The 288,358-nt window shown below is 46.7% G+C and overlaps 5 protein-coding genes and 2 pseudogenes across 24 annotated transcripts; 4 read left to right on the top strand and 3 right to left on the bottom strand.

The window, feature by feature from the left end:
• Nucleotides 1-18,208: 18,208 nt before the first annotated feature.
• On the top strand, nt 18,209-37,240 carry TLR5 (toll like receptor 5). Of its 6 annotated transcripts, none has more exons than XM_045076696.1 (8): nt 18,209-18,660; nt 19,026-19,097; nt 25,158-25,319; nt 25,992-26,172; nt 30,188-30,352; nt 30,566-30,759; nt 31,811-31,902; nt 33,847-37,240. In XM_045076696.1, the coding sequence occupies exon 8, from the start codon at nt 33,851-33,853 to the stop codon at nt 36,425-36,427; it is 2,577 nt and encodes an 858-aa protein (XP_044932631.1). In that variant the 5' UTR covers nt 18,209-18,660; nt 19,026-19,097; nt 25,158-25,319; nt 25,992-26,172; nt 30,188-30,352; nt 30,566-30,759; nt 31,811-31,902; nt 33,847-33,850; the 3' UTR covers nt 36,428-37,240. The 6 variants fall into 6 exon arrangements, with proteins under 6 accessions (XP_044932631.1, XP_044932628.1, XP_044932630.1 ...); XM_045076693.1 differs by having other exon boundaries at nt 25,144-25,319; XM_045076695.1 differs by having other exon boundaries at nt 18,991-19,097.
• A 41,952-nt stretch (nt 37,241-79,192) lies between these two features.
• DISP1 (dispatched RND transporter family member 1) lies at nt 79,193-253,406 on the bottom strand. 15 transcript variants are annotated; one of them, XM_045076689.1, is made up of 13 exons: nt 253,269-253,406; nt 237,691-237,837; nt 230,127-230,252; nt 176,211-176,287; nt 159,117-159,291; nt 129,281-129,459; nt 121,550-122,078; nt 98,556-98,585; nt 93,111-93,234; nt 92,223-92,350; nt 91,396-91,493; nt 89,342-89,439; nt 79,193-82,764 (listed from the first exon to the last, which is right to left on the bottom strand). In XM_045076689.1, exons 7-13 carry the CDS (start codon nt 122,059-122,061, stop codon nt 79,216-79,218), a joined length of 4,539 nt encoding a protein of 1,512 aa, XP_044932624.1. In that variant the 5' UTR covers nt 122,062-122,078; nt 129,281-129,459; nt 159,117-159,291; nt 176,211-176,287; nt 230,127-230,252; nt 237,691-237,837; nt 253,269-253,406; the 3' UTR covers nt 79,193-79,215. The 15 variants fall into 15 exon arrangements, with proteins under 15 accessions (XP_044932624.1, XP_044932622.1, XP_044932623.1 ...); XM_045076687.1 differs by having other exon boundaries at nt 176,225-176,287; XM_045076688.1 differs by lacking the exon at nt 159,117-159,291 and adding an exon at nt 146,954-147,015 and having other exon boundaries at nt 176,225-176,287.
• On the top strand, nt 186,543-186,639 carry LOC123391128 (annotated as a pseudogene).
• On the bottom strand, nt 198,516-204,384 carry LOC101693071 (SRY-box transcription factor 2). The gene is given in 2 exon segments (XM_045076692.1): nt 198,516-204,129; nt 204,131-204,384. Coding segments are annotated over 2 exon segments (822 nt in total). The 5' UTR covers nt 204,188-204,384; the 3' UTR covers nt 198,516-203,364.
• A 13,138-nt stretch (nt 253,407-266,544) lies between the features above and the next one.
• LOC106004596 (receptor-interacting serine/threonine-protein kinase 2-like) lies at nt 266,545-268,124 on the top strand. The gene is given in 2 exon segments (XM_045076707.1): nt 266,545-267,735; nt 267,738-268,124. Coding segments are annotated over 2 exon segments (1,578 nt in total).
• Nucleotides 268,125-271,018: 2,894 nt separating this feature from the next.
• LOC123391121 (protein O-glucosyltransferase 3-like) lies at nt 271,019-272,650 on the top strand. Its single transcript, XM_045076705.1, has one exon. The coding sequence runs from the start codon at nt 271,019-271,021 to the stop codon at nt 272,645-272,647; it is 1,629 nt and encodes a 542-aa protein (XP_044932640.1). The 3' UTR covers nt 272,648-272,650.
• A 15,564-nt stretch (nt 272,651-288,214) lies between these two features.
• LOC106004595 overlaps nt 288,215-288,358 on the bottom strand; it is an 8,090-nt pseudogene continuing 7,946 nt past the window's right edge.

The following is a 288,358-nucleotide window of genomic DNA, read 5'->3' as shown; positions in this document are numbered from 1 at the left end:
GGCTTTAAAAAAAACTGTTAAACCACTATATCTTTAAGCGTTTTCCCATAGCCTGAGCCTTCTCCAGCCTTTGCCAAGCTTGTTCCGGCCTCCATGTGGCCTGGAGTCCCTTGGCCCAGTGACGTCACCCTGCGTTCAGGTGGAGCTCCCACCTGGTGACGTCACCACGCAGCCAGGCGGAGCTCCTGTGGAATGACCTCACCCCATACTGAGGTGCAGCTTCTTGCCCTCACTCAGTCCCTGTTGCTGACAGTCCTGTGGTTTTTCTATTTACTAGACAAATGTCACCATCTGGTGAAGCCAGGGGACCCGGTTTCCAGGTCTCTATCACTGAATGTAGGCCTCTGAGCTGATGTCCTTCACCTCTTCCTGTGGCTCCCAAACTTGTAAGACTGGGGGGCCTCTTGCTGATGTAGCCATACTTTTAGAATTTCCAGCCTCTGGGGCGCTCGGGTGGCACAGTGGTTGAGCACTGGGCTCTTTTTCTTTGTTAAAGATTGTGTTGATTTGAGAGAGAGGGAGAGTGGCAGCAGAGGCAGAGGGAGAGGCAGACTCCTTGCCAAGTAATCAGCCCTACGTGGGGCTCAATCCCTGGACCCTGGAATCATAACATGGGTTGAAGGCAGCCGCTTAACAGAGCCACCCAGGTGCCCCTAAACTTTGGACACTCGGTCTCAACTCAGGTCATGATCTCGGGGTCGTGGGAGCTCTTTGGGAGGCAGCTGGAGCCTTACTCCCTGGAGGCCTTCCCAGGACAGTTCCACCTGCTCCCGGGCTGACCCCTTCCTCTCAAGCCCCCCACAAGGACACCTGTGGGTGGCCGGCTGCCGGCAACTTCAGGTCAGCCTGCCGCACACGGGGGGTTGCAGGCCCATCCGTCCTGTGGTGCGCGCTCCTGCCCCAGGGCTCAGCGTGGTGCCCGTGCAGGGGCTCCTCCCGGGTACCCCCAGATCCAGGGAAAATCCCCAGCTGGGGTACACCCACCTGCTGGGGGACACAGATGATTTTACATGCTATGTGGGCAGCCTTCTTTGGAGATTCAGGTTTTTGCTTTTTAGCCTTTGGGGGAAGGAAAGCGGGTCCTGGAGTGGTCCTGGCACAGGTGAGCTGAACTCCTGACCCCACCAGCCTGTGATCTCAGCCCAAAGGCCCAGAAAATGCTGGGTCCCAAGGACTCTGCTCGAGGGAGGCTTGCTCAAAGAGTCAGGTGTGGGCCAGTTCGGAACCCCCTGAATTCCACCAGTGTCTACAACACAGACATTGAAACCTCCATGGTGCTCTGTGCCCAGAGGCCCCTGTGGGACCAAGCAAACCTGCTGGGGGGACCAGCAGGCTCTGCCCCCAGGACAAGCCCGCATTGGAAGCCAGCAAGGCTGGACAGGGGCCTGGACAGTGCCAGCAGCTATGGCTGCCACTGACAGCACCGCCTGGCCATCACTCCCACCGGGGCCTCCCGCACCCACGGAATGGGAACATGCCCCCCCCCCCACATACCAGCGGGCCCTCCACCTCAGACCAGCTCCGGCCCCTCCCAAGGACATCGGGTATGCTGCCCCTCCCACCTACCGGGCTCCCTGTTGGGTCTTCAGCTCTCAGAGTAAGGATCCCTGAAGGTCCTCGGTGCCTGGAGCCCTGTTCCCCGGCCAGGCCTGTCCCAGCTCTCTGCCATCCCAGTCCTCTGTGGCCCGGTCCTGGAGGATCCAGGAGGGGTAGGTTGGACTCTGCTGTAGCTATTCCTCGGGTCCAGCTCTGTGTCTCCCACCTGGTCACCAGTGAATGCTCTTTGAGTGAACAAATGAATGAATGAACAATCCTGAGCTTCTGGGAATGACTGCAAATAGCAGACACTTTTGTGCACTGCCAGAGAGGGTTTGGGGATGGACTCGGCTCTCATATGAGCAAATGGAGTCTGTCCTCTCCAGAAGGGGGTGTCTCCTCCATCCCAGAGTGGGGAGCCTGCCCCCTGAGATCCAAGGACCCTAGACCCAAGCAGCGGAGCTTCTGGGGTCCTCTCCTGCCAGACCCTGGGTGTCAGCCTGAGAGTGGAGGGTTCAAGAGGGGGCCTGGAAGCGTCCCGGTAAGGCTGGTCCCCTTCTCACCTGCTTTCCCAGAAGCCACAGAAGGATCGTTCCTGTGCTCCCAGGGCTGCTCAGACCCCAGGCAGAGATGCAGGATGTGTTCCCTTCCAGGATGTTCCCCTGGCACTGCTCCCTAGCATTCTCCAGGTTTGTTCGCATGGCAGAAATTCCTTCTTTTTCAAGCCAAATAGTCTCCCTTTTTGTGTTTGTGCCACACAAACTGGGTGCCAGGGACGGCGGCGGGGAGGACATCTGGGTTCTGGCTGGCTGCTGGGTTCGGGTTGAGGCCCTGTCCTCACAGGCAGCGTGACTTTCAGTGTGTCACATGCGCGGCTGTACCACTTTCATCCATCGTCCCCCTTGGGAGCTGGGCACCTGCCGAGAGGAGGGCCGGAGCGCGCAGTGGGTGCTCCTCAGCTGCGGGGAGGGAGGCCTCAGACACCTGCAATGTTGGGCAGTCACTGGGGGGACCTTGAAGACGTGCTCGGGGGAAGGAGCCTTCTGCATAGGATTCCACTTACTCGAGAGGATGGTAGAGACATCGGGACCCTGGCTACCTCCTGGGCTGGGCGCTGGGACCCGCGGAGGCCGGGAGGGAAGGAATAATCTGGCAAGGCGGCAATGCCATGCAGCCTCAAGAGTTCGGATTAGGCAGCTGTTTTCCTTTCTTGAAACTCCGTAAGTTTGACCTGAACATTTCACTGCAAGTACATTTACCCCAAAATAAAAATCTGTAAAAAAAAAAAAAAAGGTTACCTCTAGTTCGTGTCACACACAGAATTTAGGGGGAACTCTGCAAATGTTCATGGTGTTCAAACCCCCATCCTGGCGAGGCCCCTGGGACACACCCCTGTCCACCCTGCCTCAGTGTGAGGCAGCTCTGTCTTCTGCATCCCAGTCCATTCACCTGGCCTTGTCCCAGAACCTTCCTCCTCCTGCTGTCCCCAGAAGCCTAGAAGAGCACCCAGAGTTCAGCCACTGGAGTGATAGGGCCTCAGACAGCACCAGGCTCACCTGGCCGGGGGGGAACTGCTGAGGGGGGAACGGGTGGGACCTGAGCCCCGCTCAGTAAGGAGGGTGTCGGGTTCCCCCACAACACACGGCGAGGCCTGGCTGCCAGCCCCCCTGCCCAGTCTGCTGGTCACCGCCTCACCCCTCCTCTGGCCCAGCGCAGAGGCAGCTGTGAGGGGGCGTCCTGCTGTATCTCCACGGCAGGGCCCGTCTGCGCACGTGTGTCCTTGTCAGGACACTGAGTCCATGGGTCACGCACAGAGAGGTTTACTGTAAGGAGCTGGCTCTCGCAGTCATGGAACCTGCAGAGCCCATGTTCCTGCTCAAGTCCGGAGCCTGGCAGCCACTATGGGACCAGCAAGAGCTGCGTCTCAGCTTTAAGGCCATCAGGCAGGATCCCCCCCACATTCAAGGGTTTGATGGTCAGCCTTGTCTGCCACTTAGCCCTCAATGGATTGGACGAGGCCCACCCTCTGAGGAGCGCAGTCTATGGATTCAGGTGTTAATCCCACCCAGGAATGCTGGGAACAGCATGCAACTAAGTATGTAGGACCCCCGTGGCCCAGTCATGTTGGCCTGTAAGACTTCTCATCACACACGCCCGGAGCCGATCACTGATGGCCCCTTCCTTGCTAACAGGTGTCTGGCAAGTCTGGCACGGCCAAGATCCCAGCCCTGAGCTGGGACAACAGGTGTCTGTCCCCAAGTCAGCAGACCCCGCTGTTCTCCGACTCTCCCACCTTGGCTGCCCCCCACCAGGGGCTGAGCCCAGGAAGGCTGCACGTTTCTCAGTCTGGGGGGACTGGCCGCAGCCCCTGGAAGGCACATATCCACTTCTCCAGCCAGCAGGTACCCAGCACAAGGCAGCAGACATTTGGTAAGAGGCACCCTCTCTGGCCTTGCTGATGGCATGGGCATAGCCTGAGGGAGGAGGCAGAGCTCTTCAGCAGCCCCTGGGGGCCCCAGGGCTCCTCCGGGCAGGGCTGGGGGCAGGCCCCACGGGCTGCAGCAGGAAGCCGGGAAGCAGGCAGGGGCTGGTGCTTAACCCCCCCACCCCGTGAATGCGAGCACCCTGTACCGGCATCCCTCTGTCCCACGCCCTCCAGCCCCTGCAGCATCACATCTCATCAACAACAGCCCAACCTCAGGGCTGGGACCTAAGCAGGCACAACAATCAGCTCCATGTCCGGTCCCCCGCTGGCCTGGCCGTGGAAGTCCAGCTGAGGTCTGAGAACCCGCTTTCCTAACCAGGTGGTCTAACCGGTCAGCGCTTCCCTGGACTAAGAGGGGACTTCCCTGTTGGGCGGCCATTAACAAAACGTGCCAGATTGGGGGGGCTTGAACAGGACCATTGTTTCTGGCAGTTCGGAGGCCAGGAGTCTGTGGTCACGGTGGTTGCATGGCGGGGTTCTGGGGAGAGCCCCCCTTCTGTGGCTCACGGCCACTTTCCTGCTGCTTTGCCACGTGGCAGAGAGCGCGCTGTTGTCTGTCTGTTTGCATGAGGGCACCACCAGGGCCCTGTCGCGAGAGCCCCGTCCTCGCCACCTCTTCACCCTCCAAATACCATCACCCTGGGAGTCAGGGCTTTGCACGTGGACTTCAGGGGCTCACAAACATTCAGTCCCTAGCACCCCCCTGAATCTTGCCTCTCTGCCTCCCCAGCACCTATAGCACAGATTGCATTTGTGTCTGCTGGGGACGGGACACGCCAGGTGAGGACTGGGGAGCTGGGGGAGCCCAGGGAGAGAACAGAAGCACGTCGTGAGTGGACGTGACCTTGCCAGGTCAACAACACTTGGTCCAGTCGAGCTGCAGATGCTCCAGGCTCTTCTCTCTCTCAGGACCCAGAGGTTTCTAAGGCCAGACGTTCCAGGCAAACGGGCAAATACCCTTGTTTAACCCTACTTGGTGACAATGAGGGAGACTGGCCTCTTTTCCTGTGTTTACTGGACTCCTGGGTCACGTCTTGCATGGTTTTCTTACGAGGATTTCTATCCTAGTCTATCTATCTTGGGAAAACACGCTTCATTCGTAGACCCTCGCTAGCCCTCTCCATCCCCCCAGTGGAAATATAAATCAGTTGTCTGCTCTCTGACTTTGCTTATGGACTTTCCTTGTCCTACAGAAGGCCCAATTTTCACAAGGCAACATATTTTTACCCTTTCTCTGATGGCTTACGAGGTCCCCTCCTCAGCTAGGACGAATTCCCTCACCCAAGCTTTTACAAATATGCTTTGTACAAATACATGCTTTTATAGAAATGCGCCTATTCTCCTCCCTTCATGTTTTCTTTGGATGCAAATACTTAACTCACATAGAACTTGTTTCTATATGCACTTGCGGCAGGGTCTCTTGCTGGTCCTCTGGAAGTCGGAGAAACGGCTGTGTGGGTACAATTTAAGTAAACCACCTCTGCGTCTGGCTGAAGATGCCACCATCACAGTGTGGCCCCTCTGTCCGTCCGCATCTCCTCCTGGGCCCTGTCGTCCGCACCCCCACCCCCACCCCTCCAGGGCCCGATCCGGGCCGTCCAGGCACCGAAGAGCGAGTCTGCATCGTATCTTCGACTGAAGCTGGTCCTCTCTCCTTCCCACTTTTCTTCATGAATATTCTCTGAACTTTTGAAACCTGAAAGTATTTTATCCACGTGAAATTTAAAGTTACTTTATCCAGTTCTTGAAAGTGGCATTTTTATGGGCGCCTGGGTGGCTCAGTCGGTGAGCGTCTTACTCTTGATTTCGGTTCAGGTGGCAGTCTTGGGGTTCTGAGATCAAGTCCTACATTGGCCTCTGCACTCAGTCCACAGTCTGCTTGAAGATTCCCTCCTCCATCCCTCTCTCTCAAATAAGTAATCTTTTTTAAAAAGTAGCATTTTAATTATAATTGCCCTAGATGTATATGTTAGCTTCCTAAGGCCTAGCACGCTCTGATATTAACCCTTTTCTGCACAGAAACCTGTTTTGTACATTTTGAGCTGTTGAAATTCCATTTTATGTCCTTTGGTTCAATTCCATCATCTTATTTGAAGAAGCAGCATACCTTTCTTAGCCTTAGGAAGTGTATTGTTTTGTTGCTCTTACAAATGGGATCAAAAACTCTGCATTGCTCTACCTTTCTAAATTCTACCTTTCTAAATTATAATAAAACCTGATAGATTATCTAGGTATGTTCCCAGTCATCTGTGAATGAAGGCATTTTCCGTCCTTTCCCAATATTTATTGCCCTGGGTTCACTTTCCCAATCCACAGAATCAGTTAAAACCTCCAGCACCGTGTGGACCCATTGTGGTGAGAGCGTCCCCAGATCTTGTTCTCGAGGGAACACAACGTCTCCCAGCATTTTCTGTTTAGTAAAATGTTTGATCTGGGGTTTCAGTGAAGAGTTTTTATCATGTTTAAGTAGTTTCTCTCCATACTCAAAAACTTCTTAGGGGCAAAAAAGAATACATACTTGTCAGATACATGAGGGAAGTACCAAATATCTGTGAAATTACGTCCATAAATTGTGAGGCGTAAATCATATTTCCATTTTCTCCACAACACTATGAAACTCATCATACTTTTGTGGTTAGAAAATTCAAAACAAAAAAAAATCATGCTTGGGAAACCTCACTTCCCTCATCTCCCAGAGGGGCGTCTGCACCAGGGTCTGTGGTCCCCGGCCCGGCCCCCAGCCCAGCAGCCCACTGATTGCAGGACCTCCACGTGCTCCCCGGGCCCTGGGGAGCGGCGGGCAGAGGGGAGGGCAAGTGGAGGGGAGAGAGAGGAAAGCGTGGGAGAGGTCGGCGTCCAGGTGGAGGCCAGGGTCAGAGGGGTCTGAGGTGGACAGCAGCAGCTACCAGGCCCGTGATGGACCTGCCACACATGACCCTTATGTCCCTGAATGAATCACTCCAGGGAGGGCTGTGGAAGCAGGTCTGAATCCCACCTTGGGCAATGCTCTGCCACCGGGGGTGTGCCGTTGAGTCCCCAAGTCTCCTCCTTGAGAGGTCTAGGTGCTCTGGCTTTGTGTCCACAGCCTGACCTGCCCCCTGGGGAAGGGGAGGTTCGCCTCCAGGGCAGCTCAGGGATGCACAACAAACATGCAGCCTGGGGGCCTGACTCTGCTGCAGGTCAGGGCCTCCTGCACTCCCCGCCCCCACAATGCCCAACTTGGCTGCTGTTGACCTCTGGTCCCCTGCCGGTGGGGCCTCCTGAACCCGAGTCTTTCCTGTCCCCCCAGGGAAGGCGGTGACAGGGGCATATGGAGGGCATCCTGCCCCCACACAGACTCTGAAGACTAGCCCCTCCACCCTCCACCCCTGCCCATCTCGAGCACCCCCAGTCTGAGGCAGCAGGACGACTGCTGCGGCGGTCCTGAATGTCAGGGTACAGGCTTTGCCACAGCCGTGTGGGGACAATGGTGGGGACAGCAGCAGGGACAACAGCGGGGGCAGTGAGCCTGGACCTTGCCTGCCTGAGGGGCCACGGGGGCCCAGGAGATGCCATCCTGCCACAAGTCAGGGTGTCTGTGAGCCAGTGTCCCTGCCGTGGGGTGCTTTTTGTTCACAGGCCACCCCGGAAGACCACCAGCCACATGCCTTCCCCTTTAAGAACCCCAGCAGGCAGGACAGGGTCAAACATGCATACACAGGACACTAATTCATATTTCTCCATACATAGATGTAGAACTGTGTCTCACCAACTTAAATATTCTCCAAGAATATCCCTGGCATCTTCGTGTGCCCCAGGATGTCAATGTGCCCTACTTTCCTCAGCCGGTGTCCCTTTGCTAGGTGGTTCACTTTTCCCATTGTCTGAGAATCACAGACAATGCTGCAGGGATCCAACCACTCAACAATATTATTGCAAGAAAACCAAAAAACAAAAAACCAAACCAAACGAAGACGAAGAATTTAGTTCCCAGGAAGGTCTGAGGGAGGGGGCTCTCGGGCGGTGTCCGTGCTCTCACGCAGAAGCTAGTGGGAGCCAGGAGGGGTGTGGTGAGCTTCAGAACAGCGCGTTCTCGGGCATAACCAGGCCGGCCCGGCTGGGTCATGCGGTCCCCCTGGAGGGGAAGAGACACAGACCAAACTCCCTGCACTCAGGGTCCTGGTGTCGTGAACCCCACCCAGGAGAAAAATGGCAGCCGGAAGACCAACCAGGTAAATCGCTCCATGTCCAAGGGGAGGAGGCCGGGGGATGTGAGGGCAGGAACCCTCCCCCTCCTGCTAGAAGCAAATGTCGGGATGGGGGAGACACCTGTCTCCCAGCAGGGAGTCGCACTGCTTTGGGTTGGAGCACCCTCCTCGCCCAGCAGATTGGACATACTTTCATGAGATTATAGCCCCTTGATGCTTCTTCTCCCATGAAGAGGCAGGTCTGGACGTGTGGGAGGCGGCTCTTCGTTCAGCACGACTGCTCTCCCCTGAGGACTCCATTTGTCCCCCCAGCGCTGGGCATTGGTCTGCCCCTGTGAGGTTTGGGGAAAGAAGAGGCTGAGATGTGACAGACCCTGTGTCCCTCCAGGCAACCAGGGGCCCGAGGGCTCTGGGGAGGGCTTGTAGAGGGCTGCAGTTTTGCATGTGTGCACATGCACACACTCCCAGGGAACACTCCCAGCCGGTTGCTGTTGTTTACAAAGCATTTGCAAGGCAGGGCAGGTGTGTGCGAGCGAGGATGGAGGGGAGGACCGCTCACAGGAAGACCCTCAGGAGCGCTGGTACAGACCGGGAGTTTTTATGCCCAAACTATGAGGAAGGTCAAGGGTACAGGCCTGGGGAGCCGGCACAATTGGCCACACCCAGCCCAGCAGTCCAGAGCATCAGAAGTAACTGACACAGAGGGAGAAAGTGAGCGTGGAGGCATGCAGACACAGGGAGTAAGACAGACGGAGGACAGCCAGCCCCTGGGTGCACACGGGCACACGGAATCCATGGTCCCAGGCATTCCCGGCGCCAAGCAAACCCACTTCTGCAGGCGCACACATCAGTCCTGGGAGGAAGACGGGATTCTCTGTGCTTTCTGGAAAATTAGGTCTGAGCTGTGAGAACTGAGACGTGGCCAGGGAGGGTGTGCGGGAGCGGATGCACCGGTCTGTGGAGACAGGAGGTGTTGGTGGCTGCAGGGACACAGTCTGTAGATCACAGGAGGAGCCACTTTCCTGGTGGGAACCCCAGCCTGTCCTTGAGCTGGTACAGTAGCAACTGTTTCCCCTCCCGGGCCACAACACACAAGGCCAAGGCACCACTTGCCCCCCCCCCATCCCCGCAGCTGTGCCACATGCCCTCCACGAGTCCAGAAGTCTGGAAGGTCAACCTCGGGGGCTCCAGGCTGCCTGCAGGCTGAACCAATGGCAGGAAGCAAAAGACCTGGGCATGGAATACAATAAGGGCTCAGACCCCACATGCTACAGGGACTCAGAGGAAAAGGGACAGTAGTGGGGGAGCTGGAGCCTCCAGAAGGCACTCAGGGGGAGCTAAGGACAGTGTAATGGGGGGCTGGCTGGGGGAGAGGGGTTTCAGACAGAGGTGGGAATGAGCCAGCTACTGTCCCGACGACTCCAAAGGGCCTTCACACCTGGACACATGGCTCCGGGTAGCCTGGGTGTCAGTTCCCACGTCAATTTTCCCTCTTCCCATTAAAACATTGGTGGGGGTGGGGGTGAGTCCCCACTAAAAAATATGTCTAACAGTCAATCTATCCCCATTCCTAACCACAAAGTTTGTAAGCTTGGGTGGAGGAGCCCAGAGGCAGATATGAGACCTCATCCCTCCCCTCAGATTCCAAAACACAAAATCCACAGAGAGCCAGAAAGCCAGCAGCTCCATTACAAGCAGGAAGGAGCCATTCTCCTTCCGGCCAGTCCTTTCTTCATGCACTTGCTCACAGACTCCACTTCCAAAGCTGATGGGGTGGGCAGCGAGAGGTGGCAAGAGGGAGGGACACAGGTTGGGGCCACCCCAACCCCCGAAGCAGTGGCTCTGAGCACAGGACTTTCACACTCAGAGAACAGGCTGAGGAGGACACACGTCATCCAGGGGAATGGAGGTATGATAGCCCCTAGACCTGGGAATCAGGTTGGCAGAGATGAATCTAGAAAGGGAAACGGACACAGGGGTAAGTGAGCAGAGGAGCCACATGCCCCTCTGAGGACACACGCTGCACCTGGACAGATCCCTGCCCCCCTCCAGAAGGAGTAAAGCAAACCCTAAGCATACCGTGGGACACAGGAAACATCCATCACCCTGCCAACTTAGACACAATGTCCCGATCTCTGCAGGGGGTTTTCTGCAGAAACCTGAAGGGAAGCTGAGAAACCCTACTTGGCATTCTGTAAAGGATCTGAGCTCATGAAGCAGAGCTGAGGGAGAACAGCCTAGGATGAAGACAAGAGGTCTTATAGGGACGATGAGAAACTCCAGGAGTGTTAAAATTCACATGGGTGCCAGGTATCACTCCCCGGATGGCTCTCTAACCTCAGAGGGGGAATACGTCTTCCCCACAGAGGGCCCGATGTTTCCTGCCCCGACACCGAAATCACACTGAGACCGTGGGAAATGGAGAAGGTCACCTGCAGACCTAGCTCCCCATCACAGCAGATACAGGGACAACGTGAGCTAAACACACTGAGAGGAAACAGACAAACCCCTAATGTGGGACAGTGTACATGTGACACCCTGGAAAAGCGTGGGGCTTTAGGAAGTGGCTGCTCTGGGTTAAAGACTAAAGGGACCAAAGGGCAGAAAGTGATGTGTGAACTTTGACCTCGCACAGGACTGGGGGAAAAGTCCTGGGCTGGGGTGGGGGAACAGTCAGGGAGGTCTGAATTTGGACTGGTTTTTGGATACTGGGGAATTAGTCCTAGTTTTTAGGTGCAATGCAGCATTAATATTATAAAGAAGAGAACTTCCTTTTAAGAGACCCTGCTGGAGTCCTTCAAGGGGGCATGTTACAATAGTTGCAGTTTGTTTCCAGATAGATCAACATTTATAATGTGCATGTATTACAAATGAATAAAATATTGATTATTGTTGTGTATGGGATGACCTCTGTCTTATCCCCGCTTTTGCATTTGGTAACTTGTCACAATAAGAAGTTGGGGTGGGCCACGTTGTGTGAGTAAAGGGCTGAGCTGGCTGTGATCTACTAGTCAGTAAGAGCAGAAATGAGAGAGGGGCACCTGGGTGGCTCAGTAGGTTAAGCCTCGGCCTCTTGACTGTGGCTCAGATCATGATCTCGGGGTCTGGGGTCTTGGGATCCAGCCTTGTGCTGAGCCCTGCATGAGGTTCCACACTGGGCATGGAATCAGCTTGAGATTCTCTCTCTCCCTCTGCCCCTTTCCCCGCCCCTGCTTGTTCTCTCTCTCTCTCTCTCAAAAGGAAGGAAGGGAAGAGAATGGAGCCCCAGCATGGGAATGGGTGGTGTTCCTGAAGAAGAAGTTGCAGCCAAGAGAAAGGATCGGGAGCAGAATTAACACAGCTCACAGCCAAAGTATAAAACAGTCTGGATTCCAAAGCAATTAACTTGACTCATTTCTAGAAACCTTCCATAAGTAGTCTTTGATTATAAAGAAATCCAAGAAAATACTATAACCATTCCCAGAAAAAAAAAATTTTAGATTTGCTTTATAAACAAAGAGAAGGATTTTATGTTACAAACTTCTTGGCAATGCTAAGTATTTTCTTAAAATTACCTCCAGTATGCTTTGAGTGAAGAAAGTAAGAATTCAAGAATATTATTCCCAGCCAAATTACTTGTGATATGTGGTATAAAAATATTCTGTATAAAAACCTTCTCATGTACGGGCATAGAAAACACAACTTTTGGGGGGAAAAGTTACATACATAAACCTATGTCCCATTCAACCAAGAGCTAAATTTAGAACACGAGACTGGTGAAGCCACATCAAATGTGTTTGTGGGTCCTCTCCCACTGGATCTGGATCCCAATTTTAGTGTAGTCAGATTATGGCTTCCTAAAGCAAAGCATGACCGTGCAGAGTCCCCTCACCTTTTCCTTCCGGCGTTGGCGTCCTTCCCAGCACCAGGCGGTGTGATGTGGGGCGCACACACCACCCCCGGCTGGAGGCACCTGTTCCCGTGTGCGGTGTGTTGGAGGGTGTTAGAGGCACCCACAGGGCCTGGAAGACACGCACCGCCCCTGGCTAGAGGCCCCTCTCCCGAGCTCATGGGCCCTGCAAGAACATTGTTGCTCTTTTCTCCTGCAGCCATGAGTAGGAATAAACCATTCGAGTAGCAGAGGGCTCTTCCAGGGGAATCACCCAAGAATCTTTTTTGGCATTTTCACCCAATACCAAGGAACTTTAATAGCACAGAGGACACTCTCAGTGTTTTCCTGCTTTACATTGTCATTTTCTGTAATATTTTGCTTCGTAAAAATAAAGTCACTCAACTCTGCCGTCACCACGTGATGGCTGTATAGCCAATAGTTGGAAAGGAAGTCATCTGGGAGTTTAGCAGCACTTAGAACTGGGTGGGTGACAAACCCTGCGTGGTCTCTTCCTTGCTCACTGTCCTAGAACTTCCAGCCAACAGGAACCAGGTGCCACCTTTGAGATGGAAAACAATCATTTAAAAGGAAGTCAAGGCAATTTCAGCAGCAAAGAGCCATGGGCTCTTAGCAAAGAGGAGGGCCATGAAGACCGCAGGCTGGGGGTTTGCCTTTTGCCAGAGGCAAGAGGCCAGGACAGAGCTCGGGAGGGTCTGGCTGCACAGAGACCCTTCTGCTTACTCGTGTGTTCCCTGCAGTCATGGGACAACCACAGTGAGGGGCTTCGATGGCGCGGGGTGCTCCTGCACGAAGCATGCGCATGGTGGACACACAGCCAACTTCCCACGGTGCTGGGGTGTGTGAGGGAATAAGCAGCCCACTGACGGGGCGAGGTGGCAGGCAGGGAGGGTGGAGTCCCACTCCCAGGGAGAGGCAGGCGGTGGGAACCACAGGGACAACGGAGGGGAAGAAGGACAGGAGGATGGCAGGAGGGGCAGGGGCCGGGAGTCAAGTTTGGAGGCTACCAGAGGGACAGGGACAAGAAGCCACTGGAAGACTGTTAAGTGGTGGGACTCCCGAGTCTCCGACCTGATGTGGAGCTGGTTGGGGTCAGCCATTGGTGGCAGTGGTAGGACCTGGCCAGCTGTGCCCCCAGGGTGGCCTCTGACCCCATGTACCCTATGCTGTCTTGTGGCCTGCACATCTGTGGCATGTCCCCTGTGGCATGCATGTGCATTGTGGTCCCGTGACAGGACCACGTCACCATGACAACAGCCGCGTGGTCCCCACACCCGCCAGGCTGCGCGGTTTCAGGCCACATGCTGTTGTCACCCTGATAAAGCCTCGGATATCCATCCCAGGGTCACAATGCTGGGCTTCGTACGTGGTGCTGCCGAGGAGAGATTCGGTGAATACCTGTCACCAGAGGACAGAAGGGGCAAGGGCTGACTCAGGGCCGCGCTGATGGAGACGGACAGGGACCTGGCTGCCAGGAAACAGGACAGCCCTCTCTGCACACAGGAGCTGCAAGAGGAAGCCGGCGCCACCACACCTGGCATGGGAAGGCTGACCTGGGCAGGGAGCTGGCAGCTCTGGGTCTGACCAGATCCAGGTGACCCACTGTGTCACAGAGCATGGCCTAGAGGCCAAATTGCCAGCACCTGCCTCTTCTGGGACACAGGGAGTCAACACAGACAATGTTCACCATCGAGTGCCCCTGAAGAAGGCTTTCTGGCTGGCATCTTGGGACAGTTGAGTGTGGGTGAAGCGAGGACTTGGGTTCCATCTCTAGCTCCTCCCGCCCAGAAGAGGAAGGGAAAAAGGAACATCTCACCTTCTCATGTTCTCACAACTGGAGTGGCCAGGAAAGCGTCTCCCCTGTCACACACGCTTGGTGCCCAGGACCCAGGAGGTCAGATGCCCACCCGACCCAGCACCACCACCCACGCGGCCCGCAGCTGAGCCTGAAACTGTGGTGTGTGGGCACAGTGCCCGGGGTCACCCGCTTAGGCCAATGGCTGGGCACTCACTAATCCCCCGCCCTTTGGGGGGAAAGGTGCCCACCTTGACGGGGACCTGGGGAAGGAAGGGGAGGGCGAGGAACAGGGCCCAGGAGGGAGCAGCCATGTCATCCTGGGACCAGAGGGCCCTGGGTCTAAAGTCTGTGTCTGGGCTCGAGTGGAGAGGAGAGAGGCTAAGCACACATGGCTCCTGGTAGTAAAAAGCTCTGCTTTGGCCAAAAAAGAGGAAGAAAAGGGGAACGAGGATGCGGGCAGCAAGAGGCTCTGCAGATCCTGTGGGGGTGTTTCTGAAGGCCGGGAAGCCGTGGTCGGCCCACACGGAAGGGCAGTGTCCACTCGTATAAGGTGACTTCCTCTCCGAAGGGGGAGCCCCGGCCACGGGCTCTTCTGGAGTTCAGGGCTCCCCAGGAAGGTGCAGGCTTCCTGCGTTCCTGAGCTCACCATTAATGCTGGTCCTGGAGAGCCATGAATGACCTCGCCCCGAGTCTGCTGAACACACTTTATTTCTCCGACATGTGCAACCCATAGCAGACGGGCTGTCCCAGCTGTACTCCCCATGCATCCCCTCGATGTGGTGGGGGGGCTGCCAACAGCAACTTCCAGGACTTGCTGATTACAGGGCATGGCCCAGAGGCCCTCGTGGGCTGCCGCAGACAAAGTCCATGCCCTACAGTCCCTAAGTGCGGCCGCCGAAAGCACAGTGAAGTCACGTAGCTTTCCATGAGGCTTGCTGGCATTTCCATTCTTCCCACCAGTGCTGACTGAGCACTGGCTGCAAGTGGTACCCAAAGCCAGGCCAGGGACAGAAAGGTGCAGATAAACCTGCATAACGATCCCCGACATGCTGGCTGAAAACAGCTCCAGTGTGCTAAGCCACGTGTTCTGCAGGTCAGAAACCCAGGTATGTTGCTGGGCTCCCTGCTCTGGGTCTCACAAACCTAAAACCACAGTGTCTGCTGGGCTGCACCAGTTTCCAGAGCTCGAAGTTTCTGGCAGAGCTCGGTCTCACACTCTGCGGGTGGAAGCCCCCATGTTCTTGCTGACTGGTGGCCGGACCACTTGCCCTCTGGGGGCTGTCCTCAGGTCCTGACAACGGAGCTGTCCGCTTCTTCAAAGTCCACTAAGATGGAGTGCTGTAGATGTGACCTGGTCAAGGGACAGATGACCCTCCAGGCATTGCTGGCCCCACATTCAAGGGGCAGGTGTGCCGGGCGTGGACATCCTAGTGGCCTATCAGAGATCTGCCAGCCCAGCGCACCTGCATCAGGCTCCATCCAGTGGGACACTTCTCTCTTCATGATGTTTAATTTCTCCTTCTTGAGATCCACATGATGATGACCTTCCTAGTTGCTCTTTCTTGGGGTTCCTATTTTTCTTCCACTTATTGTGACTTTTCCTCTCCTTGTAGTGAGAAAAACTGGTCACATGCATCATACACACTTGTCTGACGGTTACCGATCTGCAGTTCCTTGTCTGTCCTACTTTTGCTGGACACTTGGGTGATTCCCAATTTGGTGATGGTATTGATTACCTACTTTTGTATAAAGAATCATCCCCAAAACTTAGTGGCTTAAAACAGCCTGTGTTGTGTCACTGTTTCTGGAGGCTGGGACTCTGGGCCTGGCTGTCTGGGCCCCCCGACTCTGGCGTCTCCCACGGCTGCTGCCCAGATGCTGACCGGGGTTGGGATCTCATGTCAGCCTCTGCCTGGACTGAAGTCATGTCCATGTCCATGTTTACTTGGGTTGTTGGCAAGAGTCACTTCTCACAGGCTGTTGGATTAAGGCTTCAGGTCCTCCCTGGTGGTTAGTAATTTGGCCCCCACCCCACTGGCACTCCCTGCCACAGGGACGCAGCCATGAGGCAGCCTTGCAGGTGGCCTCCTAAGAGAGCCAGTAGCCAGTGAAAGGACCGGAGAGAAGGTGTAAACAAGTGGAAATCATGGTATTTTGTGAGTTCATCTCAGGAGTGGCCGCTGTGTGACATTCCCTCAGTGAGAAGCAAGTCGCTGGTCCAGCCCACACACCAGAGGACAGGTTGCAAGGACAGAAGAATGCCAGGGGGTGGGAATCCCTGGGCACTGTTCTAAAAATGAAGCACCTTCCCATATGTCCTGTGGCGTGTGCCAACTCCCAGCCATACCTGGGCAGGCATGGAATTTCTGGGTGTCAGGAGACGTGGACCTTCAGCTGTCCTAGATAGTGAGTGTCCGCTTCCCCCAGGGCCCATGCCAGCTCACGTGCCCACTGGCAACATTTCTGTCACTTCATATCATCACCAACGCTTGTTATTACCAGACTTTTTATTTTGGGTCAACATTTGACTTTCTCAGATCATAGGATGAGGTCTGGCCTTTCCCATTTATATATTCCATGACGGTCTTGGATTTGCTCTTCTGTGGAGAGAGTACTGGTCTGCTCTTTTGTCTGTTTCCCTGTTCTTTCCTTACTGATTTGAGTGGCTTCTTCATATAGTCTGGATTCTTGCTTTTTGGTGGTTACGGGAATTGCGAGAATCTTCCTAGTTTTCTTTCCTGCCCCTGCAGTCTTTAAATGAAATCTTTGGATGAACAGGGGTCTTATTTGAACATAATTACATTTAACAGTCTTTGTCTTTACAAACTCTTACTCCCTTTCCTTGGCCTTGACTTTGCCGGTCTTCTAGATGCGGTTTTTCACCGATGTCTCCAGCTGTCACTTCTGTCCTGATGCCTCCTGGCCTGTCTCCACGTACGACTTCAGCTGTCTGCTCAACGGTGCCACCTGCCCTTCCCACAAACAGCCAGTGCACCCTGAAATGAGCTCAACCTACGCTTCCGAGTCCACCTCTGCCATGCTCCTGTCCTCCCGGTGTTTCCTGATTCCACGAATCAGTTAATGCACATACAGAACAGAGCAGAGCACATGGCAAGCCCTCAGTAAATGTCAGCTCTGGGTATCACATCCCTCCCACCCTGCACAGTGCTCAGCTTATAAAAACACACAGACACTTCACTGGTGAAAGCAAATGAGTAGCACTTCCCAGGAGGGTGTGGGGAAGGGAGGAACATCCCAGACCGTGTTAGGATGCCCAGAGACTTCCAGGGCCCACTCATCAGCACTGCTCCTGGCCCCAAGGGGCGCAGTCCTTGGACAGATGAGGTCACTGGGCAGGGGCGAGGGGGGTGACAACTTCCATGTGAATGGCCAGAACCGCTAGGGTCTCCTCACATGTGGCCCTTGAGTGAGCCCCCCGTTCTCTCTCTCTTTATGGCTTGGGAGGAGCTGGTCACCAAAGTCTTTGCTGCTCAGAACTGAAGGCTGTCACTTGATTTGTTCATTAAAATCCAGAGTAGTGGGGCGTGTGGGTGGTTCAGTTGGCTAAGTATCTGCTTAGGTCATGATCTCAGCATCCTGGGATCCAGCCCCCCACCACCATGGGCTGCTCTGAGTCTCTCAGGATCTTGGAAATCTGGGTGGAGGTTTGGACAAGGGGTGGGAGCTCTGTGCGGGGAGTCTAGGAGCACGGAAGAGCTCCTCCTCACCAGCTCAGCTGTGTCTTTGTAAGGTTACTCCAGGTCTCCTCTGCACCAGGGCAGGAGGGGTGGCCTTGCTGGCCTGGATGACCCCAATGACAGTCCAGGGGCAGCCCCGTTCCCTTGGCTCCAGGGCACCTCAAGCACCCAGCACCCACTTGCCCCAGCCTCCAGGCCCCCAAGTCCACGGGTCCCCTACATTCTTCATCGTTCCCACAGCCCCAGAGCATCCGGGGCGCCTCCGATGGGCCCTGGGGTTGGAGCAGGAGGTCCCTCCACGGGTCAATGAACTGAAAATGGTGGCCTGGACCGCAGTTCCGGGCCTGACGGGTGCGGGGCTTGCCCGAACGGGCAAGTGGGTGGGGCCTGGACGATGGGAGGGGTGGGGATGTGGCAGGGTGGTGGGCGGGGCCGAGCAAGCAGGCAGGAATAAAGCGGGCAGGTGGGCAGAGCCAGAGCTGCTCCGGTGGGCAGGGCCGGATCTGTCTGAGGGCGGGGATAGGAGCGGAGTCCCGGCAGGTGGGAGGGCCCGGATCCGTCCGGGGGCGGGAATGGGGGCGGGACGGTGGGTGGGGCTCGGGGGCGCCCTGCCCCGGACCTTCCAGGAGGAGGGGCTGGGAGGAGCGCTCGGAGGCGCTAGCGAGCCTTCCCAGGAGGTGGGCGCCGGGCCGCGGACGAGGACCGGCCAGGGGACGGGACTGGGACCGGGCTGCCGGCGGGGTCGGTCGCCAACCGGGGGCGTCCCAGGCCGCTTCCTGCTCTCCTCCCGGGACCCTCGGTGTCCGGCTAGTGCCGGGCTGGTGGCCGGTGGGTGGCCCACCGCGAAGCCCTGGCTCTGTCCAGGTCACTTGCACCCCATCTTTGGAAAGCTGTCAGACTTTGTCACGTTCGCTTTCGTCCCCACCTGGAACGGGGCAGATGGCTTCACTGTCTTAGAAAAGGGAGCCAGCCAGGCCCGCGGGTGCCTTGGAAATCCCAGAACTCTGCCCAGCTGCCTAAGGGCCTGAGCCCCGCCCACCGAGAGCACCAGGAAAGCAGGCTCCACGGTAAATATTGTTGGCCTTTATGTTATCAACAATCTGCCAATGAAGACAGGGGAAAGCATGACATCCTCCCAGGCGTGAGGGTGGATTTGGTTGATTTTCTTAGGAGTGAGGGGTGTGCTGCTCCAGGAAGCCTATCTGCAGAGACCATGTTGGGTGGGAATCGGCAGCAGGGGCCTTCTCGTCCCGTGGGTTGTGTGTGTAGTCACTTAGTGTTTGAACACACCTGTCCTGCACAGTGACCCACAGACAAGCAGCTTAAGTAACCTCAGCATTCTTAGGGAGTGTCCCCGAGCAATGAATGACCCAATCAGTATGATGTCCTGTTTGAAGGTCAGGCACAAATAGGATGCTGTCCTCTTGCTCAGTGCCTGGAAAGGAGCCTTGGGGATGCTGATGCTGGCGGTGGCCACCCTGGGGAGCAGCCAGTGCCCCACCAGGTGAGTGTGGCCGAATCACTTTTCTCTGTGTTTACTCAGCCTGGCTGAGCGTTGACAAATCTGTCCAGGACCCATGGACCCCTGACTTGCTTCATCCTTGTTCTCATGAATTCGAACACAGTGGCCAGCAACTTACCAGTGAGGCAGGCACAGCCAGTTACAGGGGACACGGTGGGGAAGGGCCGTGGGGGAAGTTCTGTGGTACTATGAACTAATCCCTTAACTGTGGGGTTGCAGGCAGGTTCCATGGGGTTCCAGAGGTAGGGCCCAGGCCAGAGCTAATTACTAAGCACACTTAAGCAGACACCCGTGCCTCTCAGTCTCCACGGTACCTCCACCCTGAGTTGTCACGGGATTGTCCTGAGTGTGTCAGCTCTAAGCAAAGCAGGGAGTATTGAGTTGCTATGATCTGAATGCAAAGTTGGCCCTGCCAGGTTTTTGGCTTTGTATTTTTGGAAGAAAGACTTCTTAGGTGGTTGTGTCTAGCATCACAGAGCCTTCTTTGTTCATTTGTGTGCATGAGGAAGTTCAGCTTTGCTGAGTGTTGAAATCAGAATAGGCCTGCTTGTTCATTTCTGCATGCTTATAGACTCAGCAGAAAGCTCTGGAACGTGCAGTTCCTGGGTCCGGATGTGCTCATTTCGTGCTTCGTTTCGTGGAAAGGAATGCAGCCGGCAGGTCCAGACTTCATTCTGGCTGCATGCTAGGGTGACTGCCAGCGCTGGCTTTGCAGCCCTCACCCCGTGTGCTCTGCTCTGCAGGGCTCACTCCAGGCTGTGGCACTGTTCCTGCCCTCCAGAGGCTCCAGGTTCAGGGTCATCCCTTGTGAGAGCTGCTGAGTGCAAAATTGTGTGCTGTCATTTGCTGATTGAAAGACAGCCAGTGTGGGCTGCTCAAGACAGCAGGGCTTTGGGGAGCTACTTGTCTTCCTCGGGATTTAGAAATGGCAGTCAGGGACTGTGCCAGACAGGGGAAGAAGGCCCAATGATAATATTTGAAGGCTATGGATACTTACAAAGGCCCTCACTGTCAGCCATGTGCAGTCCAGATCCCCTGCCTCCCTTTTCAGCTCTGGCCACTCTCTTTGTGTCTCCTGACATGCTGACCTTCCAGAAGGCCTTTTTTGTATGCCTCACTTTCCTTACATTGTTGGGTCCCCCAATAATGGGTCCGTAATGAAAGGAGCGAGACTGATACAAAGCAAAGGTCAAGCAAAGCTTTATTTCATGCCAAGCATCAAGAATCAAACCAACCATCAAACAGACTGGTCAGGGCCGCCCCTTACAGAGAGGACCACCCCTCTCTGTTTCACCGACTAACTTATATAGAGCAAAGGCCATGTGGTTGGGCTGGCCACACACAGGTGGCCAATGAAATTGTAACACACAGAGAAAACTGCACAGTCATGCTAGGTGACCAATTGAATTACAATTTACCCTAGTAGACATTTGAACCAGCTTATCACCTTGGTCAGAATTGGCATCCAAAAGGTGCTCCAAGGGTGAGGCCCATACCCCTGGTAGCTAGGAGACAGTATGCCCCCCACTGATTGAATACCTCCACCTGGCCTGACCCACCCTTGTATTTGGGCTTTGTTACCTGGGACTAGTTTCTGTGACTTGTTCTTAAGTAAGATCCCCTGGGCAGGTGGCGGGGCGCGCGGGGGGGGGGGGGGAGTCAATTTAAGTTTTACAACAAAATGTCAGTTCAACCGGGGTGGGGCTGCTCTGGCTGAATAGGCCCTTACAGCATTTGCTCTCCTGCTCAGGGTGTCCTGTTGGGTAATCCTCTGCATGTCAGAGAGTACCTTCTCCAATGAAGACAGGCAGAGCTGGAGAGCCCCTTCTCTGGCTTCCATTGCTCTCTGCATGGACCTCTGTAGGTGCTCTTGCCCCAACCCCCCATTGCCCTTCAGACGGGAGGGGTCTTTGCCCCACTTCCTGCAGCAGGGCCACATCTCCCTCATCTAGGGACCCTCTGAGCCACTGCTGGTGCTGGCGCAGAGCAAGCATTTGGTAAATAATCCTTGGTTGCAGCCCAGCCACACACAGAACACAGGGAAGTGCCTTACCCACTCGGTGCAGAAAGTGTGGGCTGAGCATTTTTCCTGGGACTGTGAGACTGAGTACATTTAGTAGAGCCAGATCCCAGGGGGCTTGAGGAGTTTGTGTTCAGTGCAGCAGCAGGAGTACAAACCCCAGAAGCCCCCACAGCCCCCAGGACAGAATGCAGGTCCTTCTTGGCAGCAGAATAGCCTGTCTAGCCCCAGCCCCACCGGTCCCACAAGCTCACAGCTGCACCTTCCCAGCCACTCTGCCTATGGGGGCCTGGGCTCCCTCCCACCCTTGACCATGCTGCTTGGCAGCCTCTGTGGAGACGGCTCCCTGCTCTCCCTGGCTGACGGCTCCCGTGGCAGAGCATGGTGGTGTCATGAGAGACGGGTCCACTGACATGCTTCTCGCTCTGAGTCCAGGTGAGGCCAGAGCCAGTTACTTGGGAGCATGAGTGCTGGGGATAGTCCAACCTGTGGGAGCAAAGGGGATCCATGAGCCAGGGGGTGGGGGGAGGAGAAGGGAGAGGTGGAAAATGGAATGACAGAAAGACGGGAGCAAAGTCAAGGATGATAAAGGAGGCGGCTCGGGTCATGATCCCAGGGTCCTGGGATCGAGCCCCGCATCGGGCTCTCTGCTCGGCAGGGAGTCTGCCTCCACCCTCTCTCTGCCTGCCTCTCTGCTTACTTGTGATTTCTGTCAAATACATAAATAAAATCTTAAAAAAAAAAAAAAAGAAAAGAAAAGATAAAAGAAACAGGGGCCCAAGAGTCCATGCTACAGAAGACACTGGGGAGATTCAGACAAGAATTGAGGAGGAGGTGGTGGTCTCCAGGAGGGGGCACCCGTAGGGAAGGTGGGGGGCCAGCAGAGGCCAGCTAATAGGCAGTAGAGACAAGGGGCCCTTCTAAGGCTCCCAGTCTGAGGGACTGGCCCTGAAGGGAGCAGTGATCCAATCAGGAGAAGATGCTGTTTGTCTTAATGATAAGAGATCTGACCCCTGTTTGGGAAACAAAAGTGGGAAGACCCTGCAAGCTTCTCCAGCCACACACCTGGCTTCCAGGTCACCCTCATCATGATAAGCATACAGAAAGGGGACAAGGGAAATTAAACTTGTCAAGGATGCCCAGATGGTGGCCGTAGGAGGACAAGAACCTGACTTTCCCCTCTCCCTGCCCAGGGCTTTGGCCCTGGGGCCCTGCATCTTGGAAGTTACCACCCACAGCTAATTGGAGCCAAGTCTCTGGCCAAGTCCACCCCACCCAGAATGGAGCCCAGCCTCGGGGCAGTCAGCCCAGGGTGGATCCCACCTCATGAACCTCCCTAGGGTTGAGAGCAGGGGTGTGTTCCCCAGCCGGCCCATTCCCAGTCCAATCAGAGCCACCAGTGAAATCTTCCCTCCCACATTCCTCCCTGCCCCTGGCTGGGGAGACCCAGGACCCTTCCTCCTGGCCTGGCTCCCCCCTCACCCTCCCTTCTCAAGCGCAGTGTAATCTCTCTTCTCGATTTCCATTCTCCTAGTCTAACAGATCAAAGTTTAATAGGTTTTCCTTCCCTGTGCCTCCTGACAGCTGCCTCAATTTACATCACAATGACGATAATTTCTGCCTTTGCGGAGATCTGTCATTCAGGGGATGCAATGGGGCACTTCTCAGCTTTCTGCTGGGGGCTTTGGCTCCAGACCTTGCAGCTGCCCCTCCAGGCACTTTGCTTGGCCACCTGCACGCTGACTTTACCAAGTTGCATTTGGGGGCACTGTGAGAGCCTCAGATGTGAATTTTCTGCAGATGGAGAGGGATATTCAGTTCCTTGGTGAGCTCTCTATTCTCAAGGAGTTTAAAGGGGGTCCTGCTAGTTGTTGGTCTTTAAAAATCACCCAAATGGAATTACTTTCTTCAGTCAGATGTTTTAAACCTGTACTAAGGAATGTGTAATGAACAGACCGAAGAGAAGCCATTTTGTTGGGTTTGCGACATACTGTCTCCAGAATATGGGTGCCTCTGCATGCCTCAGTGGTGTGGAGGGGACCACCACTGAAGACATTAAAGGCCATCAGGCAAGATTTTACATAACTTCCTGAAGACATTAAAGGCCATCAGGCAAGATTTTACATAACTTCCTGTGAGGGCGGAAAAGGGAAGCAGCAGATCGCCCCAGTATTGGGAGAAGCTCCGTTTCCTTCTCATTGCTCTCCTTCGGTGGTTCCTAAAGGGAAGGAGCGCGTTTCCAGCGAGGTGCCCTCGGATAAATGATGTCTTCTGTGTACTTAGGCAAGAAGCGTTAGCGGGTTTCGTGTCAGTAACCGGTTGCTCTGGGTTGGGTACGGGGGTGTCCCTGGGGAAGTACACTTTCTGTCGCCAGTGCAAGGATGATTGCACTGGTGCTCAGAGAGGCGAGGCGCTTGCTCCAGGTCACACGTCCATTAAACTGGTAGCCAGCACTTGAATCCAGCTGCAAACTTGGTCCTCGTTCCGATTCTCCCAGCCCATCAGATGTAGAGCTCCGAGCGCGCGTGGGCGGGGTGGACAGTCCCTTCTGAGACCGGGCTGGGGAAGAAGACGTCCGGGTGGGAGCGAGCCCCGCTCCCCGTGCGCCTCCTGCGGGCCCGCGGAGCTCGTCTCTGCCTCCCCCTGCCGGTAGGCGGGAGGGGGGGGGAGCGTCCCGCGCACCTGTGTGCTCCGCTGCGCCTGAACCCGTGAGGCCTGTCCCACCCCCTCCCAGAGGCTTCAACTGATCCCCTTTGCAACCATTTGATGCTACACCTTCAGGGCTGCGAAGAGTTGGGGGCGAACTCAGAAGTGATCCCGCAGCATCTCGTCAGCAGTGAGCAGTGACGGAGGAGAAGCCACTTGCCACTCAGGCTGCCGGTGGTGGGTCGGGGAACCCGCCCGGTTAGGATCTCCTGGAGGCTTGCTCCAAGGGCGGACTCTCAGCTCCCAGCCCAGCCTGCTGACTTAACCAGCTTAACCAGCAAGGTCTCCATGTGATTTCTGTGCAGAGCACCCACTCAGGCTCTCTACCTGCTTCCCGGTGTATTCCACTTTGGGTATTTTGGAAGATCAAAATGATGACTAAGTTTGCCGCTGGATGTAAGCCCCAGTCCCCAGTGTAACAGCTGCGTGAGCTGGAGCAAGCACCGGGCCACTCTGAGCATGGGTGAGATCGTGTCTGCAGCGAGGCCAAGTGCGAGACATCTCCCACCGGCAGGACCCCTCCTTCTCCATCTGAGCCCTGGTGGTGTCTTCCTCAGTGTTGCCTCACTCGACCCTAACTTACCTAGCCGGCCTGCTTAGAAGTGTCCCACTCTGATGGCAACCTTCGCGTTTGCTGCAGAAACCCGCAAGTCCCGTGCTCACCTCGGTGCAGTGAGCTTACCCTGTGTCCCTGGCTTGGTTGAGCCTCAGTCGCCAAATGCCGGCAGGGATTTCATGGAAGGTCCCACAAGACCCTTCCTCAGCACCGCTCTGATTCCGTGAGGAATGCTTTTGATTGTGAAAGGGTAGAGTTTCCCTCTCTGGGGTCCCAGGGAAGCAAGTTGCCTGCCTGCCTGGCTCCGGCAGCCACCTTCTGAACAGGGGCTGGGCCCGAGGTTTCCAGGAACCTTCAGCTCTCAAGTTCCACGTGCCTTGACTCACAAAACGGTCTTGGTTTTTTCCAATTAAAATTCTGCTCCATAAGAGACCCAGCTGTAATTGCGAATTCCTCCACAAAGACAATCGCTGTATGGCATAGCAAAACAGTACACAGTGGCCCCTGGGAGGCTCCGTTCCTTGAGCATCTGACTTGGTTTCTGCTCAGGTCATGAAATTGAGCCCCGTGTCCCGCTCTGTGCTCGGTGCAGAGTCTGCTTGAGATTCTCTCTCCTTCTCCCTCTGCTGCTCCCCACTGCTCATGCGTGCTCTCTCTCTCTCTAAATAAATAAATATAATCTTTAAAAAGCAAAAAAGAAAAGAAAAACACATGAATAACGTTTTCTGTTTCTCCTCCTTAATTAGCTTCTCTCCTTTAGGAAAAGCAAAGCCCTGTCTCTTGATTTTACCAAATTAGCTGACCACCCCCATCACTGATGAAGCTCCTGTGGTCTCGGGAACAGAAGCAGTGGAACAGTCGGGGGCCTGGGCCCCTAGAATGAGGAGGCCATGTCTGGAGCTCCCTGTGTTAGGCCTTGGAGGTGAGTGTTCCTGATGGAAATAAATCTTCAGAGAATCAGCAGGGAATATTACTGGGGTGTTTAAGCTACACTACTTCAGGTATATAGCATGAATAAAAATGGGGTCCCTGCCCTCAAGGATTGTGCACTCTTGGGGGTCAGGCATGACATAATGAATATGTTGTCATACGGGTGTGACTGGCACATCAGGGCAGGGAGATAAAATGGGCCCAGAGGGGCGTGAGGATTGTTTGGTAGGGGAGCTGACCCTGGATGAGCCCATGGGATGGACAGAAGCCCTCCAAGCCTGGGGTCCAGGAGGATAGGTCCCAGGACTGCAGCCTAGGTCTGGGGCAGAGGACCAGATTGCTACCAGGTGGGCAGGCTGGCTGAGTTCATCCACAGTCCGTGGCACCTGGCCCTGAAGCCTTTGGCCCCCAAGAGTGTGACCTCCAGGGGCACAAGGAGCCAGTGAGGCTGCTGACCAGAGCTGAGTGAGAGGGGCGTGTGTCACTGGGGGACCAGCTGGGAGGTCTCCGCCCTGCCCAGGTGGGGGTGGGGGCAGAGCCATGTCCAGAGGGGAGGGGAGTTGATGCTGGCAGTGTCCTGGGGTGAATCTCGCAGGACTGGCCACCAGCTGCACCGAGGTCACACTGGAGGCTTCTCCCAGTCTGACCTTGCCTATTGCTCTAGGGTTGAAGAATATGTAGGCTGAAGATGGAAATACACAACAAAGATTGGCAAGGGTCAAATGGGCTTGGAATTTGGAGGGAGTGCTACAGGTGCCCAGAGGGATATTTCCAGCTGTGTCCAGATGAGTGGGAAGAACAAGGGACAGACTCACTCTCGGATGCTGATGGTGTAGCGCTCACAGGTAAGTGCTCCCTGCCAAGAGGGACATGACCGGATCGGCTCCCGCCCAGACCAATCCTTTCAGGGACTCAGAGGATGCACACCAGTCCCCAGCATGCTGGCAACAGTGCCTGCGTGGGTGGGGGAGAGGGGAGTGGTGGCCTCAGAGCAGGAGGGATGGCCCAGAGGCGGGATGAGGCGAATTCAGTCACTCAGGGGACACCTGCCACATGGTACGTCCTGGCTGCTGGCATCATGGCAGAGAACAAAAGAGAGGACACCTGTCCTCAGCAGCAGAATTCTGATTTACAGAAAGATGGCTTTTAGAAAAACATGGCCCTCAGGACAGCGTGGCCTCCCAGGTGCCCCCTGGGAGGTTTGTGTCTGCGGGATGCCGTGTTCTGCTGGTAAACACGCATGTCCTTTGACTCCACTTGGTGTCCTGGCCTCAAGCCTTTGTGCAAGGTGGACCCAGCCCTCCACACCTGCCTTCAGATACAGTTCGGGATTTTCCCTGCTATGTGAACTCTGGAGAAACTCTCACCATCCCCATTTGGAAATGAACTTAGTGTTTTTCTCAGTGAGACCTCTGTGCCTGCCCACTGTGGGCCACCACCAGCCCAGCTCAGACTCTGGGTGCTTACAGGGCCCAGGACCAAGAGGGTCTGTGAAGGATTGAGGGGCCCCCCCTGGCTGGGGCTAAGTGTGAAGACGTGCCCAGAACTCATCTGAGCTTAGCCAGCCTGTCTGCTGTCCCAGCCATTAGCTCAGGAAAGGGCACTTGCTCCCTTAATGGCTGGGATCAAAGCTAAGTGGATTTGACTGAAATGGGAGGGCTGCTGGCTCTCTTCCCCCCACTCTCATTATCATAATTAACAGTGCTTGGCAGGGGTGATGGGCCATACTGACCGTGCCACTCCCATGGCCCTCAGAGTCCAGACCCCAGCTAGCGCACGTACATGGACTCACGCTGTCTCTGGCCTCTGTGACTGGGCATGATGTCCTTGAGGATCGCCAGGTCACACCGAGCATTGGCATCTCCTCTGCATCAAGACTGACTCGGACATTGTGTGGACACCACGTCTTGTCAACCTACTCATCTGTCAGTGGACGTCCCCACTGTCCCCAGACCAACTAAACCATCTCTTGGTGCGGACCCATGTACCTGTACTGTTTTCACGTCTCTGGTGATTTCGAAGGACAGCTGAGTTCAAGAACCCTCCATCTACACCAGGGAGTCTCCGGTTTGCGTGTGCAGAAAATTCACCCTTGTTGAGAGTCCAGAGGCCTGTTGTAAGGCTGTGTTCTGTCCCTGCACTTCCTCCTCTGGGCTCCCCAGGGACTTGGACCTGCCATCCCGGGAGAGACTTTCCTTGCTTGTTTGTCCTTTGTTGAAGTGGAAGCACACCAGGGCTGGGGAACAGATGCACCCAGGTCCCTGAGCCTCTGAGATCTTGAGTCCACGCCAGACCCAGCAGGTCCCTGAGCCCATCCTGCAGGCTCACCAGGCTCCCAGATACACGGCAGCTTCTACCTTTCCTGAACTGGAACCCTTAGCCTTGAACTGGAGCACAGTCCCTGCTGATGTAGTGCGTGGTATGAATAACCATCTCGTTTGATTCACGTGCTAGGAGGTACGGATTTCATGTGAGCTTGTGAGTAGTTTCTTAGGTTTAAATGAAGAAAACCGGGCCCAGCTGAGCCACCCCACATTTGAATAAACGCGACACACTTGGCAACCTGTCACGGACCTTGGTTCCCCACGCACATCTGCTGTCACAGTGGTCCACCTGCTTCCAGGGATCCCCTGTGCCCCCTGTCTCCCTCAGCTCAGTGCAAGCCTGGGACACAGGCTCTGCGGCCCTGAAGGTGGAGGTGGCCTACTGTCCTGTGTCTTTCACAGCTATATAACACCTCTGTGACTGTGCTACCTTCTCTCTATCAGGTGGTTTTTCGGTACCACTGGGGAAGATTTAGATGCTAGCCCCCTCTCCCCAGAATCCCTGTTTCTGTTGCATGAATTTGTGTAGCATGGGATTCTGGGGGGAGGAATGCGTGTGTCGCCAGATGCACACACCATTAACACCGTAAGGCCTGTCCATCTTGTGCTCTGTAATGATTCAGGAGCACATGTCCATGTCCTGCACCTGCCGCTCCCAGCAGCTCTAGGTGTCCGCTCTCTGCAACAGAGCCTGGGGAGAAGTGAGTGGGTCCTCTGAACTTTGCTCCACGTGTGCACACCCTTCCTGCGCCCCCTGCTTTGCCCCACGTAGAGGCCCTTGGTCTTCTGTCTCGGATTGTCCACACCTGCTGTCGCGTGCTGCCTGCCACCTTCTCGTGGACGTCTGACGGGGTCTGGAGCAACTTTGCAGCTTGCTTCTCATTGTTAGATTCGACATGCCCTGCAACAGGACCTGTTCGAATTTACTTCAACCCACGTTGGCTTCTGGCTCCCATTCCAGGACCCTCCACTTGGGCAGTCACACCTCCCCACACCTGTCAGCTTACCTGTCCTGGAGCTTGACCCCCAAAGCCCCCTTCAGAGGTAGAAATAGTGTTTCACACCTTCCTGCATTTCATACGATAATCGGTCTGCATAGTCCCTTTGTGGTACAACATACACCTAAATAATTTTCTTTAAAATCTGGCCTTACCCATCTCACTGTACCATAGACCTGACAGCTCAGCATCTTGGAGTGTGTTGTGTGGGGCTCCCGTATAGCACTCGTTACCGCTGCAAGTTCAGGGCCAAGCTCTGAAACACGCATTTGGGGGATGACTCCAGGCAAGCAGTTGCCTGGAACAAGGCAAAATCGAAACTAGGAAATTTGACTCTGTTATTCTGAGCCAGTGTTCTTGCTTGCATTTCTCTGCAGGGGGTTTTCTGTCTGGTTACAAATTCATTCTGATGTTTGAACAAAATAGCAGCTGTGAGACAGTCAGCAGTGTGGGGGTCAAGTGAGCTCTTCCTGCAAATACTGCTGGTTTGGTACCAGGACACATTTGTCTTATACTCACTAAAATCCTTATTTGTGAAATCAAAGTTTCTATTCTGTTCAAGGACAAAGGTTGGCAAACTGTGGTATTCGGACTGCAAAGCCTGAAATATTTACCATCTGGCCCTTTGTAGAACTTTTTTAAAAAACGTTTTTATTTATTTATTTATTTATTTATTTTTAAGATTTTATTTATTTATTTGACAGAGAGAAATCACAAGTAGATGGAGAGGCAGGCAGAGAGAGAGAGAGAGGGAAGCAGGCTCTCTGCTGAGCAGAGAGCCCGATGCGGGACTCGATCCCAGGACTCTGAGATCATGACCTGAGCCGAAGGCAGTGGCTTAACCCACTAAGCCACCCAGGTGCCCCTAAAAAACGTTTTTAAAGGATTTTTTAAAGGGTTTTTTTGTTGTTGTTGTTGTTTTTCTTTTTTTTTTAACTTACGCATTTGAGAGAGAAAGACAGAGAGGGAGTGAAAGCATGAGCAGGGGGAGGGTCAAAGGCAAAGGGAGAAGCAGGCTCCCCACCGAGCAGGAAGCCCAATGTGGGGCTCGATTCCAGAACCCTGGGATCATGACCTGAGCCAAAGGCACACGCTTAATGGACTGAGCCACCCAGGCGTCTCTGCAGAACGTTTTCTGAGCCCTGTTCTGGAAGGTGAAATGTGCTGGTTGTTCCACGTGAGTGATAAGCTGGAAGGAGCCAACGTCAGGAGGTCTGTGAAGCCCCGAAGCTAGGGGCAGTTTGGTTTGTTATGTGTATATGCATTTTTGGAGATCAAGGAATCAGAGCTATGGGAATCTCAAAAGGGTCCATGACGTCAAAGTATTAAGAACTGCTGTAGAGTATGGTCTGCGGCTGGGCAGGGAGGCTGGCGTACGTGTGTCCCTGCCTGTTGCTTTAGGGCTGTGTTCCCACTGTGAGACAGGAAGAAGGTTGCAGGAAACAGAGTGTGGTCTTCCCTAACCTCGTGTCTCCCACATCCTCTGTATTTTTCCTGCCTCCTTCTAAGCACATTTGAGAATCTCTGTGTGTTTCTAGGAGAATCTGCCTCCTGAGAACCACGTCTCCCACTGCGTGGCCCAGTGTGGACCACCACAGCTGCACCAGATTCTGGAATCGCAGCCCGGAGCATGTGCCAGGAGGCGCGATCCTGATGCGGGTCACCACCAGAGACCCGCAGTCTCTCATCTCTTCTCCGTGAAGGTGCCAGGCTGCCCTTCCCTGGCTGGTTTGCTCAGGAATCGGGAAGGCAGGGATGGTGTTGTCCCAGAGCTGGTGGCTGCGCAGGGCTGGCGCTCTTCTGGGGCTGCTGTGGGGCTGTAACCCCACATCTGGCCTCACCCGTTCCTACTTGCTTTCTGGTGGGTCTCCACTTTATCCTCCGAGATCACCCTGAACTTGAGTCCCACTTCCCAGAATGCAGGTGTGTCTACTGTAAACTCAAGTACACTGGCTCCAAGGCCCACCTGAACCCAGAAGAAATTCACTGAGGAAGGAAGAGGCAGTTCTGCTATCAGGACTCCGTGAGATCATCCCTGCGAGAGAACCGCAAGCTACGTGGGTGGAGAGGCAAGGGAAGAACTTCCGGCTTTAATCATCCTGTGCCTCTGGTGAGCGGGGACAGGAGAGACTGGAAGCTTTGCCTCTGGGCCGCAGTGATGAATGCAGCAGCTTTCTACGACAAATGTTTAAATCCCCAAACTTTTCCATTTTGAAATGGAATCACAGCTCTAATCTAATTCACCCATATGCATAATTTTAATGAGATCAACATAAGGTGCCCTAACAGGAATATCCAAAAGAAATTAAAGGGAAAGTCATTTATGACAAATTAATAGAAGCTGCACGCGAGGAGGCAAAATGAATGATTTGGACTCTCCCCTTCATGTACTGGATTTAAGAGTCATAAGAAAATACTCAATGGACATTCCTTAAACTTTTTTAAAAATTACATTTGACATTTAGAAATGAGGGCTGAGTAAACTGGCTCACACACACGCGCACACACTCATGTGTGCACACACGTGCCTACAGACAGATGTGCGGCACCCTTGTGAACACGTGCACACACGCAGAGGTGAGTGCACACACTTGTGCACACGTGTGTGTGCACAAAGCACACATGCGTATACACACACACATGCATGTGTACCCACACAGTTCCAGGCGTCCCCCCACCCCGGGGCCTGTGCACCATGAAGGGATTTTCCTGGAAGGGTGAATAAGTCCCCCTAAAGCTCCAAATGGTAAAGGTACAAGCTTCCCTAGATTCACAAGGTGGTCATGTACCTGGAAAAGTCAGTATTTAGGAAAACAGTGCGAGCAACATGCCGTTGGCCCCAAGAAGAGAGTCAGGCTCTGAGGTGATTTTGAGCATGGGTTTCACCCCTGCGGTGGCCTGGTGGGACAGCCCCCTGCTGCGGGTGCCCAACCAGCCTCCTTGCTCCCTGGGAGGCTTCTGTCATCTCCTCTCCATGATCAGAACCCCCTGTAGCCTCCCACATGCTCACGGGATGCTCTGGCCGAGGCGGCTTCCCCATCGGGAGCTCCTGAATTTCTAGGACAATTCGTGGATAAAATGCAGTTTTCTTCTTAGCAGAGGCAGTTCCTTCCGCAGATCGCCAGTGGGGTGACTCATTCCCCTTTGTTTCTCCTTTTTAGCAGCACACATCCTTCCCAACGCTTGGTGCACCGACAGCAACATCGCCGTCAGAGAGACAGACAGCAGACAAGGAAACCCGTGGCTGCACAAGGTGATTGAGGGCTTGGGATCGTGGCTTTCACAGAAACACACAGGGTAGTTTCCAAAGAGTCAGGGGTGGGGAGTTGTTGCAACTAGTGAGTGTGGGAAAAGACTCTTGAGGAAGTGTGGATGTGAGATCTACCCATGGGAGCGGCATACAGGAAGCAGCACGTGCCAAGGTACTGAGGTTGGACAGATTTGGAGGATGCAGATGGAGCCCCGTGTGACGAACTCCCACCAGACGCTGGGCCTCTCCTTTTCCTGTTCTTTCCTCCTGTCTCTGCTCAAAACATCATCGGCGGGGGTGGGGGGGGTGAGGGGCGGGGGGAGGGGTGGGGAGGAAGGGGGGCGGGGTGGGGAGGAGGGGCGGGGGGGAGGGGGAGAGGTGCTCTCCTGGCCACTCCACAAACAGCTGGCGGCCCCTTGCCCTGGCAGTCCTGGTCTCCGTGCTCCCGGTAGATGGTTGATGTTCCTTCTTCAGTTGGGTGGCGCCCTTTTCCCACTTCCCTGCACTATAACAAGCCTGCGGGGAAGAGTGTGGTCTGTTTGTTCACTCCCTTCTGTGTCCCAAACAGCGCCCAGCACATGGCAGACATGCAGATGATGCTCGGGGAGACAGGCGGAGCCAGACTGCAGAAGTGGGAGGAGGGGAGCCGCCTGGGGAAGACAAGGAGGGGCCAGAAGTGAGCGGGGATAGGGCCGGGCGGTGGGGGTGGGGGTGTCTCCAGGCCCCAGGGAGGGCGAGTGGCCCATGGGAGGTGAGGGGCCTCTGCTGCTGCGGCCCTGGTCCCCTGCCTCGGCCTCAGGTGGGAATGGCAGAGAAATGAGGGGCCCTGGTCGACAATCTCGCTCCGCGGAGTTCTTCCCCTTCATTAGTAAATGTGCGGTTTGGAGGCTTGGAGTCAACTCCGGCTCCACGCCCACTTCTTTTTTTTTTTTTTTTTAAGATATTTATTTATTTATTTGATAGACAGAGAGAGATCACAAGTAGGCAGAGAGGCAGGCAGAGAGAGAGGGGGAAGCAGGCTTCCCGCTGAGCAGAGAGCCCGATGTGGGGCTCGATTCCAGGACCCTGAGATCACGACCGGAGCCAAAGGCAGAGGCTTAAACCACTGAGCCACCCAGGCGCCCAACGCCCACTTCTGATTTGCTGTAATCTAGGTGTCTCAGCCTCAGGGTTTCCATGGAAACCCCACCACAGATCAACCCCAAGGCGGAGCAAAACCTCCACAGAGTCAGGGTCCAGCTCCACAGGACGCTGCTGCTGAGGCAGCGGGGTAACGCTCTGTGCAGACCCGCACCTGCTTCCTGTTTCCCTCCTACCTTCGCCTCATTTTCCCTCCTGAGAGTCACAGAGTACTTCCTTCCTTTTGGAGGTTCCACAGAGAGCCGGCCGAATGCGCCCCGGGCACAGGAGGTGGGGCCTCTCTCCACCTGGTGTAGGGCTGGGGACACAAGCCAGATGCAAGTAGGGATGCCCTGACCTGAGACCTGCCCACCCCATCAGGCAGGCCATGTTGACCTGCCGTGTCTGATGCTTGTGGAGGGTGAGGAGGACCAGCGTTTGTGTGATCCGACAGGCCATGTGTGTATAGCGAGGGCAGCGGTGTGGACGGCCCATGCCCTGGGCAGGGTAGATGCGGAGCTGCCACGGAGCCGTTGGCAGGGGAAGAGTGGTTCCTGGCAGGGGAGGGGGGAGGGGAACACAAATGTGTCTCTGCCTGCTGTTTTCTTCAGCTTCCTCGGCAGACCTTGAATGAGTGATTGCATGAACGAGTGAATGGGGACTTGTTGTAAAGGTCAGGTACTTCTGAGGGGCTTAGAACAGTGCTCAGCACCCTGCACCGCAGTGCAAGTCAGAGAGAAGAGCACCATCTACATGGACATGTAAGCCATGGCCACGCCTGCGGGGTCTCGGGGAGACTGTGTTTTCATCCTCCCTCCTTCCCCACAGGAGCATGGGAGGCTACCTGGACCTTCTTTTGGGGGTAGTGCTCGTGGTCAGCCCTGTGCTAACAATTCCTTCCTGCACCTCTGATGGCCAGAGGGCCTTGTATCGATCCTGCAACCTAACCCAGGTGCCGCCAGTCCCCAGCACCACCCAGATCCTCCTGCTTAGCTTCAACTATATCCGGACTGTGACAACCACGTCTTTCCCCTTCCTGGAGCAGCTGCAGCTGCTGGAGCTTGGGACTCAGTTTACCCCCTTTACCATCGGCAGAGAGGCCTTCAGAAACCTGCCCAACCTCAGGGTGTTGGACCTGGGCAAGAGTCAGGTGGATTTCCTGCATCCCGATGCTTTCCAGGGGCTGCCCCGCCTGCAGGAACTTAGACTCTTCCACTGTGGTCTGTCTGATAAGACATTAAAAGATGGTTATTTCAGAAATTTGGAGTCTTTGTCTCGCCTGGACCTGTCCAAAAATCAGATTCAAAGCCTTAACCTTCACCCTTCATTCTGGGAATTAAATTCCCTGAAGTCCATTGATTTTTCCCTCAACCAGATACCCGTCGTGTGTGAACACGAGCTTCAGCCGCTGCAAGGGAAAACGCTCTCACTGTTAAACCTCGCCGCCAATCAGTTGTACAGCAGGGGCTCCATGGACTGGGGCGCATGCATGAACCCATTCAAGAACATGGTCTTGGAGACCCTGGATGTTTCTGGCAATGGCTGGACTGCAGACATCACAGGCAACTTCAGCAGGGCTGTCAGTGGGAGCCAGATCTCCTCCCTGGTGCTGGCCCACCATATTATGGGGCCCGGGTTTGGCTTCCAGAACATCAGGGACCCCAACCGGGACACGTTTGCAGGCCTGGCCAGGAGCACGCTGCTGTGGCTGGACCTGTCCTATGGCTTCATCTTCTCCCTGAACTTCCGAGTCTTTGAGGCCCTCAAGGACTTGAAGCTCCTGCAACTGGCCCACAACAAGATCAACAGGATTGCAGAAGAAGCGTTTTATGGCCTCGACAGCCTCCAGGTTCTCAACATGTCCTACAACCTCCTGGGGGAGCTTTATGATTCTGATTTCTCCGGACTCCGTCAGGTAGCCTATATTGATCTCCAAAACAATCATATTGGGATCATTCAGAGCCAGACCTTCAGGTTCCTGAAAACGTTACAGACCTTGGATCTGCGGGACAATGCTCTTAAAACAATCTCTTTCCTGCCAAGCCTAGACACCATCTTCTTGGGTAGCAATAAGCTGGCGGCCTTGCCGGACATGGAGCTTAAAGCCAGCTTCATCCACTTGTCAGAAAACAGGCTAGAGGATCTGGATGATCTCTACTTCCTCCTCCAGGTCCCCAACCTCCAGGTCCTCATTCTGAATCAAAACCGCTTTTCCTCTTGCAGCCGTGCTCGTGGCCCGGCAGGGAGCCTCAGCCTGGAAATGCTTTTCCTCGGAAGAAACATGTTGCAGCTTGTCTGGGAAACCGGCTTCTGCTGGGATGTGTTCAAGGGACTTTCACGGCTCCGGGTCCTGTATCTGAACAATAACTACCTGACCTTCATCCCGCCGGGGGCCCTTGGCGATCTGAGTGCGCTGAGGGGTCTCGACCTCAGCTCCAACAGGCTGATGGCACTTGCTCCTGGTGACCTGCCCGCCAACCTGGAGGTGCTAGACGTGTCCAGAAACCAGCTCCTGACCCTGGACCCCAACCTGCTGGCGTCCCTCACCGCCGTGGACATAACACACAACAAATTCATCTGTGAGTGTGACCTCCGTTCTCTCGTTGTTTGGCTCAACCAGACCAACGTCACTGTGTTTGGGTCTGGTGCAGACATCTCCTGCACGTACCCCAACGCACTCGCAGGGACCCCCCTCTCCTCTGTCTCCATGGAGGACTGTGATGAAGAGGAGGTCTTGAAGGCTCTACGGTTGTCTCTTTTCGTCTCCTCCACGGTGACCCTGACTCTGTTCCTCGTAACAGTCTTCGTGTCTACTAAGCTCCGGGGCCTTGGCTTCATTTGCTACAGGGCGGCCTGCAGACTGCTACCCACGGTCCAGGCCGAGCGCCACGAGTCCAAGCCGTACAGATACGATGCATACCTCTGCTTCAGTGGCAGAGACTTTGCATGGGTGCAGCGGGCTCTGCTCAGACACCTGGATGCTCAGTATAGTGCCCAGAACAGATTCAACCTGTGCTTTGAAGAAAGAGACTTTGTCCCGGGGCGGGAGCATATCGCCAACATCCAGGATGCCGTGTGGGGCAGCAGGAAGGTGGTCTGCCTCGTGAGCCGACACTTCCTCCGGGACGGGTGGTGCCTGGAAGCCTTTGCCTACGCCCAGAGCAGGTGTGTGTCTGATGCGGACGGTGCCCTCATCCTGGTGATCGTCGGGTCCCTGTCCCGGTTCCAGCTGATGAAGCACCGGGGCATTGCAGGGTTTGTGCGGAAACGGCACTACCTGAGGTGGCCCGAGGACCTCCAGGACGTGGGCTGGTTCCTTCACACACTCTCCCAGCACATTCTGAAGAGAGAGAAGGACACCATCAGGGATGGGAGCATCCAGCTGCAGGCTGTGGTGACCGTCTCCTAGCCAAGGAGCATTTCCCCCTAATCTCATGCCACGGATAACTCTTACTGTTTTGGGGTCCTGTTTTGGAGGTTTTTTGTTTTTTGATTTTTTTTTTCTATTAGGAAAACAACATAGCTCTGAATTCTCATAGCCTCATGATGCCTGGTCTCACTGACCCGGAAATGGAAAGGAATCTTGTTCTCTCCAGACTCACTGAACAGGACACACCTTCGTCATGGGAAGGGCACGAGGAGAGGCATCCCAGGTGGCTGAGAGCCTTTCTCTGGTGCTCGCTCAGTTGGCAAGGGGTGCCCTGTGCTCTGCAGAACAACACTGAGGAGGAAGAATGGAAAAGAGGGTGTGTCTCCTGCTTCCACCGCAGGGACGATGCCCCTGCTGGGTGCCGGTCCTGCTCTGTCTGAGATAAGCACTGGCCCCACAGAAGCTGGCTGGAGAGGACCTGGATCTTGTCGAGACCATAGCACTCTCCCTGTTCCTCATGAGCTCTTCTTCACATGTGGCCTGTGTTCCCCTTCCTTCTCTCCCACACCCCGCTCATGCACTGTGCTACACGGGGAGCCTCGTTCCAGGCCTGATTCTGTTGCTCGGGCGCTGTGTGACCTCAAGCACATGACAACCCCCCTCTGGGCCTGCTTTTTTATCTGCAGGTCAGGTGCTATCTACCAAGGACCTCAGGCTTCTCAGATCTTCTCCTTGGTTACCTTGCTGGCCCCAAGGGCATGCACACGCAGAGGGGCCTTCTGGAGGCAGTCAAAACTTCTCTGAAGTTGTATTTTGTTTTTAATCTTAAAAAAAGTCTCTGTATATTTTGCATTCTGTCTTTTTATATGTTTATTTTAATACAGAAATGTTTTTCTGCAAAAGTATTAAGAAAATTTAAACCAAGGAAGGTATGCCAGAATATTGCTGGTGACTTCACACACAGCCCCCTAAGCCCAGCAGCCCCAGCTCGGCTGCCACATTTGAGGGGCGCCCTTAGGCCAGGGCCCAGTGTTCCAAAATGTCTTTCTTGTCCCCTGGCCCTAACTCCTCTGGAACATCCCCCCCCCCCCCACAAACCCCGACCCTCCACCTCTTCTTTCTGGAAAGTTCTCCCAGCTCTGCCCATCCATCCTTGTGTTCTTCAAAACCCCACCCACCCAGCCTCCTGGGAGGCCTCCAACCCAGAATGCTCTTAAATTCTCAGCACCTAACCTGTTCTCCTAGGACAAGCACTTGTGACTTCCTGTGAGAGCTGTGAGCCTGTCTGGCTGCTCACCACTCTGGGCTATAAGCTCCGTGGGAAGACCTTCCTTCTGTGTCCTACCCTCACTGGCTGTCAGAGACCATGAATGGTTTTGGGAAGGAATTCCTTCTCTCCGTCTTCCTCCTCGTCTTCCTGGCGAATTTCCTAGCACAACTGCCCTTTCCTGTAACCCTACAGATTTTTGTCACCGGCCTAGACAGAGCCCCTGATGGCAGGGACATTGTCTTATTCATCACTGTATCCTGAGCGCCATATGGTGCCTGATCCATAGCACATGCTTAATAAGGGTGTGGTGAATGGATCAAGTGTGCTGGGAAGCCCAGCTCCGGGGAGGTGATGGTGCTGGGTGGAGAGCAGAAAGGCCAGGGGCCCGAGGCTCATTTCAAACCATGCAGCATGGTGCGGGACTCCTGGGTGGGGGGGACGGTCTTAGCCTCTGTGAGCAACCAGGGGTTGGACTAGAATGAGGAGATGCAGAGATTAGATGGGGGGATGGAGGGGTGGAGGGATGAAGAATGGGGTGATGGAGGAATGCGGTGATGGAGGGTGGGGCGGTGGCGGGCCGGGGGGAGAGGATGGGGAGGATGGAGGGATGATGGGGATGGAGGAGTGGGGAAGAGGGCATGAGGGGTAGGGGCGGGGCCATGGAGGGATGAGGGGGATGGGGGGCGGGGTGATGGAGAGATGGGGTGCTGGAGCGGTGGGATGATGCAAGATGGAGGAAGAGCGAGCGGCACCTGGGTGGCTCAGTGGGTTAAAGCCTCTGCCTTCCGCTCAGGTCGTGATCCCAGGGTCCTGGGATTGAGCCCCGTGTCGGGCTCTCTGCTCAGCAGGGAGCCTGCTCCCTCCTCTCTCTCTCTGCTGCCTCTCAGCCTACTTGTGATCTCTGTCTGTCAAATAAATAAATAAAATCTTAAAAAAAAAAAAAGACGAAGGAAGAGAGAGAAAAGCAGCTTCTTGTGGGCGTTGTACTAGGAAACGCAGTGACAGAAAACACCCACGGCGCTAAGGCTCTGCTGTAGGATCAGTTTGGACCAGGAATCAGGAAGATGGTAAAAGGCTACCAGCTCAGGACAAACCTTCCTGCCCCCGTGGGGCAGTCGTGCTTCTCCCCACGCTGCAGGAACCTGGTCTTGCGTCAGGACCGCTGGAAGGGCATTCCCTTGTCCTGATGGGGTGGGGGACTCGGGGGCCGTGCTAGCCCAGGTACCCCCTTGCTTTTGGGGGACTGTCCCCATGACTGTTTTCCAAGCCAAACCCGGACCTGTGGAAGGACAGGGGTGAGGGTATCTGGGATCAGTAGGTTGGAACAGGAGGATGGAGTCCGTTTCACAACCCTATCTAATCCTCTGACTTAAAAACCCTAATGGTAGTAATTTTCCTAATGAAACACATTTAGAAAGCACCTTTTTGATGTTTCTGTGTGGGGAGCTGTTCACCACAGATGTCCCGGCCACTGTTGAATCGACAGGCCACTCTTTATTCCTGAATTTCTCTTTCGAAGTGTCGCTACACAAGAGCTGTGGGAGGAAGGGCTGGTTGCGTCATGTTTGGACTGCGACAAGTGAACAGTGACTGTCTGTGGAAGTCCTGCTGCTTCCACAGGGACCCCAAGCGAAGCTGGAGATGCAAGTGCTACGGACAGACCATGCAAGGAATTTGCAGGACCTGCTTGGCGCTGTGGTTCGGGGTTACCTGGACAAGGTGGCCCCATTCCTGATTTTGTGCTGGAGATAGTGTTCGTTTTCTGAGGGCAGGCATCTCGCCTCCCCAGAAAGGTCACCCCCCGGAGACATGATAAATCTCAGTGACATCATGTCTCACTGGGGCCCCAGGCCCTGCGGGAAGCAGGTGTTCCCTCAGAGTTTTCCCACTGCCCTGACCTGGGCTTGCCACTGGAGCAGCCCTGAGGGCTTAACCCTTGAGGCAGTGTTCATGGTTTCTGATGGCCTTGGCCATCACTGGTCCGGGCTCTTCCCTGATGCTGCTATGTTATAAGGCCAGTGTTGTCCAGGCCTCAGGTCGTGCCAAGCCTGGAGAGGTTAGCAAACCCTCACAGGGTTTCTGTGTGCCGGGCCATTGTACACAAGAGGACTTTTTGGAGAGAGGGCCTGGAGTCACCACGTGCTTCTAAGGAAGACCGTGAGGCACAGGAGTCAAAGAAAAGGAGAGAGTCCGGTGTGGGCTGTTGGCCGGCACAGGCACAGCCCCTAGATGAGCCAGGGCTTCGTGCCCAGCGAGCATCCTCCGAGGACGCCACCGCGGAAAGCACTCTGCTCATGGCATCCAGCCGGCTGGGTGCTGTTGAACTGCTTGGAGCCCCAGGTCAGGGGGTCTCCGACGTTGACCCCCAGCTCCCCACTAGAAGAAGCAAGGATCATGGTTCCAGCACAAACTTACTGTGTGTCAAGGCCAGGTGGGGCACGGAGAGCGCACGGGCCACCTGCTCTCTGCGAGGCTGGACGCCCATCCTTGCGCTCCGGGCAAAACCCGCCCGTTGTTTGAGACAGAAACCTGTGGGTGGTTCTCTAACACGAACACGGATCCCACGTGTACACGTCCATGGGTTTGTATACACATCTGCCCAGATGTGAGCTCTTCCTCAGCCAAGACAGGGAGTGTTTCTGTCACCTTGAGAACTCCCTCCTGCCCCTCCCCTGCAGAACCTGCCCGTGCCCCAACACAGGCGGCCAGGGCCAGGGCTCCTGCCAGCACGGGTGAGTGGAGCCTTCTAGAACTTCACGTAAGTACAGTCACTCAGTTAACCCCCTGTACCTGGCTGGACATTGAGCGGTTTGCTCCTCTTCCTGTGTTTGATGGAGTCACCAGCAGGCATCTGTTGCATCTCCCATGGAGGCTCGCCCTCCCCCACAGAACGGGGCTGCTGCGCATGGAGCAGGTGCAGCTGGTCCTTCACGGCTCTTTGCACCTGCTCCCATTGCTCTGGGGTAATTAACCGGGGTGAGGGGGTTGCAGGATAGTGTCCATCCGGCACTTTCCAGAATGGCTTTCATGGCTGCCAAGGGCATGAGGCTCTGCTGGCCCCACGGCCCTAGCCTATGGCACCTGGCCTCCCACCTGCATTTTCCTGCGGACCCTTGTGGTGAGCACCAGCACAATCAGGAGCCGGGTGACCCAGGGTGAAGGTGGGAAAGGCTGTTGGGGGCCGCGTCTGCCACCCGCCTGTACCTGCTGCGTCCGGGCTTCTTGCTGGAGGCTCTGAAGCGGGCGGCGGGCGGACACACCCCTGCACATGGCCCCAAGCACTGCGCCATCTTCCACACTTTCACAGGACGAAACACAGACCCATGAAGGATGAGCGACCCACTCAGCCGGTAAACTGTCCACACTGGGGTTCTCCAGACTCTTCTGTTCAACCCCACGTGGGGCCTGAACTTGATTCATGACTCCGGGGCAAATTGGCAAACTCCTCTGAGATTACGTTTCCTCACTTGTTTTATGGGGTGAAGAGCAGGGTTTTATGATGTTATCCAAGCCCGTCTGGGTGCTTGGCATCTTGCTCGGGTGTGATGACCCTGAGGGTCTTCACTAGTTCTGCTGCTGTGTCTCCTGAGACAGACAGTCCCTGTGGGGCGGTGTCTGCTGCCAGGGACAGTGGGGTCCTCCTCCTAAGCAAGGAGGGCCCTTTGGGACTGTCAGGGACCAGCCCACGGGGCCGGCAACAAAACCAGTGAGACACACGTGCTCCCCGCTCCCATCTGAGGTCTGAAATGTGCTTATGTTTGCACTAAGGAAGCTATGCTCTTTCCTCCTCTTAGAACCTCCTGCGTATCTGAGGATGGACCCTCGCATGTATTATTTATGTCAGGAAAAATAGTGGCATTTCAACAACGTTCTCAGCCACCCCTCTTCACCCTCACAGTGCAGACCCCAGCGAAGCTAGGTGGAGGCTTAGGATGAGCTCTATCTGCTTTTCCACACCTGACACCCTGTGACCAGTACGGGCGGATGGAGAAAGCAGACATGACCGCTAGATGGCAGCCGCGAGCAACAAACTGGGTTTGGGGTGGTGCCTGGCTGGCTCCCCAGGAGGATCCCTGCCCCAGCTGACCTTCCAGAGACAGTGAGGCCGCAGGGGCAGAGAGCCTTCGTGTCTGGGCTGGGTCTTTGCACAGAGAACTCCGAAGGGCAGTGGCGGTCTGGGGCCTTCTGTGGTCCCAGGTCCCAAGATCGATGGCTGGCAGTTGTTGGGTATAGTTTCATGAGTTATGGGTTATGCAAGGTCAGCAGACATTAACTGGTTATAGATCTACTCTTCTGACCTGTGTTTAAAGCAGTTGATGTGTAAAAATTTGACTTTGGTTCTGGCAGGCTTGGTACTAATGGTCCTACCCCACCAAGAAGCAAACCCTACAGGGTTCTCTTGTAACCCATTATACAGGACACCCCTAAAGAAACCAGTAGGCAGGGTGCAGGGTCTCCTTCAATCACTCCACGTTCTCCTCCACTGTAGGGCCCATTCAGAGAGCTGCAGGGTTGTCCCCAGACTGCTGCCTGAGTGGCTTGGATCCCCCATTCCCGCACCGTGTCTCAGCCATTGCATGTGAAGGCCCCGGAGCCTGAGAGCGGACCTGCCACCTGTCACCACCGGGGTCAGCCTCTCCACATGTGCTTCTGAGGTAAGGACAAACTAAGCTTCCGGGCATCTCAAAGGTCCCCACCACCACCTCAGCTCTGCTCAGTTGGCAGATCCTCCATCATCCCAGCAAAGCCAGACGACAACCTACTTCATCCCAGGACCACCACCGACATTCTGGGCTAGGTATAAAAATGAAAGTGCCATCGCATTTGAGATGCCGCCGACTGTGTTATCTGATGAACCAGTAATACGTGGGACGACTGTGTAATGCATCCTGTCCGTTCAGTGTTAACTATGAAAACACGCTCCCTGACTCGGTGGATGCAATGGGTGAGTGTGGCTGAGCCCACGGTCTTCCTGCCACATATGTCCCTTCCCCAGCCCTGTGGTGTCAAGAAGGTCTCCGAGGTCCCTTTCTGATCCCACACCCCCGGGCGAGGCTCAGAGTGCCTTCTCCGGCCCAGATGCCCTCACAGGAGGAGGGACCCTGGGTCTCTCAGACATGAGAAGCCTCAGCACCTGACATTCTTAGCAGCAGGACACACAGTGGCTGGTGGGAAGCAGTGGTTCTCAGTGGCAGGGGCTGCCAAAAGTGGCAGCAGATGGAGGGTTAGGGCAAATGCTGGGAGGTAGACCCCACCCAGGAGGGACCACACATGCCCCCTAGGGAAGGAAAACACCTCCCTCCCACCTTCTGAGTTCCCAGAGGAGACCCCAGCAATGAGAGACAGACGAGTGCAATTGTTGATGCAGAGATGTCCAGGGCACGCGAGTAGGACAGGGACTGGACCAGAACGACAGCCATGACAAGTCTGCCCAGGGTCGATGGTATTCTGTCCCCTGTCCTGTAGCCCAATCAGTCCTCCCAGGATGTAGTCTGTGACACCTGTGGTCCTTTGGAGGATCCATCCTCAGGCAGACAAGGATGTTCAGAGAAACCTCCCACTGTCCCTGCTGTCCTCCAAGGCTGGGTGGATGGAGGGACAGATGGATGGATGGATGGATGGAAGGATGGATGGGTGGATGGGTGGGTGGGTGGATGGATGGATGGATGGATGGGTGGATGGAAGGATGGGTGGATGGACAGATGGAAAGATGGATGGGTGGATGGGTGGGTGGGTGGATGGACACATAGATGGTCACTGTCAAATGCTATGTGGAAATCCCGTAAGAAAGGGCATGGCTTATCTCGTGAAGTTCACTGATGCACTCAGAGCAGTGTCAGGAAGCAGAGAGCAATTGTTTGGGGAGTTTGGGGGAATGACTAGTGCTGGAATGGCTAGTGGAGACAGCAAGTATAGACTGCTTTTGGAAGCAGCTTGGCTGAGGAGGGCAGAAAAGACAGGTATTTAGGAGGTAGGGTGGTTAAGAAAAGGATTTGGGTCTGCTATAAGATGGATGAGCCTAGATGCGTTGATGTGCTGGTGGGGGGGGGGCTACTGAGGACCAAGGAGCAAGAGGAGGGTCCTGGTTGGGGGCGGGTACAAGCAGGGGTGGGCACAGCGTGGTGAGGGGAGGAGGGTGGGCTGCAGGCTCACGAGCTTCTCCACGACACCCAGGGCTATGGCCACAGGACGTGCCTGAACTTGGGAGAAAAAGGTTAAACCTCCGTCTTGCAGACCTGGTTTTTTCCCTGTGTCAATAAAAAGCATTTGAGCAGTACTGCATGGACACCTCTCCACCTTCCCCTCCCAGGCGTGGATGGGCTCTTGGCTGCACCAGCTCTTCATTCTATGTGTTTGGGTGGAACTTTCTTCGTCGGTCCCGTCAAGCAACATAGTATGTATGTGATTTCATCTTGTTTAAAGTTTCAGTTGGGAAAATTAAGCCATGTAGATTGGTCATGGAAAGAAATGTTCACTTCTGCTAATAATCTGGATTTGGATTTGCATTTTAGCGAACACTGAAGAATTCTCTCTCCCACGAGCTCCCTCCTCATTAATTGCACTTCACTTTCACGGAAAAAAATTTCCTTGAAGTGTTCCATGATCTGAGTCAGTCTTGAAGTGAATCTTTTGGGGGGGAAAGTGAGCTAAAATTGCTTCAGCTGTTTTTGACTGGTGGGATGTTGGAACACACACACACACACACACACACACACACACTCACGCATGCGCACATGCTTCCTCTCTTTAGAAGAGAGGAAAGAAACACGCTGACCTATTTTTACACCCGTGCAGCTCGCCATCAACGGAGCCATAAACCCCAAACTTGGCAAGGCTGGGCTGACATCTTTGAAGAGGCAAACCCAGCTGGCTCAAAGGGACATGGCTGCAGACATCACAAAAGTTTAAAACCCTGCATCCGAGCCTGGGGAGGAAACATTTCTTACTCTGAGTTTAAGCAAACCTCATTATAGGATCCCCACTAAAAAGCTTCAGGGATGTTGCCAGCTGCCATTTCTTTCATTAAAAACAGCCTCAAAGAGGAAGAAAAAGCAGAGAGAAGGCTCCCGAGCTCCTGCAGACACCTTAGCTGATGCCAGAGACAATCATGAGAGTTTTTCGGGATGGATGTGGGTATTTTAAACCTGCATTTGAAGCAGGAACAGTAAAGCCCCAGGCACTGGGAGGCTGGATCTCAGGACACCCGCAGATCTGATTCCTGGAACTTGAGACACTGCATCTCTCATGAAACAACAGCCGCACTGTGTCCCTGGATAGACTGGCCTGGTTTAGGGTGTGGGGTCCGGTGTGGGCCACCTCCGGAGGGAAGGGCGCCCAGAGGTACTGGGCACCTGGGGTTTGGAAGCAAGATCCATGTTCAGAGTCAGCTCTGGGAATTCCTGGACACTCTTGCAGGGCTGGCGTGAGGCCGGCAGAAAATGGTGTCCGGCCAGCGGTGGCCACACGGAGTGGTGTTGGGAGTGGGCCCCCGAGCCACATACCTGCCTTTGCAGGTTCACTGATCGCTCCTTGGCTGCATCCTGGAGCCTCAGCCTTCCTGTCTGTAGGGTGGCCATGGCGACCATGGTGAGATCGGCGGGGTCTGAAACACACACATTGCCCTCCAGGTGTTAGGGTTCAGCTGACAGAACATATGGTGTGCGGGATATGCTGGACTAGAGGGCAGCTTATTTTAGGAGTGTTGTGTGCACACGGGAAAATACAAGAGCAGGTGTGCATTGCCAATGGCATCACCAGGCTGAAAGGAGAGCCTGCTCTCCCTCTTGTCAGACCTATGTCAAGGCCCCACCTCTGGGTCCCCACGGTGAGGCACGGGGCCTCAGAGGCCAGACCCCTCAGCAGCACCAGCTCCCCACATGGTGAGGCCACACTCATTGTCATGGTGCCCTGGCCGCCAAGAGCCCCCAACTTGATTTCCTGGAACAGCCTCAGAGAACATCCTCAGCTCCTCCCCACCTCTATCCCTGGGCTGCAGCCCCCCTTGTGCGTCCCTCAGCCCATGGAGGGGGGGCCCAGCTCTAGCCGTAGACTCTCCCTGACAAGTCTACAGGGCCCTCGTCCTCACAACAGGGCCTGGCTCGCAGCCAGAGGCAGCAGGTCTGGGAGATGTGAACCCATTATCCTCTGACCGCTAAGATCCATTGCCAACATGCTGTCCCCGAAACCATTAGCATCCCTTTCAAAGAGAATTTATTAAGTGGGAAAAGATTCTCAGACACTGTCAGGCAAATTCCACTTTTTGGCGCCCGAGGAAAACAGCCGCCTGGTTTAGATCAGCCTCTGGTGCCAAATGCCTCGGCCAGAATTCTCATTTCCTGAGTGTGAGAGCCGAGGGAGCTGTGGCCACAACCTTGTGGACATGGGGCTCTTCTAGTGACGTCCAAACCCTCCAGTTTTGGGAGGGGAATCTGCTAGGGCCCGCAGGCGGCCCAGACTCCAGAAGCTGGCTTTGAACACCTGCTGTGTACCATGCCAGGTGCTGGGGTGCAGGAGAAAGAAACCGGCCCTGGCCATCAGGAGAGGCCGCTGACAGCTGGAGGGGATGGAGAGGCATGGACTGGGTGCTCACGCAGCACGACAGAGCCTGCTGGAAGGACACACACTCAGGTGTGTGGTCAAGTGTGCAGAATGAGGCCTAGAGCTGGTCCCAGAGAGGCAAGTAGGATCTGGGTTTGCTGGAGCCTCTGGGGAACCCCCAGCAGCTCTTGGTCTTGCCCTTGAGCCAAACTGGGCATCCTCATGTTGCTTCCCCAGCACAAATCTAACTCCACTGCGGGGACAGACCAGGGAATTCTTGCTGAAGGGCTCCCAAGGAGACGGGGGAGAAGTGTCCACACTCCCCAGAAAGCAGAACTTCGCTGAGCCCCAGGTCGGGGTCTCTGTTCCCTCAGCAGTGGCTCGCCCTGACCCCACAGCCCCTAGACCCGAACGCTGCCCCCCAAACTTCCAATCCTTGGGCTCTCGGACTCCGGATCACAGAAGGAAAGATGCAAGGGCCACCAGAGCAGAGCTCTGCATTTTGGGGGCTGAATCATATGCCCTGAAAAGTCTACATGTTCCTCAGAGTGTGACCTCGACAGGTGTCCTTAGAAAAGGGGATGTGTGCGGGCAGGCCCATGTATAGGTATGCCGTGGGAGGGACGCAGGCAGCGCAGGAGCCAGGCCCGGAGTGCCGTGTTTCTCTGAGCCTCAGAAGGGGCTACCGTGTGACACCAGTAGGCATGGGACCCCAGCCCTTCCTGACACCGTGCAGAGGGGCACACAAGCTTGGGAAGGGGAAGATGCCAAACCAAGTGCCTGGAGACATGAAGGTGGCAGGAGGCCTGGCCGTGAGGAGCACCAGACACCGCGGAGGGCGGGTGGTGGATGGCAGGGTGGGGGCGGCTGGGCCCCGGAAAGTCGGGGTGAATCCCACCGCGAGATTGTGCCCTCTGCCCTCCCCCGGGGTGGCAGGTAGGCAGCCTCTCTCCTGGAGCAGGAGCAGGTGCGCCTCCAGCCCTGGCGTCCACTTCCCTCTGCAGTCCCTGTCCCCACACCTGTGCCGAACTCGCTGCCTGGCTCCCCGGGCCTTGCGGGTGCCCAGCCTCGCTCTGCAGATGGGCGGGGTCCCCACACGCTGGAGCGTGACCAAGCTGGCTGGGGAGCCAGATTGTCTGAGCCACAGGCTCCTCACCTATGAGGCAGGGCAGCCGAAGCCAGGGTCTCCCCTGTTCCAACACTCTGGGGATCTTCTAGTCATTGTCACACCCTAACAGCAGGGCTGTTCTGACAAAAAACAGGGCGTGGGGTGGGAATGGTGTTTTCTGGACACTCCGGGGTCCCGGCCAGGCCCACACTCCAGGCCAGCACATGCCCAGCACCTCCCAAGGAGCTAGGGGGTCTCCTCTGGGGTCAAGGGCGGCAGACCCCCATGGACCCCGCAGAGCCCAGCAGCCTCTGGTGGCCACTCCCCTCATCGCCCCCAGGTGGCGCTGCAGGACCTCCACCCAGGAAGCCAAGAGCGGGGACTTTCAGTTCAAGACCCAGCCTTCCAGAGCTTTCCAGAGGAGCTGGGTGAGGGCCTCTCATGGGTCCCTGCCGCTGACGTCAGATGACACAGTGCCCAGAGCCTGGAATTCCCACCTGGCGCCACTGAGTCCTGTCTGTTCCTGGACGCCACCTTTCCTGCCTTCAGAAACCAAATGAATGCACATGCCTTCCTGGCCACACATACCTGCATGCGCACTCGCACACACACACAAACACACAAACACCCCATGGGTGCAGACACACACACCCACCGTGGGTGCACAGACGGCGGACACACGCGCACACACATACAGAACATTGTTGACTTGTGGTCCCAGACTGGACTGGTGGGAAATCCAAGCTGACTGGGGCTGAGCTGGGGGATGATCTGTGCAAGGGGAGACCCTGGGCCCCAGGGGGAGCTGGCCAGCCCCACTGTAGCCCCAGCTGCTGCTGTGGGCAGCAAGGCTGCAAGTGGACAAAGACTGTGGAATATTCTAGTAACCTTGACAGATCCCGTTTTCTCAGACTTCTGCCATTTTTGTCAGGAGTTCCAGGCTCCGGAGAATAAAGCACCGCTTACAAGCGAATGGAAGGGGAAGGTCGGAGCTGAGTGACCCTGAATCACATCTCTGACATGTGAGGAGGGAGCCTCCCTTGTCCTTACTCTGGGGTCAGAGGGAAGGTGGCTTTTCTTGCAGGCGGGCCTGTGGGACCCTGTTCCTTACCCCCACTCCCTGTCCTGGAGCTCGAGGACAGAGACCCCAGGCCCTGGCCTGCCACTGTCTGCTGCTCCGTGGAGCCAGGCTGCCCCGGGCGCCGTCTCCTTGCAGGACGGCAAGGCCTGAGCTCAGTCCCTGTGGCTGGGATGAGAGTAAATGCCAGCGTGAGAGGCAGTGGCTGCAGGACCCCGAGCTGTGTGCCCTTTCCATGCTGTCTTAGTGTGATGGCCAAGCCAACAGAGGGGTCGATGCCCCTGGCCAAGTCTGTTCCACGATGTGTGAATCCCAGCCAGTTGCGCTCAACTAACCAGCTGGCCATTAACTTGGTTAACTTGGTGCTGGGCAGGTAGGGTTCGCTCTGTCAGCCAGTTTCTCAACAGTGACCAGCAACCATCTGGCCAAACGAGGACGGCCAGAAGGTGCAGAATGCTAAGTGTCACTGCATAAGGCCTGGACAGTGGGAGGAACTCCAGGAAAGGTATTGGGGTGCCTGTCTCTCTTCTGTGGGGCTGCGTGGGTTCTGGCACCTGCCACGCCTGGGCTTCATGGACTGCTGCGGGGCAGCAGCCTCACACGGAAGGACAGACAGGTCAAGTCACCTGTGCATGCAAGCCCTCTGTGTCCCCCTCCCCTGGCCCCACCAAGGCTACCCTTCCCTGTGGCTCCGACGGAGAAGTCCGGCCTGATGCTGGTGCAGGGAGGCATCTGGGTGAGGTCACAGACTGGCCTAGGTGGACGGAGCCCAAGCTTCCTGAAGGCCTAGTAAATACCCATCCTGCTCCCAGTCTGCCCCAGGAAGGTCTGCGGCACTTCAAGGGCCTTCCAGGGACAGAGCAGCGTGCAGGGGTGGCGGGACAGCCTGCTGGGCCCATGGCTGTGTGTGCCGTGTCTCCACTGGAGAGCAGCTGCAGACATTACCTCATCTGCCAGACACTAGCCTCCAGACCTCCAGCTTGGGGGGAATGGGACTCCCTCCCTGCTCCCCGCACCCTACCCGTGTGTGGACCAGGGAGGCCGCCAACACCCGGAAGGGCAGGGGGGCGTCCAGAAACTCATGAGGGAAAGTGAATCTCCCTGGACCCCTTCCCTCCAGCGCCACAGAGGGTCCGCTTGAGCCGGAGCCGGACCCTGCTGTTAGGGGTGTGGGTGTGGAGGGGCGCCCAGGGCCGTCCAGTGCCACCTCCGGCCTAGAGATTGGTGGGTCCTGCTCTTCTTCCTCCCCGTGCCCTGGCCTTTGTGTCTGGCTTAGCTCTGTATCAATGTCGTCTTCCCTGCCCCGTGTCCGTCCACCCTCCCTACCCCCGGGCCCGGCCGTCGTCCCCACCCCTGTGTCTGCGGTCCTCCCCACCCCCGTCTTGTCCCAGGACTGCTGTCCACCACCACGCCCCCCACTGGCCTCGTGTCCTTTGTTTTCCTCAGGACAAGGACTTATATTCACTTTAGTCTCAGAGACCCTTCTGTGGGGAATGGCTTTTACATAATAGTTGCTCAGTAAGTGAGAAGTTAAATAAAATGAATTAGTTTCATGATGTGCAGATAATGGGGGAGGACCTCGGCCTCCGCTTGAACCCAGAAGGTGGATGCCAGGGGGGGAAGACTTGTCCGCACCAGCCCCTTGTCTGTCACTATGGTCGGCAGCCCCTGTGGAAGGCCCACATGCCGATAAGACCCTCATGCCGCACTGCCCCCGCGGGCTGGGCTGTGTGCTGGGGGTGAGGCCGTGCCCTTGCACCTTGTGGGAGCGGAGTGGCCCGTGCAGCAGGATGGAAGGGAGGACTTTCTGGGACGGACTCTGCCATGGGTTTACTTGCTCTGGATTTCCTTCCTTTCTTGGGGGCTGTTATGGGGATTTCCCACTCATCTTCAAGACTATAAAGCAATCTCAGTAAACCAAAGGCCGGAGAAAGGATGGGGAGGAGCTCGGCCAACCAGGTGCTTCTGATGGTCCCACAGCTCCAAACAGGAAGCCTGCACTTTCCAGTGTGGACGTGGCCTCTGGTAAGAGGAAATCAGGACTCAATAACAATGAGAGTCCCCTGCATCCAGGAGCGTCCCCTGATAGCAGATCCCGACACTGGTGTGCACCAGCTCCCTGGGGTCCATGGCCACGTGTGCAGGACAGAGCTTGGTGTGGGAAGGCTTGGCGTAGGAAGGTCTTGGCGTGTGCAGGGCAGTAGCTGTGGTGTGGAAGACCTGGCCAGAGAAGGAATCACTCAGGGATGCCCGAGGGCCTGAGGGACGCCACAGGCCTGGGGTCGGGGGAGCAGCAAGGGGAGCTCTCGGCCACGGTTCAGCATCCTTAACACTGAGAGGGAGATCATACCCCACGCGTGCGTGTACACCGCACACTTCGCCCACCCCCGAACGTTTGTGTCCCCTTGAAGAAACACATGGACTAGAGGTGCAAGCTTGACTTAATCCTGGGAAGATGTGGTCACATCCCCAAGGGACGAAGAAATGGAGAGGCTCTCACACCTCGCCCTGGGGTGGCCTGCTGCAGGGCTGGTCCTCAAATGGCTCTGCGGCCCCACGCCAGGCAGCCGCCTGGGCTGTGTCTGCACCTGCTGGGGGAGCCAGGAGAAGAGAGTGTGTGTGGTTCTGGAGTCTAGCACACTCGGGGAACATCCTCTCAGCTCTCGTGTGGAACAGGGGCCTGTCGCTGAGGCGTCGGTGTCCAGACTACAAGAGGGCGTTCTCGTGGTCAGAGCCCGAGGGTCCACGTGTAGATTTTATGGGATGCCTGCTTTGTTTCAATCCTTGAGGGTATTTCCACTCCAACCGTGTGTCTGAGTCATGGAGGGAAACGGAGACACCGTGGCAAGAAGAGTGGGGCCTAAGCCCAGACGGTGATTTTCAAAATCCCAGAGTGAATCTGGGAGCTGACCAATGCCTCGCGGGTTCGAGTTGGTGTTTCCCATCCGCTCTTGGTGAGCAAATGGGTTCTGCAGGCCTGTCTTGTTTTTTAATCTAATGCCTGTTTTTCTTTAGTGGTGCCTGATACAAGAGCTGATGAGCCCAGCAACACAAAGCGCCTTCACTCAACCGGACAAATTGTGAGCAGAGAATATATCCACGTAGAGGCTCATCATTGAGCCGTACATTTTCAGCACACTGCTAATGAACCAAAAACCTCTAGCTGAGGACGGTGCGTGAATGAGCTGTTGTGCTCAGGATAGAGACGCCTATCCAGGCATGCACCTCTCGTGGCCCACAGCTGCGGACACGCAGCTCCCACACTCCGGCCTGCAGGACCGACGTGTCACTGGCCCATAGTGGCACAGCCCACGGTCACATTGTCACTCGCTCCTGCCCAAGACCACAGAGAGCAAACTGTCTCCTGCTAAAGAAAGAAGGGACCGCCCACAAGGCTGTGGGGCCCTTGCTGCTCCTGGGCCCCGGGCCGTGGTCACCTGCGGTCACTTGGGCTCCTCCACCCACCCACCCTCACGCCCCACCTCCCCCCCCCCCACCCAGCAGTCCATTCAGCAGCCCAGGGGCCCCTCTGAAGCCAGGAAGTTTGCTCTCCGTCTGTTCTATTTCGAGAGCTTGGACTTGGCCCTGGAATTTTACAAGCCTGGGAGAAACTGGAGTCTTGGCGTTTTCCTCTGCTCCCCCAGGGCCCCTGTCTTCTATGTCTGTGGGACTTGGAGGGGTCGGGTCCCCAGTTTGGCAGCAGGGGAGGCTGCGGGAGGCTTTACAGAGGGCTCCCAATGCAGGGAAGCGAAAATCTGTGACTTCTGTGATCCCTCGGCTAGAGTACATGAGAGGAATCTCTTAGCTGACATTGGGGCAAAATAAACTGACTTCCATTGAGAGGGCTCCTGACCACGAAGATAAACAGCCCGTGACAATGTGTTTATGTTCCCAGGACGTCGGGATGCTTGTCTGAGTCCCCACCCCATGGCCAGTGTGCGGGAGAGAGCCTGGCCCACAGCAGGTGCTTGGTAACGGTGAAGGGATGGAGGGAGGTACCCATGTCACAGCTGTGTGTCCTCAGACCCAGGGCAATGAGGGAGGAACATGGGGGTCCCTCCTACCGACATTTGGGGACAAAAGTCGAAATTCCACACCTGAAAACCAGCACACTATCTTCACGTTTCTGCTTCAGTCCCCTCAGTCCCGTTGAGGAAAGGATGCAGTGGGGACCTCAGCCCCACTCCCGAAACAGAGACACTGTGGTGACACACTGGCTTTGGTCCCAGGAGTTACTTCAGGGACGGCCAATGGCAGAAATCTTGCTTGCGCCACATGCACAGAAATCACACGTTAGGAGCAACCCTGGGTTGGTGCGGCCCCATCTCTGTGTGGCAGAAACCGAGGGTTTTCCACGCAGCACCAGCGGCCACAGGCTGGACCCCCCTGTGTGGGGCTGTCCCATGCACACAGGATGCCAGTGGCCAGTGGGACAACCAAAACTGTCTCCAGACCTTGGTCAGCATCCCCTCCCGGGATGAGAGTATCCAAGGTCAACCAGTTGAGCTGCAGGGACTTTAAGGAAGAAAGTGTATTTTCCTGCTGGGAAGGCTGGGGCTGATGGAGGCTCAGTGAGCTGCCTCTTTCCTTGAGGTGATGGGGCCTAGGGACCCAGAGAGGCTCACGGATGCCCCAGTGGACTCAGTGCAGCTCCTCAGAGCTGTGCAGGAGGACGCCTGTCATCCTGGGCGTGGAAGCCACAGCACTCCCCCAAACCCCACCCCCACCCCTGCCCAGGGTTCCAGCCACTCTGGGTCCATATGCCCTCCTGCTCAGGTTCTAAGGCCTCGCTTCAGCCAGGCCATGCCAGGCAGCCCCAGCCCAGAAGTGGCACTCTTCAAAGGGACCTTCCTCGGAGTTCCTCCTGGGTGCTGCCTTCCCCTGTTTCTCTGCCCTGTGCAGGTGTTTCCTTGGGGTTCCCTGGCGCCCTGGTGAGGCTGCGTGCATGTTCTCAGCAGGGCAGTAACGGGGGGGGGGGGGGCGGCAGGTGCCTTCTCTGCCTGTCTCCTCCTTCCAGGCCGAATGCAGAGCACACCAGGGACTTGCAGAGTGGAGGCCTGGGTCCCTGCATGTTCTTGGGGAGGGCACTTCTGGACCAGGAACGTTCTCACCAGACCGCGGAATGAATGAGAAATAACCGCTGTTAAAGACCGGGCATCAGAAGGTGTCTGTCCTGCAACCAGCATCCCTAGGAAAGCACATGTCACAGGGGACTGAGGTCTCAGGGGTTCTTGATGGGGGTGGAAGCCATCGTGGCACCTAATGAGATCACCATGGTCCTTGTGCAGAGCTTCAGGAGCTCCTTTGGCCTGCGGGGTTCCCACGGGGGTGCTGGGTCCCTTCCTGAGTGTGTGGTGCGGAGCCAGGAGGCTCGCAGATGAGACTGTTGTCAGAAAATAAAGCCTCAGGCTTGAGAAGCTTACCTCCAGTACACACCCTCCGATTTTTTCACCTAAAATCTTCCCATGGAGACATATATTCTTTTTTTTTTTAAAGATTTTATTTATTTATTTGACGGAGAGATCACAAGTAGATGGAGACAGAGGCAAGCAGAGAGAGAGAGAGAAGCAGGCTCCCTGCTGAGCAGAGAGCTGGATGCAGGACTCGATCCCAGGACCCTGAGATCATGACCTGAGCCGAAGGCAGCGGCTTAACCCACTGAGCCACCCAGGCGCCCCGAGACATATGTTCCTGAGTCATGAAACAGCAAGGACAACCCAAGCCTCGGGCTTATCCTCTTCATTTCACCGTGTTTGTCCCCAGAACAAAGAACAAGGACTTGTCCCCAAGTCACTCTTTCCCAGACCAAGGAATGGACCAGCCCTGAGGTGCAGCCTCAGAGCCACATAAAGAACATTTTAACTACTTTCAGAATAACCCTTTGCCTCTGCTTTCAAGGGTTCAGAAATAGTGAGGCTCAGTCTTAGAGCACCCAGCTGCTGGGTGTTATATTAGAACATATTCTAATGATCAGCAAAGAGACATCTGTCTCTGGAACGGTCATTGGCAGGAAGATAGGAACCTCTGGTTTCAGCTGGGATAGTGGGTCCAGACCCCTGATGAATGGGGCCCAGGAAGTCCAAGGGCCACCCAGCCTGGAGACATCACCTTGGTGCAGACAGGCCAACAGCCCATGGGGACATGGGGACCCCGCACAGAGACTGTGCGCCGTGAGCCTGCAGGTCTGTCATTTGTCACTTGGTGAGAGCACACCGCCTTCTTTCAAGCCGGTGACCACTGGGTTTGGGGCCAGATCTGTACCTTCCTCCTAAGTTTAGAAGGGCCTTTTTTGGGGGCCACATACATGGCCACTCAATGGCCCAGCTGGCTCACACATCTGGTTCTGAACCGTCTGTTCAGGACTAATTCTTCATGACCTCTCCCACCAGCCATCTTATGAGTTCCCGGGTAAAGGGTTCCCGCACAGCCTTCCCCCACTGTGCCCCCTTTCTCCCCACAGCCCTCCCTAAGCATGTTCAGACCACAGGACCGTTTCCTCAGCTCTTGGGACCTGGGTCAGCCTTTTGGGACATATTCACTGACTCAATGAAAGTTTATTGAGCACCCACTATGTGCTAAGCACTAGAGATGGAGAATAAATACATCAAATGGCCCTACCTTCTTGGGGACCTGCCAATCATCATTCACAAGCCAAGATTTTCCCCTCTTTCAGACCCAGCCTGATGCTGCTAACTCTGCTTTCAAGCTCAAAGACCACCTTGTAATTCTCACTCAGCTCCCCAAGGAGCCCAGCCTCAGGGAAAGAACTCAGCAGACCCCTCCATGGTCAAGGGCCTAATCCTGGTCTATACATCAACCCTTATGAGTTTGGTGAATGGGAGTCTGTCCCAAGAAACAGAGCCACTCTTGCTGGACTGACAGCACGTTTCTGGGCTTGTTTGACTGGGAGCCAGATGGTGGAGCCGTCCCCTTCACTGAGGGGAGACCTCTGTGGTCATTTCCTAAGCTCATCTCTCCTCGTCACTCTGTATGTCCATAAAGAGGTCACAGTGGTGTCATGACTGTGAGGAATACGGAGCATGCCTGGGTCACTGTGGGTGATGTGCACAGACAGACCCGAGCAGGGGCCCCGGATGGACTGGGCCTGCTCACATACCATTGGCCTCTGCCCTGCAGGGGCTCAGGAGGTGTCTGCTCATGAGGAGAGCTCTGATAAATCCTGATAAATCCCAGCTCACAGCTTTGACAAAACCCAGGCAGTTAATTAAAAGGAGAATATGCTTTCAATGACTTGAAAACAGTGAGTACAAGACAACCAAGTTAATCAGTCTCACTGTTTGTGTCTCAGCAAAAGTGTTTTAATTCAATTACTTCCAATTCTCTATTAACTCACTACAAAGAGGATCCTACAATAATTAACTAGTTCTAAGATAGCCTGGGCTGGAAACGGGTAACTCTGGGGACTGTCCACAGAGTCTCTGTGTTGGCTTGGCACTAGCTCCTGCGGGCGTCCCTTAGTTCCCACAAGTCTGCTCACTCACCTGTGAATTTATCCCTAGCTAGACGCTAGGGATAAATGACCTTAAAAACCATCATTATGGAGATTCCACTTCCTACACAAAGTCCTCAGTGCTCCTCTGGACACTGGGTCCTCAGGGCCCTATCTTCCCCCCAGCCCTGTCTCCGCCTAGAGCCCTGTCTCCCGCTCTAGCCCCATCTCCCACCCCTCCGAGCCCTGTCTCCCCCCGGAGCCCCGTCTCCTTCCCGAGCCCCGCCTCCTCCCTGAGCCCCATCTCCCCCCTCCCCCAGCCCCGTCTCCCGCCCAGAGTCTGTCTCCCCCCACCCTGGAGCCCCATCTCCCACTCAAGCCCCATCTCCCCCTGAGCCCTGCCTCCCACCTGAGCCCCATCTCCTCCCCCGAGCCCCATTTCCCCTACTGCAGCCCTGTCTCCCACCCAAGCCCTGTGTCCTCCCTGAGCTCTGTCTCCCCCAGAGTCCTGTCTTTCCCCGAGCCCCATCTCCTGCCTCAGCCCCATCTCCCACCCAAGCACTATCTCCCCCAGAGCCGACTCCTCTGGGGTGGGCCTCGAGCCTTCAGATTGTCCCCCAGCGGGAGGTGAATAATGCAGAAGAGGGAGAAGGACTGTGTTCGATGGCATCTGCAGGATGACGGTGGGGCTGATGGTCTCCTATAGCCCAGCCTGTCCCCATCTCAGAGCCCCCAAGGAGGTGACATGGAAACCCAAAAGAGACATCCAGCCCTACAGCAGTGCCACACTGTGACCCTGGGACTGGGTTGTTCCCACCCAGGCAGCAGGTGCTGCTGTGCCCACCAGAACCGAGCCTCAGATGGGGCGGAGGTGACCTTTGGTGGTGATTCAGTGATGGAGGTGAGGGTGCAGGATAGAGAGCTGACTCCTGCTCAAGTTCCGGTGTTGAGAGTCGTAGCCTCAGGGTGAATTTCAGAGTTGGGGTGAAGGTCTACACTGTTTAAGCCAACTGTGTGGACGTGTTGCACTCAGTGTTGGGAGTGGGGACGGGAATCAGAGCCACAAGTGCTTACGGGGCCCTTGGTGGGGTGACACTCAGCAGAGGCTCCAGCCGCGTCCCACTGCCTCACCGTGCAGGGCACAGGCAGTCGGGCCCTTGGTCCCCACGTTTGGCTGCACAACCACCTGCTTCAGGGAAGGCCAGAGCGCCTGCCTCCCTTCGCTCATTCAGACGGTCGGCACGTGTACCTTTCTCTGACAGACGTGAGCCTCGGGGACTGGTTGGTTCAAATGGCAAACGCTGGCTGGGCAGTAATAATTCCGTCAGTTGTGAGAGATGAACGACTCCCCAGAAGCTTGGCCAGGTGCCACACTGCTGCTCACCCAGACTCCTCAGAACGTTTGAACCAGGAATCCACGCCCCCACTTCGAAGGTGAGAAAACTGAGGGTCAAGGAGTTTGAGGCAAGTTGCCCGAGTCCTCCAGACAGATGTGGGGACGCTGGCTCCCAACCAAACACCTTTGGCACTGACAACACCACAACGGAAGCTGGTGTACACTCAGGGCCGAAGAGTGAGAGTGGGCTGTCTGCGGGTGGAGTGGCAGGTACGGGGACTGTGGCGTCCCAGGAGACAGACGCCCCCGGGGGGAAGGCTGCTGGGCCCTTCCGGGACTCCCACTCTCCGGGCCGAAGCAGTTCCAGGAACCGCCAGGGGCATCATCCCCAATACTCACCTGCTCATTCAGCCCTTACCACATGTACACCTGCCACGTGCCTTGTTCCGGGCACTGTGTTGCAGGTCCCTGACCTGAGGGGCTTTACAGTGATCAACGCAACAGACGAACACACTTCTCTGATGAGCAGACTTGAGCAAAGGGGCACATGGGGTGATTTGAGGAGCCCACTCCAAAAGGTGGTGGCCTGTCCATGTGGTGGTGGCTCCAGAGGCAGAGCGAGAGGACCTGGGGTCATCCTGCTGCAGGCCCTGTCACCTTCCAGTGCTGGATACAGAGAAGCAGGCGCTCCAGGCGGGGTGTGGGTAGGGCAGCTGTGGGCGGCGGAGGCGGGGGTGGCATTGTTGCGAGGGGACAGGTGGTCTGGCGACGGAGCACTCTGGGAAGGGGTCTCATGCTGCCCTCTGTGCACCATAGGAAACCATCACAGGGTCTCGAGTACGATCCTAAAGTCGGCTGATGGGGGGAGGGACAGCATGCATCGGGGGGCACAGGCAGCTCAGTGGGGAGGCAGGGAGACTGGCGCAGAGTCCTGGCAGGCTCATGACCAGTGAGATGATCGATCGGAGGCTCAGAAGGCAGAGCTGACCGCTGACAAGCTCCATCCCGATCTTCATTTAGTCCAGGAAGGGAAAGAGATGTGCAAACAGGGCAGTGCCTCTCAGGTCAGCCCCCACCATCATCGCGACTGGGGCCAATGGCGATGCTCTGGAATGACACCAATGATGTGAGGTTTGATTTTCACTGACTCCAACTGTGTAAGCCCCGCAGAGCCCAAGGGGTACACACTGCTTCAGCGTGAATGCAGTGACTCCGTGTTCAGCCCTCCTGTGGGCCCACAGACGAGGTTACCGCACAGATCCTGGCCATGGACTGAGGTCTCTGTCCTATAGATGAAGTCAGAGTGACAGAGTGGTATCTGCATTCTTCCCAGTTCTACTGGGAGAAACACGCCCATTTCAGCACAAAAGTTCAGGCCATAAGACCATGCACAAGCCCAGGCCTGCCCACGCGGGGTCCCGGGACAACCTAGCCTGGGGGGCTGGACCGTAGGCAGACATGCCCCCTCTGGTCCTAGTTCTGCTTTGCTCTAGTGCTGAGCCCAGTTCCCCTATTTCCAAGGTAGGGACACCATCTTCTCTGCCTTCCCTGTGGGAGATGAAGGCCTGCTCTTGGAAGACACTGCTGTGGTGTTTGTGGGACCTATGAGGCTCAAAACAGGAGACTGGCAGTGAGCGGCCGTTACCCCACACCTGAGACACACCCTCGTGGGCAAAGCCCTGTGAACAGATGATGGAGTGCAGGTACAGTAAGGCCAAGAGAATCTAGAAGGGATCAGGATTAATACGGTCACTGGACAGAAGGTCAAGGTACACAACTGAAGTGTAGTTCTATATATGAGCAGAAAATGAAAACTGGGAAAATTCTCAGTGTCACTTACAAAAACATCAGAAAGAATCAGATACCTGGGAACAAGCCCAACAAGAGCATTTGAGACTCTACAGGATTGCAGAAAGGGACTGTAGACGTCCAAGCAAGTGGAGACACACCACGGTCATGAACTGGAAGGCTCAGGTTTTTTAGGTTTAAATAGATCTATCATAACCATTGGAATCCCAGAAGTGTTTTTTGTGTATTTTCGAGAACATTGAGAAGCCAGTGGATGCTCTGGTGGATGGGCCCTCGTTCGGGTCCTGAGTAGGACAGAAGGAGCAGCCCCAGAGAGCTGCTGCCACTGGGAGGGGTGCCCCCGAGCACCTCATGGCCAATGGGCGTGTCTTTCCTAGGAGGTGCCACCGTCATCCTTGCGTGGCAGCACAGGATGTCTGCATGGGTCATAGGAAGGACGAGGTGGCCCATGTCTACACGGCAGGAAGTTGGGGTCAGGCGGAACTGCAGCAGGGGCAGGTCTAGTTAGAAGGTGCTGGGAGAGGGTGGTCTGGAGCACCCTCGAGGTGGGGCTGCCTGTGGGACGCCAGCGCCTGAAGCCTGCGCTGGAAAAGCCTATTGAGACTCTTCCGTGATTTTCCAGTTCCCACTGCATTTGGGCAAAAAGTGTGGACTGTGTTGTGAAAGAAAAGGTGAAAGAAAAGGTGACCCACCTCAAACCTCAAAACCAGTCCTGCTTCCAGAAGGCCTCCTCCTCCATTGTCCTCTGTTTTGGCCAAATTTCCCCCGTGGATGGGTAGAAACATCTGTGGAGACCCAGCTGTTTGCTTCCCCAGAGCATATTCATACCTGCAGAAGCTTCCAGAACACGGAATTTACTGTGCTCTATAGAAGCACGTGGCTCAGCCATACAACCAGACCATAAAAGAAGGAATTTTGCCAAAGTCAAGGAAAGACCCATCTGCCATCAAAAGGGCCTGGAAAGTGCTAGTGGAAATGGACAAGACTCAGCTCACGAGGACACAGATGGGTGCAGTTCCTGGATTTCACAGGCAGGCGGCATCCCCGCAGGCATCCAGGAGGAGACCCAACAATGATGAGACGTTCTCCACAGAAGCCACATGTGGGGAGCACCTGCTGCTCCCCTGCTTGTGCTCTCTTTCTCTCTGTCAAATAAATAAATAAATAAAATCTTAAAAATAAAAAGAAAGAAGCCACACATGTTTGCAGCAGACTTCCTGCCTGACTAGACTCAGTGTCCTCACGTTTTCTTAGGGAAATGATTTCACCCCCAAAACTGAATACCTGCCAGCAGACCACTCTTGTGCAAAATGAAAACATCATTAGGCCAAGACTCGAAAAGTTTTTCAGTGGGAAGGTAATGTTTCTGGAAGATACTATGAGAGAATGTCCTTCAAGGTACAGAAGAGTGGACTTGAAGCAGAGCAATGAGATCTAGGAGCAGCGTGTGGTGAAGACATGGTGGCTCGGGCAGAGCTCACAGGGACATGGGACTGGGACATGTAATGTGACCGGTACAAGGAGAAGCCTAAAGTAAAAACCAAATGGTGAAAACACAGAGAGAAACATGTCAATACCTGACACAGGAGAAAAAGGTCTGGAACGGCGACTCGGCCACTGAGTGGGACACTCCTGATGACAGGGAAGTGTGCGAAAGTCTTGGAGGAACCTGCTCCATCGAGTGTGGAAGCAGCAGACCAAGAACCTAAGAGCCTCCAACTGCACATTTTGGAAACACTGAATGTTAAGGAAAACCCAATAAACTGTGTTCTTGCAGGGGTGGCAGGGAGACAGACCCACCTGAGTGGGGCCCAGAGGCGGAGTGCCTGCCAGAGACTCTCACTGCTGTCCTCCTCCTGGGGCACCTTCAATTCACACAGGCGCACCGCGCACACACTGGCAGCCTCACCACGATGCCACAGGTGCCTCCTCCTCTCTGAAAATGTTCAGCTTCGGGTGAGGGTTGCCTGCCACAAAGACAGCCGCTGACCGTTCGCTGCTGCCCCTGCCCCTGGAGGGTCAGCCAGAGCCCCGAGGTGCGTTCTCCTCTGCGGCGGAGTGGACATGGCGGCAGGGTGACAATGCTGGCTGCTTCCTCGGAGGTGACATCTCAACACGTCATGGAGCTCTACCCTCAAGACTCATGCACTTGACATGCATGAACCTCTCCAAGGAGAAGTCAGAAAATGAAAAAGAAAGGGACAGGGAGAGTCTGTCACAGGAAGCAAAGAAATGGGTTCTGGGCTGGAGGTAGATGTGGGGTCAAGGGCCAGGTGTTTACAGCATGTTTCCTGCACTAAGGAGGCCTTAGTGGGGAGGGGGTATTGATGATGACGAGCAGGGTAGTCTCAGCTGTTGAGCGGGGGACCCAGATAGGGTCCGACCTGAGACAGCAGGACATTCCAGGCCCTTGGGGGGTCCAACACTGGGGCATCACTCTGACCCTACCCTCCATGCCCCTGCTCTGTCCCTGCAGCTCTGGGGCTCAGAGCCAGCAGGCACCTCCTGCCCCCGCCCCCGGGCCCTTGGAGGAGGCCCGCAGTGATGATGAGCCCCGTGAGCTGGAGTCTGCTGGAGAAGCAGACTCCATCACCCAACTCCTCAGATGTTTGGCATCAAGACATCAGATCACTGGCATTAGAACCTTGCTTGAAGTTGGGCCCAGGGCACCCACTGCCCTCCCTGTGGCCACTCAGTATGTTGAGGGGCATGGCCCCAGCAATGCCCAGTTCCCCAGTTCTGTGTCCTTGAGTGGAGTGCATAGATGCTAGGAATCGGCCAGACTCCCAGCCAGGGTGTCTCCATGGATGTGCTGCTCGGGTCAGGCCACCAATGCCCCTCAGGGCCCTCCTGGGCCTCTGGCTATTGGATCACAGCCCACACTCACCATGCATAATAACTAGTTGGTCAATTAAGTGCAGGGAGCAAAAACAAACTCTGGACAGAGCAAGATGCTGGCTAATGGGTCCGCTGACAGGCTGGGGCCTGGGCTGCGGGAGGGGGAGGCCAGCTGTGCTCGGGAACATGGGAGCCAGTGGGCCTAGGCTGCCAAGGTGGGAGGAAGGGTGGGGAGAAACTACTTGGGGCTTTGTTGGGCGTTGGGCTGTTTTTGTTTGGGATGTCGTCATAAATTGACCCCACATGTAGGTGGTCTCAAAGACAGAACTGAGGAAGAAATACTTCAATTTTCGGGGATAGAATCAATGTCTCGAGGTTCCCAGGCCCCACGAGCTCACCTCCCCAGGGCTGCCCAGACCTTCAGACCTCGAGCTGCCAGGCCCTGGATGGGACAGGATGGGACAGGATGGGTGGTGGGCTTGCCTGTAAGCAGATCACAGAGGAGACCTTGCCCGGTGGGCCAGGACAAGCTCCCCGGCCTGCAGCCCCTCCCAGGCCAACAGTCCCCAATGGGGCTTGCTCAGGGTTAGTGACAGGGTCCCCAGCCAGTGGCTGCCTCTGCCTCCCTGGAAATGCATGTACGGACATCAGCCACTGCTCATGTGACAACCACGTTGTCCCTGAGCCTGATGAGGCCCAGAGATCCCACAGCCCTGACATCCACTTCAGGGGGCCCCTCAGATGCAGGCCTTCCCAGGGGGCAGGGTCCATAGGTTCAGCTCATGCCCTGCCTCACAGGCCCCGAGCTACTTACAGGACTCATATGGGACTCCTCCTCCAGGATGGTCTGTCCTAGCTACAGCCACCAGGCAGCTCTCTGTAGGTAGGGGACCAGAGCAAAGGCTCATGCAGGTCCACAGGTCACATGTGAGGCCCGGGCAATGCAGGGCAGGACCCTGCTGGCAGGGAAGGGGACCGCAGCCCCCCCTCCCTCACCTCCACCTTCTGCAGCACAGAATTCAAAATTCAAAATTGAACCTGGCCTGGATTCCAGTTGCCAAGAGGGTACATTTGTCAAGGCTAGAGAAAAGAACATGTCATGTTATGGCTTCTTGTAACAAAAGCTTAGATGTGGGCTCCTGCTCCAGGTCCTGTGCATGTCAGGGCGCGTGTGCCCAGAACAGGGAAAGGACCTGCTCCCAGAGCCCACCCCTCAGTGATGGAGGCTGCTTGAGCTCAGTCAAGGTGTTGGATTTGAGGAAGCACATCCTTCCCGGGTTGGTCTGTGCCGGCTGCGTGTGCTGTGGTGCCCTTAGCTCTCCAGTGCCCTCATGCCGTCCGTGGGCCCCCCACGACCCTCCTCCCTCTGCCTTCCACACCCACCTGGGCTGTGGGGCTTCTCCTCCTCCTTTTTTTTTTTTTATTAAAGAATTTATTTATTTGACAGACAGAGATCACAGGTAGACAGAGAGGCAGGCAGAGAGAGAGGAGGAAGCAGGCTCCCCACTGAGCAGAGAGCCCGATGCGGGGCTCGATCCCAGGACCCGAGATCATGACCTGAGTCGAAGGCAGAGGCTCAACCCACTGAGCCACCCAGGCGCCCCATGGGTCTTCTCCTCCTGATTTGCAGCTGGGCCACTGTCCTTCCTGACCCTGCTGGAGTGCAGATGTCTCCCTGCATGACCCGGCGAGGCTCCTTCTACACCTCTCACCCAGCTCCTGCGGGTTCTTGGTGTCTCTTTCACCCCAGACAGTGGCACCTCTGGTGGCCCCGTGGCTGGTTCTGTGTGGAGCAGGCATGGACCGACGAGCGCATGTGGACACTAGTGTTTGGGGCGTCGGCCGGTGTCTGGGAGTCGGGGGCTCTGTGCTAGACCTGAGTTAGCGGAGAGTTCCTCTGTCCCGGGGGCAGTGTCCACACCTTCACAGTGGCCACAATGACATGGAAGTGGCTGCCACTACCCATGCCCCACCCCCGGCGACAAGCCCACAGTCCCTTCCTCACCCCAGAAGGCAGCACAAGGGCCAGTGTGGGGACAACACCACCAAAAACCAGACATCAGACCAACCGGCCCGAATGCCCCATAGGATGGTCCCAATGGACCTTGTGCTTCTTCCCACAACATCCGACTGCAAGGGCTTTCCAGGGAACAAATGCACAGAAAGGGGCTGAACTGAGAGGTGAGGGTTCTGGAATGCTCCCTGGGAGGGAACTTACAATCCTAAGTGCCCAAATGCCCTGCACTGATTGGTGTCAGCATCTATGCCAGGAGGCACCATCTGTGCTGCCAGCCAGGGCCCAGCCGAGGTGTCCGTCCCAACTGCACCTCACCAGACCCCACGCGACTCCATCTTGACCTAATGGCCTCAGCATCGGCTGTCCCCAAGTGGGGCTGGGTTCAGAGGGACTGGTGGTAGGACTTCAACACTGTTACCCCTGCCACCAAGACTCCCCGTGAACCCCTGTCACCACGCCCCATCCCGACACACAAGGAAGCTCACACCTTCCTTTATGTTTCTGGGAAACGTTACGGCATCGAGTGGCAACCCCAGAGCATGTCTGATGTGTCCAAGGTCGGCTCTTGGCTCGGAACAACCTCTCAACTCAGGACAAGCCAGAGAGGAACGGGGAACCGGCCTGACCCAAGGCTTCTAAGGGTTGACCTTGGCCTCCCGGGCAGCCGGCAGCAGGACCGCGGTGACACGGGCACCTCTACAGGCTGAAGGCCGGATGTACGGAGCTGCCTGATGGACTGAATGGCTACGGGCATTTGGGGTTGTTTGGGTTGCTAAAAGGAGAATCCATATTTTCAAGCTGGGGTTTTTGTTCCTGTTATGCTTTTGCCTAAAGATGGCAGGCTTGGAGGACAGATGTCGGAGCCACCACGTCAGCTGGCAGGCTTGGAGGACAGATGTCGGAGCCACCACGTCAGCTGGCAGGCTTGGAGGACAGATGTCGGAGCCACCACGTCAGCTGGCAGGCTTGGAGGACAGATGTCGGAGCCACCACGTCAGCTGGCAGGCTTGGAGGACAGATGTCGGAGCCACCACGTCAGCTGGCAGGCTTGGAGGACAGATGTCGGAGCCACCACGTCAGCTGGCAGGCTTGGAGGACAGATGTCGGAGCCACCACGTCAGCTGGCAGGCTTGGAGGACAGATGTCGGAGCCACCACGTCAGCTGGACAAGTCCTTCTTTCAGGCCTGTGTTCGGGGTGGGAACCATGACCAGAGTCATGTTCCCAGCCTGCCTGCTGTGCCCCTGGCACCCTCGGGGTGCTGCTCCACTGTCGTCACCTCGTGATCCTGGGAGAGCTGGGAGGAGCAGACACTGCCTGCATTCTGTGTGCTGGGGCCACCCGGCAAGTCCTTCCTGGGAGGACGTGGATGTCCTGCAGAGCCACACGGAGAGCTCCTCCCGTGGCGGCAGATGCCGGCAGCAGAAAGGCCTCTGGGCTGGAAGCGAACCAGTCCTCTTCCCAGCAGAGGCCAGGAGCATGAGGAGGACCAACCCTCAGGCCTCTATGTGACCCACCCCCCCCACCCCGCCCTTCATCAGTAAAGGCCTCTCGGGAAAAGAGCTTAGGAAATAAAAAATCTCTGGATTTTCTGTCTGCTGCGGACCCTCTGGGCGCTCCCCCAGACCCCCCTGTGCCAAACCCAATTTTGCTCGCACCCTGCAATCCACCCTGGCTGCCTCCCCTCCCCCAGGGCGCTGCCTGGCCTGGTCTTGCCCTGGCACTTGGCGCATCTGTAACTAGCACTTGGGGCGTTCACCGTGTCCGTGTGCCCAGACGGCAAGTCTCCTACAGTGGACACCTGCCCTCACCCACAGTCCACCGTGTGCCCTCAACAGTGGTGGGAGCACCAGTGAGCAAACTCTTTCCAGAAGGAGGATGGCACGGGGGAGCCTCTGCTGCCTCTGGACACTGGGGAGGGACTGGCGTCTGCGCTGGACCTGCACGGCCTCTGAGCGGAGTTGACTGGCCAAGGCCAAGGCTGATCAGGGCAAGCGGCTTCATCACCTGCCATCAGGTTGGTTTACCACCGAGTGGCCACTCAGAGAGCAGTAAGTCATGCACTGGTTCTGGAAGCTTCAGAACCTGGAAGTAAGTCATGCACTTGTTCTGGAAACTTCTGCCTGAGGCAAACTTGTCACACACATTGGTTGGCTCGAGTAAGTCACATGGCCGTGTCTGAGCTTCATGGGGCCAAAACGAGTGGTCTTCCTCCTGTCATTATCCTGTACTTCCCTGTCTCGGGAAGCAGGCCTCAGGGAGAGCCTGGGGAGTGTGGGCTTGGCTTCCTGCTGTCACCGTGGCAGATGCCTGCCCTGCACACATTCAAGCGGGGGAGAAAGGAAGAGAGGGCCTTGAGCCCCATTTCCCCTGACACCCATGCGTTGGTCAGCACCAGGCCTGGAGCCCCAGCTGGAGCCTGTGGGGGCCACAGTCGACGTTTCCTTCTCCCAGCCCGGAGGCCTCAGGGAAGCAACTCCACAGACCCTGAGGCAAACCCTCTTGCAGGGTCCTGGCCCCAGTCTGCTGCAGGCCAGGCCGGCCAGCTGTTCGAGAAGTCCACACTCCCTAGTGGTGAGGGGGTGAGTCTCCAAGTGCTGGGTCTGTTCGCCCCAGGACGGCACGTGGGCTTTGTGGTGGCACCGGCAGACGCTGCTTGCCTCCCTGGTGACCTGGCGAGCCTCTCTCCCTGACGTCCTGCCGGCTGGTTCTTGGCCGCAGCTGCAATGATTTCCTCATCTAGCGTCTGATATGAACTTATACAAGCTCCCTTCAAAATGCTTAGTTACTGTGTTTTTCTGAAACATGGAAGTGCGTCTTCCCAGCCACCCAAGCCCCCTGGGGAGGAAAGTAGAGGCTGGTAGTTTGTGCTGTGAACCTGGGTCCTGGAAAGGCCACCTGGGCTGGGGAGCTGGCTGCCCCCCTTGGAAGCCACAGGCAGGCTCGGTCCCGGGGACACAGCTTCCCTTGGCTTCTCCCGGCTCCTGCTCGTTGGCGGGGAGGGCTCACGAGGCTCTTTGTCCTTTCATCGTTTCACGATGGGCTAACTCGTGCCCTGGAGCTCCCGGTGGGTTTGCTGGGCTCCGAGCATGTGCACCTGTGCCTCTGACCCTGCACGAGTGAAGGGCAGAGAGATGTGCTCAGAGTGGTTGTCCAGGAGCATCCTGCGCAGACTCGCGCACTGGGGTCCCTTCACCACCACTCCTGCCAACCAGAGTATGCTGGGTGTGGGGCTCGGCCCAGAGAGTCGAGCTCATGGTTGCCAGCTGGGGATTTCCCAGGCAGTGTTACCCTGATCCGCACACGCCCACGATGCTCGCTTCTAAACACTGGCCCACCCTGACCTTCCTCCAGACCCTTGGCCCACAGAGCCCGCACTACATTGGGAGCTCTAACTTTTCTGTGAATTGTGCCACAAAGTCCATGCAGAATTCAGTCCTCCAGTGGCTGCTGGTGTGCCTGAGTCGTAAAGGGCGAGCATTGCTGTCTGCCCTCTGACCCACTGGAGGCTCCATCCTGCATGTGGTTTGAACTGAGGGCAGAGAGCGTGGGGAGTCAGTGAGCATCATGTCCAGACCTGTGGCCCTCTGCTCCGTGGCACGTTAGAATTGCCCACTGATGCTTGAAGACGCGGGTGCCCAGACCACATCCTGACCAGCAAAATCAGAATCTGTGCAAGAAGGACTCGGGCATAAGTGCGTTTTCACCCGGGCACATGGAGAAGCTGAGCCGCACACCAGGTGCACACACTTCACGTGGGGTCCTGCCCATGGGTGGGGTCTCCTCCCGTGGGGATCCTGGGTTTCCAATAAGCTCGAAGTCACGCTGCCGCCCATCCACACACCTCACCTCGAATTACAAGGCGCTCAATGACGTTCCAAACTTTCTGGAACTGCCCTGAGCACATTTCGTGACAGCTGCTCATGACAGCTAAGTCCCCTGTGATGCACAAAGCTGAGTTCAAGTGTGTGCATCAATGATTGGAGAGAACAGAGTGCATTTCGAAGTGCCCAAGTGCTCGGTCCTTCCGATGCCCCACACGGCTCCGACCCCAGGGCTTGCTGACAACACTCAGTGTCTCCACCGACAGAGCCACCTCTAAGGGCTCCTGCTGGGGCCATGCAAGCTCCGAGCTTGTCCTGCACCAGGGTGCATGTGGCGGGGGCAGCCTGGGTCTGGGCGCAGGGGAAGGCCAGGGCTGGGGCTGCCGGGGACGGGGAGGGAGAAAAGCCTCTGTGGCGGCGAGTTCTGACGGCTCCCTTCCTGATAATCCAAAATCCTAACAGTGTGAAACCAGAGAAGTAGGTCCAGCTGTTTTTCACATCAACTCCCCCTCAAGTGGGGGAGGTTCACCCCAGGCCCCACCACAGCCCCTGCCCTGGAGACTCCCCGTTCACTAAGCATCCCTGCACTTGACAGTCTTGTGGGGCCTCTGGATGGATGGACGGGAGCAGCTGCCTCCCTGAGAGACGGGGGCCAGGCTGCTCTGCAGGCACCATGTGACAGAGGCACAGGGCGTGCAGCCACCTTGGTGCCCTGCCAGCCCCGCGGGGGGCCTGCCCTGGGGTTCCATGGGGCATCCCACTTCCCGTCATGCTTGCGTTGTGCGGGCCAGGGCTGCAGGAGAAACCAGGGATGCCTGTCCTCTCTCCATAGGGTCCTGGGGCCAGGGACACAGCTTTGGTTCTGACCCGAGGTGCATCCCGTGGGGTCTGCAGGCTGCCCTCTCCCTTAGGAGCCTGCTGCCTGCGGCCCGATGACAGACAATTGCACTTGGCCCTGGAACGTCTATGTCCAGGTCCCAGGAAAGGCGGCTGCATCACTTGAACCCAAACAGTGGTTAGGCCCCTGTCTGAGAATGTGGGGAAGCCTGTACATTATTGGAGTGAGCATGGCCCCGGGCAGGGGTGGTGCTGGGACTTGGGTGGCGCTCTCTCAGGAGAGCAGTGTTGGAGCACCCGGCACAGGGACCCAGTGCTGCCGTCCCTTATATCCTGTCCAGGAACTAATTCTGGGGTGCAGGGGTTCAGGGGACCCTCCACTCCTGGCTTCACCTGCACACCCTTGGCAAATGCACAAGCTGACTGGGCCTCCCCAGATCCCTCCATCCACCAATGATCCCTGTCCCCAATCCCCCGAGAGCCCTGCTCCCTAACCTGTTTACCTGCTAAGCACTTTCTCATGAAAACTCCAAAGGTTCAGATTTCAAAGCTGCTGAGAACAAGGGGAAGTGGTGTTTACAGCTAGGCAAAGCAGTTGCTGGGCAGCAGGTCTGAGATCCCGAAGGGATGCGGGGGAAGCAGAGGCACATGGGGAGGAGCCCACCACAACTGGACTCCACCTCCCAGGCTTCTCGACCATGAGTGCCTCCTCCTCTGATGGAGACACCGAGGCTCATGGAGGCTCATGGAGCAAACGACCCTCTGCCATCCGGCTCAAAACAGGTCCTGAGCACACATCTCCCCACCCCTCGCCCCATCCCATGAGTTCTGACGTTGAAGAGAAAGCTCAGCAGTGGGTGGGAGGGAGGCAGGGCCGGCAGCCCCCAGATCAGTGTGGCCACCGGGGACTCCTGTCTCACCTGCCGGGAGCAGATCCTGAGAGCCCCCTCATCTCTGTCCCCAGGCTTCCTACGGGAACCCATGTTTATGGGAACTCGAGAGCCATGGAAGCTGTGAGGGACCGTTTCAGTGGAAACAAATTAATGTGAAAAGTCAGTTCCTTGGTCATGCAAGTCACTTGGGGGACTCCTTGTGGTCGGTGGCCTTCAGACCTTCCAGTCCTGCTCTTCTTGTGCCTGGTTGTGGGGAAGGCCAGTGCTCTTATGGGTCCATGTCACGTGGTCCCCTGCTTCCCTGCTGGTCCTGCTGGCCCCCTCGGCCCAGGCTGCCACCCAGACCCATGGGTCCTGGTCACTCCCAGGAGGCACAGGTTCTTGTGGTCATGGGGTCCCCATGGGCCTGTCCCCCAGGGTCTCTGCAGAAGAGGGGCCAGTGTGGGAAGACCGTGCGTCCTGGGACACACAGACCCCATTCACGGCCCATGGTGTGCAGACAGGGTCACAGATGCCTGAGGCAGCAAGAGGGACTCTTCCCTCCTGCAGCCCAGACCAGACAGGCAAAGGGACCACCCCAGGTCTTACTGGTATAGGCTGAGGCTGGAGTAGAAGCCCCTTGGCCCCCAGGACCCTGGATTCCCTCTGTGCTCCCCCTGCAGGCCTGGCCTGGAGGGGACTGGGGGACACTCCCAGCCTTCCCGCTGGGAGAAGTCCTGAGAAGATGCAGAGCAGGGACCATCCTGTCACTAGTCAAGATGTCCCTTTCTTCCATTTGGAAAGAAACAGCTCATTCAAGAAACTTCCGTGCCTGGGTGGCCTTCTGTTTACTCCTCCCAACCTGCTCTAGCCACAGAGAAGGAAGAGCGGTCCATTCTCTCTGCTTCCTGCTCGACCCCAAACAACTGTTTCCTAGGGCGGGGCAGATGCCACCAGGCCAGTGCCTGTGAGAAAGTGGGCAGGGGGTCCTTGACGCCAGTGGGCAGCACGGTGGTGAAAAGGGGCCCAGGCCTGCCTAAGGCAGGCGGCCCCCCCTGCCTAAGCATCTCCAAGGCCTGCAGAAGACAGTCCCCTCTGCATACCTTGCCCCTGAATCGGATGCGAATTCCGACAGGAAACTGACCGAGAGCACTGGCCACCCAGTCAGTGCACAGTGAGCAGTCCTTGCCAGAGGGAGGAGGTAGCAGGGGACCACCAAGAACCCAGCGGGCACAGCGTCCCCAACAAATGGTCAGCCTGTGTTGGCAGACAGTCACCACTCCCAGTCCTTGTTTTCCAGATGAGGCAGGGACCTACCGCATTTCTCCTCCTCTGACTTTCACCTCCAGAGTCCAGACCAATGGGTCAGTCCCCCCTTGGACAATGAGACTTCTCATTCAACATTCACTTGCTGCTTTTTCTGTCTTTATCTTTGCTTTAACAAAAAAATAATGTCACTCATCACGGGAAGAAAATAATTCTGCCTCTAATGCCAATGAGGGCACAGACCTAGAGCACTGCTGGCTCTCACCATGCCCTTGATTCCTCGGGGCCCAGCCCTGACCTCCCAGCAAGCCAGTCGGGTGCTCCCAGCTCATCGTGGGTGGATGGGAGCCTGTTTCTCCTCATGCACAGCAACCGCGATACCCAGAATGTTCTCCCTACATCAGACCTCTGGATCTGCCCCATTATCCATGTGGACAAAGAGCCAGTGAGGCCCTGCTGATGCTATTCCCAGTCCTTGCACTAATGGATCGTCTTCCCTTAGGGAAACAAAGGAATCTAAACACATCTTCTTGTCTGTGTGCTCCCCCCTTTGTCCGTGGTCCTCTTCTTGGTCGGGTGGGCCAGCCTCATGGGGAAACTGCTGGGGGGTCAGGCAGAGTCCCTGCCTCCACCCCAGCAGGGGTGCCCTTTGGTGGAGCTGTCTATGCCATTGGCATTTGCTGGGGAAGTGGAAGTTTCAGAGGCTATGAGGTCCTGACATTGCTGCTAGGAAATTTAGGACAGTAGTTAACTTAAGGGTTCTGGGTAGAACTTCAAACCCTAAGTGAAATCCTAAACCTGGCAGAAGTCAGTATCTTGTGGAAGTGAAAACAAGGTGTTAGCAGGGATGTCGAATGTACCTGCCTACATTTCGCTCCTTTCTCCATCCCCTCAATGGGGCCGAGACTGAGCCCACCAGGAAGCCCCCTCCCTGCGCCCCCCACATTGTGTTGAGTAGGGCCCTGAGCTGCACCAGACAGAACCTATCCTGGCTGGTTTTCAAAGCACTGCACTTCTTAAGGGACATCAGGAAACTCACTGAAATCTTGCAAGGACTGGAGTCGAGGGCACCAACCTTCCAGGAACAAGGTGGGTGCCTCCCTGAAGAACGGCTGTGGTCCGGGAGCTACCAACCACCATCCGCAAAACCCAGGATCACCTACATTTGCGGAGGTGCCTGTCCCTGCTGGTGTGATTCTGACAGGACTGGCCAAGCCCATGCCTACAGCCCTGGGGCAGGAGGGCTGGGCATATCTTCTGGACAGAAAGCAGGTTCCCAGCAGTGGTGAAGCTTTCCAAGTAGGCACAGGCTGTTAAACTTTGGGGGTGCCCAATGGTGGACAAAGCCTGACACACACGCAGGATTCCCCTTTCTGCAAATCCTTGGGTGAGGTTAGTCTAGGCTCGAGCCCCCACAGCAGAAGCCCGTTCAGTGTTTACATTTAGAGCATCCAAGGAAGTCTACCGAGGAAAGGATTTGGATCACAGCCTTCCGAGATCATGTGTGAGCAACCATCACAATGGTCCTCAGCTGTTAGCAATGGCCACTTAACCTTCCAAGTGTGTGCATCGCCACCCCCAGTGCTGGCAGCAGCCAGGTGGGCTGCGTCTGGGAGTCCAAGGACACCCCTTGCTGAAAGCCCAGCTCTGCAGCTACATTTCCCGATCTCTTGCCCTCAGTTTGCACATCCATAAAGTACGATTGTGTGCTGACTTCAACAGGTCATTAAAGGTTGGACGGATGGTGGGTGAAAAGGAACACTTTCCAGGATTCCCCGCCCCTTCCCCTTCCTTTCTTCCACCTCAAGTCAGCATTTCTGCCCCTCAGGCATCAATGATTTTCTTATTTAAAAAATACCTACAACAGGAGCGCCTGGGTGGCTCAGAGGGTTAAAGCCGCTGCCTTCGGCTCGGGTCATGATCCCAGGGTCCTGGGATGGAGGCCCACATCGGGCTCTCTGCTCAGCAGGGAATCTGCTTTCTCCTCTCTCTCTGCCTGCCTCTCTGCCTACTTGTGATCACTGTCTGTCAAGTGGATAAATAAAATCTTTAAAAAAAAAAAACCCTACAGGGGCACCTGGGTGGCTCAGTGGGTTAAGCCGCTGCCTTCGGCTCAGGTCATGATGGGATCGAGTCCCTCATCGGGCTCTCTGCTCAGCAGGGGGCCTGCTTCCCTCTCTCTCTCTCTGCCTGCCTCTCCATCTACTTGTGATTTCTCTCTGTCAAATAAATAAATAAAATCTTTAAAAAAAAAAAACCCTACAACAAATTAAGTAAAAACGACCTATATTCCAGGCACATTGAGAAAATATATACAATAAATATACATGTAACATGAAATTACTCTTTTGTTAGTAATTAGTCCCTCACTGGACTCTATGCCCCAAAGGGAGCCTCTGCTACATGTTTTCTATCAATGTGAACATTTTATTTGAAACTCTGTTTTTTCCACTTAATAAACCTTGGGTATCTTTCCAGGTCAGCTGATAAATACCCATGTCATATTTTTAAGGGCAACACAAAGAATTCCATAGTTATATTGAGTGAAAACAGTGATGTGACTTCTAGAACATAAGTAAATGCCACTTATTTAAAACACAATGATGTCCCAGGGAGATGGACTAGAGCAGGATAAAGCCTTCATTATCTTGTGGCATCTGCACAAACACCCATATGGGAGACCCCACACGTGCACATCCACATTCTCTACACTACGCACACCAGCTGTTGCAGTGGCAGACAGCAGTCAGTGTGATGTAGTGCTGGCGAACAACCCTCTGGGGCTGTGCTCTGCGTAAAAGCATCTCATGCATCTTGTCCACTGAGTCTTTGCTGTTCTGTGAGGACAGCATCACCAACTTTGGTTTATGGATGCGGAAGCTGAGGTCCTGCTCTTCATCCTAGGTCTTCCAAATCCCTCCATCTTTTGTTCATACCAGGAGACTCTAGAATGCTCAAGACACTGAACCATTGTCCCGATACCTTCATATCTCCCATTTGAACAGAAGTCTTATGCAGTTACCTGTTTTGCAAATCCCCCCCCCCCTTTTTTTTTCTTGGAGGGTGTAAGATCTGCTTAAGGGCAAAAGCTTCCAGAAGGCAGAGGCTGTATATTGTCAGAGGTGTTCTCTCACGCCCTGCATGTCACAGCACTCAGTGAGTCTGTGTGGCTTTGGCACGACAGGGTGCCCTGCTAGAGCGCTGCAGTTCTGTCTCTCAAGGAGTTCTGTGTGTAATGAGGGACACAGATAATCAGGTGATTGCAACACCAGGCAGAGGATGCTAACTGTAAGCCAGTGCTATAGGGACCCCAGGTTGGTTCCGTGTGACCCCCAGGACCCCACACTGCATAAAGGACCCACCCACCTGATTTGCCAAAGACCCAAGAATGACTCCAAAACACAAAGGACTGAAAAACCTCCCTCCTGCCCTGAATGGGCTCAAGAATCCAGAGGAGTTCTCCCACCCAGAGTGGTTTGCAATAATCAATGCACAGATGAGAAAAATCAGTTTTTGTCTCCAAAGCATGATCTGTCCCTAAATTGTTTTCTGAGTCATGGTTATTTAGAGGAGGGACTGAATTTTGTCCCAAAGTTTGCTTTTCTAACCTCTGCTCTCTCTTGGATGGTCAAGTGCCATGTGATTTGTCATGGTTGGCGGGGAATCATCCACAGAAAGGAAGACTCCCTGTCTGGCATTCGAAGCCTGGGCTCTGTGATAGAAATATCCAACCACTGAAGATCATCCAGTCCATCTCTCTCCCCATCTGGCATGCACAGTACAGGAAGGAACAGGCACCTGTGCATCAGCCTGAATGAGGGCATCCCAGAGATTTCGTGCTTCCAAAGCCTTCTCCAGATCTCTGCACGAGCAGCTTTGCTGAAGGAAAGAGAAGCTGTGGCTTTGCATCCTCCCACCCTTGAAGGCACCACTGTGTGCAGCTCATGATCGCTGCTGGGACTCAGGGAACCAGAGGACACCAGTGGACCCCAGAACCGCCCAAGGAGGGTCATGGCTTTGGGTGGGAAGCAGCCCACAAAGTTCATGCTTAGGACCCTTTAAAAATAGATGCTGTTTCACTCTTCTCAACCAGTGTTTAAACACTGGATAACGTTTGGGGCGCCTGGGTGGCTCAGGGGGTTAAGCCTCTGCCTTCGGCTCAGGTCGTGATCTCAGGGTCCTGGGATCGAGCCCCGCATCAGGCTCTCTGTTCAGCGGGGAGCCTGCTTCCCCCTTCTCTCTCTCTGCCTGCCTCTCTCCCTACTTGTGGTCTCTCTCTCTCTGTGTCCAATAAATAAATAAAAACTTTAAAAAAATTAAAAAAAAAAACATTGGATAAGGTTTTGCCTTGAGATACTCCACCTGGACTGCTCTGCATCAGTGAGGTGGCAGCAAGGTGAGAGCTCACAGCAGGGTCTCAAACTGGAGCTTGGCTTCCTCACACAGGTTAAACAGGTCTTATAACCTCTCTCAGATGGACTTACTTAGCAAATCCTTCCCCCTTTAAGTGCAGAAAGCTAAACTTAAGTTCACAGATCAAAAATGTCCAACTAGTGGGTAAAGGCTTAGTTGTGACTTGGCCACAGATTAAAACCAGATCTTGTAGGAATCTTACTGGGCTCCAAAGAAAAACATCTCTTGCTAAAAACAGTCTGCCCCTTCATGTTTTAGATGATGTAGATCACATTATACAAAGTTACGTGGAAAAAATGTGAATAGAAGGGCAGACATCAAAGTTTAGCTATTCCGGTTGATTTGAGCACAGGAAGTGTCGTCCCCAAGTCTCGGACAGTTCCAGGCAGGGCTCCCACCCTGACCCACAACAGGATGCATGCATGTCCCATTTCTGACGTCTGGTGGGAACAGTGGGGGCATTGACTGGTAAGCCAACATTGGCTTAAATCCCCAAATACAGCTCCTCATAACCATGTGGGCCACTGACTGACCTTCTTACTCAAAAAAGTACATGGTTCTCAAGGTTACTGAATGTCCTGGCCAGGCAGAGCACTCCTGAGTGTAGAACATCGCTTTGTGCCCTGCTGTTCCTAAATCCGTGAGCTGCCCCAGATCTCAGAGGGGCTTTGCTGACATGCCGCAGACACCCTTCAGTCCCCAACAGCACGCCGCCCTTGCTGCGCTCATGCGTACTGAGTGCTCAGGGGAGTGAAGGGCATGGCACAGACCCTTGTGACACACTGTGCTTTCTAAAGCTTATGAGAGCAGTAGTTATACTCTTGTTTGTTTTTTATCCCCCCATTAAAAATCCTAAATTTGGGCAGTTAAAGCATTAAGAACAAAAGATACAAGATTCTACCGACCAACCATAGATAGTCATTACTGATCTTCTCCCTGTATGTTTATGGGAAATGTGACATATATTTATAGGAAATGAAACATGGAGGAAAGTGGCTATTTTACAAAAAACACTGCAGATTAATATGACAATTGGACATAACAAACTGAATGTTGGCAAACATTCTGGAAAGATGCGTAATGGTATAATAGGTATTTGAACATGATAGTATATTCTGCATTAAAAAAAAAAATCCCTTCCTGATTTCAACAAATTTCTAAGTTCACAGCTGTGTCTCAATTTTATGAAAAAAATCTAGTTAAGTCTTTTGGATGTTTTTTACATGGATGTAATCTTTTCCTTCTAAAATGACTCTGCTGGGGCACCTGGGTGGCTTGGCGGGTTAAAGCCTCTGCCTTCAGCTCAGGTCATGATCCCAGGGTCCTGGGATCGAGCTCCACATTGGGCTCTCTGCTCAGTGGGGAGCCTGCTTCCTCCTCTGACTGCCTCTCTGCCTACTTGTAATCTGTGTCAAATAAATAAATAAAATCTTTAAAAAAAAACAAATAAAATGACTCTGCTCATTAAAGGGAAAAGACACAGCTATTTTCAATCATGATTTCCTCGTATTTCATTCAGAACTGTCCTAACCACCGGAGGAAAGATGGTTTCCATGGGAGACCAGGTGAATCAGGACTATCACCTGATCTTCTGTAAGACCCCATCTTCAAACCACCAGCTGCAATAGTTTCAAAGCCAGAACGATGAAGGCTGCAGCAGAGGGTGATAAAGAAACTGCACAGAACAAGAGCGGAGCGCCGCCTCAGACAACAGCAGTTCAAAGCGGGGAACGAATGCGTGCCGATACGGCCTGCGACTCTTCACTGACGCGCTGTGCGCTCGGGGCCTGTCCCGCTTTTCCATTGACTCGAGATGGAAGAGGTGACTCTGTAGGGAAGAAGTGACGGATGAATCTGGGAACACGGGCTCGAACCTGAAAGTACGTTTTGTCACAAATACTGTCGAACAACAAGTACTTCCCAGGGAAAGCATTCTTTCCTCATGTGTAACTTAACCGCTTACCTGCTTTACAATTATCCACAAGGGGACCGTGGATGGAATTTCTCTGTGAGACAAAATGAATATAGGGTCCCTTTGCTGCCCAGTAATGAGGAATTAAAAAAAAAAAAACGATTTCTAGTGCCAGCTACCAAACTCTTTAAGAAATTCCTGCATGAAAAATATAGGCAGTTCAAAGCCTCAAATTGGCAGATGTAACCCACTTGGGTTTACAGCCACACTCAAGGTTCAGGGTAATGAGGCAGAGCGGAGGAAAGACAGGCCCACAGCTCCTGGAGCCAGAGCAGGTGCGGCAGGCTGACTGTGGGGCTGGCCAAGGGACTGGGGGACAGAGGACCCCTCCCTCCTTGGCTTCCCTCACAGCCTTTCAGGGAGACTGTTCAGAAGTGTGTCTCAGATCATCCTTAAACTGTCTGTGTCCGTGCTGCCATAAGGCTGCTTTGGGTCACCACACTTCACAGTTACAGGTTTTCACAGGAAAAATAAGGAGTCCTCTTTTCAAACATTCTCTCACTTACCCTCTTCCTCTAACAGAGCCGAGTGCACTGAGGATGGACACAGAGTCCCACACTCTGGGTGGGAGGGCTAAGCCACTCCCTGAGGCAGCTCAGCGTCCACACCAGGCCTGAAAGGTGGGTTCCCTCCACACTGCATGAGGCTTGGCAGTGACGTCTGAGCCACGTGTTACTTCTGTCCCCAAGAGAACAGACAGGAGCACCACTCAGCTCTCCCCTCGGGGCCTTCAGACAGGCAGGGGTTGTCCGGATGGCTCTCAGTCAGCGTCTGAACAGCTTAAGAGCCTGTGGGGGAAGAGCAGTGGAGGGAGCAGAGATGCCGTGGCAGGACATCTCCAGGGATACCGCATGGCAAGATTGGAGGTGTGTTTTCGCTGCAGACAGTGGAAGGACCAATGGGTAGAAAAGCCACAGGACAACAGACTGCAGTGAGCCAGGGAGTCAGGTAGGGAATCCCTTGTCACCGAATAATGGAGAAGCCAGAAAGCTACTTATTAGAAATGTGGGTTGGCGTCAGGGAACCATAAGGTCCTTTCCAACGCCTAACAGCTTCCTTTAGGCCCTAGAATAATTGGATCCAATTTGGAAAACAATTCTCGGAAAATAAGCAATATGGCTTTTGGAAAGAATGTTATTATTAAAAACATTTCCAGGGGCGCTTGGGTGCCTCAATCGGTCAAGCATCTGCTTTTGGCTCAGGTCATGATCTCAGGGTCCTGAGATCAAGTCCTGTGTCTGGCTCCCTGAGGGAGCCAGTTTCTCCCCTGCCTGACATTCCCCTGCTTGTGCTCTTCCTCTCTCTCTCTCTGTCAAATAAATAAATAAAAATCTTAACACATTTCCACCCACTCTCTTGGGAGGACCAAAATAGAGGCAGGAACATGGGTGCAGTGGCACAAGGAGGCCACCTGCCCTGGATCTCGGGCCCCAGATCGATGCGACAGCAGAGGTGGTGGAGCTTCATGGGGCACCCTCATCCTGGGAGCTTCCAGGGCCCATGGGCTGTCTCCCCCGTGCCTGTCCACGTGTGCCCGACCCCACCAAGTGCAGCGCTGCTCCTCTCCAGGCATAACATATGTGAGGCGAGGATGGTGCACTCACCTTCTGAGTGACCAAACATAAGACCTGAATGCTGTGCTTTTGGGTCAAAGTGAGTCACTGGCTTCACGAAAGTTCTACTCATGCAAACAGGAAGAAAGCACCATTAATATGCATAGCAATTAATATAAATTTTAGTGTGTAGTTCCTGAATCCCACCAAAGTATCTCTATCACAATCAGTGTTTATCTTGGGCCATTGGAAGTCGGAATGACTGCACCCCAGTCAGGGTATCAGGTGAGCAGGGTGGCCAGAGAGACCCCATGCTTCTGGAAGCTTCTGACTCTGCACCTGGGGCTCACTGCAACTGCACAGCAAAGACGCCGGCCAGCACTCAGCAAGCTGGGCATCAAGGTTAAAAAAAAACAAAAACAAAAACAAAAAAACCACCTGTTCGATCATTGTACTTTTTGAAAATATAAAATCCAATCATCAGCCAACACTGATGGGATATGTTTGTTGACTGTTCATACAGGATATGAAAACACCCCATGATTTTTAATGAAGTGAAGCCCATTTCCTTCCCAAACTTCTGGATTTCACTTCCATTTCAAAGGAACAATTGAGAGGCACCGATTTAGAATTTAACGCTGTATTTATTAGAGTGTTTTTATTAACAAACTTTCACTAGAAAGTTCTGAGTGTGTCAGTGCAGGGGGCACACTGGCTTCACACTCCAGCATCTGATGGCTTGCACACCCACACGTCACCCGGACCCCTCGGCCACAGCTCTGGGGGTCATTAGGGCAGCACCGGGCATCCCCTGTGCAGTGGTTAAACACGGGTTTTGGTTCATTCTGATTTAAATATTTGGAGTCCTGTGACAGGCATGGCTCAGCTTTCCTTTCTGCCTCATCTGCTGGACCCCCCGGACCCAAGCCCTTGTTCGTGGCCCCTCTGCTGCCCTCCATGTTCCTGAGGTCTCTGTCTCTGGAGAGTCCCCTTTGGCTGTTCTCGGGATCACAGCTGGGTTTTTGTAAAGACCCGGGGCTTCTGTGGACACAGGATGGAGGCTCTGGGGTCTGTGGACTGGGCTCCTCTGTGCCCTGGACACCATGGACATTGGTCTTGCCGACTTTCTCCTGGACCTGCACGTGCTGCGCCGGGTGGATAAAGAGGCCTGTGGGCAGGGGGGTCTGCACTCCCAGCTGTCGGGCTCTGCCCTGCAGGCAGGGGCAGTGGCGGATGTGTGGGACAGTGCATACAAAGCCTTCGGGGGCTTTCTGCACGTGCACAAAGCTGCTAGCAGCAGCACATCGGGCGCACAGGCCATCGCCTGCCTGTCCACAAGCATGCGGGCTGGGGCTCAAGTGTCTGTAGGCGTTTGGGCAACGACACCGCTGATTCAGAGAGAAGAAGTGACACAGGGTGTGCTGCTCGAGAGCGGGCGGGAAGGAGACAGGGCTGGTTTCCTGTTTGGAGCTCGGACTGTAAGTGGCTTGCACAGGCAGCCCCAGACTCTTGGCCTGGCTGCTGAAATACTCGGAGCAGATGTGGGTCTCCTCATAAGCTGCCTTATCAGACGTGGAGCAGCTGTGGGATGCCAGGGGCTCTAACTCGTAAAACTCCTGCTCCATGTCAGATTTCTGGGCTCTGGGGTCAAGGTGATAATCACTCACGGCACGTGCTTTACTCTGTCCCTTGTCAGCAGGGGTCGCGGACAGGGCGTGAGAGAATGCACTGCACTGCAGCTTCCTGGGCAGCGGAATCTGCCCACAGGTGCCCTGTGGCCCGAGGCAGCGGCACATGCACTGGAAAAAGAAGGTGGCAAAGGCCCAGCTGATGCACATGATGAGCATCATGAAGGTGCCCAGCTGGGTGTATGCCAGAACTGTGGATGGCATCATCATGGCCCCCGCCACAAAGGTGGTCAGCGCAGCCATAGCAATGGCAGAGCCCATGCGGCTCAGCGAGAAGATCACCTTCCCCTCCCGGTCGGCATCTGGGGCCAGGCGGTAAGCGACCCCGTAGTGGACAGCAAAATCAACGGATAGGCCAACAGCCACCGAGATGATGACAGACTCCAGGACGTTCAGCTCCCAGCCCAGCAGGACAAGAGAGCCGACAGTGACGAATATGGTCCCGGCAATGGAGATGATGGCATACAGGCTAATGATGACATTCCAGGTGGTGAGCAGCATGACGCTGAAGGCCACAGCCACGGAAAGCCCCATTGCAATGAGCGTGCCATCGGAGAGGCTGTCCTGGAGGTCATAGAACTCCAGGTTGCTGACGAACCAGCCATTGCTGAGGCCCTCAGGGGCCGAGCTGAGCTCCCGGGAGATCCACGCGTCCACCTCCTTGTAGAACTGGTGCATCTTCTCATAGGCCAGTGTGAAGAGGTAGGTGCTCTGGAACTCCAGCACGACCGCCCGGATGGTATCGTTGACATCGAACCGTGGCCCCGGGGTCTTGCTGTCCAGATGGTAGCCGGTACTTCTCTCCAGCTCCATTATGGCCCTCTTGATGCACAGCTCGAAGATCTCCTGTTTGTAGGGGAAGCTCCAGCGCCGGCAGCACAGGTACAGGGCAGGCTCATCGCAGTCCTGGTTCTCCATCCACTGCTTGAATGTCTCGATGAAGCAGCTGGTGAAGTCCTGCTCCTCCGTCTGGTAGAAGAAAGTCTGGTTTCTCAGCTTCTGACAGAAGTGCAGTATCCAGACCTGGGAAGCTGGGCTTGCGATGTTAAAGCTGCCATCCAGCACCAGCTTCCCCTTACTCTTGGGGTTCAGAGGGTCTCCGTTGTCTTCTGGGGACACGCCCCAGACCACAGTGATGGGCATGTGCAGCTCCTCCCCACGGTGGACACGCTCAAACATGAAGAGCTTCTTGTACTCGGCATCGTAGCGCTCAAAGGGATGGGAGGGCCTGAAGAGCTGAAACTCAGACAGCTCCAGGGATGGCAGCTTCATCTTGGGGTTCACACACACAACATAGGCCCCGCCCACGGTCAGGGCCAGGAACCACAGCAGCCAAAGGTAGCGGAACTTAATGACGATGCATGGCAACACCTTCTCAAAAAAAATGCGCGAGGCTTCTGAAATAGCTAAGAGCACCCTGTGGCATGTCCGGCGGGCCACTGTCCAGCAGCTCTTGCCCTCAAAGACCTGCTGAGGTGGCTTCTTGAAGCAGCCGAACATGTTGAGGAGGTAGCGCTCGTGCAGGACGACGACGGCTGGGAGCCATGTGACCATCAGCACATAGTTCACCAGGATGGCAGTCCCTGCGTACACGCCGAAGCAGCGGATGGCAGTGATGTTGCTTACATAGTTGGCGTAGAAGGCGGCGGCTGTGGTGAAGCTGGTGACAAACATGGACAGTGCCGCGTGCTGCAGAGTGATGCCCACTGTTTCCGTAGTCGCTGCGTGTGGCCGGTCGAACTTGGTGTAGCTCCACACGTCACATAGGACAAATGCATCGTCTGCACCAATTCCAACCAGAATAACAAGCGCGGTGAGGTTCATGAAAGGGAAGAACTCGAAGTTGAACACCACACGGTAGAGGAAATAGGAGACGATGAGGGAGCTGATGACGGCGAACATGGTCATCAGTGTGATGAACAGGGACCTGGTGTAGGCGCACATGACCAGGAGGACCAGCAGGACCGCAATGGCCGGGTAGGTGGTATCCGTCAGCAAGTAGTCCTGGAACAGGCTGTGTTTGATGCCGAACTCAATGCCCGCCACAGTGGTAACACCGTCTGAGCCATTCCAGTGCTCGAAGTTGTCCAGGTAGATGTCCATCATGCTCTCCCCCTTCTCTGTGGGAGAAAAGAGCATGCTGTACTTGAGAGCCGGCACAGTGGGGCTAGCTGCCTGCGCGGTTAGGAAGTCCTTGTCCACCAGGTAGTGCAGGATCTGGTAGACCGCGTTGTACTTGGTGCATTTGCGAGGCACACCCGTGCACTTGAGCTGCCCCTTTCTCCTGGCGCCCGCGTCCCAGCAGTCGGGCTCCAGGGTGCCATTGTGGTAATGCTTGGCACATGTGCGCACCAGCTTCAGGGTGTGAGACACGTCTCGCTCCACGATCTTCTGGCAGGACGACCTGTTGTTGAGGATGGCGATGTAGTTCCCCAGTGTCCAGCTGGGGCAGCAGGATGCGGCCGTGGTCCTCTGGCACAGGTCACCGAACTGCGGGTGGGATCTAATCTGCAGAGGGAGACATGCGGAGACCGGAGTTTACAAACGCTTCACCCAGAGGCCTGAATTAAAGCGGCCTTGAGGGGCAGGTTAAATAGCTATCCTCCTAGTTAGGTGTCAGTTGGGAACAGGTAGCCGTCCCCCAGACCCGCCGGAGGCTTCCCTCCAGACAGCAAACTGCTCAGCGTGCAGGGGACCCAATGCTGGCTTGGTTTTAAGGAGAGCACAGCAGTAGTAGCTCTTTAGGAAATAGGCCTTTTCCAAGTTACTTTAAAAGGCAATGAAAAGGACAGGCCTTGGGCTCACGTATGGAAACTACAGGATTAATTTAAGAGAACGGTTGTCCGACTGATGGAGGAAACAGATTGGTGGCTTTGTCTAAAACTTCTGGTTATCGGCATGAAATTTTTGGTGACAAAGGTAATATATCTCAACCAATTTAGATGGAAGCAAAGATGATATTCCCCCAGAAAGCTATCAGTGAGCCCCCAGGTGACATGGTGAGAACTGGATGTCAGGGTGCACGAGAGACCAGGGGTGAAATGGTTTCCTGAGAAATGAGCAGAACAGGGCAAGGGTCCTAAATTACAACAGTTTGCATATTTGATTAACAAAATACTTAGGTAGGAGTTGATTTCTTCCACTTCCTTCAAAACTTATTGGAGCTGGCTGAAACTCTCTGGGTTTTGGTGATGTGGGATCTGCTGCATGGTCGCTGTAGGATGGCTCTGGGTCTGGTGTGGACAGTGCCTTTCTTACAGCTGTTCCTGGAGGCCTTTCTTCTCTGGCTGCTCTTGTTACAGCAAACTGAAAAACGACTCCATGCCAAGGGTGGGGTTGCTGGAATATGGCGGAGCCTTCACAACTCGGTACAAATCTGTAACTGTGAGAGCGGCCCCTCTTTCCTGAGGTTGAGTTTAGGAACTACGTCCAGAGCTTTTCTGTAGAAAGCAATCACTCATTTCTATTTACCAAAGGCTGCTCCAGGGAGGAGACTCCAAAGTTCAGAAAGGGCATGAGTGTGTTTCCTCTGCCGTGATTAAACTACTCTCTACTTTTATTAAAGCTGACTCTATCAATCATAGGGATCATTGGCACAAATAGTCCTGGGAACTTAGAATGATCCCAGAACCCTGTTCCCAGTACCCCTCGAAGGCCGGGCTGTCAAGCCGCTTCAGTGGTACCAGTCCTGGGGGCGGGTACAGAGGACAAAACACTGCCCATGTACGACAAGTGTTGGAGCTGGGTGACCCCCAGGGGGAGTCATTATACTAGTCTACCTCTGCATACATTTAAAAATTTCCATAATAAAGCATTTTAAAAGGGCACGCTTTCAAAGGTAGAAACAGATGAGCCAAAAGGGTTATTATTCAAGTATACTAAAATGTTTACTTTAACAAAGGCTTGATTTTCAGCTCATTTCTAAAGGGCAATAATTATTCAACATTCTATAACACAGGATGATTAATATTTAATTAAATTTAAAATAAATGTATTATATATTACTTAAAATAATTTATTTAATTTTAAAATAAAATTAATAAGAATATTCACACGTGCTAAGTCGGGTGAAACGGAACCACCTAATAATAAGTAACAGAAAACCCTGGGATAGCACCGTTCTGGGTTTTGTGGCAGATAACCAGTTCCCATCCCACAAAGAAGTATCACACAAGTCCCTGGAGTCAGCCTGGTGAGTGAGAAGAAAGGGGATACAGCCTCAGCACTGGACAGTCTCAGAAGGAGGAAAATGATCGCGTCTGTTACAAAGCCTGCCACCAGCTTCACACCTGTAGTTGCTTGAAGAACCAAATGTTAATGGTAAAGGGAACAGGGTTGCCAGCCAAAGCCTGGAAAGAAATGACTTCGAATAACCTTTTCAAATAGTGGCAGGGTTTGCATATGAGCATGACCAAAGATTAAAAAGTTAGACAAGATAAATGCCGACCAAAGGCATATCAAAACTAAAATCTAGTGAGCCACTGAGCACCAGTCCTCCAGTTCACAGGTATAGTTGGTTGATGGACAACCTTCCACACAGTCCTCGAGGACTCTGCCAGAGTTAGAAACAAGGACAGAGAAAAGATGCTGTGACTGATACTTTTTACCCTGATCTGGGTGACAACACCCTGAATCTAATGGAAGGGAGCCCCAGAGACTGTGTAGGCTCCCATGGAGGAAAACCCTGTATTGTCATCCATCCATCCACCCACCCATCATCCATCCATCCATCCATCCACCATCCAGCCACCATCTATCCACCTATCCATCCACCATCCACCCATCCACCCATCCACCATCCATCCATTCACCTATCCACCCATCCATCCACCATCTACTATCCAACCATCCACCCACCAAACATCCATCTCCTCATCCATCTATCCACCATCCATCCATCTCCCCACCCACCATCCAACCATCCATCCATCCATCCACCATCCATCCATCCAGCATGCATCCCTCCATCCTTCCATCCTCACATCCATTCATCCATTCATCTATCCTAAAGAGAAAACAGAATTTACTGGGCACCTACACACAAAGAAGGGCAGGAGGGTACAGAAGTTCTTGCCCCGGAGCTGCTCACAGTGACAGAGAGAAATCAGGATTCAGTGTGGAAAGGAGCATACTGTGTGTCAGGGTCTGTGCGAACCTGCAGGGGGGTGCCCAAGTCTTTGGGTGATGGGATGGCAACACCAGCCTGGGGTACGCACCTGGGGCGGTAAGACACTCCGGCATTTGTTACATCACGGGGCTGGAAGAGACTGCGAACGGGCACATCCTCACACAAAAGGTGTACTTTCTGCCACATTGTTGCAAAAGAGATGTCACTGGAGTGATTTCAACATCTTTTAAGTTATCAAACTAAGAACAGCTAGTGGGAGTAATTTCTTGTAGCTCATGAGAAAGTAGCCATTGCCATTCTAGTCAGTCACAGATTGGCTGTTTTTGGGAACTGTCTTGTTGCTGTGGTTATAACGTCTGTGTACACATCTGTTGCCTGACCACAGCAGAGGTGAGGTTGATTTAGAAGCAGGGGGAAGCAAGAAAGAGAAAAAGAAGAAACCAGCAGAGTTTTAAATGACACCTTAACTTTTAAAACTACTGGCAAAGTTGGCAAAAGTTGTAAAAGGCCGAGAACAGAGTGAGAATAAAGAATGTGCCCTACCATGGGTCCCATCCACTCTCCTCTCATGTGGCAAAACCCTCTTGTACTAAAGTTCAAGGGACTCAGGGGCCCCCCAACCCTCTTGATGAGCCTGATGTGCTACCTACTGCACTAAGGAGGCACCTTCCCCAGCCCTCTTTAAAACAAGCATCAGGAGGCCCATTTTCTGGGGTCCACTAAGCTTCAGGGGGTCTCCTGTGTCCATAAAACCTATGCAGTGAACAGGGTGGCAGGCACTAACTTTCGAATCTCCTCTTCAAAGCCGCTCCTCAAGTTCTAACTTCTATGAAGCACAAAGACTGAGGAATAGGGAGAAGGGTTTCCAGCAGAGTCAAGATCTGAGAACCACACTCTGGCTACTGATGGAGGTCTGCCAGCACATCCCTGGGGAGGGAGATCTGGGCAGTCGGCTGAGCCTCCTGAGGACACAAGCATTCTCTGAGGAGGCACTCTGGAAACCAAAGCCCACTGGAACCATGAACTGAAATGGACTCAGGTTGGGGGTTCCATGTGCCGTAAACACAAGCAGGTGAAAATGGCCACATCTGGCCTGAGACGCCGTGCCAATCGCCAGCTGCAGGTAAGCTCTTCTGCGTGGTATCACTTGCTGTGTGTCCCATTCGCTGATGGTGGCTGACGGCTATGACATCGGGGAGGGGAAGGGATGGCCCAGGCTGACCAGTAGCCTGGGGAGGACACAGCTTGCTTGTGTCACCACCAAGCTAGACAACACTCTGTAAAGGCTCTCGAGCTGGGAGACCCGGAATGGGTCCAGTAATAATCTGCAGGCTGAACTGCTATGCATCAGTTGTCACTTAGGGTGTCACAGGACACATTAACTCCTTTGTTAGAAGGTTATCGCTGGGCACTTGCTGCAGAGGCCAAGACTGGAATAGAAAGGTGTATGCAATTGGTAAAACAGTATTTAACGAGTAAAATGATAACCTGTTCTGTGAGGCAGAATTATGGGGCCCTGACCCTCTGTTTATTCATTTGTTGTTGTGGGTCTATAACTGGCTTGACCATTCGGGCAGACACATTTTGGGTCTGTTCCTCGACTTTTCAGAAGAGGACTGGGTGCCCGTCATGTTCCCGCCAGGAATCACACACTCAAACTCAGGGCCTTCAGTGCTGACTCTGCATTTGCAAAATGTATGGACTGGAGGGAGCAGTGTGCCCCTTGTCTGAGTATTTCCCTTTGTGGACTCAATCAAGTCAGACCACTGGGAAGCCACACACTTAGACTTCATTGTTTCAATTTCTTACAGAAATACCTTTTGCCATAAGTTCTCCTGTGACCAGCCTGAGACATGGCTTAGAAATCAGCTCAGCTTCATGACTGCACGTCTCTTGAACATGCTGTTAACTAAGAACTTTGTGCATGACATCACATTTCTTCTGCGGGGGGCCATGGAGATCACGCTCCCCCCCGCCCCGTTAGGACAGGGAAGCCCAGTCTTCTTCTAATACTGCAGGTTGTTGTCCTCTTTGTGATTTTTGTCACCGACTGCGAATTCCACTTTGCTCTGGTGGCCAGGGAGGGAGGGGACAGGTGAGCAGCAACCACGAGTGAGCATGGGGGACTGTGGGCACATACCGCTGCATAGAAGTCACATGTGTGGCTTTACCTTTTCCTCCCATGGTTTTTCCTTCAATTTAGCCATTTTGTCTTCTCTGTAGTCCTTCCTATGAGCCACCTACTCATGCTGATTTTTATCGTCTGATAGCATCTGATACATATTCACATGTGTATGAAATAATGTCCTGCATCCATTCATGAAAGTGTCCACAAAGTGTCCACAGTGCTCATGGGCCTTGAGAGTTGCCGGGTCCATGCAGCGCCCAGCAGCACTCATAATCAGGCTGTTGCTCATTCGAGGCCACGAGGACTCTTTAAATCCTTTTATTTGCTTGTGTTCTGAATGGAGAAGTGCATGCCAAGGTTAAGAGGTGGATGGGGATTTGAACCCAGCCTTCCTTGAGTCTCTTTCCTGCCATGCATCACGTGCAGAAGACAACCACCCCTTTTCCCTTGTCTTGTTGTATCCTGTATGCTATTTTCCACTCAGAGGATCCTCAATTCATAGCAACGTCCCGAGGACTACATGAAATAACCCCGTCAAGTGTTTGAGACACACCCTGACAAATTCAAATTCAACAATACCCAACACCCAGCAGCTACTGATCAGCTGTGTGGATCCGGTGGCCTGAGAGCCTTTGGGGGAGGGAAGGTCTAAAGGTCAACAGCAAAGGTAGGGAATCAAGGCCTAGAAGGTATGGAGTTCCTGAATCATTCTGTTGAGTGTGGTCAGCATGTCACCGTCTGTGAAGTCGCATCTCAAGTGCCAAGGTCAGAGGCTGACTACGGGGAGGGGTGAGAATGCCGAGCAGGAAGTCCTGCAGATAAAAACTGACCAGTGGTTAAGAACCTCGGTTTGTGTGGAGAGGTTGGTGACTTTGGCCTGTTTGAACTGGACAGAGAAAATATGGTGCTCACGGAAAATCCTAATAGCTGGGCCGGCAGACAACACAGAGTCTTTCAGAATGAGGAATAAAGTCGGGAGGTCTGGGACCCAAGGGGGGGAGCCCAGCCTGTTTCCTCGAGAAGCCCTGTGGCCATCCCAGGGCCCTGCACCAGGGGTCAGTCTAGCTCTCAGGTGGGCATGTGATGACACTTCCTGCTATTAGTGAGTTTCTGCATTAGAGTTACACTAGGCATACAGCCAGCTCCTCTTATGCCTGGTTCCTGAGCTTGGGTAGGTGCAGCAGTGACAGCAGACAGCAAGCTCTCCTGGGAGAATCCACCTCTGAGCACACGGAACTGACACCTTATCCAGGCCTGGAGGCTGATGTCACACTTTCTGGGGCTGATGTCTTCTGGCTCCAGAGACTGAGGACAGACGGCTTTTTGTTTTGAATCCTCTGTCTTCAAGATATTCAGCCCAGAGGACAATCTGGGCTGGATTCCTCATCATTTACAGAGTCACCTACACCCCTGGATGTCCTTTTTCCCCAGCCTGGGCCCTAAATCTGCCCCAGATACCCACTGTTGCCACTGGTTGCTCACTGTGGAGTGGAGAAGCTGACCGTGGCCTCAGGAGGAGACACAGCAACTAGCTTTGGAGAGGCAGCACCCAAGAGAAGAAAAGACCAAGTCTGAGCTGTGAGATGGGGCAGTGGCAAGGAGAGTGCTCTTTGCTGAAGAAGGCGGCAGGCGTCAAAGATGGGGCCAGGTAGAGGCGCTTGTAGATCCTGGGGTCTACAAGCATGCGAGCTGGCCTCGGGCATGTGGTCCCCAGGAGTAAGGCCTAAGTAAGTACTGTCATTCCACAAGTCACTGGGGTCGGCAGGGAACAGACTGGCAAAAATATAACCTTATTTTTTCTCAACACATTTCAGTTTTTCTTTACATACCCTTGAATTATCTACATTGCACATTGATTTAATGGCAGGTAAATTCCATAGTGTCTCCCCTCCAGCTGAAGTAAATACTACTCTGGAATATCGGTCACCTGGTGACATGAAAAAGAAAAGAAAAAGGTTTATAATTGTCCATTTTTTCATCAGATTCACCATTCAGGAGCAACTCAGAGTGGGGAAGCAGTGGGACAAGTCATTAACAGCAGGGAGTCTTTCCTTGATAAATTCCAGGAGGAAAAAAAATAAAGCAATGCTATAATTTTGTTTCTGCTCACAGCCTTTGTCTACTCACAACATCTGAAAACGCGTAGGCATTATATAACAGATCCATTTCTGATCAGACTGTGATTAGGAACAGTAATCTGTAAGAACTCTCAGCACAAAATTAACTGAATGTCTCCCTCTTAATTTTGAAACATGTCACCAGAATGGGGTATAAAACCCAAGGATCCATTAGGGGATATCAAGAGTGGATGTTCTTTTGGGCAGCTAACCAGGGAGGAAAAAGCTGGTAATCGTTTTAAAAGCACTAAAAACAGTCAACCGGATATCGAACGACGGCCAGGGTTGCAGACATATTCCACGTTCTGGCTGGGTCCATGGCCTCTCTGGGCCACCAGAGTCTAGAATAAATACTGTGATAATCACACTAACACAGGCCAGTGGTGGGACAGGCAAACCCAGCCCTGAGGTCAGAAGCGGTGGAACCAGGTCCTGCCTTGCCCCAGCTCTGGAGATGAGCGGCTCCTCTGAACCCTCGTCTCTTGTTTGAAAGCACATCTCTCTCAAACAGGTGTGAGAACTGAAAGGAAAAACAGTGGGTCAGTTAGTGCTATTTCTGCTCCTTCTGCCATTAGAAGAACTTCATATGATAAAACGGAGTGAACTCAACTTTCTGTTATCTAAAATGCCTAATAGTGATGACAAAGAAAACCAATCTGCAAATTTATGAATAAAGCTTTATTATGTGAGCTTTTATTCATGATTATGAAGTTTTCTTTTATAAACCATTTTCTTCACTAAATGGCCATTATCTATGTGGGCTGATTTCGAAGAGTGAAACAAACCCATGCAAACAAAGGACAGAATTCTCCCTAATTTCCTACTTTCATCTCTCAGTTACTATACAGTGAAACAGACCCTCAGCTAGCTCTAGAAACATCAGGAAGTCCAGTGAGGTCCTCTAACGAGACAGGAAAATACACACATTAGGGGGATTTTCAACAACAATTTTAAAAAGCTGCTTTAAAAAAAAAAGCACTGGTAGGAAGATTCACTGACAGAGAGGCTGCAGTTCCTCACGCCTACTCTCCGTGGCTAAGCAGCCCGCTCCCCATGCACCGGTGTCCCCTGAGGCTGTACTCTATGCCACAGCAGATGCTGGTTAGTCAATCTGTTGCCAGTGTCTGGAAACGTAGCAATGCTACATTAAAATCTGGATTCCTGACGTCAGGGAAGTTCTTATATATCCGGGCCCTCATTCCTGCAAGGCCACATTCAGTGGAGCTAGGTGGCAGCAATTTGAGCTCCATACATGATGTCATATCCCACTGTCTGATGCATTCACATGACAGGCTGGCCCCTGAGGCATTCCAACTGTGGGCCTCTGGACCATATTCTGTTCATCTTTCTATCTCTAATGCCTAAGGCACAGAGAAGGCTTTTATATATGCTTTCTGAATGAAAACAAAACTCAAGTATATTTCTGATAATATAGTAGATTATTTTAGAGTTTGATCCAAAAATATGTACTTGTTATCTCACTGAGAATATTTTTTTAAAAATTTAATAAATTTAAATGTTAAGAAATTTGGTGCAAGGTCAAGTTTTTTGGGATATTTTTTATTTTCCTTAAAACTGAATCTAACTCAATACTCTAATTATAGGTAAATAAATTCAGAGGAGTGGTTGACTGACCTTGAGAAGAAAAACTAACAGCTAATATCTGTGTCAGTGCCCAGCATCTCCACCCACCAATCTTGAGTTACTCATGCTCCATCTCAAGTACAAGGAACCCCAAGGGGCTGTTCACCGAGGATGCCACTCACTCGGAACGTCGCAGAAAAAGCTGTCTTTGTGGAAGTTCCAGTCAACTTCTCTTTTCTCTCTTTCATAGTGATCATCTGACCATCTATCATCCCGATGGCTGAAATGGAACAACAATGTGATCTTCAATAAAGCACTTGTGACAGCACAGGGAATGTAGTCAACAATGTCGCAATAGCATTGCATGGTGGCAGACGGAGGCGAGCACGGTGTAGGGTGCAGACTTGTTGACTTGCTCTTATATATCTGAAGCTAAACTATGTGTGTCCACCACAATGCAATCATAAAAATATAAAAATAAAGTACTAGTTTTTTAAGGCCAATAAGGATACCAGTAATGGTGTACCACAGCCATGACCTAATTGAAATTAAAAGGACTGGGACGCCTGGGTGGCTCAGTCATTAGGTGTCTGCCTTTGGCTCAGGTTGTGATCCTAGGGTCCTGTGATAGAGTCTCGCATGGGGCTCCCCACTCAGTGGGAAGCCTGCTTCTCCCTCTCCCACTCCCCCTCCCTGTAATCCCTCTTTTACTGTCTCTCTCTGTGTGTGTCAAATAAATAAATAAAATCTTAAAAAAAAGAAATTAAAAGGATTAATATAAGTAACCAACATTTTCTCACTTCTGTAAAAGAAAAAAAAAGCCAAGCCCCCTCTCTCTCTCTTTTTTTTACCTTAATACAACAAAATCTTAAAAGACAACAAAAATGTAAGCCAATTCAGTGGCAAAGGGTTTTGAGCCACACACTGGCATTTAATCATCTTGCTTAGGCAATCCTTAACAGCGGAATTGATCAAGTAATGTTTTGGGTAAAAATTAATAAACAATTACCTTTTGGCTTGTTCATCTGCATATTTAAAAGGATAATTTGCTAATGTTGCTTTGTATCCTGTATTTTTCACCATGTTATTCCATGTGACCAATCTCTGGCCTATCGCAGTCCCTCTTGGCTCAAAACCCTGAGACAAAATATTACAAATTCCCATTAGTGCATTTCTCTTCAGGCTATGAATGGTTACAGCAGTTTGGGAAAGCAATGCTGGGGCAACACGTGGTTTTCAACAGAAACACAGACGCTCCTCGCGGCTGCCCCAGGAATGGACAGTACTGAGCAAGACGGCAGCTGCTGTTCACCATGACAAGGCAGTTTGGTTCTCTGGTGTGTGACCTGTCTCAGCAAAGAGAAATAACCATATCTGGGAGCTTATCTTCCAAAATCATACCTAAGCAATTAGCAAATACTTACTTTGATGTTATAAGATAATTACGGCGTAATCGAATTATGACGTGCACGTTAAGAGTGTTTTATGGGAACACTTACTTAAAAACAGACCCTGCTATCTCTTAGTAAAACTGAAATTTCTTTCACTTCTCAGAGGAGAGGGAAGAAAAAGAGACATTCAGTCTTAACGACTTTATGAAAATACTTTCATGGAATGCAGATTCTCCATTTTATTGCTTTTTAGCTTAAACATGGGAGCCAAGAAGCAAAATTTCCAGGTCTGTAATGGCGAGCAAGTTCCTTGACTTTTTAAGAACCTGAAAATAGGATGACAAGGGTTTACTTTTCAGAAAGAGAGCTGCATGCTCCTCCTGATGGCTTGAGAAGGTTTTTAAAGAAACAGGATACTAAATTACATAATGTTACACGTTTTAAAATACTGAATTTCTTGAGATAACTGTGGGCTACAGCAATATGATGGGCTAAATTGTCCTTACCAGCAGTGGATCAGAGAAGTCAGGAAGCTCGGGCACTAACACCCCAACCAAGGCACAGACGACGATGAACACAGTGCACATACCCAGCACCACCACGGGCCAGTCAGCTATCAGGGATGCGTAGCTGCAGAGCAGAGAGGAGCACACAGGAGGCCACTTAGAAGCAATAGAGGCTTGCTGCCTGAGAGAGCAATGTGTTAAATCCTCCTTGTTCAGACCTAGTCCTAGAGTTTATCAATCAAAGATGCAGTGAGATGATAAGACAGACAGCATTTCACATCTATGTCTGTTCCTGGAGAGATCTCCAATCTACACCCTCACGTGGGGAGAGAACATACTGGAACCCAGGACCCATCCTCCTGCAGCCTCTTCTGGAACTTGTTTCACCATCCTTGTACTCTGGCAGTTCTCGGAGAACTCAGCCCACAAAGAGGCTCATGTATCCATCTTCAGAATAACCAAACCAAACCCAAAACTTCCCACAAATATGCCACTTTCCTTCCAGCTGGAACTATAACGAACATGTCAGCCTCAGTTCCAGGAGAGAAAGATACCTGTTTTCTGAATTCATTTAGTGTTGTATTGGCACCTGGACCAGCACCTTCTGGAAGGCGCCCTGTGAGTACCTGCCCCTTCCTTCACTCTCCAACCAACCTCAGCAGGGGGGTCTCGGTTTCCCTTCCCTGTCACCAACCCTGCCCCAGGTCGGAGTCATTTCTTCTAGGTGTCCCTCCCTTCTGTAAGATCCTGGGTTTTACTGTAGTGACACATGAAGATCTTGAAATGGGCTCTGTGCTGAACAGAAGTTGATGGAACAGAATTCTTCAAAAAATTCAAAAATGTATCTTGTCAACTTCAGGTTTCTTGAATTTTTATTAGAGAAAAAAGAAGAATTTCACTTGTGGACAATTACTTTCAAATCCTTGACAATGTTAGCTCACTTGACTGCTATGATGGCTGTTTCTGGCTTCTTACTTCTATGTGTCTGGGTTATTTCTTTAAAGTCAGACCACGGGTTTAATAAGACTAGAGGCTCTAAACGTCACTCAGAAAAGCTGCTGTTTGTCTTCAAGACAAGTTTGCTTGTGTTTCCATTCTGATCACTCAACACCACGGATCTGGCTTTCTGTGGGTATTGACTTCAAATGAAATTTTAACACGGAAATTAAAGTACAGCATAATTCTGCTTTAAGGGAACACTCGCCCAGGGATTTTTCAGTGTTGTTCTTCTCAAGGTCGTCTCAGGAGCAGGAAGAATGATCGGTTGCACTTACCAGTGGCTCCTACGTGTCACAGGTGTCACCTCACTTAATTCTCACAGCTTTTTGAGATGCGCTGCAGATCTGTGCTCTGAGTCACGGAGCTGGGCCAGCATGCTGACTACTGTTGGCAACACCGGACTACACATGTGAAAGGGCCTGAGAGAGAAGATTGTAACAGGCCTCATCACAAGAAAACAAAATTCTCTACCTCTGTGTGATGGCAGATACAATGCAGACTTGCTGTGGTGAACGTTTCACAATACATACAAATACTGAGTTGCCATGTAGGGTGCCCAAAGCTAACATAATGCTCTATGTCAGTTGCAGCTCAATAACAAAGTCACAAATAGGAGCCCCAGCCATCTGGCTCTAGAGAGGGGCCTCCCAATCACCATGATATTGTCTCTTGCTCCAAACACGAGAGAAACAAAACACATCAGGACTAAGTCCACTTGCAACAAGAGTGTGCACCCCCAAATTCACATTTTACACTGAATATCTAATCCACACTAACAGTTCATTTCATGATGCAAAACCACCGAGATCCATAGGCCCCCAAGTCTGAGTATTACTCACAAGCCTGCAAATTCTGAATTTAACAACTCACTCTGGAAAAATTATGCCAGATAAGATGGACGATCCTTGGAACACAATTCTGAATGTAATGAAAACATATAAATCACGGAGGCTGATTTGGCTTGTTCAAAGGTACACACTGTTTCCAGAACACGCCAAGTGCTGATAGTCTCCCCGGACTCTGTTTCCTCCTCCGCCAAATGCAAACTCAGGATGAAAGCAATGAGTGTGGAAGCAATCTAGTCCTTTGTCAACAGCACCCTTGAGACTTTCTGTTCTTGGCTTCAGCCTTAACAAGAAAGAGTCCTTTACATTTTAGATCTTTAAAATATCAGCTCTGTGAAATGAAAATGGCCCCAGGCTTAGACAATTACTCCCTATACTTTGAATGGACCAATCTCCTTGCAAATGGACCGTAAATTCTGCCTTCTTACCTACAAACGCATTAACAGCAGAGGGCACTGGGCCTGGAAGTGCTTCGTTTTCTCTCCGTGGGTCAATTTCCCCAGATGACTTCTTGTTTTGTGTTCTGAAAAGTCTGCACACACACACAACCTGAACACCCCTTTCAATCGTTGCTTTTCTTCCCTTGAGCACACTGGGGTTTGATTTTCCTGTCCTAGGAGGAAATCCATGTGTGTGCATGGATTGCACATGGAAACTTCATGGCATTAGTGATGGCCGTACGCTTCTTCCAAACCTAAGAGAGGTTTAGAGGCTCCAACTCCCTCCTCCTGCAGCGCGTGTCTCACAGGCGAAGCTCTCCTGAGATACTGTTCACACTTCTTGGAGTCACCCCACTGAGCACTGCGTGGGGGTACATCCACAAGGGTCTCTCCTCGATACCTCATGACTGCTGCCTGCACTGGATATTGCTTAGCCTTGGGGACCACGTGAGAAACACAAGTCACATGTACAATATGAAACCCAGACAACGTTGTAATACTAAGATAAAAATCTAATAAAGCAGGAAAACCAGAGAAGCAAGGAAATTAAATATGGCCTATAAATGTCACCATTACATTTTTCACTAATCCCACTCCTGATGAGCCTGGGTTCAAGGCCTGTATGGTACCTAAGTAAAAAGAATAAAGTATTTGTGCATTATGTTTCTGAAAAATGAACCACATGTGTGGGAAAGATGTGTCAAAAGGCCCACTGCTTTGACTGTGATACCTCCTCCTGCTGTCACGTAGTCCTGTCCTGCTTGTGCCCACTCTCGTTCTGGAAACTTCCAGATGCTACCACAGCATAACTGCAGATGCCTTTGGCCTCTGTACCTCAGCGTTTCCCAGCTGGTGATAGGGAGGAGCTCTCTGGGAGGCCCTGCAGGATGCTAAGTCCCAGAGAAGACACAGATTGGAGGCACTTGTCCCTTCTACAGGACAGGGACACGTGTTGCAGCTGAGCTGGGGATCCATGCAGGCGTGCAGCTGGCTTCCTGGCTCAGGCTGTCACCCACATGGCAGTTTGCACGAGTATCCTGCTGCACGCTCAGAGATCCTGAAGTAACTGTCCCAACAAATTCATGAAGTGTCTTTCAGGGTTAACCTTTGCTTGGGGCCATGGTGTAGGGGCCAGTTCTAAATGGGCCATTTGTACCACAATGGGCCTCCACAGGGTATTTTCCTCTCTTAGCTCACAAAGCTGTTTTCCTCTGCCATTCCTGGCTTCTCTAGAAACAGGCTCTCCTTTCTTCCTTCCCTTTGAGCAGAAATTAGGGCTTCACACAGTGTGAGTGTCCTGGACCCAGGCCCCCCTTCCCGACTGAATACCCAACCCATAACCCCTTGCAGCCTGGCTGCGCTCTTTTGAACCTGCCAAAGCCAACAGACTAGTCCTCTTTTCGGTTTCCATTCGCCCTCAATTGAGCGGTATTTGACACTTCAGTTATTTAACACTTTGGTGGTATTTAACACTTTCTTCCTGAAAATTTCTTTTTCCTTGTTTTTCTTTTCCCTTCTATTTCTCTTAACCATTCCTTATTTATCTTGTCCCTTAAGGGCAAGCATTTCAAAATGTTATTAATCATAGTTTTCCTAGTGATATCAGCTATCAGTTTAGTGGGAGGACTGACCGAAACTTGTGGAATTTCCCAGAAGAACATAGGATACAGAATTCTCTCTTTGTTTGGAAGTAACAAAGTCAATGCTGTTAGCGTCACAGAATAAGGTGACGCTGGTGTCAAGGAGTAAAAACATGGGAGATGCAAACCTCACCATTAAGGGACGCAGAACCTGATACAGAAAATCAGACAACTTTACAAGTACTTACAAAACCAAGTAAAGAAGTATGTGTTTTTAGAGGGATACAGATAAATATTTTGTGAATTCAACAGGGATTACTTTCAGCTAGTGCAAGGGAATCAGAAAAGGCTTTTTTGAAGAAGTTCTATTTGTATGTATAGGTACTGAAAAGAAGACATAAGGACCTGTAAAAATACCAATCTAATAAAAGAAAAAACACAAATGAATGTCATCAAAATGCAAAACTCTTAGTCACTACAGAGGGCTCTATTATTTGTAGAAAAATGGAAATTCATTTCCCAACATGCCATATTTAGTTCTATAACCTCTCCCTTGGATAAACACAGTCTATCCAGTCAATGGACGGTCATTCAGCCTTTGGAAGGAAGGACATTCTGCCACTGCACAGATGAGCATGGAGGGCATCCTGCTGAGTGACATGGGCCAGTCCCAACAGGATAGAAACCATGGGGCTGCACTCACGGGAGGTGTCAGTGGGGTCCATTTCATAGAGTTGGAAAGTAGACAGTGGCACCGGTGGCTGGGGGTGGGAGGAATGGGCAGTGCTATTTAATGGGGGCAGAGTCTCTGCTCTGCAGGGCAAAGGCAGTTCTGGAGGTGACCATTGCCATGCCCCACAGTGACTTGAACTTGGGAGCCACAGAGCTGTGAACTTGCACATGGTTAAAACGGCAGATTTTATACTCTATTTTAGCACAATTTTTAAAAATAAGTAATTTTTAAATGGAAAGGGAATTTACAAATGAAAATTTATGTAGTAATTCTACTCAAAAGAGAGGATAAGGGTTTGGTCATCAGTGCTTCCCTAGCAGGTGAGTTTCAAAGATTTCATAGTCACCTACATCTGGAACCACCACCTACAAGCACATCACCAGGCTTTTTAAAAGAAACACCCATTTAACATTCTGCTTTTTGACTGAAAAGATAAAACTTCAAAATTTCCACATGAAAGAATACCTCCATTTTAATATGGTAACCACATTTTGTGGAAGAAACACAGACAACCTATCTGGAACAAAGGGCTACAAACTCAACTGCTGGCAGGCAGGAGAACAGCGATTCTGTCCTTGGCAAGTAAGAAAAGAAGGAAGGGACCCATGGAAGGAGCCAATATAGATTGTTAAACACAAACAGAATCTAAAGACTAAACTTCTACCTTCAGGTCAAACTTCCTTTGGGAGTGAGGATTACTCAATAAGCCAAGTCAGAGGAAATGTACTTTTCCTTCATAAAAATATGAATGAGAAAGGCAGAAACAGCAGCAAAATGTGAACAAAGGATTGAAGAGAAAAGTATGCAACTAACTTCATCATTTAAGGAGATGATACAGCTTACTTTACCTTCTTGGTAATTTGAAAGGTCTGCACGGTCTGAAAAAAAAGCAGAGGAAAAGCAATCAGAAACAAGACATCATAACATGAAGGCTTTTTATGTGCACTTGGCATTGTGTGAAGGCACAAGGTGGAGATGCAGGTGGAGTCCCCACACACTGGGCGGAGGGAGGGGACGGGTAAGGAAGGGGAGGGTGTCAGAGCAGCTGCCCAGGACGTGGACATATAAAATGGATGACTTGACAACTGAATTAAATGACACAATTACATGAAAAGGCACAGCCGACATGCACAGGTTGGATAAGCACACTCGTCAGATGCTAGGGGCAGAGGTGTGTGGATGCCACGGACCTGAGGGCACAGTGGGAAGGAGCGACACCATGGCATCAGTGAAGGGCTCAAAAGGGGCTTTCATTCAAAACAGCCACTACTCAAGAAGTTATGAGGAATATTTAATCTGGAGGGTAAATCTACCCAAAAAGCAAAACACCATATTTTCATTATAATTACATATTCGTTTTTAAAGCTTTATTGAGATAGAATTCATAAACCATTCAATTAGTCCATTGAAAGTGTACTGGTGGCTGGTAGCTTTTAGTGCCTCCACACCCTGGTTTTTAAAGAACAGGCTACCTGAACACCAGTGATGAAGCTTCTCTTGAGCCTGAAGAGAAAACCACTTTTACAGAGCGGGAGAGTAAGGCACTGAACAAAGAAGCAAATCACTTGTATCTGAACCCTTAGTATTTTACTCACAGTGTTCAAATCATACATCCTTAAACGACCTCCTGAACCCAACAGACTTTGTTGTCTCTAGGTCTAGAGTGACCCTCAGAGCCACGACTTTGGGACAGAGAAATGATAGTTTATTCTATAGGTTTTGGGTCATAACAAATGTAAATTTTCTCTCTCCTCCTACTCACCCCCACTAACTTCTTTTTTTAACAGATAAATTCATGGATCTATGACTAGTTTACTTCCTAGAGGCAGAGACTCCTCACATTCTTTCTGCTTGAATAAAGACTTCATTTTGTGTGATATTTAGAGAAGTAGAGATGTCAGATCCATTGTATAAGGAAAACGGGTTACCACCAAGATACCTCGTGGGAACACATGAAATCCCTTTGACACAACAAGTGGATGTGTGAAATGATATGACAACAGGCAGACACGAGACCCATCTGATTTCGCCATTGGTGATGGTTCTTTGGCCGCCTCTCACTACAGGGCACCTGCAGAGGAGGCCCGCAAGGCATTCCCTGCACTTCCATCCACTAGAAGCTGTCTTCTTCCATCTGTAAAATCCTTCCAATTTGCTTTTAATCTCTACCTAATACAACCTGCAGGATGAGTTTTATCTAATCTCAGTATTGCGTTGATAAATAACAATTCTAAAAACAAGCAAATCTAACCTTTATTACAGAGCAAAATAGTCTTTTTTAGAATTCATTCACCTTTAATACGTAAACTCACAGCCAAAACCAAACAAACAGAAATAATCTCAGGTGGGAACACCTGCCTGTTCTTTGGTTAGGTTTTGGCCTCTTTCAATGGGATAAAAAAAAAAAAAAAACAAAGCAGATGGCATTTGCTCGGTGACAGAGTCCCAGGGATGAGATTGGGTTGTGTGCCATTCCCAGATGACCAGTTCCAGAATGCATTTCTGTACACGAGTGGGTGACAAAAACATCATTATAGGCAAAGCTCTAATCTGCATAAGAAAGCACTTTGTAACTATGTCAGTCGGACCCTGGCAATTAGGAGTAAGCTGCTGGGCACCTCACACCTGAGAACAAGAACAGTTGGGGACTGTGGCTCCAGGACCCCGATGGCAGTGAACTGTGCTGTATGCACATCGCTCGGTCAAGGGCACAACTAAGGAGCCGCAAAGTCCTCAGGAAGGCGGCACGGAGGTATGGAGTAGGGGTGTCTCCGTGATGGGGTTGAGGCAGATAGAGAGGCAAGGGAAGTCTTTAAAAAGGCAATAGAAAAAAAGAAGTATGAGAGGAAAGTTAACAAGAAAGGAAAAATGTGGAAAAGCTATAAATGGTGTTTTTGTTTCCCTTGTGTTTTCTCTCTTGTAACAATGTCTGGGGATAGAGTAGGAGATTGCAGGGTGAGGGAAAGGAGGTTAGGAAACCATAAACCTGCCACCCATCCATCTAGATTGCTCCTGTTGACAAAGTTCCAGAATTAATATCACAACTTAGAAAGAGACAGTGTCAGGCTTCACAAATTCTAAGTCATTCTTTTTAGCGGTTGGGAACATCAAAGCCATGGGGGAAAACTGCATTATTTATTTATATTTTTTCTTATTTATTTTTTAAGTTAAAGTGTAGCTGACACAGGCTGTGACATTAGTGTCAGGCACGTGACACGCTGACGTGACAAGTGTGTGCGTTACGCTGCAGTCACATGAGTGTGGCTACCATCTGTCACTGCTCTTCACTGTGACAACAGCACTGACTGTGTTCCCGTGCTGTGCCGTTCCTCCTGGGACCTATTCATCCCATTCCTGGAAACCGGACTTCCCTCTCCCCATCATCCATTCCTCACCTTCCTTCCCTCTGCAACCGGCTCTGTTTCTGCTCTTGTTTGTTTTGTGTTTTAGACTCCACATATGAATGAAATCATATGATAACTGCCTTTCTCTAGCTGACTATGTCATTCAGCATAATACCCTTTGATCCATCCATGTTGTTACAAATGGCAAGATTTCACCCTTTTTTATAGCTAAGTAATATTCCAGGGTGTGTGTGTGTGTGTGTGTGTGTGTGTGTGTGTGTGTGTGCACGCGCGCGCGCATACTGACCACATTTTCTTTTTTAAATTATTTTTTAAAACTGCAGTATTTTATTTATTTTTTTGAGTAATCTCCACACCCAATGTGGGGCTTGAACTGAGAACCTTGAGGTCAAGAGTCTTAAGAGTCATATGTCCTACCGACAGAACCAGCCAGGAGCCCCACTACCACATCTTCTTTATCCATTCATTACGTGATGGACACTTGGGCTCTTCTGTATCCTTGCTGCTGTAGATAATGCTGAGATAAACATGGTATGCATGTTTCCTTCCAAATCAGGGTTTTCATTTGCTTTGGATAAATGCCCAGCAGTGCCATTACTGGATTGTAGGGGAGCTCTATTTTGAACTTTCTGAGGAACTTCCATACTGTTTCCCACAGCGGCTGCACCAGTTTGCATTCCCACCAACAGTGCATGACGGCTCCCCTTTCTCCACATCCTGGCCAGCAACTGGTGTTCCTTGTGTTGTTGATTTTAGCCAGCCTGACAGGTGTGAGGTGATCGCTCACTGTGGTTTTGATTGGTATTGCCTTGATGACCAGTGATGTTGAGCATCTTCTCATGTTGGCCATTTGGATGTCTTCTTTGGAAAAAGGTCTATTCAGGTCCTCTGCCCCATTTTTTAGCTGAATTATTTGGGATTTTCTTGGTATTGAGCTGTGTAAGCTCTCCATACATTATGGATATTAAGCCCTTATTAAGCTTAATTATATTAATGGATATTAATATCCATTAATTATTATTAATAATTAAAATGGATATTAAGCCCTAATGGCATTAGATGTACCATTTGTGAATATCTTCTTCTGTTTAGTAGATGGCCTTGTCATTTTGTTGATGATTTCCTTTGCTGGCAAAGCTAAAAAGGCAAAAGCTTTTTACTTTGGTGTAATGCTAATAGTTTAATTTTGCTTTTGTTTCTCTTGCCTCGGGAGATATATCTAGAAAAATGTTGCTAATGCTGATGTCAAAGAGTTTCCTGCTAATGATTTCTTTTAGGATTTTTATGGCTTCAGGTCTCACATTTAGGTCTGTAATCCATTTTGAGTTTATCTTTGTGTATGGTGTCAGAAAGTGGCCTAGTTTCATTCTTCCTCATGCAGCTGTCCAGTTTTCCCAACACCATTTGTTGAAGAGACTGTCTTTTCCGCATCAGATTTTCTTGTTTCTGTTGTCAAAGGCTAATTAACCGTTTAAGCCTGGGCTTACTTTTGGGTTCTCCACTCTGTTCCATTCCCTCTTTTTGAAAAAACTGAGGTATAACTAACATATAATATTAGTTTCAGGAGTACAAGCTTATGATCAATATTTGGATTCACTGCACAATGATCCTAAGTCTGGTTAACACTGACAGCTTTTTGCATATTTCTGAAGAGTGAAAATGCTTTGAAGGAAATATACTTTCTGTTTTGTGGCTGTAGTCAAATTTAAGTAAGAAAGTGCCTAAAGTAGCATGTTCTTTTCTCAATTGTCCCCCTGGATTGTGCCATATTGCCTGTTTGTAAAAGATGGCAGTTTGCAAATAGTAACTTTTCAGTCCAGCGCTGGTATGTGAGGAAGCAAGTACCTTAAAGTAAAGAATCCACACCCTGATGAGTGTTCTTGAAAGATTTCCAACAAAAGCAAAAGCATTCTTTGTCCTCCAGTGTTTGCACAGATCATCTCAGGGACCCTTGGGTGCTTCGAGAAGATGAAACAAGCACCCTGGATGTTCACATACCAGAGCTGGGTGTGCTGGGGTGATGCACGTCCTGAATGCTTGCAGACATCCACTCCATGTGGGTCATTTTGCATTTGGAGTTGTTACCACCAAGGAGCTCCAGCTACCACACAAAGCACAGAATGAACCATGTGGGCAGATGAAAGGGCTAGCAGTGGAGGACCGCTGCTTAAAGACCATCTCACAAACACCAAGCGCTTTATAAATATTAACAAAGACATTCAGTACATATTAAATGCTTGAGTATGAGGAAATTGTCTTTTTTTAAAAAGATTTTCTTTCTTTCAGAGAGAGAGTGGGGAGGGGTAAAGGGAGGGGGAATCTCGAGCAGACTCCGTGCTGAACGCAGAGCTTGACACAGGACTTGATCTCGCAAGCCTGAGATCATGACCTCGATCACGACCAAGAGTCTGATGCTCAACCAACTGAGCCACACAGCCTCGGTCCCCTAAATATGTAAATGTATTAAAAAAAACTTGGAGGGGAACTCAGCAAATCAATAGCCCTCTTTACCCTGGGGGAAAGAATCAAGGATGAGCCCTACTTTGCATTTTTGAATTCATGAGAATGTATTCGTGAATCGGTTGTATAATTAAACAGAAGAGAAAGAATTTTTATAAAGAGAAATTGGGAACCTGTTCATTTAGGTATGTGTGACTGAAATATTTTATTTGAAAATTTCTCTCACTGATACAGAATCCTGACTAACTACATACTAGATGAAAAGAGGTAACACTACACACAGATCATAATTTTCAAAGAACTTAAAATCCATTTAATATGAAGTTGGTAGTTCTGCTCAGTTCAAACATTTACTGCATGGTTTAAGTGACAAGTAATCTGATGGTAAACGGAATGAATCCCTTGGAGGCTTAATGAGACCAGGGTCCCAGGCTCCTCACCAGGGATAGGCTTCAGTAGCCTTGGGGCAGGACCTACACAGTCCCAGCCAGGGCGACTGCCTTGGAGAGTTGCCAGGAAGATATGACATCCAGACAAAAATAGCTGGAGAATAATACAAGAAAAGAAGCAGAACTTAAAGGTATGGGGCAAACATAGAGTGGACAGGGAACAGGGAGATAAGGTGAGGACAGAGTAATCCTGAGAATAGCGCTGAACTGGATCCGAGAAGCAGAATATGAGTGAGGTCTTGGGGGGATGGCTGGGCTCAGAGAGGTGACAGGAGGCGGACGGAAAGCAAACTTCACACATTGTGCAGGACCTTCCCAAGCAGAAGGAGTTGAGTCACAGCGACAGTTTGGGGGCAGCCTAATGAGGCAAGGGCTGCTGTGGGGCCGAAAACTCTATTTTAGGATGAATGATCTAGGGCTGGAGTACAGGGTGAACCCCAAGGAGAAGCACTGAAGACTCCGGGAGCCCTGGCTCAGAGCTAGTGAGTGTTCTAGGAGCACAGCAATGGGAGAAAGAAAAAGAATAACTTCTAGCTTCCTTTAGTGAAAAATCTAATGAATACGGGGATAAAAATTCTTAGGATGGATCAACCTGCTTTATTCAGCATTTCACCAGAATGTTTTCTGGTCATACCATATATATTTATGAAAATACATACTAAGTGCCTTAGAACACACTTCCATTCTCAGTGGTGTTAATATTCCTTTATGATGACCTACAATCAGAAATGCCTAAAACGACATTGAGCATCTTTATAGAATGAACTTAAATAGCAGTAGGGCCCATGGAAGAGAAGTTAGTGACGATTTGGATGGCGAGATTGTCCGAAAGTCTGGTCTGGAGGTTGAGGGCACAGTTTTGTAAGCACGTGTTTGAGACTGACATTAAACCTGGTTCAACAAATACATTTAATCACTCTCATTAAGACACAGAAACACTTCTCACTTTCAAAATTCTATGGATCTTATCTATAAAAAAGGAAAACCATTTCTGCATTTTCTCGACAAACTATTCAAATTATATTAAATAATAGCATGTATGTTAATCACGACCTCAGTGAAGGGACATCTGAATTTAAGTCGAAGTTGTCAGTTTTCCACGAGGACAGGGCCCTCCTTGGTGAGACAGAGACCATAGCAGAAACACAAACATCCTTCACTAACCTGTTGGTCACCTCCTCCTCCAAGTTCTCCTGGTCCCCAGTTTTGGGTTTGACTTGTCCATATTTGGTTCACCGTGAAAACAATTATTTGAGCTCAAAATTACAACACACATCATTCACCTTTCTTAAAATTCATTTCCCACATATTTGGGATTACATTGCCTCTACAAAATTACTCTTTATCATACAAGTTTGAGTATTGAAGGTTGAAAGTCATACCTGCTACTTAAAAAACAAAACAAAACAAAAAAACCTTTGAGGGGGAGTTACAAAAATGATAAAAATCTACTGTATCAAAATGAATTCCGACAGTGTAAGCAATACCTCGCAGCTGTTGTGACATCTTCATTGTGCAGGCCAGGAGGACAGGCCAGTGCTCACCATCCACAGAAATTCTTTCGTTATGCTTTTAAGAACACCAGTATATAGAGAAACAAAATTTTCTTAACCACATTTGCTCACATTTATCTGTAGCTTAGAAACTAAATTTACATAACTCCACTGCCAAAAGATCCAATAAAGATCAAAGCAAAACCCAAACAAGGTCAGCTTTTGTAAAAATAATATGGATAGAAAAGAGATTCCTTCTCAGCCGGAAGTCCAAGGTTAAAAAAATCAACTAAGCTGAAAGGAATCTGACGAGAACAAATGGGAATTTTCTGAGGGAACATGAGGAAGAGCCCAGCGTGGCGGGGCCCACCTGTTCTCAGGCCACAGTGAGAAGCACCACAGCAGCGAGGCAGAAACTTCTGGGCCGCTGTGTTTGGCTCCGAGTGGTGCAGACTCTATGCCAATGACACCCAAACACCACAGAACAGAGTCTGGACAGAGTCTGGACATGTATCCTGAGGACAGTGTAACAAGAAGATCATGATGGCAGGTCAGGAAGCCTGTGATTAACAGGGGGCTAAGTGAGGGCCCCAAGCTCTCCGACTTCAGCCTCTTCTTCTGTACAATAAACAGAACTGGATTCTATCATTTCTAAAGCCCTCTCCTGCTTTGAAATTCTGCTGTATTCTGTGGAGCTTTAGATCCTTCAGATCACTACCTGGGTATCTGAACACCAAGTCATCCGACAAGAGCTGGAAAGCCAGGCGCCCCCAATCAGAGTTCGAGGCTGAAATCGTCATGTGAATAATCAATGGAAATGATCTTCCACAAGAGAGGGAAGAACTCGTGTCTTAAAATGTTTTGAAAAATAATGCTGACTCTTCATGTGAACAGCAAGTGAGAGAGATGTATTGTAAACCACTAAATTGATGGTTGAATGAAAAAGGTGCTAAAAAAAAGGGGCTTGGTAGGAGGACTCCCCACATTTTGGCTTCAGATGAGTATGCAGGTGCAAACCATGAGGTCAGCAGCACATGCCTGAGTGGGCGAGTGTCACAGGGAGACTGCAGGGACCCCAGACGCTCAAGGGTAGTGGTGTCCCCAGTGCAGCTGACATGTAAGAGCATTCAGACTTTCCATAAGTCCCTCACTTGAGTCTCCCACCTACTATTACAGAAAGGCAGCATAAAATATTCATTTAAAAAAATTTAAACAAATTAGTTTGATGGGCTTTTTCACTTAAAGTTCCTATTTTAGAATGGACAAAACTTACTATTTTTTTAAAAGATTTTATTTTATTTACTTGAGAGAATGAGCTAGCATACACAAACAGAGGAGAGGTAGAGGCAGAGGGAGAAGCAGGCTCCCTGCTCAGCTGGACTCAATCCCTAGAACCCTGAGATCATGACCCCAGACAAAGGCAGACGTTAAACTGACTGAGCCACCCAGGCACCCTAGAACTTCAACCTTCAAAGGAAGGGCAAAGCTTTGAGGGGAGATATATTTTCTGTTTTAATGTTGGTTTTGTTTTCCAATTGTAAAATGAACATACTTATGTTTTTAAAGCCTGAAAATGCAGAAAATCATGCAGGAAAAGCAATCATCGACACTCTCACTACAAAGATCTAACCTCTATATTCTTTTCGATCTAGTTCCTTTCAATATGTTCTCCTTTGTGCCTAAATCTACATGTCGAACACACACAGTTAGGGCACAATTGGATATGTAACATGTCATCACCTCAGATTATGAGCTTTTCCTAAGGAATTAAAACTTCCCGAAAACAAAACATTCTGTAGCCATATGGTGTACTATTGCAGGTATGATGATTTATTTAACATATACACACAGCGGTAATCACACACTCCTCTCTTTGGCATGTCCACGTGATTGTGTGTTCACATGTACGCACACACATCTCTCCCACTCACGTATGGGAACCTGGTGACAGCTGGGAAACATCACAGTTATGGCAACTATTTTTCCTACTTGCTGTCTGGTCTGTATTTAACATGATTTTTGGACACGCATCTTAAAATTTCCATAGTTGCAACTTTCCTTTGTAATTTCGGGAACTACTTTTACCATTGAAGAGTGACCTTTGACCCAGATGTCTGTGTTCTTCCCAATTTCCCCTCAGTAACTGAGGCCAGCCCCATTACTTCATGATGCTTTGGCCGTCATCTTCTGCAAAGCTCTGCTTTCAGGGGAAACGAGGGTCTAAATGTTCATTTTCATAAAACACATGTGATGACAGCAAGATGATCATGTAGCAGCTGTTGAGGCCCCCAGACCCACTGGGCACATCTGTGCAGCTGTTCACATGGGTTCACTGTCAGTGGTGATAGCTGTGGCTCCTGACTGACGATGGCCTTCGTAGCCTATGCTAGTGGTGCAAGAATCTCTCGGTGAGTGGGCACTCACCTTAGCAAGATCTGGGGATACTGGGTCAGGAAAACACCTCCCATCTCCTCCAGGCTTTTGTCAGAAGCAGCAGCAAATGTTAGGCTCCATTTGAGACTGAGAGCTGGGTGGAAGTCAGAAGCCCACAGAGTCATCAAGAGGTTTTACTTTAGTGAGGTTTTATGTATACCGAGGTCTGTCTGATCTATCCTGGTGGGTCCACAGATTCCATGGTTTTCACAGAATCACACTGTTTTTGTTATTTTGGCTTCAGGACAGACAAGAGCTGGGACAGAGCGAACTTAGGAAATCCTACTCCCTTGAGAGAACTAATGGGTTTACAGTGTTACTGCTGTATCCGTGACTTCACAGTGACTCTGGAGAGGGAGAGAACAGCAGGGCTAACGAGAGGACTGCAGTTCTCCAGGGATGTGTGCATCCTACGTTACAGCCCAGAACTAAGGTCCTGAAGGAGATTTCAGAAGCCCTCAGCTCACTCAGAACCACTTCCTAACAGGATAACGGCATGAGTCCCAGAGGGAGAATTACAGCAGACTCCCAGATGCTTTCCTAATATGAAGCAATTTCTCACAAAGTAAACGTACTTTCCGTTCTAAGTCAACTGAGAGCAGTACGTTTCCCCGAACCTGACTTCTGTCATAGGATGAGGTATTTTGGAAGAAAAGCCCTACACATGTAGACTCTCTCATGTCAGAAACGTTAGAAACACCCTCTCTGTTCCTTCCTCCTGGCCCTAAATCTGGCTCTTCCATATGGAAAATTGCAATCTTTTTATAATCTTGGCTTAGTTCTATTGTAAGGCCTTCAACAGATGGATGGAAAAGATGTGTTACTGTCTCCACATGGATGGCTCTTTATGTCTCCATATTACTGAATCATTCCTTTTGCCATCTCTTCTCCACCCTAGAAGCTCCAATTCACTAGGCACTTGTTGAGGAGGAAAAGGCAGAAAATAGTTTCTACTCTCAAGCACCACGACGGGAAGATGGGTAGCCGACAAGAGATGCTAGCAGGAAAGCAAACTGGGCAAGAATGTGATCGTGTCACAAAAGGCTCTACCCTTCTGCTTCTGAATAAAAATGCAGCTGTGGAGCACGTGGTGTGTTCTCTTCAAATCCTGGAAAACATTTATCCACACAAACAGCAAGGGGATGAGTCGGGGCTGGGTGCGGGGGGGGGGGGGGGCGCAGGTGGAGCTGGGAGGATGACAAAGTCTTGGAGGAAAGCACCCCATGCCTTCCTCCTGCCTCTTTTTTTTTAATTTTTTTTTTTTTTTTTTTTTTTAAAGATTTTATTTATTTATTTGACAGACAGAGATCACAAGTAGGCAGAGAGACAGCAGAGAGAGAGGAGGAAGTAGGCTCCCTGTGAAACAGAGAGCCCGATGCGGGGCTCAATCCCAGAACCCCGGGATCATGACCTGAGCCGAAGGCAGAGACTTTAACCCACTGAGCCACCCAGGCGCCCCTTCCTCCTGCCTCTTTACCCCTCCTGCTGCATAACCAGGAAGAGAAGAATGAATGGAATACCCTCCCTGTATTCAAAAATGAGGAAAGGACATTTTAGTTTTTCAAAGGCCTTACATCATTCCTATTTCACCCAGCTTGTCGGTAAGAGGCACAAAGTGTAAGTGTTGGACCTGATGGATTTTCATGCATGTGCATGTCCGTGTGTCTCCCACTCAGGTTGGGATACAAGACCCCCCAGCAGGCCAGGAAGCTCGCCGGTGCTCCCTCCGACCAATTGCCATACTCTGCCCCCACAGGTAAGCAACGTTCAGGCTTCCCTCACCACACTCTGAGTTTTGCCTCAAGGGCTGCCTTTTTTAAAGACAGCTGAAGAGAAAAGTTTCAGGTCAAACCTGGAATAAAATTTAGCTTTGCTCAAACTTAGGAAAATATGTAAAGGTGAAGCCCTAGTAACATTTCAGTGGATGGCTCACAGATGAGCATCCACTGGCCCTTTGTCTCTGATGAGCAACACAACCTCGTCCATCAAGGGTACTCTTGGTTCAATTTTCTGCCATTTATGCTACTTCTGAGTAGGTTATTTTAAAAAATCCATATTGTTCTGTTTCTTCACATTTTAGTTTCTTCCAAAATTCACGATCTTGCCCAAGTCAATGGTATCTACTTACAATAAGCTATGCTTACTTGTGTCTAATTAACAAAGGTACCCAGGCTTCCATTTAAGGGTTTCAAAGTGCTCTCCTCTGATACTTTAGCAGAATATTTGAAGGAGGACGTCCTACACGCTACTGTGAATACAGAGACATCCATCACATGATAGATATGGGCAGGAAGTGGGGATTTGAAAAAAATTTTTTAAAAAGATTTTATTTATTTATTTGTCAGACAGAAACAGAGAGCACAAGCTGTCAGGGGTGGGGGCACAGAGGCAGAAGGAGAATCAGAGTCCCCACTGAGCAGGGAGACTGATGTGGGACTTGATCCTGGGACCCTGGGTCATGACCTAAGGTGAGGACAGACACTTCATCAATTGAACCACTCCGGCACTCCGGGGATCTGAAATCTTTAACAGACAAGAGCGGGTAGGAAAACCACAATGAAAAGGTATGGGAAGAGGAAAAAGCGGCTCAGTGAGCAGCACAGAGGCAGGATGGTCATAGCACTCAGGAAGAGCAGAAGCACTCTGGGGCTACTGAGAGAAAACGGTGTACGGATGGGTCATAAGTGGGGGCTGTGAACCACAGAACTCAGGAGAAGAAAGGAGATGGGTGTCACCGGTCTGGGTATCACCGGGAAAGGGGAAGGGGGACAGTCAGCCTGCAGGTCATACAGAGGACAGGCATGAAGTCTAATTACATATTACAAACCCTCAGGGGCGTCGGGGCAAACTGACATCTGAAGCAGCTGGTCCTATCCGGACAGCTCCTCCATAAAGGGCATGTTACCCTTCAAAATTGCAAGATAGACTCATTACCGCTGGCATTTCCACCACCACTGTGTTTGAGTGCAGCGTGGATAGGACACAGACAGCAGGGAAATGAGGTAGACTCTCCCTTCGGTCTGTGTGAGAAGCATGTGAGGAGCGGCCACTGTGTCCTGGCCTGAAACTCCTGCAGCCAGAGGCCCATCATCTGGATGTGATCAGTGATCTTGGAGGTGAGCCCGTGCAGTGCTTATACCATGGCAGTCCTGACTCGTGAACTTCTGCAGACACTAAGACACCTCGCAGTTAGAGACCAGGACTCACCCCGAGCCCCACACTCTCTCTGAAATGGCACTTCATGGTCTCATTTAGCACTGGACAGAAGCAACAGCTCTGAACTCTTTGGGCTGTTTGCAGGATTAAATCAGAGAGCATGTGTAGAACATAGTAGAAGGTCTGGTATATGGGAAGGGTTCGATGAAACCATTAATATTGTTAAAAATTTGAGACTTTCTGCCACCGAAATCCATTTTCTTTGCCGAAGACACAGGTACAATGCACGATCAAGTCCCATCTCATAATTTTGAGAGAATTTTACTCATTTATGTGTTTACTTAAGACTGCTATTCATTATACCAGAATACTTTAGAATATTTTTGGTAGTGATAAGCCAGCCTTACTATTAAAATTCTTAGAAAGGTAATTTTGTGATGACATTATGGAAAGGACATAGTCATGGGATGGCAGAATAAAAATAATTCGAATGTTATATAATCTTAAATGCAATGTTAATGGAAAACTAGTCTTAATCGTGCACATGACCAGACATATTCAAGGAGGTCATGAACACAGACCCCATTAGTAGTTGGTTGTATTTCCACACAAAGCCTCTATCCACAGGTGAGAGAAGGGGAGACACGACTCTTGATGATTACCTTCATCCCTCCCTCCCCATCTTCACACCTTGGCGGCACACCTAAAATCCATGGGAGTGATAATTCACACTTGATTCACACTGATAAAGAACTGCTTTTCTTTTAAATCATGATTTTTAGGCAGAATGTCTTAGGTTGGCTATTTTACCCAATGAAAAATAAAATATTCAACTTCTAAACTATGTGACACTAAAATCCTATTTCAAACCATGTTGAATTTACATCTAAGATACATCTAGACTCCTGATTATGACCATTTCTACCTTCAGTAATGAATGTCTACACTTATAACACACAAGTTTTATATTTTCTTTATCACTGATGGGAAATGCCAGTCTATGGGAGAAAATAAGGCATGTTTTTCAAAGTGACCACACTGCTACAATGTCTGGTTATGGGCAATCCTTCTGCCGAGTCCCCTTTGCTGTCTTTCACTTCTATGCACTTGAGAGCCCAGGTAAACATTTAGTGGCTATTGGTCAGCTGAGAAAATCCTACCTCTATTAAATAATTTGTAGTTTCCCTCCTGGAGACAATAAAAATTTTGCAGAGATGTAATAAAAGATTCAGCAGACACAATGATAGAAATGTGCATTTTGAACATATTTAAAAATCCCTAAGGCAACTTAATCAAAACTGGCAGAAGAGGAATGCCTGACACTTAAAGACGTCTCTCCAGTGGGGATACGGAGGGAAGAGTAAGAATAGTGACCTCCATTAGTAAGTGGGCCTGGTGACCCGTGGAGGCATTTCTATGCGATGTTCCAAAAGCATGTTTGTGCATACTATACGTGATTCTCTGTCTGTCCCGCTCAGACTCAAAGCCCCTCAGCTGGGACAAATCCTACTTGCATGAAACAGCTTGAGTTCTAATTTAAGTTAAAAAGAAAGTTCTTATTAGTAGAGTCTGGTCCTAAGAAGCAAGCAAGAAATGATGCTATTTTGTCCCCAGTGATTTCAATAAACAAGAAAGGAATTGTGTTATCCCAAACTGGGGGAAGATGGGTAAGGATGTCACTTCCTCTACTATTATTAGTGAATTACCTCCTCTTTAGGGAGCGCTAGTTAAAAGGCAGCTCTCCGGCTGGCTGCTCCCTGAAAGGTGAAGGAAGAGGGGCGTGGGAAATTCATTTTCAAACACATTTTGTCTCTGCCACTTAGGAGAAAGAGGAGAGGCAGTAACCAAAGGTTGAAATACCACATGGCTCTGGTCCCATGCAATGCACATCCTAAAAGAGAAATCCAAGAATGCCTTATGTTTTCACAAGGAAACTGTTCAAAGACATTAGAACACTGAAAAAAAGGCACAATCAGTTCATTTAGAATAGTTTTAAATGGCTGAAAAGTGGCTTTGTTTAAGAGAAAGCATTCTTCCTCAGCCCATAAAGTTACATCTGCATGGTTTAGTTGGAGCCCATAAAGCAAACAGCCTCATGCGGTACAGTTAACGTTATACTAAATTATAAAGCACGTGCCCTTAAATGTGAGCCTTTGCACACCAGACAACTGCTGTGAGCCCTACCCCAATCATACTAAATAAGAGGACAGCATATACTTTCTTAGTAAGATGTGAATAATAATCACTAACAAGAGATCCAAGAAAAGCTCAAAGAAAGCCTGCAAAATCTTATTAAACTTAACTGACTTAAGAGCAAGGAATGCTGGAACGAAGTCTAAAATCCTCAAGCCAAAATACTCACCAGACACAAATGCTGCTCGAGTAGAATGTGTTTTGGGAGAAGAAGGTGAGGTAAGAAAGTAAAGTCAGAAAAAAAATCAGTAGTGTGGAGCTCAATGTTGGGTTTAATTCTGTGTGTGTATGTGTGGGGGGCATTTTAATAATTGGATAATACATTTAAATGCATGCCTCCTAGGGATTGCTTTACAATGAAATAATTTTATTTTCTGGTAGTCAAAAAGGTGGCCAAAGGCTGACAATTAAAAACTCCTAGGCTAATCCCTAAAAAATGAAGACCCAGAATATTTAGTGTTGGCTGGGGCCCCAAAGTAACCTAAGTCTTAATTATGTGTAAATGGAAACAAAGACTCAGTCTACCATTAATCAGATTTCCATTTAAACTGATGAATGGCAGGAAGAAAATCTGTTACAGTCATCTCACTCACTGAGATCTGTTACCCTGTTCCTGTTCAGGGTTACGGACTTGTCCCTGAACTACCGCCCTTCCTTCCTCTAGCAAACACACTCCCTCCCTGACTCCAATGCCAGGTCAAGGAGTTGGGGGAAACCGTGCAGGATCCCTGAGCCAGGGCCAGGAGGCATAATGAAAGCAGTGTCTCAGGAAGGGGAGGTGGGCAGGCCCAGGTGACCACAGACACAGAAATAGGGTCTGAAGGAATGAATGTTCTTCTTACTAGATACCCAGAGCAGTGCTTAGAAGCAGTAAACTGCTCACATTCCAGTAGAAAGCAACATGCTTGAATCTCAAACTACTAGGTAACGATTCAAACCACTTAATTTGCAAATCCATGTAGAACATGGTATCACATCTCATCCTATAGCTTCTCCTTTGAGTTTGTTTTCTAAATTCATAAAATACATATGAACAAAGATTTTGGGAATTTATGGTTCATCCACCAGTTTTATAAAGTCACTCTTGCGGGACCTGCAAATATCCTGGAGGGGGCTGGGGCTGAGCAAACAGAAAGGTTATTCCTGGCCAACTTCTGGAGTAAAGATTCCAGGTCCCACCTGACTTTCTCAAAGGGGCTCCAGAGCCGGGTAAGATGGCAGCTTGGGAGCTGTGTGAGGGCCTCGTCTCTACATGTCTTCCTTTTCCTCCTTATAAATGAGTCTGTGATTTTTTTTTTAAGATTTTATTTATTCATTTGAGAGAGAGAGAAAGGGAGAGAGAGAATCTCAAGCCAGCTCCGCATTGATCTGAGATTCCAGAACGAGGCCACATGCCACCGCCCTCCATGCCCCCACTCCATACTCCCACTCCCATCCCCTTTGGGCCTCCAGCTCCTGCCACCCCCCACACCCCCAGTGCAGGGCTGGATCTTGGGACCCTGAGATCATGACCTGAGCTGAAACTAAAAGCTGGACACTCAACCAACTGAGCCACCCAGGCATCCTCAATTTTTTTTTTTTAAAGTCAGAAGTTAGTGCATTTGCAGGGAGATTTAAAGAACAGAAGGAGATATATCCCCCAAATAGACTCAAAGAACAGTAATAAAAGAGTGTTTTTAGGGAAACAGAACCTGTGGAGACTTTCACAACATTTGGGCAAATATCCTACCTCATTAGACTGCTGGTTCCTGATTTTCATTATCAAATTATCACATCCTTAAAATAAGCTCTGCACAAGAAGGACTTGATGGATGCTCAATTATTTATTAGCCTGTTGAACAATTTATTGAGTGTTTACTAAATGCCAGGCCCCATGCTGGGTCCTGGAGACACACAGTAGTACCAAAACCTGGTTCTAAGGGCCCAGGGAAAGGTCATGAATCAAAGGTATAGCTACAGCTATAGCTGCTGTGTGGGAGTCCTTACTAAGTTCTTCATGATGCTTACATAACACGGGGCACATGCAGCTCGGGGAGCAGGCTCCTTGGACCATCTCAGCATGTTGTGCTTCAAGGATCCCATGTTACATACCCAGCACAACATGCTGTCACCCCTCCTCTGGGTTCTTTTCCAGAATGAGGCCACATGCCACCACCCTCCATGCCCCCACTCCATACTCCCACTCCCATCCCCTTTAGGCCTCCAGCTCCTGCTGCCCCCCACGCCCTCACTCCCACCCTCTCCAGACCTCCTGCTCCTGCTGCCCCCTCCAGACCTGCTCCTGTTGCCCCCAGTCCCCCCTCCAGACCTCCTGCTCCTGCTGTCTCCCCATGCCCATCCCTTCCAGGGCTCCTGCTCCTGTGGGCCAGGTTTAGGAAAGGCCCTGAATCCCTCTCTGGGACTCACATGACTCTCTAGATTGTGTCTGTGCTCAGACAGCAGCTGTGTTTGCTCCATGTCTACCCTCCGAGGCCATGATGGCCCCTGATGCCAGTGACCAGTCTAACTTCATGAGCTTTCCTTAAAAAGTTTAAATTCTGTGAATTTTTCATTACATAAGATGTTCCAAGAATTACTGTTTTGTGATCATTCACTCAACAAATATTCACTGAGGGACGCCTGGGTGGCTCAGTTGGTTGGACGGCTGCCTTGGGCTCAGGTCATGATCCCGGAGTCCTGGGATCAAGTCCTACATCGGGCTCCCAGCTCCATGGGGAGTCTGCTTCTCCCTCTGACCTTCTCCTCGCTCATGCTCTGTCTCTCAAATAAATAAATAAAATCTTTAAAAACAAACAAACAAACAAAAAAACAAAACCCCACAAATATTCACTGAGGTCCAGCTATGCTGCAGGCACAGTTTATATCCAAAATACCAACCAACTGGCTAGATACCTTGTTTGTGCTTTAAAAAAAAAGAGAGAGAGAGAGATGTATTTTTATGGAGTTAATTTGTTGAGAAGAACATAAAATAGCATAGCAATCAAAATTCTCTTAAAAAACATTAAGTTATATAAATTCTTTTAAGTGACAGCTAGCCATCCACTTACATTTGGAAATTGGGTGCTCTCTTTGGAAATAGGGTATAAATGATTGGCTCTTCTTGAAGAGATGTACCTGATCCTTTCACTTGGGTTTACTGTTGGTCAAATTTCTTAAGTTTCTTTAAACTACTTTTTAGCCAAAAGAAAAAGAGAAAAATTAAACCATTTATTTTTTTTCCCCTTCAGTCTCTAAAACAACTCTCACTGACATGGAAAGGAGGTGAAGAAAGAACATGTTTGCCTCATTCCAAAAAATTAATCAGTTTTATGAAAGAAAGAGGGCATTGTTTGCTGACATGTACTATGAAAGCAGAAGACGACCAAGGTCCAAATTCTGAAATAAGCATTTCACAGCCCCCTCTGAAATCCGTTCCTTTATCCACATTATTCTCTCAGAGAAGTCTTACCATAAAACAGGCCTTCACCCCATCCGCCTGCCAGACGGACTGACTTGGGCAAGCAAGCTTGGAACATTTTAGATTTTACAAATATTATCCTATTTTAAAAGTTAATTTTGACTACTTTAAGAATTTAAAAATAAACCTCAGTTTCAATGAACTCAAGATTCAATCTTACCAGATTTCTAAAATTAACCCCATAATCAGATGACATATTAACATTAGCACAGTGGCTCTGGGTCCCCTGGGCAGGGAGGCCCACTTATTCTCTATAATCCTCTCCTCATCCAGACAGCGAGTCAGGGACCGTCTGCTACACTTGTTCTTCTGGGGGCTAGGGTCAGTCAGTGGGGACAAGAGTGAAAAGCAATACATCATGCATTTATTTCAGCCAGGAGTCAACCATAGCTTGATTTCTGAAACAAGACTAATGGAGTGAAGAGCAGCAGCTAGGAGAAAGAGAAGAAACAGGAACACACCAGAAGAGAATGGTGACTCCCATCTTTGCAGAGACAGAAGGGAAGGCCAGGAGAAACGAATGCCTGCCCGAGACATGAAGACAGCAAGTGGCCTGGCCAGGACTCATGTGGGCGTGTGTGTGCGAAGCCGCGTGCACACCCCTCACCTGGCACGGGGAGCAGGGGAGAAAGAGCTGGAAGAGTGAAAGGCGAGTCATAAAGTAGTGGCCGTGGTGCCTCCCAGGATGGCTGTGTCTCCCAGAAAAGCTCTGTCTGACACTGTATTGTAGACCTGCCATCGACAAATGAAATATGCAGATAGCTTTGCTTTCAGGTTCATCTAAATAACATGGCAACGGCTTTTGTGGGTGTAACTGGGGCCGCTAGAGGGTACCAATTCCACTACAATGTTTTATAGTTGGGAGGTTTTAGTCCTTTAGATTTTTGAAGAAAAGGGATTTTATCTTTGGACATTACCCTATGATACAGTAAGCAAAACATAAGCAGTCAAACCCCAATTAACCAGAATCATGTGGACAAAAAAAAGGGTATCATTCACTGTCAAATATGGCCGTCACTCTACCTCGCTGGAGCTCCATTTGTTACCACAGAGGTCAGAAGGAACCTCAGTTGCTCCAAGAGAAAAGAGCCTTGCCCACGGAAACACCCTAGCAGAACGCACATGTCCAGTATGGAAGCCCCTGGCACAGGTGAATGGCGCCCAGGAGACTTAGAACTGAATTCTGAGGTTCACTGGGCCCTGTGAGCAGCGCGCATCTAAAGCATGCAGTGGGACCACCCCATCCTCCAACACGCCTGCCCAGCAGTCCCACCATCTGTAAGTAAAGGCTCATGATTATGTTGCTCTTAGTAAGAGAGGAAAACAGGAGGGAAGAATTTATGCGTCTATGATCTGGTTCTCCTGAATTAATATATGGAAGAGCGCCGCAGTTTCACTTCTGGACCTCGGGCACCTACCTAGAGTCCACACAGGCCCAGACTCAGCTCTCACCACGTCCACACCACCCCCGCCCCTCTGAAGGTGAGGACCCCGCGGTCTGTACCTCTGCTTTCAGCACCTGACACCAGGTACGTAAGTACTCATTGACTACTTGCTGAGCAAGTGAAGCACTAACCTGCAATTTTTCCACTCATCACACAGCATCTTAGAAAAGCCATCTGGTTTGAGTCTAGTGATTAGGGCAAATCACAGACACTGGGATCAGCATCAATGCCAGGTTCATGCCACAATGCTAGTGAAGTGTTCACTGGGATTTATCTTTCAAATGTCCCAGCTAAAGAGAAATAACTCAATCGCCAGGGCTCAGGAAAGGGGAAAAGGGTGGATCATTGCAGAGCACGAGCATCACAGGAAGGCAGTTTGAGAAATAATGCTCAGAGCTGTCATTTGGCCTAGGGTGTTATGATATACTGTACACCAAGAAACCAGATTTCAGGAAGTAGATTCTCTCCTAACATAAAACAAGAATTATCCCTTCCTACTTTTTTTTAAGAAGAGCTGAAAGCAAGTAGTGTCCTAGGGGAGAGCAAACAGAACACCTCTGAGCAAGTGAGCCAGACGCTGGAAGAATCCAGAAGGACAATAGGAGAAGGTGACACACGCTACAAATGGCATAGGGCACAATGTTTGGGGTGGGGACAAGGTTGTGCCCTGTTGTCAGCTCCTTTCATGGGCTCCTCCATGCCAAGCCTACTCAGCAGCACAGCTCTTGAGCCTCTGGCAGTGGGGTACACTCAGAGTGACCATCTGCCTGCAAAACTGCCTTCAGGGAAGTAGAAGTGTGCTTGCTGGGCACCCAGAACTCACATCATCCCTGCCATGATCACGAGTTTGGGACTTGCCAAGCATCATTCATGGCATCCTCTGCCTCAATTGGAAACAGCTCAGAGCTTGCACTGGGAATCTGCTATTTCATTCATAGGTCTCATCCTGTTCATAATTACATTTGCGATGCCCGGCACGCACTCAGAAAATACTGTTGATTGTATAAATAAGTAAATGTTGAAACTAATATAATCCTGTATGTCAATTATAGCTTATAAAGACATGTCCTAAGTGAAGTATGTGATAGACAAAACTGTGAAGAGACACTCCTGTACAGACGTCTGTAGAAGATTCCATCTGTTACACAGAGTTGATCAAAAGGCTCAAATTCTTGAGAAACATTCTGGATAGGAAACATTTCTCAAGGAATATTCCACTTTTTCCTCCAACTTTTCTTGATAGACAAATATGACATTTTTATCTGTTTTTAATGCTATTCTATTTATTTTTTATTAAAGATTTTATTAATCTATTATTTGAGAGAGGGAGAACAGGCGAGCAGAGGGGGAGAGAGAGAGAGCATCTTAAACACTCCACCCAGCATGGAGCCTGACATGGGGCTTGATTTCATGACCTCTCACAAGCTCATGACCTGAGCTGAAACCAAGAGTCACCCACTGAACTGACTGAGCCAACCCCATGCCATCCTATTTAAAGCTGTATGAACACAGGACTCTCATCCCTTTAAGAATACATACAGAGACGCTATGGTAAAGTCCTGCCTGTGTATTAAAACAATGTGTTACCTGCCTATAGGTTTAATATTTTCTGAAGTTTTTAAAAAGTGGGATCAGCCTCAAAATATAGAGGTATCTGTCTCCCCTCACATCCTGCAACCATATAGCTGATGATTCTAAAGTGTCAATATCAGTGGCCAGATAATTTTAAAGTCAAACACTTCCACAGTTTAATTCAAAGTAGAAGGAGCCTAGAACTGGTCAGGTAGCACAACGCTATCAGGACAAGCCTTCAGAGAAATAGCTTTGGCCCATCCTTTACGTAGTTCTGTGACTAAAACACTCTCGCCCCTGACTTGGAAAATGTATTTAGAAACTGCAAGAACACACTGCAGAGGACAGTCCTCCGAGACCCACTGTCATTCCCCATCTCCCTCTGTGTTTTTTTTAAAACGGTAAAACCAGATAATGTCAACAGCAACCCAAACCTGATAAAGGTGAAAAGGATCCATTCCTCAACAACCCCTTTCTGGATCTGATCCTTTTTTTATGGAGCTATAATTGACATACAGGGTAATATTAGTTTCAACATGATTTGATGTTTGTATACGTTATGAAATTAGCACCACAATAAATCTGTCACCACTCATAGTTACAAAAGCTTTTTCTTGCCATGAGAGCTTTTAAGATCTCCTTTATTAACCACTTCCAAGCACATAGCCCTGTGTTCTTAGCTACAGTCCGCACACCATATGTACGTGACTTTCCCAGGACATACTTCCCAACTGGAGGTCTGACTGACTCTGTAGGTGACAGTGAGCCTGTCCCAGGTACACAGTGCATTGTGACTCAGCAACAGAGAGGCAAACTATGTGGCAGTGAGTCGTGTTTTCAACACTATGCTAAGTGGAAACCGTGGGACACTGACGTGTACACACTGTATGACCGCATTTGCATGAGCTTTCCAGGCAAAACCAGCACGCGGTAGCAGAGCTCAAAGTGGTGATCGTGTGGGAAGACAGCAGGAATGAGGAGGAGGTGGCTGGAGGAGACGTTCTCTGTCACCCCAGAAAAAAATGCTCCAAGTGGGCGGAGGTGTGGACCACAAGGCTCAATGCCGATGGAGTTGTGCGTGTCAGACTGGCGCATCTCCCTGGGTGTGAACTCTCCCCTCACTGGCAAAGGAGAGTGCTTTCCCAGCTCACTGAAAGCTCATAACCCACAAATATGAACTAATACTTGGTCTTACAAAGCACTCAGTGTTTCAGAAAATACCAGCATCGCTCACCTACAGTTCGTGTGGAAGACACAGAGCAGAAAGCACGCATTGGGCTAGAGCGGGTGCCAGACACGACACAGGTGTGCCCAGTACATTTCCGTCTACCAGGCCCCAAAACAGTTCATAAAATGTAGTTTTCAGAGACCTACGCTGCAGATCAACAGGGTCCCCCCTTGAGAGATGGTCTGATCTCAACATGGTCAACCAAAGCACATGAACAGAGCTGGTGGACACGCTGCTTGGAAGCATGCAGAAGCGCCTGCTTCATTGTCATAAAGGTTGCTGACCACCAAGACTCCTGTTCAGGCAGCCTTGTCACAGATGTAACCCCCACGAGTAGTAGCAACAGCTGCTGACAGTAAAAGCTTCATGGAACGTTGTAAGTCAAGGCCACCAGGACAGCGAACTGACAGACAGGCAGGCAGCACACGAGGGTCGATCAACGGATGAGACAGGGACATATTATTTCACATGCATTCTGGTTTCCTCCCACTGACACCTGTGGGCTCCTCCCTTTGGGGAAATTGACACAAGCAGGAGCATTTGTGCAGACTTGGTGGGGCACAAAGGTGAGCAGAACCTGTGTACACTTACCTGAAGCCGGCCACGTGCGGCTGCCCGGGCTGGTGTGGGAAACGGCCAGGCCATGCGTGGTGCAGGCAGAAGGGCGGAGAGGGCTGCAGGCAGCACGCAGCCTGGTAGATGGGCGTACGGCTGGGGCACAGAGGCGCAGAATACTCGGAGTGTGGCTGCAAGCAGCATGAGGCCAGAGCAGAAGGCGGGGCGGGGCCAGCCTCGGGCCGGCCCTCTGGGTGACTGCTCTGGCTGGCCAGGGGCCGATGGAATGGGCATGGGTGGCAGCATGGGGACAGCATGGCGGGCGCTCTTTGGTGGCTGTCCATGGGCAGAAAGGAGGACTTCACGGTGCCATTGACCTGCAGGCATCCATTCGGACTCACTTTAGTCCTCAGGGCCTCTCTGGCTGCAAGCTGCTGGGTGGCGAGGTCCCTGTCACAGGGTGGGACGGCGCCGAGGGTGGGAGCACTGGTTGTCACACTGCCATTGCCCAGACCCACAAAATCACTGTTTCCATCGCTCACCGCCATGTTCTGACTTCTTGGCCCTAAGAGAGAAAATGATATAAAATCAGCCAGTGACAGGCATACAGGCAAAGATGCAGACAAGACAGGAAAGATACTGGAAGGAGTCAAGAGCGCAGGGAAAGCAGCAGCCTCTGCAAGGGGCCCAGCGGCCCCGTGCACCTGAAGAGCCACCGTCCCGCCCACGCCTCCCCACCTCTGCTTTTGGCCCTTCTCTCCCTGTCCTTGTCCTCAGTGTGAAGGACGGGGTAAGACTTATCGCATTTTAGGGGAGGACAGGGAAAGACAGAGCACCAACATCACCCTTCGACTCTTCACCCAGGCGTGAGCCGTTAGGACACAGGAGTAATGGAAAAATGAAGGGCCACCACGAGGACAGTGAGTTGTGTAGTTTAAAATAATTTGGATATTTTTTCCCCTAAAGATCTTTATTTATTTATTTGACAGAGAGAGACACAGCGAGAGAGGGAACACAAGCAGGGGGAGTTTGGAGAGGGAGAAGCACAGCTCCATCCTAGGACCTGAACTGAAGGCAGATGCTTAACTAATTGATCCACCCAGGCACCCCTATTTTGAATAATCTTTTTAAAAAGATTTTATTTATTTATTTCACAGGCAGAGATCACAAGCAGGCAGAGAGGCAGGCAGAGAGAGAGGGGGAAGCAGGCTCCCTGCTGAGCAGAGAGTCTGATGCAGGGCTTGATCCCAGGACCCTGGGATCATGACCTGAGCCGAAGGCAGAGGCTTTAACCCACTGAGCCACCCAGGTGCCCCTAATTTGAATAATCTTAAGAATGTCTTAAGACATTAGAAAAATCTCAAGAAAATATGATCTTTCCCCTAAGTCTCTCAGGTCCTAGAATAAGAAGAAACAAAAGAAAATAAAAAGCAATCAGCTAAGCCAAGATATCAGACACCAGAGTTTTCTCTCAACTGATGACTAGAATGCTTAAAAAATGAATAAGCATGCCATGTAAGCTGCCAAGAACGTATTACTTTGTCCTCTATGTTATGTAGCATTGTTTGCACATGAGAAAAATAATAGTACGAGTGGGATTTGCTGGAAATGAGGTTTTTGTTCTTAACTTTTTTTTCCCTCTTACTAGAAGGTCCAGGGCTTCAATGGAAAGGAAAATTAATAGTCAAATTACCAGTAGCAGGTTTCTGTCCATCAACAAACAAAAGCAAAAACACACAACCTCCTCCCTCCCCTCTCACCCACCTCCCCTCTGACCCCGTGCACAAGATGGAATCTGCAGTAAGAACAATGGGTGCCCCCACTGCCTGCGGTCTATTTATCCCACACGTGAATTCAAGCCAACAAGAGAAACCCTGCGCCCAGTGGCTCTCTAAACCTTTGGGCAAGGCACTCCTTGAAGCAGGTAGAACAGCCTCCAGAATAGTCCCTCCCTGGTCTCTCCCCACCTCCTGCGGACACACAGGCACCAGAAGAAATCACCAGGGCTCAGTCTGAGCATGCGGCCATCGGACCTGGCAAACCTGCCTAACCCCTGCCCCAGGAAGGTCCCAGTGTGCACTGTCATGCACTCCATGCCCCCACAGCAGGGGATTTCCTGAGCAGAGCACGCCACAGCAATGCATGTCCAATCTGATACTGGTGCCCAGAAAATGTTAGCCACAACTCCAGCATCATTACCGTATTTCCCTTCTGGACAGAAAAAGCCTCCTCAAACACACGCACAAATTCAGCATCATAAGAAATGGAAGAATTATATGGATGTCAAAAAATTTCTTTGTAAATTATTTTAAACAAAGACTCTATAAACCTCAGAATATATGTAAAACCATGTTTGCTGACTTCCCTCCTCCCTTGTTAACACTTCTGAAAGTGGTCACAGGTCACAGGTCCCACCCTCCCTTGCAGGGACCAGGGGGAGGGGTCATAGTAAAGGCAGTTTCCCTCTCTGGGCTAAGCATAGGGCTCTGGTAGGTCTGCATGTCACCACACAAGAACACGGCAAGGAAGAGAACTACAGGCCAATATCCCTGATGAACAGAGAGGCAAAAACCCCAAGGAAATATTAGCAAACTGGGTTCAAGAATACATTAAAAGGATTATACATCGTGATCAAACAGGATTCATTCCTGGGATACAAGGATGGTTCCACATTCATACATCATTCATGTGTTAATGTGACACATCACATTAACAGAATGACAGAGAAGAATCATACAGTCATCTCAATAGTTGTAGAAAAAGCTTCTGACAAAGTTCAACATACAAAGTTCAACAAAGTGGGTACAAGATGAACAGACCTCAATGTAGTAAAGAGCATATATGATAAACCCTCAGCTAACATCATCTGTAATGGTGAAAATCTGAAAGCTTCTCCTTTACCATCAGGAACAAAAGAAGGATGTCTACTCTTGACACCTTTATTTAACACAGTATTGGAAGTCCTAGCCAGAGCAATTAGGCAAGAAAAAGAAATAAAAGGTCTCCAAGTCAGAAGAGAAGTGAAACTGTCACTCCTTGCAGACGCTATGATATTATGCATAGAATCCCCTGAAGACTCCACCACAAAACTGTGAGACTAAGTGAATTCAGTGAAGTTGCAGGATATGAAATCAATATACAAAATCATAAAGGCTATGCATTGATGATGGAAGAATTATCATAATTGCCTGATTGAGTTTAAGAATATAAAGAGATAGGGGCGCCTGGGTGGCTCACTGGGTTAAAGCCTCTGCCTTCAGCCCAGGTCATGATCTCAGGGTCCTGAGATCGAGCCCCACATCGGGCTCTCTGCTCAGCTGGGAGCCTGCTTCCCTCGCTCTCTGCGGGCCTCTCTGCCTGCCTCTCTGTGTGCTTGTGATCTCTCTCTGTCAAATAAATAAATAAAATCTTTAAAAAAAAAAAGAATATAAAGAGATAAAGAATAATGCCTCCTAGCTTTAAAGCCAAAATTATGCTTAAAACAGCAGCTGAGGGGGGCCGGGGTGCTGCAGTTTATGAAGCATCTGACTTCGGCTCAGGTCATGATCCCAGGGTCCTGGAATCAAGCCCCATGTCTGGCTTCCTGTTCCATGGGAAGCCTGCTTCTCCCTCTCCCTCTGCCTGCTGCTCTGCCACTTGTGCTCTGTCAAATAAATAAATAAAATCTTTAAAACAAAATATGGGGTGGGCGCCTGGGTGGCTCAGTGGGTTAAGCCGCTGCCTTCGGCTCAGGTCATGATCTCAGAGTCCTGGGATCGAGTCCCGCATCGGGCTCTCTGCTCAGCGGAGAGCCTGCTTCCCTCTCTCTCTCTCTGGCTGCCTCTCCGTCTACTTGTGATTTCTGTCAAATTAATAAATAAAATCTTTAAAAAAAAAAAAAAAAAAAAAAAAACAAATATGGGGCACCTGGGTGGCTCAGTCAGTTAGGTGTCTGCCTTCAGCTCAGGTCATCATCCCAGAGTCCCAAGATCAAGCCCCACATTAAGCTCCCTACATAGCAGTAAGCCTGCTTCTCCTCTGCTCACCCCTTTCCCTGCCTTGTGTCCTCTCTTTCTAATAAATAAATAAAATCTTAAAAAAAAAAAACACCCAAACCCAGCAGCTGAGACATCTGTTGCTTAGAAGAAACGCTGTGGGTGGATCTGAGTCCGAAAGCTGACTTTACTACTTTCCACCTTTGAGAACATGGGTCAAATGATTTACACTCTTACAGTCTCTACTCTTGGCTCTTCTGAGAGTTAAATTTCAAATGCAAATTAGCATAACCATCTAAGAGAGCAACATGGCACTCCAAAATAGGTATTTTAAATATCCTCCTCTTTTGACCACAGTACTACTAGTAATTTAGATTTTGGATATACTTGAACAATGTGTAAAGATAAATGTACAGATATGGATGTTACAGACTGCACCACTCTCTGTACCAGTGAAAACTGGAAATGATCTAAAATATCAGCAATGGCAGACTTAAATTCTGTCATATCTGTACACTGGGTACTCTGCACCAAAAAAAAAAAAAAAAAAAAAAAAGAGAGAGAGAGAGAGAGAAAAGAATGCATTAGATCAGGCTATATTACTTGGAAAGAAGTCCAAAGTACATCTTTATGTGTAAATAAAACCTAGCTACAGAACAGCCTGCAGGGTATGAATCCAGTCCACTGAAAAAGGAGAGAGATACTTATTTACTGTTAGGATATACAGATAGTTTCCAGAAGGACATACAAAATGCTAGCACTGTTTCCTGCTGCAGAGCTGGACTGGGAATTTTTGGAAGGGTAGAGAAGACTTTCACATTTCATTTTCTGTAGTACCTATAACTTTGGCTATAACTGTATCTTCTTTATAGTAATAAAATATTAATAAAACAACATATAAAGTCACTAGCACTGAGACTAGCATTTCATAAAAGGTAATTATCATTAAAATGTAAAAGCAAACAATTTGTCTTTTACCTTACAGGATGACTAAACATCTATTCAGTGGGCGCCCTTTACATTGTTTATCAGTGGGCGTTTTACATTGTTTATCTTCCAAAATGTATCTGCTGTGTTACAGTAACACCCATACAATATACTGAGTAACTGGATGAAGCAGGAAATGAACAGGAAGTTGAGGGGCAAGAATGGATGATACAATGTATTCAGGACAGGTTCCCATGTCAGGTTTCTGGAAACACACATGATGATCCACTGGACCAAAGGTATCTACGAACCAAGAAAGAGAACCATGACCAGTGCCATAGGTGGCTGGCAGATACCGCAGACCCTGCAGAGACCCCCTTCGCTCGTGTTTCAACGTAGAGAGAAACGTCATTGGAGTTACGTCCTACTCTGGCTTGGGACCCAGAAAACTTACAATTTAGCTATAGAATATACAATTACATGTAATATACATAATTAGTATAATTAAATATAATAAGATAATAATAAATACTTTTATAATATAAGGAAATTACATTTAAAAGACAGAAAGTAGGGATGCCTGAGTGGCTCAGTTGGTTAAGCATCTGCCTTCAGCTCAGGTCATGATCCCAGGGTCCTAGGATCGAGTCCCGTGTTGGGCTCCCTGCTGAGCAGGGAGTCTGCTTCTCCTTCTGCCCCCCAGGATTTCAGGGCCTTCTTCTAAAGGACTCTCTGTAAGTTCAATCACAGATTCTAGTACAACCCTCACCTTTAGCAGATCCATATCACAAATCCCAACAGCTGGCAGCAAGACGGGTTCCCTAGCATGGTTCCAAGCTCCAGCCCATTACCTTCCCAGAAGCGTGATGCTCCCCACAGCACAGCTTCACCGAGTAAAACACAGAACACCATCTCACCATTTTTCAAACTCAAGGATCACCTGGGGCTGGGCCTACAGTGCAGATCTGGCTCCAGTCCACCTGAGCGGGTCAGCAGGGCTCCAGCAAGATGCCCACACTGCAAGTCCTTGTAGCACATCTTGTGCAGCAAGGCAAACCACAGACCTGCAGCAGGCCTCAGTTATGGCAAAAGAGGCACAATTCCAGCAGCACAGGTCAGGCAGGGAAAGGACAGGAGTGCCAGAAACAAAGGCCTGCTGTTCCAAAGAAGTAACACATTTTAAGAGGTTCTAGCTGGTAACTAAGTTTAAGGACAGTTGACTCAAGTGCTACAGGCACAGATTTCAATCATCCTGGTGCAACTCACCAATAGGGATCAAAGCACCGCGCCCAGTTCACGGGTGAGACAATCTTCTTTCCTCAGGTGGTACCAGATATCAGGGTATGGATGTATAAAAACATACCAGGTATAAAGGCATTCGGCCACCTGTATCCATTATTTATCAAATATATTTGAACATGAAATTGTTCCTCTAAAATGGCTGGATGCTCGTCCTGAATGAATGCTTCATTTCTGATCACTGCCAGCAGGTTGGCCTGTTAATACTGGTACTGTGGCCAGAAGGTTAAGTAGCTTCTCCAGGTGCAGCGAGGATGTCCTGTGGGCTCTTGTGCAGTGCTGCTAAGCTGGTCTATAGAAGGGACCAGAAGCCGTGTCTCCAGGGACTTTTTTTTTACCCTTAAAAGGCTACTAAAACTGTTTTTTTTTTTTAAATCATCTCAGTGCGTCAAGTGCTTTCCTTATAATACCTCTTTGTAGATACTACTAAACCCACTACAGAGAACCTGAAGGTTCAAAGTATTGAAGTGGAACTAATCTAAATGACACTACTGGTTTTCCCTCTCAGACCACCCCGCCAAGACTCTCCTGCCACCTCAAGATGCTCCCAGGAAAGGGCCCGGCTCCTGGAGATTTAATGGGACCCCTGGAGGCAACAGATAGAAAACTCAGTCTGAAGCCCCACATGGAAAAACAGCCTCTGAATTCAGTATTTCCTGACAGTTTCAGAAGGTACAATTCAGCATCCAAGAGCATCAGAGACAGATTTCACTGAATTATGAATCACGTTATGCAAACCTGAAAGGCAAGGCAGGGGGGCTGAACTTTGTTGTCATGCACAATTTCAAAACATAACTGTGACCTGAGAACCAAATCTGTATCTTTACTCAGACACTCAGGCTTGTGAAGGAACTGACAAGACCGGTCACGCACGAGGAAACAGAATCTTCTCCCCTTCTGAGACAAGTTGCCTTTTCTTATTTTTGTTTGAGTTCAGGAACTTCCTACCACAAAGCTCTCCTTCCACAAGAACACTGATCAGTTGTCTTCACTGATGAGAATTTTATATGTTACAAAGAACTATACAGAAATGTTGTTATTATCTGAGTGGTAGTGAGAGTTAATGAGTGCTGCTGTCATTCCCCTTCCTCAGAAATGGCACTAAAGCAGAAGCTGTCTTCCGTGAGAGACAGGGGTGCACACTGGAGCACCTATCCTCTTGAGCACATGCCCCCTGAGAGCCCCCTGCGTGCTCCAATGCTCTCCTCACACCATGAAGAAGCAAACCGACTGATCCCAGAAATCTGAGTCACAGATCACTCTTAGAATGAAAACATAACTATGTTCTATTCAATGTACATTATCAAGAAGGTAGTTTCCATTTACGACAATAAACACCACCTTTGAAAATGAAATCTATTATTTTTATATAACCTCTTTTAATATAACAGTTGATACCGATAAAGACATCATAAACCGTAAAAAATGTTTCATCATTACAACAACTGTTCCCGGTATTTACAAACAGCTTCATGATATGGGAAAAAAATAGTCTGACAAATTTTCCCTCCCAGATTAACAACTAAAAATTATAAAAGTTAAATAACCTTAGGCAGATCTTACTTACAGTGTCACTGCAAATCTGAAAACCCGGAGTCTGGGAAGCAGTCCTGTCACCAGTTGAGAATCTAGTCGTCTGAGCAGAGACCCATGCAGGAAGATGCCGGGTCTTTCTCAGCTGCAGAAATGCCAATCTCTGTTTTCTTGTGTGTTTTATGTCCAAGGTGCCTTTGACAACAGGTCTTCCTAGGAAGAGAAATGTAAAATAAAGCTTATATTTTACATGGGATAATGACAGCCAAGAATATCTTCTTGATGAACACATGTCTCCTGAAATTCCTATTTCAGGAGGCCCATCGCTGCACTGCGGTGATGACAGTTTTCAGAGTTCCCTTTTCCAAGTTCATCCACAGAAATTATCAGTATGCACGGCAGGCACAACGTCTCCATACATCTATGGCCTTCAAAAAGAAAGGCTTCTTGTGTCTCTGAGTTTCAGTTTCACATGAGCTCATGGGTAAAACTAAGACTATATAAAATAAAACCAGAGGTGTTTTCTCTCGTTATTAGTATCAATCAAAGGTCTTTCACAGAAGTTCTGGAAAGCCTTCCTAGAGCCAGCCACGACCAGTGTCTAGACTTGGCCACAAGTCTTGAAGGGAACGTAACACATACAACAAATGTTTACAAAGGTACGAGTCTCTTAGAATACTCTCAACCCTTTCTGCACTTTAAAATCACTTTAGTAATATTAAAAAAAAAAAAAAATTGCAGACCCAGGGCCTTGACCCCAGAGGTTCTAACTGAATTCATACTGGAATGGACTGTGGTCATTAGTATTTTTTAAAAGCTCCTCAGATGATTCCCATGTGTGGCTAGGGTTGAGAATCACTGATTTATGCTTCTTATTAATTAATGCTGACCAAGTCATAGAGCAAGCAACTGACACTCAAAATATTCAACATGCAAAAAATATTGCTTCAAATGCAGAATGCTGCTCTCTACTCAAAGAAATTTGGAACTGGTACTCCATGTCAGACGTGCTTTGGAGCATTTAGATGATCTTAACTTCTCTTCTGTAACAGTAAAGAGTCCTTCTGAAGTTCTGAAAGTGGGGATGAGGGCACGCTAAGGAGAAAGCCTTTGTCACACAGTCTGAGAGACAACAGTGAGGAATTCACACGCATCAGTGTTGTGAAAAGGTAAAAACATGATGTAGCGAGGCCTCAGACCCACAGGTTATTTGAGATTGAAGTTTAGGATACAGCCTATTTGACTAACGAGTTTATTTAACCCTCAAGAAAAAGTATGTCCCCAACCCCTTGTTAGTCTTCAAAATGAAGTCCTAAGCCCTTGTATTTTTTTTTAAGATTTTATTTATTTATTTGACAGAGAGAGACACTGGGAGAGAGAGAACACAGGCAGGGGGAGTGGGAGAGGGAGAAGCAGGCTTCCCGGTGAGCAGGGAGCCCGATGCAGGACTCCATCCCAGCATCCTGGGACCATGACCTGAGCTGAAGGTAGATGCTTAACGACTGAGCCCCCCAAATGCCCCCCCAAGCCCTCATATTAAAAGAGCATGTTCTCTAAAATTTTGTGCCAAAAAAAAAAAAAAAGGAAAAGAAAGAAAAAGACGTGTGATTGTATTTTAAGTATCTTAAATGTTCCAATGCTTAGACCAGAGAGCTTCAGACACCAGGCCTGCATCTCACCTCACATCCTGACAAGTAAGAATTAAAAGATGCTCTGTCCGTAAGCAGCAACTCCCCTCTGTGATAGGTCAGGCCAATGTGTAGGCCATAAGATTGCATCTGAAAATACTGCCTCAAGTGAAAACACACAACAGGCAACCTCGCAATCTGGCGAGCTCTCTGGGAAACTGCAGCTCTTCCCCAGCAGAAACAGGATCCTATTACGGAGCTTAACTGACATGGTGAACAGACCACAAGTAAGCTCGAAGACACCAGGAATGTTAATACTTCACACATCTCAGAAACTCAAAACTGAGCAGCGAGCTCAAAGGAAAAACACGTCACTGAGATAAATCAAATCAAGAACATTCTACTCCTACATATTGTGAGGCAAAAGAATGTGAGAGAATTTTTCAGATGTCCTCCCCGACACAGAAACTGAGATCAATCACCATGAAGGACTCCGGGCTGTTTGGTTTAGATGGTAACTGTTGTTTTTTAACACCGCTCTTGGAATCATCTAAGCTTTCCCCACAAATGCTAACGGGTCTGATGGCAGGCTCCCACGCCCTGCTGTTCTGTGAAGTCTGAGCAGTAGCAAATCCGATTTCCTAGAGCAGCGCCCCAAAGGGGTTCTTTCTCCAGAGTCCAGGAAACAGCGTCGCAAGGACCTCCTTCATTCCACTGAGCAATTGAGCAGTCCCTCCAGGTACTAGTTTGAGACATAGTTAAAAATGCCCTTTTACTTAAAGAATTCTGAAATTCACCTGCAGCTTAGGGAAACATCAAATTCATAAAGACTTTTATTCTTCCTTGCATTGGATCAGTAACTTCCCTGTGTGTGAGAACCTGGGTGTGACATTCATAAAGCTGTTTGTCTTTATTGACATTATTACCATGAACGGTTGTGAGCTTGACCTGTTCTCCTGGAGGCAGCAGATGGACTGAAATCACAGTGACTGGCTATGCGGGATCCTCATTTGCCTACAAAGGGAACCAACTCATGTTTTTCAGTGAAATAGGTGAAGGTCTTTCTTTAGCAAGCATTTACTGAGCAGCTACTGTGTTCACTGAGAATGATTCTCTTGGAATCTGTGATGTGCACCTGCAGGGTATGAACCTGCTTCCTGAGTTTTACTCAATTTACTTTGTTTTGTATTTTTCCCAAGAAGAACAGGCTAGGCACCTTGCCCGTCTTGTCCTAAACACCCATGTGTACTTCCTGTGTTAGGGTGTGATCAGAACTTGCCATTTTAAAGACTAGGTGTGTTCACAGAGGCAGTGTGGCAAGGCTGCCGGCTGTGCTCTGGGTTATGGGTGAGGTATGCACCCTGCTCCCACCAAGCCTGCAAAAGGCACAGGACCAGCATGTGTGACCCACTGGCAAGTGGCTCCCCCACAGATGCCAACAAGGGCTGACTGGTTCAGTATAAACTACAGACAATGGGTTCAAGTTAAAAAGGTGGGATGAATCGGTCTGAGGATACACAGTATTTTCTAGATGAGGTGAGGTTTACATGTGTTTTCTAAGCTGTTTCATAGGTCACCCATTTCAGACACTTCCACATTTTTCATAATCAGTGCAAGCAGCTCCTGCTCACAATCTTCCAGTTCACATCTAAGATGGAAACTAGATGAAGTATGGAAGATATATGAAAAAACTCTGTCTTACTTGTGTACACTGAAACAAGAAGTTACAAATGAGATGTAATCTAATAGAGTATTCCAATGTTCAAGTTTGGCAATGAAAGCAGGTAGATTAATTAGAAACAAAAGTGTAAAAATAAATGACATAATGCAAAAAGATTATTTATTTTAGCATTTTAAGAGTAGAAATGTGTCAGCAGACATTAAAACCACACGGGGCAGTAAATCCACTGTCCACAAGTAAAATACGTATTAGTTTGGCATTTATTTACATATCTTAGTGACTCCTGAGGCTTCAAAGGGAACTAGAGTTTTCTTAATTATAAATACTATGATTGAAAACAACCTTCGTGTGGGTAAAAAGGATATATTCATTCTTTTTCTTTGAACAGGAATACCTGTTAGACAAAATTTTACCAAATTATTAACTGTGCTCTCAATTTCTTGCATTATCACCGAAGAAACTCATATACAATCAATGATTGGCATGAAATACCTCAGTTTTGACAACGCTTTTAATCTGCTTAATTTCTTTAAAATTCACATTTGGCTCTTGGACAAATATTGCACAAATTATACTAGTCTTAATTTTCCTGCCAATGGCATAGAAATTGTCCATTCTATTTTAAGCAGAAGTGAACACAGCAGGGATAAGAAGGATGCCCTTTAAGGTACAGACTTGCAACGGGCAGTAAACCAGTCAGAAAACTCATGCAGGGTAAAGAATCCACACAGCAACACTGAACTACCACCATCAAACCTGCTAAGACACTAAAACTTCACTAACCCCAACACTGGACAGAAAGGGTAACCATGTAACAGGAGAGCGGTGCTAAATATCACTACCACAGGGTTCATTGGTATAATACATAAATGTACTAAATCAATACACCCATGCCTACAATTTACACAATGGTAAATGTCAAATGTATTCAATAAGAAAGAAAACATATGAACTTGGCCCATGTATTCCGACTTCCACTCTGAGTGGTAAATCCAATTATAATGCATGAAACATGTCATCAACTCAAACACAGCCTGAGGTTGCACACAGCCTGTGTATTTAAGACAAGCGTCGCCACGACTTACGCTTGCTGTGGACGCTTAGCTCTGAGATAGAAATCTGTGTCAGACTTCTATCCATATAGCTTGGAAGATTCTAATATTTTCTCATCTTTTTACCATATTTAATTCACACGAGTGAGTAAAGTAATTCCTAGGGTTCTAAACCTAATTTTCTACCAGCTAGCAACGAGAGAAGAGCATATTTTCAAGATCCTCTCATTTAGAAGAGGCTAAAGACGACCCTAAAGCATGAAAGAACAGAAACTAGTTTAAATCTGCACATTTTAATAAACCCCAAAAATGGCTGACCTTACCTTACTGTGGCAGATCAAAATTCAAATAACCTTCATAAGATTTTTAGTGTGTTATTAAGATGCCATTCAAAGTTCATACCAAGAAAAAACCCTATGAGTTGAAATTAAAATTTGATCCTTGAAGAAGAGGACAAAGTTCCATTTTTAAATAGATTCTCAAAACAACAAATGCACACATACAGAAGCATGAGTAAATGTATTACCTTCGCGTGTAAAGAACAGAGCCTGGCTGGGGCTACTCTTCGAGGGACCAAGGGACCCCAACAGCAAGAGCTTCAGGAGAGGCGGGCGGACTGAGGGTGAGCACAGGCAGAGGGCTTTGAATTTCAAGTGTGAGGGGTTGGGACTCTCAGTGTCTGAGCTCCTATAGGACAGGAGCGCCTTCTCTCACCCCGCCCCCCACCCCCACCCCCACCCCCCTGCCCCAGGGGCAGGGTCTGGGCAACAGGGAACAGCTGGCACACAGAGGCTGGATCTGAGCACAAGGTCAGCCAGCCAGGATATGAAGGTGACATATAATTTCTAGCCTTTTCCTGCTTCGACCAAGGAAACAGCAACAAGGACTGTTTTTACTTATAACTTGCTTTGATCTTTTGGATTTAAAGTTACTTAGTAGATTAAAGCCATGTTAGCTGATATTATTTGCTTGCTTAGGCTAACTTAAGTGTTATGGATTCAGTTTTCTGACACATAGGGCTACTACATTTAAACTAACATAAATAAACACCAACTGTGTTTATTTCCAAGTTCCGGGATTCTTATGTTTTTTTTCATGAATGGCTCTTGACACTCTACTTTAAGGGCAGAAAGTTCAGAGTTTTTAAGAGGCAGTCTTCTTTATTAAAGAGGAAAGTATTATTTAAAGCAGTGATAAGTGTTTCCTTTCAATTTTCCTAAGCAAAACAGCAGTTTGTTAAGTGACTTTGACACTACTTTTTATAGACGTGTGACCCTGATGATGTCATTATTTTAAATTCACAATGTAAAAATCTTGTAAATATCTGATATCAGCAAATAAATACTTTCCATTTACAGCCACTGGCAAATAAGTAATCATTTACTGAAACCATGAAATCTAATTCTTCATGATCTAATAAAAAAATGTAACAGGCAATATTGATTAATTATATAAAGACAGCACTTTCAAAATTAAAGAAATTAACATCAAAAGCACATGTAATCAAAGAAAAAATAGGTAATACTGAACTTTGTTAAAATAAAGAAATTTTATACATCAAACAACATTATCAAGAAAGTGAAGACAACTCACAGAAGAGGAGATATCTGCAAATCATGTATCTTAGAGGCTAGTATCCACATTATAGAAAACACAACAATAAAAAGACAAGTAATACAATCTAATGGTCAAAGTTTTAGAATAGACATTTTTTCAAAAAAAAAGTATGAATGGCTAATATGCACATGAAAAGTTGTTCGACATCACTAATAATTAAGGAAATGCAAAATAAAAGCATATCCATACCAGCGGCAACCACTAAGATGGCCATAACAGGAAAGAAGGGAGGGAGGAGGGAGGAAGGAAGGAGGGAAGAAAAGGTGGGGGAGAAGGAAGGAGGGGGTAAGGAGAGAGGAGGAAGGAAGGAGATAGGGAGGGAGGGAGGGAGGAAGGGGAAAGGAGGGAAGAGGGAAGAAGGAGGGACGGAGGGCGGAAGGGAGGGAAGGAAGCAGGTCTGGAGTTCCCTAAACAAATGAAACAGTTACTGTCAGGGTAGGACAAAAGCACCACGCCTAGTACAGTGTTTGTGGATTCCCTATTTGCAAGTTTGCATACTAGCTCCAGTTTGCTCCTAACCCCAAATCATCCTGGCCCGGGTTTCACATTACTTCTGACATGCGCACACACATAGTGAAAAATTCGAGTCCTCCAACACACATGCTCCCATGTGACAGTGAACACAGTGACACCCTGTCTTGTTTTAGCTCACAGGCAATAAACAACCGTGTTCTTTAGTGCCATGTTTTTTTCACATTTCTGTGCTTTTCATTGGCAATTTCACTGTTTAAACTGGCCTCAAAGAGCAGTGAGCAGCCTGTCTGTTGTTCATAAGCTCATGAAGGTGTGATGTGTTTGTTAGGTATGATTTCTTCAAGCATGAGTTATACCACTGCTGGCCATGAACCTGATGTCCCCAAACCAACAATATGTTAGATAATGTGTCTCTCCACAGAAACACACACAAAACAAGGTCATGTACTGACTGATCATCCAAAATGGAAGCAAGGCTCAAAGGCACCTAATCATGCATTTCCCTGATTTGGTGTCAGCGGCGACCGTAAGGAATAGAAACACCGCAAGCAACAAGAGGAGTGAAAACCCTGGTTCATACGAACACCTGGGTGTTCACAACAGCACTGTAATCATAACAGCAAGAAAGCAACTCAAATTTGCGTCAATGACACATGGACAAACAAAAGCTATACACACACACGATGGGACATTATTCAGCCAGAAGGATGAAGGGCACACGTGACAACATAGACAAACCTGGGAAACAGGACGTTAAGTGAAAGCCCAGACATGAAAGGTCATACACTGCATGGTTGCATTTATAGGAAACATCTAGAAAATTCATATCCATAGAGACAGAAAGCAGGTGAGTGGTTGCCAGGGGCTGGGGTGGGAGTGGGTTGGGACTCAGGGAGTAACTGCTATGGGGGAGGCAAGTTCTTTTTGGGTGATAAAAATGTTCTGGAATTCAACAGAGGTGATGGTGCATGACCCTGTGAATTTCTGGAATACGATTTTATCTCAACAACAAAAAAAAATAAGTATAAAGTTCCAGCCTTTAGCTCAGAGGCCCTCCAACTTGAGTGTGTGTCCGAACGTCCAGGAAGGCTAGGAGAAGGTAGACTGCTGCATCCCAACCTCCCAGGGCTCTGATCAGGTAATGCAGACCCTGCTGATCTGAGCCCACATTCTGTCTGATTAGGTAATGCAGACCCTGCTGATCTGAGTCCACAATCTGAGAACCAGCATATGAACGTCCCTGTTTTAAGCCCCAAAGTAATACAATACTGCATGTCAATTACACTTCAACTAAAAATAACATAATTGCAAACATCGAAAAAATAAAGACATTGTATGAGCTCCTCCAGGGTAGGAAGGTAACCTTTCTCCTATATCCTCTGAATTTATACATAGAAGAAACAATCCTGGGGAAAAAGACAAAGATGGAAGAAGAGAAGCATTTACTCAAGTAAATACATTAAAACATTCAGTCTCTGAAACCACAGAGTGTTTGAATTCCATGTCATATGGATGCCAAATGTTGTTTAAGACCAAAAAATCTCCAAAAAAGGGGGAAGAACTACAATGAATGTGAAGGTATTTTAGCATTCTTTGATGGTCTGAAGAGGACTTTGGCTCAGTTTATTAAAGCAGCTAATCCCATAGCATCATGCTTGTTGTTGCAAGAGATGCAAACAAAGGTTCTAGAGTTGTTGATCCATACATTACCTCAAGAAACCCCTTAAATTAGTTACGGTGCTACAGAAACCAAAGACCCAAACTCTTCAACTCATAAACCTGCAAAGTCTTATTTATATTATTAACCAAGTCACTGATTGGTGTATTTTAATTACTTTACTTAAAGATGCTGGGTCCATGTTGAAGCAGACCATTTAAAGTACCCCTCTGGCATGGTCACATGCACTACATTACTATTTCACAAATAACCATCAGGATTACTTCCAAGGGCTTCTGTATGTTTCTCAATATACTATTAAGAGTAAAAAGTGAAGTGCTAGTAAATTTAAAAAGCTCTCCTGTTCTCTGAAAACAATATTGTTTTCTCTGAGGTCCCATTATCAAGGGATCTTTCTCCCTCCAAGACTAGACAGATGTTGGGTGGGAGATAGGACAGAGACAGGAGCCGGCAGGGGGGGAAAGCATGGGGCCCTCGGAGAAGGGTAGATGGGTCTGCTGACTGACAAACTCTTTCACACTGGAACACAGTCCAAAACATCGCTCCAGGTTTTGCTGTATTTACTAACGCTCCCATCCGATAATGTCCTTGTATGCCACACAGCACATATGATGCAGTGAAGCACTGGGTCAGCATGGTCCTCCTAAAGGACACGTCCAGAGAAGGGGATCATAGGAACGTTCTGGAGGTAATACTCCACATCATACTTTAATGTCTCTGCACATTGTTGGGGACACTGAGGACTAGAGTTCAGAGCATGCGGCTGCCCTGTCCTGGCCACAACTGGGGGTCAGTGCCCCCAGCCAGCCCAGTGACCTTCTAATATCACACCCCCCAGTCTTCAGAAGCCACACATTGCACAAGATGGCCTCCGGATCCCTCCCAGCTCTGAGTTTTTATGATTCTGGGCATTAGTGCAAACGCATAAAAGGAGTCCCAAGTTTACTCTTCACATCTACACATTCGAAGCCGAGGTAGTGAGTTTGGAGCAAAACCAAGACATCCACCTTGTAGACTCCTCTCACTAGACACTTGGATTCCTTCATGTTAACATCTTCCTTTAAAATCCCATTTCGTGTTGAACAGCCTGCAACCGAAATCAACTCTGACAGACGCACGCTTTGTGACCATGCACCTTCCAGTCTGACAACCCAAGATCTGCTCCTCATCCTGGCCACATGCTCCAGCCACTGGCCCTCGCCACACCCCCTCCCAGCTCCTCCCTGCAGTCTGGGGTTGGCACCCACTCACTTCACTACCCTCACACAGGCCTTTTGGCGGCATCCCCTCCACTGCATCTCCTGCTCCTCTGGTTTTCTCCCAGGTTTGTCAACACTACTGAAAAGCCACCAGACGGGGAAGCAGAGACCTTCCCTGGAGCAGGCTCTCACCTCTCAGCAGGCTAGAGTTGTTGATCCATACATTACCTCAAGAAACCCCTTAAATTAGTTACGGTGCTACAGAAACCAAAGACCCAAACTCTTCAACTCATAAACCTGCAAAGTCTTATTTATATTATTAACCAAGTCACTGATTGGTGTATTTTAATTACTTTACTTAAAGATGCTGGGTCCATGTTGAAGCAGACCATTTAAAGCAGCCTATGCCGCTGAGACTCACCACCCACCCTTCTTCTCTGAAATCCCACAGGGCCAGCTAAAAATCTTTCCCATGCTCCCTCCCTTTGCCCTCTCCACAAACAGTGCTACGTCTTTCATGGAAAAGAATGAGACTATTTGGCCATGGGTTCCTTCAAATGTTATCATCTCTCCCTTAAACTTTTTCAGGCAGTCCTTCTCCACGTCTGGTCCACTTTCTGAAATTAACTACTTACCCCCTATATCTCTGCCATCCAGTAAGGGAGCCACAAGCCACATGTGACAATTTACACTTAAATTAAAATGCCACGAAACTGGAATTTTAGCAGGTCCAGCGTTCTCTTCTTGTCAGACAGTCCCTCTCACCCCTTCTTAGTCCTACCCACCATCTGACCAAACTCTTCCTTCAGAAATGAAAAGCAACAGTCCTTTCTCAATACTCACTTTCTTTTTATTAAATTTCTTCATCTCATAATGCCCCTGGCAAGACTCTCTTCTCCTTGCTCAGTCTCTGCTGTTCTCATGTCCTCTGCATGCAGGACCTCAATTCCCTTTTCCTGGAGGATGCGTGTAATTCTCTTATTCTAAATCTTAGTGACACCCCAGACTCTTGTCAGCTGTCTCCTGCCTGTGTTATCACATTCAACTTCTTCCCCTGCCTTTTCTTTTTTAAATAAAGACTTTATTTATTTGAGGGAGAGAGCATGTCCAGGGGCAGAGCTACAGGCAGAGGGAGAAGGAGGCTCCCTGCTGAGCAGGAAGCCTGATGCGGGGACTCGATCCTTGGACCCTAAGATCATGACCTGAGCTGAAGGCAGACAGATGCTTACCCAACTGAGCCCCCCAGAAGTCCCTGAACTTCTTTTCTAAGTTCCATTTCTGCAGCTCTTGCTATCTCAGGACATTTCAAGAGCTGTGGAAGCAGCTCAAACTCAGTAATCGAAAAATACCGTCATCCCCCCAATCCATGGGGACGTGTGCAAGACCCCCATGGGCATGTGGAACGGCAGACAGGATGGGCCCCTGCGTGACCTTTCCCACACAGACACGCTCAGGATGGAGCTTCCTGTATAAACGAGGTGCAGGTGGGATGAATGACAGTAACTCAGGATAAAACATAGCCGTCACAACACAACACGGTAATAACAGCGCGTGAACGTGGCTTCTCCCTCTGAACATCATCTTCCTGTGATGGAGATGACATATGGGATGAAGGGCACAGGCATGCAACACGGCACTGGCTGCCCCTAAGCCTCAGGTCACACATCAGCAGGAGGGTCATCTGCCTCCAGACTGTGGCTGACCGCGGGGAACTGAACCCATGGAAAGCCAAACCCAGAAAAGCTCTGAGGCGGGGGGTGGAGACAGGGTATGGACAGACGGACTACTGTATAATTACCACGTCATCCTCAGACAGCCTCTTGATGTTCCTGTGTTTATTTATCCTCTCACTCACTGAAGCCCGAACTCTAACTGAAATACATATTTACTGAACGCCTGCCTGTGTGGCATCCTGACCCCCTCCCGGCTGCCTGCGGGCGCTGCACTCTACTGTCCTCCCTGCTGGAGCCGCTGGCGGGCACGCCCCTCCTCGGCTTCCCAGACTGCCCAGTCTGCCCTCAAACCGCTGCTGCAGCTGCAGCCGTACTCTCCCTCATTCAGGCAACCAAGAGGTTCCAGAGTCTCCATTGGAACAGGCAAATTTGGGTACACTATGCCCAGTCCAGGAAACACAAGCCGCTGCTCCAGGAGTGCAAGGTCAAGTTTCAAGTCCCTGGCCAGCACATGAGACCCTTTGGTTATGGCCCTTCTCATGCAGTGCTCTTGCCAAACAGAATGGGCTACACACACACACATGCATACACATGGCGTTGCGGCGCTAATCACTCTCCCTCACCAACGGTGGTCTCTGCTCACCCTTCCTGTGGCCAAATCTCATCCATTCTTCACAACACAGGACGGGTAACGTCCTGCCACAAAGACTTCCCAGGCCACCCAGCTGGGAGTCCTCCAGTCCTTCTCCCTGAATCTCTTTTATGGCATGTACACCTTAGTTCTTTATCATGGTCATTTTAAAAAAGGATTGTATTTATTCCATAGAGAAAGAGAGGAGGAGCAGAGGGAGAGGGACAAGCAGACCCCACACCAAATGCAAAGCCCCACGTGGGCTCGATCCCACAACCCTGACATCCTGACCTGAGCTGAAACCAGGGGTCAGACACTTAACCAACTGAACCACCCATGAGCCTGTATCTTGCTCATTTTTATACCTCTTTCACCCCCTTCATCTACACTTAACCCCACAAAATCTAGCACCATCATTTTTATACCCCTCAGGAAGATCTATCATGTGACAAGTACCTGACAATTATGTATTGGATAGAAAGATGTTTTACAATTTGCTACCATTGTACTCTTAACTTCGGTATGTTATTACAATACTTTGTTAAACAGAATAAATGTGGTTTTGAAATGCAAAATAAAACTCAGTATACAAAATCTTTTTTTTTCCAGCTGATTTCTATGAGCGCCAAGGACCACTTCCATTGTGATTATGGGAAAGAAACAGCCAAGATTCAATATATTTTAAGTATGACTACAATATGTTTAACTATTGTTGGCTTATAAATTTGGAGTAAATTGCTGTTGAATCATAAGAAATATCATGATTGGCTTTACATGCTTTTATCCAAACCAGTGGAGGTCACTCCAGCAGCAAATATGCAAGCTTATTCTTGGGAAGTTTTAAAGCTTATTTTTATTTTGTTTCTAAGGTAGGGTTTTCCTTGGCACTGGCATAAATATTATTAAACAATGAACACAAATAAAAGCTTTCTTTCACAGTGAGCCATAATTTAACTTTCTTTCTAACTGCCAGTTGGTCTTTGCTGGCATGAATGATAAGTGTCCTGGAAACAAGGAGATCTGGGAAGTCTTCGTTTTTATTCATTACATCCTTTGCTTGATTTGATTCAACACCAGGAAACTCTGCACATTTTATCAATAATCCAGAAAGCATTTTAGTCATCACAAATGAAATTTACTCATTAATCTATAAACTTCTAGAAATTTTCCTGAAGATCAGAAGTGGGCACACATATTTTAAAGCACAACGCAATAAGGTTCTTAGTGACTTTTCAGAGAAAAGGTAGTTTTCTATTTTCCTATGGAGAAAAAAATCTGAACACGCAATACTAAAATGGACGAAAATTTGAGCCCTCCTTGGCCTAATCAAGAGTAAAGAAACCTTTTTAAATGTGAAAACCAACTCAGTCAGTTAGTTTGGTTTGGGTTTCAAGAATTCTGGTAAACATTCTGACTTTGCGTGAGCAGCGGACTTAGCAGCAGGAACACCTCATCCCACTGAAGGCATACGGAATGTGTTATGTTTTAGAGGAAGGGAGGAAGCCCAGAGTTGATAGTTTCACATCAAAAACAAGCTGGAACATATCAGTCATAACAAAATAACTAGACTGTAGATCAGCTAAGAATATAATCTTGTCATGCATGATGATTTAAAGGCAAAGCATAATGCACCCATGGGCTCTGGAAAGCTTCCAAAATATTTTTGGTTTGCAATGTAAGATTTCAAAGGAAGATACTTTATTTTCACAGTTGATGCTCCTGGTATGACATATACTCCTCAAATGAAGACCACTGTCTTAACTCTGAATCTAACTGGAATATATTTTAAGGATTTCAGCTGCACTGCTACCAAATAAATCTAAATAAATCTAAATGAATGTGGTATGTGTAGATTAAGAGCAGGATTACGACCAATAAATTGAAATACTTGATTATAAGCCAGACTTCTAATATTTATGGAGAAAGTTACACTTACTTTTTGTATGTCATGAAATAAAAATACAGGCAAGTTCATTTTCCAAAAGTCAAACTTGGTAGGAAAATAGCTGTGTCACTCACATACAGACACCTGTCGCCGCTGCCGAGGGCTCCCATTAAGTGACACTATAACACGCTGCATTCTTGGACATAAGAGGAAATCATACAGGAGAAGGTAAATGAGATTCCTGGTCCCATTTATTTATCCTTTCTGTAATGTGTGGTAATATTATTTTTGGCAGGCAAAGAACCTTAAACTACTCAAACTCTGAGGCAGAAAACAGCATTTAGGAGTCTATTTCACAAATGCAGTGGGAGTCATTTCCTATGTGGAAAATACACTCATAAGTGATTCAGAAGTTCAAAATAGTCCAAAATTATGAAACTGGTGCCACGTCTGGCTGATTCAGAGAAAGTTTATATGGAAAAAAGCTCTGTGAGATGCCCCTAATGAGATAAGAAAGGAGGTGATAACAAAGAAAGGAGAAGGGTATGTACTCGTATCAGAACCCAAGACAGTGAGATACACTCTAGACTACTTTGGCTTCCTTGAAATCTTTTGATGTATCAGAGCGTGGCAGTGTTGCTAGACTCAAAGCAGAGGCCTAGTTGGAAGAACACATTTAGAAACAGGGTACATCAGAAACTAAGATTAGGTCATGGAAGGTACAAGGGCTTCTTGACATGTTAAATGCAGCGTGTCACTGAGCTCAGCAAATACCACCTCAAAGCCTGGGGACAGAACCCATCATAGCTGGCATGCTCCACAATGAGTCCACAATAAGGCTCATCGAGAACAAACCATCTTTGGCACATTCGCTACAAACCCCAAAGGTGAAGGCGCTTAAGCCTCTCTAGCTGCCTATGACTGTCCTTGGCAGGGGGACTTCCGGGTTGTTAGCCAGGATGGACCTCATAGGTACTGACCAGTAAGAGCTCCAGCTTGGCAGCTGGGACATGTGGTCACAGCAAGCCAGGTGTCCCGATGCCCATCCCAGGCTATCACACATGTGCCACATGACATGTGCTGCTACATGCTGGCATCCACAGAAGACCCAGGATGCTATGTCTGGGGGAGGGGGAGGCTAAACTAACAGCAGCCACTGGCCACATCCTCAAGCCCATGCATCTGCTCAGAGCCACCAGAGAAGCCGGGCAGGGGCTCACTTCATAAGGGACATACTTATAAAGCAGGTCATTGTATCAGGGTTTTGAGTTATGCTAACAATAGCTTACCACCACCATGACCTCTGCCTTCAACAGAAACAGACAAGAGGTAGTCATCTCAATATCATTAGTAATATCCAGTACTTAGATTTGCAAAGACCTGTCACAGGACAATGAAAGATGAAAAGAAAAACAAAAACAAACAAACAAAAATGGGGTGGGAGGGTGGAACCTGGAGAAATGGAACCAGTGAGTCATTTGCTTCATTCCTGAGTTAAGGCATCTACTGTGTCTGGTCACCGAACAGTCTTGGCCTCCCTGGATATCTCCAGAAAGGCCTAAGTATGACCCTTATTTAATAACCTCAACTTAATAACCTATTAATTCCCTCATACAGCAGTACAACATCACCCTGAGCCACAGAAAGGAAACACTGTACATTCCCCCGCACCATCCCTATGGGATATTATGCAACTTGGCACTTATTCCTTCTTCTGCCAGTGGAATGCCTTAGTAACAGGCATCCACACCCTGCTGGCTTTGCAAGGAATCAAATCCAGCGCCAAGGATCAAGTTTAGAACCCCTATATAGAAACAAGTGGGACTGTCACAAATCTCTAAAATGATCTCTAAAGCTAAAATGTATTTCTTACTTAGATCAAAGAAGCCTAACTCTTAGGAATGACTGCTTTTCCTAATCTCTGATTATATTTGGAACAATGGCTAGAAAGACTGCCCAGGATAACTGCGGCTGAGCTCAGATTCTCTGAAGCCAAGAGGACATGAAAGATGCTCAGTCTTGGGGCATCTGGCTGATTCAGTCACTGGAGCGTGTGACCCTAGATCCAGGGGTCATAAGTTCGAGCCCAATGTTGGATGTACAGATTACTTAAAAATAAAATTTAAAAAAATCAGATGCTCAGTCTTTGCTCCTATGACATTAAGTTCCTCACATTTTTGTCAGACTAAATTTTACAAGATCTCTCAGCATTATCTCTTATGAAGGGGGTAGTATTTACAGAGCTTATTCTCACAGCAACAAGTAACTGTGTATCCTTCTCAAGGGAGCAAGGAAGAAGCAGGGGTGAGAAAACTGAAGGAGAAAGTCCTGGTGCTCACGTCTCGGTTCTACAGCAAAGCCCCTCAAGCTGGTCCAAAGAAACCTGAATCTTAATTAATAAAAAAGCACAAAACACACGGGGTCACAAGAAAAAAAAAATTTCTGATCCCAACTTCAAAGCATAAAACTAATATTCCATTGGTATAATACCTTTCTTTTTTTTTTTTTTTCTAAAAGAAACCTGTTTAGTTTCTTTCTTTCTTTTTTTTTTTTTTTTTTAAGATTTTATTTGTTAGAGCGCAAGCACAGGCAGACAGAGTGGCAGGCTAGAGGCAGAGGGAGAAGCAGGCTCCCTGCTGAGCAAGGAGCCTGATGTGGGACTCGATCCCAGGACGCTGGGATCATGACCTGAGCCGAAGTCAGCCGCTTCACCAACTGAGCCACCACCCAGGCGTCCCGGTATAATACCTTTCAAAAGGCAACTAAGTTTGTGTATAGTAATACACTTTCACTTCTGGATTCTGTTGCTCTGTCTGAAAAGCTCAACTGTGCATTTGCACAGTCTCCCTAAAAGAGCTTTTATTTCTAATAAGTTCCTTCTGAAAACCTAAATCCTGGCGTCTTTGATCAAGACTGACTTCAAATAGAGGGACAAGTGGTTTCTTGATAGCCTGAAAATTTTCACTAGATCTCGGGCATCATAGTAAGTCTACATACACCTGGGCCGGAGGAACCAAGAGCATCACTTACACAGCAGACCTCACCCAGGCTCTGTGCAGAGCATTTCTTAAAAAATCAAGTACTCCTACTTTCAAGTACGAATATGGGAATAAAACAAGTTCTCCCCACTTGGCTCTGGAGGAGACCAATTATACAGGAACAGGAGGTATGAATCTCAAATTTTATAAGTTATCCAAAAGACAGATGCTAATAACATTGTGATTTCAGGTTTCATCTGCTCTTTCACTGAATGTTTAATGTTAATATCTTGAGACTTCTTCTTTAATATGAAAGGTTAAATAATAAAAGCAGAGGAAAAGTGGGGAATAAAGCATTTATGAGTAAAGAAAAAAATATAGTTCAAGTTATTTTAATATTTTGTGAATCAACTTTCTTTTCAAATAAGCCCTTGAACTTGGAACTCAGACTGGATAATGTGGGTCTTAATGATTAACACCTGTACTCTAAATTGATACCTACAAGCTAATAGTTTGATAAATGAAAGCTAATTATTTTATTCATGAAAATAAACTTAAGTCATTAATTTCTTGGCATAATTCTTTGATATTTTATTAAATGACTATTTTAATTTTATATTTCATTTCTGACCATGTTTGAGGTAAGTCTTTAGGAGACGGTGGGGCAATACTTTACAACTTCGAAATAAATCTTTACCATGCTAAGTTCCAATCACCACTTTCTACTTTATTCTACCACTTTAAAGTATGGCTCAATTTTTTTTTTTTTAAGTATAGGTTTGTTTGTTGTTTTATTTTCAGCATTCCTGCTATTAACATATACTCCTACAGGCTGAGAGTCCTGCAAATGTCTTGTGGTCTGAGATCACGTGGCTGCCTCTGGCAGCTGGGCCTTCCTCTCGCCCCCATTCCCGCATAGGCACCAATACTCAGACATGAAATTGCTTCCCTATCACTTGGCCATTTTTCTAGTTCACATTCTTTAGTGAAACCTCAAATAACCAAACAAGTTCAACAAAAGTTTACCAGAGCTTATGAATATAGTGCTCATGGCTTTTATTCTGCTGCTGTCTAATGAGCCCAGAGAAAAAGGGTAGAAAGAACAGCTTGGTTAATATAGGGGTCAAATTCCCCCCCACCAAAATAGTGCAGGTATATGGGAAGTGGACAATGACCACAGAGTTGAGGTGGTGAGTTTAAGACATACTCACCAAATAACAGGGAAGAAGGGCAGCAAGGCAGAACTCGGGCCATCTGAGGAGAACACAGGGAGCTGAAGGGAGAGGACGAAATCTATCACTGAATCTAGGAAGGCAGCGGGGAATTTGGGGGTTTTATGCTGTCATCAAAGAGAGGTCCTCTTGGTTCCTACACCAATTTACTGGCAGCAGGAACACAACTGGAGCAAACCGTGTCCCCCAAGAGTCACCATAGGGCTGGGAATTAGAGTTCCCGTGCACTGTGGTTCTCCCTGAGATTTCAGCTTCATTCTCTTCTTATGATCCCTAACAGCCATTATAACCCTGGATCCCACGGCCGTGGTTAAGGCGTGTGACTAAGAGCCTGTGAAACACAGGGAATTGCAGGGGTCCCAAGTGGAGAGACGCAGCAGGGTCCTCAGAATGCCACAGCACCTGCCCCCAATACCTCCTGCATCTGGAATGGCCACCTCAGTCCCTCAGGATCTGTCTCCTCCCCCTGCAGGAGAGAGCCACCAGATGGTCTCCCCAGTGTTACCATAGAGCAAAGTAAATGTGAGCTATCAGTTCCTTTGTGGCAGATATGTTTTTTTGTTGTTGTTGTTGTTTTTAAATATTTTATTTATTTATTTGACAGAGGGAGAGAGAGATCACAAGCAGGCAAAGAAGCAGGCAGAGAGAGGGGGAAGCAGGCTCCCTGCCAAGCAGAGAGCCCGACACGGGGCTCGATCCCAGGACCCTGGGATCATGACCTGAGCTGAAGGCAGGGGCTCAACCCACTGAGCCACCCAGGTGCCCCTGTGGCAGATATGTTATCTTCTGGACAATTCAGGGAGAAATAGCGACAGGCTTCCAATGGGAGCAGATACTCGCTGCTGCTGGGACACCCTTAATTTATACCAATCCCTGAGCAGCCTTTATTCAGTCTGAGGATCACTGGAGGGACAAAGGAAAAATGGGTTTGAACCATAAGTTAAAGTAATACAAGGAGATTAACCCGTTTCTCTTGATACAGAGACACTCCCATGCCCCTGAGAAGGGCTCCAAAAAAATCCACTACTTTCTTACATAAATCCTCACGTTGGGACAAACTGCCCTCAGCGTTGAGTTCTGAACCTCATTACCTATGTGCACTGTGCTCATGATGCTGGCTCCTGTGAGAGCTGCAAAGCTGAATGCTGTTTCCTCAAGGTTACAGCGAAAACCTCCTTTTCTCCTTTTCGACTATGGGCTCAGGGAAATCCTTCTTTCCTTTGATTGCCTAACAATCAAACAGCTAGTTTCTGTGCCTGTACTGGATATTTGCGGGGTCATAGGGCTTCTATTTTTGTAGTTGGAGTAAGTGAATTAAAGCTGTTTATTAGCACATCAGGTTCACACCTGACTCCCACTCCTCTGACATAGTCTCCCCCTCCTGTACTACTACCCAATCTCACCCACGTGCTCCCTCTGGGATAATTCTCTTCCTGTTGATTCTATTTTTTTGGTATTTCCTCTGGGAGGTTATGTGAATGGTAAATACTCTTATTTTATATATTTTAAATTTTCTTAATTTTGTTCTCCTCCTGAAACAACAGTTTAGGAAGATACAAGATTCTACACACACTGTCCTTTTTTCTTAGCCCTGCTGGATTATTACTTCCCTGTCTTCTGGCATCTCAGCTGCCAAGGACAAGTCTATTAAGGGAAACCTTTCCTCTCTCTGTTGTACAATTCTATGTCTAAGATAGTTCATGTGAATTGCCTTTATTTGCTGTTTGGTCCCTGGCATCCTTCTGATCTGCTGCTTCTTGACCTTCATTGATTCTGGAAGACTTGGAGTTGGTTGCCTAGCCCTTCTTCCTGAGCATCCCAGACACACTCATCTATAATCTTTGTGAGAAAGTTCCAAGAGTGGATTCAATGTCCCAGGTTTTGCTCTGTCTTCCTTAAGAGATGCTTTGTCACTGAGGTTTGCAGGATCATTTTTGAAAGAGAGGTCATTTTTGTTTTGTTTCGACCTTGTTCTCCTGACAACTGTCTTCATAGCTGCCTGCACTTAGTTCTTCTCCCAGCCTGTGTTCACGTACATACTCTAAGAGAGCGTGGATATTAGCATTTTAGAGCTTCAGTTCTATGGTGATATCAGGAATAGAACAGAACCAGCAGACAATCTGCCTTCGTTTCTGGACAAACCATGTTTTTATCCCACTTTCTTTCCTTGCTTCACAGCTTCTAACACTACGGCCCCAACACATGGCAGAGCTAGTGACTTTTTGTGTCTAGTCACAATGGTGATGGAAATCAGGTGGGGGAAGAAGGGTTCTCGCTTCCACTCCTTCCTACAAGCAAGGAGCCTGGCTCCATTGCCCCTGTCCCAATAGCCAAGGAGCCCTCGTGCACCTTCCCACTGTGGTCAGGAGACTGGTTGGCTCACCATTCCAAGTTCCAGTCCGATCACAACTTCTTATCTCTGAGCACATTCTGATCTTTGAGGTGTTCATCTTGATCTTTGGGTTGGCTGTTGTCACTTCCATTTTCTCTCTTCTGTTCTGTCATCAGCATGTGGAGGATGGTGTGGAACATCAGGCCTACGGAGCGGGAGCCTCACTGACCAGGACTCTCCTGGCACCCAGCGTGGTGCCTAATACACAACAGGTAAGTGCACACAACCCAATGTTGATGGAGTCTTGAGTCAGCATAGCACAGCATCAATAGTCATTGTGGCATATATGTTTTATTTGCTTTGATTAAAAATAGCCATGTCTGGGGAACCCGGGTGGCTCAATTGGTTAAGCCACTGCCTTCGGCTCAGGTCATGATCCTAGAATTCTGGGATCAAGTCCCGCTTCGGGCTGCCTGCTCAGTGGGGAGTCTGCTTCTTCCTCTGACTCTCTCCCCTCCCATGCTCTCTCTCTCACTCTCATTCTCTCTCAAATAAATAAATAAAATCTTAAAAAAAATAGCCATGTCCACGCCAGCCACACGAATGTGACAATTTCCTATATTACTCATAACAAGCTTGAAATAGTTCTAATTCTAAAAACACCAGCGAGCTAATGGGTATTCTCTACATTTAATGTATTATTGATGACATGATCCTAAGAAAAATGTTTTTCGGATCTGAAACTGAAATTTACATGAATCGGCTCAAATCCATTTAGCCAACATCATTCTCAATCCCGGAACACCTGGATGGCGCAAGCAGTTAAATGTTTGACACTTGGTTTTGGCTGAGGTCTTGAAGTTGGTGTCCTGATCTCAGGGTTGTGATCTTGTGATTCTGGAATTGAGCCCTGCATTGGGCTTTGTACTTGGTGTGGAGTCTGCTTGGGATTCCCTCTCTTCCTCTGCCCCTCACTTCATGTGCGCTCTCTCTTTCTCTAAAATAAATAAATAAATAAAATCTTTAAAAAAGAGAGAAAGTAGTAAGCCATTCCAAGAAGCTTTTCTACAGGAAGTGTGTAATGTAAGGAAAAACAGTGTCTCCCAACCAATCCTGAAACCATCAGGATAAAATACATTTGCAAAGCATAGCATATAAATACCACAGGAAGAAGAGTAATAATCCCCAGGAATTCTCAAAAAAGAAAAAAAAATGAAGAAAAAGAAAGAAAAGTTCAAAGAATAAAAATTTTTCAGATGGCTTCAGCACTGACTAGGAGAAAATGATCTTTGATTTTTTTTTAAAGACTTCCATTTATTTAACATGGAAATATTTTTGGTACAGAGAAATTAAATTTATTAGTTTGTTGATTTCAAAATAAATAATGCTTAAGTTGCCACTGACTTATTCTCTGGGCATCACGCAGCTGCTCTGACTGATAGTTTTACCTTCCAGGAGAAAAAACACACTGCATGCAAGTGTGTCATTCTGGTTCGAGTTAGTTTCATTCCCGCTATCACATAATATATTGACCATGTATTTTACAAAGAAGTCTTTGGTTACTTCTGAGTAAATTGATAACCTGCAAAGCTGAAAGCCTGTGGTCACTCCATCGAAGTACAAACATCACTTTCTTTTAAAACTCTGTACATTCCAGACTCATAATCTCTTGACAGCTGTGCTAAATCATCAAATCTTTAAACCACCCTGTCTTCTGTTGGAAATGACCCTAGTGGTCGTCTTTCCTATAGAATTCCTGATCCTCGGCTGTTCCCTGATGAGCCTGCTGATACCAGCGTCCCTGGAAGGCCCATTTAAAACTCACCAGCAGATTCCAATTTAGGGATGTGCATTTCTAACAAGCTCCCAGAGGATGTGGAAGCTGCTGGTTGGAGAACCTCACTTTGAGAACCATTGCTCTAGCTTCTTTCTTTCCCCTTTCACGACATCCAATAGAGTTAAACCAGTCCTCCTCAGGCCAGACATCAATGTAACAAGCAGAGCTGTCACATGAAAGCTAAAACAACTTCCTTTCCTCCCTTAGCCCCTCTGTGAATCAGATTCCTCGTCCATCTCCACAGCATCTCTTGTCCAACCAACCAAACCCTTTCACAGCTCTGACTACCTGTGATCTCACTCGGCTAGAAGGCTCTCCTTATCTGCCAATAAATGGTCACTCTTTTATCATTTCTTATTCATTCATTCAGTACAATAACTATTTATGAGTCACCATACTTAGTGCTATGAAAAATACTGAGGTCAAAACCAGCTATAATTAGCCTCAAATCAACAAATAACCCATGACTCCATATCTGTCTTAGAAATTAAATTGTTTAAACAAGCAAAAAATAAGTTCCCCCAAAGCATTCTGAACTGGTTTTTCCAGGAGTGGAAATGGATATGTGGTATATCTAGTGTAGTCTCTTTCCTGGCCCTCTCATAACTTAGTATCTATTTTATTTTTTAAAGATTTTATTTATTTATTTGACAGAGAGAGATCCCAAGTAGGCAGAGAGGCAGGCAGAGAGAGATGAGGAAGCAGGCTCCCTGCTGAGCAGAGAGCCTGATGTGAGGCTCAATCCCAGAACCCTGAGATCATGACCTGAGCTAAAAGCAGAGGCTTAACCCACTGAGCCACCTAGGTGCCCCTTAGTATCCATTTTAAAGAGTTCTAAAGAGTTAAGAGTGTAACAAAGATTCCACTATGTATATGCTAAATTGATTTGCAACCTCATGCTGTAGGCTTAAGAAAACTAATTGCTGGTAATTACAAACTCATGCTGGGTATTCTCTCTACATAGAAGGAAACTGAAGTATTTGAGGGCCTGAGATAAGCCTGCCATCTTGGTATTCCTGGAGCTTAATGGCACAGGACAGCTCAAGATCTAGACAAAAGGATGAAACCACTCCCTGCCTGCTATATTTTTCAGATGAAATATTTTTACAGACAACACCATGGCAATATATATTCAGTGGTCATATATTACTCAGCCTTTTGAACCAAACATTTTCCTAATCCTCAAAGTCCTATGAGTACATTTTTACTCTTCTTACTCGTGCTTAATTTTTAAATAATATTTATTCATTTTCCAGTGCAGATCTTAATGAAGTCATTCAAGTTATCCAAAACTAATAAGCCCATGGAATAAATGGAATTAGTAATGATAAAGGAAGCTTTCACACAGACCCAATTAAGTCAATTTTATAATTTTATTAAAGCATGACAGAAGAGCCCATGTAAGTGCAATAAAGTTTAATGGAAACTCAGTCTGGTCCTAAGAGTGGGCATCACAGGCAATGAAAGCATAACTTATAAATAAGAAACAGTCTTACAAAAAGTCTCTATTTCCTCAGAAATTAGGCAACATCTACCCATGTTCAAATTTATGCACTCAGAGCTGTGGATAGCTAAACTGATGCTATATACTGCTTGTACAGTTTGCATTTGAAAAATGAAGTTATTTTTAATTAGCATTTCTAAGCCAAAGTTAATGGCTGTTTGAAAATGAGGCTCATTACATGATTCTGTAAATGTACTCGTAATAACTGACATTACCACGCAGCTGTATAAACATATTTACCATGACATTTTTCTTTTACCGCAGGTGTATATTTTCCATTCTGAACATTAGTAATATGTATCTCAGACTAGCCTGGCTTAGTAGTAACACTGAAGGGAAAAAATATTTCTTAAATTATTTAACTATTTGTAGAATAAAATGTTAATCTCACAGAACATATGTCATAAATACATCTTATTTTTGTATTTTTCTGCTCCAACTTACCCCTGAAAGGGTTTATGGTAGCCATGTAATTCCTTTTTTCTTTTAGATATATTAACAATAAAATCTTCATCTAAAAGTTCAATGAAATCAGCCTCAAAATAAATAATCTGATTTGCATGACCAGCAGACATTACTTGCAACCTGAGTATATTTTGTGTTTTTCTAGTAACACAATAAAATATTTTTAAAAAGGTAAAATATTCCATAATATAATCAAATAACTAGGAATCATTCAGCAAGTCCCTGAAAAAGCTAAAGATAAATTACTCTCTCTAAATTTAATATAAAGTATCACATTAAGAGGAAAGGTTTCAGGAATGAACTTTTAGCCTTTATGAACATCAAGAATGGTAATGTGTTAGGTGATAAAAGTCTACAAATATTTTAGCACAAAAGAAGCATATTTGATACCGTTCTGAACCAATGGCTTAGAAACAACTTACAATGATCACTTACAAGCAGAGGTTTAGGAAACTCCCACAAAATCTATCTAACAATTCTGAAGCTTCACTCTTGGAGACTACTTTTTAGTTTTGGAAAAATAAAACTGATTAAAAACCTCACACTGGCAAGTAATCAAATACCTTCCATGTCTCAAGTGATTTCTTTTTTTTTTTTCTTCTTTTTTAAAGACTTACTTATTTATTATAGAGACAGATGGAAAGAGAGTGTGAGCAGGAGGGGCAGAGGGAGAGGGGGAGAAAATCTCAAGCCGACTCTGCACAGAGCACAGGGCTGATGCAGGGCTTGATCTCAGGAGCCTGAGATCAGGACTTGAGCCAAAACCAAGAGTTAGATGCTCAAAACAGCCCCCCCCCCCCAATGCCTACAGGGATTTCTAAAGATATTGTACCCTTTACATAAAGGACATAAGACTATTTTTCAGCTGGTGCCGAGTGCCTATTAGCTTCACCCTTCCTGAAGGAAGGAATACACAAACTTTTATTTTCCATAAAAGGGATCTGAATTGTGGGGAACCCAGCACACATGCTGAGTTCTATTAGATCTGAACATGAACAATGGAGGAGACGATGACAATACAAGATGTATTTAAGCACAAACTTGATGCTGATTTGTGCTGCTGTCTCATGCTGAGTGAGCGCCCAAACACACAGCTTCCAATACACAGGAGCAGTGCTCTTCCCCAGTCTCTGCACAAACACCCCTGGAGACTGGGAAGATCCCTGGCATCTGATAAATCCAGGATTTAGAATATTAATGTTTAGTATACCTTGAAGGTGATGTCAACTGTCTCTGGCACCTTACACAGTGCAGTTCAGGTCCCACTTCACCTACCATCTCTGCACAGTGATCACAAGGCAGACCAAGGAATAGGAGCTTGCAGGGCTTTTCTGTGTCCTCACTCATCCCAGAGCAGAAGCGTAGTAATTTTTGTAACAAAGCAATCTGCTATAGTCAAACATGTGCTCCAAATTCTTCCCACTATAATATCAGAAGATACATTTAAATATATATATATAATGCTACAACTTAATATTTACTGTTACAATTAATGCTTCTTTAGATCTATCAAAATACCGACCCACTTCTTTGATCATAGTGATTTTTGCCTCTCACACTTGCATCTGGGTTCAATTTTCCTTCTAGTTGAAGGATATAGTTCTGCAGCAATTTTTGGCAAAAATCTACTGATAGGACACATCCTCAGTCTCTGCAGATCCCGAAATGTCTTCTCTTCACTGTTACTATTAAATTATTGCCCCTAGAACTTTGAAGGTGTTAGCCCACAGCCTTCTGACACCTGCTAGGAAGTCGGCTGTCAGTCTTAGGAAGGAAACCTACCTTTGTCTGCAGTCATTGCTAGAATTTTCTTTTCGACGACTATTTCACACCTGGTCCTGGCTCTTCCAGCCTCTCACAAATCTGCCTCCATCCTCGTGCTGGGCTAATGACCTGGGTTTCTAGTTTCCCGGGGATACATGAACAATCAGTGTCCACACTCACTGCCAGGGGCTCAGCAGCAACTGCACGCAGGCCAGCTCTCTGACAGCTGCCTTCTCCTACAGATAAAGGACTCTCACGCATGAGGCTAACCCTACACTTGTGCCCTAGATGCATTCTCTCATATGCTACAGAACTCTGCCCAACACTTCTCACAAAATCTTCCCTCTCTACTGGCTCACCCCATCAGTTCATAAATAAGCTCTTAGTTTTTCTGTTTTAAAAATAACAAGACAAATATAAAACCTCCCCTCAGCTCACACCCAGATTTCCAGACAGAGCCCCTACCTTCAGCAACCACATATCACTCTGTTCTTATAATATTGGCTTTGATCACAGGTGAGATCATAGTCAAGTTTGTTGGGATCACACTGGGATCACTTGAGATCATGGTTCACTACTGCCATATTTATCTATCTTTAATTTTTCAGGTGAGTTACTATCCTGCCTTAAAAGTATGTTCTGGGAGGAACCATGATATCTTTTAGTAGATGAATGGGTAAATGAACACATGCACACAATGGAACATTACTCAGAGCTAAAAAGAAATGACATTTCAAGTCATGAACAGACATGGAGGAATCTTAAATGCTTATTACTACATGAAAGAAGCTGATCTGAAAAGGCTACATGTTGTACGAGTCCAACTACAGCACATTTTGGAAAAGGAAAAACTGTGGAGACAATATAAAGATCTGTGGTTGCCAGGGGTCAAGGGGGAAGGGAAAGATAAAGAGGTTTATGAAGGCAGTAAAAACACTGTGATAACAATAACAATAGATACACATCATTACACATCTGTCCAAATCCACAGAACGCACACCACCAAGAATGAGCTCTAATGAATACAACTATGGCCTCTGGATGATTACGATGCGTCCATGTAGGTCCACCTACCCTAACAAGTGTCCCATCTGGTGAGGATGTTGACAGTGGGGGAGACTATGCATGCATGGGATTGGGGAACACAGAGGAGCTCTCTCTGCCTCCCTCTCCATCTTGCTATGAAACTAAAACTGCTCTAGAACAAATACTACTTCTTTTTTTTTTTAAAGTAAGTTCTGGGTTATTTTGGTTATTGCTGTTTTCATTGAAAGTCTAACTAAAGTCAAGTTTCAGTCTTTCAGACTGATATACCATCCAGTTTGCAAATTTGTTGAAGGATGGGACTTCTTCATATTTCAATTCCTTGTTTGGTAGGATCCCCAACAGAAAAAAAGAAAACAGAAGCCAAGAACAACAACAAATGAAGGGTATGATGAACTGAAAATCCATTCACCAACTAGATTTTCTGTTTCCTGTCTCATCTATTGAGATAGATAATCCAAATTCCCTGCATTGTGTGACCATATATGGATGACATGTTTAATTCACCTTGTTTCACCTTGTTTAATTCTCATTCTTCCCAGGAGAATCAAGTACCATGATTATCTCCATTTCATCAATGAGAAAATGAAGGTTTAACAACACTGCAGAACTGACAATAAAGCCTGGCATCTGAGACCAGAGCCTAGACTCTTACTCACTGCACAGGTCAGTCCTAAGGACTCAGGCTTGTAAGGTAACGTGTGCTCTCAAACACATAAGCCCGTCAGGGTTTAAGGAAATAAACTACTAGAATTTTACTTGTTTTAATTAATCTTACTAACTTACCTAATGACAGAACATATACTATACTTTTTATTAAACTTTATTGTAAAATTAATTGAACTCTTGAAGTCAGAAAACTTTTGGGCATGTAAAAGCCATTACTTTTGGAAAAATTGGATTAAGGCAACAGACAGCTCTACATAGAAATTGACATTAAATCTCTTCTTGCTCTAGTTAAACAATCTAATTCCTTTAAGCCAAACAATATAAAATAAGGCCTTTACCCTTTGCAATGAGGATATCATTAAAATGGAGATTTTATTATTGAAAACTTGGTTAACATAAAAATTGTGTTTGAATGCCCACAACTTAGAAATCGTAGATGACAATTCATCAACTGAGAAGACATCTATCTTAGTCTTCATCTGACATCTGCCTGAGAAAATTAGATACGGAAGGCAGAGACTGAAGGAAAGCAAGTTACTTTTAAAACTGTTGTAGATATCCTCTTACTGTTAGAACCTAAGACTCTATTTTCTTGATTTCCCCCCTATGATCAACAGGTGAAAATTTCAGGAGACAGCACAAGGCAGTGGAAAGACTGTATGAAACATAATTTTTGTGCACTTCGGTTTTCTTGTGGCCTTATTGTACGAATCAACTGAAAAGTAAAGGTCTGTATTCACACCAAGCGTTATTTCAAAAAGAAGCTGCTCAAAAATGTATTTGCAACTTATTTTCTAAAAAGATATATAAATCTTTTCTCAGAAGCATCAAAGATTAAATGTCACAAAAGTTAAAGTAGCTCAGTGTTAGTTAATTGAAGTAGCTCAGTGTTAGTAACTAGTGTTAGTGTTAGTTACTTTGATAAACCAGATCAGGGCCCAAGTACACCAACTAGCTTGTTTAATTTAAACTGGTCTGAAAATCAAGCTCAGATATCAGGAGATGTAAGGGAATGAAAGTAATGTAATATGTATTATATAAGCTAACCCTGGAGGCAACTTCACATAGTGTCTATTAAAAATGGAAACTGTGCCTTCCCTGCCAACCCCAGTGGGCTGTTGGGGAGATCACGAGAGATGCCGCATTTGAAAAAGACTGGCGGCGGGGGTTGGGGGGTGATGCCTGGGTGGCTCAGTCTGTTGAGTGTCTGACTCTTGATTTCAGCTCAGGTGCCCCGAGATGGAGCCCACCATCGGGCTCTGTGCTCAGTGGGGAGTCTGTCTGCTGGAGATTCTCTTTCCCTCTGCTCCGCCCACTCACACTCTCTCTCACCCTTTCTCTCTTAAGTAAATAAATAATCTTTTTTTTTTTTAAGATTTTATTCACTTATTTGACAGAGAGAGATCACAAGTAGGCAGAGAGGCAGGCAGAGAGAGGAGGAAGCAGGCTCCCTGCCTAGCAGAGAGCCCGATGCGGGTCTCGATCCCAGAACCCTGGGATCACGACCCGAGCCGAAGGCAGAGGCTTTAACCCACTGAGCCACCCAGGCGCCCCGTAAATAAATAATCTTAAAAAACAACAACAACAGGGCGCCTGGGTGGCTCAGTGGGTTAAGCCGCTGCCTTCGGCTCAGGTCATGATCTTAGGGTCCTGGGATCGAGTCCCGCATCAGGCTCTCTGCTCAGCAGGGAGCCTGCTTCCCCCCCCCCCCGCCTGCCTCTCCATCTACTTGTGATTTCTCTCTGTCAAATAAATAAATAAAATCTTAAAAACAACAACAACAACAACATGGTTTAAGTGTTAGGCACTTTTTTAATTGAAAAAAAAAGTTTTCTTGTTATTATTAAACCAAAAATTCAACAGGAAGGGTTTCAAGACCTATAAATGACCTAGAAATTTTCATTTGTTTTTCAAGAGAAGCACTTTTCCTCCTCAACGAACATTCTATGCCACATAAAAATCAAGCTGATACTTCAATCATTGTGTCCCTCCCCCAACCATTGTATGAACTCGGGTCTTTTAAAAAATAATTCCCCTTCCCACCTCTGTAAAAGACATTCTGATCTGGTTTAAACTTTTATAATACATCAACTGGTACAGATTTTCTCCACTCAAAAAGATGTTTATATCCCTGAAGCTAAATTTCTTCCATGTGCTATAAGCTATAACCAACCCTGGAGAAAGCGACCAGAACTTTACAAATAAGGCCATTTCATAAGCAAGTTTATGTTTTTGCTCCAAGAACTCAGCTAGTGAGAATCAGATACCAATAAACCATCTGTAAGACATGCAGACACAAGGCAGGAAAGCAGGACAGCGCATGCAGGTGCTGCTGACCAGCAGCTGGAGACAGAGATGGGGGAACGAGTGCTCTCAGTACTCAGGTGACACAGGGAAAATTTTCTCCAAAGGAAATCCGAAAGGAATACAATCGTGTTTTTAAGGCACGTGTAGTTTAACCAAGACACCAAGTACTTGAGCCTCTGAAGGTACAGTCAAATATATATATAATAATACTGGTACGCACATTAAGTATATAAGCCATTCACTGAAAGTGAGAGCTATGGATGTTCAGAAGCTTTTCCTGGAGACAGCAGGGCAGACCTCGTTATTTCTCGATCACACCACATCTGTTAGGTGCAGCATTAAACCATTCATAACCGGCTCATGGAACGGCCTCCTCGAAGGGTTAGTACAACCCCCTGGAAAGACAGAACGGCTCCTTGCAAATTTAAGTGATCATATACTTTCTCACAAATACACAAAACTAGATGCTAACAGTATTTTAATCCTTGAAAATGTAATTTCACTTTCTTACTTTTAAACAGCTTTGTTGATGTATCATTTCCACACAACAACATGAACAGATTTCAGTGAGTTTTTGACAAATGGGTGGTCTCGGACACGTGACCACTACCACATTTGAGCTACAGAGTATGCCACTTCTTGCCCCCTTTCCAGCCAGCCTCCCGACTCCATGCCACTCCAGCCAGCACCGATTAACTCCTATGTTCATAGATGCCTCTTTCCCACTAGAACACTGACTCAAAGACTGCACCACAATGCATTTACACGTTCTGCTGTGGATACACGCCAAGGTTATTTCCAGCTTTTGTCGATTATAGATAGAGCTGATGTGAACACTCATGCACAAGTCTTTGTTTTCACTAACTGCGAAGCGATGGAATTGCATATGTGTTTACTCAGAGACTGGCTGTTGGGCATGTGGTAATGCCACGTTCCCACCAACTGAAAATGTTCCACTCATGCTGCTTTCTGTCCAACACTTGTTCTTCTCAGTCTTTCTTATTTTAGCCATTCTGGTGGTTGTAAGTGGTATCTTGCTGTGAACTGTATTTTATTTTATCTTTTAGATCTTATTTTTAAGCAATCTCTACACCCAAAATAGGACTCAAAACTACAGCCCTGAGATCAAGAATCACGAGCCCCCTTGCTATGAATTTTGAATAACTGAAGTGTCTTTTCAGGTCTGCCCATTTTAAAAAAATCATCTTATTACTGTATTATAAAAGTTCACTAGATCTTCCAGATACAAGCTCTTTGTCACACATTGTTTCACAAATATTTTGTCCGACTTTATGGTCTTGCTTTTTCATTTTTTAGATAGTAACTTTTGAAGGCGAGAAACATGTACAGTCTTGAAGTCCAATTTATCAAAACATTTTTTTAATCGTATGAATAGTGATTTTCTCCTAAGAAGTTGTTATGGTCTAAATGTTTATGCCCACCCTCCCCCCCAATTCATAGTTACATCCTAATGTGATGGATTAGGAAGTGGGCCTGTAGGAGGTGATCAGGCCATGTGGATGAGGCCCTCAAGAATGGGATTAGTACCCTTAGAGAAGAGAGCCCAGAGAGAACACCAAGGAGAATTTCATGTTCAGGAGGATGGCCCTCACCTGACCACGTTAGCACCCTGATCTTGGACTTCCAGCCTTCAGACCTCTGAGAAATAAAGTCTGTTTTTTGTAAGCCACCCCTGCCTGTGCTACTTTGTTACAGGGGCTTGAGTGGACCAAGAAATCTCTGCCTAACCTAAGTATACAAAGGCTTTCCATGATTTGTTCTATAAGATTCAGGTTTAGGTTTTACAACATTTAGGTCTATGATAGATTTTTTACAGACCTTGTGTATTTGCAGTGAGACAGAGATCAAGGTTATCTCACCTGATCCCCACGAGATCCAATTAACCCAGCATCACAGGTTGAAAGGCTAATGTTTGGCACCTCTGCCAAAAAGCCAATTGGCTATATACGTTTGGGATCTATTTCTGGACTCTTCATTCTGTTGTGTTTATCTGTTTGTCTATCAATCATGCTCTCTTAACGAGGAGAAGTGGACTTTATTTCTTCTGTCTTGGTATCAGGAGTCAGAAGCAGAGCAGCTGCTGATGCTGACACATCCCTTCAACAAGGAGTAGTAACAGATTGAGAAAAATGGCAAAAGTTTTTATTTTGGTATTCTTTAAAAAGGATCACTTCTAGGGGTGCCTAGGTGGTTTAGTCGACTAGTTGAGGGTCTGACTCTTGATTTCAGTTCAGGTCATGATCTCAGGGTCATAGGATCGAGCCCCCATGCAGGGTTCTGTGCTCAGTGGGGAGCCTGCTTGAGATTTTCTCTCCCTCTGCCCCTCCCCCACATGCACACACCTGTGAAAACATATGCACATGCACGCTCTCTCTCTCTCTCAAATAAATAATAAATCTTGTTTAAAAATGGTCACTTATTTTTTAAAACAATAAATATAAGCCAAATGTGTTATGTGCTTAATGTGTTAAATTAGTAATGCTAAAATGTGTTAAACTAGTTTTCTAAGTTGACTGTTATTCAGTAAACTATTTGGAATGAATATAGAGGCAAAAAAGCACCAAGGGGGCTAGCTCCATAAAGGGTTGTCAGTAAGCCTTTCAGAATTTCCCCCAAATGCTTTCCCTGATCTTCAGCTGGAGAGTGCTCCCTCAGACTCATCCCTGGTCAGCTCTCCCCAACTATAACCACCCTGCCCTGGCCAGCCAGGACAGCCTGCTTGGCCATGATAACCAAGAGGTATGAGTTCACACTTTCTTTAGAGAGAAAACAGAAATCATCTTTTAGATTTTGAAATTCATCCATATTTCCATGCATCCTTAGTTCCTTCCCAGGAAGAAAAAAGGAAAGAAGTGTCCCTCCTTCTTTGCTGTATTCTCTACCCATGTCCTTCATCTTAGCCTCAGTGTCTCACGTGGTGAATCTGTGACATTTCTGAAATCAGAAACTGGGATCCCCGAGATTCTCAGTACCACACTTTAGTCTGTATTTTTTCATACATTTATGTTTTAAATAACAAGCGACAGAAATTATACACGGTGAATAATTTTTCCAAGATAGAATTATATTAAAAGCTTCAGACATTCCCTGTAACACAAGATATTTAGTAACAAAGGCATGGATTATTATTAACCACCAACATATTATAATAAGATTACATATTCCAGTAACATGTAAAAACAATCTATACTTCACAGACATCTAATAACAGAAAATAGTAAATAAAATGAACATAATGTAAATGTCCAACAAGTCATTTAAAAATTAAAAGATATATAAAAGTCATCATATTTTATTTTTTAGTTTTTTTAAGTAGGCTCCACACCCAGGGTGGAGCCCAACATGGGGCCTGAAATCATGACATGAGACCGAGACCTGAGCTGAGACTAAGAGCCAGATGCTTAACTGACTGAGCCATCGAAGTGCCCCAAAAGTCATCTTTTTTTTATTTTATTTTATTTTTTTTTTTTGAGAGAGAGCACGAGTGCGGCAGAGGGAGAGGGAAAGAAACTCCCACGTGGACTCTATGCCCACCTTAGAGCCTGACTGGGGCTCGATCTCACAACCTTGAGATTATGACCTGAGCCGAAACAAGACTCAGATGCTTAACTGACTAAGCCACCATTTTTTTTTTTTTTTAACGAAAATCATCATTTTTTATTTTTTTTATTTTTTATTTGTTAGAAAGATTTTATTTATTTATTTGACAGAAATCACAAGCAGATGGAGAGGCAGGCAGAGAGAGAGAGAGAGCAGGAAGCAGGCTCCCCGCTGAGCAGAGAGCCCAATGCGGGGCTCGATCCCAGAACTCCGGGATCATGACCTGAGCCGAAGGCAGAAGCTTTAACCCGCTGAGCCACCCAGGCGCCCCAAAAGTCATCATTTTTTAACAAAATTTTTAAAACACACAAAACAGTGACAGTCTTAATCTCTGTTTCATGACAAATGATCCAGACACAGAAAAGTTTCTTTCATTCTGCACGGATGCAAAAAAAAGCACCAAGGGGTCTAGCTCCACAACGGGCTGTCAGTTGTGACAAATGGGTGGCCTAGGCATTTGGGTATATTTTGCTTCATTTAAACTCATTTCCGTTTTTTGTTTTCTTAAAATCCAATATAGTTGACATACAGTATAATACTAGTTTCAGGTGTACAATATAGTGATTTCACAGTTCCATATGTCACCTGGTGCTCATCATGACGGGTAAACTCCTTCATCCCCATCATCTTACCCCCCATCTCCCTCCAACCTCCTCCCGGGTGAACATCAGCATGTTCTCTAGAGATAAGAGTCTGTTTCTTGGTTTGTCTTTTTTTTTTTTTTTTCCTTTGTTTACTTGTTCTGTTTCTTAAATTCCATACCCATCCCCCGCCCCCAATTTCCTTTTTTAATGGTGAGATCATTTTGCCTGCTTACCCTGATTTTGGTTTTGCTAATGAGGCCAGTATTGGGTCATGAATTCAGATTACAAATCAGTTTCAATCCCACAGTCACACTCACAGCTTTGTTCTACTCAAGTACTAACAATAATTGCAGCCTGTAGCAAGTATCAAGTCCTGGAAACTGTCAGCAAACATGAGGTAGCATTCCAATAATGTCATTTGAATCTTCTAGAGAGGGAAATGGCATAGCATAGACCCACAGGTCCAGACCTCCACTTTGCATGAATCCTGGCTAGTTCTTAGAACACCACTCCTTGGAATCATACAAAGTGATGAAATATATAATGGTCTTATTAATACTTATTTTGTGGGGTTTTGGGGGGCTCAGTCAGTTAACTGTCTGCTTTAGGTAAGGTAATTATCCTAAGGTCCTGGGATTGAGCCCCGTGTCAGGCTCCCTGCTCAGCAGGGAGTCTGCTTCTCTCTCTCCCTTTGCTTTTCCCCCTGCTTGTGCGCTCTCTCTCTCAGATAAATAAATAAAATCTTTAAAATAAATACTTTGTTTGCAAAAACGACTCACTGTTAGCAGCAGACATGACTAAGAATACCATGAATACATGTAACAGCCAAATGTAACAGGAGAGTGTGAATTTTTCCTTCCTGCATGCTCCTGTCCAGGTTCCCAGGAATGTGTGCCCTGACCCCTGACACCTGCACCCAGGTTTCCTGCTCTCGCTAAAGATTTGATGTCAGCAGGACCCTTTGAATCACTCTGTGCCTTGATTGCTGATCCTTAATTTTTACAGGAGAGTTACAATATTTTCCTGATTTCCCCACCATTTAGGGGCGGGGAAAAGGACATAAATTGTGCAAGGTATTTTCATCACCTGCCCTTCCCATTCCCACTGATTTCCTGCTCTTGGCTTCCAATCAAACCATTCTGAGCACTGCCTTCCTTCCCCTCTCCCCTGCTACTGCTCAGTACATTTACTAAGTATTCTTATGTTGTAATATAAATGTAAAGATGTATGTAAAGATCCTTACTAATGATTTACTCCTGCTCCTCCTCAACACACAACAGTCAGGTTTCCACTCTCACCTCCCACAGAGCCTGGTTTTTTACCTCTGCTCTCTTCTCAGTTCTCCTCCTCCTCCACCTCCATGTAGCACCTGCTGCCACTAATCAGTCCTCTAACTTGGTTTTCTGAGCAGGGCTCCATCCAGGTACCTCCTGCTGCCTTTCTGTAGGCTGCTTGGTCTGACCTCTTCCTCCAGTGAAGGTTCCCCCCACGTTCTAAGGAGCCCAGGACTTCCATCTGAGACACTATTCCTGAGTGATTTCAGCACACTCTGACCCAGGATGCCCTGACCCCCAGGTCCTTCCTGCAACTGCAGCCTTGCTCCTGACCGACAGATACAAACTTAAATCTGCTGGATTTCAGCACCTGGAGATGGCAATCCTGCTTTCTTTTAGGCCATGTTCAGGGCACATGCGGCCTCTGCACCTGTCCTATCGTTAGCATGTCCTAGGGCCACCTCACTGCGCTGGCTCTCAACTCTGTCCTTCAGTTAGCCAGGCTTCCTTCCAACATGAGACCTTCACATGCTGTCCTCCCTTCCTAAGAAAAAAGTCTTCCCCTCCCCTCTTCTTCACTTGGCCAACAGGTGTTGTGAGTTGCCATGTCCTTCCAGATTCACACACTGAAGTCCTAACCCCAACACCGCAGAATGACCTCATTAGGAAGTAGGGTCAAAACCGAGGAATTTCTTCAGCTGAGCTCCTATGCCTGGTGTTCTGATATAAAGGGGAAGCTTGGACACACACACAGGGAGAATGCCTGTGTCAGCATGAAGGCAAAGATGGGGGTGATGTGTCTACAACCCAAAAATGTGAAAGACTGCCCACAATCACTAGAAGCTAGGAGAGAGGATGGAAGAGATTCTCCTCAGAAGCCTCAGAAGGAACACCTCGATCTCAGACTTCTAGTTTCCAGACTATGAGACAATAAATTTCTGCTGTTTAAGCCACCAGTCTGTGACACTTCATATGCAGACCCTTGGAAACTGACATACCTAGTCGTCATTCAATCTTAGCTCAAATGTCACCTACTCCAGGAAGGCCTCCCCGTCTCCCTCAAAATGAACTAGTCCCCACCTCCCTCACTTACATGGTCTCACTCTACTCTTCCTTTGTGGCCTTTATCTTATTTATCTGTGTGATTCATTACACTGGCATTGATCTCCTCTAGTCTATAAAACAGACTATGTCCAGGTCCATGGCTATTTCTTTCTGGCCTTGAGGTCCTGGCCCCAATCTGAAGTTAGCTCAATCATCTATGTATGTACTTACTTACTATTTGCTTCTTCCTCCACCAAGCATGACCCTCGCCTGTAGAATTGCGCCAGGTGTGTGGCCGGTGTGCAGTAAGCTTGCCCTTCCATAGACAACTAACCCCAGAACCCAGGCCTGCTCTGCCCACTGCTGACTGTGTCCCCAGCGTACAGTCACACAGAAGGCTGAAAAAATGACTGAAGGAGCCTATGTAGTATGGCGGGCATTGTAAGGATGCTGTAATCACTTAAAAACAATGAAAGTTTGAGGACTATAACCTTCTCTTTATTAAAGAAAATCTCGTTAAGCACTAATACATTCTTCATCAACTCATTTCTGCTTTCCAGCTGATATTTAATATTTAAGAATATTTGCCAACAAAAGAACTCAAAAGGCACAGCTCTTAGCTATGATTGATCTCAAAATGATTTAAATTCGTGGACTGAAGATTTCAAAACTTTCAACAAAACCAAAAGACAACTGACAGAATGGGAGAAGATATTCTAAAATGACATATCAGATAAAGGGCTAGTATCCAAAGTCTATTAAGAACTTATCAAACTCGGGGCACCTGGGTGGCTCAGTGGGTTAAGCCTCTGCCTTCGGCTCAGGTCATGATCCCAGGGTCCTGGGATCGAGCCCCACATCGGGCTTTCTGCTCTGCAGGTAGCCTGCTTCCTCCTCTCTCTCTGCCTGCCTCTCTGCCTACTTGTGATCTCTGTCAGAAAAATAAAGAAAAAATCTTTAAAAAATAAAATTATCAAACTCAACACCCAAAGAGCAAATAACCTAATCAAGAAATGGGCAGAAGACATAAACAGACATTTCTGCAAAGAAGACATCCAAATGACAAACAGACACATGAAAAAGTGCTCATCATCACTCAGCATCGGGGAAATACAAATCAAAACCATAATGAGATACCACTTCACACCAGTCAGTATGGCTAAAATTAACAAGTCAGGAAATGACAGATGTTGGCGAGAACATGGAAAAAGGAGAACCCTCCTACACTGTTGTGGTGGGAATGCAATGTAGTGATCCAAAAGGGCACATGCACCTGAATGTTTATAGCAGCAATGTCCACAATAGCCAAACTATGAAAAGAACCTAGATGTCCATCAACAGATGAATGGATAAAGAAGATGTCACGTATACATCAGAATACAATGGAATTCTATGCAGCCATCAAAAGAAATGAAATCTTGGCATTTGCAATGACATGGATGGAACTAGAGGGTATTATGCTGAGCGAAATAAGTCAATCAGAGAAAGATAATTATCATATGATCTCTCTGATATGAGGAATTTGAGAGGCACAGTGGGGAGTTGTGGGGGGAAGGGAAGGAAAAAATGAAACAAGATGGGATCGGGAGGAAGAAAAACCATAAGAGACTCTTAATCTCACGAAATAAACTGAGGGTTGCTGGGGGGTGACGGGGTAGGGCTAGGGTGGTTGGGTTATGGACATTGGGGAGGGTATGTGCTATGGTAAGTGCTGTGAAATGTGTAAGACTGATAATTCACAGACCTGTACTCCTGGGGCAAATAATACATTATATGTTAATTTAATAAAAACAAAACACAAGAAACTTTTCAAAACTTTCTTCATTAAGTTTTCTGCTCTGAAATAGCAAAATGGAGAAGGGCTAAATGTTTTTTCCTAGATATGGCCGATGTAATGCTAGCAACATTAAGAAAAAATTTTAAAGATTTATTTATTTATTTATTTAGAGAGCAAACAGGCAGAGGGACAGAGAAGTGTGGAGCCCAACATGGGGCTCAATATGAGATGATGACCTGAGCTGAAATCAAGAATTGGATGCTTAACCAACTGAGCCAACCAAGTACCCCACAACACTGAGAAATTTTAAAAAATTATTTTTACTGGGGCGTCTGGGTGGCTCAGGGGTTAAGCCTCTGCCTTTGGCTCAGGCCATGATCTCAGGGTCCTGGGATCAAGTCCTGCATTGGGCTCTCTGCTCAGAAGGGAGCCTGCTTCCCCCTCTCTTTGCCTGCCTCTCTGCCTACTTGTGATTGCTCTCTGTCAAATAAATCAATAAAATCTTTAAAAAAATTATTTTTACCCATTATCCTAAGTTTCTAACAGAATAGGGACTTTGCTTTTTTATGTGTTTCCTATGGTCTTTGCCCAAAGCACATACATTTCATGTAGTTGTAATAATATATGGCCATGACTATGAGAAAAATGATAAGCCAATTCAAAACTATATTTGGAAGAAAATCAGTATCACACAAAACAAGAGATATTGTCCCAAGTGCTATTGTTTGTATGGCATCTTCAATCAGAAAATCTCTCAAAAGAGTTCCTTTTACATAGGAATCTTTAGGAATTGCAGAAAAGCACTTATTGGAGGGAAAAAAGACATCCTATCATTAATTATCTGAGCAGACAAGGTAACTGAACACCAAACAGAACCCTGGCTTTCAAGGGATTAGATGTCAATTTATTTAATACTCGCTTACTTGGATTTTGACATTTCTTCTTCCCTCATTCTTAAAGTAAAAATTCTTGACCTACTACTTATCTAAAAGGTTTCAAGGCTAAAAACAAGTAAACAACTAAATAAACTAAGAAATCTCTTAGAAGTCTTTCCAACAACAACAAAAACCCACCAAAACACAGAACACAAGCAGTGACTCAGGATAAGGCTGTCACTGAAGTAACATAAAAAGAAACTCTAAAATGTTTGTAGTTCTCGTAAAAGCACTGGGGATGTTGTGGAAGTTTGTGGGAGAAAATAAGGATCATTGGAACATCTTCTGTTACCTTCAGTGGACAGCAACGATAAAAACAGCGTACACTGAACGTTTCAGAGATCTTTTCACTCTTGTGGACGTGCTAATAGCACCCCACTGGGCACACCCTTGCTTCAGAAAAAAAACTTAACAAAAGTAGAAGTTTTATCTCTTTTCATTCAATATGCTACCACGAAAAATTTCACTTAAACTCTTAAGATTGGCTTATCTAACACATGTAATAGCTTGAAATTTTACTGTTTAGAAGATGGTTTGTTCCATCTGTGTGTGTAAATACCACACACGTGTGTAGGGACCTGGTACCATTCATGCTTGTGCTGTGGCCAGCCTGTGTCACCCAGGGTGGGGGTGGGGGTGGTCACTGGGATTTCCTCTCCAGCTGATATCAAACTGTACCACAGGCCCTTCTCTGTGCCGCACATACATCACTCAGCAGCGAGGGGGGAAGCTCAAAGAGAGAATGCTGTGACTGTTTGGGGTAAGTCTACAAAGCTAAACCACAAAGTAGGAAAGGTCTTCAATGAAACAACTGGTAGGAAATGCCAACTTGATCCTCACATTCAGAGAGACCAACTTTGCAAATCCACCCAAACCGTGAACTCCTTAAAGTTCCTTAATCAATATTCAAAGTCCAAGCAGCCAAGGCCCCAGGAGAGTCTCTATTAGAACCCAGGATCATTGACTGGAACAATCAGATGGTAAAGGGTCCGCAGCACCACTTCTCTGCTATTGTATCCTCTGAACCCCACGCTCCCACCTAATACATTAGGACAAAAGCTGTTTCTTTTCTTTTCTTTTTTTAAAGATTTTATTTATTTGGGGCACCTGGGTGGCTCAGTGGGTTAAAGCCTCTGCCTTCAGCTCAGGTCATGATCTCAGGGTCCTGGGATGGAGCCCCACATTGGGCTCTCTGCTCAGCAGGGAGCCTGCTTTCCTTCCTCTCTCTGCCAAGCAGGGAAAATGGGGGAGGGGGAAATGGGCTCCCCACTGAGCAGGGAGCCCAATGCAGGGCTCGATCTCAGAACCCTGGCATCATGACCTGAGCCAAAGGCAGAGATTTAATGTCAGAGCCACCCAGGTGCCCCAGCTCTTTCCATTCTCAAGGACATCATTATTTTGAACAGGAAGATGTTCAAAACAAAAGCAAGATGATATTTATAAATAATAAAGCAAATCAGGCCATTGACAAACTGAAAAGGCAGCTGGCTAAATGGGAGAAGATATTTGCAAATCATACATCTGATAAAGGGCTAATATTCAAAATATATAAAGAACACACATAACTCAATCGAAAAAAATCCTGATTTTTAAAATGGGCAGACAACCTGAAGAGCCATTTTTCCGAAGGAGACATATAGACGGCCAACATACACATGAAAAGAGGCTCAACATCACTGATCATAAGGTAAACGCAAATCAAAACCGCAGTGATATCTCACCTCATGACTGTCAGAATGGTTAAAATCAGCAACATAAAAAACAACAGGTGTTGGTGAGGATGTGGAGAAAGGGTAACCCTCCGGCACTGTTCCTGGGAATGCAGACTGGTGCAACCAGTGTGGACAACGGGGTGGAGGGTCCCCAACAAATGAAAAGGAGAACTACCCTATGATCCAGCAATGCGACTTCTGGATATTTATTGGAAGAAAAGGAAAACACTAACTTGAAAAGATGTCTCCAGCCCCATGGTTACTGCAGCATTACTGACAACAGTCAGGATGTGGAAGTAGCCCAGGTGTCTGCTGATGGCTGAATGAATGAAGAAGATGTGAGTGTGTGTGTGTGTGTGTGTGTGTGTGTGTGAGTGTGCGTGTTACCATATCCCTATTCAACCATAAAAAAGGATGAAGCCTTGCCATTTGCAACAACACAGATGGACCCTGAGAGTGTGAGGATAACTGAAGTAAGTCAGACAGCGAGGAGAGAAACATGAGTGCCAGAGGATCACCCTTATTTGTGGAATCGAAAACAAACAAACAAACAAAAAAACACCCCAAACTCACAGGTACAGAGAATAGACAGGTAGTTGCCAGAGGTGGGGGAGGTAGAGAGTGGGAGAAAAGTAGTTGTTGTTTTTAGTTTAAAGGAATTGAATTTTTAAAAAACAAGATTGAACTTTTTAAAAAAGACCAATGTAGTATTTATAAGTAATTACTTAGTTCAGGAAACTCTTATGCCTGACACTATTCAGTATTTTGACCTAGGAGTGTCAGAATAATGGGAGAAAAACATAGTCTGATGGGTTTACTTTACTCTCAACTGGTAGAGAAATGTCCAGATGCTCTGGCTACGATCAGGACAGCCACTCAGAAGGATGACAAACCACACGAAAATAAGATTTGTAATTCAGGTATTCAAACAAGTATTTTAAAAATGTGCCTGTCTCAACAAGCAAGGTTTTAAGGTGTGAGAGGGTAACACAAACCAGCTTTTGGTTTCTGATTTCCCATTATCCTGACCTCAGGGAAGAGAAACTCGATAACTCCACATCTCTGAACTGAATCGTCAGCATCTGTGGTGATTTTTTTCCCCACTTGAAACCCTTCACTGAAAACATCTCAACCGCACACTTGGTGTGTGTGCAGAGTTGTGCACTCATTCGTCACCTGGCCCTTCCCAGAAATGTCTGCAAGGACATAGGCCACCGGCCAGAGGACTTGAAGGGCCTACCACACCCCGCCCAACTTCCCATTGAGGAGTCCTCTTCAACAACTAATCCTCTACCTATAGGGAAGCTAGATTAACTCCAAATAATCTCTCTCAAAACTTTTAAGTAAACATGGTGTTTCAAATAACCCGCAGCTATTTTCAACTCCCTTCTGGCAGAGGAATTTTCTTTCTAGGCTTTTCTAGGTCACCTGACTGGCCCCGGGTATGCCAAGATTGCCTTGAGTCACTCTGCTTCAAAGGAACTGCAACCTAAGACGGTCTCACAACAGTTCCAACATCAAAGTCCATGCAGCTTCCTCTACCGCTGGGATCCACAGGCCGAGTCTACACAAGCTCAGGGAACTTCAAACAGCTGGCCCCCAGCCAGCCGCATTTGTGCTCAGCTGCCTCCTATCCTAGTCAATCCTCGTGGAGGAAGAAATGCAGGCATTCTTTACAGGAGAGATCCACACTCGGCCTTCCTATCACCTGCGTGGGTAAGTCTTAGTGTTTTCAGACCTTTTCAGTGTAGTTCTAAAGGACATAGTAGGTGCTCAGCAAACATTTCCTTACTGCAAGAATACCTGAATCGGGCAGCTTCTCCATGGGTATGTTGTTCCCCTTCTGCCTCTGATATTCTCCCAGCACTCACACTAGAGATCCCAGCCCCTCACTCTGTGCCATCAGCGTCAGGAAAACGTGGAGAAGAAACACTAAAGGAGCATGAGCATCAGCTCCAGTGTTGGAGCTTGAGAGGTCTCCCCACAGCTGAGAGGCAGGGACTCCACGGGTGACAGCACACACAGCAGATGAAGCCTAAACATGGCCTACCGAGCTGACCTTTGCAGGGTTTTCACATTTTCTCATGGGGCAGAACACACCAGAACATCATGGTGCTCTTTTTGAAGTATCACACTGAGTTTGCATGAGATGGCATAAAACAGGATCTATTTAATACTATAAGACAAATTAGGAATCACTTCACTGCAGAAAGTGTTACTATATATATATATATATATTCCACCCCTCCACCCCCCCCCCCAAGAAATTTATTTCTTCGGGGCACCTGGGTGGCTCAGTCAGTGAAGTGTCTGCTTTGGCTGAGGTCATGATCTCGGAGTCCTGGGATCAAGCCCAGCATGAGGCTCCCTGCTCAGTGGGGAGTCTGTTTCTCCCTCTCCCTCCTTGTGCTCTCTCTCTCAAGTAAAAAAATAAAAAATCTTTTTTTAAAAAAAGAACAAAAATAAAAGCAATTCTTGAAATGCTTCCCTTTAAAAACTCAACCAAGGGCCTATATCACACACACAAAACAAGTTTATGAATTTTATATGATCATCTAAAAGTCTGGCATTAACAATAACATAATTTAACTGTTCATTTGTCTTTCCATGTAATGTATTAACAAAAGGTAAGAAAAGATATGAATAATTTGGGGCGCCTGGGTGGCTCAGTGTAAAGCCTCTGCCTTCAGCTCAGGTCATGATCCCAGGGTCCTGGGATGGAGCCCCACATCGGGCTTTCCGCTCAGCAGGGAGCCTGCTTCCTCCTCTCTCTCTGCCTGCCTCTCTGCCTACTTGTGATCTCTCTCTGTCAAATAAATAAATATATGAATAAAAAAATATATGAATAATTTATAAAAGAAAAACTCAAAACTGGGCAAATCCTATCCAGTTAATCTATTTTTCAGGAAATTTGGAAGAGACCACGTTTATTGGACACAGCAGAGACACACCCAGGCAGCCTGTGGGACATCAGAGCACCACAGAAGCTGATTTAAGAATGAAACCATGACACAGTCAGGGAGGCTGAAACAGGGAAGATGGCTCCACACGCAGCCCCTAACTCTGCCCCTTGCCAATCCTCTCCCAAGAAGCGGATCCAGCCCCACACAGGCCTTGGAGAGCCATAGCAACCCCCTTAACTCAAGAAGAAGGGAGACCCCAGGTCCCACATCCCCTTCCAGGGCACCTGCTAGGTCAGTCCCCTTTTCACTCTTACTCCCTCATAAGTGTCCAGTGCAGTTTTCTGGAGGCTACATGATGAGCAATGTTGTAGCAGACTAAGCAAACAGAAAAATCCAGCTCTTTCTAGTGAGCCAGACAGTAAAGAAATCTGTAAACAGTGTAAAACCCTGCCATTGTTCTCTTCTTTTTATTTGGAAAAATAGTTATTTTTTTCACAAAATATGTTATTTATCTTAACATGTAATAGGTTTATTTTCTTAATGAATTAATGACTATTTAAATTTTTTTATTTTTTATTTATTTGTTTGTTTGTTTGTTTTAAAGATTTTATTTATTTATTTGTCAGAGAGAGAGGGAGAGAGAGCAAGCACAGGCAGACAGAGTGGCAGGCAGAGACAGAGGGAGAGGCAGGCTCCCTGCCAAGCAAGGACCCCGATGTGGGACTCGATCCCAGGATGCTGGGATCATGACCTGAGCTGAAGGCAGCTGCTTAACCAACTGAGCCACCCAGGCGTCCCTAAATTTTTTTTATTTTTAAATTTTTAAAAATATTTTATTTATTTGACAGACAGAGATCACAAGTAGGTAGAGAGGCAGGCAGAGAGAGAGGGGGAAGCAGGCTCCCTGCTAAGCAGAGAGCCAGATGCAGGGCTTGATCCCAGGACCCTGGGATCATGACCTGAGCTCAGAGGCTTAACCCACTGAGCCACCCAGGTGCCCCTAAAATTATTTTTTTTAAGGATTTTTTAATTTATTCATTTGAGACAGACAGACAGACAAAGACAGAGCACAAGCAGTGGGGAGCTGGAGAGGGAGAAGCAGACTCTCTGATGAGCAGGGAGCCTGACGTGGGGCTCAATCCCAGGACCCCAAGATCATGACCTGAGCTGAGGGTGGATGCCTAACCAACTGAGCCACCCAGGAGCCCCCTAAAATTCTGTTTTAATTCCTATCATGGTAAAGATTGATAGCTGTAACTCACATAAACAAAAGCTCCTTGAGGTCCTCAACCAATCTAAAGAGTATAAAAGGTTCTACAGATCAAAGAGTCTGGGCACTGCAGCTCAGCTGGCTGTAAATGTCTAGGCAAAGACTGAGAACAAGGGAGACCCCAAGCAGCTCACCTCGCTACAATGCCAGGGTGGGCTAATCCATTTATACTTACTGCCTTATGTTCTAATAATTATTTTGTTTTGAAGATCCTGGAACTCTCATTAATCGGGACTAGGTCAATCCCATTTAATCAATGTAACACACCAACCAGTCACTTAAATTCTGGGATCCTTTACCCTCTCTTTTGGGGAAGGGAGGAATATTGTGTTGCCAGACATTTAGTCCTGAGTGAAGCATCCCCAATTCCAGCTAAACTACCTGGAGTGGTCATAGAGAGTTTTGCAGTGTCAGATATCCTGAAAACACCCTAAGGGGATCTTCAGTTTGTCCATGTGGCAAACCATTCACATCTGCCCTCAATATTGTTTTTAAGAGAAAGTCATTTTTTTCTTTGTTACAAAGCAATAAAATGAAAACTTTTTTCTTCCACCCTTTGTGCTCCTGAGCACACACCTCCAATTTAGAATATAAATTACAGAAATATACTTTTGTACCAAAAAATTCATTAAATTCAAAAACACACAAATGAGAAATTTGTTAACAGGACAAATGTAAATAATAAAGTATTGTTTTAGTTATTTATTTAGTTATTTAGTTATTATTTCAAAAACTGCTTCACTATAACATTTTTATTTATTATTTATATATTGACATAGTAAGGACAGTTTTAAATATATGTATGTGTGTGTATATATATGCATTTTTTTAAAAACCTCTGGTATTGGGGCACCTCCTGGCTGGCTTAGTCAGTAAAGCATCCAGCCCTTGCTGTCAGGTCGTGAGTTCAAGGCCCACGCTGGGTGTAGAACTTACTTAAAAAAACAAACAAACCAACAAACAAAAAACCAGGGGTGTCTAGGGAGCTCAGTCAGTTAAGTGTCCACCCACTGATCTCAGCTCAGGTCTTAATCTCGGGGTTGTGAGTTTGAGCCCCAAGTTGGCCACATAGAGCCTACTTAAAAAACAAAACAAAACAAAACACAACCCTGGTCCTAATTTCAGTTTATTTAGGTACCAGTGGTTATCGCCATGGGGAAGAAAAATCTCAAAGATAATATGTGGATCCAAACAGAAGTACATCTTTAGCTGCACTACCAAATCACAACACTTGCTTTTCTCTCTACCAATGAGAAGACCAATGAGTCTTCCCGTACTGCGAATTTAAAATGTCAATAAGCTCCAAGTGGTGACTTTAATTGCTAATAATCTCAAGGTACGATATGCTCAGTGTGAAATCAATCACTAATAAGAGGCACATATCTAATAAGCTGAAGAACTAGGGTTCAAAGCCAAAAACTATGATTCAAAGTCAGGCCATAACCCTTGTTGCTCGAAGTGTGACACACAACCAGCTACATCTGCTAGGAGCTTATTACAAATACAGAGTCCCAGGCCCCAAGCCAGATGTACTGACTCTGATTCTGCTTTTGAACTAAATCCTCAGATGATCTGTGTACCTACTAAAATTGAGAAGCACTGCTCTAGAACACATACATATTTTTAAAAATTGCCTGAATGCTTAGTATCCAAGAACATCTGACTACAGATGCTCCCTAGAGAGTTCAACTTCATATAGTTCGATATCTAGATATTCTTACAAGCCTGAAATGACTTCTATTTGAAAGAGTCAGAGACCTAAAATGATCTGTTTCTCTAGATGGCTGTTTTTTTACCACGATAGCTGACCAGAGAAGTACAGATAGTCTGCATTTGTTGGGCCTTCTAGGGAAAAGCTTCCACAAAATCATGATTTACTTTCACTGTAGTCTCTTATATTGCACATCGATGTAAGAAATAGCTATTCTAAAACCTCCAAGAGCCCCCCTAAAATATGAACCCCTCAAAGGCACAAGCCAGGTCTCAGTTATTCTGTCTTATTAGGGAACAAGTATAGCACCCCAGCACATAGTAGTGATGCAATATATTTGTTACATGGATACATGAAAGAATGAACACAGCTCTCATCTCAACTCCCTTTTTGTGTGGATGTTTTGATAAACACCACATGTACACTTTCACACCCTCATGACAACCCTTGAAAGTACAGACTCAGGGAGGGAAAGTAACTTACCCAACATTACACACCTGATTAGAGATCGGATGTAAATTCAGGTCTGACTTCACAGCCCAGGGGCTACACCACTGGTTCTGAAAAAAGGTGAAAATCAGAATCATCTGAGGAACTTGTAAAAACTGTTCCATACTTTGGAGCACATCTTTCTATCCTTTTCTGACTTTTAGAACCTACGTTCAATCGACCACACCCCACACTGAGTACAGACACTAACAAAGGACCCTAACTGGGTTACAAGTGAGTCACAACCATAGGCAGAGGAAGGAAATGGTCCTAATAAACTCAATTACACTGTTTTGACTGAATACTGTGAGACTAAAGAAAAAGGAACTACATAAAGATTATGTGTTTTTCATAGGGGTATAGGTTGGCCATTCTGAAATTACTCAATGCCCCAGGTTTTTCAGTGTGGGCACTACTGGCATTTTGGACCATTTAATTCTAGTGTGGGGGCCATCCTGGGCACATCTCTGGTCTGCCATTAGCACTCCCCCACCTGAGTTGCGACAATGGACTATGTCTCCAGACAGTGCCAAATGGCCTTTGGGGACAAACCGACCTCCAGTTAGAGTCATTGCTTTTTGTGTCTACAAGATTTGAAGAAATAAGTAAATGTATTATAGATAACAGGAGACAAGTCTCTCACTGCTGGAGAAACAAGTGACCAGTAGGATGGGCGATTTTAGAAACAACCCTGTCCTATGGTATTTGAGTCAGAGGTATGTAGATACTGAAATCAATGTGTGCAGCTGAGTCCACATGCATATGTGTGTTAACTAGCTCCATCCAGCCAGACAGACCTATGAGCAAAAATGCCCAAACAGCAGGCGGCACATCCAGCATCCTGATCCTGATTTTGCATTACATGCCACTCTCCAGTACAGGAAACCGTTGGAGTTCTAGAGCCATTGCAGAAAAAAAATAGAAGACGAGCTTGGAATATTTTGTGATGCGTCAAAGTATAAATGTGCTAAAAAAAAAATGTGGAAAGAAGTCAAAAGCTAATTCAAAGGAGTTCACATGGCCACGGTTGCAATCATCTGAGCAGAATAACAAATTAATGATGGTACTGGATGAAAGCCCACAGGGTCCTATAAACACTCCTGAGGCCACACTGACATAAATAAGTAAATGAGGGAAAAGAGACAGTTTTTCCTTACAGTCGCTTTCCAATTATTAATGTGGAAGAAAGGGTAAAAATAAACAATCAAGCAAGTACCATAGTGATACTTGTTGTAGGCAAGAGTCGCAGCGTTTTGATGAGAATCAGGATATTTACAAAGTCATCAAGCCACAGATGCTGTTGACTATAAGAATCACTACTATGGTATCCTGGTATCTGCTTAATGAAGCTTTTGTTGAGAAATAGGATATTTGCAAAGTACCTCCTCACAAGATACTTAATTACAAAGGAACAAATAGTAACTTTACAGAGGGAAACAAACCTGGGTGGACACCATAAGAAATCAAAGTTACCATCACCAGTAATAAGACTTGACATCATCTACCCCTTATAGGATCTACTAACAGGTATACAACTCCTGTGGTATTTCTGCCCCAATGTATAACCTCAGTCTAATACAAGAAAACATCAGATATACCCAAATTGAGAGACATTTACCAAAAAGAAAAAAAAAAAAAGGCTCTTCAAAATTGCCAACATCATGGAATATAAAGACTGAGGAGCTACATCACACCCTGAAAGAGACTGGGCAAACAAGACAATTGAGCGCAATGTGGGTTCCTAGATCAGATTCTGGGCCACAAAAAGGATATAAATGGGAAAACTGGCAGAATTCAAATAAGGCTTATAGATCAGTTAATAGTATTATGACAATGTTCATTTCCTTGTTTTTTTAATAATTGTGCTATCGTTACATAGGGTAACATGAAGAGAAGCTAAGTGAAGAGTCAAGGGGACCTCTCTCAGTTTGTATTTTAAGATTTTATTTATTTATTTTATGGGGGGTGGTGAATGGGGACAGGGTAGAGGGCAGAGGGAAAGGGAGAATCTCAGGAAAACTCCCCACAGAGTGAGCACACAGCCTGACCCCGGGCTCCATCCCTGGACCCTGAGATCGCGACCTGAGCTAAAATCAAAAGTCAGGCACTCCATGGACTGAGCCACCCAGGTGTCCCTGTTTTTTCAAGGTTTAAATTTATTTCAAAATAAGCATTTGGGAACAGGGACCAGGGCATTTATGTTTTTAAACATCTCAAGTGGGGCACCTGGGGGATCAGTCATTAAGCATCTGCCTTCAGCTCAAATCATGATCCCGGGGTCCTGGGATGGAGTCCCACATCAGGCTACCTGCTCAAAGGGAAGCCTGCTTCTCCCTCTCCAGCTTCCCCAAGCTTGTATTCCCTCTCTCACTATCTCTCTCTCTCATAAATAAATAAAATCTTTAAAAATAAACAAACAGGGGACGCCTGGGTGGCTCAGTTAGTTAAGCAGCTGCCTTCGGCTCAGGTCATGATCCCAGCGTCCTGGGATCGAGTCCCACATCGGGCTCCTTGCTCCGCAGGGAGCCTGCTTCTCCCTCTGCCTCTGCCTTCTACTCTGTCTGCCTGTGCTCGCTCTCGCTCGCTCTCTCTCTCTGACAAATAAATAAATAAAATCTTTAAAAAAAATAAAAAAATAAAAAAAATAAAAAATAAACAAGCGGACATCTCGAGTGATTCTGGTGAAGTCACCCGGCAGGAGTTTGGAAGCCTGCACCAGCAATCAGAGTCTACAGAAAAGAGTGATGGACAAAATCGAACCCCTGACTGACGACAGCCAGCTACAGGACAGGTCCTCTACTGGGGAACCAGGGTGAGAAAGACAAGACGGGTCCTTGTCTTCTGAGCTGTTACTCTGCCGGATCTCTTCATCATCAGAGTCCCTTCTCCTCGTGGTGTGTCACCGGCCCCCACCATGGTGCGGGTGCAGCTGGCATGTGTCTACCCGGAAGCACAGTTAGCACACCGTCCAGGTTCGCCATATTCTGGCACCGTGATTCTCCACACTGCCCACTTCCGGAGCCATGGCTGTACTTCCACTGAGCCTTGTGCAAGCACATGCACGAGTCTATCTGCAGAATTAACAGCTCTGTGCGTGCTTGTGGCTGAGCCACTATGTCTTGCAACTCCTGCACAGTCTGTCTCTAAACAATCAATCTGCAAAGTGGAAAAAATAAGGTTTCTATACAACACTTGGTCCGCGTGCATACCCTTGGTCTCTGTTGCAGCTGTGTCTAAGTCTTTTCAATTATTTTCTTAAGATAAATGTTTATGCTTGGAATTCCTGGGTCAGAGGCTATGAACATATTTATGGTGCTTAAGCTGTTCTCTGCATCCTTCAACCTGACAAGGACTGAGCTTCCTCTTCTTTAAAAAAAAAAAAAAAAAAAGAAAAGAAAATGTCAGTTTAAAAAACATGAAATTATTCTCCTGCCTTATTTTAACTGGCATTTCTTTAGTTAACAGTATCCTTCCACTAATCTAATTGCTGTATGGACTCATATCTTTTCCAAAGGCTGGTCCAGGCATAATCTTACCTATTTCAGGAAAGCCTTTTACATGGGACAGACTTTGACATTCTTTCTGAAAAAGTCCCTTGGAAAACTTTTATCTTCTCTGACAATATTTTTAATTTCTCCACCGGATATTAGTTTCTGCATATCTGTACAGATCCTCTATGCTGATGTTTAACATACTTTCAATTGTTGCCATTATCATTTATGTCCAGTGAGACTGGCCCGTCACAGAAATAAGGAATTTATGTAATTCCATATAAACTGTTTTCTTTGTTCTGTCAAATTCCATGGAAAACCAAGTCAGACAAATGGGAAATGCTGTAAAAGAGGAACACATAGGAGGTTGTAAAACTACAACAAAGGAAACATAGAGAGAATTTCTCCATTTACAAAGTTATAAAGAGAAAAATTCAGTTCCTTTGCATTAACCTGCAAATTTGCAGTATTTCTTCTTCCCTCACCGGACAAAGATGCTTTCAGATGTAATGCAGACAAGACAAGTTCCCACCAGACATCAATCTCCTCCTTTTGCCATGCTATTAGAGTCCTCCAGATACCTGCCATTCCCAAATTACTACACTAGTTAGAGAAAATGTTCCTTTGTGGTGCAGATGATTGGAATGGCCCTAGAGTAGTAAAGAGAAATTCATACATCTGCAAGGAGGAATTAAATTTAGAAGCTAAATCTAAAGAGATGAGAAAAATCGTTGCAAAATAACATTATACTTATTTGCAATGTGCATTTTATCTTAAATGATCTGCAATGTACAAGTATTTTATTCTTTATTATCTCATGACATGTACACATATGGTAACGAGACCATGATGGAAAAGATTAAGAGAAGCTAAAAATTCTCCAAGTCAGGCTCAGAAGGAAATGAGATAATTCCTTGTCTGCTCATGTAGTACTTCCTTTCAAGATGGGGCAAGGTTCTAACTCAACAGAAAAGAAAGAAAAGCTGTTTTTCTAAATGTTAATTATTGAAGTCCCCACCTCAAAATTTCCTTTAATCAAATGTTTTCATTTGGTAAAATAGTCTTATTTCATGAGCACGTGTTGGATACATAAACCCACACAAATATATATGAAGGTACTCACTCAAAAATCTGTTCCTGTCTACTCTTTCCAAAATAGGAACATCTTTTGTGTCCCTTCCAAAATCTAGAATTAAAGAGTGTCAAAGTAGTATTCTTCCTTTGAACCAAAACCAAAGGTACATGATCTGTAAAAATACTTGAGCACAACAACTGAAAATACCGTGTTGCTAATTTTACAAACTCAAATTATACCCCAATGTCAGCTGCCTCTGCCAATAAATCCATAACGGAGCCACAAATGCAGCTCCTCCCTCACCACTGTAAGGAGAACTTCAGAAAGAAAAAAGACAGAAGCTCTTGTCTGAATCTCCCGTTCCTTCCTTAAAATCCGTGGATGTGAACAATGGGAATGGTTCTGCATCAATGGTGCTAAAAGGTATGGAGCAGTTCCCTGTCATGGGACACAGCAGGCCTGTGAGTGTTCTCAAAGTAACATGAGTTCAAACCAGCTTTCCTGTACAGCACCCTCTCCTGCTGCTCTTCTAGAAGGCTACTCGGCCCCCTCTTCGCACTCAGGAAAGCTGCACTTCCCCCAGAAGGGCTCAGGAATCCCTCAGTAGTTTGGACAGGAAAAGTGTTGCCCTCTCTTTGGAAAACATAGGTGCTTTCTCTGGAACAAACAGCCTTAGACTGCTAGGAAGGCCAAGGCAGTCTGCATTCCCTCCCATGGGAATATCGCCCCCGAAGTTATTTTAAGTAAATACTGTCCGCTCTCTTTCTGGTGACGGACGTAGTGCATGCATACTGAAGAAACACTGGATGGCACAGAAAAGCATGAACACAGATAAAATAATCACCCACAATCCCAAAGCCGGCATGCTCTCTCAACATCCCAGTGCCTGTATTTCCAGACCCATATATGTGCCCATGTTCCTCTTTTTACAACAGAGCCGGGATTGTGCTCCTGTTTCCTCCCCACTTAATAGGACAACCCAGTTCTCAAGTTAAGCTTCATAAATATAAATTGGAATGGTTGCATAATATTCTATCACGGTGATACCTCATAATTTATTCAAAAATTCCTGATAACATTTAGATTGCTTCTGATTTTTATAATTAAGAAATCTCAGTGAATTACCTTCATACATTACTTTTTCATGTGTACTGTCATTTCCTTAAGACTCCCAGCAGTGGAGTCTTGATGCATACGATAAAGCCATTCTCTTGAAGTGTTCCGTACTCCAAAAGTAAGGCATGAATGTTCATTCTGACAAACCGTCAACAGCATGAAGTTTTTGTCAAATGTTTATTTAAAAATGTTTATCTTTGTGCTTCTCCATTTTCTTAAACTACACCTGAAGTCCTTGATCTTCTCCCATTACCTGCCAGTTTTCAAAATGAGTTGGTTCCTTAGCAATCTCTAAATGTGATCCATGGGGACCGAGATCTAGTTCTCTAATTAACCAGTGTCTGGGGCCCAGCTCACACCTTCTCCCCACTTTCTGGCTGCCTTTTATTGCTGGCAGAGACATGGGGATGACCTCAGAGACATGGGGAGCAGCTCCACAGCCAGGGCTGGGTAGAGGGAAGCGATCTTGGGAGCGAGGAGGAGCAAACCAATACACTCGTCCATCGATCACCCACTCTACATGGTGCTTTAGCCACAGTGAACTCTCAACAAGTGTTTGTTTAACTCATGAAAGTTGGAAAACACTGCAAACATGAACGTATTAATAGGCACTTCAGCTGAGGGTGGCAATGAGAGGAATATCACGGTCATTCTGGTAACAGTGGTTAGACCCAAACCATTTATTTAGAACACTGTTAAGTTCCTTGGTATTTGTTCACTATTTATTTTAGGCTTTAACTCTGTGTTTGTGTAACAGTGTAAACTTAGGAATGTGCACCACAAAGCACTCTATTCTATTTAAAGATGGAGACCTTTAGGGTGAACAGCTACTGGCAAAAAGGACTAAGGGAGTAAGGACCAAGACTTTTTGCCAATGGCACAGATGTTTCAAAAAACTACCCACGGACTTGTGGATGTAGTTTCCACCTCTCCGCTCTCATCTTCTAAAAAGCCATGTGAACTCTGACTACCCTGGGCCCTCCAGCAGATCAATGTGTAAGACTTCCTAACAATGCCCCCATTGTTTACAGTTGTTCCCACGCCATCCTTCAAGAATGTTTTTGGTTCAGGCACTCTAGTCCACCCAACTGCATCTTTCTTTGTTCTTCTCATCCCCACTTACCCAGCTGGGACTTCAGAGGGCCACACATCTGACTCCTTTTAGCTTCATCTCCAGTCCCTCCCCCTGGAGCTGGCCTCCTTGGGGTTCCTCTCTGGCTGTGCCCCCTCCAGCAGCACTTCTGGGCTGTGCCTTTGGGCTGGACCACACCACCCTCTCTTTTTCACTGCTCTTTTTCTTCAAAGCCTAGCCCTAGGACATTTGTCAGAGAAGACTTTTAGGACCTCCCCAACCAGCTTCCGGCCCCAGTCCTAGTCAGTTTGCACGGCTGTAGCCAGAAACTCATAGACTGGGGGGCTCAAACAACAAACACTTACTTCTCACATTCTGGAGTCTGGGCAGTCCCAGATCCAGGTACCAGCATGCCAGAAAGGGCTTGTGGTGAGAGCCCCCTTCTTGGTTTCCTCAGTAGGACAGCTGGCGAAACACGATCTCTCCCATCTCTTCTTACTAGAGCACTAATCCCACCATGAGGACGCCACCCTCAAGAACTACCTACCTCTTAAGGACCCCATCTTCAAATGCCATCACACCGGGGATTAGAGTTTCAACAATGAATCTGAGGGGACACAAATTTGTGGTCCATAATATCCCCTATTAGAGGGAATTACACTTGCACATGTCTTTCAAGACACAGATTACAGGTGTCATTTATATGTGTGTGGGTGATTAACTGATGGTCTACCTCCCCTATGATGTAAGGGCAAGGATGATGTCTGTTGGGGCTCAGACCTTACTCCCAGTTCTTAGCATTTCTGCATCAACAACTATAAAAGGCACTTTAGGGATGCTATTAATTCCTAACAAACTGGGATTGAGACACTATTTTTTAAAATTATTTTATTTTTTGTCAGAAAAAGGGAGTGTGTGTGTGAGCCAAGGGAAGGGGAAAGGGCAGAAGGAGAGAGACAGAATCTTAAGCAGGCTCCATGCTTGATACAGAGCCTGACATGGGGCTCAATCTCCTGACCCTGAGATCTGAGCTCAAAGCAAGTGTTAGATGCTTAACTGACTAAGCCACCCAGGAGCCCCGCGGTATTATTATCCTTACTTTAGAGATGAGATCACAAGCTCAGAGAGGTAAAGCCATGAGCTGAGGGCCAGAGTCCAAAGAAGCAGAGAGGGCAGACCCATGACTCTGACTCCAGCGGTCACACTGTCTTTCTCTCCTTGCTACTTTTATGGTATCTCCAAGTACTTATTTTAATCTGTGTGTACGTAAAGTATTTCAAACATAAGAAAGAAAAAAGATATAATGAGTGCCCATGCCCTCATATCCCAGCTTTATAGACATCTTTAAATTCTGTCTTATCTGCCCCCCCACCATATTAAGTAGATTCCCCTGCAGAACATTCTGCAATCCTCTTCCCTTTCTTCATGCTAAAGATGTGACTGCTATCCTGAATCTGGGGTTTTCACTTGCAAGTATTTCTTGGGCTGTTGCTCCATATGTATCCATACACAACAGAGTACCATCATGCAAGTCCTCAACTTCCTGTAAATGCGGTCACATCACGTGCAGTGCTCCCAAGTGTTGACTCACTGCTTCTTCTGCAATCCCTGCTCTCACACAGCTCTGCTTCCTCCTTCTAACTGCTAAGGCTTAATCCACAGTGTGGAGATGTTAGAGTTCACTCACATACTCGCTTTGATGGACACTGAGGGGTTCTGGTATTTTACAACTGCTGACAGTGCTGCAATGAACCTCTTTCTGCCTCTGGTACAAGTGGGCAATTCCCGAGGCTCTGGTGACCTTGAACAATGCAGGTCTGAACTGCACAGGTCTGCTCCTACACATATGTTACAGGACATGACTGTGTATGTTCTCTTCCTTGTGATTTTCCTAATGCTTCCTGTATTGTATGAGTGCAGTACACAATACATACAACAGACAGGATATGTGCTCATTGACAAGGTATCAGTAAGGTTTCCCAGTCAACAGTAGGCTCTTCGTAGTGAAGTTTGGAGTCAAAAGTTACATAGAAACTTTTGATTGCCTGGGAAGTTGGTGCTCCTAATCCTTCCATTACTCATTAAGAAGTGAAATTGTTCATGTACACAGAGGAATCCATGCACAGAAAGAGCCAATCTGCTCACCAACATGCGGGTACTCCTTTCATTTTAATTGATTAAAGATTAAAGATACAACACATTATATACTCAGAAAGCTGAGTCTTTTCTGGTCCCACAAACACTGATCAACCAAACCTCTCCCTGTATACACAAAGCAAGTGAGTAAGGTTTATGAAATAAAATGAGTATCCAAATCAAGAAATTTATTAAACATTTGTTCTGTGTCAGACACAATCTAAGAATTCCATTCATTCACTCATTCATTCATTCCAGTAGTCTCTAAAGAACCCTAGTCCACAGGCACTGCTGGCTCAGGTCTTGGCTATCCTCTTGTGGTCTTTTTTTTTTTTTTTTCCTTAAGATTTTATTTATCTACTTGACAGAGAGAGAGAGATCACAAGTAGGCAGAGAGGCAGGCGGTGGGGGGGCGGGGAGCAGGCCCCCTGCTAAGCAGAGAGCCTGAGGTGGGGCTCAATCCCAGGACTCTGGGATCATGACCTGAGCAGAAGGCAAAGGCTTAACCCACTGAGCCACAAAGGTGCCCCACTCTCATGGTCTTTTAAAGACACTAATTTTGTGCTACTTTAATGAAAACATAAAAGCCCTGACACAAGAGCAACTGATGATACACACCGATCTTGGCCAAGAAATGTGTTAGTATTTTGTTGTCTCCACCCCAAGTACACTCAAATTGTGACTGGTATTTTTCTTCAAGTTTTAAAATTGACTAGTTTTTAAGTTCGATGTGAATAATGGCTTTCTTAGTGCTACGTGAGGCCTATGACTAACACACTTCCAGTAAATATTTACATTCAAAAATATTTCTCTTTTATTAGTACCTGTGATTTAAAACAAACAAATAGCATCTTGGGAGTGAGGCATCCCTTCTGTTGGAAAATTACAAGGTTATCTGCACTTGTTTCGGTTACTAAAGGCTCAGAGCCTTAGAATTTAAGAAAATTTGCAAAATGCAAAAAGTTCATGTTCTCTTTTTAAATGAAAATTATAATTACACTAAGCAACTCATTTCTTGACAAAAGAAAGTTCTGAGTCTTCACTAAACCATGGGCATGAGAATTTATTAGCCTTGATTTCCCATGGAAACATTCATCTTTTATTGGTAAATATACTTATTTAATCAGTTTGATGCTAAATACAAAAGCTTATGAATTATGTAAATGCTTAAAATTATGTGAATGAACAATGTAAGCATTTGAAAAATGTGATCTTAGGGAAAGCACATCTGAAAATTATCCTCAAGATGTTCTTTCTGTATATGTTACTAATGAAGAATTTCAGTGTATTAGAAATCATCCAAACAGAGCCAATCAGTAGCCAGGTAATAATCTGTGTTTTTCTTCTATGGGAAATTTTACTTACTGATTTCACTGTTATAAGTTTATTAAAAACACACACACACACACACACACACAACACTACTAAAAACATCAGTGTTTGCGCATACACTAAAATTGGAACAATACAGAAAAGATCACATGGCCCCTGAGCACAGATGACATGGAAACTTATGAAGCAGCCTGTATTTTTTATTTTTTATTTTTTTATATTTTTTTTGAGAGCGAGAGAGACAGAGCCCATGTGTGCATGAGCTGGGGTGGTGGGATGCACAGGGAGAGAGAGAATCTTAAGCAGGCTCTGCCCAGTGCAACTCAGGGCTCAATCTCATGACCCTAAGATTGTGACCTGAGCTGAAATCAGGAGTCACATGGTCAACTGAGGCACCCATGTGCCCCTGGCATTCCATATTTTTTTTTTAAAAAATCACAAATACACAAAGCTATAGGTTGATTTTAATTTTTATTTATTAGGTCTTTTTCATAACAAAAATAATAGATGCTTCTTGAAACAAATTAAACAATCTAATGATAAACAAAAAAAGAAACAACAAGGTTTCTAGATCCCACTCCAGGAGACAACGCATACCCCACGCACATTCACAGATAGAGAAACCTCTCATATGTAACATACATGTATATACGTTGTATGTGCATGTATATATCCCTACATTCCTCATATGGAGACATATGATATAAACACACATGTGCAGGATTTTATTTTTGATCAGATAATACATACTACTTTGCAACTTGCCTTTTCCACTAATATCCTGCTACACCTTTTCTCACAACACAGAGCATTCAGTCTCTGTGATGCCCACACCTTTACTCCCTTCTCCTGACGGATGTTCAGATTCTTCCCGAATGAATGCTCACCACCCTAAACCCTTCCCTGTGGGCCTCCCTCTCATTAACCCCTTCTGCATCCAACACTCCGGGAGCGCTAGGAAGGACAGAAAAGCTCCTTCTTAATCCCAATTTTACGGGTAAGGCTATACCTCACTGTCCCCTGTTTGAATACATTTAACATACTGCCTAGATAAATCTGCATGGAAAGACACTAATATGTTACATGGTAGTGAGAAGTCTATTAGTTATAAGAAAGATACACAAGACAGAGAACCATGAACCCCAGACTCGATTTCCAGTTTCAGGTGAGCCACCAATGTGACACTGAAAAGCTGCATAACTATTCAAAGGGCCATTTCCTCCCCTACATAATGAGCTGCGTGAACTAGATAATTTCTAGTCCCTTCACACTAAAATCAATGATCCTATATTGTTCAATGAATGTAGGCTTTATGACAGTCCAAAGAGGGTATTTACTAAAAGAACCTTTGTGTAACTCCCACAAAGATTTACTAACAAATGAACAGTGGAAACAATATTAAAAGAACACATATCTTAACAACTCAAGAAAGCAAACTTTTTTAAGTATTTAAATTTAAGTATTTCCATAAGAACATTATAATTACCTATTTAAAACTTATATGCTAATCACAATTATAATGGTCATTTTATTGAAGCAGTAACTAAAAATCTCACGTTATTATATATGTTTGGCTCAGTTCCAATTATTACAGATCTTGAAAATAAAAAATTTTTTTAAAATGTAGTTAGTGTTGAATGGCTACTGGGAACTTGCCTGTATTTCCACCTCAGCCATTCAGTTTCTAGATTAAGTTTCTTCACTTAAAAAAACACAAAAGTACCCCCAAAGCTTTAGGATTCACTCACTCATTACATGATCTTTATCCAGCATGTCTAGGGTGCTGGGCAGACACTGTGCTGTTCCAGGGCCACAACTATGGGAAAGACCCATGCCTCCCTGGTGTGGCCCCCTACCGCTAGGACGGCACACACCTACAGTTCTGCACCCCAGACTGTTTTCTAATTCAAACTGGTCCCTCCATCACTAGACTTGATTCAGTTAAATTTCAACATACTTCTGTTAAAAGATTTGTGTGTCATTTTTTTTTTAAGATTTTTTTTTTTTTTTTTTTTTTTTGGACAGAGAGTGAGAGAGGGAATGTAAGCAGGGAAGTGGGAGAGAGAGAAGCAGGCTTCCCACTGAGGAGGGAGCCTGATGTGGGGCTCGAGCCCAGGATCTTGGGATCATGACCTGAGATGCCCAATGACTAAGCCACCCAGCAGCTCCTCAGGTGTCATTTTTTACAAATATTCTGCTGCATTTTTTTTCTTTTTTGAGAGAGAGAGTGTGTGAGCAAGTGAGAGCAGAGAGAGAAGTAGGGAGAAAGATAATCCTGAGCAGCCTTCATGCCCAATGTGGAGCCCATCCAGGGCTTGATCTCACAACTCTGGGATCATGACCCGAGCCACAATCAGGAGTCCCACCCTCAACCGACTGAGCCACCCAGGCACCCCTCTGCTGCATTCTTTTATTTATTTAAGATTTTATTTGATAGAGCGAAAGAGGGAACACAAGCTAGGGGAGTGGAGAGGGAGAAGCAGGCTTCCCACCCATCAGGGAACCTGACATGGGGCTCGATCCCAGGACCCTGATATCATGACCTGAGCCAAAGGCAGACGATTAACGACTGAGCCCCCCCCAGGGGCCTCTCTACTGCATTCTCAAACACAGAAAGGAAAGTTAGTGTTTACTTCAACCAGCAAGAGAGGCTTGGCTCACTGTAAATTTATAGGAAAGGGTGACAAGAATTACTTCACACCCATGAGTACCTTTAGTTCACAAGTGAAATGAAAATGTACCTGCATGTTAATTTGCATGATGTTTATCGCACTCAAAAACATATAAAACAGAATGAAATACAAAACAAACCGCAAAACACTGCATGGATCCCATTTCTGAGGCCATGTTCTCCTGTGAGAGAAAGCAGTGAAGACAAAGCCAGCACTGACAAGAGATGAGGCTGTGCCGGGGGTGGGGGGGGGGGTGGTTGTGCAGTGGGAGGGGAAAATGGCCAGCCTGGAAAAAGACCCCCACTGGACCCTCTACCCCGCCCATGTCCTCCTGCTTAAGGGGAGGAATGGGTGGGCTGGCAGAGCACGGACCCACGGAGGTAAACATGAGTTTTCCTGGGTAACTCCCACCAGTCCTCATGCTGGTCTGGTTCCTGGGGGGCCTACTCCTTGAAGAAGGCACTGCATTATCATAAACCCAACAGGGGACCCTGAAGTGACAATTCAAAGAGAAAAAAAGTAACTTTGTGCTATAAGTGCAAAGATATTTCTGGAAATATGCCAATTACACCTGCCTCTAATAGTTACTACCATGAGCCCGTGTGTCAATTAGTAATATTAGGCTGACTCAAGAGCAGTCTCTGCAGCAGGGAAGCAAGATAAAACACTTTAAGCCCCACCCCCCTCTCCCTACGCCATGAAGTAATAATCCAGGGGCACCTGGGTGGCTCAGTCCAGTAAGCAATCAATTCGTTTCAGCTCAGGTCATGATCTCAGGGTCTTAAGTGGAGCCCTATGTCAGGTTCCGTGCTCTGTGGGGAGTCAGCTTGGGATTCTATCTCCCTCTGCCCCACCCCCTGGTCGCACGCATGCATTCCCTTTCTCTTCCTCTTTAATTAATAATAGTAATAATGATGATGATAACAATGAATCTTGGAACACTGAAAAAATAAAATTTAACAAAAGAAAAATCCAAAAAACTTTACTTTCAAACATTTAATCTTAGAAAAGAGTATGTAAACTGTTATTTAGTTTTTCTTTAAATAGGAAGAGATTTCAAGACTGAAGTTGTTTAAATGTCTTGATTTTTCTTAGTTTTAAAAGGTGGAGAATCCTGGCATTCCCCACTCTTAAGCATGGGGACAAAAAAAGGTTTCTGTAAATGTTTAAAGAAACCATATTAGAAGAAAACGTCTTTAAAACAGAAAATGGTCAATTCCCAGCCAACTATGGAAAAGTCTACTGAACATAAAACTAACCCCCTTGTTTCTTCCTAAGTATCTGGTAGCATGACTCGTTAGAAATTACATTGTGAATTCTATCCTAGAGGTTACAATGCATATGCTACACTTAATATCCTTCAGGTAAAGAGAAAAAGCAAATACAAAAAAGAATAAAGTAGTTTTTTAAACAAGTTTCTAGGAATAAAATAAGAGTTTATAGAATAAGGAGTTACTTAGTTTTAATTATATCAAGACAAATATAGGCATTTCCTGAAGTTTAAGGAAAAAAATCCACTTCATGAAGGAACATCATTAACGGCTGTCCTAAATTGTAAATCTACAACCTTTGAGGGCATAGGTCAATGAAACTCCACTGTCCCCCCCCACCCCCAGATTGCTCATAGTTAATATTAGCTGGCAATGAGTCTGAAGGTTATCAGAGATTTCTGATCACTTATTCATACGTTATCTTCAAGCATTCTTTCTTATTTAATAACAAGCCCAAATGACATGGAAATTCTTTTTGTCTGACAGCGAGGGTGTAGGAATAGAATTCAGATGAAAAACTTATTTCAAGTTGTAGAGCTGACAAATGAGAAAAGTGTGCCAGACTCTGCAAGCTACCATTTCTGTAATTAGAAAAACAGGAACCTTTTCAATGGTGCTGCCCAAATCTGAGGTTATTCAAATAAAAGAACTGTTTTTCTTACAGAGTAATTTTATTTTTATTTATGACTTTTTCTTACTGGAAAACGATTGTTCCTATTAATTGAATAATTTCTCTGCATCAAGCTTTAAATGGCAAAAATCAAGAGTAATTGGGGTGCCTAAGTGGCTCAGTCGGTTATGTGTCCAATCTTGGTTTTGGCTCAGCTCATGATCTTGGGGTCATGGGATTGAGCCACGCTCAGCTCAGAGTCTACTTGGGAGTCTGTCTTCCTCTCCCTCTGCCCCTCCCACTCATGCTCTATAAATAAATAAATAAATATTAAAGAAACAACAACAAAAAAAACAAATCAAGAATACTTATATGGAGTCCTATCTCAGCTGGTTTAAAATAAAATAGGAAGATATTAGAGAGGAAAGAACCACTTGTTCAACAAAATTATTTACCATCTACCTCATGCCAAATATTGGTCACAGCAGTGCGAATATATACAGAGATAACACTGTAATGACTGTATTTACTCATTCATTCATCCAAATCCTTAAACCATGGATTTACCACTCAATGCCAAAGACTTGGACAAGATACTAGTGACACAGAAAAGTATCACAGAGTCAGGTTTCCCCTATTGGAGTTACAAACATCCTATGACTAGAACAAATCATGGGCTGCTGGATTTGAAGTGCAATGATGTCAAGTGTTCACTCAGATACAGAGCTTTAATTCAGACACAGAGGTGTGTTATACACACACAGGTACACATAGTCCCTGGTTCAGTACGAGAGATCTGAGACCTGACAGGATCTAACGTCAACAACAAATTAGTAGCCACGTGCATGCCAAGCACCCAGATCTTGCCTTTACAACACCATTCTTCACAAAAAGGAACCAAGACAACGTATAAAAAGGCCGAGTCCAGGGCTGGGGAAAAGAAAGTACACGAAGAACTTAAAACATTTTGTTACGCCAAGAAGTATGAAATTCTCAAAGAATGATGAAGACATTTCCAAAGGTCAGAGTAACAGTTAGTAGGTAGGGGCTCCCACAGACCAAAGCAGGAATAATTTCAAGCATCAGAATAATTAATGACTGTAAGGAATAGAACTCCTTGAATAAAGTAAGAACCTTATAAGTTTGAATGAATATAAATTTTAAAAAGGAAGAAGGGGAAACTCTTTCTTAGAGCATAATACCAACTAACAAATAGGGAAGGCTGGAAGGATGGACGCAGTGACTGTAGAGTGAAAGGTTGATGAGGAACCAGGTATTTATAGTTTCAAAGCATCTCCCCACAAATTACATATTAATTACAAAGGGGGAACAATCATTTTACAGTGGAGAACACTGGTGGACACAATCTCACGGACTGACAAATCAGTGTATTTGTATTTGACATCATGTACTTGCCGATAGGAGATACGAAGGCGGCACAACATCCCTTCTCTGGTTTTGCTGCCCAAACTAGCAAACTCCAACTGAATCATGAGGACACATTAGACAAACCCAAGCTGAGGACTACTCTACAAAATAATTGAACTCTACTCTTCAAAGGTCAAGAAAGTAAAGAAAGATTAAAGAACTGCTTCAGATTGAATTAAAGGAGGACACGAGGCTTACGTGGACCATCTGACTCTGGACCGGAAAGAAGTGGCTGTACCAGACAGCACGAGACCATGGACTACAGGGGAGCACAGCAGTGTATCAAGGCTAAATACAGACAATGGCACTTTAAAAGAGAATGGACTACTTGGGAATTACATAGTGAAATATTTAGGGGTAAAGGGGCATGATGGCGGCAACTTACTCTCAAATGGTTCAGAAAAACACTATGCATATATAAAAAATTAAAGATGTGGGCACCCAGGGGGCTCAGTTGGTTAAGGTTCTGCCTTTTGACTTCAGCTCAGGACACAATCTCAGGACCCTGGAATCAAGGCCCACATTGAGCTTCCTGATCATTGAGAGTCTGATTGGGGACTCTCTCTCTCCTTCTCCCTCTGCCCAGACCCCCACATGCGAGCACACTCAATCTATCTCTCAAATAAATAAATATATCTTTTAAAAAAATGAAAACTTGGTAAACAATTGGTAAATCTGGAAAAACAGTATATGAGATTTCCTTGTACTAATTTTGTTAACTCTTAAGTTCAAAATTATACCAGAATAAAAAGTTACAAACAAAACACTATAATTAATCCACTCATGAAAGTAGTCCTTCGGCTGACAGTTAAGACTTTATAAAAGTCACACAGTGGACAAAGATGAAAAGAACATAGATTCCTACCCTTGAGGACAGCTTAGTGTTGAAAGGATTGCTCAGCCTTTCAGGAAAACAAATGATTAAATTATCTTCATTTTTTTAAGATTCTATTTTTTAAAGTAATCTTGACACCCAACATGGGGCTCGAACTCACACCCCCAAGGTCAAGAGCCATATGCTCTATGGACAGAACCAGTCAGACACCCCTAAAATTATCTTATTACTCTTCTCTTCTAATGCACCCAAAATACCTCATGAGGAAAGCACATTGTGAAGGACGTGAACATTTTCCCTGCTGTACTAGAAGTTCGATAATAAACATTGCTAAAAATAAATATCTGTCTCCTGAGAAACAGAATTTTTGCTTTAAAAATATTTCTGTTGTACATGATCTATATTACAACAACATTACTAGGGAATTCAGGGAGTGTGGCTTTACTAACAAATATTATTTTTAAACGCCAAGTTAATCATTCACTATGGTGAATGAATTTTGAAAGAACAGTAGGATGATGATCAAGAACACCATATGGTGAGAAGGTGGAATGTTTGGGAAGGACTGGAAGTCAAGGGAGAGTACTTTAGCAAGAGGTGGGTGCAGACATCCACGCAAAGGACGTCTGAAAAGCTGTGCTGAGAGTCATGAACACGTGCTGAGCTGTTCTGACTTCATAACCAGACCAAGCCAAGGGATGGCCACACAGAAAGGCAGAAACAGCACCATGAGCAGTCTCTGGCCCATGCTGAGTGCTGAGCGGGGTCTCTGCCTCCCGATTCAGAGGAGGGGACCAGGCCAGGATGTGACAGAGATGGGATTCAAATCCAGGCTCATCTGACTCAGAAGCCAAGCTCTTAATCACTACATGATTACTTAATTGCTACATGAACCTGTGTTTCATGGTGTAAGAGAACTCTGGTCAAACGTCTGAAGATCTCCCATGTGCACGGAGTATGACAGGCACTTAATGATAAACAACCTAATCCCTGATTCCACAGAATTTCTGGTCTAGAATACGTAAATGGATGGAATAACAAAGCACTAGCAGGCTTCTCTAGAGTGAAATGTGCTATCAGTAATTCGAGGTTACAATAAAATTACTACCAATGGCTCATAAGGGGTGGCCTTGGTACATAAACGCAAAGTCACCACAAGAGAAACCAAGAACCAGGGGCAGAATGCTCCCAGCCACTCACTGGCCTGTGATGGAACTGACTGTCTTAAGGTCTCTTAAGTACACAGTAATTCAGAAGGCAGGACGGCAAAGACAGAAACAGAGAGAATAAGACATGGGACTGTCCCAGAGGGAGGGCTTCTTGGCCTAGGGACAGCCACACTCTGGTGACAACTGTGACCTTAGTGGAAGAATGAGTAGTCCTTGGTTCCATCAAATATCTGAAATTTAATTTTTATTTTTATCAAAACAACCTATTTACATAGTTTTAAAAGTAGTTCTACAGGGCCCATATTGGGGGGAAAGTGGTCCCCTGCCCCTCCTTGCTTCCCCTACACCTTCTCCTCATTCATTACCTGCAGTTCACATGTTCATAACTGCTTTGCAAATTTTTTCAAGTAGGCTCCACGCCCAACGTGGGGCTCAAACCCACAACCCCAAGATCAAGAGTTGTACACTCCATCGATGGAGCCAGCCAGGCACCCCCTGCTTTTTAAGTCTTTCCGGCATTACGTATGGACTTCACACAGGCGATAGGAATGTAGCTCTCCAGAGCATCCCTCCCCCTTCTCTGGAAATCACACCTGTTTGCTAAATCAGCACTTTTCACATTACAACTAAATAGTACCTCAATATTATTCCCAGAGGAATCACCTATAGAACAATGATCACAGTTCCTCTCTTGACAAGATGTTTCCTTCTAATCTGCAGCCTCCTACTTTTCTGCTCATCTTCTTAATACAAGATGATTCAGTGACAACACCTCCAGGCCTGTGACATGTGTACACAGGACAGCAAACAACTCCCAACTTCATGGGATCTAGAGTCTAAAGTACACAAGCCTGGACAACAGCGGTCCCCCCAAACCTGTCCTGGAGCTCCTCCTGTCCTGTCCGTCCTGACAGCCCTGCCCATCATGACACTGCTCTTGTCCTGTCTGTCCTGTCCATCCCATCTGTCCTGTACCTCCTCCTGTCCTGTCCATACTGCACCTCCTCTTGTCCTGTCCATCCTGTCTATCTTGGAGCTCCTCCTGCTGGGGTCCTATACCTCCACCTGCCCAGCAAACACCAGGCCGGCTCCCTCTAGCTGCATCTTGTTACCTCCATTCCCACTTTATTGTCTGCCTCCCTGCCTGCTGAAATCTATTTTGGGGAAGATAGTCTCCATTGAAGGCAGACCTTCTACTGAATTAATAATCTTCCAATATCCAAGAGCCCTATTTATTCTGTGAATGATCCTTTCTGGAGCCCTTGTTGTTCCACAGACACAGCGGATTTTAATCCACTGAGGATTTTAATTACAGTTTCCTTCAAATGTCTTTTGCTCTTTTATTGATTCTGCTCCTTTCACATTCTTTTTTTAATCTTCCTGTCTGTTTTAGTTTCTTTCATGTGAGAGACTTTCCTCCAGCATGTCTGTCCAAGTTAAGAGACAGCAGAGACATAAGCAGTAGCTGTATATTAATGGCAGAACTGTTTTTTTTTCCCTAGAGAGAGATCCTCCATTCACCTGTTGAGGGTGGAGAAAGGGGGGTGGGTATAAGCCTGGGAGCCTCTGTGTGTTGGCCAAAATTGGGCAGAGAGCATTGCAACTCAGTATGCAGACTCTGGTTTGATTCTGTTAAAATGTTAAGTCAGACTGTGTTACTCAAACTCATTCAAAGAAAAAGCAAGGACTTACAATAGCCAGCCAGGCCCTACATGATCTCCACTGCCCACCCCATGGCCCTTCAGTACTCCTGACCTCATCTCTCACTCTTCTCCACCAGCTAACCACCTTGCGGCTTCAGTCTTGCATCTCCCTCAGGACCTTTGCACTACCTGTTCCTCCACCCAGGACACTACCACCTCCAATCTGCAAAGCTCTTTCACTCTCCCAGTGCAATACTCAAATGGCTCCCACTTGGCCACCTCGTTTTAAACCACAGCCCTTCCCCCCCAGAACTCACAACTTCCCTGATTCCAAGTTCTTCTTCTCTAAGTATTTATCACTTCTGACATCCTAGGCAAATAACTTTACTACATCTACTATTTACTGTTCATCTCCTCCCACAAGAACAAAGCTTTTTGATCCATTGAGATCACCCATACAGACCCAATACCTGTGACGGTATTCACCCCGTCCTTAGCTGTGCCCAACTTAAGGATTCTGAAAATACAGCACTGGTGTTCTGTTACAGCGGGGAAAGGCAGTCCGCTGGCCACATGCAGCAGAGACAGGAGCCCAGGAACCTAGTTTTCAAACAATTCTCCTGTTTGCAGCTCCTGCAGCATGCTCGCCCTCAGAGACAGCCCATGCCCTCCAGGTCTGTGGCCTCCAGGGACACGATCTTCAGTCACTCACTTCTTATCTGCTTCTACCCTGTTCTGTCCTCTCTGCTCTACAGTACCCACCAGCACAGTGCTGGACGATCCACAGTCCAGCCTCCAAAATGCTGGTCAAGTTCATTCTATGGTTGTCACCCTCCATTCCATTACAGTCAGTTCAGTGAGAGTTCATAGGGGCCAGAAAATAGAGCATATGTTCAGTTTACCACATTTACCTGTGCTGCTAACTATCTGAATCACAGAACTAGCTCCCCCTTTCCATACTCCCTTGCTCACCAAGAAACCTGATGCTGATTACGGCTCCTCAGCTTTCTGCTCTGGTGCCGACTAGAAGCCATAGTCTGTAGAGTCCTATTAGTAGGCAGTAAGTGCAGTTATCTTGCTCTGTGACCTTGATAATGTCTCCCCAGGAGAGAGAGCTGGAGGCTTAAGAGGCTGACATACCAGCAGACTGAACGTCACACGAAGATAACATAATCTAGAAGCCTCTTGGGAGATAACCAGTGAACCTTTCATTTTTCATACATTTATCCTTTATGCTAAGTATTTTCATTTTTTAAATTTCCACAGAACACAATTAGATTTTTTTAAAAAATATCTATTTTTGAGAGAGAGACAGAGAGAGAGGGTGCAAGTAGGGGAAGGAGCAGAAGGAGAAAGAACCCTCAAGCAGACTCCCCACTGAGCATGCAGCCCCACATGGAGCTTGATCCCACAACACTGAGATCATGACCTAACCCAAAACCAAGAGCTGGACACCTAACTGAGTTGCCCAGGTACCCCCAGAATACAGTTGGATTTAAAAAAGAATGGAAGGCCGAAAAAAAAAAAAAATCTGTAAGATAAATATAAATATATAGGCAAATAGGTAGGCAGGGGATGGGTGAGCAAGCGGACAGACTGGACAGAGACAGACAATTCACAATAAATATATAATGGATCATTTACTGAGTACCAAACATGCCACAGGCCTTACATAGGTATCCTATACCTACCATATCATTAACCTGCACACTAACTCTGTAATCTGTTATGCTATTTTATTTAAAAACAAAAATGAAAACAAAAAACCCTAAAACCAAGTATCTTAAGTCACTGGCCTGAGGTCACAGAGTCAGCTGAGATAAAGTCAAAACTGCCCAATTCCAAGTTCCATGATTCTTATTCCATACACACTGTTTTTAAGTGTCCATTAATACAGTTTAAAACGTGAAATGGGGGTGCGCATGGGTGGCTCAGTGGGTTAAAGCCTCTGCCTTCAGCTCAGGTCATGATCCCAGGACCCTGGGATCGAGCCCCACATCGGGCTCTCTGCTCGACAGAGAGCCTGCTTCCCTTCCTTCTCTCTCTGCTTGCCTCTCCGCGTGCTTGTGATCTCTGTCTGTCAAATAAATAAATAAAAATCTTTAAAATAAATAAAATAAAATGAGAAATGGGGGGCACCTGGGTGGCTCAGAGGGTTAAAGCCTCTGCCTTCAGCTCAGGTCATGATCCCAGGGTCCTGGGATCGAGCCCTGCATCGGGCTCTCTGCTCAGCGGGGAGCCTGCTTCCCTTCCTCTCTCTCTGCCTGCCTCTCTGCCTACTTGTGATCTTTGTCTGTCAAATAAATAAATAAAAATCCTCAAAAATAAATAAATATAAAAAATTTTAAAAATCAAAAAATAAAAATAAATAAATAAATAAAAATAAAAATAAAATGTGAAATGGATACATTCTGATCTGATTTTAACAGAATGTTAAATGCTGACAACATTTTGAATGTTTCCCAAAGCACTATTATTTTTATAACTTGTAATAAACATTAAAACATACTGTCCATCCAGCTCAACATTCTGTCCCAAAATGGCCAGTGGCATCAGTCGATATCCTGTGGTAGGAAAGAGCTGCTTTCCCTCATACCAGCTTCAACACCTTAGGGCCAACCCCCAACACAGTCTTGTTTTTCTAGAAGTCTCTGCCCCACACTGGTCCTCCCCTGTGCTGTGTCTATGAGCAAGCCCACACCCACCAGGCCAACAACAAAGCCCAGTTATGTCAGGGTAGAGAAGGCCTCCACTTCCAGCCGCTGGAATCTCCAGCACATGATCACGCCTTCTCATGGGAAAAGGCAAACACTGCCTTTGGGTTCAGAAAAGGAAAATTAAAAACAGTGAGCAGCCATACCTGGATTAGTAATGAGTGACAGCAGCACAGCCGGGAATTATTAGTTTCATCTGGGCCGGAAGGAGCCTCAGTGCAGGAATTTTTGGCTGTAGCTCTGCTCTTTGCTGAGAATTCTGAAAATTAAACACTGATCCCCTCGAAGTGGAATGTGCCTATGCAGATCACAGAAGCGCACTGGCCGTTGCAGCCAGAGGTTTATATGAGATCTAATAAAGGACTACACGTCGGAATACAGTTTTCAATTTTTCCATTTGAACTCAATAAAAAATAAATGACAGTCATGGCGCTCAAAATATTCACACCCTGGAGCTGCCAAGCTAAATAATTCAGTATCTTTTTGAACAGAAAAATCTTTTCCCCCAGGACATATTTTTCAAAGTATTAAATGTTCTGTTAGCTCAGCCCTCCTGCAGCCAGCTGCATTCTGTTTTTGAAACTGGAGAATGATGGTCTGCCTCTCCCGTAATTGGAGAAAAATTCCAGTCCCATTACGTAGGAAGCATTCAAATCACACACCCTTACAAGTTTATAAGTTATGGTATTCTTAATATTATGCAAACTCTGAATTAGTGAAAATATCTTCAAAAGGTGGAGAGAAAAATGTGCTTTGAAATAAAAAAAGGAAGCATTTTACACTGCATAATTAAGCTAGTTAACTCTTTAAATTTTGTTCATTAAGCATGAAAAGCACTTAGTAACCTAGTAAGATTAATTACAAAAATCAGGACACCTTGATTTGATGAAGACGTGGCCTTAGTGAGGCAGCCTGGGGTGTGCATCTGTCCCCAGGCACCTAAGAACCATCTCCATGTGCTGATCCTGCCAAGGTTAAGACTCATTATGGCTACAATCTGCTGCTTTCTAAATAGTTTAGAGTGCTGGTTACTTCTGTACCTATTCTTAACGAAGATAAGGCAAGTTTTTCATTAGGTAAGAAAACTGAAGAGTATCTTTCAGGGCTTTCAAACGCTGATTAACATTTAAATCCATCATTTCTAATAGCTCTTACTTTCCTGGCTCTCACAGTGTGAAAGTCCACTGTTAAACAGTTCCTTCCCCTACTCTCCTTGTGTGAGAAGGGCAGAGGAGGCCAGAACAGGGAAGGCCCAGTGAGAAGGTTCCTGTGATGGTTCCTCATCACAGGCAGAGATGCTTCTGGGACTGGCACACACACTCTACCTCAGGCAGGCTCTGAGACAGAGTCAAGAACTTCCACTGCTTTCGAGTTCTTTGTTTGGCTTTGTAGCAGTTCCCTAGTTAAGGGGAGTAGGGTGGGCTGAGTCCCCACTCACGGCATCTCTGCAAACCTGCTCCCCCGGAAGCCCCCAGGGTTGTCTGGGGGGCCCCTGTGCCCCCGAGACAAAGGTGAAAATGATTTACACTGAACTACCCTGGCTTCCCCATAGACGGGACTGTTGGTACTCTGGAGCACCCATTCTAGTCCCCCAATTTTGTTCATCGAAAACAGCTCGATATCCCCACATATATTTCAGCACTCAGCTTTCAAAGCACAGTCTTCTGGATAAGCAAAAAAAAAAAAAAAAAAGAGGATCTGTTCTGATGAACAGGAGGGAAAGCCCTGAAGCCACCATTCCAGCAATAGTGAAGTGGCCCAGACCAGACTGGTTGGCGGAAGGTAGGGCACACAGCCTTCTCCAGGAGCAGCTTCCGGCACCAGCTTCCGTGCCGTGGTTCTGTGGTATCAGGGACTATCCCCTTCCCTCCTGCACAGGCAGCCGCCTACACTGCTTCTGTATGTACCCACATGTCTGCATTTCCAGGGCAAAGTTTCTGTTTCCAGGCACAAATACTACTGGATGACTGCAGCTTCGTCTCTGAACTGCCACAAAATCATGGCCTGGCACCGACTTTATTATTAAAACACAGAATAAACATTAATTATCAAGACTAGGCAAAGGGCTCTACTTTTTCTGCCAAGTAACTCATGGGAGGTGGCTTTTTAAAGCAAAGACTACCCTCTCCTCAGGCCCTATTCATCTGTTTCCTGTACCTGAGGCTATTTGTATATGAACATATGTAGGACGTACACTTACACACATACATGTCTGTCTCCAAGGCAAGAACCGTCAGTGCCAAGTGCACTGGCACACGGCCCATGCAAGCACCTGCGAGGCACCATCACAACAATGTTCACTAGCATACTGCCCAAGCGAGTACCCGTGAGGCACAGTCACTGCCAAGTTCACTAGCACACTGCCAGAGTGAGTACGCACAAGGCACTGTCAGTGCCGCTCACCAGCACACTGCCCAAGTGGGCACCCGCAAGGCACAGTCACTGCAACGTTCATTAGCACACTGCCCGAGTCAGTACCCGCAAGGCACAGTCACAGCCACGTTCGCTAGCACACTGCCTGAGTAAGTACCCACAAGGCACTGCCAGTGCCATGTTCACTGGCACATGGTCAGAGTGAGCACCTGCGAGGCACCATCAGTGCCACCTTCACCAGCACACTACCCGAGTGCGCACCCAGTTCACCTAGTGAACTGCCATGTTCACTAGGACAAGTGCCTGAGCGAGCACCCTCAAGGCATAGTCACCGCCACATTCACCAGCAAACTGCCCGAGCAAGTACCCACGATGCACCATCACTGCCATGTTCACTAGCACATGACCCAAGCGAGTGCACTCAGTTACTTTCGTTAAACGTGTTTGTGACACCCTGTTAGCTAAGTCCCACACACTAAACCAGGATTAATCACCAGTAGCTTTTTAAAAGGGGGGTAAGGTGCTTGTGTTTGTTAATTTGGTTTGATTACTCCTTGAAAAAGGACATTTTATTTTTGAGGTCAGAATTAGCAGTGCAGAAATAAAAGCAACATTGATTTCAAAGGAGTATTTTACTTCTCTCAACTGTGATACATGAGAAGATGTGTTACTTGGGTATCTCGTCCTCCTAGAGGAGGTCTGACTTTGTCAGGCTATCATGGTGAGTCACATGAATGATGATCTTAATTAAGAAGACAACTTTGCACTTTGGCTGACTAGAAAAATATAGACGAAAAGTCTACATTATTGTTTTGTTATAGAAGACCTGTCTGCCTTCAAATGCTTATGAGAAACCCCAAATGCTGTCAATCTGAACTTTTTTCCTAACGAGTTTGTAAATGATTCCAAATAAAGTGTTTCTCCACTGGACAATTAGCTTCAAAAATATAGAATGCTTTTGTTTCCAAGTTGGAAAAAATACAATTAAAATGAGAAACATCTATTTTGTTTTCAGTAGAGCTGGCCACTTGTTAGGAATATCTGAAATGGAAAATTACTACAGAATGCTTTTTATAACCCTAACACCATTAAAATACTTTTTTTCATATTTCAAAAATTTATTTATCTCAAACTGTGCATAATGGAGTAAAAACTTAAGTTGAAAATGTACCTGTTATAAGGATGGTATTAGTTCAAATATATACATGGATTCTCGGCAGACTGATTCAAATAATACAGAACCGAATCTTTAAAATACAACTACGGAAAATAAAGGAGGGGGGGAACCTTAAAATATCACAATAAATTTACAGAAATATTACAAACCATAAGAAAATATTTCAAACACAGTAATTTCATGGTTGTTTTTTTTTTTATCTGAACAAAATGGAAAGTTGGGAAACAAAAGCTATTATAAATTACCAACGAAGTCAACCTGTATGGCCATTTTTGCTTTTAACAGTAAGTTGAAAAAAATTTAGTACAATCTAAAACTTTTTCCCCTTTAAAGAAGACCACGGAGATGGTTTTGCCAGTATTTATTCTAATTTTTCCTTTTGTACAATTTTTAAACAATTAAAATGTCCAAATCTGAATATTTTTCTTCTTTCCACGTTTGCAACTGTCCTAAATTTCAGCTGCAGAATCAAAATTCAGCAAGAAGCCTCTCCTTGAAAAATATTGGCAAATTCTCAGCTTATAAACAATGGACATTTTGATTGCCATGTTTATCTCCATAAATACTGTACAAAAGTTGCTTGCAAATATTAAAACATTTTTTTTCATCGCTTGGAGACTAGCTCTAAATATTATTGGTAAAGACTTTTGCAAACTTTCTGCAAAGCTCCTACCATATCACTAGAACTTTTAAAAAGTTTTGCATAGTTTTCTTTCCTCCAGATCTATACAAGGTCCATTCCCTCGCCCACCCCACTCCCCCCCGGTTTTCTCTGTACAAAAATAGTTCCCCAAAAAGAAGTCCAGGATCTCTCATAAAAGTTTTCTCGTTGGCATCGCAGTTTTTTCGTGAGTGTGGATGGGATTGGTGTTCTCTTTTGCAGCTGTCATTTGCTGCGGGTGATGATTTTTTTTTTTTTTTTTTTTTTTTTTTTTAGCATACCGGGTTTTTCTCCATGCTGTTCCTTACTCTCCTCCCCATTTCTCTCGTTTTTCTTTGAAAATTTCTCCCCCCTCTAGTTCACTGTCTGGCCCTCACATGTGTAAGAGGGGCAGTGTGCCGTTAATGGCCGTGCCGGGCACCAGGCCGCTCCGGTAGTGCTGGGACATGTGAAGTCTGCTGGGGGCAGCGGGCTCCGGCACCTCCGCGCCGGGGAGGTACATGGTGATCATGTCCTGGAGGTCCCCGGCCTGGCAGGGCGCCCTGGAGTGGGAGGAAGAGGTAACCACAGGGGGGCTGGAGCTGGCCTCGGACTTGACCACCAAGCCCATGGAGCCAAGCGCCATGCCTGGGGTGCCCTGCTGCGAGTAGGACATGCTGTATGTGGGCGAGCCGTTCATGTAGGTCTGCGAGCTGCTCATGGAGTTGTACTGCAGTGCGCTTAAGTCGTAGCGGTGCATGGGCTGCATCTGCGGGGCGCCGTGTGCGTTGAGGCCCGGGTGCTGCGGGTAGCCCAGTTGGTCCTGCATCATGCTGTAGCTGCCGTTGCTCCAGCCGTTCATGTGCACGTAGCTGTCCAGGCGCTGGTTCACACCCGCGCAGAGGGCGGCGCCCACCACGACCCCGCTCGCCATGCTGTTGCCGCCGGGGGCCCGCAGCCCGCCGAGCAGCGTGTACTTATCCGTCTTCATGAGCGTCTTGGTTTTCCGCCGGGGCCGGTATTTATAATCCGGGTGCTCCTTCATGTGTAGCACTTGCAGCCGCTTGGCCTCGTCGATGAACGGCCGCTTCTCCGTCTCCGACAAAAGTTTCCACTTGGCGCCCAGGTGCTTGCTGATCTCCGAGTTGTGCATCTTGGGGGTTCTCCTGGGCCATCTTGTGCCGCTGCCCGCGGGACCACACCATGAAGGCGTTCATGGGCCGCTTGGCACGGTCCGGGCTGTTCTTCTGGTTGCCACCGGCCGCGGCCGCGGTGGAGTTGCCGCTGCCACTGCCGCGCCCGCCGGCGGCCACCGACCCTCGGCCGGGCCGAGACTTTGGGGGGCCCGCCGGCGGGGGGAGAGGAGGTGGGGAGGCGGGCGGGGGTGTCGGGAGCGCAGGGCTCCATGAGAAAAATCAGGCGAAGAATAATTTGGGGGATGAAAAGAGAGAGAGAAGGAAACTGGAATCAGGATCAAAAAAAGCGCTTCCCTCCTCTTCTGGCCGATCCTGCCACCCCGATGATTGTTATTATTTTTTGGAAAGGCTTAAGCCTGGGGCTCAAACTTCTCTCCCATTCTTTCTCTTTCCTCTTCTTTCTCTCAGTCCTAGTCTTAAAGAGGCAGCAAACTACTTTCCCCCTTTTGCAAACACTCTTCTCTGCCTTGACAACTCCTGATACTTTTTTGAACAAGTTAATAGATAACCATCCACCATTAAAATATTTAAAAGCAGAGCTGTTACACTCAAATATTAAAGCACACCCAGGAATGCAACAGTTAATGAATTATTGGGGAATAATTAAGTCCCTTTATACTTGTCTGGTGCAGATCTCCTGTCCTCCCTGAATGCAGAGAATAAAGTGCGGAGCACCTTCCTGTGTACAAAGAGGTTCCCTGATACCCAAGAAGTAAATGGAAAGGGGCCCCACAAATCATTTGGGAAGGAGGACATCTTCAACTCAGAGAACTCGTGAAATCCTCTAAAACTGGGGAAGAACTAAGGGAATTTCCCTTAAATAATGCATCTTCACAGAATCTTGCGTACAATTCCAGCGTTTCAGCAGCCCTGCTGAAGGCACGCAAAGACAGGAGCATCACAAGGAAGAAGGAATCACGGCCACTGGGCTGTCAGGCAAAGGGACAGGAATTGGGAAATCTAAAAGTATAATAACCCTTGGGGTAAAGTGGGAAAAACAGAGAGGGAGAAGAGAGAAAAAGGGAAGGACAAGGGAGTTGGTGGAACTGAGAACACATGGGAAGATGAGAACACCAAGGAGGAGGGGGAAAGCGATAGGCCGGAGTGAAGGAGGGAGGGAGGAGGTCTGCTGGCATCTGTCAGGGCAGCGCCCCTGTCAATCCTGCAAGCACTGCAGGACATCCACCTTGCACATGTCCCAGCTCGGGAGCTGGAGGCACAGAATGGGGAGGCAGCCTTGCCGCCGACCAGGAAGTGACTTCAACAGAGGCCTGCTGCCCCACCCCGCCCATGCCCTGTGCTTTTCTCCACATCCCTCTTTCAGAGGATGTTCTAATATGTGTGGGGCATCAGAATGCATTCTCTTTCTCAGGGGGCACCCGTTCAGAATCTCAGTGACATGCTTGTCAGGAGCCAAAATGGTCAGGGTGTTCTTTTCTCTTTTTCTGGATGTGCTGTGATATAATCGATGTATCACACTGGGTCATGATGTTCATTCCAACTGAACTGGTACTTTTATTTTAAGGCTTTTGATTTTTAGAAATTTCATAATTCCACTTGTCAAAATGCATCATATGCATTAAAATATTATTTTAAAAAATGTACTAGAGGGGCACCTGGGTGGCTCAGTGGGTTAAGCCGCTGCCTTCGGCTCAGGTCATGATCCCAGGGTCCTGGGATTGAGTCCCGCATCGGGCTCTCTGCTGAGCGGAGAGCCTGCTTTCCTCTCTCTCTCTCTCTCTCTCTCTGCCTGCCTCTCTGCCTACTTGTGATCTCTCTCTGTCAAATAAATAAATAAAATCTTTAAAAAAAATGTACTAGAAACAAAACCTGTCACAGTCACTCATGAAGGTACTTCAAGTTCCACAGTCTTTCTAAGGTACACGTTTGTCAGACCGGCTGCCAACTACTTCCCTGACATTATTGTCAACAATACTATTTTGTGAATGCTGCCTTCCCAAATCATGGAATTCTTTTTCTAGCTACACTGATCTGGAAAGGTTTATGTTATACAGATCTGGTCTATTGCATCTAGCATGGTTCTGATTTAGATGGCCCTTTTTGCACACATACTCAGTTTACAAGTAACTTCATTCTTCCCAGAGTTTCAGTAATTGGTATTTTTCACACAGTTACCCCGCAAAAATAGAACATATGCCTCAAAGCTGGCATGCCCCGACAGTGTATTTCTTTTCTACAAGTGAATGGCTAAAATCATCTTGTCATAGGTGTGGAACATACATAGAACAGACACTTGGAATTTTAAAATGCATTAATTTGATCTTTTCAAAAAACCACACAAACTACTTACATGACTTTAGTCACAGAATTAGAAGCATTCAGAGAAACCATTAATAACATACAGAAATTACCACCATTTTGTTAATATATGGTATATACACATTCACTATTCAGGATTAAACATGGACTATATAGAGTTAATGTATTTAATAGAAAATACACAAAGGAAGCATTCCCAAAATGTGGCTTTTTGCTTTTGAGACTGGCATTTTACAAGGATTTGGGGGTGAAGGAGGGGGCGGATATATACTACTCTGAGATGTAGTTCATGGGAAGCTAGCATTAAAACAGTATTTAAGGGGCGCCTGGGTGGCTCAGTCATTTGAGCTTCTCTCGTTTTCAGTTCAGGTCATAACCTCAGGGTCATTGGATCAAGCCCTGAGTCAGGCTCCACACTTAGAGTCTGCTTGAGATTCTCTCTTTTCCTCTGCCCCTCCCCCACCCCACACACATGTGTAGAGTACAAAAATGAGACATTCTGAGTTTTTACGGAAAAAAAAGAGATGCCAGTACTTCTTGCTATGCTTTTCATGTTTCTTTTTCAATTTTCACTCTTATTGTTTCAATAGTGGATTCCTTCTCTACTGAGATGCTAGTAACAATGGGTAGTATGTGTTGACTGCAGTAGACAGCTAGCTCTAGTCATTTTCTTACTAAGGTGTAACTGACATACATTACATTAGTTTCAGGTGCAGAATATATTTTTATATTTGTACTGATTGTTAAATGATCACCAAAGTAAGCAACGTTCAACTATGTAACTACAGTGTTATTTTTTATAAAGATTTTATTTTATTTATTTGACAGAGAGAGAGAGAGTACAAGCAGGGGGAGCAGCAGGTGGGGGAGAAGCAGGCTCCTCACTGAGCAGGGGGCCTGATATGGGGCTCCATCTCAGTATCTTGAGATCATGACCTGAGCCAAAGCAGCCACTTAACCAATGTAGCCACCCAGGCGCCCCTGCACTACAGTGTTATTAACCCTGTTACTAGTTTACTTTATAACTGGAGGTTTGTTCCCTTTATTCCCCTTTATCCATTTCCCCCATCCCACACCCCCTGCCTCTGGCAACCATCAATCTGTTCTCTGTATTCAGGTGCTTGGTTTTTATTTTCTAGATTCCACAAATAAGTGAGATCACACAGTATTTGTCTTTCTGTGACTTATTTCATTTGGCATGATGCCCCCAAGATCCATGCTTGTTGTTGCAAATGGCAAGATCTCATTGTTTTTCATGGTTGAGTAATATTCCAATGTGTACATAATCACACCTTCTCTACTCGTTATTAATCATTGGACATCCATTTCTCATGCAATGCTCACAATCACCCTGTGAGGTGTTATCCCACTATTGGGCAAACAGCGGAACAAAGAGATAAAAGGGACATACATACGAATGCAGGAAAACAACAATGTAAAGCAGAATTGGGTAGAGATGCCATCTCAGCTCGGACGGGGAAAGACAGACCAGTGAACATCAATGTTGGCATAACTGGATTCCATTTCGACAACTCCAAACTCCATTTGGACACATCAAATAGAATTAGATCCTAAAACACTCCCAAGTAAATGTCAGGTGGATTAAAGATTCAAATGTCAAAAATAAAACAAAAGGCATAAAGAGTACTACAAATACTTTTATGAACTTAGCTGGTGACATGAAAGTCAGAAACAAAAAGAGAGAAAGAGAAACTGATGAAATTGTCTATTGTCAGGTTTAAAATTCTAACTGGTCTCTTCCTTCCTTCAGTTCTTTTCACCCAATAGAGTAACTGGGACAAGATTCACTCTCTTCCCTTTTCCCGTCCCCTAGGGGAGCCAACAAGTCCTATAGCAAAAATCTAGCTAATTATAGCCAGAAGAGTTGTACATATAAGGGATTGAACAAGTAAGCAAAATCCTGAGGTTAGTGGGAGGCAGGCTGCATGAAAAGAAGAAAGCCCTATGACACCAGACTACAACAGAGGGTATTTATACAGATGAACAAATACAGAAACACAGATATGTATTCCCTGTGTAGACACCTGGGTGTGTACACACACACATGCACATTCATATATGACAGGACGTAAAAGCAATGAGGGCTTGGCAGTAGTGAGCACACCAAGTGTCTAGATCTTTGTTTCAAACACTGTTCTCCACAAGGAAGAACTGGAGCTCTTGGGAGAAATGACTGGGTACAGAGCTTGAGCAGGGAAAGAACAAGATGAGCCCAGAACACCTCTTTAGAAGGGGCTGTAGAGATGTGCCAAACACTGAAAACCATACACTTAAGATGGGAACATTTTATTATACACAAATTATCTCAATAAAGTTAATTTTTAAATTTTTTTTAAAGATTTAATTTATTTATTTGAGAGAGAGAGCATGGTCTCAGAGAGAGGCAGAGGGAGAAAGAGAAGCGGGCTCCCCACTGAGCAGGGAGCCTCACCCAAGGCTCAGTCCCAGGACCCTGGGATCATGACCTGAGCTGAAAGCAGACACAACTGAGCCATCCAGGTACCCCCGATAAAGTTAATTTTATTAAAAAACCCTGGGATCATGACCTGAGCTGAAAGCAGACACAACTGAGCCATCCAGGTACCCCCGATAAAGTTAATTTTATTAAAAAACTAGACTGAGAGACTAAAAAAAATGTTCATTTAACATTGGTTACCAAGATTACACGTTTCTGACTTCTCCCCAGCCGGCTCAAGGTATTCAGGGTAGAAGTATTTGGTCATCTGCAAAACATATTTTAGTAATACAAAGCTCAGGTATGTATCATTGGTTCTCCTTCATGAATATCATTCTGCATCCACATTTTTAAAAATACTTTTAAAATGTTTAAACAAGGAGCGCCTGGGTGACTCAGTCAGCTAAGCATCTGACCCTTGATTTTGACTCAGGTTATGATCTCACATCATGAGATCAGTCCCCGAGTTGGGCTCTGCACTGGGCATGGAGCCTGTTTAAGGATTTTCTCTCTCCCTCTCTCTCTGCTCCCCAAACCTTAAAAAAAAAAAAAAAAAGTTTAAACGAGATTTATCCATACATAGAGATAGTGCCATTACAGCCTTATTCACAAAATCCAAGAATGGAAATAGCATAAAGGTCAGCCAAAGAGGACTAAGCACATGCCCCATCATCCCTCCAAGGGACTAGTAAGCAGCTCTGTATGCATAGATACCTACTGTCTACAGGAGCCAGCATTATCCATTCAAAAACCTAAAGCAGACATCACGCTCGACTAATCAGGCACATAAACAAGCCTTCTAAGGGCCTCTCATTACTCTTAAAATGAAACCCAAACCATTTGCCTTGGCCCTACCTGGCCTAGCGCCTGCCTGACTCCTTTACCTTCCATGCCCCCATCAGTATTGATTTCTTTACCTTCCCGGAGCCTCCTTCTGCTCATCTTCCCTTGGCTAGGCACTTCTTGTCAGACAGGTCTCCATTGCTTCTAAGACCATCCCTAAGCACCATAAAATAACCCTATTTTAATACTCACCCTTTCTCTCCATGTGTGTGTTTATCTCCCCTACCTGAATGTGAGCTCCATGAGAATAGAGATCTTGCATATTTTTTTTAAAGATTTTATTTATTTATTTGACAGACAGATCACAAGTAGGCAGAGAGGCAGGCAGAGAGAGAGGAGGAAGCAGGCTCCCCGCCCAGGAGAGAGCCCAATGCAGGGCTCCATCCCAGGACACTGGGGTCATGACCTGAGCTGAGGCTTTAACCCACTGAGCCACCCAGGCGCCCCAGAGATCTTGCATATTTTGTTCGCTGCTTTATTCCCAGGATGTGTGCCAGCCAGGCACTTATTAATACACATGTTGGCCCAATAAATGATCTCTAAGATGTGTTGTGAAATAGGGGAGAGGGCACAGACGCTGCTTGTGGTATAAATAAAAAATATGCACATATCACATACATGTTTGTATCTGCATACAATCTCAGGAAGGAGACTGAAGGAACTGGCGTCAGCTGTCGCTTCTAACGACAGGGGAAGGTTAGAGGGACTAATAACTTTACCCCTTTTGAATTTTTTACCACACACATACAGTATCTATCTTAAAAAGTAATCTGAGATAGAAGCTGTTACCCCTCAAACACAGTAATATTCAATATTAGAAATATTAAGTAATATTAGAAAATGAACTTCAGAAAGCATGTCGTTTTACAGCTTTACAGAGCCTTCCCACACTTCTGAATGGAAACAATATCCCCAACCAACACAGTCCTTTCACTCTCCTGCCATTGTATGTACTTGTTAACTGCGCTTACTCATCATCATAAAGATATTTTGATTCTGTTTGTTTACTACATTGAAAATGGATCCCAAACAAATCTACTACTTTCCATCTTTCTTCCTCCTAATGAACACCCACGGCTGTTATTCTCCATGTAAATCATGCCACAGAACACAGGTTTAAAAAAAAAAAAAGCAGAAGGCAATACTTGCCCAAAACAATAGGCTCAAGAAATAATTACAGAAATCTCCCTAGGACAATTACAAAAATTACTCCAATCTGTTTGGAGTTAATGACATTTTATTCTATATGAGCAATATTCTACATTGTGGCTCTGGACCAAAATAATATAAACCAAAACAAATAATAAACAAATTATTAAACTGAACATTTAAATTTCACTTTTAACAGAATTAAATTTTTTCAAAATTAAAAATTAAACTGGTAGGAAACCAACATTTAAAATATTAAGAAATTAAAAATAGAGCTTCCCTATGATCCTGCAATTTCACTACTGGGTATTTACCCCAAAGATACAGATGGAGTGAAAAGAAGGGCCATCTGTACCCCAATGTTCATAGCAGCAATGGCCACAGTCGCCAAACTATAGAAAGAAACAAGATGCCCTTCAACAGATGAATGGATAAAGAAAATGTGGTCCATATATACTGTGGAGTATTATGCCCCCATCAGAAAGGATGAATACACAACTTTTGTATCAACATGGACGGGATTGGAAGAGATTATGCTGAGTGAAATAAGTCAAGCAGAGAGAGTCAATTATCATATGGTTTCGCTTATTTGTGGAGCATAAGGAATAACATGGAGGACAGGGGGAGATGGAGAGGAGAAGGGAGTTGGGGGAAATTTGAGGGGGAGACAAACCATGAGAGACTGTAACTCTGAGGAACTGAGGGTTTTGGATGAAAGAGGGATGGGAAGTTAGGTGAGCCTGGTGGTGGGTATTATGGACGGCACGTATTGCATGGAGCACTGGGTGTGGTGCATAAACAATGAATTCTGGAACACTGAAAAGAAATTTAAAAAATTAATAAAAAATTTTTAAAAAGGGAAAAAAATAAAATAAAATATATTTTCAAAGTATCCTAGAAGTTAAACCTGATAAATTTACATTTTACTCAGGTAAAAATAGCAGATATTCAATAAAGGACATTGACTAGTTGCTAAGAATTCAGTTTCACTGTAAATCATTCTGAATATTAGAAACATGTAAAGTGATTCATACATTTCTAAATACTATTTAAGTAGAAATATAAATACTATAAATAAATACTATAAATACTATACCCATATAGTATCTAAATACTGTATCTCAAAACATACTTCCACCCCAAAATCTTGCATCTTACAGAGGGGGAAAAAGTAAAGAGTAAGGCTTCAAAATTGTCTCTCAATAGCATGATCATTAAACTATCTGGCTGAGGTCCAGATAAAGCCAAAATACACAAACATGCGCGCAAAAACAAATTAACTCACAGTCATAAACAACCTAAACATATTGTTCAAATAACAAGAAGCTCATCAAGAACCCTGTTAAGAACTGTTTCCCGTGCTAATGTCACATTGCAGATCTACATAATGTTTCAAAAACACTAGTTGAAAACACATCTAATAGCTATGTAATTTTAAGTCTTTTATCTTACATTGAGAAATTACACAAATTCAAACAAATTTAAATAAAAAATACTCTGGGTTGTTTTTTTTTTAAGAGCCCTTTAAAGAAGAGTGTGCATAGTTAAAAGTCAAAACACACACATAAACCACTAGATGGTATTTACTATGAATCTAATCATTCTGTCTCCATTTCTGTTTTTGCTTTAGGATGACAAATGGAGTGCAGAATCAATCTTGAATGCACACAGAACATTAGTGACAATTCTGCCTTTCTTCAACAGTTACCACAAGCCAAGTGAGTTAGGTTTGAGTATTCAAGGAAATAGCCACTTTGCAAACTCTTTTGCTCAGCCAAAAAAAAACAGTAAGGTATCTGAATTATGATTTTACCTTTTTTTTTAAAAGATTTTATTTTTTTATTTAACAGACAGAGATCACAAGCAGGCAGAGAGGCAGGCAGAGAGAGAGGAGGAAGCAGGCTTCCCACTGAGCAGAGAGCCCGATCTGGGGCTCTATCACAAGACTCTGGGATCATGACCTGAGCCAAAGGCAGAGGCTTAACCCACTGAGCCACCCAGGCACCCCAATTTTACCTTTTTAATCACTAGATTATAAAAAACTATTCTTTTAACCTTTATAGATAAATGATTGACAGTTTTCTTGAAATGTACAATCAGAAAGCTTAAGTATCCCATTTTTAGTCAGGTCAACGAGTTATAAACCCTAAATGTGAAGTCTGAAGTTTTTACTGTTAATCAGCAATTCCCATCCTTTATATTCAAAACACCTCTTTCACAGTCTACAACTAAAATAAAGCAATTGTTGGACACCCTGGGGAGTTATTCCAAACTCCACTTCACAATATCTTAAATTACTCACTTAGAAACACTATTATCAATACAAATTCTGCTGTAATTGTTCCATTCTGCTTCCTTGACATGGCACACAGCCATATAATGTCTTTTTTGCATTCTGAAAAACTCAACGTCTTACTTAGAAACAGCTTTGAAACTTGGCTCGTGGCCTGTTCGTAATTGATACTACAGCTTAAATACCTTTCCAGCAAAGTTACAATAACTTCAAAATACTCTGGGATCAACCATTAAAATGTTTTTGTTTCGGTTACAACACTAATGAGCACCAAATGTTAGAATTTGTTTTAACAACCTAATACATCAAGGATTTTCTTAAAAGGGAAAGCTAGATCAGCTATCCATTATATAACGAAAGGCAGATTAGTCAGTGTTGATACAGATAATGCTTGAAGATTTAATACTTAGAGTGCATAATCAAGGATCTAAAAGTTAAATTCAGAAAGCCTGCTCAGTCAGCCATCATAGTTTTTCCCTGTGAAGATACCAAATTTCTGCTCATGGAAGCCTCCTTCCCTTTCATGCTTTGCATTAGCCAATCAACCCTCACCGTGATGTCCCCATTCCTGTCAAAGGGGTGACACTACCATGCTTTACTATACTTTTTCGTAGTACAAAGGAATTAAAGTACCGAGGAAGCAAAAAGCCATTAAAGGAAATCTCAACATATCAGGTTTATTAAAGCCTGGTAAGAAGCGCTGATATGACAAGATTTTACAAACAAAAGTATAAATGCTATTTTAAAAATACAACAAAAGGAAAGAATGGAGCATTTAGATATATTCTGGAGATGAACACTTGGCATGCAAACAATCAGCAGGGTAAGGACTGCTGCCACCCCGCGGGTGTCTTCCCTGGACCCAAGTGCACTTGGCAGAGTGAAGCACACTGGCATCCACAGCGGCCACCACGACAGTCACACAGGCATCTCTGGCTTTGCAGCTGCTCCTGCTCCTTCCGAGGTGGCTTGTCTGCAGACTGGCCTCTGCCTTCAGATCACCTCCACATCTAAGCATCATGACTGCTACAACCACCATAACTAATTTCATCTTTCTTTTCCAGCATCTTTTCACTTTCCTCAGCATCCTATCACTTTTTCTTATTTTTTTTTCATTCTAGGTAACTTAATATTTCCTCAAGCTGGACTTTTACAAAACTCAACAAACAGGTGCCTTTCCTTTTGGTTTAACAATTATTAATCCTTCCTTTTGGCTTTAATGGTCAAGCCTTGGGTTCTTGTCAATTTTTATCACTGCTCAAGTTTTTTTTTCCTTCTTCATCATTAGGTAAGATCTCTCTTTTGCCTTATTTCCATGTTTCATTCTACTCTCAATGAGGATGCAGCTCACTAAATAACTAAGGTTTCATGAGACACGCCATATTAAGAATCCGTAGCAGATTCATTTATAAGGAAATTACTTAGCAAGCAAATACTATAAATAAGATTCATGTCATAAAAGCTAAAGCCTTTGAAAGAAATGCTAAAAATAATCTCAAGTATTTCAGAAGTATCTACAGATTTGCACCTGAACTAACTGTAAGTAACTGATATTTATTCTTTAAAGAATTTCCACCCAGAATCTCTTGCTTGGGAATATTTTGTTAGTATAATTGGTGATGAAATATTTACAGTGATAAAACTCATTTCTTTAAAAAACAGTCTGTATTTTATTATCTTGGATTTGCATGACTTCCCCAAGAGTTGGAATTAATAAGCCTTATCATTGTGACCCTATGTACCAAGTAGAGAATAATTAAGTCATTTATAAATATTATGCCTACAAATATAAGGAACCATAGCATATAAATTCAAAGAAGATTCATTGTAACTTCAATTTCTAACAATTTCTAAGTGCTAGTTCCTAAAATCTATTTATTAACTAGAAATGAAATGATGGTAGATTTTTGATGGATTGTTATTCTGAAACCTCAGCAAAACACTACGTTGTTACACTGCTATACTGTGCACCATTATTTCTCAGTCTGCGGATCATAAAGGGCCAACAGATATTATGGGGAAAAGGGTTCTAAGTTCCAACAAATGTGGAGGTAAGGAAGCGAAGCCAGTTTTTATCACTACAAGATTTCTCTGTACCATTAACATATTCATATATACTGTAGCTCCTCAAAGCACATGTGCTGACCCAACCATCTGTGTGTGTGTTGGGAGGGGTGGTATTAATGCAACTGTTCCTCAGCTTATGATTACAAAACCACACTGCAGCGGAGCATCCCCCAAAAGTAAAGTCTCACAGAATATATTTTGGCAAATACTAAGATTTACAGAGAATAGTCACTATTTGTTGTTTTTAATCTTTAACATAAAGCAATTTCTGCAAGATGCTGTATTTGTAAAGGTACTGGTTACTGGGGAAAGAGGAAAGGCATAAAGGTTAAAAAAAGAGATAAAGTCAACATTCTTCTCCTAAGAACAGTGACACCCGAAAAGATAAACAACGCTCTGTTCACATTTAACCTTTCTGCTGTAGCTGTACACGAATTCAACAGCTAATTCCTTTTTTTTTGTTTTTCAATGACAGGCTTTGCTTAAGAGATGGCACAGAATTTAGAAATTTCATTTTTTCAAAATTCAGGCTAATGGGGACTTTAAAAAACTAAAATACTAATATCCAAAGGCTTTTAAAGGGCTGCATATAGCCAAAAACAAAATGTAAATTGAGTGCCTTGATTTGTGTGATACCAAACTCAAACTAGAGTGGAGCGTGAACCTTCATAGTGTTCTCCTAGATGACAGAATTGGGTAAGGAGAAAGACATTCCAATTCCTCAGGTCCCAGGGCTATTAGAGCAGACCAAGGGCAGTCCTAGGTTCAGATTTCACTAGGTGTCTAGCACAGGTGTCAAAAATAACAGCTAGATGTCTAAAATGTGATCCAACAACTCTCATTTCTTCTGACACCTCAAAGATGCTTCAGACAGAAAGAGCACTTTACCAGCAGAAAGGTAAAGCAACCCACCATTACATTGGAAATAATGCCCACTTGCCACTATCAATAGTTTATCAATGTAACTATTAAAGGCACACTTAAAATATACTTACAAAAAATGTAACTTTTTAAATAACCCAATATATTCATTATATAGCTTGATGATAAAAGGTAAGTATAGTGAAAGTTACTTTCAGAAAATTTCTATTTTAGCAAAATTTTACTATAAACAATAAGATAAACCCCACTCGTATGGACAGTCTTCTGGAGAGATGGAAATAGATTCCGAGTTGGTATTTTTAAAGACAGGAGTATACCTACTGTGGTCTTGAAGCACAGACTCTGGAACCCAGACACAGCTGCAAATCCCACTGAGACTCATACTAGCCAGTAATTCTGAGCAAGTTACCTAACTTGTCAGTGCCTCAGTTTCCCCACGTTTGTCACATAATATCAACAGCCACCTCCTAAGGTTTTCATGAGAAGAGCATGACTTATGGAGAAGAGGACCAGACTGATAAAAAGCACTACATCAATATTTGTTATATACGCCATTATTTGTTACAGAATCCTAATTACAAAGGAAAAATACTTGAAGTTTGTTAACTTTTTTGTTGTTGTTGTTTTTAAAGATTTTACTTACTTATTAGAGAGTGAAAGAGAGAGAGAATAAGCTGGGGGAACAGCAGGTAGAGAGGGAGAGAAGCAGGCTCCCTGCTCAGAGGGACTTGATCCGAGGACCCTGTGATGATGACCTGAGCTGAAGACAAGATGCTTAACGGACTGAGCCACCCAGGCATCCCAAAGTTTAGTAAGTTTTTAAAAGGAAGGACTCAAATACCTAAGGAAAGCAAATGAAACATATTCATAACAGAAGGATTTATGGATGACAGTGATATGTGTACCAACTTAAAAATTGGTTCTTATTCCCTAACTCATGGACTCCTTCATGCAAAAACATGCTCATGGCTTTCTGCACACCCAGCACTGTGCTAGGTGCACAGTCACAAGGATAAGCAAGATAAAATCTTTGACCCAAGATTACAGGGGTACTCTGCTCACTTTAGCGTTTATTAAAAACTTAATGTTAATAAACTATATGTATATCGTACATAGTTAAATGGTGTAACTGCACACAAATGTGGTTTTATTGTCATGGTTTTTAAGAACCCTCTAGACATACTGCCAGTGAAAGGTCAAACTGGTGACTCAGGTGGATAAGCACATGTAATCACATTTTCCCTTCTGCTCCACACTCACTAGCTGATTAGAACCTGCTGGAAAGGATAGCCTGGTTCTGGGAGCTGAACTTAAAAGAAACTGGTACTGTTTTCTTTACCAAATAATTTGATTGCTCTGAGAGAAATGAACAGGGACAATTTGAAGCCTGCAATGTGCCTCTTTTGTCTCAGGCAGGTTTCCAGTTGCTCTTAGACCCTCATGTTTCTGCTGTGGGTTGTGATACATAGCCTGATCATCCTTCTAACTTGGCCACTTGTATCAACCTTACCTAGTAATCTCCAGATTTTCCAAATATACACCATGCACACAAAACTTCAATCAACACAAATAAACGATCACAGTATTTAAAAGAAAACTTTTATATACAAATTTTTGAAAGATTTAAGTCTACATTCCCTTTAAGAGCAGATAGCAATTACCTAAATACCTCTCTCCCTTCGTACTCTCTCAGCAGCTGAAATCAGCAGTGTATTTCTAAATATTTAGGATATCAGATTCTACATTCTTAGGAAAAGTCTAACTTCTAGACTTAGACTACTCCACTGGACAAAATTAGTTGCATGTGATTATCTTTAAATTGTTCACAAAAAAATGTTTTGTTTTGTTTTGTTTTGTTTTTTACAGAGAGAGCACATAGAGGGTGCCCAGAGATCTAGCTGAGATCATGACCTCAGCAGAAATACAGTTGGACGCTTAACTGACTTAGCCACCCGGGCACCTGCCCCAAATATTTGATATCTTTCAAATTTTCTCACTAAAATACAATTCCTCAACTATTGTAAATGACTTGTATCAACTCACCATTCTGTCAAAATTGAAAAGACAAGACCAGTGGCAAGATAGAGATCATACTAAGCAGAAACGATATTGATCCTATATGATCTAAGCAGAAACAGCCCAAGAATGGAAGGGAAGACAAAGTTAACTGAAGAGGAGTAAATATCATCTTATAAACAAGACAGGCATGACCACTCTGTGGCCACAGATGTGAACCCTTGAATCTTCAGTCACATTACCAAGTAGGAATACCACTGCTGAGTTGTAGGGCACGCACCTATGGTTCCACTGGCCTTCAGGAAGTGACCAGTGAAGAAGCTTTGTTCCCAATGTAGGGGTCAGCACAGAATGTAAAAGAATAACCAGGAAACAACCATCTAGAGCTGCATGAATACTGATTCCCCAGATGGGAATCTGAATACCACTTAGTAATTCACTCATGTTACTCAACCTCTGTGTTCCATATATATTATATAGTATAGCTTAAAGTCAGGCCATGTAATGCCCCCAGCTTTGTTTCTCTTTATCATCATTTCTGTGGCGATTCAGGGTCTTTTCTAGTTCCATACAAATTTTAGGATTGTTTGTTCTAGCACTTTGAAAAATGATGTTGGTATTTTGATTGGGATGGCACTGAAAATAGAGATTGCTCTGGGCAGCACAAACATTTTAACAATGTTTACTCTTCCGACCCATGAGCATGGAATGTTTTTCCATCTTTCTGAGTCTTCTTCGAGTTCTTTCATGAGTGTTCTGTAATTCATATAGATCCTTTCCCTCTTTAGTTAGGTTTATTCCCAGGTACCTTATGGTTTTTGGTGCTATAGTAAATGGAATTGATTCTCTAATTTCCCTTTCTATATTTTCATTGTTAATGTATAAGAAATAAACTAATTTCTGTACAGTGATTTTGTATCCTGCCACATTACTAAATTGCTGTTTGAGTTCTAGTACTTTGGGTGTGGAGTCTTTTGGGTTTTCCACATCCAAAGCATCTTGTCATCAGTGAAGAGAGAGAGTTAGACTTCTTTGCCATTTTGAACACCTTTTCTTTGCTTTTGGTGTCTGATTACTGTTGCTAGGAATTCTAGTGCTATGTTGAACAACAGTGGCAAGAGTGGGCATCCTTGTCATGTTCTGATCTTCAAAGAAAGGCTCTCAGCTTTTCCCACATTAAGAATGATATTCACTATGGGTTTTTCATAGATGGATTTTATGAAATTGAGGAATGTTCTCTCTATCCCTATAGCTGAAGAGTTTTAATCAGGAAAGGCTGCTGTACCTTCTCAAATGCTTTTTCTGCATCAGTTGAGAGGATCATGTGGTTCTTGTCTCTTCTCTTATTGATATGTTCTATCACGCTGATTGATTTGCAAATGTTGAACCACCTTTGCATCCCAGGGATAAATCCCATCTGGTCATGATGGATAATCTTTTCAATGTACTGTTGGATCCCAACAGTAGTATTTGCTAGGATCTTCTTGAGAATTTTGGAATCCATATTCATCAGGGATATTGGTCTGAAATTCTCATTTTTGATGGGGTCATTGTCTGGTTTAGGGCGATGCTGGCCTCATGAAGAGTCTGGAAGTTTTCCTTCTGTTTCTATTTTTTGAAACAGCTTCAGGAGTATAGGTATTATTTCTTTGAATTATTTGGTAGAATTCCCAAGGGAATCCATTAGGTCCTGGACTCTTGTTTCTTGGGAGGCTTTTGATCACTGCTTCAATCTCAGGAATTACTGGTTATTGGTCTATTCAGGTTGTCAATTTCTTCCTGTTTCAGACTCGGTAGTTTATAGGTTTCCAGACATGCATCCATTTTTTTTTCTAGGTTGCTTAACTTATTGGCATATAGTAGTTGATAATTTCCGATGATTGTTTCTAGTTCCTTGGGGTTAGTTGCGATCTCTCTCCTTTCATTCACAAGTCTATTAATTTGGGTCCTTCCTCTTTTCTTTTGCGGAAGTCTGGTCAGTGGTTTATTGATATTTTTTCAAAGAACCACCTTCTAGTTTTGTTGGTGTTTCTACCATATTTCTGGGTTCTAATTCATCAGTCTCTGCTCTACTCTTAATTATTTTCCTTCTTGTACATGGGTCAGGCTTAATTCGTTATGGATTCTCCAGTTCTTTAAGGTGTAAAGACAGTTTGTGTATTTAGGTTTTTTCTATTTTTTTGAGTGAGGATTGGATAGCCATGTATTTCCCCCTTAGGTCCGCCTTTGCTGTATCCCATAGGTTTTAGACCGATGTGTTTTCATTCTCATTGGTTTCCATGAATTGTTTAAGTTCTTCTTTGATTTCCTGGTTGACCCAAACATTCTTAAGCAGGATGGTCTTTTACCTTCCAAGTTTTTGAATTTCTTCCAAACTTTTTCTTGTGGTTGAGTTCCAAAGCATTTGTGGTCTGTGAATATGCAGGGAATCATATCAATCTTTTGGTATCAGTGGAGACCTGATTTGGGACCCAGTATATGGTCTTTTCTGGAGAAAGTTTCATGTTCACTCGAGAAGAATGAGTATTCTGTTGTTTTAGGGTGGAATGTTCTGTATATATCTATGAGGTCCATCTGGCCCAGTGTGTCTTTCAAAGCTCTTGTTTCTTTGTTAATTTTCTACTTAAATGATCTGTCTATTACTGAGAGTGGAGTGTTGAGGTCTCCTACATTTATATATTATTATTAATATGTCTATTTTGGTTAACAGTTGGCTTATGTAGTTGGTGGCTCCCATATTGGGGGCATAGATATTTACAATTGTTAGATCTTCTTGTTGGATAGACCCTTCCAGAATGATATAGTGTCCTTCTGTACCTCTAACTACAGTCTTTAGCTTAAAATCTAATTTGTCTAATATAAGAATTGCTACCCCAGCTTTCTTTTGCAGTCTGTTGGCATGAAAAATGCTTCTCCATCCCTTCACTTTCAGTCTATATGTATCTTTAGGTTCAAAATGAGTCTCTTGTAGACAGCATATGGACGGGTCCTATCTTTTTATCCAATCTGCAACCCTGTGCTCTTTTATGGGGGCATTTAGACTGTTACTGAAAGATATTATTTTACTGTCATTATGTTGCCTGAAAAGTCCTTATTTTTACAGATTGTCTCTGTAAATTTCTATTCTATATCACTCTGGTGGTCTTTCTCATTTTATAGAACCCCACTTAATATTTCTTGCAGGGCCAGCTTAGTGGTCACATGTTCTTTCAGTTTTTGCCTGTCTTGGAAGCTCCTTATCTCTTCATGCATTCTGAATGACAGCCATGCTGGATGAAGTATTCTTGGCTGCATGTTCCTCTCATGAATATGTCTTGCCAATCCTTTCTGGCTTGCCAGGTCTCAATGGACAGATCTTATGTTATTCTGATGTTCCTCCCTCTGTACATAAGGAATCTCTTGCCCCTAACTGCCTTTAAGATGGTTTCCTTGGTTCTAAGATTTGCGAATTTTACTATTACCTCCCAGAGCATTGGTCTATTCTCCTTGATCTTGGGAAGGGTCCTCTTTGCCTCTAGGACACAAATCCTTATATCATTCCCCAGATTAGTTCTCAGCTAGGATTTACTCATATATATCTTCTGGGCCACTGTATCTCCCAAATCAATGAGGATTGCCCCTGCAAGAAGGCTACCCATACTGCTGAGAAGCTCAGTGATGGCTATCCTCATAAGGCCAGGCTGGCCACTAGAAACACTGCTAGAGAGCTGGGTTCCCTGAGGCACAAAGACCTGGTCCCAGTGCCTGGATGTGTGGTAATCCCAAGGTTCAGAGCTGCCCAAGGGGCTGATTCCAGGAGCAGTGGAAACTGCACTCTGGTTAGCTCCTTCCTTCTGCCCAAACTCACTTCACAAGCCCTCACTTTCCTACAGGTGTTGCTGCCAAGAGAATTGTCTAAAAAACCTCCTGCATGCAAATCTCTGCCTCAAATCTCTATTGCCTGGAGAACCAGACCTAAGACAAACTTAAACATTCCAAAATGCTGCATGAAATAAAACAAACATTCCTTAAACACACAGTAAGAAATTAAGTGCTGAGAGGCCAAAATCAAGCAGGAGAAGGAGACCAGAGCAGTCAGCATGAACTGACTGTAGTTGCTGGGGGGAGATTTACCGGTTTCAATAACCAAGGAGCTCAAATTTTAACACACCTATCAAGTAGCTGGAAATGAGGACTTAACCCTGAGAGACAGGGAACTGGAATAAAACACCCTCATAAAACCAATTTCGCCATCAAGGAAGCTTAGCTATACCTTGGCCTGAGTTCTAAGTGGATTAAAAAAAAAAAACCCCCAAAAGCTACACTGAGAATTTGAGTTATATGCCAGCCTTCACAAAGGCCTGAAGTTCAAATTTCTACTACCTGCCTGCATGATCCAAGAAATCCAAGTCTCAGAAATTTATAAAAAGAGTGATTTCAGGCCAATACTAGCCATGGTATACCTAGCAGAAACAAATGTATAACTACTCTGGGCCCACAGAATTCCACGAGGGAAAGAACAGAAAGAAAAACAATTAGACAACAAAACACTTCAAATAACAGTACAGATAGGAACTATAAAGTATGCTTAGAATTATTAAAAACAAAAGTCTTTATAAAACTTTGAGGAGGAAAAAAAAAGGGACAGCACCAGAGAGGCCATGTAACTTTGGAGGAAAAAAGAAAGAACTTTATAAGCATTGAAATGAGAAAAAAAAAAAAAAAAAAAAAAAAGTGTGCACAGTGGGTTCAAGAGCAGATTAGAAACACAAATTTTAAGGAAAGCTCCTAGGAAAAAGACAATAATAGTTTGTTAACGGGTAAAAACCAATAGAATTTGAAGAATATTAGAGAAGAACAATTTATAAAAAGCATAAAGACATAAAATATGATGATGATTATGGTACTCAGTGATCAAAGCAGAAATATTAAAAATAAGCACAGGTAATGGATACTGTGGTTGCCTTCCCAACGTCCATGCCCCGTCATTGTTTTTTTTTTTTGTTTTGTTTGTTTAGTTTTGTTTTTGAGTAATATTCCTGCTTCATATAACCTATATGTTTTGGGGGCCTAGAGCCACCCTCATTCTAGAAACAGGGCATGAAACTCAGAGGCAAGGTTAAACAGTATAATCACTGCCCCCCAACTCTACCCTGAGGTTTGGAGAGGTTATCCGGTAACTTCTGGGAAAGAACCTCTCTCAACTTGGAGCTGCTCAGCCATTTTGGAACCATGAGGGAAGCCAGCCTAAATACAGTCAACATGTAGATCAGAGCAGAGCTGAGAGAACTGCAGACAAAAAGAACAAGAGTTTTGATCAAATAGCATGTAAGACTGACCTATCTCTAAACTTTCAAGTTAGGTAAACAGAATAAATCTCTACTGTTTCATGTAGCTAGTTGGGTTTTCTGTTATTTGCAACTAGAAGCATTCTGTCTGAGACCCATGATAAAAGATTAAGTTCTAGCTGATCTACCACTAAAATTTCCACTCATTTTAGACTGAATACAAGTTTTGAATGAGAAATTATTAGGCTATCTTTCAGAATTGGCTTAGAAGCAAAAAAAGGATATGCCTGACATGGGAGATTTTCAGGAATGCCAAGACTGTAATTCCCCAGGAGCCAGGAAAACTGAGCATTCCCAAATGAAAAGCCTAGCATATGGTAACACAATTTCCATAGAAAAGGGTAAAGATGATGGAGCCAAAGGGAAAACAGGACATATGTAAATGAGGTTTGCCCCTGGAGCAGTCCACTGAGTAAGAATCTACCTCATCTTAAGTCTTTGTTTTCATGCTATTTATTTAAACTGTACTATTTTAAAACACTGAAAGCCTCCGGTTAAAATAGATCTATTCCCACTTATTCCTGAAACTCCAGTAAAATGCCAGTGAAGCCATTTTCTTTAAAGTATGAAACACTTAATTATGAAGACTAGAAGTGATTATAGACCAAAGAGGTTAATCAAATTTTGGAAGCTGGAAAGCAGAGGTGTGAGCACTTTCTGGCATAGCAGAATAGAGAAAATTGAAACCTAACTTTGTATAATCAAAAGGATACCAACAAGAAGGTAATTGACAATGAAGAATCGTAGATAAGGCTCAGGACAATGGGCAAGACAATGGTAGGTGGGGCTAGAATCAGAAGGAGAGAAAGCTTCATGAGACAGCTGGATTAAAAATGTTCTCTCTGATTCTCCGAGTCTCTTTCCAGCAGGATGAAAGCAGTTACTCTCTGTGGAAGAAACAGACTCTGATGGACTCTAGACTGAGGGGCTGCAGGCGCTGAGTACGAGGCTGAGACACCACAGGGAAGCAGAGAGGACAGAGGCCAAGTTTATATGCTAAGCAATGAGCTACCACTGCCCCAGCTCTCTCCCCTACTCAACCTCCAGAATCTGGTGGCCAGTCTTACACCCCCTTGATAGGAGACAGGATTCCTCTTTGGGAAGAAAATCAGAAAAGATTACAGGCATTAAGAGTCAGAGATGTGTAATAAAATAAATCTGGTCTTCATCTAACAGCCCTGGAATGAAAGCCATGCACACAGCTTCCACTAAGACTTCTCAAATTAGCCAAGCACTTGAGAAACATGTGAGGAATTCCTCTGCATGAAAGACAGAAACCAAACAACAGAAAAACAAATGGAAAAGAGATAATATGGTACACAAAGAAGTCCTGTATTTTTTTTTTAAACTGAAACTAACATCTTCAGATGGATGAGATCAAAGTGTGTCCATAAAGCACTAACAGGGCCTATCCAAAGAAATGTTTACACAACAAGAAAAAGCTTTTGAGATTTTAAAATGAGAGCAGAAACATAAATACATATATAATATGAAGACTGGAAGATAAAGCAGAGGAAAAGTCCCAGATACTAAAAAGAGAGAAAGAAGAAAAAAAGAAAATTAGAAGACCAAAATCCAGGAGATCCAATACTAGACTTTAGAAATTCTAGAAAAGAGAAAAGGGAGAAGAAATAATCAAAAAGGTAATACAAGAAAAATTTCCCATAAACCCCAAGTCAAACAAGTTATGGGAAAAAGTGAATATAACTTGCAGTCACTGTAACTCCACTATAAATAATAGTTCATTACAATAATGAAGTCATTGACCAATCAAAAATCGTGTACCTGGGGCGCCTGGGTGGCCCAGTGGGTTAAGCCGCTGCCTTCAGCTCAGGTCATGATCTCAGGGTCCTAGGATCGAGTCCCGCATTGGGCTCTGCTCAGCAGGGAGCCTGCTTCCTCCTCTCTCTCTCTGCCTGCCTCACTGCCTACTTGTGATCTCTCTCTGTCAAATAAATAAATAAAATCTTTTTTAAAAAAAATCGTGTACCTATTATGGAGAACCAATGCTGAAGGGGAGAGGGAGAGAACTGAAAAGAGAGATATAAAAGAGGTCAATCCTCAACTACCTCATTAAAAAGTCAACAGTTAAGTGACAAATGAAGAAACAGCATCATAAATAATATTTAAAAATACAGAGGTAAATGCCAGAAAAAACTGCTAAAAGAATTCAAACCAGATGCCTCTGGGGCTACTGACCCACATCTTTCTCTAGAGGCTTGACCTCATTGGTTGGCTTTTTAACAGTAGTTAAAACCATAAACCTTTGTAAGAAACAACCATTTATAATATCAAGTAGCATGAAATACCTCTCCATATATTTTTACATTCATTTATGTCTAAATTAAATAATTTTTCCAAGAATTAAGTCCAGTTAATATCCAATTAAGTCCAATTAATAACCATACAGTTAAAAAATTATTTTTCTTAGAAGCTTCAAGATCCACTCTTCTACTTTCAGATATGCAATATGGTATCATTAATTATAATCAATGCTATACATTACATCCCCACAACTTATTTTATAACTGCAAATTTGTACCTTTTGACCCCCTTCACCTATTTTGCCCACCTGCACCCTTGGTCTTGGGCAACCGCCAATCTGTTCCCTATATCCATGAGCTCAGTTTTTCATCTTCAGGTTCCACATGTGAGATCATATGGTATTTGTTTTTTTATGTCTGACTTATTTCACTTAGCATAATGCCCTCAACGTCTATCAGTGTTGTAGTAAATGGGAAGATTTCATTTCTATGGTTATTATATTTAAATATAGATACATACACACACACACACATTATGTTTTCTTTATTCAGCCATTGATGGACACTTAGGTTGCTTCCACATCTTGGCTACTGTAAATAATGCTGCAATGAACATGGGGGTACAGATACATTTTGAATTAGTGCTTTCATCTTCTTCAGATACTCAGAAGTAGAAATGCTGGATTCTACAGTAGCTGTATTTTCAATTTTCTTGAGAAACCTCTACATTGTTTTCCACAGTGGCTGTACAAATTTGTATTTCCCCCACCCAAAAAAAATTTTTAAATAAATAAAACAATAAAACATATGTGTATAAGCATGAAAAAAATTTACATTCTCACCAACAGTGCACAAGGGTTCCCTTTTCTCCATATCTTTACCAACTTGCTATCTCTTGACTTTTTTATAATGGCCATTCTAAGAGGTGTGAGGTGATATCTCACTGGGGTTTTGATTTGCACTTCCCTGACAACTGGTGATGTTGAGTAGCTTTTCATGAACCTGCTAGCCAGCTGTATGTCTTCTTTGGAAAAATGTTTGTTCAGATCCTCTGCCCATTTGTTAACCACAATGTTTTCTGCCACTGAGTTGTATGGGTTCTTTATATATGTGGATCTTAGCCCCTTATATCAGATATATGATTCACACATATTTTCTGACATTCAGGAGGCAACCCACAACTCTTTAAGGTGGTGTTTTATTTAGGCCACTAGGTAGAATGCAACAAACTGTAACAGCTGTAACAAAGAAGTACAGAAATGCAAGGGCTTAAGTAAGACAGAAGTTTATTTCTTTCTCACCTAACAGTTCAAAGTGAAGTTGGTCCTCATTTGGTGTCTACCTGTGGATCCAAGGCTGCTGCTTCAATTCCTGTCATTTCCCAGCCAAAGAGAAACAGGAATTGAGGACATTCAGGGCAAATAACTGTCTTTAAGAAGAAGACCCAGAAGTTGCCCACAACTCTTCCTTCCAAATACCAGGGTCCCAAGCTTAGTCACAGAGCCACATCCAAGCGAATCTTGCTAGGGAATGCAGTTGGGGTGGGATGTCATGGGTTAGCTAATATAGGGGTGGGACCAGAAAGCTCAAAAGAAGAAAAAAAAATGACTACTGCGGTACAGTTAGCAGTGTTTGTCACAGGTAAGTATTATCATCCCTCCTTCTTAAATGAGGAAATTGAGATTCAGAGCTATCTACCAAAGGTCCCATAGCTAATAATAATTAAGCCAAGATTCAACTGCATATTCTGTCTCTAGATCCTATACTATTTCTACTAAACCATGCTAAGTGACAAAAGGAATACATATTATTTTTAAATTTCTTGCTAGGAGCGCCTGGGTGGTTCAGTCAGTTAAGTGTCTGCCTTTGGCTCAGGTCACAATTTCAGGGTCCTAGGATCGAGCCCCACACTGGGTTCCCCACTCAGTGGGAAGTCTACTTCTCTCTTTCCCCCTGTCTCTCCCTCCACCCCCACTCATGCTCTCTCTCTCAAATAAAATCTTATTTCCTGCTAAATATGGCACAACTGGATTGGTTCTAACCAAACACTCCTGGATATCCAAAAGTAGTTGCCTCCCCACCCACAGCAGAAATGACCTGTCCACTTCCATCTAAGAGGTTTAGCCTGCCTATGGAAATAGTAAAGATCTCCCAAAGGCAGCAAAACATTGTCATGCAAGACAACGCTGACTGTCCTCAGGACTCACCTCTCCCACCCCTCTATGTTTCTAGACCTATAACCAGACTCAAGTCCCACCAGGTACCTAGAGGTGGGATACAAAGTGTGACTCATGAGGAAGTGCACTACATTTCAAAAGAACTACTTGGGTTTTCTAATTTGTACAAGGAAAAATCTAAGGAACACGTACAGGAATGGAGATTTAAGGCCGTGGAATAACAGTGGAAGAAACATCAAGTTGGATCAAGCTGAATTGATTGGTACGAGCTCACAAAGAAGAAATTCTGCATTTAATGTTTCAGCTCAGGGAGTTAGCAAAGGCTCTAACGATTGGTCAGTTCATTGGTTGGTTGGCTGAAAGGCAGATCAAAATATGCTGTGCCTGTGAGCAGCCTGGAAATGCCCAAGCTTCCTTGATTTAATGCAGAGGAAGGGATTCAAAGGCTCAGGGAGACCAGACAATTAGAGTGGACTTTCATTTAAGATCAGCTCACTCGGTGGGGGAGGATCCAGAAGATATAATTTTCACCCATACATAGAGAAATGAATTTGTGAGGAGAGGTCCCAGCCTTCTTGAAGAGCTCCATTAATTGCTCTCCCCTATAAGCCAGACCTTACACTGGGAACTGTAGCCAACTCAACTGGAAAACCTGAAAGCAATGGGAGTAATTGGATCCCAGAAGGGCAGCAGCCAAGTGACAGCACTCAAGAGCCAAGCGCAAGGCAAGTATAGTTACTGTAATGGACAGCAGCCAAAACCACCATCAGAACAGCAGGACTCTTCCAGGCCTGTGGCACTGGCTGGTTACCCATGGTGCTGCCAGAAGTGATGTAGATACAAAGTCTACTAAATTCCCACCTTATCTGCAGAAGCAGAAAAAGATTTAGGTCAAGTGAACAAAAGTCTAACTCAAAACACAAATAGAGCCATGGTCCTCCAGTCAATTCCCAGACTTAAATCAGTTTACAGATCTAGAGTCCCCAACCCAACATGGGGCTTGAACTCAAGACCCTGAGGTCAAGACCTGAACTGAGATCAAGAATCAGATGCTGAACCGACCAAGCCCCCCAGCTGCCCCCAGTCCAGAAACAAAGGGAAGGCCCAGACCCCTTGAGGAAGGACCCTGGCACACCACTGAAAATGAATACAATTAATGGTTCTTCCAGCATCCCTCCAAAGATGCCTACAGAGGCCTTTCATAAACTGTGCACTGGAGATATGGAAATAATTACACCTTTCAAGACTAATGGATACTGGGTCTAAAATTACACAGACTACAGGAAACCCAAAACATCATGTGGCCCTCCAGTATGGGCTTATACAGAGGTCATGTGATCAATGGAGTTTTGGCTCAGACCTGTCTCACATGGGCCCGGGGTCCCCAAATCTATCATGCAGTTATTTCCCCAGTGCCAGAATGCATAACTAGAATACGCGTACTTAGCAGCTGGCAGAATCCGCACATGGGTTCCCTGAACTGTGCAATGAGGGGTTACATGGAAAGGCCAAGTGGAAGCCAGGAGAACTAACGAAGGAAAATAATTCTGATTAGAAGCAATACCACATCCCTACAGGGATTGCCGAGTTTACTCCTACCATCAAGGAGCTGAGAGCTGTGGGGAGAGGGATGCCTACCACATCTCCGTGAAAATCCTACTGGAGAGAAGACAGAAGGATCCTGAAGAACAATGGACCATCTGAAGTTAACCAAATGAGAACTCCAATTATAGCTGCTGCGCTAGATGTTCTCCCACTGCATGGGTGAATACATCCCGCTGGGAGCTGGCAGGCACCTATTGATCTAGCAAATACCCTTTTCCGAAGACCTGTCCAGAAGGCCCTCCAAAAGCAGTTTGCTTTCAGCTGCCAAGGTCTGTGATACATCCTTACTGTCTTACCTCAGGAGCATATCAACTCTCCAGCTGTAAGGCATAACTCAGTTCCCAGAGACCTGGATCTCCTTTCCTTTGCACAGATCTTCCACTGGTCCATTACATTGATGGCATTGTGGTGACCAGGCCCTACTGAAGGAAAAGTAGGAACTACTCTAGCCTGGCTGGTAAGACACATCGAAGCATGCTGACCACCCATCCTCTCCGAGATGAGGGGAAAATTGTATCTGGTCCCTCCTACAACCCAAGAAACATACTCCTCATTTGGGGGTATGACTCCAGCCCACTTACCCAGTGACTGGAAAAGCTGCTGGTTTGACTGGGGCTGTGCCCCTTGGGTCACGTGATGCAGTGGATCCCATGGCGTCTGAAGTGCCAGTGGCAGATGTGAATGTGTTTGGAGCATCTTGCAGTCCCCTGAAAGTGAGTCACCACAGGCCTTCAGGATTTTGGAGTAAGGCTTGGCCATCACCCTCAGACAATTACTCTCCTTTTAAGACATGCTCTTAGCCTGCTAGAGGGCCTTCATAAATATTAAATGCTTGGCTATGGGCCCCAAATTACCATAAGACCTGAGCAGCCCATCCCACCAAACGCACAGCTTGGCCTGCACAGCCACACTCCATCATCAAATGTACATGATGCATACATGGTCAGGCCCAAGCAGGCCCCGAAAGCATAAGACAGACAGATGAAGTAGCCCAAACACCCATGGCCCTCACTCCTGCTGCTCTGCCTTTTCTCTCCCCGCCTGCACCTACAGCTTCATGGGGAGTTCCTTATGACTTCCTAGCAGATGGAGACTCAAGCCTGTCTACAGACAGGTTGCCTGACAAGCAGGCACTGCCAGAAATGACACTAGCCCTCCTCCTCTGGGGCATGGCTCAAGGACAACAGTGAAGGGAAAGCCTCTCAGTGGACAGACTCGGAGCAGTGCATCTGGCTGTGCACTATGCTTGGAAGAAGAAATGACCAGACACTCAACTCTAACAATTCGTGGGCTGTAGCCAGTTGTTTGGCTGGATGGTCAGGGCCATGGGAGAAAGAGAATCAGAAAACTGGGAACAAAGAAACCTGGGAAAGACGAATGTAGCCAGACCTCTCTAAATGGGCAAAATGTATGAAGATCTCTGGGTTCCATGTGAATACTCACCAAGGGTAACTTTAGCAGAGGAGGATTTTAACAATCAAGTGCCTAAGACAATCTGTTCTGTGGCTATCAGTTAGCCTCTTTCACCAGCAACCCCCAGGTTAACTGGCAAGCTCATGAAGGTATTCGTGGTGGCAATGCTAGAGGATATGCATGGGCTCAGGAACACACACTTCCACTCACCAAGGCTGACATGGCTACAGCCATCACTGAATGTCCAATCTGCCAGCTGTAGGGAACAAAACTGAGCCCCTAATATGGCACAATTCCCCAGGACACTAGGCCATTTCCATTATGGGAGAGTCAGCATTGTATCCTTACTGGAATGAACACCCTTGGATATTGATTTCCCTTCCTTAAACACAAGGGTTCTGCCAAAACTACCATCCCGTGGATTATAAAATACCTTATCCACCATCATGGTATTTTGCATTGCTTTTGATCAAGGAACTTACCTCAGAGGAAAAGACCTGAAGGAGCTAGCTTGATACAACAGTGGAATGGCAATAAAAATAAACTACATGGTGTATGTCAAGGACAACAGTATTTTTCATACTTGCTTGATTTGTCCACAAGAAAAATAATTTTAAATGACGGCTAATCTTGTTTAGTGTCTCACAAAATTTTCAGGAGCAATTCAGACATTATTGTTAAGAACAAGTGAAGTAATGTAAGTGGGATTAAAGTTTATAAATGAGCTATTTAAAACAATCATTATGTTTTATAACATGTCTACATAAGAAGTTTCCAGAATTTTCTTGGAAAAAACTTAGCTATACTAAGTTAAGTTAAATGATGGAAAGTTGTACTTAAAGGAGGCATATGCCTCTAGAAATTGGAAGTAGTGTATTCATAAATTTACTAGTATACTAAAGATGGTTAATATGTGGCAGACAGTTCATAGTTGTCTATTCCTTAGTTTTCACTGAAAATTAAGGTTACTAAAGATTAAAAATTCTTATCGACTATGTAAATGAAACTACTAAAAAGAATATAGATGACGAAGAAGAAAAATATACAAAGTATGCAAGGAAAATAAGATGTGTTTATGGTAAGAAAAAGTATACAAGGTATAAAGGATTATGATTTTGTTGAGAGAGAGTAATTTGTCCTAATACAGGATACAACTGGCTGTTCTAGAAAGAGAAAAAGGAAAATAGGACAAAAACGGAGTAGATACTTTATTTATTTTGTGTTTATTTATTTATTGTGTATTCAAGTTGCTAAGATTAAATAAACTAATTTGTTAGTCAAAAAAAAAAAAAAAAAAAAGATGGGGGTACCTGGGTGGCTCAGTCAGTTAGGCGTAGGACTTCTGATTTTGGCTCAGGTCATGATCTCAGGGTTGTGAGACTGAGCCATGCATCAGTCTCCACACTCAGCAGGGAGCCTGCTTGAGATTCTCTTTCTCCCTCTCCCTCTGCCCCTCTATATGAGTGCTCACTCTCTCTCTCAAATAAATAAATCTTAAAAAAAAAAAAAAGATGAACCTTAATATCAGAAGTATATTGATGTAAAAGTAGAATGACAGATTTTCTTGGATTATTGGTCTGCTTTCATTAAGAAACCAAAAAAAGATTGGTTCCCAGAAAGATTACTTAAAAGATAACAAAGTTTTGTGTGTTATCAGAATGATTTCCTAGGCTTCATGTTGTCTTTATCGGGTCCTTGATTACTTAAGAAAACCAAACCTTCTCAATATTAAAAGAACTAAGGGTTTTAAGAACTTTTTTTGGTCACTTTGGTTAAATAGATAATCACGTATTATAATGATCCATGGTACTATTTAATCAAATATTCAAATCTTTTGACATTTTGACAAGCTTTCCAAAATCAAATTCAAAATAAAGTCTTTTGTAACTAAACTAGCTTTGTTATTTTAAAGAGGGTCCCTGGAAAATCTCAAAGGATTTGTTTCTCACTTTGTGAGAAATATTAAACTAATGAAGTTTAATCAAATAAACTCCATGGGAAGCGTTGTCAAATAAATGATAACTTTCTTTCGGTTTTATTTGTATGGATACATGCCATTAATATAAGTATTTCAGAACTGTATGAAGTTCACAGAAATTTTCAGTACTCTTTATGTTCATGATGTTTTGAGCAAATTAACATTTCCAATTTTTCTCCCACCTTCCTGCCTTGGAAGCAGTGAGAACCCAAACTGTCCTTTTCTTGAAGCTCTGCAAGCTGAGGATAGTTGATTTGATTTAAACATCTGAGAAATCGCCCCAACAGATCACATGTGAGCAACCTTCCTGCCTGCAGCCATGTGGGCCACTCGGAAAGTTCACTGAAACATGTGGTGACCCCAGAGACATTCAAATTGCAAACCAGGAAAATCTGTCAGATTGTCTCTGCCTGTCCTCACTCTACCATCTCCAAATGGTAGACATCTAGACATCTTAACTGCCTGCTTTCTGGACTCAACATCTAGACATCTTAACTGCCTGCTTTCTGGACTCAAAAACGGAGTTTAGAGTTTGTTCTAAACATTAATCTTTGTTTTTCTTTTATCTCTAGAAAAATGTCTTCTTCAATGCCTGACTGCTCATACCACAGAGAAGTCTACTGTAGGTTAGGGTATCTACTCCCACCTATATACTACCACCTCCTGAAATGAGACACAACTGTTTGACAGGACTGACCACTTCCCAGGACAGAAACTGGTTCCGTGGGTTGTGGGACAGTCTACCAACTCAGGGTTTGGACTATGAAATTTCTTGGAAAAGTTTCACATGGTGGAATGACAAGGTTCAGGACGTGCTACCCCAGAATACAGCACCTTGGCATATTGAATATTATAAACTGAAGGAATATGAGAAATAGCACATGCAGGAAGGACTACCTAAACTTCCCCTGAAGTAGGTCATAAGGCCCTCGAATGAGGTGTCCTCCCTGAGGGAGGGAGGGAAGGAGGATACTTCTCTCTAAAGATGGAGGGACACCAAAAAGACTCTGTTTTCCTCTGTTTGCTACTCTTAACTCATACTCCTTTTTTTCCTATCATATTTTTCATTTTCCCTCTACTTTTGATGAAACCCAGGATAAAAATTGGTTTTAAGTATTTTTTTATCTTCATTTCCTTCTGAAGCCTCTGTACATAAAATTTGTATTAAATAAAATTTGTATGCTTTCTTTCAAAAGTCTTCTGTTATAGAGAACTTAGAAAGGAAATTGGTATTTTCTCCTCTACAATAAAGCACCAGATGACTTCCCAAAAACAAAAACAAAAACAAAACAAAACAAAAAAAACCACTTCTGAATACTCCCCCTTCTGGTGGCTTATATTGACTGTCCTCTTGAGGAAGAAAGAGAAAAGTCTGAAAACAGATCTTTTAGTGGAGCATTAAGTATTGTTTTACCTTGAATCTTATTCTGAGATAAACAGGAGCCAAGAATTACTTAATCTGAGCATCGACTACCATGTGTAAGCTCAGGTAGGAGCAAATACTCTTAAGAATATTTATAATATTGGGGCACCTGGGTGGCTCAGTGGGTTAAAGCTTTGGCCTTTGGCTCAGGTCATGATCCCAGGTCCTGGGATTGAGCCCCGGCATTGGGCTCTCTGCTCAGCAGGGAGCCTGCTTCCCCCTCTCCCTCTGCCTGCCTCTCTGCCTACTTGTGATCTCTTTCTGTCAAAAAAAAACAAAAAACAAAAAACAAAACAAAACAAAACAAAAAACTTACTTGTATTGGAATTTTGCGAAGTTCTGAGGATTTACCTTCTTCAAGGGCCTCCGTAATCTTCAAAGAGATGATAACTGAGAATTCATCAGTTCTCTTCAGATTTTAGGCTCAAGAACAGTTTTTTTAATTAATAGAAATTAGATAAGAGAAATTGTCCTTGTATCTGTTTTAACTCATGTTTTTAAGTGAAGAAATCATGCATTATCAAAAATGGTGTCTGTTCTATTTTTCATCTAATCTCCTTATTTAGCAATAAATATTAGGAGGGCATGTAGAAGTAGAAAATAATTTTAAAGCAGTGTTTCCTAGATTCTTCTTTCCTTCATATAATCTTACAATGTGAGTACCTACATAAGATATGTGTTTTCCTTTGTTCACTAAACATTGTTAAATACCATTTTAACAGGAAAGATGATTAATCCATATTTTTATTTTTTACTTGGTTAAGGTTAACATTTTATCAAGTTATTATTTCTGTAGCAGGCGGTGTTAATTCAATGATGCTGGCAGGAGCTTTCAGTTTGTGCTAAGAAAAAAGATGAGCATTTGAAGGGAAACAATTGCTTGCTTTTAAGTGTGATGTTGAGTAATGACTAAGTGCATTCATTTGCACAGTCAGTATAACCTCCAGAAAGATTTTTCCATGCCTTTTCCTCAAGTGGATCATGTGATCTGGTGTTTATCTTACAAACCACGTAATGTGACCATGAAATCAATCAGTTGTTTCAAAGGTCTCTTTGCAAGCAGATTTTATTTTTTTATTCTGGGAGGGGGTGGTATCAGGTTATTGCAATGAAGCCTGTACAGTCTATGTGTATATACTGGAAACTTTTCTCCCCTTGCCTTCACGTTCTTTACAGTGACTCTCAATGCACAGATTTCTACACTAGTTTTTAGTTCTCTTCTCCAAACAGTCCCTGCCAGCAAAGAGTTAGCTTTGTGCTAAGGCGAACAGGCCATTATGTTTTTAAAAATTAAACAGTGTATATGGCATTTTGTAGCTGTCTTTTATAGATAGATGACAAAAAGTCAATGCCTGTGAGATTGTAACTTCTGCTCTTTCTTCTTTATTTTAGGGGTGATGGGGAAGGAGCTAATCTCTAAAGAATGGTGAAGTCTGTGAAGAACCTGCAGAGATTGTTATGGTAGCACATGGAATTGATGGATCTTCTGGATTTCTACACCTGCAATGTTCTCAACGTAGGTTTCCTCTAAAAACTGTCTGTGGGTCTTTTTTTCTTCTGCAGGACATGTGTACACATTTGTTGTACAGGACCTGTAATGTGCTGGCCTTAGACTGTGCTAATGTGAAATGCTTCTCAGATGATTTTCTTAAAAATTGGGTTGTTTTAACATTGAATGTCAGCATTATTATTTGATGAGTGCTACCTCTCCATTATACATACATACACATGTGAAATTACGAATGAGGCAGTGACGTGTGAAATACATGGCTAGTATTTTGGGAGCAGTGAGTTTATTTTTGGATAAAAAAGTTATTCTCAAATCTATTTAACAAATACATGCATGCCAATTGTCTATGACATGTAAAGATCAATGTCTGATGCTGCCTAGAATTTAGAAACAGCTATACATTCTCATCCCTGTCTTCAATGACCCACATCCTGTACTTGATAGGTATAAGTGCTGTAGTGATTCAGAAGAGATCATCACGGACAATGAGATTAGAGAAAACTTGGGACATAATGAACTGGGTTTCAGGATTTGTTTTTAGGCTAAATTTGTATTTTGCTTTATATTATAGATTTCAGAGTGCAGGACATGACGTTCTGTTAAATAGTAGGCAGTAACTCAAAAGACACGTATCAGTTGTCAGAGCAGCTTCACTGACCAAAAGATAACTTCAGATTTTGAAAAGGTCATTATTCTTTATTTGGGTTATATTTGTATCCTGGACATAGATAATAATCTTCTCAAACTAAATTAGAGTCATCTAGACTAGAAGATACACCAATCATGTCATACTCTCTCTATCTGGAGTTATCATCTCCAGTCCACCTTTGGTAATACTACTGATTTTAATTTTCCAATCCTGACAACCACTACTATGCTATATGAAGTGGACAATGGGGATAAGTTGTTGTCTTGCAAATATTTGAAAACTTTTCCCAGGAGCACCTAGGTGACACAGTTAGTTAAGCAACCGACTCGATTTTGGCTCAGTTCATGATCTCAGGGTCATGAGATCAAGCTCTGCACTGACTGTGGAGCCTGCCTGTGATTCTCTCTCCCTCTCCTCGCCTGCGCTCTCTCTCTCATTAAAAAAAAATAAATAAAATAAAAAATAAAATAAAGACACTTTTAAAATATCCCATCAGGTTTCAGACAGAACAAAGAATGAAAATTCCTGGCAACACCCTAAAATTCCCCCAACGCCCACTTTTTTTTGTTTTTGTTTTTTTTTCTAAACCAAAGGTATACCTATTTCAAGTGACTCCAAACTGATGAGCCTTTTATGACTTAAAACCAATGAGCCTTTTATGGCTCAAACATGGACACAACCAGGCTTCCCCAAAGAGGCTGCAGAAGATATAGACCTCTCAAGATCTAGAGCCACCCCCAAAGACAGCCAAAAGAAAGAGTAAGACAACACCCCTGAGAAGTAACAATAGTGGGGAGGACATTAGCCAAAAATGGGGTGCCACAATACTGGGAACCCCAACCTGCATCTGGCCAACTGTACACACCAGTCCAATAACTCATATGCCCCAGCAGGGAGAAAGGCAAGCCAGGCTTTCAGGACACAAGGAGACAGACAGGAGATGGAGGAGAACAGCTGTCCCTGGGAGGGAGAAGATCCGTACTCACCTGGTTACCCAAAACCAAATTCATGAGAGTCACAATTCAAAGATCTGATTTTAACAACTATTTTTCTCTTGCTAATCTGAACTTGGAAAGGAAGGGAAAAAGAAAACTATTTCCTTCCTCTCTTTAGTGTAGACTGGGCACTACAGACAGAGAAGTGGGACAGCTGACTGTGGCAAGAAGTCTTACCTTTCCTGGGCTTTTGTCAGTTTTCCCAAGATTCCATCTGCAGACTATGGATTGAGTGGGGTGCCCCAGCCATGCCCTCATGGTCACCAGAAACTATAGGGGAGGAAAATATCTTTTCTCTCTCCCTTCTAAAAGTTGACTGGCTCTCTGTAACAGAAGACAGAGTAATAAGAGAAAAGCATATCAATTTACATAACATAAATATGTGACAGAAGGACCTTCAGAAGGAAATTAAGACCAAAGAAATGTTTTTATACTAGATATAACAAGGAATAGAGTCATGGAAAAATGTGATGAGATAAAGAAGTAGTAAAATGGGGACACTTAGCAAGGACTATTCTTTAAATTCCCCTTGGCATTACTCCATCAGAGATAAGGATGATCCTTTCCTCTGGGTTTAGTGAGGGCACCTCTCATATGTGGGTCTTATGACCTGTTTCGGGGGAAGGTCAGAAAATCCTTCCTATACCTGCCATTTCTCAAATTCCTTCAGCTTAAAATATTCAACATGCCAAAGTGCCATATTTTGGGGTAGCATGTCCTGAACCCCATCATTCTCTTTCAAACAAGTTGTTTCTGGGGCACCTGGCTGGCTGAAACAAGCTATTTCTTATGACTCTCAATGGAAGAGTTTTGCCTGTTAGTAAGAATGGGTATATAAGTCCTCCCCAACCCCAGATTCAATGCAAAACACTTCAATCAAGCACACAACAATGTGGACTTCTTTGACAGTGCAAACCCAATGGCTGGAGATTCCCTAAAAATGCTGTATTATATATTTTTGAAACTATTTTTTAAATGTATGGCAGAGCCAGCTATAAAGACAGAGAAATGTTCTAAGGCAGAAATGGTAAGAAAGCACAAATCTAGAGGTGAGTTAGTTCTGAAACCAGCATGTCCTAGGCACATGTGCACAGTCCTGGTGGCTAGCACTTAAAGTGGGGAGAGGAGAAGCAATAGGAAACAGGATAACAGGAGGTGCAACAGGGGAGCCTAAGCAAAGTGTAGAGTCAGAGCACAGCCCCTCCCACAGAAAGCCCTAAAGGGGGGATACATTATTTCTTTTTAAGATTTTATTTATTTCTTTGACAGAGATCACAAGCAGGCAGAGAGGCAGGCAGAGAGAGAGGAAGGGAAGCAAGCTCCCTGCCAAGCAGAGAGCCCGATGTGGGGCTTGATCCCAGGACCCTGGGATCATGAACTGAGCCGAAGGCAGTGGCCCAACCCACTGAGCCACCCAGGCGCCCCAAGGGGGTATAAATTAAAAATAATTCATCTTCCTGTCAATAGGTACAAAAAATTGAACAAAAGAAGAAAAAAAAGATAAATGCATATGGGTAAATCTAAATACTGTATTATTTCGGGGGTTAAAAGATCAAGTCCCGGGATGCCTGGGTGGCTCAGTCAGTTAAGCATCTGCCTTTGGCTCGGGTCATGATACCAGGGTCCTGGGATCAAGTCCTGCACAAGTCCCACATTAGGCTCCTTGCTCAGTGGGACATTTAGTGCTCCCTCTGCTGCTCCCCCTGCTTGTGACTTGCATATGCTCTCTCTCTCTCTCACACAAATAAATAAAATGTTAAAAAAAAAAAAATCAAGTCCCAGAACCCACAATACCAATAAAAATAGTTTGTATCAGAAAAAGACTGATCTTGGATGCCTCAGTCAGTTTAGTGTCTGCCTTCGGCTCAAGTCATGATCCCAGCCAGGTCCTGGGATTGAGTCCTGCATTGGGCTCCCTGCTCAGTGGGGAATCTGATTTTCTTTCCGCCCCCCGCCCCCAGCCCCAGCTCATGCTCTCTCTAAAATAAAGTCTTTGAAAAAAATTATGTTATCTCATCGATACGTAACTTATTTCAGTTAATTAAAATTTGTCAAAATTCAGAATTGAGCATATAATCCCAAAATACAATAAATAATATCTGTTGTATAAAGATTATTTTGTGAATTTAGAAACTGATCCAAAAATCAGAATGTTCAGTAAAGCTTAGTAAGTCAAGTGTTTCCCAATGATAGTGTTATAAAGGTTGACTCCAAGGACAAAAGAAAGTGAAAAACTCTTTGTTTGACAACCCACATATGGATTATCCGTGTGCTCATCCCATCCCCACTTTAAATTGTCCATGGCCAATTTTAAATTCTGAGTAGACTTTTTTCTCTTCTACACAGGGCACTTCCAGAACTTCCCCATCTGTACATTTTAGAGAACAGAAATTTATTTCCATGCCTAAGATAAACTTCAAATGACAGATCTGCCCCTAAACTCCAATATAACCCAAAATACAGTATGAATGCTTTAACTTTTTGTTTCTCCCAGTACAAAGGTTTGGCTACCAACTTGAAAGCAGTATGTCACAGAGTCAACAAGGTTACATAGTCCTCTCACCTGAAATAAAAGCTGAACTGTTTTTGCAAGACACCAACTGGCAACCACTAAAACTAAAGAAGAAAGTTCTATTTGACTAGAAATGTAAAATCCCACATGTACACACAGACTCTGATAGGGCACATGGACTTCCGGGAGTAGGAAGCTTCAACGGAACTGGATGATGTCTACACCTGAAGGCGTCAGAGCTTGCTGTCCCGCAGAGTAGTTAAGGGCTGTGGCCCTGAGGTTAGGATACCCAGATTTGGATCCCAGCCCTGATGACGGTTTAACACAGATAAGCTATTTAGCGTCCATATAGTCCAGTCTCCATCTGGGAGGCAGGCACAACAGCCCTTAACAGGACTGCAGTAAGGATTAAATTAGATATGACAGATGTAAAAGCCCTCAGCATAAAAATCACACGGTAAATATTCCATAACTGTGAGCTAGCTATGGAATTATTATCCTGTTTCTAATATTATTTTACAATGCCACACTACCAGAAATGTCAAAAAGCACCTCAAGCAGTGGCTAAATAAATTATAATTTTGTCACTCCCTGATAAGAAACAATGCAAATGCCCACCATATAGCATTCCACAAACACAGTAACTAGATCCAATGCCAAGCAGCCACATATTAAATCATTAAAAATTATTAAGACATCACAGTGGAGACTCATCTGCTCACTCAAACCCAAAGAACTGATCACTAATAATCAAGTCACAGTATTGAGGGACTGACAAAAATTTTCTACAATATGCTGCTGCAGTGACCTTGAGGGGGCAACCATAAAAAAACCCCAATAAAGTCAAAAAGAATCAAGAACCATACAAAGTATGCTATGACCACAGCACTCTGATATGCCAGCCTCACAGCCTGGGCAGCTGGGGGCCAGCAGGCGCTAACGGGAGGCTCTTCACAACAGCTGAGTTCTCTCGTGTTCCATGGGAACAAGTACCCATAGCAGATAATTCTAGAAGTCTGGTTTGTGTTTGACACTGACAGCCTAAGAAAACCTTAGCAGTCTCAGGGAAAGTAACACCTATGCCCCAAACCTACAACTCGGGGATGAAAAGAAAAGACTGAAGAAAAACTGAATTCTTACACCACCCCGGGGGCCGAAACTATTTGAGACCCAACTGTGAACTGGCAGCTACCACCATCAGTATCACCTGCACCAGTTCCTAGAGCAGGAATCTAAGAACTGCTTACCCGTAGCCCCTAATTCACTCTTCATTTCAAAGCAGGCTTTTTGTCTCAGTTTAAAAAGATCGAGAATGTCTAAAATTCTCTTTGCAGCAAATGGAAATGCATTCATCATTACTCCCCATTATCCTTTTCAGCTGGCAATAACATGTGGTTATAAAGCAGAAAAACAAGAAAGAGTCTGGGCGGTGTTGTCAAAGCTCAGATTCCAGCCCTGCCCTGTAGCCGGCTGTAATATGAGAAAGTTCCTGCTTCACATTCCAAAAGAAATTCATTCTTCTGTGATCAGCCCTCTACTTTAACTGCCTCCTTTCTTTGTGTCATTGTTTTTATCCACGTGCAGCAAATATTTTGTAAGCATTTACTAAACTACTTTAAGCTAGAAGCTACATTATGGCACCATCCTTGAAAGAAAGAGTTATCCATAATACCCTGATTGCATTTCATGCAAGTTTAAAGTGGAACACTACTGTGAGTGCGTGGATATTAAGAACAATTCTAGAAGCAACATGCTGCTTATACTCTCTAGGAAGTGCCTGAGGGTAGACGCCAAATTTAAGGCTCTTTTGAAACACAGCAGAAAACAGTGTACAATCAAAAGCAGATAAGCTTTAGAATTTTAGTTCCACTGTCTGTGTTACAAATTTAGACAAATTACTTGATCTCTCCAAACTTCGGTTTCCTCACCATAAAAGGGAAATATAAATATCTACCTTAAATAAGGTTATTGCGAGGGCTGAATACAATGTCTCCTAAATGCCCTGTGCAGTGCCCAGTATGTAGCATATGATCAATAAATAGAAGCCAGTGTTATTAGAGACATTTTCAACAAGAGGAACACATGAAGTGGTGACTTACACTTTGGGGTGGAAAAAACTCATTATATCAACAGAACTTATTATTACTGTTCTAAAAAGAACAAGTGAAATCATAAGCTTCACAGGAGAACCTGTAACTCAATACCATAAATTAGGAGCACTTAACTTATGGCAAGGTGGAAGACAGGAACCTACAAATTAAGAAGTGAGTTAGGTACATTTCATAAAAAGAGTATTTAAACAACAACAACAAAAAAATGTAATGAGATTTTGGAGGAAGGACCTGAAGAAGGAAGAAAGTCATGAAGCAGCTATACTGATATGTCAAGTTGAGAAAGCCCTACCTCTCCCCATTATCATTTCTCCTCTTCTGACTCCTCTAGGGAAGAAACATGTTCTTCAGAAACTGGGAGTCCAAAATAAGGAAGTCTGAAGAGACCAGGTAAACAAGCAATCTCTACATATTAAACCATGTACTAATGCTCAAGGCTGATAGGTTTTTGTTTGGTTCTGCAAATTTCACTTTAAAATCCATATACAATTTAAATAGTGTACCTTAGGAGCAGGTCTATTGATCATCCACACCTTCCTCTGAATTAACATAATCAAATAATTAAGGAAAATTTCACTGGGAGGAGAGGTTAAGGTACTAGAGGGAGAGAGAAATGGGTGATACAGCAGAGCAGGGAACAAAAGAGCCTTAAGGGTTCCAGAGAGACCTATACTCAACAGATGTCCAAGTACCAGCAAGGCTCCTTAGAATGAAACTGAACACTCCAGGTTACTCTGTTCTGAACACGAGGGAAACGGCTCCCGGGTCTGGTTCAGAAATAATCACATTGTACAGTTGGAGCCTCATGTCTAGTCATCTCAAATTTTATCCCATACACAAAAAAAATCTGTTAGACTACTGCCGAGTCTATATCCAGAAATGGTTTTATATCTTAAGATGCAATTATTGGAGAAAATGTCTTTTTAAGGCAGTCCTCTTTGGAGAAGGTATCCACTAAAATACTACATTTTGTTTTCTACTCAAAACCTGAAGGAAATAACCCTTTGAAGAGGAAAGGGAGAAGCTGCTTCAAAATCCTGCACCTTCACTCCCCTTTCCAACTCTATCTTCCTAGTTATAGTCCAAAGGGCAAAAAAAAAAAAAAAAAAAAAAGTAATAAAATTGGAAATAATGCCATAGTTAAGTATACTGTTTCAATTTGATGAAATGAAATCTGCAATTGAAATACAACCCCCCAAAAAAGGGCAGAGCTTATTCAGAAGGACCAAGCCTGTTGACCACAGAGATGAAGTAGCACTATCTATGGTCAGAGATGTGCCCCTGCCTGGAGATATTAAAGCTGAAGTAAGAAACCACATTGAACAGCTGTGGGCTGGCACGAAGTAGCTGGAGTGAGCATAAGCGAAGGGGAGAAAGAAGAAGAATCTCTAGTGACAGCTTCTGATTAAGACTCTCAGCCAGCAGCCAGGATACAGTATATAAACGCTACCATTTTTAGTACTACGAGCGCCAGGCATTATGCAAATGAGTGCATGGTGTACATCATCTCCTTTACTCCCTCTACTGGCTATGTGCAGTGGGTATTAATATGCTTATTTTGCAGGTAAGGAAGAAAACGTGGACGATGCCTAAACCCTTGCAACCTTCTAAAGGACCCATTTACTTCCTACAATGTTTTCACAATGCCCCACAGAACCCTTAAAATTCCCTCTTGGAAGGATTTCCAAACTCCACCCTGTGCTTTCTCAGACAACACTTGAGTTCCAACAGCTCCTATTTCTCTACTAACCTCCTCAGGAAAGAAAGCTCTCCCAAGCAACTTCTGGAATATCCCCTGGGAATCATCCCATGGCTAGCTTGTACTTCCCTGTGAAATCTCTCTAGGTCCCAGGGGTATCCCATGTTACTGTGGCCCTAAGCAGATATGCTATCCACCTGTGCACACCATGGGACACACCCACTTCTCTCTGCCCACCCTTCCCCCAGTGTCACCAAGTGGCCTAAATATCATCTCCATTCTCTGGACTATCAATTCATACTCAATCCCTTAAGTAATGACTCAAAATCACCCTCTCTTCAGAAAAGCCCTTTACTTCTCTGGAATCACTCTCATCACAGAACCATACTGGATTGAAAATCAGATCCGGCTTCTAATGATGGTTCTTTGACTCACTGTGTTACCTGGACAAAATCATCCACCTTCCTGGGACTGGTTTCTCAACCACAAATGAGGAGAATTTGATGAAATAAGCTCAAAACTAATTCCCACCGCTTAAGAATTTTTTTTATGCAAAAAGGCTAGTAACAACTTATAAAAAAAGAGTTATAAAATTCTTAAATTATTCAGGGTACTCCAAATTTTAAAAATTAATACACAATATATAAAAACTATGAAAAACAGAACTTTTACATTTCAAAGGGTGACAAGGTTGATTTAATTGTCCATTTTCTATTCTTTATTTGACACATGAATGAAGACCCAGGTAATCCATTGGAAGCTACTGGTCTATGAATATAGACATTATCCTCATCAGTACTCAGTACCCAGTATTTTTTTTATATATTTTTAATTTATTTATTTGACAGACAGAGATCACAAGTAGGCAGAGAGGCAGGCAGAGAGATGGGGAAGCAGGCTCCCTGGAGAGCAGAGAGCCTGATACGGGGCTCGATCCCAGGACTCCGAGATCATGACCTGAGCCGAAGGCAGAGGCTTTAACCCACTGAACCACCCAGGCGCCCCTACTACCCAGTATTTTAACATACCAAATATGTTTCAAGAACTGTGAAAGTTGGTCTTATAGTCAACCTGGTTGGAAGGTATTTTGTAGATGTGGTTAATATTTCTTCAAGAAGCTGACTTTATATAAAGGAGATTACCCACAATTGTGTGGGTAGGACTCATCTACTTAGCTGTAGGCTTAAGAACAAAAACTGAGGTTTCCCAGAGAAGGAATATCTGCCTCAAGTCTGACAGCATCAATGCTTGCCTGACGTTCCAGCCTGTCAGCCTGCCCTACAAATTCTGGACTTACTAATCCCTACAACTTCATGAGCCAATTCCTTCAAATAAATCTCTTTTTTTAAACATTTTATTTTTTTAAGATATTATTTTTTTATTAGACAGAGATCATAAGGAGGCGGAGAGGCAGGCAGAGAAAGGGAAAGGAGGAAGCAGGCCCCCTACTGAGCAGAGAGCCCAATGTGGGGCTCGATCCCAGAACCCCGAGATCATGACCCGAGCCGAAGGCAGAGGCCTAACCCACTGAGCCACCCAGGCGCCCCCAAATAAATCTCTTTTGAAACAAACACACATATATATACTGGCTCTGTTTCTCTGGGGAGCCCAAGACACCAACATACTCAGACTAAGACTGGTATTTTTTTTCCTTTTTGTTTGTTTTTTAAAGATTTTATTTATTTAACAGAGAGAGACACAGGAAGAGAGGGAAAACAAGCAGGGGGAGTGGAAAAGGGAGAAGCAGGCTCCCCGCTGAGCACAGAGCCCAATATGAAGCTCGATACCAGGACCCTGGGATCATGACCAGAGCAGAACGCAGACACTTAATGACTGAGCCACCCAGGTGCCCCTTTTTTTTTTTTTTAAATAAGGGTTAACAGATGTCTGTTTCTTGCAACCTCTTCTTTAAAATATAAAAGCATTTTTTAAATGTTAAAGTATTTTAAATAAGTGCTCAGAAGGTTATTTTTAAGTTAGTACTTCCTGCACAATGCCAACAAACTAGCAATACCACTATCACTGTGCTTTTCTTTACTAAAATACATAGGAGGGAAAAGAACAGTGATATTTCCTACATGGAATTTTTAAGCTCCAAAACTGATTTACGAAGACTGTGAGATTCTATTTTTTTTTTTTCTCATTGTCATGGCTTTGAAAGTATTTCCTCACTACCCGTTAGTGTAACATCACTGTGGGGAAAGTCAACCATCAGCTCAATCTCAAACACTGAGGAACCATACCAAATAGAGGTAGACTTTGTCCTACTTGGTGACATTTGCAAAATCAAGCTGAGTATTCTCCAGCTCTAATTTTTATTGTTGATCCCTCAACAGGTGAATCTTCAACTACTAAGGATCTAAGAATCACACACTTAGTGACAGCAGTTCACACACTGGTGCCATTCAAAAAACATTATGATACATGATAACTAGAAACTTGTTCTGTAAAGAGGCCAGTAGTGTTTAGGCCTTGCAGGCCATAAAGTCTCTATGGCCACCATTCACACCTCTGCTGGTGTCGCTCCAAAGCAGTCAATGACAATCCAGAAATGGATAAGCATATCTGTGTTCCAACACAACTTTACCTACTAACATAGGCCATTGTTAGCGGGGTGGGTGGGGGGGTGTACTTTGCTGACCCCTGCCATATACTCAGAAAATCACCCAGCTGTTAAAGTCCCTGGAGATCACAACATCCCACTTGATGCCAAAATGCCTATAGTTACATCCCTGACAAACAGGTATCTGGTCTCTAAGTCCCAGTGACTGTCCTGCTCAGGGTAGTTCCCATAATTAGACTCTTCTCCAAGCTAGACAGTGTTTCTCCATGAGGGACACCAAGATTTTAGGATGGGATATTTTCTTGTTGTGTCGGACTGCCCAAAGCACTGTGGGTCATTATGCACCCCTGATTCCTAAACACTAAATGCTAACTACACACACATACATCCCTCACTGTGACAAACAAATACTTTCCCACAGATTTCCAAATCCCCTTGGGTGGAGGTGTTGGCACCCAGTGGGTCAAGATGCACTGAATTGTATCAGCAATGGGAGTATGTGGTAGGCGTCCTTTGCAGCCATTCCTCCTTCAACCTACAGCAGATAGAATAAATCACAGTATTCTTTAATACCAAGCGTGGACTCTGTCTCACATTTTTAACAGTGTTCAAGAATGAATCAGAATCATGATGTTAGCACATATGCGTTGTCCCTAATCTAAAAAGAGTTCTGTATACACACTCTGAAGACAAACTGGCTTCCTCTGATTTTATAAGGCCGAAACATAATACGGTTTAATTTTAAAACCTATGGGGCTTTGTTAAAGTTTGGTTTTGAGAATGGCTGAGGGGCACTGAAGACACCGAGGGCCACTGAAGGTGGACCGAGGTTAGGAGTGCAAGACACGCAGCAGCCCTGGGCACAGCTCAGTTCCGCACCATGAGGTCATCCTGCGTCCTGTCTGAGTGGCAAATAACCCACCAGAAACATATGTGGACAGAAAACCATGCTCCCGATGAGGAGCATGAGCTATGTAGCTATCACCAATCCAAAGCCAGCCCTGACTCCACAAAAGCTTGAAGAGCTAACTATTATAAATGTAAAAGACAAAGCTTAAAGGATAAGCATGTAAGAAAACGGAGACCAAAATAGATCACTACAGGCTCAAATGCTGAACCTCTGAGACCCAGGCAGGATCAAATTTAACAGGAATAAACGTAAAGTCCTGTGGTTCAGTTAAAAAAATAGTTGCACAGGTACGGGGGCCAGACTAACAGATTTCCCATGAAAATTTGGGGGGCTTTGACTTACTAAATGCTTAATATAAGAGCAGGATGTGTCTTCTTAAATGTTAATGTCATTTTGGACTTCAATAATATTGAACATGCAGTAATAGAACCTTACAGTAAGTAATGGTCCCGCCATTTGCTGCCTTAATCTGATATCTAAAATAGTGCAGACAATTATGGAAGCCATATTTTTAAGATACAGCCAACCTAGTGCAGCTAGAATAGTATGATCAGGACGGTAAGAGATCTAGGTAGAGATAATATTTAACCTGAGAAGACACATTTATCCTTAAATACGTGACAAATTTTTACATTTCAAAGAGAAAATAGACCTATGTTGCTCTGGATGATATAACTAAAACAAATAGATAAGAACCACAATAGGTAATTTGGATCTATTATAAGTAAAAAAATAATCTTATAACTGGAGCCTCCCAACAATGAACCAAGGCTGATTAGAAAAATGTGAACACCTTGTTACTCTAAGTTTTCCTGCAAGGGCCATAAAAAAATCCCTTCCCATAAATCCCAGGAAGGGAAGGGTCATGAAAGTATCCAAATTAGGTAGAAGACTAGATTAAATGACTACTACCATCTACTCTAATCCTGAAATGATATTATTTTAAGTGCAGAAGAAAAGATTAAGTAGAGTCAGTGCTTTCTTCTCTTAACACCAAGTTCAGTTGGTGAAAAGGGAGAACAAGAAAGCCAAATACATCCAAAAATATGTGATATAGAAGGACCTAAAAGCGAGATGCAGTAGAACAGGTGACTCAGGATAAAGGGTATGTGGATTTGAGGTCAGAAGACCAGGGGTTGCATCCTAGATCGAACACAGCCTCATTCCAGAGGATATCGGGTAAGTGACTGACTGAATCTTTCTACAGCTCTCTGACATGGGATACTACCTGTCCTGCCCTAAGGACCAAATGACTAGATAAGAGAAGCACTCTATAAATAACTTACACATAAATGATCAGTCATTCATTATTCTACTTAGAGTCTTCCAAGCTCTGCTCATTGCACTTTAAAAAGGATATGAAAAACCTGGGATCTTGAAACCAACCAACATAAGGTCCTGTGAACAGACTAAAGACATAGAAAGAATATTTTTAGGTACAAATCCTAAAGGTATAAAAATAGTCTTACTTGAGGGATTAACAAGGTATTTATTACAAAATAGGCCAAATGTCCTTAAGAAGGATACTGTTCAGCTGTTTTCAATAACCAAGGACTAGAGATTAAGAGGAGGCAGATTTGGGGCACCCAGGTGTCTCAGTCAGTTGAGTGTCTTGGTTTGACTGAGCCAAAATCCTCTTGGTTTTGCCTCAAGTCATGATCTCAGGGTCCTGAGATCAAGTGGGCAGCAGCTCCTTGCTCAGCAGAGAGTCTGCTTGAAGATTCTCTCCCTCTGCTCCTTCCTCCATGCATGCTCTCTCTCTCTCAATTAAATAAAATAAATCTTAAAAAAAAAAAAGAGGCAGACTTGAATGAATGTAAGCAAGATCAGGTATGTCTAAGAAAAACATTTACGTGCTTGTTTTGAGATCAAATGAAAATGTATAAGCCACAAAGCAACAAACAGACATAGGAATTATAACCCCAGTTCAGGATGATAAGACCTTGGAAGAGGCTACAGAGGTCTAGAAATCAAAGCGCACTGGTCGTGGACTAGCCAACATTCACCACCCTTCAATGAGGCACATCAGAGTGTCTACCAACATACTTTCTAGCACTAGCATTGGGTGAATTAGAGCCAATAAATTAACTATTTGTTAGGAAAGAAACATAAAGTTAGCAGTTCTATTCAGAAGTATATTTTACATGAGCCTTCTACTGGGGGGACCTGGTTGGCTTGGTCAGAAAAGCACGTGACTCCTGATTTCAGGGTCATGAGTTTAAGCTCATGTTGGGGGTAGAGTTTACTTAAAAAAAAAAAAAAAGTGTTCTTTTTCTCAAGTGATAAAGCAAATGGGGTAAATGGGGTAAAATGTTAATAGGTAAATCCAAATAAAAAGTATACAAGTGGTTCCTTGTACTATTTTTATTTTTGCAACACTATTCAATCACTGTGGAAGAGTCACCACTTAAGTTTAAAATATTGGGTCTTGACTCTGATAGTCCTTATCTGCATAGTAGTTAGCTCTTATGATAAAGTCTAGAACTTGATAATGCATCACTTCCTAGAATCTGCCCTACCTCCTCCACTTTAATTAAGACAAATCTATTCAAATATACTGCCTGGCGTTCTCATCAATCTCCTCGCTTTCTTCTTCTAGATATTGAAAATAAACACCAACGCTAAAATAAACCTCGGTATTTATTTTTTTCATTCACATTTCAACCCTTCCTTCAAGCTTTTCCATGATTCCTAATTACCACGTAAACTTTTGACTTCAAGAGCCTCTGCCAGGTCATTCTCAAGGAGGTGAGAGAAGTAGGAGGGAATCCCTCTTTCTGCCCCCTGCAGGTGATAAAGGACTTATTGTAGGGTACTTTAAAACGATGATAAAGCCACCTAAGTCTTTCTGCTTTTATTATCACCAAGCACCGGCAATTCTAACAATGTCAGGGCTAAGATACTCCCAACCACCAGAGACCGCTCCCACCATCACCTCTTAACACATCAACGGTAATGGTTGCTTCCCCCACATCTTTTATTTTAGTTTTTCTTTTCATTAGGATCTCAAATTAAAGCAAACCAACAAAGAAAAGTAGTAAAAGAGCAAAGACTAATGGCAATCAGAGTATGTTCTAGAATATCTCCGACTGTATCACTTTAATAGGAAAGTTCGTGTATAATTTATTGTGATGCCTCAACTCTAAGCAAAACTGAGTCCATTTATATAACCCAACCTATTATGATTTAGCATTAAAACTATTTTTTAAAAAATAATAAAGTAAAAAATGGCTCATAGACATAACTAAGTGTCTGGAGAGTTGAAAATTTGCCAAGATTTATGGGATCAGACTCAGGAGAATGAACAAGACTGTACCAACAGGACTTCAGCCCTTTTGGCGACTCTGATCCCCCATGTCACACTGGGGCCAGGTTACCTTAGTCACTGAGAGAAAAGGTCTAACTTGGCAGAAGAAAAAAGACAGAAGTCCTTCTAAAAGGGGTTGACTATGCCTCGGCCAATCTTGCTGAGGGCCATGCTTACATTACAGACAAGGCAGCTGGCTGGTAAGTTAGCAGAAAATCAACACTCTCCTTGGACCCTCCTTGTCCAGAAGCAGTATTCCTCAGCAGTAACAAATACTCCTGATTCCATCAAGTGGCAGAAAAGGCCTTTCTAACTAGGGGGTACAGATAACTGAGAGTGGACTATGTAATTATAAAATTGACAATCAGAGAACACAGAACCAAAAAACAACATAGCAAACTACTTCATATATTACAAACAGGTGATGATGGAAAACAACAGAGTGTAAATACATGTATACAAAAACAGACTTGACTTTGGGCTATCAGTGTTTTAGTAGTTCTCCCAAAGCACAGATATGTATTTTACCATAGCAGAAACAAAAAGAAATAATAAATCCATAAGAATAACTAGTAACTTGCTGTACCCTCATAATAAATTTCCACTATTGGTTAAACTGTAAAATGTGTCTAAGTCCTACAGAATAACACATAGATTTATCCATAAAAATCTTAATAATTTACTCAATTAGGACAAAGAACAAAAATTCCAAAGATTATCCAGAACATAGACCAATCAAATTTCAAATATATCATTCAGACATAGAACTAGAAACTTGCCATAGAAGGCAAGCTCTTGTGTTTCAAAAACAAGCCTTTCCTCTACCCAAACTAAAGTCTTAAGATCTGCACACTTTTTCAAGTGTTTTACCTCCCAAAAGTTAACGGAAAAGGACAACACATTTTTTAAACCAAGATTTTATAAAAAATTGAGGACAAGCCTTGTCAGAAAAAGAACATTATCTAATTTAAAGAAATGAGATTGAATTAATATGTATGTATGTAAATGTACACAATGGTTAATTCCATAACTATAAAGATCAGTGTCTTTTCATTTTCTAATATGAGAAATTATTCAATATGCTCAATTACATGTTAAAGCATTGTTTATTCCTAAGCATTGCTTTCCAATCATGTTCCTAAATATAAGGAAACCATAACTATGTCACTCAAGCACAGACTTTCAAGTCCATCAAGAGTTTATGCATGTTACTAATATTGTAATCTGAAATCTGGAACAGAGTAGATCTTAACTGTTTTCCCCACCCCCCCAAAAAAAGATGATTAAGTATGTGTGGTGATAATCTGTCATCAGTTTGACTGATGACTATTTATTAATAAATATTTTATACCTCCATAAAACTGGGGTTGTGGAGGAATTTATAAGCTAGCAAGACAGTAAGGCACCAATAAATATAAAATATTCTGGTTTATTTAATTAGTGCAAGTCAGACCACCAAATCAGATCCAAAAATTCCCTGTACCAATACAGTAATTTGCAAAATAAAAAAGTTTAACACTTGAAATAGCAAACACCTGCAACAGGCAAGGGCTCATCAGATCTCACCTCCACCAACCACAGTGGAATGGCTGTCCCTTGCTACCCTGCCCAGTTTGTACACCCGAGGCTCACAGCCAGCTGTCTCCATAATTACACTTACGGGAGACACTACATGATATAGAGTGGGATGCACAAATTCATTGCAGGCAATAAAGCTTATATATAACACAGACAATAGCTGAAATTAATAATGATTACCTCCGTCGAGGTTACAACAAGCCCATACACTTCACTGAACACTAAGGAAAACTGAATGTGTTTAATGTGTACATGACGACAGATCTGGGGTCATTAGTATTTGTTAACACGCTGTCAACTGCAACGTAGTAGAAATGTAAGGTAAGTAAATTCTCAGGAACTAGTGGAAATCGGCTGCAGGGCTCTGTAAAGTTGAGCTTTCGGGTTAAACCGAGCAGGAAGCAATAGGTAACTCGGTGGAAGCGCGTCGGGGAAGCAGAAGGGGAGTGAGTCCCACTGCCGTTGTGAAGGCACATTCAGTAGCTAACCCAGAGCGCTGCGCACTCAGGGAAGACCGCCCAGCAGGACCACGGGTCTCGGGGGCGCCTGGCTGGCGCCGTCAGGGGATGGAGGTCCCAGCCCCACCGCGGGGCAGACGACTACAGGCAGTGCATGACCTGACGGCTCTGACAAAGACAGCGGCACGAGTGACCGCGGACAGCGGAGAATCCACGTTTTCCCGGGAATGCGAGCTCTCCTCCGGAGACCCGCACTGGGTGAGCACACACACGCCCCGTTAGCCGGCACCACCTGGCACGCGGGTCCCACGAGCTCGGCGTCCAGCAGCGGGCGGCCGGCCACCTGCCCTACGCTCGGAGTCCGCACCCTTCCCGTCTGCGACCCCCGGACGACTGCTGACCCTTGCCGCCAGCTGCGGACGCCGCCCCGCGGTCCGCGTCCTCCGGGCTCCCGCCTTCCGGGACGCATCCCCTGCCCAGGGTCGCCCGCGACCCCCGCCCCGGGCTCCCCCTCACGCCTGTCCTCGGGGTCACCCGCGCCCGCGGCCCCCGACCATGCTCGCCTCCCTCAAGCCCCGGCGCGCCCTCCGGCCGGTGTCCGGCCGCCGCGTCCCTACCCGGTCTCCACGTCCCGCAGCGCGGGGTAGCAGCGGCGGCGACCGGGCCGAGACACCTCCACTGACGAGACGAGCGCCGGAACGCGCCAGCTCGGATGCCAACCCGGAGCCGCTTCCGCCTCCCACCGGAAGGCGTCAGCGGGCGGGACCGGAAGTCCCGCCCCGGCGTGGAGGCGCGGGGTAGGAGAGGCCGGGGCGCTTTGGCGGCCGCCCATCCCCCGGCACTAGCTCGGTGCGCCGAGGTCAAGTCGGAAGGCGTGCGTCGTGGCCCGCGGAGCGCCTGAGCCTGGCGGGAGGCCACCTCACGTCCGCGGGCTGACCGGGAGCGGGGTGACGGGAGCGGGCTACGAGCTGAAGGCCGGAGGAGGCGGGAGTGCATGCCGGGGAGAGGGGCGCCGGACACAGCTCGGCCGCGTGGGGGAGCCGAGGGTGGGGCGCGGGGGACTGCGTCGGGGAGCCCCGGGTCTGCATGGCGGGGGGGCGGGCCGCGGGGCGCATTGGGGAAGGCTGTGGGCATGTCACCCCCACCGAGCGAGATGGCAGCTGAAGCCGCAGGGAAGCACAGAGTGGGCTGAGAAAGATGAAACTTGACTACCCGCTACAGTAATGAGGATCGTTGGCTCCCTGTGGTTATCTTCTGGCTTGCTACTAGTGTTTCATAAGTACCTTCTTGTACACCAGGCCCCGCTTTTCCGTTTTAGAAAGAAAAAGCATGACAACAATTTTTCTTTTCCTTTTGGTAGTAGCAAGGTATGTTGTGAAATAGCAGGATTGTTACAGAGGAACGGGAGAATGGAGGTCGTAGGGAGTCTGTACCTCAAGGTCACAACATCCGCTCTGGATGGAGTAGAAGGGTACAGCTTGGGTTTCCCCACCTTGGGGAGGCAAGCAGTCCATTCGTGGTGGTGTATGAAATAACCCAATCATGTGGTAGAGAGTTGTAACTGAAGGAATGAGAAGATGGTGTGTGAGTGTGTGCGCGAGCGTGCGCTGGTCCAAGTGCACAGGGGCTAGGCTACCAAGAAGTAAAATGTAACAGGCACTCCATGAAATGTTTGGCTATAGGTCACCACAGCTGTTGGTTGCTTAGTTGTTAGAATGCCCTAACACACAGGGCAATCCCTTAAAGAGCCATATATGCATATACAGGTGACCCTCTTCTAGGGCAACCAAACGTCTTGGTTTGCCCAGGATTGAGAGGGATCCCAGGACACTGGAATTGTGGTGCTTAAACTGGGATAGTGCGTGCTAGGAAAAGTGGGACAAGTTGGTCCTTCTATCATCCCCTGTAAAACAGATTAATCCAGAGATGGACACATCTTAAATCAGGCCACTTAGACGTTTCCCCCACCCCCAGGAATTTAAAACATGGCATAGGAAAACACAGAAGATAGCCCTTAGAGCAGTCACATAAAGGGCAGTGCCCTAAAGAAAAGATCAAAGATCACCCTTTGCGAGGCAGGAGATACCCCTGTGTACTTCCAGACATTTTGTTGCTTGACTAGCCAGAGAAGGCTTCTGCTGCTTGCAGGCACCCACAGCACACCCTTGTTGAAGACTATCCGCTCTCAGAGCCTCTGCTGAATGGGTCCATAGTCATTGCCACAGCAAACTGCAACAGATCCACCACAACACCAAATAGCTTGAGAATTTCATGCACAGATCTGGGTCATAATCGGAGCTGTAGTTGGTCTCTCTTGTTGAGCTTAAAAGGTCATGTGAACCTAGAATTGGCTTAGGCATGAGCAAGATGTCCAAGGTCGGTGGAGCGAAAGAGGGGAAACTGGAGGGAAGAGAGAAGACAGCATTACCTGAGAGGTGTTCATCTTAGTCCCCACCTGCCAGGTTTTGATTTCTACTCCCTGTGGTGTCCTGCTACACTTCCTGTCCTCAAATTGTATTAAAATTCTGTGTCCTTCTGGGATACCTGGGGGGCTCAGTGTGATTTCGGCTCAGGTCATGATCTCAGGGTCCCAAGATGGAGCCCCGTGTCAGGCTCTGCACTCAGTGGGAAGTCTGCTAGAGATTCTCCCTCCGCCGCTTCCCCTCCAAAATAAATTTTAAAAAATTTTTTAAAAACTAAAACAAATTCTGTGTCTTTCCAATAAAGTCTGCATTTTTCTTGCGTTGGTTTTAGTAGATTTCTATTCCCAACACTGAAACAGGACCGCAATTCACAAGGCACAGATTGCCTGCTCACCCTACAGCAACCCACTCTTCTCACCAGAGCTCTGAAGCCAGCTTGTCCTCCCAGGCCAAGGACAGGAGGAAGATTTGCACACCTCCACTGCTGTCTGGTCCCTTCAGGAGAACTGCCTCAGTATCACAGGGTGCATGGAAGGGAGACGGAAACCATGTATTCCAAAGTCATTATGCAGAGGGGAGAAGGAAAGTCCACTTGGACAGAGCGGTTTTCCCAAGGTCAAATAGTTCAACCGTCCCAGAGACAGGACTGGTTCAAATCTCCTCCCTCCTAGTCTGTGACCTGATTTTCTGGTAGGGAGGGGGGAGTGCAATACCCCCCCCCCGGACCCCACTGCAAAGTCCCCAAGTGTGCAGCTGAACATCCTGGCCTCCAGCATCAGCCAGACTGCAAAATCATGACTTCCATTTCATTGTCAGTGATGGTGGCAAACAGAGCTTACTCAGAACCTGGAGAGAATGTTTTAAGAAAAAAATCTCAGGACTCACCAACTGGCTCAGACAGATGAATGGGTTCATTAATAGAGCTAGTAAGGCTAGTTTAAAGTATGTATTTACACTTTTCTGTACTCCATCTCATGCACACATGGGTGTTTTTCTTATTTGTATTCATAAAGATCAACCAACCGAAGCAGCACTTCGGTCCACAGCTGAGCCTTCGTCCCTTTGCACACAGTTACTGGTAATTTGTTGCAAAATAAACTCCTGTAGTTGGAGGCGATCAGAACAGCATGTTCCTGGGAATACTAACTGCTTACTGTAAAAATCATATTAATTAAAGTTATGTATGGACTGATAAGGTCAGCCAATGTTCTCCAGTTGATAATTCCCAACTGGACTGTAGGGTCCTAAAAGCAAGGTATTTTTATATGAGGCTCTCAATCTGTTGTGATTCAATAATACCGCTTTAAGTGAAAGTTTATTCATTACATTTAAGGTGGCGTTTTCTTCCTAAAAGAGGAGTCTGGGGAACTGCCCCAGAAATGTCCCCCAATTGATTGGCACATTTAAAAACACAACCTTAGATATTTTGGTCTAATTTGTTTTATTGTGGTGAAAGATATAAAACACAAAATTTACATTTTGGCCACGCTCAAATGCATACACTAGACATTGTACATCATAATGTTGTGTGGCAGCTGTCCCCATCCATCCCTAGAACTTTCTCATCTTCCCAAACTGAAACTTCAGACCCATGAAACAGTAACTCTCTATTCCCTAGCTCCCCTAAATCTGATTTTGGTCTAGGTCTATAGGTTTTATATCCCATAGAAATATGTTCAACACAGATCTATAGCCTCTGCAAGTAAACATTTATAAATAGAAATAAAATAGGGCCTTACTCACCTCTTGTCTCTTGTCTCAAATGAAACCTGTGATTTCCACAGGGACACCTTGTATAATAATCAGGTATTTCTACTTCAGACCTCTTTAAGACCTATACTCGTGGAAACACCACCTGTAAAACACCATAGAGAAACTTGGCATGGTTCTCATTAACTGGAAATTTAGGGTGGTTGTGTTCTGAAGGACTTTTATACGAGCTGATAACTGTAAATGCCAATCCGTGCTTGTCTTTCTGTAAAAGCAACAAACACCATACACATCTGATCAGAGCTCAAGCCTCATTATGTTTTCCTCCCAGAGGCTTCACAACTAAGCAGCAATGCTCCTACCAGACAAAGCTTCACCTGCTTCACCCCAGCGGGGCTGGTAGAACAAGCCTTTAGTCATGAATAAAGGTTGCACTACACAGTTTGGTAACAGAAGTAGACACGCAGTTCTACTCCCAACTTGGAAATTTTACCACTAGCTAAAAATAATAGAATGATTTTTCAGCTCAATGATACAAACTTACTTCCAAACTTTCTAGGCCATGTGAAGCCAAGGACCCTCCTGGCTAATTCTGTGGAGCCCCTTCTGGGTCACCACACCTGGACTGCCTGCATATAAGCATGTCCCAAAGATTGCATGGGACAAACTTATCATAAGAAAGTATTTACTTATTCTGGGGCGCCTGGGTGGCTCAGTGGTTTGGGCTGCTGCCTTCGGCTCAGGTCATGATCTCAGGGTCCTGGGATCGAGCCCCGCATCGGGCTCTCTGCTCCGCGGGAAGCCTGCTTCTCTCTCTCTCTCTCTCTCTCTCTCTCTCTGCCTGCCTCTCTGCCTACTTGTGATCTCTGTCTGTCAAATAAATAAATAAAATCTTTTAAAAAAAAAAGTATTTACTTATTCTTTATGTGAATTTCGAATATGAGCATCCTCTAATTTTATTTGTGAGCTCCGGCAACCCTGCTATACATAAGCAAGATTCCTTAAGTATAGCATTGCATTCTTTTCCTCTTCCAAAATATGTATAGGGCATTAGACGGTCTCACAACAATCCACCCTTGTACACTTCCCTTAACATTTCATAATAAAAGACAGAAACAAGTCAACAGATCTGTGAAGGGTACTGTTGAGAACTCAATGGAATGTGTGGAAGCCTGAATTCAAGAGAGAGATCTGATTTCCACATGGTTGTAAAGCAGTAGCTTAAGGAGGAGGCAGAGTTCTAGAGTCTAGGATTTTATCCGAGAACTCGGTGGGCAAGTGCTTTTAAGCTGGACTGGTTGCTTCATGGTACTGACTATATCTTTTATTCTTTCTTTCTTTCTTTCTTTCTTTTTTTTTTTTTTTTTTTTTGCTTCATGGCAGTCAAGTAGAATTTTCATATTAGAGGAGTACAGCCTAGAAAATGTTGGAGGAATTTCTGGAAGAGGGAACACTGAGACATTTGCAATGCCAACCTCGCTCTCTGCACCCTCTTTACTCTCTGCACTGTCTTTACTATTCACTCCAACAAAGACTGGGAGAGCAGACACCCTTCCCAGGCCAGGAACGTGCATGTGCCCACTCATGGCCTGGAGATCTGCCTGTGCCCTCCCTGGGCTGGGGACCCGTGTCAGTCGCCCAAGCCCCCCATGCAGAGGCCCCTGTCCTCTTCCTGGCCCTTGTCTCACTTTGTCACCTGAGACATCTTGCAAGCATTGTCTGTAAACACCTGTGGCTTCTCTCTATGTGGAGTATGACCAATAGTATCTAGACGGACACAGGGCTTTCCTATCCGTCCTTTTTAAATATTAGCCTTTTGCCAACAACCTTCTTATCAACTAAGCATGCTCTCAGTCTTCTGTTCATTCAGCAGGTATCCAGACAGCGTCAGCCCTGCTCAGCTCATCAGGAAACAAGACAAAACAATCCCTACCATGAGCAGTTTGCATTCTAAAGGCTTGTGGCTGGGGGGTGGGGGGCAAAAATAAACAGTGTAGCAATAAATATGTTAAATATGTTACAATTTAACAGTTATTTATTCACATGATGATAAATGTTCATTTGTTATAACTTAACATGTTTATCTTACATCATGATAAATATTTTAGGAAAAAGTAGGGCACTGTGAAAGACAGGGGCAGTGGTGGGGAGGGAGTGAATTACAATCATCAAGAAGTGGTACTGGAACAGAGACTTGAAACAAGTGAATAGAGGGCACATTTGGGGAAAAGTTCCAAGCCAGAACAGCCCGGGCAAAGGCCCTGAGGCAGGAGTAGGAAAATTGAATTCTGATGTCCAGCTCTGAAGCTTGCAGTGTGCTCACACGTGTTTCGGATCCAGCTCAGGCTCAGACTAGACTCCCTTCCAGAATGACTGATTTGCCTGCATTTCTGTCTGCCCCCTGCTCCTAACCCTGTGGACTCTTCCTTTTACCCACTGTCCCTGGGAGGTTACCATGGGGTCAGGAGTGGGACATTATTTCTGCTTTCTATTGGCATTAGCTGGGCTGATCCTTTGCCTTGGGAATGACTGTGGGGACCAGCCCCCAGCCTCATCAGGTCCCTGGAGAGTGGGAGTGTGCAGTGTTCCCCAGTCTCCTAGCCCTGTAGACAGGATGCTCCCTGCCTCCCTCCCCAGGTGATGTCCATCACCCGGGTAACCAATTCCCTACACAGATTGTCTTCTTTTGGGTGACTTATTCCTGCATGGAGCTTGACAGATGAGGAAGCTAGAATCGACATCCCTGAAGTCACAGGCTGTGTTTTATTGGGCTCCGATTCCAAGTACCCAGCAGAGAACCCAGCCAGTGACTGTTCTTGATCAAGGTTTGCTGAACAAATAAGGCACAAATATCCTCTCTACTCAGCAGCTAAGTAAACTGAGACCAGGGACTGGAGGCATGACAGCCAGCCCAAACTTTGTCATTACAGATTCAGAGAACTGCCTTGGTTTGCCTTGTCAGAGTAGGGCAACCTGTGCCCAAGCACCCCCCCCCCCGCCTTGCAGAGGGAATTTGTGCAGAACAGGGAGGACACACATGGAAAACACAGTTGGGAAGAGTCAGTCCTCATGCACACGGTCATTAGTCCATGGAGGCTCTGAAGCAAGGAGAGAGTGTTTAGGTTAAAATTATTTACTGAAATCATTAGCATTTGGCCCAGTGCCCACCGAAAGTCTGCCAAAACACGGGCCACTTACCAACAGGGAGCCCCAGCCAGACGCTGAGCAGCTTAGTTTCATTTGCTCTGAAAATAGAAAAGAACATCCCTCTGGGAATACTCATGCACTAAGGAAATGCCACCCCTGTTTTAAATGCTGGACTGTATTCCCGAAAGGAAATTGGGTTGTAATAGAAATGAAGCCCGTGGTACCCTGACCACGGAGCAGGGCTGCTCGGCCCCGCATGCAGTGAGCATGGAACAGACATGATGCTCTCCCACCCACATTCTTTATTAGAGCTCCAGTCGATGACGAAATCATCCTGCAGAACTTAGACTGCTTTGGATCCTGTAACAAGTGGATGAGAGTCTGTTTGAGTCTGATGCACTTTTCCAACCGGTCTACTGCCTCCACATAAACTCCTTTTTTTGGATTGCTGTCATGGCCTCCAGACTGGACTTCTGGCCACTTGCTCGGGCCATACTACAGGTTGCTGTCGGGTGTTTTTCCAAATCTCCTTTATTTGGTTCAAATACGAGCTTTATCCCTTACTGACTGTGTGGCCTTAGTTAACTTGGTCACCCTCTTTGTGCATTGGCTTCATCATCTAAAATGGGGACGATAACAGTACCTACCAGATAAAACTGGTACCAGGTTGAAGTTAAGTTAAAGCGGGTAGAGTACTGAGGACTATGCCTGCACACTGACACCGAGATATAAGTGGTGGTCATTCTTGTCACACATGCAAACACTGGTTGGCTTCTTGCCGCTTTGGGGATAAAATGCACTCCTTTAGCAGGTACGGGTTTCCCTCCTCAGAACCTCAAGCTGTCTTTCTAGATTCATCCTCCAGCTTTTCCTTTTCCACTTCTTCCCATGATTATGCGTCTCCTCACCCCTCTGACAAAACCTATGTTCTTTCAAGAAAGTTCTGTGAGTGGGAACTTGAACACTGCTGTCTCCCCTGTCTTTTCTTATTGAGTGTCTTTTCATGTGCTTTTCTCTATACGTGGAACATTCTTCTACCTCTTCTTCCATGACACATGCCATCCACCTTCCAGGCCCTCCCAGCTATGACTCTCTCTGTGCAATCCCCCAGCGTCCTTCAAACAGGGAAAGCAGCTCTGGTCCTCCAGGCCAATGGAAGCCTTCATGTCTCTGAAGGGCCAATAACCACCATGTACGCCTCCTCAGGCCATTGTTTCTTGTCTCTCCTCATATGAACTCATACTCCCTAGAAGGCAGGAAACATACCAAGACCGATGACTTCAGTGCCTGGCATGTGTTTGAGAAATGTGCAAGTAAATGAACTGATCACAGAAGAGCAATTTGGAAAAGGGCAAGGGGACTGGCCCATCACTCGAGGCCTCCTGCACCACCGTCGCTAGGTGAGAGGAGCTGAGACTTTGGGCCAGGGTGACTTCTGGCTCCATGACTCTAAGAGAAGCTAGGAAAGTTCCGTGCCGGTGTTAACATAGTTGGTTGGATGCAAATGGTAAACCTGAACTGGACTCCAGTGTTGTCATTTCATTGTACTACTTTTTTCAATTTTTATACTAAAAAGATGTGTAAATACATAGGATGGACTAAATGTTGGTTCTCAAGGTAATGAGTTTCGTGAGAGTTCACAGACAGGAGAGCTCAGGTGCACTCATGTTTCATACAAGGGGTCGTCCTTCCAACTGTAAGATCTGAAAAATGCACATTGAATCTATGCCTCTTGCTAAGAAAAGTCAAATGCAGAGAACGATGAAGTGGTGGGTGAAGAAAGGCGGGTGCTGCAGGGGCAGGACAAAGGAGCTGCTTGCCAAGAGGACGGTCGACAGTGAGGTGAGCAGGGAGCTAGCTGTCCAAGCTGCTCCAAATCCCCAGTCAGTGTGTTTATGTCACTGACATGCAAAATGAAAAAGGTCCAGCAGTGGAAATGCTAGCAGCTTTTCCTCGATGGACACACAGAGGACGCAGCCGGGAAGATATCTCTTGGCCTCTGTGAAGTTTCTCCTTTTCAGACTTGACTATGTCACAGGGAAGTCTGACACGGATCATATGGGAAAGTAGAGGTGAAACAATGAGCCTGCAAGGAAAATCGGTCCTACATATATTTTTTAAAGATTTTATTTATTTATTTGACACAGACAGAGAGAGAGAGAGAGAAAGAGTAGGAACAGGGGGAGCGGCAGGCAGAAGGAGAAGCAGGCTCCCCACTGAGCAGGGAGCCCAACGCGGGACTCAATCCCAGGACTCTCAGATGATGACCTGAGCTGCAGGCAGATGCTTCACCCAATGAGCCACCCAGGCGCCCCCCTTCCTACTTATTTTTTTAAAAACAAGCGTATGTTTAAAATATTAAAATCATTAAGGCTGAAGAAATACCAAGGAAGATGTGGGGGTACAGGAACCCTCGTGTTTTTCTGGGAATGGGATCAGAACAGCGCTGTGGGAAATAACATGGAGGGTCTTCACAAAGGTAAAAACAGAAATACCATATAATCCAGTAATTCTACTACTGGGTATTTACCCAAAGAAAACAGAAACAATTCGGAAATCTGTGTGCGCCCTATATTTATTGCAGCATTTTTTACAGTAGTAAGAGGAACGGATAGTGATGTGGTATAGACTGATAATGGAATATTGCATAGCCATCGAATTAGGAATGAGATCTTGCCATTTGAAATGATGTGGATGGAGCTAGAGGGTGCTATATTAAGTGACATAAGTCTATCAGAGAAGGACAAATACCATACGATTTCACACATATGTGGAATCTAAATCTCAAAACAAACAAGAGCAGGGTGCCTACTGCTCCCCCTGCTTGTGTGTGCTCTCTTTCTGTCAAATAAATAAAATCTTTAAAACAAACAAACATAAAACCCTTAGTCATGATATGAAATGTAGTTTTTTTTTAATTAATAAAAATGAAGAAATGCTTTGGACCATTTTACCTTTATCTTCCTATTCACAGATGAAAGAGAAAGAGAAACTTTCCTGCTTTTTCTTCTCAGGCTCCCAAGGAGATCTGTTTACAGAGGTAGAGAACATTCTTTTTCTGCATAGAAAGCTCAGCTTCCGGAGGCAGGGTGCAGCCCTTACCTCTAGCACCCAGTGAGAGCGGTCAGACCTGGGTTCCTGTGAGTGTCCTTGGACCCACAACTGTTCCTCAAAATTTAACATTTTTGGAAATAAATAAAATAGAAGGTTTTTTTTGTGTTTTTTTTTTTTAATGGAAATCTTTAGGATGCTTGGGTCCTGGGATTGAGTCCTGCATCGGGCTCCCAGCTCGTCGAGAAGCCGGCTTTCTCTCTCACTCCCCCTGCTTGTGTTCCTTCTCTCACTGTGTCTCTCTCTGTCAAATAAATTAATTAATTTTTAAAAAGGAAATTTTTAAACAGAAGTGCCCAGATAAAAGTATAATATTACCCCAAGTTTGAAAACAGTCATTTTGTACAGTTTTCAGGGCTGGGGGAAGAATCCTGTTTCACCGTGGGTGTGGCGTCCAGCCAGCAGATCCAAGTGTAGGTTGGGAAGAGTGTCACCCCACAGACGAAATGGGAGGCAGCACCCTCGGCTGAAGTTCTCTAGGATCTCAGATATCCAATCCGATTACTTGTGTAAGAACACAGACTTGTTGGATCCCTTCAGGAAACTATTTAAAAACTATGGTCATTTTTCTACCTCATGGTCTCTGCTTGTGCCCCCTCTTCCTTCAACAAATGGGAAACGCCTGAAATGATCACTGGGAACAAGAGGAGAACCTTGGGCGCCTGGGTGGCTCAGTGGGTTAAGCCTCTGCATTCGGCTCAGGTCGTGATCTCAGGGTCCTGGGATTGAGACCTGCATCGGGCTCTCTGCTCGGCAGGGAGCCTGCTTCCTCCTCCTCTCTCTCTCTGCCTGCCTCTCTGCCTACTTGTGATCTTTCTCTGACAAATAAATAAATAAAATCTTAAAAAAAAAAAAAAAGAGGAGAACTTTCTCCCATCCTTCCTGAAGGTCAAAGCTCAGAATTCAGCCAAACCGCTCTGAGAATTCACAATATGCCTTGGGGGGTGGGCAACAGCTCTCTCCCCTCAGGGATAGGCCTTCAGGAATTTAGGGCTTCTCGACCTTCATTGTGCTATTCCCTCCACCCATCTTCAGCTGTCTTTGCTCTGAGGACCTTGGGGTTGGTTTTACTTTGTTTTGTTTTGTTTTGTTTTTTCTGGACGTCACCCAGATGTCAGCGATTCTTAACCTTATTTCACTCATGACCCCTTTCGAGAACAAGGTGAAGGGTTTGCATCTATTCCTCCATGACAAAGCATGCCCATGTGCACACTTGTGCACACTCAGTTTTGTGTATGATTTCCATATGCTCACAGACAATCTTTTGGTTTGGGTCTTATCTTAGAAAACCTTAACTATATAGATAATGTGGACCCAATATATTAGAAACAAATATAGCCTATGTTTGTAAAGTCTTTGCAATGAATGGTTCCACATAGCTCAGTCCCTTCCCGGGGCAAGTTTGTCGAGCCTGGGTTTCAGAAACACACACCATTGGAGCCAACCCAGCCCATCTCCTCACCTTGGGCTGGTTTCACGGTCTGCAGAGTAAAAGATTCAGGAATGCTGACCAGACTACATGTTTTGCCTGAGGTTGTACTTCTCTATTACCAGAACATCCTTTGAATTAGCCTTTCTTTGGAAAAATGTCTTGACTAATTTGTACTCCCTCCTCCCTGCTCCCACCTTCCCTGAATCATACTTCTTTATCTAGAGGTGAGGAAGATGGAAACATGACCAAGATAAGAAAGTCAAACTGTATTTGTGAAATACCTGTGGTGTCATGGGTCCTGAGTTTCTGAGTACAAATATGCAATGACTTGTGTTGTCAAAATAATCATTCTCACGTGGAACAAATCTTGAGACTGGAGAATTTAGCGGTGCCATTAGAACTAATGAGGATTATGATTGTCCATTAATTTGACAATGAGAGTTTAATTGCAGTGGGACACTATAGAGATATTTTTCATTTATATACGAAAAGATAAATCCAAGGACTGTAGTACTTTAAGAAGCCATTTCAAAGCCTTTTTGATACCATCTATTTCAAACTACCAGACCTCTTTCAGGGGCTTTGAATCAGAAGATTCCTGAGTAAAAGCCAAGTAGGTAGAAAGGAAGAACAGTAAGTAGAAGGAGATGTTCCAACATCTTAAAACGAAACTGTATTTTTGTTATTTGCCATTTCTGCGTATGCACGCATTCTTGAGGAGAACATGAAGAGGGGCCGAGCACAGAGGCATGTTTGCAGGCACAGAGTATGGCCAGAAGAAGGACACAGGAGCACAGCTCTGGGACACCAGTCAGGAAGCAAATGGAGGCGGCAGCCCAGCCTAGCACACCTGCCTTGTCAGAATGTCTAAGGCAGAAGTGAGCGGCTGTCTGGATATGAGGGATTAAGGACCCAGGGGCTGCTCCAGACTGAGCCAGGGAGGGAGGCTCTGGCAGCGATCTGGTTGGAAGAGGGTAGGGGAATTTCCCTGGAGCTGTTTCCAAAGCAAGCCTGCCTAAACTATGACAAGTGCTTGCTGTGGATTTTCCTGATTTGGGGTAACCTGAAGAAGGCCAATGGACCTCTGGTGCAAGGTGTCCCCTAAGTGCTCCTCTGGAGCTTCTGTTAACATGCTATCTTGCTCCTTCTCTCCCCTTTTTTCTCTCAGAAATAACCTGCTAGCTACCCCGCTTCCCACTCCTCACCTGGGCCATCTCTGCCCCCAGCCCCTCTGTGTGCAAATCTCCGTGCCCACTCCTCTGAGCAGAGTCACTTTAGTGGAAGCTCATGGGTCATTCTCTCATCTGGACTCCCTTAAGGGTGTTCATTAAGACCATTTAATGAGTACAGTTTATAGCAGACAGGTTTTAGTGACTGTCTCTCATTATAACAAACGTAGCTCACATTTATTCTTCTGCTTTTCCAAGGACTTTACATGAATCTATGCATCCAATCCTCACTTATAACTAGAGATTCCCTTGGCCTATCCCTGAACTTTGTAATAATGAAATTGTGCAATAGGTACATTGTAGCTTCTTGTACTCCACATTTTGTCTGTGAGATTCCTCAGCAGTGTTGGGAGTACAGTAGCTCACTCATCTTCATTGTGTCTAGAGTTCTAACGCTTCCACGAGAACAAGAGCTGCCCATGTCAGTTTACACGAGGACATCAGAGCAATACGCCTCCATTCCCATCTAATGCCAGGATTACTCGTGCTTGAGTTCCCAAAGTTCTCCGCAGATATTTTAATTGCAGTTTTTAAATAAAGCTCTTGCCAAAAGGAAAGAAAAGGAGAAATTTTACCAGTGAAATTCCTTGCTTGTGATTGAAGTAAGCGGGAGAATTCTGAAGCTGGTCTCTGGGCTCTAGGCTTGAGTTTAAGAAGGTAGAGCCAGATGGGCTGCCTCCTGACCTAGTGTCCCTCCGCGAGAAGTGCCTGGCAGCTCTAGCTCCCGCACAGGGGGGCAGGTGCGGGCGCCCAAGCGCAGCCGATGAGCCCCGGAAACCACCGAAGCACCAGGCACACCCAGAGCGGGCCAGCGGCCTGAGCGCCCACAGGGTTCCCGACCATGAACCAGGAGGGTATCTGCAGCGCCCTGCCTACCATTCCCTGCCACAAGCTCCCCGACCTGCGCTACCTGAGCCGCAGCGGGTCAGGCACCGTGTCCTCTGCCCGCCACGCAGACTGGCGCATTCAGGTTGCCGTGAAGCAGCTGCACATCCACACCCCGCTGCTCGACAGTGAAAGAAATGATGTTTTAGGAGAAGCTGATATTTTACACAAAGCTAGATTTAGTTACATTCTTCCAATTTGGGGAATTTGCAATGAGCCTGAATTTTTGGGAATAGTTACGGAATATATGCCAAATGGATCATTAAATGAATTCCTCCATAGGAAAACGGAATATCCTGATGTTGCTTGGCCACTGAGATTTCGCATCCTGCATGAAATTACACTGGGTGTAAACTACTTGCACAATATGAATCTTCCTCTACTTCATCATGACTTAAAGACTCAAAATATCTTACTGGATAATGAATTTCATGCTAAGATTGCAGATTTTGGTTTATCAAAATGGCGTATGATGTCCCTCTCACAAACATGGACTAGTAAATCTTCACCAGAAGGATGGACAATTATCTATATGCCACCTGAGAACTATGAACCTGGACAAAAATCAAGAGCCAGTGTCAAGCATGATATCTATAGCTTTGCAGTGATCATGTGGGAAGTCTTATCCAGAAAACAGCCTTTTGAAGAAGTCACCAATCCTTTGCAGATCATGTATAGTGTATCACAAGGACATCGACCTAACACTAATGAAGAAAGTTTGCCACTTGATATACCTCATCGAACACTTATGATCTCTCTAATAGAAAGTGGATGGGCACAAAATCCAGATGAAAGACCATCTTTCTTAAAATGTTTAATAGAACTTGAACCAGTTCTGAGGACATTTGAAGAGATAACTTTTCTTGAAGCTGTTATTCAACTAAAGAAAACAAAGTTACAGAGTACTTTGAGCACTATTCACTTATGTGACAAGAAGAAAATGGACTCATCTCTGAACACACCTATAACTCATGGACCACAGAAGGAATCATGTGGATCCTCTCAGCTCCATGAAAGTAGTGATTCTACTATAGCCTCAAAGTCCCTGACAGCTCCTCAAGAAAATGATTTTTTATCTAGAAAAACTCAAGACTTTTCTACACTGTGTCACTATCCAGTAAATCACAGTTGCAATAGTAACATTTCTGTTCAGTTCAGAAGAGGAAATTTTGTGATCACAAGACCACCCCAGGCTCTTTAGCAGTGATAACTCCACTCTCAGCTGAGGGAAATTCAGAGCGATTACAGCCTGGCATAGCCCAACAGTGGATCCAGAGTAAAAGGAAAGACATTGTGAGCCAAATGACAGAAGCCTGCCTTAACCAGTCATTAGACGCTCTTCTGTCCAGGGACTTAATCATGAAGGAGGACTATGAACTCATTAGTACCAAACCTACAAGGACTTCAAAAGTCAGACAGTTACTGGACACCACTGACATCCAAGGAGAAGAATTTGCCAAAGTTATAGTACAAAAGTTGAAAGATAACAAGCAAATGGGTCTTCAACCTTACCCGGAAATACTTGTGGTTTCTTGATCACAATCTTTATATTTATTTTAAAATAAAAGCTCATAAGTGGAAAAAAAAAAAAAAGAAGGTAGAGGCAGATCTTAGCAAAGTTCAGGAAAAGGAACAGAAATGTCATCTTTGGAAGCAGATGCCATACTTTAAAAAGGTGGAAAAGAGGAAAAATTAAACTTCTTAGGTAATAGTTCTCATTGTCTGTAAGTTACACTTCCAAGTTCCAAGTACTGACCATTCCCGGATCCCAGGGGTTCGCTTACTGAGTAGCCCGCAGGCTCCAAATGTACCCAATCATCCAAACCCCAGCGATAGCCACATACATGGACGTTTGAAGACTTAGGAAGTTGGACATCTTCTCCAGATTATCCCTTTTAAATCGAAAGTCTTGTTGCTTTACATTTAAAATCTCACGGCTTTGATAGCCAAGTTGTGGTGGTGAAGACTTTTACCAAATACTTTGCTCCCTGGTATCAGGAGAGGAGACTGGACTCCAATGAACCTACAGAACCAACAAGGTGGCTGGATCTTTCAGGATGCCAAGACAATAGAGAAGAACCTGGTTGGTTCTGTCTTTATTTTACAGAAAAGAACAATTATATTCTCATTAAAATTTCAGGCAAAAATGAACAGTTTCCTTCCCCAGCAGACAGCTGGACATGACGGTCCGTGGTCAGAGGACAAGTTGTCAGAGCAAATCGCGTGACGGATGCAGCTTTGTCTTATTCACTCTGGTATCTGCAGCCTACAGGCCCAGCGCAGTCCCGGGGCATCTGTAACACCCAGGAAATAGTCGCTGGCTGGATGGGACAGGGATGGGAATGAACAGATCACGGCGAGGCAGGTGGCGGTCAGAGGCAAGGGAACGAAAGGAGGACAAGCAGAATCTCCCTCTTTCTGTAAATTAGGAGAAACGCAATAGGTAACTTTCCAAATTACACAGAGAAAACAATCTCTAATTCTTCAGAAAAAGGGCATTCTGAGGACATGAGGAAAAGCTATGTTGACCCACAGCGACATCTCGTGCCCAGTCCGCGAGCAGCATTCAGCCCCGTGAGAAAGGAGGGTGGAGAGCTGACAGGTGCAGCGGGTGAGAGACTGCTCAGGTTTGCGGGGGGCCTGGCACTTTACTAAGCCCTTGTCTCTGCCTTATTTCACCCGGTATCCTAGCCAGATGCCACAGACTGTAATCAAGTCCGATGGGGTCTGGGCTCCTGGTGAGCTGGGCTCCCTCTGCTCTCTGTCACAGATGGGAAGGCGTGGGCGGGAGGACGCGGCCCCTCGGCAGTGCCAGACGACAGAGATGCATGGAGGGCTGGGCAGCCACCGCAGGACCTGCACAGTGTCTCCTCAGGGGGAATGATGTCTCTGTCTGCACTGGGGGGCCCATGAGTGACCTTTCCAACCCCTCTTCCCTGAGAGCCCTGGACCCCAGAGCCCGGCATCTGCCACTTGACTGTGTCAGGATTTGTGTTCACAGGATGTTCCCAACACACTGGTCCCAATGGTCTCAAAGGGCTACAGCTGGTCTCAATGGTCTTATGTCCCCAGCCTTTAAAATGCCCACATTTCAATGACTGATGGACAATTTCTGTCCCCTGTCTTGGACTCTGGCTTCCTCAAGTGAGGGTCTTTCTTGTACCCGCAGCCCCAGCACTTGGGGAATGTAAATAGGAAATAAACTTTTGGGACCTCATCAAAATCAAAAGCTTCTTCACAGCAAAGGAAATAGTCAACAAAACAAAGAGGCAACTCATGGAATGGGAGAAGATATTTGCAAGTGACAGTACAGACTAAAGGTTGATATCCAGGATCTATAAAGAACTCCTCAAACTCAACACACACAAAACAGACAATCATATAAAAAAAAGTGGGCAGAAGATATGAACAGACACTTCTCCAGTGAAGACATACAAATGGCTATCAGATACATGAAAAAATGTTCATCACTAGCCATCAGGGAGATTCAAATTAAAACCACATTGAGATACCACCTTACACCAGTTAGACTGGCCAAAATTAGCAAGACAGGAAACAACGTGTTGGAGAGGATGTGGAGAAAGGGGAACCCTCTTACACTATTGGTGGGATTGCAAGTTGGTGCAGCCTCTTTGGAGAACAGTGTGGAGATTCCTCAAGAAATTAAAAATAGAACTTCCCTATGATCCTGCAATTGCACTCCTGGGTATTTACCCCAAAGATACAGATGGAGTGAAAAGAAGGGCCATCTGTACCCCAATGTTTATAGCAGCAATGGCCACAGTCACCAAACTGTGGAAAGAACCAAGATGCCCTCCAATGGACGAATGGATAAGGAAGATGTGGTCCATATACACTATGGAGTATTATGCCTCCATCAGAAAGGACAAATACCCAACTTTTGTAGCAACGTGGATGGGACTGGAAGAGATTATGCTGAATGAGATAAGTCAAGCAGAGAGAGTCAATTATCATATGGTTTCACTTATTGTGGAGCATAACAAATAGCATGGAGGACATGGGGAGATAGGAGAAGGGAGTTGGGTGAAATTGGAAGGGGAGGTGAACCGTGAGAGACTATGGATTCTGAAAAACAATCTGAGGGTTTTGAAGGGGCAGGGGGTGGGAGGTCGGGGTACCAGGTGGTGGGTATTATAGAGGGCACGGATTGCATGGAGCACTGGGTGTGGTGCAAAAATAATGAATACTGTTATGCTGAAAATAAACAAAAAAAAAAATAAAAAAAAAAAGAAAGAAGAAGCAGAGACAGGGAAGTTCCCTGGTTTTTTTTTTTTTTTAACCCAAAACTCCAGGACACAAATATTCAAAGGTGTTCCTCCTCTCTCTCTATCAGGAAGGACAAAAAGAAATTGCCAGCAGCTTTATTTTCTTATTATTTTTTTTAAAGATTTATTTATTTGACAGTTAAAATGAGCATAAGAGTGCATGCAGAGAGCCGGACGCCGGACCCCGCGACCACGCGGCCGCTGCCACTCGCCCTGCTCGTGGCCACGGGGGGCCCCAAGGCGCCGGTGAGCGCGCCGTGGAGCCTGGTGTGGGGGCCCCGGCTGCGGGCGGGCATCGTGCTGCCCCTCTGCTACTTCTACCTGCAGGCTGTGAACTCGCAGGGCCAGAACCTCACTCGCTCGCCCCCAGGTCAAACACTATTCAAAGTAGTAATCAAATCTCTTTCACCTAAAGAGTTAGTCTGGATTCACGTCCCCAAACCTTTGGACAAGAACGATGGGACATTTTTGATGCGATATAGGATGTATGAAACTGCCAGTGAAGGGCTGAAGATAGAGATCCTTTACAGTGATGAGCACGTGGCTCAGTCTCCTTATATTTTGAAAGGACCAGTGTACCACGAGTACTGTGAATGTCCAGAAGGGGATCCTCAGGCCTGGCAGAAAACTCTTTCTTGTCCAACCAAGGAACCACAGATTGCAAAGGATTTTGCTTCCTTCCCCGGCATCAATCTCCAGCAGATGCTAAATGAAGTTCCAAAAAAGTTTGGGGATGAGAGGGGTGCCATTGTTCACTACACGATTCTCAATAACCGCATCTACCGGAGATCTTTAGGGAAGTACACAGAGTTCAAAATGTTCTCGGATGAGATTTTGCTGTCACTGGCAAGAAAGGTCCTTCTCCCCGATTTAAAATTTTATATTAATCTTGGAGATTGGTCTCTGGAGCATCAGCAAGTCAACGAAATCCCAGGCCCTTTGCCTATTATTTCATGGTGCGGCTCCCTGGATTCACGGGACATTATCCTTCCAACGTATGACATCACCCACTCCACGCTCGAAGCAATGAGGGGTGTCACCAATGATCTCCTCTTTATTCAGGGAAATACACGGCCTTCCTGGATCAACAAAACCGAGAAAGCTTTCTTCAGAGGTAGAGATAGCCGAGAAGACAGGCTCCAGTTGGTAAGGCTCTCCAAGGAAAATCCAGAGCTCCTAGATGCAGGAATTACAGGATATTTCTTTTTCCAAGAGAAAGAAAAGGAGCTTGGAAAAGCTAAATTGACAGGTTTCTTTGATTTCTTTAAGTACAAGTATCAAGTGAATGTGGATGGGACCGTGGCGGCTTACAGATATCCATACCTCATGTTGGGTGACAGCTTGGTTTTGAAGCAGGACTCGACATATTATGAACATTTCTATATGGCACTAACGCCTTGGAAACATTATGTTCCAATTAAAAGAAATCTTAGTGATTTACTAGAGAAAGTTAAGTGGGCCAAGGAAAATGATGGAGAAGCCAGGAAGATTGCAAAAGAAGGGCAGCTGGCCGCGAGGGAGCTGCTGCAGCCACGCCGGCTCTTCTGCTACTATTATGGAGTACTCCAGAAATACGCGAGCGCCAGTCCAGCAAACCCAAAATACGTGATGGGATGGAGCTCGTTCCTCAGTCAGATGATAATGCATCCCCGTGCCAGTGCCTCCGGGAAAGACCTTCCAGAGAAGAGCTTTAAGTCAGCTCCCATCGACAGTCCTGCAAGTGCCAGCGACAGGTTGAAGGCAAGCCTTCAGACAGAGGCCGGGCGGCGGTGAACGCAGTCGAGGAGACATGTGGACAGGCAGAGCAAGATGAGAGCAAGTGTTACAGGTCTCTTTGAATATAATTTTCTGTTGTGTAAAAACCTCCATCATCAACATCACAGTTTCTCGAAACAGAAAACTTGCAGGTCAACTGTGGACAGAGAGGCTTTGCCCGAATAGAAATCATTCCCTGTGAAATGATTTCCACCATATTTCCTAGTTTGTTCACTTTCCCTCTCCCTCTTCCAACTATGAAGGGAAAATGTTGGTGCAGGTTCCTCCCCTCTTATTGAATAATTTCTCCTCCTACAAGCTGCTTTGGACATTCTGTAATAGCAAACCTCCTCTTGGAAGGTCTGATAAGGATAATTAAGGAAGAAGAGCGTGGCTCCCTTGTTGAAGGTAGCTGGGAGACTGTGGAGGCCACATTTTTCTGGCCCAGCAGCATGGAATTTTTGGCTGAGCCAGCGCACAGAAAGGGATGATTTTAACAGCAGGCTTTCCGGAGGCAGGGAGACTGCGGTAAAGGGAAACAGGCGATGTTCCCGCCTGAGCGGCTGGGCTTCAAGGACCCGTATCCTCCCCTCCCCCGGAGGCCTGCTGCTAGTTCGGGGTTTCTCAAGGGCATCGTCAAGCAGGCTTGCGTGACCAGTACAATTTCTCATTAGTGATATTTCAAGCAGCCTATCGTTCTGAGGGACGGTTACATTTCCCCCTTTTTGTTAGTGCAGAAGCAGCAAATCCGTTTTGCAAGTTCTTGAACCATTAGTCGTCAGAAAGATTTCCATGAGCATCTGAGGACTAAGCATAAAATGATTATAGCAATAAAAAGTGTCATCATTCCACCTATAATGCCAGCACCAGTGTTTTGATCCAAGCAAAGGGGTTTACATCAGATAAAATATCATTAATCCTTTGAGTGAAACTCACACTTGGAACTGATGGTAAGGATCACAGGAAATGCCCTGAATAGTATCTTGAAGGTGTTTAATATCCACAGTTAAATTACCACCCTCATGACTACTAATATGGGTCTGGGATGTATCACATAGCACAGCATGGCCTGGGACTTGAGCATAAGTAGAAGTACTTGACTGTGACATTTAGATACAAAGAATGTGGCAAGTCTGTGGGTTTCCATGATATTTCTATATCCATCATTTTCATATATTCTCTCCTCAATTTAGTTAATGTCTAAATCTGCACTCCCATTCTATCAGTCCTATTTTTTTTCCCCTTGAGATGTCTTTAGATTGAGATCCACTGTTTCTTGGTCAAATAAATCATTTGAATTTTTTGTTTAATCATCAGTTGAAAGGGATTTTAACTCTCCCCAGTGCAGGTTTTTTGTCTTCATAAGAAAAATTTTAAAATACCCATCTGCCTTATTAAGTTGCTGATTTTTATCTGAATTGCAACCCAGATTTCCTAATTTAAATGAGAATTGGTTGAACAAGCATTTTTTCATTTCATTTTTCATTCAATTTTTCATTTCACTTCATTTTTCATTTGCAAGCGGTCTGCTCTTTGGGTTCATCCACTTGTTCTGCTCTGTTTCTCCTGTAGCTGACATAGGATGTGGCCTCTTATCAGTCCACTTGGCAAATAATAAGGGCTTCTCGTGGCCCTGGGGGAACATGGCAATCTACCCAAAGCCCCCCTAGGATGGAGCTGTGACGATGCAGATCCCCGATCTGGACCACAGAGTGGTGTTTCCATTCACTGGGGCGGGAACTGAAGATCTGTGTGGTCTAAAGTGTTTAGGTCAGAAAGGGAAACTGGCTCACATGGTTATGACCCAGGCAGGAGAAGACCAATGTCCCAGCTCAAAGACAGAGGGTTAGAAAGAGGGACTTCTCCCTTACTCAGCCTTTTTGTTCTGGCTCAGCCAGTTGGATGAGGCCTGGCAGCATTGGGGTGGCAATCTGTTTTACTTAGTAGCCGATTCAAATGTTAGTCTCATCCAGAAACAATCTCATAGGCCCGGAGCAAAGTTTCACCTGATTGGGCACCTTGTGGTCCAGCGAAGCCAACACAAAAAATGAACCATCGCAGCATATTCCACAAGAGTGAATGAAGCTTCTGGGTCATGGGGAAATGATACCAAATGAGGTCATGGAGGAAGAAAAGAGAGATTCCCATGTAGGAGGCTATGCAGGTACATTTGAAGACCTTTTAAGTGCTTTAAAATTTCATGGAGAGTTTTATCCACATTTTCCATGTTCTAATCCTTGTGGCATCCTTGAGAGTACCTTCAAATCTGGCTTCTAGTTAATTAATCCCTCTGTATCTGCTTAGCCCTCTAGCTGAGTTTATAATTTTAGTTATTTCGTTTGTCAATTCTAGAAGTTTCGCCTGGGTTCCTTTCAAATGTCTGGACATTTTTGGTAATCTTTCATCTTGATATCAATACTTTCTTTTGAAAATATACAGAGTCTGTCATTGGCAGTATGTGGTCTTTGCAAGCTTTTCTTCTCCTTCTCCTGCCCCTCCCCTCCCCTCCCCTGCCCTCCCCTCCCCTCCCTGCCCCTGTCCCCTAATCCTCCTCCTCCTCCACCTTCTTCTTTGGTTTGCATTCTTCACTGTTGTGTGGGTTCTGATTATTTCCTCAAAAGTTTTTTAATAGGACTATATTAATGCCTGGCTTTAAAGCACATTCCTATAGAGTAAATTTTATATGTATTCCTCTAGGTACCTCCAATGTGAGTAGATGTAGTAAGCTCAGATTTTGACTTCGATTTTTCCATCCAGTGAATTTCAGGCCATGAAAATTAATAAAGGGAATTTATAAATAAAATGAATGGAAATTAATATGTAAGGGCTTAATTGTTCATGTTAAAAATAACCATGCTTTGGGAGAGGAGTGGTTTCCCAGTGCATTTAAGGAGATGACCTTAAGCATCCCATCTTGCAACCTGGAGATCTTGTCTACTGCAAAAGAATTCCAGAAAAAAAACCTCTTCAAGTCCTTTGGAAAGGCCCATATCAGGTCTTGCTAACCAACCCTGTGCTGCCAAACTCCAGGGAATAGGCTCTTGGATTCAGGTGGCACATTGGAGGAAATCCCCAGATTCTGTGGGACCTGCACACCATGCGGTGACCTTAAAGTACAGATTTCCCAGCACTGAAATGGATGGCATCTCAAGAGACAGCTTTGCCACGATGCCTGGACGAGACCCATGTACCTTTTCTCACCCTTGCTTCCTCTCTCCTTCGTGGAAAGCGCTCCATCCCACATTTACCAAACCCTTGCATTTTTGTTGTTGTTGTTGTTATGATCTCTCAGAAACCGCCTCCTCATAACGCCATGACAAATCAATCTTTCCCCTTGTTTTTGCTGGAGGGCAGAGGTTTCTGAATCCACAAGTCTTTCTTTATCTGGGACCAATGACAGGCTCTGGATTCTTAGCCACATTCATGGTCTCCACATTTGCACTCTTACAGGATGTATTATTGGATAACGTTGGTTTCTGGACAGTACTTTGAGATAATACAATTCTAATGCAGCTTTGACAAAATCTTGCTATTTTGCAAATAGTTGTCCACCTGTTGTGTCATGTCTATACCTGAGCTGCATCTTCCCGAGGGCACTTGGTTAATTCTCTGACCAGCTGCTTGCAGGGCCCAATATTCTGTTTTCATGGCTGTTTGAAGCAGGGACTCCAGGAGGCATGCATGGCTCTGGGTTGGCCTCCATAGGGGGAACTGTTCTCTCCTAAGTCACAATAAGTGCCAATAACTATTTTCAGTCGGCTACTTTCTGACCTAGGGTCCTGATTTAGAACCACAATACAATTAGGAATTTTCATGTGAATTTTTATTTTTCTTAAAGATTTTATTTATGTATTTATTTAAGAGAGAGAGCATATGCAGCAGGAGCAGCAGGCAGAGGGAGAGAGAGAAGCAGACTCTTCTGCTGAGCAGGGAACCCGATGTGGGACTCTATCTGACCCCAGGACCCCAGGATCATGACCTGAGGCGAAGGCACATGCTTAACTGACTGAACCACCCAGGGGTCCTGGCCTTATTTATTTGAGAGAGAATGCATGTGCTAGCTCTTGTGCGAACAGAGGAAGGTGCAGAGGGGGAGGGAGAGGGAGAGAGAATCCTGAGATAATGAACAATCACTCACGACAGAACAGGAACTACTTACTGACAACAGGCAGGTGATTCAGGGGGTCATCTCCACCCCCTGCATTTGGCAGAGACTCAAGTCAAAGGCAGGCAGAGGAGCGGGAAAGCTTTCGGGTGGTGAAAGGGGAAGGTCCGATGACAGGTTGTTGGGGTGGGGGGGCAGGACAGGAGCTGACAGAAGAGGGCTCTTCTATGTCGTAGACCATATCCGAAGAGCATATCTATTTCCCCTCTTGGTCTCAAGTTTCGGGGTGTGTGTGCGAAGTTGGGAGCAAGAACAAGAAAAGCTATCTGGGGCCGATCACTGCAGAGATGTGGCTTGGCTTTCCAGGAGGGCCTCTGCAGAGCTTGTGGGTCCAGTTCTGCCTGGTTCCTTGTCAGATTCAGAAAGTTCCGTAGACTGGAACTCCTCTCCTAAGCTCTCTTCAGACAACTGAACACCTTCTATGGATAGAGAAACTGTATTTCATAACAACTATGATCAGTACTGTACATAATAATTACAATAATGATCAATAATAATTATAATCATTTACATATCATTCAATGTATAAATATTAATATGTATGAAATTATATAGTCTATATATCACGCTTATAGCATGTATGTAATTATACATATTTATAATAATTATGATAACATAAGTGATCAACTAAATTAAAACATAATAAAGTAATACATTAACAAAGTATTAAATAATAAAACTTTTATGATAAAAATAATTGGCTCACTGGGAGCCAGAGATGCTCCTTTTCCTTATTGTGAGTGGTCTCAATGCTTTAGGCTGCCAGGTTCTGATCTCCAGGTAACTGAGAGTTTCTGTACATGGATTATCAGTGTTTTAGAGCACTTTTTGTAAGGGACCACTGCCTTCATGACCAGACTATGATCTGCCTTGTGTGGGCCCCACGAACTCCGGCAAGACCCTTCTGTTGTCTTCAAAGGTCTTCAGTGAAGGCCCTGAGAATTTGATCTCAACTTGAAAAATTGTGTGATGAAAAATACATGCACAGAGGCATGAGGGACAATGTTGGTTTGACAATAGATTTTAGTATTTAAAAGCACTGGTATTTTAGAATGCCATCTTGAGGGGTATGTGCAAATAGTAAAAGGGATACAGCACTTAACCGTGGGTGCTGAAGAGCTGAGTTTCAGTCCTTTTCTAGCATTTCCAGATCCCTTGAGATCCTTCATAGTAGGATCAGTGGGTATAGCTGGCTCAGTGGGTATAGCATGTGCCTCTTGATCTTGGGGTCATGAGTTCAAGCTCCACACTGCGCATAGAGATTACTTTAAAAAAAATGCCATCTTGAATGTAAAGGAACTTGAAGAGGCTGATAATATCTGGAAACACTACGAAGGATCTCAGGGAATCTGGAAATGCTAGAAAAGGACTGCAACTCAGCTCTTCAGCACCCACGGTTAAGTGCTGTATCCCTTTTACTATTTGCACATCATCAAGACAAGCCATCTGCTCACTCAGTACAAGAGACCAAAAGCTACTTTGAATCTGAACCACTTGCATGTGGAAAATGCTAAATCTTCATGCTTACTTGCTGGATGACTCGTTATCCAGCTTCTCTCAGGTGATGAATTCGTTAGAAGGAAAAGACAGGTGTCGGGCTGTGAGAAGATGGCATCTGATGAACACAATGGTTTCCCAAAGGCCTTGAACCTACCGTGTTCTTTTCTCGTTGCAATTTTATTTTGGCATCGAGTTCATAATAGCTCCAATATTCCTCTAGTTATCTCAGACTCTCCTTTCTAGTCAAGTGAACATTCTGTAAATCAGAAGAATGATCATTGGCATTCACATCACGCACACACAACTGAGAGAGAATGGGTTCTCTGTTTACCCCTGGATTCTCTGTTTATCCTCAAAGCCTGCCTCCTCCTCTGTTCTGTTTCCTCTGCATTCTGAGTGAAAGTGGATGGAATTCATGGCTCAGGGAAATCAATCCCTTATGAAGAACTCAGCCTGGGTCTCTGGGCAGAGTGTGGTGTCACTGGTATTTTCCCTAAGATCTCTACCAGTTCCGAGATCTTGGGATTTTATTTGATTGCCTGTGGGGTGGTGTTGGTTTGCTTGTTTGTTTGTTGTATACTGGCCTTATATATTGAGGGAAAAAACAAGTACCAAAAACTTCAGTTAATCTCTTTAACAGAAAGGAGTAACCTGCCATAGTGAAATTAACCTAAAAACATTAAAAACACCATGTATGTTTCTTTGATGATATCTAAAGCCTCATTCCACTCTTAAGAGCAATGACATTGTTTTAGTTGTTGAGAGGAATTAGATGAAATGTAGGCACAGTGCAGGCATCACTAATTACTATTCTATCATTTTCGAATATTTTGAATGGAAGACTACTGTATAAAATCAAGATACAACATAACATGGGTATATTTTCCTAAAAGTCTTAAGTGTATGAAAAAAAGAAAAGCAATTTTCAGGTAATAGATACAAAATTTTAAAACCAGCCAAAGAAGTATAGTTTATACCAGCTAAATGCAAGCTGACATGGATTTCACAAGATAACAAAGCCAGAATCATCTGTATCTTCATCCATTAACTGCTCATGTGTCTTGATGAGCTCGCCAGCCTGCACAAGCCATAAAGATACAACCCCAGCCATAGACAGAGCCTTGGAAAATTTGTCCACTGGACTCTGGGCCAGGATATCCGTCAGGTGAAGGATGGGCTCTCCCAGGCACCTCCAGGCGCAAGCTGGGCCAGGTCTGGGTTCTAGAGTGGAGTTGAAAATTTCACCAGGGGCACCCTGCCTGGGCTTTTCTCAGCCAGTGTGAGCGCTGCTGGTCTCACGAGTACGATTCTGAAATACCCATGGACAAAAACCCCTCCTTCCTTTGTGGTCCTCAGTCCGTTGGACACCCTTTGGAGTGGAAGGGTGGGGGATTTCTTCTCAGCATAGAGGGCTCTGAGCTGCAGTGGTCGGGGCCATGGGCAGGGGGTGAGAACTCTGGGGATAGCTGGGCCAAGGACAGCCAGCGGCCCCCTGCACGAAGGCTCCAGCTGGGGTTCTGGCAGAGCTGGGCAGAAAGGAGTACATTTGGGTCTCATTCCTGAGGAGCTGGGGGCCAAATGTCCAGTGAGTACACAGGAACCAAGAAAGACACTGTCCACACATGGTGGCTCTCAGCAGGGGGTCTGGGCCCAGGGACCCCCGCGCCTGCTATCCACACCCAGCTAGAACCCTTGTAGGGTGAAGGGGCGGTGCCTGGCAGTTTGCTTGGGTCCTCGGTTGGGCCAATGGGGAGGACCTGGATTCTGGGAGGAAGCACCTGCCGGGCTGGGAGAGTGAGGCTGCTGCAGGGCCCGTGGGCATGGGGAGTGCCAAAAGGCACCACACAAATCGAGCATGCCCAGCAGCCAGGGACCAGGGAGCAGAGAGGCAAAGGGGGGAGGGGACCGCAGCCACCCAGGGTCCCTTGTTCTTCTCCAGTGACAGTATTCAGAAAGAGGAACTGAGTACCCCGCATTTTGCTAGGCCTGTGGAATATCAAGGGTCTGAGATTCTGCCCTCAAGGAGCTTATGGTCGGGTGGGGGGGACAGACACTCAAACCACACAGGCGTGAAGGAGGGGGCCTCTGTTTGCCTGTGTTGGCATGGATCAGGGAAGGCTTCCTGGAGGAGGCAGCATCTCAGCCGGTGCAAGAGGACAAGGATGGTTCAGCTTGTCTGCAGGGGATGGGGGTTCCCAGCACAAGGGCCTGCAGTGAGCCAGAGGTGGGCTGGGTGCTGGGTGTGGGCTGGAGAAGCCAGATGGGAGGCTGAAGCCAGATGGGAGGTGTGTTTGAGGAGTTCAGTCCCCGATATGCTTTATGACTCGAGCCATCCCTGATGTGGTGGGCTGCAGGTTACAGCCGCGTTGATAACTGTGCTTTTCCTATCGGCCTTCATGAATCTGTCCTTCCCACCAGTTAGAATATGAAATCTGGCAACACATGGGATGTGGGGTGTTTGCTTATGAACCGGCCGGCCACTCTGCTGAGGGCTTTGATCTCTCACACGGCGCCGTGGTGTCCTCTTGTAGGAGAGGAAGAAGGAAAAGCAAGCTTGTGCTGGTGGCTGTCACACGCTCTAAGGGACCAGTCATTTGGGGGCTGCACTTCTCTGTGTAGGGTCCGTCTGTGCACAGGGTCTGTGCATGTCCAGTTCTCTGCATGAGGGTCTGTCCTGTGCTATCACACAGCTCGTGATCTCCCACAGCAGGGGACCCACTGTGATGGCCGTGTCTCCCCTTCGGGCTTCCAGATCCTGAGGCCTGATCTGTTCATTTGTACTGGCTGGGGGCTGGACGCGTTTTGGGTGCGTGCGGGGAGCCCACCACATGTCTCTTTGCAGGCTCCGAATTGCCCATGGGGGGATGGTGCCTCCGAAAAACATCACAGAGATACCACGTGATGAAGTCTCCTGCGGTTGGAAGGCTTGGAGACCCTGAGTTTGGCAGAAAAAGCTAACATCAAGTAAATTTTATCTCGAACCCAAGCAATGCTGGGATCCGTTTCGGTTGATGCAGTGATGGGGTAGTCCTTTGTCCTTGAGACCAAGGCCAGGAAGTTCTGCCGTGACCATGGCTCCCTGGGCCTAGGGAACATTCTGGTAGTTTCCAATCCTAGTGGCTCTGGAACTTGCTTGGAGTGCCTGCTGGGAAAGAATCCCATGGGCCCATGTGTCCCTGACCATGGAAAGGGACTCCCCTAGGCACAGTGCTGTAGGGGTTCTGGGCTGTGGAGGGTGGATGCAGGTGGAGGTCCCAGTTAGGCTGGTCTCACCACAGATGTGGATGTTCCCCTGGGCAGCTCTGGGAAGGCGGCGTTCACTCCTCTGCCTCCAATTCGGGGCAGTATTCCTGACCCTGCCTGCTGGCTCCTGCAACCTCAGGCCCCAACCGCGACCTGTACTGCCCTGCAGGCTGCCTCTCCCAGGCCCCCGCTCAGAGACTACAGGCTGGGCCAGTGGGGAGGCTGGCCCTGGGGTCCCAACCCCTGTGCCCTGGGACTTCCCGGGTGGTGTCTGAGTCTCCCTGGGCCCTGGCTTTTGCAGGCCAGTTCCAGCCTCTGCTGGGGACCCAGCAGCAGGACCACCACATGTGTCTGCACTGCGGGGGGGGCCTGCCGCTCTCTGTCAGCACGTAAGCAGTCCCCACAGGCATTCCTCTCTCTAGCTTCTTGGCTCCTGGCTGGCCCTGGCTGCCCACTCACGTGATGTCAGAACAGCCCCCAGACTCTCAGACACGAAGGCTCAGCAGTGAGAGGCCACTCAGCAGCCAGGCAGGTCCCGTGGGCTTCTGCTTCCCCATCTCCGCCAAGAGCCTGGCAGATCTCACTGCCTGTTGTTTGCAGGCCTGGAAGAGGGTGTGAAGGGGCCTCTCACCCCCACGCCTGTGAGCGGCTCTGTGCCCGGGGACCCATCTTTCTGGTGGGCCCTGGGGCTCCCTGCACACATGGTCTGCATGTGGGGGCTCCCATGCGCTGGGTGGTGAGCTTCCACGGATGTAGATTTGACGCAGGCCCCCATAGAATCTGTGCTGTGTCTCCTGGGGATGTTTAAGCAGATTGGCGGCTCTGAGTCCTGAGAAGAAACTGGAAATGACGATTTCTTTCCCCTAAAATGGAAAATAGAAGAGTTGGAGAAACCGTAAATCGCGGAGGGTAGGATAAGCTTTCACTGCACTGGGAAGAGCGTCAAGGCCTGGAGAGGCTGTCTGACCTCCGTGAGGTCACACAGTGTGTGTTGGCCAAGCCAAGCCCAGGACCCAGGACCCAGGCTCCTTCCACACCACCTTGGGGCTCTGGGGATGGGGGAAGGGCTGTGGTGCCTTGGAAAGGGCTGTGGGGTGGGGGGGAGGGGCTGTGGTGCCTGGGCAAGGGCTGGAGGGAGGGGCTGTGGGGTGGGGGGAGGGGCTGAGGGCCTGGGAAAGGCATGGGGCCAGGGGTGGGGCTGTGGTGCCTGGGCAAGGGCTCTGGGGATGGGGGAGGGGCTGTGGTGCCTGGGCAAGGGCTCTGGGGATGGGGGAGGAACTCTGGGCTGGGGGAGGGGCTGTGGGGCCTTGGGAGGGGCATGGGGCTGGGGGAAGGCTGAGAAGTAAGATCTAGAATGAGGCAGTGAATCCTCCAAACTGGAGATTCAGTCTGTCCCAGAGGAAACCATGGGGTAGTTGGGTGGGGTAGGGGGAGCAGAGAAACGCAGGAGAAGCAGAGGGGACACACGGAGTGGGCAACAGGTGGAATGTGCATGGGGAGGGAAAAGGCAAATGACTCCCAGATCCCCCAAGTCCGGGTTTCTGCCCCAGAAAGGTGAGAGCCACAGGTGTAGGTGGGGCGTTCCTGAGGGACACATTCCACATGTTGCCAAGATCCTTCGGGACCGAAAGGTCCCAGCAGCACCTGCCTTCCCCTGCAGAGAAGCTGTGACCCCTAGTTTCCCCAACAGTCAGTCGGTCTGTTAGCAAATACCCCGTGGAGGTCTGGATGGCCGGCGGGCGAGCAGACCTGCACCAGCGTGGGTCTCCTTCCCACCACCCTTGGCTGCCACCCGGCCTCTGTTCCCCGGGCCCCGCTTTTCTGACAGTCTCTTGCCCAGTCACCAAATCGACTTCCCTGTTAGCAAGGTACCCCGGTTGCCACTCCTTCAGGAGACCTCCCCTTCCCTGGGATTCTGCTTTGTGGCTCTCATTAGCATTTCCCTCCTGTGCCCCTGAACATTTCTCTTCAGTGTCTCTTCCTGGCGCATTTGAACATTCAAGGAGGGGAATGTCGGCAGCAGAGGTGGAGAGAAGCACTGAACAGTAAATGCTCCAAAATCTTTTGTCTTGGAAGCGCCTCCTGCTGTGGGGTTGACTGTGGGGCCTGTGCCCCATGTGAGCAGTGACCCCAGTGACAGCCCCCCCCCCCGCCCCCCTCCCCGCCCCCCTCCCCGCCCCCACCTCCTCTGATTAGCAGCATTGGCTGAGTCCTTTGCATTCCCTTCTGGGCTCCTGGGGGCAGGCCTGCAGCCAAGGGAGCTGGACCACCCTGGGCCTGGCAGGGGGCAGGTTGCTGCAGGAGGGGAAGGGGGCTCAGGTTTCACCTACAAATTTCAACACCTGCTTCTTCCACAATCAGGGACCTTCCACCTGCCTTTCCGCACACTCCCGCACTACCCCCTGCACTCCGCTAAAACTGCCCCCCTGCTAGTCTGAGCTCCTGCCCACCCTCTTCCTGCCTCTCCATCACGTGTAAATGCCACCTCCTCCATAAAGCCCTCCCTGATTCCCTGGCAGGAGTCACCCACACTGCCTCTCTTCTGGGGCTTTCATAACAGTGTAACTTATCTCCTTCCCCACCTGACTGTGCTTCCTGGCCATGGGGAATTTGCCTCAAACTTTGCTTTCCTCAGTACCTAACTAATGATTCCAGTGGAGTAGGTCCTCAATAAATAGGCGAGAATTCATCAAATTGGGGTGAGAGTGGCAATCGGAGAAGCGACCTGATATGTACTTAAGAGCTCCTGTCCCCAGCGTGTTGCTTTGGAAAAGAGAGTGAAATTGGGTTTTTATTGAATCTGCTCTTTGCAGAGTGATTTTGTGCTCTTTGTTGGGCCAATTACAGTTATGAAGATGAATTATGACAGGCGGGCACCCGCGTGCCTGCATTACCATGTGCTGGCTGTGTCATTAGTGGCCGGCATCTAGGAGGGGAGTTTGTTGATGTTTCCATCAGAAAAAAAAAAAAAAAAGAAAAGAAAAGAAACATTAGGATCCATAAAAAACAACGAGCAATGGTATTTTCCTTTTTATTGGTCATTTTAAAACATTCGCTGATAATTTCCCCCATGCTTAATAGGCACATGCTTGTGTCTTTAGGTAAATCCAAAATTTGCAGAAACGCATTCTTATGATTGTTCAGCTTCCTCCCATCGTGAAGCCCAAATGAACAACTTCCCAAGGCAGCAGGCGTGGGGTTCCTGGAGGGCATTGACCCGGCCATACGGGTCACCCTGGGCAGAAGGACCCACCTGAGAGTGAGCACTGACTGTCCAGCTGTCCTCCAGCCAAGGGGGTTTAAACCTGAGAGCATTAAAGGCAGCACAGATGGGGGAACAAAGTCTGGGCTCTGGAGGGAGGGGCCTCCGCAGCCTTCAGGATGCCCACAAGACCCACCCTCCTGTCTGTATTGTGGAGCTGGACAGACCTCTGAGTAGGTGCCGGTGTGTGTGACTTTGATCATGTGTGTGTGTGAGCGTGAACATGCACATACCCGTGTGTTTGTGTCTGTGTGTTAGTGCATGGGGACATGTGTGTACATGTGCACGTGTATCTCCAAGTGAGCATGTGGGTAGCGTGTGTACGTATGTGATCATGTGTGTCTGCCTCTGAGTGTGATCGTCTCTGCATGTGAATGAGTGTATACGTGTGTGTTTGTGTGTACATGTATGCAGATGAGTGTGAGCACGTGTCTGCATGTGAGTGAGTGGGTGGGTGTGAGCATGTGTATGTTGCGTGTGTGTCTGTTAGTGCATGGGGAGCATGTGTGTACACATGCACACTTGTCTCCATGTGAGTGTGCATATGTGGGTCATGCATGTTCATGTGATCATGTGTGTATGCTGTGTGATTGTGCGTTCATGAGAATGAGTGATTTTATGGATGTGCATGTAAGTGTGTGTGTGTTTGAGCATGCATGACTGTGTGTTCCCATGTCTCCAGAAGTCCCCCGTGGTGAGTGATTGGGGACGAGAAGTCAGGATATGCTGCAGGGCTGGGACTCCGTGCAGCACCAGGGAAGGTAGGCAGTGGCCAGCAGGCAAGGGGGCCAGGCCCCGTCTGTGTGTGCTCCTGGCTGCGCCCCATGGGCATGTGACCTCTCCCTGAGCTGAGTGTGTCTGCCACAGGCCCGCCAGTGCCTTGGGCTTCTCTGGGACCAACACACAGGTTACTCCTGCATTTCCATTGCGCCTGCTGCTCTGCAAGCCCCTGTGGTTCCCGCAAGCAGAGTCACAGCTGTGGCCCGGCATCTGCTGGGCCGGGGCAGCTCTCCATCTGCCCTCTTGCTTCCTGTAGCCCGCTTGGCTCTTTTTGGCTCTGCAGACATTTCCTGCCTGCACTTTTTCTGACACCAAGTAGCCGTGTTTGAACTTGCTTTCCCTGGAGGCTCCCGTGCGAGGCTGTGAGCACACCAGAGTTCCCACCCCGTGGGCCTGGGGCCTCCTCCAAGTTTGTGTCCCCCGAGACTGTTGCGGGCCTGGACCCAGAAGATAGGCCATCCCTGTCTATATCCCTGGGAGTGTGTGCGATGGTGCATGATTGTAAGCAAGGTTTTCCCAAGTGGCAGGAAATGCTGGGTCTTACCACATGGGCTTTAGGTAATCCTTGTGTTAAGTCAACAAGCAGGTAATTACTCTGTATTTGTGTGATTTCCCTGAAATCATTTCATGATTCATTTGCTCATCCATGTGCTTGAATAGTCATTCAGCAAACATTGAGCAAGCACCTATTGATGCCAGTGGGTATGAGCTGTTGTGCAGGAGCTGGGTTCTAATCGCAGCCGATCACCCCACCCAATCGCTCAGAAGCCCGTTTGCTTATCTGTTCAGGGGGCCTCCTGAGGCTGATCGCCTCCCCAGCGTCTGGGTCTTCTCCCCAAAGTCACACGGAGGGTGAGGGCCGGGAAGAGTGAGGGCCAGAGTTGGGAGCTAGGCTCAGGAGGCAGCCAGGATCTGGCTGTCCATCCCGTCAAGACTCTAGGCTTGCTTCGGGGGGTGCGGGGACCCTTGGGTGCATGGCAGGTACAGCCTCCTGGCAGGCCTCACGTCTTCCTACGACTCCAGAGAAACAGTTTCATCAGGGGTCTTTCCAGACTGATTCTCAGAGCCAGGGCCGTGGCAATAAGGGTTGCCAGCGTTAAGCAGAGAGCGGCTGTGGGACGGCCCAGGACAGGCTCCGCACCACGGTGAGTTTGGCGGAGACAGGTGTGGAGGCCTCCCTCCGAGGAAGGGCAGCCCGCCGGGCCCTCCACCCCACCTGCTTTCACCACAGTGGCTCTGGGCTTCCCCGGGGCCAGGGGGAGTGCGGGGTCAGGACGTTCCAATGCTGGTTTCCCCAAATCTGTCACCCCGTTTTCTTCCCCTGGCACAGTTTGGCTCAGCCTGCAGGAGGGCAGACCAAGGGGCCCTGCCGCCATCACTCCAAGCCTGGAGAAGCTGTCGAGGGGCCCACACACCATCCTCCACCTGGCCGGGGTCCAAACCCCCAACACACTGGAGACCTGGTAGCGCGGCCTCATTCTGAACCCGAGGTACCCCTGAAGGGAGCTCTTTCCCTCCAGGCTGAGCAGCAGGTGGCTGAGGACGGTCCCTCTCTGTGTCCCCACCTCTGTCCTCACCCACCCACTCCGCCCCCAGCTGCAGAAACTCAGACACACACGCCCCACAGCCCATCCCCCTGTTCTCCAAGCCCCTGAGCCTTTGCACACAGTTTTCTCTGCCTCAAGGTGCTTCTCTCATCTCTGCTGGGGTAATTCCAGACCAGCCCATATGGTGACCCTGAGCCTGCACGGCAAGCACAGTCCTCTGCTACTGGGTTTCTTCACCTCTGTGACTACTCCTCCTCTGCCCCCTGTGGCTGTGTGCTGGGGTGGGCGGCTTTTTACCTCTCTCCTCAGCCACCAGCCAGCTAGCACAGAGCAGCCTGCTGCGCTCGTGAGGACCCTTCCTCCGCGGTGAATGAGTGGGAAAGACAGCAGGCTCCCACAGAGACACAGGGTGTGGTGACGAGGCCCGGATCCCGCAGCAGGGGGAGGGTGTTGGGGGGGTGGGTGTATGAGAACTCAGAGGGTTTGCCACCGGTCCAAGTGACTCCAAGAACCATGCCTCCTGGGTCTCCCCATGTGCACCCCAAGCTTCCACCTGGAGGCCAGCCCTTCCCTGCCCCATGCCCCCTTGCCCCACACCCTGCCTCTAGGACATAGGAAAAAGCCAGGCAGGTGGCCCCTCCACACGTGCTGACGTTGGATGGGATAGTTGTCGGGGGGTGCACAGAGCTGTGGCAGGTCCTGAGGTCAGTGTGCATGGGGTTGGGTGAGGCTCCACTCTGCACTGCCATCCGGTCTACAGAGAAGGGAGATGCAGGGCTGTGAACCCGGGAGCCTGGTGGCCATACCACAGATGTTCACAGGGCGTCATATGTGCCGTTTAGGGTCACATGAGCTCACATCCACGCTGCGGTACTTGCTGTCCACAGCACTGACGTCTGCCCAGCCCCACACCAGGGGGCAAGGATCCCGGCCAGGAAGCCTGCAGTGGGAAGCAGGAGAGCCCAGCGCACATGCCGGGGCCGGCATCGCCAAGTCCGAGCGGGTCCCCACGAGCAGCGGTGCGTGCAGTGGGTCTGTGAGCACGGGGTTCCTGTGGCGGCTCTGGCTGCCAGCCCCCTGGAGTAGTGTCAGGGCGGCGCAGGCGGCCTGGCCCCGCTGTGGTCATGCAGCACCGTGTCTACCGTCCAGATGTAGCCGTGGATTAGAGCCCTCATCTCAGGGGTGAAGAGCTCAGGGTCGTGCGGGCGCCGGCCACACCGTCAGAAGCTGCC

Source organism: Mustela putorius, unplaced genomic scaffold (assembly GCF_011764305.1).
Source record: "Mustela putorius furo isolate JIRA1106 unplaced genomic scaffold, ASM1176430v1.1 tig00000179_pilon_pilon_pilon, whole genome shotgun sequence".
Taxonomy (NCBI): domain Eukaryota; kingdom Metazoa; phylum Chordata; class Mammalia; order Carnivora; family Mustelidae; genus Mustela; species Mustela putorius.
Note: the sequence above shows the minus strand (reverse complement) of the source record. Positions and strands in the feature narration are given on the sequence as shown.

Excerpts from the sequence above, each read along its gene's own strand:
- TLR5 (XM_045076694.1), top strand. The coding sequence starts at position 33,851 with ATGGGAGGCTACCTGGACCTTCTTTTGGGGGTAGTGCTCGTGGTCAGC.
- LOC123391121 (XM_045076705.1), top strand. The coding sequence starts at position 271,019 with ATGAGCATAAGAGTGCATGCAGAGAGCCGGACGCCGGACCCCGCGACC.
- DISP1 (XM_045076689.1), bottom strand. The coding sequence starts at position 122,061 with ATGGCGGTGAGCGATGGAAACAGTGATTTTGTGGGTCTGGGCAATGGC. Across the intron at positions 98,586-121,549 it reads CCGCACGTGGCCGGCTTCAG|ACCGTGCAGACCTTTCAAAT; the intron begins GTAAGTGTACAC and ends CTTTTTTTTCAG. Across the intron at positions 91,494-92,222 it reads GCAGATGAACAAGCCAAAAG|CCATCGGGATGATAGATGGT; the intron begins GTAATTGTTTAT and ends GTTCCATTTCAG.